Raw genomic sequence first — 269,056 nt, forward strand, 5'->3', positions numbered from 1 at the left:
TTTTTTTTTTTTTTTTTTTTTTTTTTTTTGAGACAGAGTCTTGCTCTGCCGCTGGGGCTGGAGTGCAGTGGCCGGATGTCAGCTCGCTGCAAGCTCTGCCTCCCGGGTTTACGCCATTCTCCTGCCTCAGCCTCCCGAGTAGCTGGGACTACAGGCGCCCGCCACCTCGCCTGGCTAGTTTTTTGTATTTTTAGTAGAGACGGGGTTTCACTGTGTTAGCCAGGATGGTCTCGATCTCCTGACCTCGTGATCCGCCCGTCTCGGCCTCCCAAAGTGCTGGGATTACAGGCTTGAGCCACTGCGCCCGGCCATTATCTGTGGATTTCTTAAATGTTACTAGTACTTGTCAGTGGGCCCCCTTCATCTAAAAGTGTGCTTTCTTCAGCTCTGGAAAGTTTTATTTAACTTTTTCCTTGATGATTTCACTCTCCATTGATTCTTTACTTTCATTCTGCAACTCCTGTTAGATGGATTTTCAATCACCTGGATTAATTCCGCATACCGCTCAAGTTCTTTCTTGTATCTCCCATTTACTTTGTCCTTTTAATTTCTTTTTCTTTTTTTTTTTTTTTTTTTGAGATGGAGTTTCATTCTTGTTGCCCAGGCTGGAGTGCAATGGTGTGATCTCGGGTCACTGCAACCTCCACTTCCCAGGTTCAAGCGATTCTCCTGCCTCAGTCTTCCTAGTAGCTGGGATTACAGGTGCCTGCCACTATGCCCAGCTAATTTTTTTTTTATTTTTACAAAATATAAAAATACACCTTGGCCTCTCAAAATGTTGGGATTACAGGCGTGAGCCACCGTGTCTGGCCTAATTTCAATTTTGAAAGTTTCTTACCTTTATTTTCCAGATCACTAATTTTATTTTCCATTGTATAGGTTTCACTAATCTTTCATTCATTCAACAAATATTTAGTGAGTTCCTAGCATGCTCCTCCACACCTGGATAATTAAAAAAATTTTTTTTGTAGATATAGGGTGTGACTATATTGCCAAGTCTGGTCTGGAACTCCTGGGCTCAAGTGATCCTCCCACCTCAGCCTCTCAAAGTGCTGGGATTACAGACATAAGCCACATGCCCAGCCTCTCAGTCAACATTCTTGATTATAAATAACAGATACTGGCTCTGGGTGATTTATGCAAGAAATAATTTATTGGCAGGCTTTAGGTAGCTCACAAAATTAACCAGAAGACTGAGAATCAGGATTGGAAACCAGCAGGAACCAAGGAGGCCACAGTCTGGTCAATCATTGTTGCCTTGGCTGATAGTACCTCAGACTCAGGTCCTGAGGGGAGCAGCCTGTGCTCCAGCTGCCAAACCATGGTGCAGGTCATCTGCCAGGCAGCCAGTGACCACACGTGGGGGCAGAATAATGGCCCTGAATCCCTGGAACCTGTGCACATGTTCCCTTATGTGGCAAAAGGGACTTTACAAATGTGATTAAATTAAGGCATTTAAGATGAAGAGATGATCCTAAATTATCCAGGTGGGCCCACTCCTATGATTCCTTAAAAATAGAGACTCTTCCCCAGCTATGGCCAGAGGAAGACATGACTGTGAAAGAAGGGTCAGAGAGGTGCAACACTGCTGGCTTTGAAAGTGGAGGAAGAAGGCCAGGAGCTAAGAAACGTGGGTGGACACTAGTAGCCAGAAAAGCCTCCCCTAGAGTCTCCAGGACAGGATGTGCCCTGTGGCCTGCGGACACCTTGGTTGTAGTCCTGAGGGACCTATGGCAGATTTCTGACCTACAGAACAATAAAATAGCAAATCTGTATTGTTTTAAGCCACCAAGTTTGTGGTAATTTGTTATGGCGGTGATAGAAAATCAATACGCCACACAAGGGCAGGACTTCCCTGCCATGATGCTGAAGTAAGGCAGGTTTCACAGTGGTGGCGGACCCCGCGCATTTTTTTCTTGTAGGGCTGCTTGGCCACCTCCTAACACTTCCTCCTGCGCATGCGCCTCCCATGCCCCAGTCGGCACCCCACCAACACTCCCCAGGCCACACACTACTGATGTTTTCTTTCGGCCAGTTTAGGGGTGGGGGAGGGCCATGGGCCCCATGTTCTGGCTACAGCTCTTTAATAAATTATACTGTTGGTTGGTCCAGAACCTTCTTCTGGATTCTTGATTATTGTAAATGTCCTTCTGAGTTTGGAATCTCTCTGGATTTGTTATCTTTCCATTATTTTAATTTTTTATTTGGTTCATTTTTTGCAGCCAATTTTGTTCTTCCCCCCCCCCGCCAATCCCTGGGAGCACAGAACATGCAGCCAATTTTGGATGCGTGAGGGTTTTTTTCCCACTCTTGTCAATGTTGATTTTATTTAACTTCTATCTACCTGATATTTCAAAAATGTTCTGATAACGGGCACCCTTTCCTATTTTCCAGTGCTGGGTGAATCTCATCTTTAAAAACAGCACGCTCCCCCTTGTTATTATAAAAAAAAAAAATAAGACTGGGTAGTAGGAGATAGGATCCTATGAGCTCAGCTTACCATCTTAAGCCAATCACTGCTCATTATTTAGACTGGTTCTGTACCTGGCACTCAGACAGAATGCAAAGGACTGGAACATTCTCAGAAGAGTGGGCCATGTGGTCCTGGTGCAATAGCAGGCGGTGGAAGACATGCAGAAGGATAGTGGGTTAGCACCACACCAGTCCAGGAGGAGGCAGAGGTTGGGAGGGTCTGGGTTGGCATCAAAGAAGCCCTTTAACAGAAAGAGAAAAGACAGACCTCATTTCAAATCCTGATTTTGACCCTTGCCAACTGTGTAAACTTTGGCAAGTTTAGTCTCTTTGAGCTTCCGTTTCTTCACTTGCAAAATCAGGATAACACCATCTGTCAGAGCATTGCTGCAAGGATTAAGGAGATAATATTGATAAAGTTCTTACGATAGGCCTGGCGTGTAATCCTATTGGATATTTCCTGAGTAGATTTACATGGATTAATCTGGTATAATCCTGATCATTAAGCCTATTACACAGATCAGGAAACTGAGGAATAGAGAATTTAAGTAAGCTGCTTAAGGTTATAACCATTAAGTGGCAGAAAAGGGATTTGAACCTAGGCAGCCGGGCTCTGTCATTTCTTCACATAAACACCATGCCACAGAGCTCCCCAAGGGCAAGGACTATTGGGCTGAATGCTATTCTCTAGCTCTTTAAATTTCCTGTGCAGTTTTGGAGGTAGGGAGCCAGATTCATTTTATGAATTGGGATGGGATTGAGTCAGCAGGTTGGGATAAGTGGCCTCAGTAATAGGCAAGCTGCAGCTAGCAAGTCATTATAGGTTATTGTGTCTGTGTTTGTTTATTGGCTTGTTTGCTTTTATGATGTATTTATTTTTGTGGAGGTAACATTCACATAATAGTAACGGCACAAATATTAAGTGTGCAGCTGAAAGAATTCTTACATATGTATACACCTGTGGATGTATACACCACATGTATACACCATGTAGATAAAGAAAGAGAGAGTTTCCAGTCTCATAGAAGATGCTGCCAAAGGTAACTAGTGTATGAACCTCTATTACTACAGGTGAGTGTAGTCTGTTTTTGAATTTCATGTAAATGGAACATACAGTTTGTGCTCTTTCATGTTTGGTTTCTTTTACTCATTCTGTTTGTTATTTTGATAAAACAAGATGCATTACAGGCCAGGAGCTGGTGAGCAGATGGCCACCAGGAGCAGATAGCTAAGATCTCCCAGCATGGTCCCCCAGGGCCTTGTACACAGATGTAAACCTTGGTGCAGCCAGCAGTGGGGGATGGAAATGAGGAGAAAAACCAGACTGGGTAGGGCTGCCATCTGCTCTGACACACCACTGGGAGGGCTCTCAGCATGCCCTGGGCCCCAGGGGAAAGCGTTCTTGGAATCTTACAGGTGTGCAGTGAATGTCAGTTCCTTTTCTCTTGCTGCGTGGTTCCCTGTGAGTCAGGTTTGAAGATGGGACAACTGCTGAGGTTTGACTGAGGGTGGCACATTCCTCTCCCTTTTGCAGCTTTGGTGGAGCAGAAAACTCTGAATTGCCCCACATGCTTGGGTGCAAGAGATGTGTACCCCTTTTTCCTGCCTCTGGGATCCCCTTTTCTTTGAGGAGCAGCATATCTGCTTCTCCTGTGAAACAGTGACTTCCATCGCCTTCCTTTCTGGATAATTCCATTTCTTTCTTGAAGAGCCAAGAACTTTCTTTCTTGAAGAGCCAAGAACTTTCTTTCTTTCTTTTTTTTTTTCTTGAGATGGAGTCTCACTCTGTCACCCAGGCTGGAGTGCAGTAGCTTGGATCTTGGCTCACTGCAACCTCCACCTCCCGGGCTCAAGCAATTCTCCTGCTTCAGGCTCCTGAGGAGCTGGTACTACAGGCGAATGCCACCATGCCTGGCTAATTTTTGTATTTTTGGTAGAGACAGGGTTTCACCATATTGGTCAGGCTGGTCGTGAACTCCTGACCTCGTGATCCGCCCACCTCAGCCTCCCAAAGTGCTGGGATTACAGGCGTGAGCCATCGCGCCCGGCCGAGCCAAGAACTTTCAAAAGTCCTGGTTGAACTTTTTCCAGGACAACTTAAAACACACAGAAGCTCTGAGAGCTCGTTCACTTGAGCATCCGAGAGTCTCAAACCTCAGAGCAAAAGGCTAGGTTTCTTTCCAGAGAGGAAGAGAAGGGGGAAAGCACCCTCTTCTTCTATCAAACAGGTCTCCAATAGAAATAAGAACAGGGCACAAATTACCACATCGATAATCTACCCTGCCCCACTGGATTCCAAATCCCTCTGGGACTAAGTTAGAGAGCCTAGAAAAATTACCCTACAGTCCTCTCAGCCCCAGTTTCTTCAATTACAAACGGTGCTGATACTAACTTTACAAAGACTTTGTGACTAGGAAATGAAATTAGCTATTTGTGAAGCTCAATACTTAGGGTCCTAATAAGTATATTTTCTTTGTAAGAGGAATTGCCTGCTTTCGTGGAATTACAATATCTGAATTGGGTGGCTCAGGTTACAGGGTCTGAGAACAGAGACATAAAGAACATTGTGCCGGGGAGGTGAGGTGGGGGAAGGGGAGAGCAGGTGGGGAAGGAGTGGGGTGGGGCTCCCAGAGGCTTGTCTCCCCTTCTGTTTATGGTTCTGAGCAGGTGTCTTATGTACTGGGAGGCCCCTTTGTATCTTCAACAGTGGCTCCAAACCTGACTGATCACTAAAATTACAGGGAGAATTTTAAAACATTCCTACCCCAGCTCCTTACAGCCCTTTCTTTCTCTCACTCTGGCTAAGAATCTGATTCAGTAGGGCTGGGTAAGATGAATGAAAATGCTTATTTTTTAAAAGTCCCCACGTGATTCTGATGACCAGTGAGGTTTGGTCTATTATTCTAAAATATATAAAATATACAGTATTCTAAAGCATACTCCTGCCTGAAAGTCCGATAGTGAAAAATGTGTCCATATTATCTCAGTGAGGTGCATGAAGAGGAGTGCAGGGAAGTCATGAGCCGCCTTGACTTCCCAGAAAGGAAGATACTTCTGTGCAACTATCAAAACCACATGGACCTTGTGACATACTTCGTAAAGCCTGAGTCTTGATTTCTTTTCTGTGAGAAAATTTTCATCAAGGTGGAGAAGATCAAAACCTACCAAGTGCCTTGCTCAAGTAATCAGCCAGTCTCATTCCTAAACACTTTAATGAGGCAGACCTTACTTTTGGTTTTTTTTTTTTTTTTTTTTTGAGATGGAGTCTCACTCTGTTGCCCAGGCTGGAGTGCAATCGTGCAATCTCAGCTCTCTGCAACCTCCGCCTCCCGGGTTCCAGTGATTCTCCTGCCTTAGCCTCCCGAGTAGCTGGGAGTACAGGCACGTGCCACCACGCCTGGCTAATTTTTGTATTTTTTAGTAGAGACAGGATTTTGCAATGTTGGCAAGGCTGGTCTCGAACTCCTGACCTCAGGTGATCCGCCCACCTTGGCCTCCCAAAGTGCTGGGATTACAGGCGTGAGCCACTGTTCCCAGCCCGAGGTAGACCTTTAATTGGGAATTTCTTTTTATGTGAAAGTAAATCATAATGACCAGAAACACTTGAAACCTTTTTTTCTTCTCTATATTCTCTCTTTAGTTCCAGTGATTGAAAGCATGTGAACACCTACCTCTCTAAGATGCAACCTCTGAGCATTCTGGGTTTTTTCTTTGTTCGTTTGTTTGTTTTTTTGAGACGGAGTCGCTCTGTTGCCCAGGCTGGAGTGCAGTGGCACGATCTCAACTCACTGCAACCTGCGCCTCTCAGGTTCAAGCAATTCTCCTGCCTTAGTCCCCTAAGTAGCTGGGACTAGAGGAAGGAGCCACCAAGCCTGGCTAATTTTTTGTATTTTTAGTAGAGACAGGTTTTCACCATATTGGCCAGGCTGGTCTTGAACTCTTGAGCTCAAGTGATTCGCCTGCCTCAGCCTCCCAAAGTGCTGGGGTTACAGGTGTGAGCCACCTTGCCCAGCCTCTCTGAGCATTCTGATGAGAGAAAATATGAGGATAATAGGCCTGAGGACTGTGAACTGGCTGCTGAGAGGGTCTGTTAGTAGCCGTTTAATCAGATTTATTTCCTAACTACTAGATTAGATCAGCACACTGAGAAAATGAGAATTAGAGTGTTGGTGGAAGAGAGTTTGGGAAATCAAACAAGAGAATTGGGAAGCATTTAACATTTAGAGAGAGCACAGAAATGAGAAAGGCTCAGGGAGGCCAGAGGACAGGAGAACAACGTGAGCCTAGGTGGGGAGGAAGAGGGAGGGGCCAGAGAGTAAGAAGATCACGGAGGTAGAAAACTTCCAAAAATAATAATTATTTCCCTCAGCCCCTTATGGTTTTTGCCAGCCTATTCCCATCGCACATTACCCTCAGCTCTTGTCTCTCTCTCATACTGGTAGAAGTGAGAATCAAGCTAGTTTCTTGAGCTAGTTTCAAAATGACCAAAGTGGAAGTCTAGGAAATGCTTGGATGTAGTCAGTAAAATGCCCAAATGTCTCTACAGCTTTGAGCCTTTGTTGAGATGCCTTAGTGGGGCCGTGCTCAGGGATCTTTCGCAGGCATTCTGGAGCTTGGGGACATCTTCATTCCATTTTTAAAAACGTTTCAATAATGTCTGTCTATGCTGTTTGGGGTGTGTGTGTGCATTTTGCATTTTTTAATAGGGCTGGGATACTGAAGTCATGTTGAAACAAAACGGCTCACTACTGTTAAGACGTTTGGTTTTTGAGTTTGCTGTCATTTATAGCAGGCAAACAAAATCTAAAAATTAAGTTTCCTGATTCTAAGTGTACCGACTTACACCTTTTCAAAATGAACAGAGGCTGTACTAAAAGTGAATAAATGATTGCAGGGCTTCAGACACCAACTTTAACAGCACCATGTAGTAAAATATTACTAGATTTTTTATTTTTGTCTAAAAAGTTATGCTTAGGCCGGGTGCGGTGGCTCACACCTATAATCCCAGCACTTTGTGAGGCAGAGGCCGGTGGATCACCTGAGGTCAGGAGTTCGAGATCAGCCTGGGCAACACGGTGAAACCCTGTCTCTCCTAAAAATACAAAATTAGCTGGGCATGGTGGCACATGCCTGTAATCCCAGCTACTCAGGTGGCTGAGGCAGGAGAATCGCTTGAACCTGGGAGGCAGAGGATGCGGTGAGCCGAGATCGTGCCATTGCACTCCAGACTGGGCAACAAGAGTAAATCTCCGTCTCACCAAAAAGAAAAAAAACAAAAAAACAGAAAAAAGTTATGCTTAGGACCTCATTGGATAGAATTGACATTCTATACAACACTAATTTCAATGGGGTTAAGTTTATTTGGGGGGACTTAGTATAGGATAGTCAGGAAGACTTTTCTGCATTTTCTTATAATAACGATGGTGATATCAGCAGTTCTCACTTCCAGCCTGCTGCTGTAAGTACTCCCTTGAGACGTCCTTGACTGGAGGAAGCAGATGGCCTATTTCCAGGAGCCTGAGGTGCACATCACTGTCAGTTTCTGCCCTGGGCCATGAAATTCCAAACTGAAGTCCATTGGCCCAAATTGGTGACTGAGTCACACAGGATTGTTTACCTGACTTTCCCTCTTATTTTTATTCTTTTCTCATCTCTTGTGTAAAAAAATGAAATATACTTTGGGAGGCCAAGGCAGGAGGATTGTTTGAGTCCAGGAGTTCAAGAGCAGCCTTGGTAACACAGTGATACGTTGTCTCTACAATAACTTTAAAAATTAGCAAAGTATTGTGGCATGTTCCTGTAGTCCCAGCTACTCGGGAGGCTGAGACAGGAGGATGACGTGAGCCCAGGCATCCGCGGCTGCAGTGATCCATGATTGAGTCATTGCACTCCGACCTGGGTGACAGAGTGAGACCCTTTCTCTAAAACAAAACAAAAACCCAAATATATAAAAATTGTTATTTCAAAATAAATAAAAACAGAGAGAATTGTGTAAGGAACCCCCAGATACACATTACCCAGCTTCCCAGCTGTTACAGCCAGACGTTCCTACCCTCACTCCCTTATTTCTACTAGACTTTTTGGAGACATTTGAGGTAAATCTCAGATGTCATATTTCTGCTATAAATATGTCAGCATGTGCCTCTAAAAAATGTGAACTTTTTTAGAAGACATAACCAATTGTGGTTTTATGCCTTTATCGTTTCTAAAAATATTGACAATAAGTCCTTAATATCATCAGATATCCAGTCAGGTTTAAATTTCCTCAATCATTTTATACGTGTCTTTTTACAATTGCTGTGTTTGAATCAGGATCCAAATGCGGTCCAGACATTAAACATTTTAACCTATAAATGCTCTTTCTCTTAAGTACATTTTAATCTAAGATGCTCCCTCTCCTTTTTTTTTTTTTTTTGAGACAGAGTCTTGCTCTGTTGCTCAGGCCGAATGCAGGGGCACAATCTCGGCTCACTGCAACCTCTGCCTCCCAGGTTCAAGCAATTATCCTGCCTCACCCTCCTGAGTAGCTGGGATTACAGGCACACGCCACCACGCCTGGCTAATGTTTGTATTTTTAGTAGAGGCAGGGTTTCACTGTGTTGGTCAGGCTGATCTCGAACTCCTGACCTCGTGATCTGCCCACCTCAGCCTCCCAAAGTACTGGGATTACAGGCGTGAGCCACCACGCCCAGTCTCCTTTTCTTTCATTCACTAAGCCAGGTCATTTGTTCTGGTTTTTGCTGACTACAACCCCATGGTTGTGTTTAGTAAGTTGCTTTCTTCCCTGTACTTCCTGTAGGCTGGGTGTTAGATCTAGAGGTTTAATCGGATTTGATTTGTTTTTTCGGCAAGAACACTTAATAGGTGGCATTGTGTATTTCTGTAGGAAGGCATATAAGGTTTGCTTATCTCTTTTTTTGTGATGTTAGCAGCAATTAATTATCACTGTCTAGAATATTTTCTTCATTTTTTGTCACCCCTCAACCCAACCATCAAGCTATACACCCCTTCAGACCCTCTCCTCACATTCACTCTCTCCTTTGTACTATTTTAACTGACTAGAAAATGGTTACTTGAGGCTGGGGGTGGTGGCTCACGCCTGTAATTCCAGCACTTTGGGAGGCTGAAGTGGGTGGATCACCTGAGGTCAGGAATTTGAGACCAGCCTGGTTAGTATGGTGAAACCCTGTCTTCATTAAAAATACAAAAAGTATCTCCACTAAAAAATACAAAAAACTAGCCAGGCGAGGTGGCAGGCGCCTGTAGTCCCAGCTACTCGGGAGGCTGAGGCAGGAGAATGGCCTAAACCCGGGAGGCGGAGCTTGCAGTGAGCTGAGATCCGACCCCTGCAATCCAGCCTGGGCAACACAGCAAGATTCCATCTCAAAAAAAAAAAAAAAATACAAAAAGTAGCCTGGTGTGGTGGCAGGCGCCTCTGTAATCCCAGCTATGGAGGCTGAAGCAGGAGAATTGCTTGAACCTGGGAGGTGGAGGTTGTAGTGAGCTGAGATCGCGCCACTGCACTCCAGCCTAGGCAACAAGAGTGAATCTCCATCTCAAAAAAAAAAAGTAAAGAAAAGAAAAAGAAAATGGGTACTTGGTTCTGAGTTCATTTCACAGATACAATCTCCATGGGAAATAATCAGAATGCTCATTAACCTTTAGTGTATGTACATAGAATTTTCTAAGTTCCCACCTAGAGTGGATATTTTTGGCTGTGTCCTGTGTTAAGTGCTGGTGGGCCCCCTCCCACTTTAGAGGCTGATCAGCCACTCACTGGTGTTTTCTGGGAAGCTCTTTCTCCTCCTCATAATGAGGACACTCTCATCCTTTGGCCTTCAGGTGATGTGTTAGGAGGTTATTGGAGCTGCAGTGGCCCTCTTCTGACCATAGGGGCAAGCTTTAGGATTAAAACCGATGTGCCCAGGATGATGGGTTGAAATGTGGAAAGAGTCTAGGTCCTCAGTAAGCCACTGAGCCACTGAATTATTAAGTAGGGTAATTGGGATTTGTGAGTTTCCTCCCTTGCAACAAAACAGTCCCCGAGTTTCAGGTTGAATGTACAAGATTAGCAGGCAGAGCCAACCTCCAAATGCCCTACCTCCACACTTCTTATTCTAGGGGATTATGAATTTAATCTACTTTAGTTGATTACTTGTAGCTACAAACAACCAAGCAGACACACTGATTATATACACATAAATCTATTCTATGTTTCTCTTTACTATATATTTAAATCTTTGATGGAGAGAAAAAGCCAATGGAACTTGACCTTGAGTTTTCCATAAAACTGAACTCTTCCTTAATGACCCTAATAGAGCTAAAACTATGATTGAGATTGCACAAAGCATTAAATCATGAAAAGTAACGTATGATGATGTCATATATTAAATACATTCAGCTTTTGGTAGGATATAAGTTGAAAAAGCACACAGCAACTTAAAAGTGGAGATGGAGGCTTAGAAACGTCTATGTTGGTGAGAAGAGGTGGAATTAAAATATTTTCCAAGCATTATTCTCAAAGCACATAGCTGAGAGTTGACTTTGAGTGTTGGCAATAAAGGAAGACTTTTCTCCTATTATGATATGCTGGACATAATAGTGTTATTAAAATAAGTAGGAGAATTCGAATTTCTGAATCTCCTCCTTTGCAATGAAACAGCTCCCCAGTTTCAAATTGAAAGTACAAGATTAGCAGGCAGAGTGATGAAGATTTAAGGAAAAAAGTATGGACTGGGTGCAGTGGCTTGCACCTGTAATCCTAGCACTTTGGGAGGCCGAGGCTGGAGGATGACTTGAGTCTAGGAGTTCAAGACCAGCCTGGGCAACAAAGCAAGAACCCATCTCTACAACAAATACAAAAATTCACCGGGTTTGGTGGCGTGCACCTGTAGTCCTAGGGACTGTAGTCCTAGGGACTTGGGAGGCTGAAGTGGGAGGATTGCCTGAGTCTGGAAGGTCAAGGCTGCAGTGAGCTGTGATGGTGCCACTGCACTCTAGCCTGGACAACAGAGCAAGACCCTGTCTCAAAAAAAAAAAGAAAGAAAGAAAGAAAGAAAAATAAAAAAATATGATGCTCAAAATCGATTTAAGAAGGAGCTGTAGAGCTTGGGAAAGCAGAGGATAGCTGATGATCTGCCCTGTTCTTGCTCCTACTTCTTGTGTTTTGCATTCCCACATTGTGTTGTATGGAAGCAAAACATCATTGTTTTACTGGTCAGTAGATTGCACCTTTCTCCTTGCAGACAACAAGGTGGTGACAGCAACTGATTCCAGGAAGCCCCTGGTAACAACTCTTCTTTGTGTTGTGTGAGGAAGCTGTGGCTCATAAGCGACCTCAGCAGATTTCCCACCCACTCCGCTGGGTCCCTCAACTCACAGAGACTCATTGTTAAGGACTTTCACTCTGAACAGCTGCTGGCGCTTGCTGGCTTCATTCACTATGAAGAAGGCGATCAGACACCCCAGATTTCAAATAACCTGTCCTATGATCAGACCATGGGTCAGCCCATTGCCCTGGTGTCTGATTAGGAAAGTATGATCACTATCACCATAGCACAGCGCCTCCCAACTTCTCCACCCACTTGGAGACTTTCCCCACTCATTTCATTGTTTTGGATATCACCTTACATTGTGGCCCTTCTCTTCTGCAAGAAGCAAAATTTCCCCATCCGTCTACAGTGGAAATACCCTCTCTTCAGGGATCATGCCTAGGTGAAATTCCATTTCGTCAATACGTTAAAATTAGACAAAGTATGGCAGGAGCTTAGCTCCCTTTGAAAAGCTACCTACCTAATCAGTATTCCAACTGATTTAAACGTCCATTATCACAATAAAGTTCAAAGCGTTTAAAGATGCATGAAGTGATGCATTCAAGCAGGTGAATATTACTTGTCTTGGAAAAGTCACTGGAGGGTGGAAGGCAGGGTTAGGGTTCAGCTTTTGAGATTAGATAAGAGCAAAGAGCAACTTCAAAACTTCCTGGGGACAGGCTTGCTGTCACCAGTGGTGGGGCAGGCAGTGGGCTTACTGTTCTCTCTGACACTGTGGCTTGGGTGACCAGGGCACAGAACATGTCAGAATCTTGGGTATCTTCTATGGTACTTAGCCCTGTGAGTCAGATACACCAGAGGTGCTGAGGGGATGCTTGTAGACTTGCTTTTACAGATAACTTTCACGTAGATCTAATGTGTGTGCCACATCAGATGGAAACATTTGCAACCATCTTTCTGGTCCACAGTGTCAAAACATGCCTGAAATGCCACAAAGAATGTTTGTATTTGAGCATAATTTTTCAGGGAGGCAGGGCTTTGATTTTCCTGATTTTTTTTGTGTTTAATTTTTTTTAACCTGACTATGTAGCAAGAATATTAGAAATAAAATTTAGGAGAGGACAGACAGTTCTTGGGTGTATGGAGACTGGGAATGGCTCGGGGCAGCTGAATAAATAGCATACGTGTATCTGGCTCTCTGGGCCCTACCCAAGCCTTTTTACAACTACCAGGTGTTTTATAGACACATTTTTCTATGAAGTAGTCAAACTGTAAACAGCATGAATCTTGACTGATAATTGTGTCTTAAAATAATAGTAATAAAATAAAGAAAATAAGAGACAAGCATCACCATGATTTTCCCAATTGAAATGTCTTTTGGTTTTGCCTTTGGTGGCATGGGGCATGGGGCCAAGGGTATGGGGGCATTTGTGTGGCATTCACTATTTTTTCAACCTGTCCTGATTATGGAACCCTTTAAAGTCTGTCCTCCACTTGGAACCATGGTGCTCTGAGAGGATGCTGAACTCACAGCAGCCCACACACAATTCCAGTGATACTACTGCAATGTTTTGTACACAGAATCGTAGGTTTGTTGGTTAAATGTAGCACCATATTTTGTTTTAGCAATTTGTGAACAGTCTAGCTTCTCCTTCATACTTACAAGTTCATCAGGCCAAGGATTAAATCGTATGCACCCAAATACCTCTTAGTATAAAAACATCTGCACTCAGTAGCATTTCTGGCGAGCAGGTGGAGGAAGGGCCACGTTCGCCAATGTCATGAGGGGCCGGCATCTTTAACCTTCACGCCCACATCACTAGCCTTGCCTTCTTCACAACAGAAATGTTCTCCCACTTCCTTTCCAGTTCTCTCAGATTCATGGTACAGTAAGTTGGAAAGGGACTTGAGAGATTATTTAGGCTAAACCTTTCATTTTATAAATGACAAAATTAGGGATGAGCAAAATGGGGTGATTTACTAGTCTGTGCAAAGCCAAGAAAAAAATTTGAGCCTCTTAAAAGTCATTTTTCCACTGAAATATTTTAACTAAAATATCTTCGTTTCACTGTTAAATATATGTTCTCATGTAGTTGCTATAATCAGTTACTTCTCAAGTCGACTCTAAAAGCTTTATTTCCCATATGACACATTTCAGAATATTACATAAGAAGCTCTCACCAAGACACCAAGGCAAAATATATATGACAAGCCAAAGACAGGTGCCATAAAAAGAAAAGAAATCTTCAAAGGGGTAATCCCAAAAGTGGCGACATGACATCACTCTTCTCTGCCTACTTTCGAGGTAAGACGATGTTGGCGTTCTGAGGGGCCCAGTAAATTACACCAGTCTTCCCCCTCCAGGTCCTGCATAAATTGAAAAAAATAAAACGTAGCAGATGGACTCAAATGCCACCTTCATGACGGAGGTGCCAAGCTGGAGGGCAGCAGCTGCCCTCCAGTCCTGGTTTAGGCGGACCTTCTGAACGGGCCTGAGGGCAGGACCCCAGGGACAAGGAGCGGAGAGGAGCTCAGAGGGGAGGGCGGGCCCAGCTCTCTCGGCGGCCAAGGAAAAGCCTGGAGTGTTAAGAGCTGATGCAGGACTCTGTAGGGTGACCGAGCCCTCCAGAGCAGGGAAGAGCCATTCTCCATAACAAAAAGTCAGGACCGGCTGAAAGCCCCTCCCAGCCCTCCACCCTCCGTCGACGGGGCTTCCTTCAGAGCCTTGCGCCGTCCCTGCCCGGTGCTGGCGACTGGTGTTTGGCTCCCTCCTAGAAAAGAGATGGGCCTGGGTTGGTTGAGAGAGAGGGATAGAGAAAGACAGAAGGCTTAGCTCCTGTCCAACAGGGCCACCTAGAGGGACTCTCAGGCTTGAGCGGGGAGAAGCAGAGTTTTGAGGCAGAGCTGATCAAGGGAACCTCAACAAACAATCCCAGCCATGGAGGCGGTGGTGTCTCTGAAGACCCCATGAGAGCATCAGACAAGGGAGAGGTAACTTTAAATATCACAAGCTAAGCCAGAAAGAAAGAATCTGCCTTATGAGACGATCAATTAATTAAGAGCTTTTCTCCCTCTCTCTTTCCTCCTCCCTCTTCCTGCTTTGAGCCTGGAACAAATCATGGTAGTAAAATGGAGGCAGAAAGCTGGTAACAGTAGGTGGAGGACAAGAAAAGACGCCTCCCGCCCCCCTTTACCTGGCTTCCTGGCTGCAGAAGGCCCCACACAGGTGAAGGGAGAAGCTTCAACTGGAAATCTGGTTTTAAGAATTGATTATGGGCCGGGTGCGGTGGCTCACGCCTGTAATCCCAGCACTTTGGGAGGCCGAGGCGGGCGGATCACGAGGTCAGGAAATCGAGACCATCCTGGCCAACATGGTGAAACCCCGTCTCTACTAAAAATACAAAAAATTAGCCGGGCGTGGTGGTGGGCGCCTGTAGTCCCAGCTACTCGGGAGGCTGAGGCAGGAGAATTGCTCGAACCCGGGAGGTGGAGGTTGCAGTGAGCCGAGATGGCACCACTGCACTCCAGCCTGGGCGACAGAACGAGACTTGGTCTCAACAAAAAAAAAAAAAAAAAAAAATCATTATGATACAAAACTAGATACTCTAACTTCTCAGTTGAGACTGTTGGAGACTTAGAGTGACTATAGGACTTTTTGTTACTTAAGGGTGATAAAAACAAGTTGTAAGATTATGGAGATTTTCATTCTGGGGCAAGGGAAGAACTTTCCCCTATTGAGTGATCTGAAAAGGACAGCAGGAATCAAAAACAAGGTTGCTTTCTCATTTGAATATATTGTTTTCTTCTTCAAATCTAAAAATCTGTTGATTTCATGTTTTCCCTTTTATTTCTCTAACCCACTGTAATGTGATTGCTTCTGGTATCCCTAAGTTTATCAAGCATACTACTAAACCAGCGTTTGGTACTTTAAGAACACTGGACACTCCAACTAACCAGAGGCTGAATCCTGCTGACTGCACTCGCTATGTTTTGTTCAGGTGGCACGGTGCCTGGGAAGCAACTACAGGGCTGTTCCTCCAGCAGGTTATGAACTCAAGAAGTAAAATGAGAGGAGAACCCAGGGGCACCAGGCTGCTGCCTTTTAGTTTTGGTTCAAAATAAAGAAAAGAAGAAGAACAATGATAAATGTATTACAGTCAGTAACCATTTTTGATTTACACTCAAGGTGGTCTTGCTATGATCTCTTCTCAAAGCACTCTTCCAGCAAACAGCACTACTATTAAAACCTGCTGGTGATACATATTGTTTAAGAATAAAATCGGCTGGGTGTGGTGTGGCGCACACCTGTAATCCCAGCACTTTGGGATGCTGAGGCGGGTGGATCACCTGAGGTTAGGCGTTCAAGACCAGCCTGGCCAAGATGGTGAAACACCTTCTCTACTAAAAATACAAAAATACAAAAATTAGCCAGGCATGGTGATGAGCACCTGTAATCTGTAATCCCAGCTACTCAGGAGGCTGAGGCAGAGAATTGCTTGAACCTGGGAGGTGGAGGTTGCAGTGAGCTGAGATCGCGCCACTATATTCCAGCCTGGGAGACAGAGCAAGAATCTGTCTCAAAAATAAAATAAAATAAAATTAAATTAAAATTAAAACACACACACAAGAAAACAAAGTGAAACTTGTTGGTGAGCAAACCAAATGAAATATGTTAAATCTCTGTCCAATCCTGTCCAAAGTCAGGCAGAGGAGGCCAACTTGAGTTCTCATCACCATCTCCCAGCACCTTTTGTTGTTTGATTAGAATAGATTCCCTCTGTAAGACATTAATGATTTCCAAGGCTGCTTTAAGAAGTTTCTTTATTATATGGGAAGTGATTGAGAACTGGCAATAATGAATCTGGCTGTCTCTGCTTAGGAGTTTAAAGACTGTTCTGATGACGATAATTACATTTTTATGAATATCCAGCCTAGCAAGTAACAATTTTACTATGTCAGATTTGCACCACACAAAGATGCATCAATTTCATCTGCAATGAAAAATAGAGCCTAATAGCACAGTTATATTTATATGATAGTCAAACATCAAGATGCAACGTAAGTGCTTCAACTAAAATAATTCTGATCATTATTTAACCTTGAGATGATTAAGGTGGAAGTTTGTCAGCTTACTTTTTTCATGATTTTTGCTGTTTTGGTTTGATTTTTAAAAATCCATAATTAACATTTATTAACATTTGGATTCCACCCCAGCCTCCATGATGTGTGGGCAAGGGAAAAACAACAACAAAAAAGATCCATAGATATGATTAATGGTCAAAGAGAGAGTATTAGGTAATTATAAGTCATAATTATGTTCTTGGTAATAAAATACCATACTAACTGTTTTTCTCCTTTTTTCTGCTCAGTGTCTTCAACTATAATGCAAATTATGGACAATGTATTTAGGTTAGATGCTATACATACAGAGTAATTTAATACAAAGAAAACTGTTTCATTGTGATTGTGCAGCAGAGCTATTCCAAGTGTGGTCTGAGAACCAGCAACATCAAGCATTTCTCTAAAACCTGTTGGAAATGCATATTCTCAGGCGTTACCCCAGATCTCTTGAATCAGAATCTCTAGCAGTGGGCATAGGCACTCAGGACTCTGTGTTAACAAGCCTTCCAGGAGGTGCGATGAGGTGTGAGAATCACTGCTTCAGCATCTTGTAACTCATTCTCCCCTCCCTAAAGGAAAAACACTGATAAATGTGGAGGCTGCAATCCCAGCAACGCTGTAGGTGTTCCTTGTTAGCTGGAGGGGGCATGTGTTCCCGGAAAGGGGGCCCAAGCGAACAGGCTGTTTTGGCCAAGTCTCTTGAGTCCAAGTTCCTCTCCAGTGGGTTTTCTCTTCTCTTTAAATCTCCTGAGATCACAGTGTGCCCCAGGCCATGGTTTCTTCCCATTACCAGTCATAATTGTTTGTTTAACCTCCCTGGTAGGAGGGATGTTTATGATGCTCCTCATCATGTGAGGACTTCCACCACCCTGAATCCTTGTTGGTGCTTCCCCTCTATCACTGAGACTTCATTTCCTTGACATCATCTTGAGCTGCTTAAACATTTTTTTTTCCAGATGGAGTCTTGCTGTGTTGCCCAGGCTGGAGTGCAGTGGCACGATCTCAGCTCACTGCAACCTCTGCCTCCAGGGTTCAAGGAATTCTCCTGCCTCAACTTCCCGAGTAGCTAGGATTACAGGTGCGTGTCATCACACCCGGCTAATTTTTGTATTTTTAGTAGAGACAGGGTTTCACCATGTCGGCCAGGCTGGTCTTGAACTCCTGACCTCATGATCTGCCCACTTCAGCCTCCCAAAGTGTGCTTAAACATTTTTAACATCCACCATGATACTCTTCTATTTTTCTTTATGGCAGAAGCCACACTATTTACCTTTTGACAGCACAATGGACCAAAATTGTTTACCAGAACTCACCAGAAAGTGGCATGGAGAGGGGCCACACGTTGCCAACACGCTGAAAGAAACGCAGAACACCCACTCAGTACAGAGCGCTGATGCTCCCTGGCCAGGACTGCACAGTGCTGTCGCTGTAGGAGTTTTCTTTGGCAAAGAGGATAGGGTAGCAGGTAGCATGAGGGAAAAGTGTCATCAGAATTTGGTGATAGACAGATAGATGATAGATAGGTAGATATAGAGATAATTTTTATTGTGGTAAAAACATAACATAATTCACCATCTTAAATATTTGTAAGTGTATGGTGAATACTGTTAAGTATATTCGCACTGTTGTGAAACAGATCTCCAAACTTTTTAATCTTGTAAAACTGACACTCTATACCTTTTAAACAACTCTCACTTCCCCCCTACCCTTAGCCCCTGGCAACCGCCATTCGACTTTCTGTTTCTATGAATTCAATTACTTTAGATAGCTCATAAAAATGAAATCATCCAGGCAGGTGCAGTGGCTCACACCTGTAATCCTAGCTCTTTGGGAGGCCGAGGCAGGAGATTGCTTGAGCCCAGGAGTTTGAGACCAGCTGGGTAACACAGTGAGATCCCATCTCTGTTATTAAAAAAAAAAAGAAGAAGAAATCACTTGGTATTTGTCTTTTCTTGAATGGCTTATTTCACTTAGCATAATATCCTCAAGGTTTACCTAATAGAAAAAGTTTTGAAGGAATGCATATTCGAGACAATAGCATTCTAATGAGTCAGCACACATGGGACAGTGTTAAATGAAGTGAATCAGTATGACAAAAAGTGAACGCCATCTTGGTGATTTAATTTTCGTATTATTTCATATATTCTTTTTTATTTTAATTTAGACAGGCTTGGCTGGGTTTGGTGGTTCATGCCTGTAATCCCAGCACTTTGAGAGACCAAGGCAGGTGGATCATTTGCGGTCAGGAGTTTGAGCCCAGCCTGCCCAACATGGTGAAACCTGCTTCACCATGCTAAAAATACAAAAATTAGCCAGGTGTGGTGGCATGTACCTGTAAGCGCAGCTACTTGGGAGGATGAAGCAGGAGAATCGCTTGAACCTGGGAGGCAGAGGTTGCAGTGAACCCAGATTGCATCACTGCACTCCAGTCTGGGTGACAGAGAGAGACTTTGTCTCAAAAATAAATAAATAAATAATAAATAAATAAATTAATTAAAATAAATGGATGCGGGCTCTGTCGTCTATGGAGATGGAGTCATCCACATTATTTTATATATCCTATATATTTTAATACTTTTTTTGTTTGTTTCATGTTTTAGTCCAGGTTCTGGCTTTATGATTACATTGTTTTAGAGGCCCAGTGCAAGGGCAAAATCTTTAGAGTGGTGCTTCTGAAATCTGAATGTGAATCAGAATGACCTTGAAATTTGTTAAAAATACAAATTCCCTGGGTTCCAGGAGATTCTTATTTTGGGGTCTGAGGTGGAGCCCAGGAATCTGCATTTAACAAGCACTCCGGTGATTCTTTCCTTCTGAGAGACACTGCAAGTCTAAGCGGGGTAGAGCAGGGCCTGTGAGGGTGAAGCAGTGAGGCTCAACCCCTTTCACAGCTGTTGTAGCTTCTTTGGATCCTCCTGATGCATTGTATCTGGACTTTGAATAACAATTAAGGTACTCCGCCTAGTTCTAGAGTTCCTCACGTCCTTGCCTCAGCCCCGCCCAAAGACCATAGGCTTCCTGAGATACAGGCATTTTGTGGTACTGACCTGCATATCCTCAGCAGGGCTTACTTCACGCTATCTCTGTTGTGAGGAGATGCACAGTAATAGTTGTCAAATGAATGAAGACAATAAGGACAGAAATACAGTGAAAAGAATGTGACTGAAAGAGTCAGAGGAGTTTAGTCTTGGCCTGTAAGCCTAACAGCTGTGAGGCCTTAAGTTACTTCCTCTCTCAGGCCTTAGCCCTGCACCTGTGACATGGGGATCAGTTTCTTCCTCCTTCCTCCGAGGGCTGCTGTGGGGTACAGATGACATAAGGTATGTAAAAATGCCTGAAAACTGTGGAGCCACTCTTTTCAGTTGTGTTGAATATGGCTGTCTTTTTGCTCTACGGAGTGTTAGGTAGTATGAGGAGGCAAAGAACACAAGGTTTACTTCTGGCTCTTACCGAAAAGCAAATCCTATTATTTGGTATTTAAAAGAGCCACATGGATTTTCCAACTCCAAGGAGAGTGAAAAAGAAATTTAATACTATAAATTTATGATAGGAACAGTAGAAATATAAATAATGAACAGTACAAAGGAAGGGAGATTCACAGGAAAGCAAATTAACTAGGCACACTGCAGTTTGATTCTGACATGGGGATTTCCCGTAACCTGTAACTGCTTAATGAAATGACATCTGAACTTTATTGGCTTCTCTGAGATCACCTTAAAAGGTAGCAGGTATCTGATAAGATGAGCTGAAAAGCAAATTTATATAATATCCTTGTTAAAACTTCAAGGCAGGGATTATAACCACCCCCTAAACTGCAAAGAACCAAAAGAAGTTGGATCACATCCAAGCAGCAATGTGCCTCAGGTGGTAAATGCAGAGCCAGTCCACAGTCCAATGAGGAAAGTGAGAACAATGGAGAAGCTTTCCAGGAAGCTATGTTTATTCAGTTGAGCCAACTATCTCATTCTCAAATGAGGTCTTCCATTGTCTTGGCTCATTATAGGTTCTTACTGATAGGAAATAGCCTTGTTTTTTTAAACTGACAAATGAAAAGTTAACAATGATATTACTCCTTATTCAAACTTGATCAGGCAGCTTTGAGTTTGAATTCTCATCCACTTAGGGCAAGTGGCTTGAGGCAAATTTCTAATCCACTCAGGCTTTGATTTCTCTATGTGTAATGATACAAAGATTGGCAATATTTGTAAAGAGCCTAGATCAAATTGTAGTATTGGTGGTGGTTATATGAAAAAGAAAGACAATATTTGTGTTGTTATTTAGATACATAAATTAAGCAGAGTGTCTTCTTTTTAAAATTTTTTTATTGTTTTAAGAGATGGGGTCTGTGGCACTCAGGCTGGAGTGCAGTGGAAGGATCATAGCTCATTGCAACCTTAAACTCCTGGGCTCAAGTGATCCTCCTGCCCCAGCCTCCTGAGTAGCTAGGAGTATAGGCATATGCCACCATGCCCGGCTAATTTTAAAAATTTATTTGAGACAGGGTCTTGCTATGTTGTCCAGGCTGGTCTTGAATTCCTGGACTCAAGCAATCCTCCCACCTCAGCCTCCCAAAGTCTTAGGAATACGGGTGTGAGCCACTGTGCCTGACCATGGTAGTGTGTCTTGATGGTATAAAATTATTGTTCATTACTGTGTTAGATGTTTTTTCATTTTCCCATGGTGGCCTCCTTTGGGGCTGTCCACGCTTTTGCTCCAAGAGTAAATCTCGAAGGAGCAAGCATGAGTGGGAATTTTCCTTGCATGGTCACAGCCAACCAAACAGCCCTATGTCTGTGATGAGATGCATTCCAGAACCAGTTGTAGGATGGGGTTGGGTTGTACCTACTGGCTGAAGTTTTTGTTAGATCTAGAATTTAAACTCACACTTGGTTCTGGGACTAGTATTTAAAAACTTCCTATTATATCATGTATGTCTTTATATTCCTAGTGCTTAATAAATTATAGTTCCTCAACTTTTGTTGATGATTTGAATAAGTAAATGTACAAATAAATATCAGGGAGTACAACAGCTCCATTAAATCATGTGGGTTTTTCCAATTATTTGCTGCTCTTTGTTTCTGGAACTGATCTGAGATAGATAGCATTTTGATGGGTGAACTTTAACTTACCAAGGCAGAGAGAAAACAGGAAAACGGTGGGAGTCCCTATGACTAAAACGTATTAAGTCCATGATGGATATTCCAGGTGTTCTGGCAGGCATCTTCCTGGCCAAAACTTAAGCTGAATTTGAGCTCAACGTCTAATAACAGCTGGACTTGTTTTCCAGGGACCTCAAAGGTCAAACGTATTTTCTTAGATAGGTCACGTTCTGGGGCTTTTGACTCTAATGCAATGTGGGCAATGCAATGACCACGTTATTTCAGAGACATTGACCGGTCACTCAGGGAGTATGAAGGAGGCAAACACTTTGGTTCTCTTATACCTGTCACTCACGGGAAGCTGGTGGCTTAAAGTTTTTAAGACATTCACTTTGGTTGAGTTCTCCACCAGAAGTTGAGCAAGGCAGAATTGCAAGGGCAGGTCCAGGTTTTGTGAGGTCTGAAGCTTTAGACAATATAAGATGTCCTATTTAAGAAAAATAATATAAAATCACAAATAAAACACTAGATATGAAAATGAGAATTTAACTTGAAGCCCCAGCCAGGCACAGTCCCTCACACCTGTAATCCTTGCACTTTAGGAGGCTGAGGTGGGAGACTCACTTGAGGCCAGGAATTTGAGACTAGCCTGGGCAATATGGCGAGACCACCCCTCTTTACAAAAAAAAAAAAAAAAAATTAAAAAATTAGCCAGGTGGCCGGGCGCGGTGGCTCAAGCCTGTAATCCCAGCACTTTGGGAGGCCGAGATGGGCGGATCACGAGGTCAGGAGATCGAGACCATCCTGGCTAACACGGTGAAACCCCATCTCTACTAAGAAATACAAAAAATAGCCGGGCGAGGTGGCAGCGCCTGTAGTCCCAGCTACTCGGGAGGCTGAGGCCGGAGAATGGCGTGAACCCGGGAGGCGGAGCTTGCAGTGAGCTGAGATCCGGCCACTGCACTCCAGCCTGGGCTACAGAGCGATACTCCGTCTCAAAAAAAAAAAAAAAAAAAAAAAAAAAAAAAAAAAAAAAAAAATTAGCCAGGCATGGTTGCGCACCTGTTGTCAGTCTCAGTGACTCAGGAGGCTGAGGCAGGAGGATTGCTTGAACTTAGGAATCTGAGGCTGCAGTGAGCTATGATCATGCCACTGCACTCCAGCCTGGGTGACAGAATGAGACCCTTTAAAATAAAAATAATAATAAATAGTTAGGAACCCCTCCCCTTGCAAGTGGGGGATCCCAAAGCTCGAGCTTAATTAGCTTCTTATAAATGCACCTATGTAATAATGGAAGCAACATTTTAAGACAAAGGTATTTGTGCTATAATGTTGATGAGTGGGACATTTCTAAACATTTACCAGTAAGAGAAACACGTATATGCTAAATGTAACTCCAGACATAGACATTAAATACCAAGTTTTCAGGCTGGAGGGAAGTGAGGCTGGGGGAAGACAAGGGAGAAGGGAACTGGTGACTATTAGGTACCCAGGGAGCCTTCAATTAGTTGGAATGTTTAGAGAACTCGGAATCCTTGAATTTACCTTCCAAATTAATCAAAACCCAAAAGAGGTAACTTATTGGTCATCAAAAATCCTTCTAAATACTGTTTTTTTCAAGGTTCCTGTAGGTTTAACAATTTTTTAAAAACTAGTGGAATTTACTGTGACATTGAGATTAGAAAAAAAGAAAGCAAATGAATTACTTAAGGGGGCAAGAACTATTTTAATGTGTCTTCTCCACTAGTATGCAAGCCCTCTGTGGCTTGGGTGACTAAAGTTGCCCCCATGCCTGTTTGGAATGGGTGCTGGCCTCCTTAACTGCCACTCAGAGATCGCTTGACCACTACAGTCATGGTGGGGATACCAGTTATTAATAGGTCATTTATGGTGAAGCTGGTAAACAGTAAGGGCTCAATAAAAACTTACTAAATGGATGAATCAAATAAATGCTTCCACTTTGAACAAATGAGGCCAGACTTAAAGCGGTTTTTATTCCTAAAGATTCTGTAACTGAATTTTGTCAAGACTTCTTTGACTGTGTTTGAGAATGCCGTCATGAATACGGCCGAGGTTTGATGGCAAAATGATTAAGAAATGAAATGGAGTTAATTTTCATTGAGTGCCTAACATGTGCCAGGTATCTTGCTTGAGTTTTGCATATTTACTTATTTATTTTAAAATTTATTTATTTATTTTTCAATAAACCACCTACAAAGCTTCTGGATGTGTATTATTTAAGCTTTGTAACCATTTTGCAATCAAGGAAGCTAGAACTCAGACTTAAATAACTTGTCTATGGCCTCACAGGGAGCAAGTGGCAGAGCCAGAATCCAAACGCAGGTTTGTGGGTGCAAGGCTTTTGCTGTGACGCTGTAACCTCTCATTTGGCCTTTTCTTTCCAGCCAATGCAAAAGACACATGAAACAGTGACAGAGAGAGGCAGGAAGGACTATGAAGATGGGACAGTACAGTGAGAAGTCACATTGTCCGTCATCAGTACATCATTTAGAGCCTTAAATTGCCCATCTGTGAGCCCAGACGGTTGGACTGGATGACCTCTGAGTGGGGTGACCACATGGCCCAATTTTCCAAGGCAACCCAGACTTATACCTGTTTTGCCACTGCAACTATTAGCACCGCTTCCACTCAAACATGTTCCTTTGTGGATCATAAATTCTAAGGTCGCCCTATCTGTGAGGTTCTTTCTGGCCCTTACTTTCTGTTATTTCATACTGAACCCAATAATATTTCTTTGATGACTGAAGCACGATAAAATTTCATTTTCCAGGCCTGGAGGTACAGGGAGGACAATAGGTGAGGTGGCCCTTACTTATGTAGAGGTTGCTTTGCATTTCTGATATGGATATTTTTTCAATCTAGGAGCTAGTGCTCCTTTCCTTTCAAAGTACACTAGTACATCCCCTTCTAGTGGATTTGGCTTCAGTTAATTTGGGATCATTATATAAATATTTGTTTCCGACTTCACACTAATATGAGTGCTTACACTAAGGCTAAATGCTGAGTGCATTATCTCATTTAATGCATATATTAATGCTATAACATAGTTCCTCACCTTATAGATAAGGAAACAGGTTTAGTGAAGTGACTTGCAAGTTAAGAGCCAGGTCCTAAGCTCTTAGCCATTCTTCTATATTGAGATCTGTATATACACATACAGCAGATAATTAAGAAAGTTATCAGGCTCCTAAATTCCCATTGGCCTTCCCTGTATTTATCAGTATCCATGCCAGTCTTTGTCATTTCATCATCCATTGCTTCAGCCATCCATCTTTACCTCCTCGTAGAAACATCTGCCTCAAGTAAACAGATTTTGACTAAGATGCAGATTCTCAGAAAAAACGAAGATTGGATTAGCAAGTAGGTGCAATGAATACTTACTTATACAAACCTTTTTTTGTCTTTCTTTTCCACAGTTGAAAACAGAAAACAGACCCTTGTTTTTTGTTTATATTTACATAAACAATACTTAAAAGAAAAACCACCAGTTGACACCATATCATTCTGCTTTTCTTTATTGTCTGGCTAACTTACAAAGATGCAGATGTCTAGGGGAGTCTCTACCCTACCATTTACACTATCCTGATGACACAGATACCAAAATGTGTCTGTTTACATAGTGCATGGCATGAAAAAAATGTTTTTCTTCCTCTACGGTCCTTGACTATAAGGAGGAAAAAATTAATTTCACACCAACATTTTTTGGGAACTTTAACAATCATCCCATTTCTGCTACTAAAATAACAAAACTGGTATTACAATTTAAAATATAAAGACCTAACAGTTTTTACAAATATGCAAATAATCTGCTACTTAGACATAAAAAAAGTTGACTTCTTTTAAATCACAAAGTAAGGCACCATTGGATTAAACATTTCTCCTGGCTTTTACTAAATAATATGCATAGTGAAATAAATACTGAACACTGAGTTTTAATACTGTAATACATTCCAATATAAAATAAGAGGTGAATGTTAAAATACTGTATTACATGTTGAATACATTTATCTGAAAATTTTATGAAAAAAACACACATGTAAGCTCTGATTTCAGGGAAGAAAATATTCATTTTTGTAATTTTCCATAGTTTAAGATTTTACCACAGAACTTACTCAAAGTTTTAGATGCAATTAGGTTGCAAACTTTCAAAGAAAGGGTGTAGGTGTATTAATGAAACACTCACTTAAAACACTACATTCTAAAAGATCTCTATTCTGGATGAATGGCAACTTTGAGCTATGACCCTGTTTCAAATTTAGAATGGTACCTGCCAAGTTCAGATACGCAAAGGAATTGTCCAATTGTTACTACCCCTTATAAAATTCAGACCCACTTTCTTTGAGTCAGACTTTTCTCTGTCGTATTTTCTAGGAAGGGGAAGCTCCATCTTTTGTGAAATGGGTCATTAGGCTTTATCACAGGGATGCTTTTCACTGTTGAAATCAGATAAAAGAATCCCAAATAAATGATGCTGCTAAATTACCAAACTGCTAGAGATTAACAAATTTTTTTAAAAAACCAACACTTTGCCAGGCTTGTTATACCTTATTATTTCTTGATTCTCTTTGAGTAAAAAGCCCAAATGACTGTATGGAAGACAGATGAATGGTCGATGAGAGAGGAAACACAGGTTCTCTAACGTACTACATCAGGACTTTGGCAAGGAAGTTATAAAAATATAATATATTCAAATCAGTAACTTCATAATTTATTAGACATCCCATTTATTAGAACTCTAAGTTCTTTTGCTTTTATATAAATGAAACATTTATTCTATAAATAGAAATGTATTTTTCAGAATTTTCTTTGGGTTGGGTTCTTGTTAGCATCTCCCAGTAATACATGAATAACATACTGAAACCATGATACAATGTTTAGGTAGATATACATATACATATGTGGTCATGTGTTTTTAAAAAACAAGTAATGGTCATTTTAAACAAAACCATATAAAATATCTAAGTGGAAATATTTTTTCCCAACTCTATAGCTAGATTTAAAAGTCCCAGTAAAATTTTGTAAACAAAATCATGTAAGAAAAGGCAAGGCTGGCTCTTCCCTATGGTCCTTTAGTGGAGCTGTATTTGCATAGATCCTAGACAAATGATGCAAAACAAATTCCCTCCAATTTCCACTAGCAATCTCCCTAATTCGCTCAACCCTTACATAAGAATCAGATTTAGATTTTTAGAGTTTTACCCACCAACTCAAATCTGTTCCCTTCTTCTTCCATGTTTCTGATTTGACACCTTTCCCTGACTTTCTTCCCCTCCTACCAAGCCTTCCTAGTGTCTCCCAGCCTCAGGAACTTGCTCAGCCAGAGAGGAACAAAGGCTGCTTCCATTTCACAAGGCAGAAGTCCAACTGACAAGTGAGGGCGTGCGCCAGCTGGTTCTGAGCCCGGAAGTCCCGACAGGCTCTCCGTTTCTTTTCAGTGGCTTTATTCCACATGACTTTAGTAAATCGTACTCAATTAATTTCTGACCTTGGTACTTTGAAGCAACACTTGTATACAGATATTAAGGGAAGAGGGAAGATAAGAGAGCAAAATCGAAGGTCAAACTGTGTGTCAAACAAGGTACTGGGTCCTAATTTTATTTTTAGTTGCCTCTTGGATCGCTCAAGCCCATCTTGCCTTTTTTGTTTTTTAAACGAGGTTTCTGCACTAGCTTCCATCTTCCAGACTTACGCTGTCTAATCCAGTAGCCACCAGCCACATGTGGCCACTGAGCACTTAAAAATGTGACTAGTCCAAATGGAGATGTGCTACCAGTAAATGTAAAATACACTCTGGATTCTGAAGATTCGGTACCAAAAGATAATATAAAATATCTCATTAAAAGTTTATGTTGATTACAGGTTGAAATACTTTGGATGCATATTAACTTCACTTGTTGAAAATATACTAGAAATGTTGAAGTTGTATATGGGGCTCACATTATATTTCTATTGGACAGCTCTGTCCTGGAGCTGAGCTCGGACTGCCAAAGATTGGACATCCTGTGACTGCAAAAGTTTCCTGTGAGCCCTTACTCAGCAGCTTGCTTAGGTGGTCTGTGGTTCATGGAAACAGACAGGAGGCCAAGCATGCGAAAAAGGAATGGGAGAAAACAGCTCTCAGGGACTTTAATAATTACAGTCTGTGGCAAATAAGCAGTGAATGTTTGGATTTGGTTGGTGGAAAGCTGGGATGCAATTCATCTCTGCCTATTACCACAAAAGCCTATCGACCCCGGTTGCAGCTGAAGCAAGCAATAGCCTGGAGAATAAACAATATGAAAAGCTAGGTGCATTTCTTACCGATTCCCACGCACACACGCATATTCCCACTCACCCTCCCATCTTTCCTCCTGCCCATACATGGGGCACAAGGGAAGAAGCGGGGAGGAGGGTGTGCAGTTCTTAGCAACAGAAGCAGCTCTTGAGCTTGGGTAGAGAAGAGCAGGCAAAGATCACCTCGGGATGGGAGGGAGTGGTGGGGCACCCCTTTCTCTTCGGTTGGATCCACCTTGGTGAAAAAACAGACAAAATATAATTTTGGTTAGAAAGCTGATGTTCTCATTGTGGAAACTCGGGGATGGTTGCACGGGTACCAACTACCTCATCCCTATGACCAGGGCTGTCAGCTAACTGGCATATGTTGTGGATGAGAAGTGAGAGGTGAAAAGAAGCAAGTAATGTTCTGAATAAACATCATGGTGGATGATCCACCACTGGCTCCCAAGCACTTGTACAAAGTTAAAAAAATAATTTTCTTCTTATCACAGTGTGTGTTTATTATAGATTTAGAAAATATGGATGAGTAAAAACAAAGAACTCACCCATTCCTCCAGCACCCAGAGATAACCAATTACGTGTATATTTTTTATTTAGGAACAGTTCCCCGTTTTCTTCCAGAAATAAGATCATGTAATCAGTTTGAACATCTTTCAAAGGCATTACTCTTTGCAAAGATTATTAATGACAGACTGTATTCCAAAATATGAGTACACTACAGTCTACCTAGTCAATTCCCTTTTGTTGGGCATTTAGGTATCTTCTAATTAAAAATGAGAAAGCTTTTCTGACAGTAGCCATCCTAATGGGTGTAAAGTTGTATCTCACTATAGTTTTATTTGCAGTTCCCTAAAAATCAGTGATGTTGAGCATCTTTTCAAGTGCTCTATCAATGTGTTCTTTTAAAAGTTATTTATGGCCCTGTTGCGGTGGCTCACACCTGTATCCCCAGCACTTTGGGAGGCTGAGGAGGGAGGATGGTTTGAGCTCAGGAGTTCGAGACCAGCCTGGGCAACATAGCAAAACCCCGTCTCCAAAAAATTAGCCAGGCAGGTTGGTGCATGCCTCTCCCATAGTCCCAGCTACCCAGGAGGCTGTGGTGGGAGGATCACTTGAACCTGGGAGGTCAAGGCTGCAATAAGCCAAGATTGTGCTGCTGCACTCCAGCCTGGGTGACAGAGTGAGACCCTGTCTCAAAAACAAAATGAAACCAAAAACCAAGCTATTCATGGGCTATCAGTCCACTGTAACTAGGCTTAAAACCCATTCACATAAAAAAAATTCATTTACTACACAAACATTTGTTGAGAAATGTTTTTTTTTTTTTTTTTTTTTTTTGAAACAGAGTCTTGCTCTGTCACCCAGGCTGGAGTGCAGTGGCCGGATCTCAGCTCACTGCAAGCTTCGCCTCCCGGATTCACGCCATTCTCCTGCCTCAGCCTCCCAAGTAGCTGGGACTACAGGCGCCCGCCACCTCGCCCGGCTAGTTTTTTTTTTGTATTTTTTAGTAGAGTCGGGGTTTCATTGTGTTAGCCAGGATGGTCTCGATCTCCTGACCTCGTGATCCACCCGTCTCGGCCTCCCAAAGTGCTGGGATTACAGGCTTGAGCCACCGTACCCAGCCTTGTTGAGAATTTAACAGGTGTTCGGCATGAGGTCAGGTGCTCAGATGCTGTGAACAGGTCTACCCGGTGCACGTGTCAATCAGGTAGGTCTGCTCTAACCACTACTCTTGAGACTCAGTGGGCTGGAACTGGCAGATTCCTCAGTAGGGATCTTGATAGGGACCCTACTAGTCCATTTAGGGATTTCTGAGAAAGAACCAAATTTCTGAGCAAGGAAAGGAGTTAGGAGAAAACACTGAAAAAGGCGCCTCTTCCTCTCACCATCCCAACCAAATATTTTCTTGGGCAGGCATCTGAGAAAAGACTCAGCTGGATGTAAACCAGACACCTATCATGGAGCCCTGACCATCAACTGACCCGCCACAAGTGGTTAGTAGAATGAGGGCTGGCCTAGTCCAAAGCTGTAATTAGAGTACACTCCAAGTGCATTCGGTACTGCTCAGGGCTGTCTGGGTGTGCTCTCAGGCTGTGGGCTGGGAGGCTGAGGTCGCTGCAGAGCAGAGGAAAACTTGGTACTCGACAGTGCCTTATTTATTTTTGTTAGATAATACATTATCATTATAAAATATTAAACATGCCTAATGCTGGAAATATTTAAGGCAAATGTACAAAAAAAATTTGGTAGACAGCGGAAATTAATTCACCAATTTAAAAACTACTTTTAGGCTAGGTGTGGTAGCTCATGCCTATAATCCAGTGCTTTGGGAGGTTAAGGCAGGGGACTACTTGAGGCCAGAAGCTCAAGACCAGCCTGGGCGACACAGAGATATCCTGTCTCTATAAGAACATTTTTAAAAAGAAATACTTGAAAATGCCCTTTATGTTTCAGGCTCTGTGCCCCTCAAGGAAGATGCAACAGTGAGCAGGACACACTTCTAGTCCTTACATTGCCTACTTGAGTCTTAAAGGAGGATGGGAGAAGAAATATGCTTAGCTATTACATTAAAAATCTAGAGGGTACAGGGAAGATGGTCTGTTACCAATTTAAAAACACAAATAATATTTAGAATAAGAGGAAAATAGTAAGTCAGAAAAAATATTTAGAGTCTATATGAACAACTCCTTAAAGTCAATTCGTTTATTGGTGCCCAAGAAGGAAGAAGGGTTGTACTCTTATCAAACAGAAGCCCTTCTTCTGGTGAACACGTACACACACACACACACACACACACACACACACACACAGCATTCAAAGATACCTGTCCCATGTGAAAACTTACTTTCCACTAAAAATTTTTCTTTTCTTTTTTTTTTTGAGATGGAGTTTCGCTCTTCTTGCCCAGGCTGGAGTGCAATGGTGTGAATTCTGCTCACTGCAACCTCCGCCTCCTGGGTTCAAGGAATTCTCCTGCCTCAGCCTCCTGAGTAGCTAGGATTACAGGCATGTGCCGCTATGCCCAGGTAATTTTGTATTTTTAGTAGATACAGGTTTTCTCCATGTTGGTCAGGCTGGTCTCGAACTCCGGACCTCAAGTGATCCGCCCACCTTGGCCTCCCAAAGTGCTGGGATTACAGGCGTGAGCCACTGTGCCTGGTCTTCACTAAAAATTTCAATCATCAACTCTTGTATAATGATTTTATTACAGCTATACCTCTTCATTAGGTATTGTCTATGAATGCAGTCTTCCACATAAACACATTTTTCCAGGAATTAAAGGTTTCCTTTTAAGCAGTAGTATTCTGTTTTCTTCTAGCATTTGTCCATGGAAAATTTCCTATATTTTCTAACTCTTTAAATTTTTCTACAGCGGCACAAAGCACAGGTTAACTCAATTAATTTAATCCCATTTAACCCAATATAAATTTAACCCAACAGAAACATCTGGTGTTGTCCTGCGCTGTAACACACAGCACAGCCATGTTCCTGTCTCCTCCTCTGACCTGGGACTGCCATCTGTCACTTCTCTCCCATGTCAGTGATTTTGCTTCTCACTAGTCTTAACTTTAGCTGTTACTAATCTCCTATAAGGTTTGGAACCAACCAACCAAAAATTACTTTAAACTGTGTTAGAAAACAATCAGTAGGCTCTGAGTAGGTATAAGAAGCTCTGCTAGGGAGTGAGGCCATGGCTAGGGGTGTTGTGACGTATTTGACTTATTAGGTTATATTTTCTCTATTTCTGGTTTGAGAATTTGGCTCTGAGGCTAAGGCTGCCACGAACCTCAGCCTCATGGGTGACATACGCATATTTCATGCTAATTCTTTCTTCATTGTATATATTTATTGTTGCTGCTGTTGTTTTTTTTTTGAGACGAAGTCTTGCTCTGTTGCCCAGGCTGGAGTGCAATGGTGCGATCTCGGCTCACTGCAACCTCTACCTCCCGGGTTCAAGCGATTCTCCTGTCTCAGCAACTGAGTAGCTGGGATTACAGGCGCACGCCACCATGCCCAGCTAATTTTTGTATTTTTAGTAGAGATGGGGTTTCGCCATGTTGGTCAGGCTGGTCTCGAACTCCTGACCTCATGATCTGCCTGCCTCAGCCTCCCAAAGTGCTGGTATTACAAGCGTGAGCCACCGTGCCTGGCTATTGTGTTTTTTTAAAAGTAAATTTAAGAGGCTTTCCAGCAAAACCCTGGAAAGCCTGCTAGACAAATTCTGAAAGAGCTGTAATACTTCCTATACATTTAATGTTATAAAATTCCAGTTTGTCTATTTTCCCTTCTTGTTGACACCCTTTTTCAATGGAGGAAAAGCAATTTACTTCCTTATGGTAGCATGACCTACATTACCAGAACAACAGAAATAATTTAAATGTCCATGGTAATGGTAAATTACTATATGCTGAAATAAAAACCATGTGATAACATGGGCACTATTTACTAAGCAATGTTATGTAAACCCCGCCACAAAACTATACACTGTCATTATAACTACATAAAAAATCAGAATTATATGGATAAAAAATTGGATGAGAATCTGGTAAAATGAAAATATCTATTATGTAGAGAGATTTTGGATATATTTACATTTTCATGTAATGCTCTGTAAAGCTATGATTATCATATGTTTGAAAGATCAAGGCAGTTACAGGGAGTTTTTGTTATAATTAATCAGACATTATGCCAATTTCAAACTAGAAGGAATAGAAGATGGCTCTACTTGTACTGTCTCAGGAAGATGAAAACGGAGGACGATCGTCCAAAGAAGCAAAATAATAAAATTTAATACTAGCAAACCATGGTATTTTGAGTTTGTAATGACACATTAAAATAACTGTTTCTCATATGCATTCTGGGCATCTGCAATTTCCTCACTGCCTGTGGAAGGGGAATTTACTAGAATGTAGATGGCTCCAAAAGGTTCTCTACCCCACTCCAGGCAAGAGGCCTGGACTTTCTATACAGCCCGAGTGTCACTCAGGCTATTCAAGCATGAATCTTCAAAAACCTTGGCAGAAATACTCACTCCGGCTTTCGTTTCTCGCCAATTTGCTGGGATAACTTTTGGTCGTTTGTACATATGGCTCTGGAGGTGGCAAATCGGAAATTGGATGGAAGTAGAATCTGCTTTCCCACTCATCTGGGAAGAGAAACAAGCAGTATCTTCAGTGACAGACAATCTGCTATGAAGACTTACGTAACGAAAGGCACAGAATGAAACAGAGAGAGAACCACAGACATCAGTGCTAGTTTTTATGCCTAGAAGTTTACAGAAAAGCTGGAAGTGCTGCAAAGGTCACGAATTAGTACACTGACATATATACAGACCTGCAAATCAAAGCAAAGTGGTTTTAATGAGAGTGATTAGGATCCAGCCAGTCCCTCTTAGGAGCTGGGGGCTAAGGTATAGGACACCTTTTTCCCCATTGATAACAATGGCAGAGATAGGCAGTTCAACATATGCAGGCCATCGGGCCTCTTACCTACAGTGAACTGTTTAGAAATGTACATAAGAAGAAGCTATTAAAAGATTCTTTTCAGAATCCTGGAATCTCTGGAAAGTTAACTAAAATGAGACCCAAACAAAGAACAGATCAGGGAAAAATGATCTGCCTTTTTGGGAAGTGGGGAAGGGGGATTACTAATTTTAATTTGAAATCACTGTGGGCCTTAGAATGGTTAGTTAGATCAGTGCAATGGAGTGTGATAATGATGGAACAAGAAATTAAACGCAAACAAGCAAACCACATATACAAACAGATTTACCATTTAGTTGCTGCCCTATAGCCCAAGGAGTCGGACCATACCTCACCTTCACATGGAGAGTCTTGGAAGCCATTTCTAATAGATGTTGATGGTGGAGGTGGGGGAGGTGCCCCAGCACTGGGCCTGTCAGGAGGAAGGGGAGGCCTGGGTCCACTCCTTGGACTGTCTACTCCACTCCTGGACGGCAACTGAGGGGTGGCAGGCAGGGCCCGAGACGTGCTGCCGTTTCTGCTTATTGGAGGAGGTGGTGGGAGGGGGCCTGGAGCAAAAAAAGACACGTAGTGCAGAACCTTATATCCATATTCCATCACCGTAGTCACCATTAGTGTACAGCTGATGGGGACCTGCTGGACACATGCCCTTTAATTAGGGTGGAGATTTTCTAGGGTATTTGGCTGAGAAATGAGTAAACACACAGAAACACAAAAAATGCATGTGTACACATGTATATGCAAAACAAGTGCATACTGATAGCTAAATGGGTGTTTTGGCTTTGAATTAGCACTGAGATTGGAGATGGCACAGTGAAACTGAAAACAGGTGAAAATCTGTTTATACTGACAACCATATAATTAAAAAAAATTTTACAATCCTTTAAAGAGCTATTGAACTAATTACTGTGACATGATGAAATAATTTTTTAAAAAAGAATAAGATAGTTATGAAATTATTTTAGGTCTTGAGAAGAATGAGGTTCTTTAAATGCAGTTTTGTTGTTAATTACAGAAGCACGTTTCTGTGATGCATATGATCTGTTTCCAGGCAGAAGTGGCATCAGGAAACCAAATACCAGTCATCTTGAGAGCAGTAGGAGTTTCTTCTTGGTTCTTCCTCTTTGGGGAGGCAGATGAACACAGGGAGTGACAAACAGCTAATCAACATCCATGGCTATAAATGCTAATGTGAATCTTGACCTTGAGCAAGCTGGTACCTATGGAACTTGGTTTCCTAGTTGTAAAAGAGTGCCACATGGTCACCTGTCTCACAGCACTGCTGCCAGGAAAAACTAGTGAAAATGCAAATAAAAAATACTATGTAAGTACTTGAAACCATTTTTAAAAAATGTAGCAGTATGGTATAACCATAAGTTTTTAAGTTTCTAAAGAAAAATTCAAAGTAAATTATTTTTGATAATACAAAAGAAAACCTTGCTTTTCCTATCCTCCAAATGCAGGGGCTATTTGAGTAGTAAGTAAACTAAAAAAACAAAACTAAAAACTTGAGCATTTTCCAATGTAAATCAAAATGGCCTTAGTAATTATTCCTGATCTTCAGCAGTGGGTTCCACTTGTAAGATGCTGACATTTTATGTGAATACAATTATCTGACGGTGCTATAAATAAATATCTTATTAGCTATAGATTCAGAATCCAATTAGGAACCGTAACCTGAACAACCTGCCCACTGCAGATATCCCTGACAGAAAGTCTTGGCTCCAACATTTTATGGCGGTGGGAGGCACTGTCCAGCCCTGATTGGTCTCTCAAGGAGTCTTCAGTGCCTCACCTAGGAGTGGTTATTTATTACCCTATCTGCTTGTCATTGCTGGAGTCCCAGGCAGCAAGAGTTGATTTATTGAGGAAAAGTGTCTCATTTGCTGTGGGTTTGACTTCATTGGTGATACCACCACACAGCTGTCACTACATGCAAACTCGACTTTCAATATTATGGGGCCCTGTACTATATAACTTCATCTCTTTTTCTTTTTAAAGTAAATGGTCCTGTTCATGTTCCTAACTCTTCAACCTCATGGCTCCCTGCTCCAAATCCTGACAGGCACAATAGAAAAGAAAACAGATTTCTATTTCCCACTGGCGGAATAACAGAAATGATCATTTATTGAATATAACTACATGCCAGGAAATAAGATAACCACTATCCATGCTTGTCTCGTTTAATTCTTACAACTCTGAGAGGTACAGGGACAGGAGACAAGGCCTCAGAGGTTTTGGAAGCTTAAAAAGCTCATCAGAAGACTGAGTGGAGGAGCCAGGATCTGACTCCAAATCTGTCAGATTCCAAGGCCCACTCCCGTAACACTGAAGCCAAATGACTCAGAATACACAGGGCCTTTGATGAACTCTCATATGCTCCTTGTGGGAATGTAAATTGGTAGGAAATTTCTGGAAGGCAATTTGCCAGTACCGATGAAATCCGTAGTTTACTATGCACACTCACTGACCTAGATATTCCACTTACAGGAATTCATCCAAAGGAAATACAGAGATGTGTACACATATTTTGCTACAAAAATGTATCCCTGCATTATCTGCACCAGGAAAAATCTAGAGATGGCCCATATGACCAGGGGAGGGGATTGGTTAAATAAATCAAGGTATATCTGTAGGATTTAATATTAGGTAGCTGTTAAAAGTCAGGCTGTAGAAGAATAATCGTATCACTAAACATTAATGAAATACTAGTAAATAAAAAGCAAATTAGCAAACAATATATGTAGTGTGATACCAAGTTTGTAAAAACATATATGCATTTTAAAAAGACTGAAAGGACACAATAAAAAAATGTTATCAATGATTATTTCTGGATGGTGGTGGTAGAAGGATTACAGATAATTTTAATTTTCTTTATATTTTTCAGTATTTCAATAATAAGTATGACTTACGTGATCAAAAGAAACAATAAATGTTGTATGTCAATGCTTGTCATATTTTGGGGAAGATTTAATCTGCTGACTCATCCATTTGGTAGGGCCACGGCACAATGGTTTCAAGGTGTGGTTCTCACATTCTGCTGCACACTATAATCACCAGGGAGCTTTTAAATATCCCGATTCCCAGTCTGCACCCCAGACCAATTATACCAGAGACTCTGGGAAGGGACCCAGGCATTCGTGGTTTTTAAAGCTCCGTAGATGATTCCAGTATGTGAGCAAGTTTAAAGAATGGTGATTATGAGGTTCCTGAGGTCACAGGGTCAAAGGTCTCTTATCTCTGTGTAAAGGAAAAAAATGCCCCATTTCCAGACATAAGGTCTGTACGATGAGATTAAATTTGAAAAGTGGGTGGTTCTACCGAGTTCATCCATAACCACTGTAAAACGCATCAAGTGAGTGTACTCTACTAAAAATGCCTATTATAATTCGGAGAGGGCAAACTCTAGGCAATCCTTGCGTTTTTCTTTCATACTCTGAAAGTTTGTCCCTCAGATCAAGGTTTCTCAACCTTCCCAACCGCATTGGAAAGGTCTCAGATGGGCTTCAGCAGGCTCTTCAAGCCATGTGACAGCATGCAGATTTTGAGTTTATGCCTGAGTATTTTTGTAAAGATAGTCTATACCTTTATTTGATTCTCCAAGGGATTTATGTACCAGAGATGTTAACAAAGAGCAAAATGGACTTTTTAAACATTTGTCTTTAATGAATAGGGAAATGGCCTCAAAGCCTGGCTAATGAAGAGAGAAGTACAGGAGAAGTTCATTAGCTCTTGAAAATCTTCCCCTCTTGTTGGAATAATGGAGCCCTCCTGCAGGAGGTGGGGACTTATTTTCCCAAGTAAGACCACTGAAATTCTCTCTAGGGAGGCAGGGTAGTGGGCTGGCAAGTACACTTTAGAGATGGAAGACGAAAGTTCTTGCCTCTTCTTTATTAACTAGCTCGTGACCATTTAACTGTATTGGCTACTCAGTGTCCTCATCGCTAAAACACCAACAGAAATATTGGTCCCACTTTCCTCAGGGATTTACACGAGGTCACGATCACATGTGTCGCGTGCCACTTAAAAGCACAAAGCAGTCTGAGAGTTTACTTATGCCTGTTCTTGTTAAGACTATCTTGACTGACAGCATTATTGGTACATTTGGGCAGGCTGGGTTTTGGAAGCGACTCACCCCACGTCTTGTCATACCTGATCGGCCTGGCGGGTCCCTCACTGGAGGTGGGGGTCTCTCGCTGGGCGGGGGAGGAAGAGGACCTGAACGTCCTGGCGAAGGTAAGGGGGGCGTGGACGAAGTGAGGGACAGATTCCGCTGTGGGAGTCTTGGGGTTTCGTCATTGCCGCTGGAACTTGGAGGCAGGGGAGGCGGCCCGGGCCTGCTGGGAGGTGGCGGCGGAGGTGGGGCCTGTGAGGAGGAGGAAGGCCGCGGAGTGGAAGGCACTGGAGGCTTGTTGTTCTGAGGAGGAGGAGGGGGAACCGCTTCCCTGTGGATGGAGGGCCTGTTGCCTACTGGAGGAGGTGGCGGAGGGGGTTTGTCATCCAAGGCCCTGCTGGGCGTAGGCGGCAGGGGAGGCCGGTTGGAGAAGGGCGAGGAGGAGCTCAAGGGAGACTGACGTATTGAGCCTCCTCCCAAAGCAGCGCCTCGGTTTCCAGGGAAAGGGGGAGGAGTGGGCCCGGGGCCGGGCTGCCTCGGGCCTCCGGGCACTGGTGGGGACCCCCGGTTGTGCAGACTTGATTGAATGGGTCTTGGAGTACTAGGTACTGGAGGGGGGATGCTATCAGGCTTTGAGCCCAGGTCGGGCCTTGGGGGCGGCATTCGGTTCCTCTGAGGCTCTGGGGGACCACTTCTGTGGCCTGGAGAAGGCACAGGAAACCTCCCTGGGCCACTTGGGGGTGAAAAGGGTTTGGCAGATGTGGATCTTCCTCCCGGTGGCAACATGGGTGGTCGGCTTCCTCCAGAATCTGAAAAACAGGAAAACAAACATCCAGTTAGGAAATCAGGAACCCTAAAGAAATCAGAGAGCTAGAGTCTGTTCCCAGTGACTGGAAGTCCCTTCCTCAGAGGGCTATAAAATACAGGAAACTATTATTTATATAAATTGGGTTTTGTGTGTGTGGTCCTTCCTGGGAGCAGAAAATCGACCGTAGCTCTATTTACCTGCGAGTCCCAAGTTCTACAGCCCATCAGCTTTCAAAAGGAGTCTGGAAAGATCTATGTAAAGTATTATGTATAGATAAGAGCCAGGATGAAGCGGGGGAGAGTTCTGGTGAGATGCCTATTCATTATGAGAGGACAAGAACAAGATGGCATTGGTAGAATCATGATTTTCATTTTTCCCCATCACCATCTCTGTCCCCCAGCTCTTGTACCTCTCAGTTTTGAAAATAAGTCAGCTGTTTTAGGTGAAAAAATTAATTATCCCAATGTAAATCTCCATATGTGAGGGCTTATCTAGTACCTTTGAAGAGAAATGCCCAAGAAAACGTGGAAAAATATAAGGGGAAAAATATAAGGAAAGAGTTATGATTGCAATAAGAAAAAACTAAGAAAGGAAAAAGAAACCATCATATAGAGTTTAATTGGAAGAGTTGACACCAGTGGATGGAATTCATCTACAAAGAAGCAGGCAACTACACAACTTTTTTTTTCTTACCACGTCAACCTCTGCTTCAATATTGGCAGGACAGAACAATCCTATAACTGCTCTGGTTCAACAAGAGAGAAACTAAAGGGGAACCAAAGAGATGGAAAATTTCAAACCACCATCCCAGAATCTCTTGGAAATCAAGGTAATTCTGGAAAAAAAAAAAATCTACCCTTCAATTATGAGTTCATAAACATACCAAATAATTTTGAGCTCTTGCTATACACCTGCCATTAATCTAGAGACCAGAGACAGAGGAGTAAACAGAATAGACAAGATTCTGCATTCCTGTAGTTTACATTCTTGTGGGGGGGAGATAAACAATAAACCAGGACATAAATACTTTCAGATAATTATATGTACTAAAAAGACACTAAAATAGGCTGATGAGATCAAGAGTGCTTGGAGAGGCCAGGGTACGTGGAGTGGCTGGGGACAGCTCTTCTGAGAATGTGACATGTGAGCTGAGGCCTGACAAGAAGGAGTCGGCCATGGAAAGATGAGGAAGACCAGCACTTCAGGCAGGGGGCCTGCAGGTGCAGAGGCCCTGAGGTGGGAAAGAGCTTTAAGTTCAAAAACGGGCCCGTGTGCCCCAGGCAGAGTGAGAATGGGAGAGATCCATGGGAAGCGGAGCCTGAATGGCCAACAGGGGTGAGTCACAAGGAGCCCTGCAGGACAGAAGGGGTTCCGATTTTGTCTAAGGCATAGGAAAAAAGCATTTGGACAGATGTATACAGTGGAGTATCATGAACTTAAGACAGAACTTTTTCTTTCTTTTTTTTTTTTTTTAGACAGGGTCTCCTCTGTTGCCCAGGCTGGAGTGCAGTGGTGCGATCATGGCTCACTGCAGCTTCAACTTCCCGGGTTCAGGCAATCCTCCCACCTCAGCCTCCTGGGTAGCTGGGACTACAGGCAAGAGCCCCCATGCCCACTAATTTTTTGTGTTTTTTAGTAGAGACAGGATTTTGCCACGTTCCCCAGGCTGTTCTTGAATTTTTGGGCTTCAGCCATCTGCCCGCCTCAACCTCCCAAAGTGCTGGGATTATAGGTGCGAGCCACCATGCCTGGCCCGTTTTATTATTTTATTTTTCTTTGTCTTTTGCCTTAATTTCTTCACCTGTTGTTAAAGTACTAAACGTATACATTTATCAGCTGCCTTAAACCCTTTTGGTGAGTTTTAAATAAATTTAAATTCAAATTTAAATGGTGGTCTGGCAAGATAGAACCTCTCATGTAATTGAGTTTCTCTCTAGATTCGGACCATTCAGTGATAAAATAGTAGGCTAACCCTGAGGATTCACTGATTCCATATTCATGTAAATGTGAGAATTTCATTCCTTCCCAGACGACATCTTATAAAAGGTCTTAAAAAGAAAATTATTGTAACATGATCAACATTACAAAAGCAGTTTTATGGTAAAATTTCTTGAGTTTCTGTAGTAGTCGGGAGAGAGCCTCATGCCTCTGTGAAGTTTTTTATTTAGGCATTCATGAGCAAGTTCAGCTTTTCTCTACCATCAGGTTCATAGACAATCATGAAGGACTCATGTCCATGGCTTCCTGCAGAGACTCCTGAGAACCACTGGCACTGAAATACCAAATGTCTGTCATGCAAAACACTTTTTCAGATTTAGTGAGATTTGTAATCATATTCCACAAGACGTGCTCCATCGTGTTTGAAAAGCGGCTCACAAGTATTTACTCTACTAGACAGCTGGGCTACCTCACAAAGAAAGCTGAATCTGTCAGGTCACCAGGCAGATTTCCAGGGCCAGCAAGTTCTATTTGCTCCTCCCTTTTCTTCCCACTCCAGCTAACCCTTTAGAAAAGTAAAAAAAAAAAAAAGTACAGGTTACCCCCAAAGACACTGGGTGAAAATTTCATAGTTCTGTGTAGCTGTCTGATCCTGGTTAATAATAATAATCATAAAGCCTAAATTGAGTCTCTTATAAAACAGTGGTAATATTTCAAACAATGTACAATATTTTAGTAAGGGCGAAGAGCCTTAGGGGCTATGACCAGCCTCCAAACTGCCAAACTCTGTCTTGTCTTCAGTTACTCAGAGACAGGGAAACTCTCCTTACCATTATCCCTATTGGCCGTGGATCTCAGCTTCGGCATTCCAGCCTGGAACAGTCCTCCCAGACCTGGAGGTCCGCCCCCTCCAAAACTTCCACCGCCTCCGCCACCACCTCCTCCGCCAAATCCGCCGCCTCCACCAAAGCCACCACCACCACTTCCAGCACCAGCTCCTTTAGGTTCTGCAGAAGAAGAAACACCCGCCAGAGTATGCCCCCTGGTCTGGCCCAGGTAAACCATAAAACAACAGTACAACAGGGAGCTGGCCGGCTCTGGGCCGCCAGTGGACAACTGGGATTTCTTCATTAAAATGCAGGATTTTAAGAGTTCCCTCAGCTCAGTCAGAACTGCCCGCTCCAGGCAGTCCCAGGCCCAGTGGTGGAAGAAACGAAAATAAAGGATGATTTGTTCCCACACTCCCCACTTGACTGGCTGCCACATGGGTCAATATCTATTTGTTCCGTATCCCAAGGTTTGGCAAATAGAAAAATCTTCAGGCTGGTTGCAGTGGCTCACACCTGTAATCTCAGCACTTTGGGAGGTTGAGGTGGGAGGATTGTTTGTGCCAGGGAGGTCAAGGCTGTAGGGAGCCAAGACTGTGCCACTGTACTCCAGCCTGGGCAACAGAGTGAGACCCTGTCTCAATAAAAAGGATCTTCAAAGAAAGAGGGTCCCAAGGGAGGAGGAGATGCCATAAAAGGTGAGAAGAAACGAAAGAGTTAAAAAGACAAGAAAATAAAATATCTCATAATTTCACAAATATACAAATATCCAGGCTGGGCACAGTGGCTCACACCTATAATACCAGCACTTTGGGAGGCTGAGACTGGAGGACAGTTTGGGCCCCAGGAGTTTGAGACCACCCTGGGCAACAAAGTGAGACCTCATCTCTATGAAAATAAACAACAACAAAAAAATGTCGCCAGGCATGGTGGTGCACACCTGTAGTCCCAGCTACTTAAGAGGCTGACGTGTGAGGATCACTTGAACCCACCGAGGCTGCAGTGAACTATGACTGCACCACTGCACTCCAGCAAATAAACAAAGAAAAAGGCCGGGCGCGGTGGCTCAAGCCTGTAATCCCAGCACTTTGGGAGGCCGAGACGGGCGGATCACGAGGTCAGGAGATCGAGACCATCCTGGCTGACACGGTGAAACCCCGTCTCTACTAAAAAATACGAAAACTTAGCCGGGCGAGGTGGCGGGCGCCTGTAGTCCCAGCTACTCGGGAGGCTGAGGCAGGAGAATGGCGTAAACCCGGGAGGTGGAGCTTGCAGTGAGCTGAGATCCGGCCACTGCACTCCAGCCTGGGTGACAGAGCAAGACTCCGTCTCAAAAAAAAAAAAAAAAAACAAAGAAAAAACACTAAGCAAATATCCATTATTGAGTTATACTTTTTCCTGGCAGTATTTTTCATTTTATGTGTTTTTTCTTAAAATTAAGAACAAATTCACTATGCAGTATTAAGCCTGCTTTTTTCACTTAACACTTTGTTAGCACTTCTTGTGTCATACTCTTTGAAAACATGAGTTTAAAGGATTGTATTGTATTGCAGAACATGAATGTATTACATTAAAATTTATTTAACTACTCATTTGATGGCCTTGTAGATTGCTATTAATTTTTTAGTATCATGAAGCCCAATTGTAGGCTTTAGTAATTTAAACATTCTTTGCAATTTGTGAGGGTATAAAGATCTTGTTTTATTTTGAATTTATCTGCAAAAAATTGTGAAAAATTTTGATGGGAGGCAAATAAACAAACAGAAAGATTACTGAGTATTCCATCTAGTTTTCCGGGTTACTTCCCATTGTCTTTAAGCCACAGGATTTTATCACTCTGAAAGGTATAGAAAACTGATACTAATGCAATGGTATTTGTCCAAAGAAGTGCAAATTAGTTGTGTTTAAGCCATGCTTATACCCTCTTTAAAAAAATTATCTCTTAATTTATGTATGTATGCATGTTTGTATTTAAGAGCTTAAACATTATTTAAAGTCCTCTTCCCAAAAAACTATGTTGAGTCTTTGATAAATAGTATATGAAATCTACAAACTAATCTGGGAGAACTGATACTTTTACGATATTTAGACTTTCCATTTGGAGATGTGGTATATTTTCTCGTTTATTCATGTCTTCTGGATTTTTTGGCAAAGTTTTTTAGTTTTCATGATTTACATTACACATGCTTTTTGTTGGGGTTACTTCAAATGTATTTTTGTTTGCTGAAATTGTGAAAGGGATGTTTTTCCTGTTATATTTTGTAATTGGTTATTTTTGGCACCAGCAAATTGTATTTAATACCTAATAAGCCACTTTGCTATATTTTCTAAATTAAAATTTCCTAAAAATTTATTATCTTGCATTTTCTAGTATGCATGTAGTCTTCAAATAATAATGGTTTAAAGCCTCCTCTTCTCTAAGAATTGTATGTCTTATTTCTGTTTTATATAAGTAATTACTTTGATGGGTAAATTTCCATAACAATGTAAATTATTAACGTTTCTAAAGGCAATCATGTTCTGATATTAATGAGAATCCCTCTGATGTTTCAAAGTTAATATGAATTACTGGTTTGAAATAGGTTTTGTCCCTTTCTAAATATTCAGTTGATGGATCCTTCTATTTTAGGTTTACAAGAATTTCTTATAGCATGAAATTTTATCAAATGCCTATTCAAGATCTACTGAGACTTTTTATGGTCTTTTTAGTTTGATATGATGACTTTCTAACATTAAAATGGGATAGGCCGGGTGCAATGGCTCACGCCTGTAATCCCAACACTTTGGGAGGCCAAGGTGGGTGGATTGCTTGAGCTCGAGTTCAGGACCAGCCTGAGCAATATGGTGAGATTTCCATCTCTACAAAAAATGAGCCAGATGTGGTGGTGCATGCCTGTGGTCCCAGCTAGTTAGGAGGCTGAGGTAGGAGGATCCCTTCAGCTTGGGAGGTCAAGGATGCAGTGAACTGTGTTCATACCGTTACTCCAGCCTGGGTGACAAGACAAGACTCTGTCTCCGAAAAAAAAAAAAGGGGGGATAAACCCTGGTGTTGGTGAATTGTTCTTGTAACATCTGATTGATTTAGATTTGTTTTTTGGTATTTTAGTGTTCTCTTATCTATGATGGTAAGTGGTCCATAATAGGGTTTCTTAATTATAAACATTTTGGGTCAGATAATTCTTTTTTGTGGGTGGCTGTCCTGTCCTGTTCTTTACAGAATGTTTACAGCATCCCTGGTGTCTACCCACTAGATGTCAGTAGCAGCCCTCCCTGACCCCCAAAGTAATGACTAAAAATGTCTTCAGACATTGCCACATATCCCCTGGAATGCAAAAATCACCCTTAGTTGAAAACCACTAATGTATAGCTCTCTTTTTTGTATGTACTGCCTTTGTCAAGTTTTGACATTAGGATCATGCCAATTTCATTATAATTATTAGATAGCTTTCCATCTCTAACATGTTGGGGAATGATTTATACAGCATTTGGATTAGCTTTTCTTAAAATCTGAAAGAATTTGCTAATAAAACAATCTGGCTCCAAAGCTTTTTGGAGAGAAAGTAATTTAATAAAGTTTTTATCTTTTCCCTTGCTCACTGAGGTTTCTTGAATAAATGTATGCTTTTCTTAGAAAAGTACTTTCTTTAATATCTTAAAACATTTTAGCAGATAACTTTATTGTACTACTTTAATTTTAGAAAATATGCTTTGAATCTCTTATTTTATCTGCTTTCTGAGTTCCACTTTTATTCATTTTTATTTCCTTTTTTTCTGGATTAGGTTTATCATAAATTTGTGTTAGCTCTGTATCTTTTCTAGATGCAGCGCTTTCTGGGATGCTTATGGTAGCTCTGCTATGGAAGAAATAATCTGATAATAACTGACAAGAATTACTTCACCTAACAGGATAAAACATATAAGACTAACAATTTCTAGAAGTGTATGCAAAATTGTTTCCATATAAAATTTTAAAATTTTGGTAATAATATTAACATTGCCCTTGTCATTCAAACACTATTCATTGATGAATGACACATTTTGGAATACTGCACTTCACAGGACATATTTACATGGTATTGAAACTTTAGAGGGACTCCTGCAGTATCAGACATCATCCATTAGTGTTCCTTTTTTTTTTTTTTTTTTTTTTTTGAGATGGAGTTTCGCTCTTGTTGCCCAGGCTGGAGTACAATGGCACGATCTTGGCTCACCACAACCTCTGCCTCCTGGGTTCAAGCGATTCTCCGCCTCAGCCTTCCAAATAGCTGGGATTACAGGCATGTGCCACCACGCCCGGCTAATTTTGTATTTTTAATAGAGATGGGGTTTCTCCACGTTGGTCAGGCTGGTCTTGAACGCCCAGCCTCAGGTGATTGGCTTGCCTCGGTCTACCAGAGTGCTGGGATTACAGGTGTGAGCCACTGCTCCCCGCTCATTAGTGTTCTTAACCTGCAACATCTGTCCATCTTACAGAAAGAGAAGCTAAAGCTGAGGATAGTTAACTGCTTCCAGATTATTTTTTCAGTAATTAAACTGTAGGACAGGCTGAGTTTGGGAGCTATCACACATAACCACGGTCAACATTTTGACATACAGCGCAGGGAAGTTTCACATGCAAACAGATACAAAACCATGGATAAATACTGTTGCTTGCAAAGAGCTTGTGACAGCAGTATAGGTGTCCAGTTACGTGCATGAACAAGGGCCTGCACTGGACTGTATCTTCCTTCCATCAAGGAAAGCACATTATTAAACATCATGGAAGAGAGAAGGACTAACACTATTTCCATTAAATGAGAGAAGTGAACATTGGAGAATACGATTCTTCAAGGTTTCCACTAGTGGATTCAGGAATAGGTCTAGACTGTCCAGTCTCCTTCAACAGAGCCCTAGGCTCCCTCTTGTAGTGAGGAGAACCACAGGCCTCTGTCTTAGAGGCCAGCAGCTCCTCTGGCCTCATACCAGGGACCATGATTCAGATGGCTATTGGAGGGCTGATTAGAGGGATTATATTATAACCACATTCTTTTTGTGGGCATTTTGACTTACAAGTCAGACTGTGTCAAGAGTTAAGTACCTTAGATCCTTTTTTTTTTTTTTTTTGGAGACAGCGTCTTGCTCTGTTGTCCAGGCTGGAGTGCAGTGGCACAATCTCAGCTCACTATAACCTCCACCTCCTGGGTTCAAGTGATTTTTGTGCCTCAGCCTCCCAAGTAGCTGGGACTACAGGCATGTGCCACCAAACCCGGCTAATTTTTGTATTTTTTGTACAGACAGGTTTTTACCATGTTGTCCAGGCTGGTCTTGAACTCCTGACCTCAAGTGATCCACCTGCCTCAGCTTCTAAAAGTGCTGGAATTACAGGTGTGAGCCACTGTGCCTGGCCATAGTTCCTTTTTGAAAGCAGTGCCTTCTCACTCGCACCACTTTGCCCAGTAACAGAACAACATTCAAAGGCCTTATCTAGGTCTTTCACTTTTCCTTTTTCCTCCCAAACCAGTAGTCCACCTAACTCTGATCCTTCTTCTTCCTTCTCTACTCATTAGGCATTTCTCCCAGGAAGTTCCCTGAAGCACTTCTAATCCTCTACTTTGCAAATATTCTGCCTCATTATTCACTTGTTGACAAAGCTCCATCTGGTGATTTTGGAAGGTCAGTCTATTTCCTGTTGCGTCCAAATGGGATCTGTAGTCTAGGATGAATCTTGGGGACATCTGGCAGGCAAAGGAAGGGTCTAGAAATGTGAGGAGACAGCCTTAAGATCTACTTATTAATTGCCAGTAGAATTCTAGTCATGGATTATTTTTTGTCTTGTTGTAAATGTTAATAAGTAGCCTTGTTCCAGAAAGTACCTCAGACTTAGGTGGGTAGATAAGCGAAGTTGTGACCTCATTTCCTTTCTCTCTAAGCTCCTAATAATTGTATCTTACACTTGAATTACACTTTCCAGACAACAAAACATTTTACAGGCATTATCTCATTTGAAGCTCATGACAAACTTGTGAGGTCAATAGAACATGTATTATCATCTCCACTTTAAAATGAAGACAACAAGGCTTGGAGATGGTACAGGATGGATGTGCCAGGTCTTGAACCCACAGCTTTTGATTCCAAGGCTAGGGCTCTTTCCATATTTTATGCTGCCTCCTCATCTGCGGTGCCAGGAGCAATGGGTTAATCTCCAGAAAGTGTTGTGAATAATGCAGAGAATTGCTGCTGTGTATGTCTTGGACAAAGAATTATTATACTAGCTTCTTGCAGTATTAAAAGGGAACCCAAGCCAAAGCTGCGGCCTACAGGGAGTGATACAGTCCCTTATTTTGCTAGCTTTGCAGCTGTTGTTAACCGAAAAAAAAAAAAAAATTGAGGGGTGAGGGTAGGGTTGATTATTAGGCCGTAAACTGTTCCTCTTCATGGAAAATAGTTTTTACTTACTGTCCAATATTGGTGCACTTCTGTCATTGGTGACTGTCTTCTTTAGTTTCTTCCCTTTGCTGATATCAGAAAGGAGAGCATTTCTCCCAGCCTGCTCTGTCTTATTCAAGGTAGGCTTCTCTGTATTGGCCTGAAAGGAAGCCATACAAACAAGTAGTCATCTCTTGGGTTAAAATCATGTATTGTAACACTTGGCTGGGAAAGGTTGGGTACGGGAAGCTTGTTATTAAGGTTCTTGGTGACAGGTTGTAAATTCTCAACAAGTTTTAGAACCCATATTATTCTTTTTAAGATCCAGACATTTGGAAGCAGATGCAGCAATAAATTATGTTCATTTTTAAGGGAGGAAGAGTCAGTCCTTGATTAAAGTCTCTGAAAATTCAGACCACAATCTGACTGAAACTAACAGGGCCAGGTTAGAGTGAGATGACTAGACACGAGAAAAGAAGTTTAAGTCTGGGAGGGTTCTGCAGGACATTACCAGGCTTCATTCACTAGAGGGTACCCTGAAGAATAACTTCCTTTTCCCATCTTTTAGAACTAACCCAGTGCAAGGGAAAAACTGTCTCTAGCAAAAAGAGTCAGCTGTATGTTTTTTAAACCCACTAAAATTCTAGAAAATAATTCCCACTGTGTATATTGCCAAAGATGCTTTTTTTCTTTTTAAGTCAGATTTATTAAGGTGTAATTTACATATAGTGAAATTACCCTTTTTAGTTACAGTTCTGTGAGTTTTGACAAATATATACAGTTGTGAAACCACCATCACAATCAAGATATATAACATTTTCATTACTTCAAAAGTTCCCTCATGTCCCGTTGGCATGAGGTGTTTCTGATGTTTAATTCTGATGAAAGCTTAGCTCATGGAAATTGCAGAATGGATACAAGTGCTACTTTAACATGTTTGATTATTTTCTTGTATTTCCAGCATTCCTATGAAAGATCCCCACCTACTATGAAATTGGGATCTTGCTCCTTCAGGGAGTGTCCAGCAAAAGGACTTAGATGTAGGCACCTGCCTGTGTGCCTGTGTCTTTCACATTTGGAAACTGGCTAGGTCTTGTCTGTCCCAGGGAGAGTCTGGCTGCCCCAAACCCACAGGTCCTTTCTAGGCTGGCCCCAGCCCTTCTGATGGGGATATGATTTCAGATTTGCCAGTTAGGGCCACAGGAGGAAAAGCTGGGGAAATGTATGGCTCAATACCTTACCCAGCCTTTAAAAAACAATTTTTTTTTTTTTAGAAACAGAATCTCATTATGTTGCCTAGGCTGGAGTGCAGTGGCTATTCACAGGTGTGATCATCATGCACTACAGCCTCAAACTCTTGGGCTCAAGTGATCCTCCTGCCTCAGCCTCCTGAGTAGTTGGGATTACAGGCGTGTGCTACTGCTCCTGGTCTAACTCAGCCTTTTATTAGCAGAGTTAGAGGCAAAGGAAGAACTCAGAAAAACCCTGAAGCGGGCTAACCAGAATTACTGTGTAATTGGAATTATACTGTGTAAACAGAATTACTGTAAAATACGGTAAAGTTGGAAGCATCTTGAAATAACTAAATGATAAAGTATTACTTGCTTATGATAATAATCATTAACATATATAGCTTTTACTCTGTGCCAGGCACTGTTTTCAGCACCTTATGTGTATTACTTCATTTAGCCCTTATCAACCCTGTGAGTTACTTCAATTTTACAGACAAGGAAACTGAAGTACAGGGAGTTTAAATCATTTGCCCCGGTCACCTAGTTAGTTGAGGAGGAGCTGGGATTCAAACCCTGGCAGTCAAGAGCCTTCCCTACAAGCTGACAGAAGGGTAAATATGGGCTCCAAAATGCTCATCCCCATCAGCCCCAACATACTGCTGAAGCAAGCCTGTCAAAAGTTTCTCTGCTGTCCTTCCAGAAATGCTCTCTGCAAACACAGTTTGCTTTTGCTAATGGGATTCTCCTCTATTGTTCTGAAACTTGTTTGTTTTCAACTTAACATACTTTGGATGTCCTGGAAAGAGCTCTTAACATTACCTGCTGTCTTCATTTTAAGGATGAAAAAACTCTGAGGCCTAGAGAGGTTAAGTGATGTGTCACAGTGGATCTCTGAACAGTTTTGGGTTAGCAACCTTCAGTAGCCTCCTGTTCTACCTTAAAATTTATTTTGACAGCTGACCTCCCTGGGTGCTAACTTCTCTCGTGTTCAGGGCCCTTAATTATGTTGTTTCACAAAGGCAGTGGTCTATGATGGCCACCAACCCACCTTTTCCCTTTCTTCATCTCTATATTCTATTTATCCACAGTCTTGCTTTGAATTAGGTAATAACAGATAGAAATGAGTTGATAAGATAAACAAGGTTTTCCAAACTTCAAGCATTCTGGTATAAGATTCATGATTTTTGTCATCTTCTCATACCACCTGTGTTATTTATTTAATATTTTTTATTAAGTCAGTTCACTATAACCCATACTTTTGGGGAAATATGGATAAATGAATCCTGCTATGTTAGCCAGATTAGAGGTTCTCAAACTTATCCATGTGAAGGACCAGCGTTTTGTTTTTGTTTTGTTTTGTTTTTGAGACATAGTCTTGCTCTATCACCCAGGCTGGAGTGCAGTAGTGCAATGACAGCTCACTGCAGTCTTGACCTCCTGGGCTCAAACAATCCTCCCATCTCTGCCTCCAGCGTAGCTGGGACTACAAGCATGCACCACCATGTCTGGCTGGCTAATTAAAAAAATTTTTTTTGTAGATATGGGGGTCTTGCCATGTTGCCCAGGCTGGTTTCGAACTCCTGGGCTCAAGTTATCCTTCCACAGTGCACGCCTGGCCGAGGACCAGTCTTTTGAAAACTATTTTCATCAGCAACTGACACTTTTGTAAAATAACAATGAATTATTAGAAAAACGAATTAGTTTTTTAAAAAAGACACACAACATCCAATCTTAGAAACAGACAGAAAACTACTGTCAAATTGCTAGAAATGCTTCTAAATGCTTACTTTCAATTTTTGTCCTCATCACTTTGGGGACTCTTTAAAAAGTAGTTGGAAGGCCACACTCTGAGTAACAATAAGCTAATTAATGGGCAGTTCTTCTCACTAGGTATCATCCTCAGATGAGTTATATAAATGCGTCTCATGGAAACCTGGGGCAAGAAACTTTCTCTCCAAGCCTCAGTTTCCCCATGTGAAAATGGTGAAAATGAAGGAACCATCAGTGTGAGGCTCCTCCTCAGTGAAGGCTTCACAAGCTGGAGAGGGCTTTGTAACAGAGTTTATCTTGGGGCCTTTCCATATGACCAAGTGGAGGGTTGCCAAATTCCTGGAAGAGGGTACACTAACTTCCCCAAAGAGGTCTATCAAAGGAGCAGGATGAGCCAGGCACAGTGGCTCACACCTGTAATCCCAGCACTTTGGGAGGCTGAGGTAGGTGGATCAACTGAGGTCAGGAGTTCAAGACAAGCCTGGCCAACATGGTGAAACCCCGTCTACACTAAAAATACAAAAATTGGCTGGGCATGGTGGTGCGTGCCTGTAGTCCCAGCTACTTGGGAAGCTGAGGCAGGAGAATCACTTGAATGGGAGGCGGAGGTTGCGGTGAGCCGAGATCATGCCACTGCACTCCAGCCTGGGCGAAAGAGCGAGACTCAAAAAAAAAAAAAAAAAAAAAAGACCAGGATTAATCCAGTGAAGAAATTCTTTCGGGAAATAAACATCTAAATGCCTAAATGCAAGTATAGATTTAAAGGAGGATGTGAATGTGTGTGGGAGAGGTGGTGGGGTGAGATATTTGTCAAAAACAGATTGGGAAAAAGAGGGGAAAAGGCAGAAAAAAAGAAAGGAGTGAGACTGGAAGACACTTTAATGGAATGCACCGCAGGCAGAGACCTGGGTTTCTAGACTGTCCAGCCCAGAAGTTAAAGGCCAGACATTGAGTTCATCTGAATGAGAACAGTGCACACTCAGAATTGCTCCTGCAAACCCTATCTCAGGCCAGCACATTTCCCTGCACAGATGCGGCAGAAAACACCTAATCAGCCACATTCCACCCTTGTACTATCCATCACATGAGACCTTAAACAAATAAAACCCTTCGTGTTGTTTGTATTTGCTGGGTTTCAGGGTTTGGCTTACTCTGGGCACAAGGAAAGCCTGTTGTATCACATGTAAGCCAGAATGCAAACACATTTAATACAAACACATGCGTGCCAGGTTTTGGCTTCATTTGGCTTGCTTTATGCATAGAAAGTGATTGCATAGAAAGCGAGGAGACACTCACCAGTGCAAACGTCGGGGGCGGCGGGGGTGCTGGAGGGGGAGGGACGGGCATCTTGGGCAGTTACGCGTTCAACAGTCTTGCTGATAAATCTGGAAAAACAAGAATGCGATCATGTATTAGATGTAATCTTAGTAATACTGTCCTAATCTGCCTTCACTTTCCCACCAAAGTGACAGCTCCACCTAGCTCAACTCTTAAAAGAGATGGGCTTACCTTTACACCTCACTGCTAAAACGTTACTGTTCTGGAAGGATCCCGGCAGAGAGGCTTCCGAGCCGAGGTGCTCGGAGAGAATGGAGGCCACATCCAGTGCCTTACTTGGCTCCATTCCCCCACCCACCACAGCAGGCCATGACCCACCCAGGTGGGCCTGGTTAAGCAGGAAAGTCTCACACAACTGCTCGGATGTGGATATATCCTGGCCAAGTTTGACTGAAAACAAATTCACTTCAAGTGGCTTCTCCTGCTCACTAATTTCCATGACAATCCTTTCTTGCTCTCCCACCCCTCTGGCTTTCTCCTCCCATTCTTCCTGACATTCGCCCAAGTCTGTGTGTGTACTGCAGGAATATGAAGATGAATCTACTTCTAGTCCTGCCCTCAAAGTTCCTAGTCCTCCAGGGAGAGGACACGGAGAATGTAAGGTGGAAAGCGGGGAGCAGCAGGTAAACCGGGGTGGACGTGTGGGGGTCAACCTTATGTTTGGAGCACTCAAAGACCAGCCATCCCTATCTCTGTGCTCCTTAGCATTTCCTCAGAGGATCTAAGCACAAACAGAGGGGGAACGAGAAGTCAGACCTAGGACTCCCAGGCTGTTTACTAGAAATGCACTTCATTTACAAGAGACTGTCTTACCTTTGTTTGGGTAAAAAAATTATATACAAAGAAAATAAGAAAGAAGAGCCTTTCTGCAGAGTGTGCTTGCTCTGAGAACAAAGGGAGGCCAGATTCCGTAGCTGGGTAGGAGAGTTTAGGGACCCCAGGTGGGTTAGGGGGCAGGGCGGAGAGGGCAGCCTGGCAAACACCAGGGCCAGGAGAGACGATGGCCAGGAAGTGCCCAGGAAGTGCCTGGGGAGTTACACCAGTCAGGAGCCCTCTCCCCATTTCCTCCAATCCTTCCAGTCCTGTTCCTTCGCCTCACTAGAACCCCTGCTCCCTCTGCCCTGTCTAGGACAACGCCTCACCCACTGTTCTCATCCCTAAGTAATGCCAGCTTCTCCCGCTCCATCCTTGCTACACAAACTGGTCCTGGATGGGCAGCGTGGGCATCACCCAGGAGCTGTTAGAAATGTCAACTCCCAGTCCCTTTTGCCCCCAACTGAATTCGTTTCAGCATTTTAACAAGATCCCTGGGTGATTCATATGCACTAAAGCCCAACCGTAGAGTTCGAGCCTGAAACCAGTGCGCAGTCTGGGACACCAGCCACCTGAATAACATTATTTCCACAGGACATGTGTCCCAAATTTTAAACTGCAGAATTATGTTTCTTTTTAAAAATTTTTAAATTTTATTTACTTATTTTTTTGAGATGAGGTCTTGCTCTGTCACCCAGGCTGGAGTGCAGTGGCAAAATCATAGCTTACTATGCCTCAAACTGATGGGCCTAAGCAATCCTCCTGCCTCAACCTCCTGAGTAGCTTAGCTAGGGCTGCAGGCATATGCCACCGTGCCCAGTATTTAATTTTATCTTTTATTTCTGTTGTGATGGGGTCTTGCTATGTTGCTCAGGCTAGTCTTGAACTCCTGGCCTCATGCGATCCTCTTGCCTTAGCTTCCCATAGTGCTGGGATTACAGGTGTGAGCCACTGTGCCAGGCTTTTTAAACTCTTAATAGTCTCTTAATTGCAGAAAACAATTTCTTAGAATTTAAAATATTCATTTAGTTCCACCACTACAAGTTAATGTGGAAAACTGAAACTTAAACAAATACTTTCTATTAAGATAATGCTAGATGGCTTGCTTTCTGTGAACAGAAATGGACTGGAGAAGCTAAAACAGACACTGCTGGACTTGTCACAGCCGCCGGGAAACAAGAATTAAGACAGTTCGCAAAAGTCCCATTCAAAGTGGGCTGTCTAGAAAATGAACATTTTAAATTCCACAGCAGCAACAGCAGCTCTCATGTATGGAGAATCCGCTGGATCCAGGGCTCTATCCTTGCATGGTCTCTGACTCCTAAGACACCAGAAGCCAGCATAGCTGTGCTCATTTGATAGACTCAGATAAATTAAGTCACTCCCTAAAATACCCTGAAGCAATTCATTCAGTCATGTCCTTTTGGTTCCTGCTCTTCTGCTGGATAACACTGCCTCACTCACTGCCGTTTTAATGATCTAATAAGCACTTTCAGGCAGGCAAATTAGTGCCACAGCTCACCTGTTAACTAGGCTGGAATCTGTTTTCAGTAAGAGACTGTCTCAGGCAAGGATTCTTTTAAAGTATGTTTCTTAAATTGCTCTTTCTGGCATGACACCAATTAGTCACCCATAGGGCCACGTGGGCACTGTGAGCAGGACTGGGTGCCTGTGTTAGGGCGTCCTCTGTCAAGGGGCATCTCCAGTGGCACATTCAGAGGCCTTGGAGTCAGACGTCTCCTCCAGGAGGAATGACGGGGATCTGAAACTGAATTTAGGCCTGACTACTGCAAAAAAAGCTGGAGCCAAATCAGTGGTATGACCAGAGCTGGGAAAGGCTTACCAAGGAAGGGGAATAGCCTGGTCTGCCTGGTGGGCCCAAGAGATGGGCTCTGGGAACAGTGCATCCATGGGCTTGGTCGATGAAAAATCCCTCAAGCCTATTTTGTCTGATTCCATGTTCACTAACTAATTTTCCGTCATCCTGTGATCCTACTATCTAGGAAGGAGTGGATATTCTGGTCAACTAACAGGAACCTCTTAGGGGTGTGGTTGTCATGAGTTCGGCTCTCATAGCAGAGATCAAATTGAACTTCTGTCCTGCACAGCTTAGGGGCCAGACTGTGGAATGGGGGACCCTTTCAGGGGCTGCCACCCTGAAAGACCTCCTTAATTATTTTTCAATTATCTGTTGCTGCTGTTTTAGTAATGTCTGTGCACTAACTGACTTGTATATTAACTTCTGGATGACAACTTCAGGGAGGGCTGTGCTAACTTCATGGTCCAGAGGGCTGGTGTGGGAGAAACAGCAACAGTCATGGCTGGGGCCAGGGCCAAGGCCAGATTGCAGAAATTAGCGGCAAAACCAAGGTTCAGGGAGCAAGATGCTATTAAAGGGTCTGGGGTATTGCAGTCTTTCCTTCCTGGCCACTTCAGACGGACAGTGGGGAGAGGGTCTATGAGTGAGCGCTCTCACTTTTTAGAGGGTGGTGCAGAACTAAGTGCTCTTTCTTCTCCTCTGTAGACTTCTGTTTGCACGGCTTGCTTTCCCTGGCCCCATCTCTCAGTCCCCTCCAGATTAACTGTCCCTTTCCAATCTCAGTGGTAACACAGAAGAGGGAGGCTGCCATGTCCTCTCTCCTCCTTTTTAGCTGAACATCTGCTGGGCATGGTCTGGACTTCTCCAGGCTGGGGCCTCAAGGGAAGTGTGTGAGAAACCCGACTCCAGTACTGCCACCTCACTCAGCCCCTGGAACAAAGAAGACTAAGCTCATGCGCCCCAACACTGGGCCCACCGGCCATGCCAGGCCCACTTCTTGGCTGTCTTTCCACCAGCCTATGGACTTCACGGGGTCTTGCCAATACCTGGCACAAAGTAAGGTTCTTACTAAATATATATGCAGTGAAAGAACTGTGTATCACACAAGCTGAGTGCTTGCCACTGGAAGGGCTCCCAGCATCACCCCAGTGCACTGTGAGATCCAGGTAAAAGAGTCAGCCCTATTTCAGAGGGGCTTGCTGGTGTTACATACTGGGACTTTCTTTCCTGGCAGCCTCCAACTTCCCCAGAGAAGTAGAACCCCAAGGCCTTGGGATAGGAGGGCTTCCCTCCTCTCATGGACTTGACAGCCCACATCAGAGCCAGAGCCAGATCTTACTGAAGGCCTTAGCCCTAGAGCATGGATCTTAACAGACCAGGCATTCCTGCCTGGATCCTCACACCCAGAGTCTGTAGATAGAATTCAAGGGTTCATAAACTTGGATGAAAAAAAGTACATATTATTTCTACTAAGCACTAACTGAAATGTAGCATTTCCTTTGATTATGAATGTAGGCCACAAACCACAGTATCTGATATTCTTTCACCAATAGTTTTCACATGATATTTTCACATCATATTACAACTACACAGCAACAATTTTCAACATTCTGGCAACATTTAAATCTGTTGCTAAATCTTGTTGTTTAAACCATTAATAAAGAAGTACATATTTTAATAAAGTAGTTTCCTTTGTAATTCTCTGTATTTTATTTTATGCATTTAAACACAGACACAAAAGGGGCCCTTTGGGACTGTGAGTGGTGACTTATACCTGTAATCCCAACACTTTGGGAGGTCAAGGTGGAAGGACTGCTTCAGCCCAGGAGTTTAAGACCAGCTTGGGCTACAAAATGAGCCCTTTATCTCTAAAATTAAATTAAATTAAATAAATTAAATTAAATTAAAAAAAGGAGTCTTTTGGGCTTCACCAGTGGGTTTATAGAATGAAAAAGGGAGAACATGAGACCTTGGTCAGGGAAATTTGGTTCTGAATCCTTGCTCTGCCACCTGGCAGATTCAGATGGGAATCTGTTTTTCCCATCTGTTAAATGGGAAGTCGCTGAGCAGATTAAATGAAATGGTGTGTGCAAGGCTTTCAGCGTGGCCTGGGGGAGCAAAGCCGTCAGTGGACAGGGCTGAGATCTGTCCTTTGGAGGGTGAGGATGGGTCCTGCTGGTACAAGCTGCTGAGTGCCTGGCAGAGGAGGGATAGACCTGGAGGCTAGTCTGAGGGGCTGCAGCTTTGCTCAGTGGCTGTGGGTGGATCTGCCTGGGTGGGAATGAGGCCGACTGATGACTGGGCTTCCCAGCATTTGGTTCTTCCCTTGGAGATGGGAGCATGGCAGGAAAGGCAGCTGACTCGGGTGCAGGAGAGGCCTGAGAAGAAGGGAAAGGACTCAGCAGCAGTTTCCCCAGTGTGGTCAGTCATCTCCTGTGTCAGAATCTGCTGTGCCCGTGTCCGGCTTCCCAAACTAGTTGGAGTCTTGGCAGTGTCGGATCACATGCCTCCCCACTTGCTGGGCCTTGCCCTCCCAACCCAACCCAGGCAATGAACTTTAAAGAAGACACACTTTTCACAATTAATTTCTTTTTAAGAATAATTTCAATGTTTAAGTAACTTTCATGATAGAGAGAAAAGCCAGACTTTCTAAAATCTTTACTTGGTGTGTTGACTCCTACGTACACAAAGAAAACCCAAAGGATAGAAAAGGCTTTTGTTTTCACATACAGTATTATGGTCTGAACTATGTCCCCTGCAAACTGATATGCTGAATTTCCAACCCTCAGGACCTCAGAAGGCAACTGTATTTGGAGATAGGGTCTTTAAAGAGGTGATTAGGCTAAAACGGGTGAGATCTTAATCCAGTTTGACTGGTGTCCTCATACAAAGAGGAAAAGACATCAGGCATGTGCTCACACAGAGGAAAGTCTTCAAGTAAAGACGCAGTGAGAAGGTGGCCATCTGCAAACCAAGGAGAGAGGCTTCAGAAGACACCATACCTGCCTACATCTTGATCTTGGACTTCCAGCTTCCAGAGCTGGGAGAAAACAAATTTCTGTTATTTGATCTACTGAAGCTGTGGTATTTTATTATGGCAGTCCTAGCAAATTAATATTTAACACTCACATTTAGACAACATTCACTGATCCCAGATCAGCCAGGGCATCTTGCAGCCTGGACCCACTTGTTACACATGCAAGGAGCACTGTGAGAGAAAGAGAACTGCTTGGCCCACTCCCCACCAGTACAGGGGACACATTCTCCCCAATGGCATGGCCAACTAGAGGTCAACCACAGCTCACAGTTCAGTCCAGACGTGCCCCAGGAAACTCATGGTTTCTTCTTCAATGTGCTCATCTAGGAAAGCAGAATCATCCCTGAATGTAAAATGATTGCCTTCCTTGGGATCAAGAAAATGGGGTAGTTATTTAAATAAACTGTTTCTTAGTTTCATAGCCAACTTAAAATTCATTCTAGATTGCACTGCCTAGGGCCTACACTACAGAATGACATGAGGTGGGGAGTGATTCCTAATAGTCCCCCAGTGAACACAGTTGACAGTCCTCCAAAGGCTGGTCTCTAATCCCACGTGGGCAGGGGTTCCATTAGAGAAGATGAGAAGCAGCTTTATCCAATTACGTTTATCATTAATTTGGACTATTCAAAAATATAAAGCATTTTGCTCTATAAATGTTGCTAAAAGTAACCCTTAAATACTATCATACCTAAAATGAATGGTGGAAAATTAAGCTTTTTTCCCCCAAAAGATTGAATCGATAGAGGAATATTTTATTTGCTGGGGGTGGGGGAGAGTATCAGAAATAATATAACTGGACAGATTAAAAAATCCAACTGCTCTCTTGCCCTCATTATTTTCTATTTTTATTTACATTTATTTATTTATTTATTTATTTATTTTTTGAGACAGAGTCTGGCTCTGTTGCCCAGGCTGGAGTGCAGTGGTGCGGTCTTGGCTCACTGCAACCTCCACCTCCTGGGTTCCAACAATTCTCCTGCCTCAGCCTCCCAAGTAGCTGGGACTACAGGCTCGTGCCACCACACTTGGCTAATTTTTGGTAGAGATGGGGTTTCATCATGTTGGCCAGGCTGGTCTGGAACTCCTGGCCTCAAGTGATCCACCCACATCAGCCTCCCAAAGTGTTATGATAACAGGCATGAGCCACCATGCCTGGATTCATTTATATTTTACTTTACATATAATGCTCTTAACTCATTTTCATCTATGTATTTCTTGAGTGCTTTTGGCTTCTTCAGGTTAGTTTTTTGTTTGTTGTTGTTTTCTTCAAGATTTCTTTTTCTCCTTTTGTATTGTAGAGAATACAAAAATATACAAAGATGAAAAAAAAGTACTGAAGTTGTATTTAACCACTAAAGGAAGCACTGAATAATAATTAATTTTAAGGTGAAAAAGGGTTGGGGGTCATAACCAGAGGTAACTCTTTGTTATTTTGATACATGTCCTTCCAGCTTATAAGTACATGTACAGCTCTCTCTCCCCTTCCCTTTCTCTCTCTGTGTCACACATATACATATACACACAATTGTTTGACCAAAAAATATTAACAGAACAAAATTGATAATACATGTAATGCAAAAGTGTTTTCCTGAGAAAAGGTTTTTAAATTCATATTGAGTTATTACAACCATAAAAAATAACTGCAAGGGCATTCATTACAAAGACAGTGAATCCACTCCAAGTCACCCTGCAAAAATAAAATCATCGAGCAAACTCAAATTGCTGCTAAGATGGTGAATTTTAAAAAGCATGTCGTTTTGGGATTCCTACTCAACTATTCTTGATTCTATTCTTTAGAGACTCCTCCATGATGCAAACTTAGCTGGATGTATTTAAGATCTGAAAACCATTAGAACTAATTAAGATGAATTTGGCTTTGTTCTTCAACTTCCTGTAAAAAATGCTCAACAGGAAAATTGATGTTCACAGTAAACCACAGTCATCCTGTTTCTTTAACACAATCTTTTCACAGCTGCAGTTGCCTGGAGTTTCTATTTTATGTCGCGAGTCACTGTGCAACAGCTCTACCGTCCCTTCCCCCCACCATGTGGTCTGGCCATTTTAGAAACTTTCAATACCTTTGCAGAAAGGTTCGTTTCTATTATTGCTACTCTTCCTCTCTCCAAGCTGAAGGGCCTCGCTCAGAGCAATGAGGCCATGGATACAAGAGCGGAAACAGAAAAGGCAGCTGGACTTCAGAGGAAGCAAAAGGCAGAGAAGAGGAAAACAGCTTGATTAGCAAATCAGCAGCCTCACCCAGTTGGTTCTTATGCATTGTTAGTCTCCATTTGCACTGAATGTAGAGCACACGCTTGCCATATACAGAATCCCTCATTTCTCAGAATGTACTGCTCTTTTCTCAATCATCATTGAAAACAATTTACTTCAGCGACGTCTGATTAGGTTGTCTTCTTAATGGTAAATGTCAGTTTAAGTCTCTGCTGAACCTAGAAATGTTTCTTTTATAGTTATTTTAGATAAGGAGGTGATTTATTTTGGCAGGGAGTAGGAAAGGTGCTTTTCAAAGAAGACATTTTGAAGCATCTCTAACGTCATTAAGACTGGCTAGGAGCTTGGACACAATTTTTACTGCAAGAGTACTGCTAGGGAAATAAAGGTTTCTATGAAATAAAATTATTTTTTAATCCACTATTATGCACATTTAATTTTAAAATTAATACAAATTCATAGACATCCAAGACCCTTTTAATAGTGAGAAAATGAAGGTGAGCTGAATGACCTGCCTACCTGTCATTATTTAACTGAAGGAAAGGGAAAGGAAACTTTTTTTACTTTATCCATATAATTAAAGAGTAGCAGGTTTTCTCCCATACTTCCCATCTCTTTAAGGGGTTCAAATCTCCAAGCTAAAGTCTTCCTAAATTGCTATTACCACATTTAGTTCTACCAGAGGATTAAGATGTGCCACTGTTTCTCTTTCTCTCTCACACACATATACACATGGCATATATGTTAGCACACTTGATATAGTGTATTCATTTTATCATAGTACAGCTTTATGATACAAGCAGAAGTGTCACCAAGTTTACCTCTGAAGAAGTGAAAAGACTTAGAAAGGAAAATATCTTACTTGAGATTATTAGTTTCAAAGATATTTACTGTTGCTGTGACATTTAAAGCAAAACATTTGTACTCTCAGATTCCCAAGGCCGGAAAAGCACCTCAAGAAATCATACTGGCTGGGTGTTGTAGCTAATGCCTAGAATCCCAGCACTTTGGGAGGCCAGGGTAGGAAGATCGCTTGAGCCTAAGAGTTTGAGACCACCCTGGGCAAACATAGTGGGACCCTCATCTCTACAAAAAAAAAAAAATCTAAAATTAACTGGGCATGGTGGTACACATCTTAGTTCCAGCTACTTGGGAGGCTGAGGTGGGAGGACTGCTTGAGTCCAGGAGTTTGAGGGTGCAGTGAGCTCTGATCATGCCATTGCACTCCAGTGTGGATGACAGAGCAAAACCCTGTCTCAAAAAAAAAAAAAAAAAAAAAAAAAACAGAAAAGAAAAATCATACAATTATTTATAATGTTGCTTCCAAGCTGCACTTGCGAAAAAAAGCTCTTACAATTCAGATAACTTCCTCCACATTTAGTTGTTAGGTGGCCTTGGATAAATTACTTAGCTTATCTAAGTCCGGTTTTCAAAATAATAGCACTTACTTAATAGGGTTATTCAAGAGTTAAATGAGGGAGTGCTTAATAAGTATTAGCCATTTTCAAAAAACAAAATAAGCAAAGGTGAAGAACCAAACACAGAACAAGTGGTCAGTAAATATTACAGTCTTTCCCCCTATTTAACCACGAGAAAGAGAAACCGTGAGCTGATTTAAATCAGCCTACGTGTGTACACCCATGCAAACTTCTGTATTACAAGTGAATGGTGAAGGAAGATGTGTATAAAGTGCATTTCAAATTTCTCAGAAAAGCATACTGATTAAGGCATTCCTTATTCTAGTATTTTTTTACAGTTTTAATTTTCAGGACAGACAGAGGTATTTATGGCAGTCCAGGAGAAATGCTTTTTTCAACAACAAGCACATGTTTAACAATTTGAACAAAATGAGTCAAACCTTAAAGCAGAAATGTATCACAATTTAAATAGCCAGAAACTTCCAAAGTAAATGATGTGTGTTCATAAAATGTTAAGAAGGCTTCAAAAGGTCATAAAACTTAAAGGGTCCAGGAATTCGGTATCACTTCATCTTACATTTTAGGTAGGTTGGGGAACTTCCAGCCTGCAGGCCAGATTTAGAATCTGATCAGATCTGAAGTTGCTGCTTGACCCCAGGAACTAATTTTCACCACAGGGAGTTCTCTGAATATTTCAGTCCACCCAGAGTATGTGTAACCCTTAAAAGGTTAGATATTAGAGTAGTTGAAGCGCTATGAGCAAATAGCCCATGAATAAACTTTTCAAAGAGCAATAGAAAACCTGACATCGTGAAAAATGACTTTTAGGTAAGTCATTTAACGACCTTAGACCTATAAAAGGAAGAGTTTTGACACGATGATATTCCAGTTCAGAAGCAACAAAGCTTGATAAAGTTAACACATAGCACTGTAGTCCAAGTGAATTGTAAGAGTATGATTTCTACACAGATCAACCTCAAAACCTTTCCCCAGTTTCTCATCTTCCTCTCTCACTATCCTGTCCTATTCTTTCCCCAGTCTTTCAACTTTCTCTCTACCAAGTTGTCTTAGTTTGCTTAGTAAGAATCTTTCAGGAGCCTTTTCATTTACCACCTCTCCATTCTCTACTACATATACTAGGTATGCCATTAAATTATTTAAAAGAACTTGTATGCTTGTAATCCCATCACTTTGGGAGGCTGAGGTGGGCGGATCACTTGAGGTCAGGAGTTCGAGACCAGCCTGACCAACATGGTGAAACCCCATCTCTACTAAAAATACAAAACAAAAAAACCAAAAACCTTGTACTTAGTGACTAAAGTTGTATGTGCCTTCTGAGTTTTGCAAAGCTTTATTTTATATTTCTCCACGGGGAGAAAGGAACATAAGTCAAGTTGTTTTTTCCTACATATTCTAGAAAAAAGTTTTTTTAACCTAAAAAGTTTCCTTAGTTCTGCTCTGTAAGTCTCTGAGTATATGGCTTGAAATTTAAAAAATCACAATATTTTATGCCAAAACATTAATCATATTTAACGTAAAGTTATAATTAATGCTATAGAATTTGATTTGCGATAGTAATTGTACACACACTGTTATAACAGGAATAGACTTATTCTAAAAGACAAATCATATTCTAAAAGACTCTGCTAAGAAATGGTTTAGTTTGAGTTTTGAACTTAAATAGCACATCGGCAGCAAGAGAACTGCCAACAGCTTAGTTCCATGGTATTTTCGTTTGAAGCTTCCAATGGCTCCTTGAACTTTAAAGCACTTATTGTTACTGGCCACACCAAAGATTCAAAGGCAGTTGTGTGGACAACTGTATCATATACCAAAAGGATATATTTACTGACATAAGTCCCCAATTTAAATGGGAAAATAAATTCCTGTGGATCCAAACTTGTCCAGTGGTCAAGAAAAATTCTATTGAAAATCTTGCTTACATTTTGGCTCAAAGCATAAGTTATGAATCATTCACAATTACCATAGTGGTGAAACTAGCATTCTGAGCAACAGGAATAGCTCACATGGTGTTCCACAGAAAAATTAAACAACTTTATCTCGACATACTATGGTCCATTAAAAGCCATTTAGTTCTTCCCTGTAGCTGATAAAGGAAATAAACTTAGTTTGAATATAATTTTTCTTACCGTTAAAGGGTACTGCAGGGAGCCATGGTCAGGGACACAGGCAGACAGAGGGCCAGCAGGACAGAAGCCAAGAGAGAATACTGTCCCTGAAAAAGGTATCATCTTCTAACGCAAGTGTGAGGTCATTTTTGGACAGCCATTTTGGACAAGCTCTGGCCTCTTGTTAAATGTGACATACTGAGTCAGAGGCAGACGTCCTTCTGCGGTTATTCGCTTCCTGTCTGATTAATTTGTTGTTTGTTCCTTCCTCCTTTGCTGCAGAAAAAGAAACTAGATTGGTTTTGCTTAAGAAGCAAGCAAGAAAAAAAACCTAAATTTAAAAAAATTAAATGTTTCTCCTCCCCACAAGGTGTAATACACAGCTATTTGGTACAGTGACAAGAGGGGATGAGCACCTCCACTCCGTAAAGAGTCCAACTTTATTCTAGATATTCCCACAAAAATAACTGTTCATGGAACTTGAGGAAAATTATATTTGAAAGTATCACTGTAAATACTGACTATTCCATTAAGTAATAGGGAAAAGAGTCACTCAAGAAAGAAAAGCTCTTACCTACCTTACCTTATCTCTTAATTAGGCTAAGGGCTTCTCTCATTTACAGGGCATTCAAGTGTGTGGGGAGAAAGTTACAAATGCAGGTGAAGAGAGCAGGTCAGGTGTATGAAGGCAAATGAGGTTCTTTTTTTGGTTTTGTTTTCTTTCTTTCTTTCTTTCTTTTTTTTTTTTTTTTAGAGACAGAGTCTTGCTGTCACTTAGGCTGGAGTGCAGTGGTATAATCATAGCTCCCTGTGGCCCCTCCTGGGTTCAAGTGATCCTCCAGCCTCAGCCTCCTGAGTAGTTGACACTACAGGCATATGCTACTGCACCTGGCTAATTTATTTTATTTTTATATTTGGTAGAGATGGGATCTTGCTTTGTTGCCCAACCTGGTCTTACACTCCTAGCTTCAAAGTGATCCTTCCATCTTAGCTTCCCAAATTGCTGGGATTACAGGCTTGAGCTACCATACCTGGCAGCAAATGAGTTTTGAAACGTGATTTTGGTGCCCAAGTCAGGGTAAATAATATACAGCTTAATTCAGCTGCAGATCCATAGCTTTCTATGCCAAAATGTTTCTGTCCCCCACACTTAATGGGGTAACAGTAACTCTCCTAGAAGATGCTTGACAAAAGCATAGAGATAAAGAGGGCAGAAGGAAGAAAGTCAGATTTCTCATTATTAAAGAACTCAAGAGGTGAATGGCAATGGAATACATGTAGAAATCATTTTATCGAAACCTTCAGTTATGTATAGAACGATCTGAAAATGCTCATAATTTTTTCTTAACCCATCTTAAAGGTTCAGACTTACATTTGCAACACGTAGCATATAACTCTGAAAAAACAGTAACAGTGGAAGAATTAAAAAGAGAGGCATATTTCAGAAACTAGCTTCACTGTAAAATCTGAATGTTGGGTCCTGATTCTGCTGGGATCAGAGGCCAGAGGCATGAAAAGAACACACGTTGTCTAACACTGCCTTACCTGTAAAGTGATAGAACTGGGCTAGATGAGTAATTTTCAACTCAGGTAGCTGTTGGGGGTGGAGAGCAGTGAGTGGGAATGGTGGGGGCAGGGGTCTGTAGCACTCAGTGGGTGGGGCCTGGAATGTGAAATTTCCTATGGTGCTTATGACAGTCCCACCCAAAATACCAGAAGTGCTCCTACTGGAGAGTACTGGGATAGATGATGTCTAAGGATCTTTTAAACTCAAAATTCCCTGAGATAGGAGTCTAACTGCATGAGCAGATTCATGATGCCAGGCCGTGGGCACAGTTCCTGGAGTGGTATCTCCAAGAATAAGTGACTGAGAGTCCTCTGCTTTGCCTGGAGCCCCTTGAAGGCAGAGACTGCCTCTTGTCTAACTCTGGCCTGGTGTCCACCTGTGACTTAACACACGAATAAATACCTGCAGGCATGGGACTGGACAGAGGTGGAGGCCTGCAGCAATCAGCATTTCCCCTGATACAAACCCTCAGGCAAACAGAAAACTTGATCAACTATTAAGTAAACGCCTGAGTGAATCTTTGAAGAAGTCTAATTATAGTCGGGTCTAAAAAGAGAACACAGGCAATATGACAATTTCTCTACATATTTACAGAATTATTTTGAAGTTCTCTAAGTAAGACACCCCAAACACACACACACACACACACACACACACACTCTCTCTCTCTCTCTAGCTATCTCTCTCTCTCTCTCTCTCAGTACACATACCATTCATGGCTATTTCCATCCCTTAGGGGAGTGGTCCCTAACCTTTTTGGCACCAGGGACCGGTTTTGTGGAAGACAATTTTTCCACGGAGTGGAGGCAGGGGGTGGGGACGGTTTCGGGATGAAACTGCTCCACCTCAGATCATCAGGCGTTAGATTCTCAGAAGGAGCTCGCATGCACAGTTCACTTTAGGGTTCTTGCTCCTCTGAGAATCTGACAGGAGGCGGAGCTCAGGAGGGAACGCTGGCTCACCAGCTGCTCACTTCCTGCTGTGTGGCCTGGTTCCTAACGGGCCATAGACTGGTTGGGGACCCCTGCCTTAGGAAAAGCTCACTTAGAAGGGAGTATGTCACCTAGAAGGCTGCAGTTCCCAAGACACGCAAGGGAGTAGTTGTGTAGTTTGAGTCTATTCCTACAATCAACTTTGGACACATTTATCAGGTGTCTACTATGCACAATAGGACATAAATTAGATAATGTTCCTCCCCTACTTAAAACCCTCCAATGACTTCTCATTTCATTTAAAAAGTCCAAACCCTTAGGTCCACAGGGACCCACAAGATCTGGCCCCTCCTTAACTCTCTGCCTTCATCTCAAGTAATACTCTGCCTTGCTAATTTACCTTCCACACCTTTCTGTTCCTTAAATGCACCAAGCTCATTTGCATCTTGGGGCCTTTTACTTGCAAGCCTGGTACTCTCCCCTGGTACACTCATCTTTTGGTTCCTTTTTATTCTTCAAATGTCAGCAAAAATGCTCTCCCTCATGACCCATTTCTGCTCCCGTTTTCTTTTATGCATAGCACACATCACCACTTGACACTGTCTTATTTGTGTTTATTTACTTGTATGTCTCTCCCTACTAGAATCCAAGCTCTATGAGAGCAGGGACCTTGTCTATGAGAGCAGGGACCTTGTCCCATCTTGTTTCTGCTGTTGCTTTAGCATCTAATGCTGCACCTCACACACGGTAGGTGTTTGAAAATAAGTGTTTGTTGAATGAAAAAGAAAATCAATGTTTCTTACAAATTCTACTATAGCATAATGTTCCTTTTTTTTTTTTTTTTTGAGACAGAGTCTTACTCTGTTGCCTAGGCTGGAGTTCAGTGGCATGACCTTGGTTCATTGCAATCTTCACCTCCCAGGTTCAAGTGATTCTCATGTCTTGGCCTCTCTAGCTGGGACTACAGGCGTGCACCACCACATCTGGCTAATCTTTTTGTATTTTTAGTAGAGACAGGGTTTCGCCACGTTGGCCAGGCTGGTCTCGAACTCCTGGCCTCAAGTGATCCATCCACTTCAGCCTCCCAAAGTAATGGGATTATAGGCGTGAACCACCACGCTGCCCAGCATAATATTCCTTTAAAAGCTTAAGACCGTTCCCCCTGAAATGGTAAAAAACGAATGCCAAGACTAGACTTAAGCCTTCTTGGGAGAAGCTGTTAAAGGGAAGATTTCCAGAGAAAAGGTCAGTAGGTAAAACCCTTGGCCCATCAGTGGGCTTGGCAATGCAGGCAGAGTCTTATGCAGCGCAGGTGGCTTATGCCATCGGGCAATGCGAAGAGAAAAATGGATTAAGAAAATTGAAAACAAATAGAACAACCAATCAGAAAGGAAGGGGAGGAAATAAAAAGGTAAAGGAAATAAGGCAAGAAAAGCTGGAGATGGGGAGAGATCATGTGGTGGATAGGGGAGAGCTCTAACCACACTGCTGACCTCAGAGGCTTTGGAAGACACTTCTCCAGTGGATGACCCACAGGTGCTGGATGTAACAGTGCTGTCTGGTCTTCCTCAGTGAAGTGGAGTTCTCAGATCAGTGTCAGCTTTTCCAGCAGTCACATTCTTTAAAAAGAAAAGAACTTTAAGGCTGCAGGAGACTTGTAGAGATTAAAGTCTACATCACCACTTACAGAGGAAGAAACAGGGTTACAGAGAAGTTAGGCATCCTGCCCATGTCACACAGCTAGCAGCAGCAGAGCAGTGGCCAAAGCCTGGGCTCCACTCCACTGTCCAGTGCCATTAATGTCTTCAGCCTCATTTCAGGTTCAGGTGATACCACCTACCTCCTTTCTGTAAGTATAAGAAGAGGCAGAAGGAAGAGAGTGGAAAGAAAGTCTGTGATGTGGATGGGAGAGGTTGTTATACTATAACCAAAGGCCTGAGATAAGTAGATTGAAAGCCTGGATGAATAAGGACAATCACAATTCTGGACTTAAAGAGAATTCTAAATGTATATCTCTTTCTCATTTAATATACATCAGTCCGAGCTTAATGACAGAGTAAAACAATAACCAATAGGCTTGCAGACCAATCACATAAAGAATCCTCCATATTAATCTATAGAAATAAAAAGTCAAGAGCAGGCAGAAGATTATAAAACAATAATGTAGGTCTCGCCAGGGTGGAAAAAGTGCTGAAGAATCACAGCCAACAACTCTCCTGTGGTGGCCCCCAATCATGGACTGAATCAGTGCAACAGTGGCATGTGTAAAATATGACAACATAAGTTTTTAACAATTCTGGTTTTTCAAGTTGCGTTTCCATGACTACCTGTTATGGTGCAGCATTTGCCCCAGTAGTGGAAAGCTGTTTTATAATATTGCATTCCTCAGTTCTAAAACTTACATTATTCCTTCTTAGACTGCAGAATGACACCTTAATAGATTTTTAGGGTGAAAAAGAAACACTACCAGATTAAAGATATGCATTAGCTGTAAGAATCTATTTTCGAAATGTTAAAATATGGGAATTATTTGATTTAAAAGAGCAGAAACAAAGGAATAATCCTCTCCACCATATAATTATCAGTATAGCTACGCAGAGGGTTGATCATTTAAAAATCATCTCAGAAACATAGAGAAATTAAAAACAAACCTTTTAGTATTCTGTGCCCTGTTAATATAAATTGACATAATTTTACTTGGGGAAAAGTCTGCAGTGTATTCCGTTGTGTTTCGGCAGCTCAGCAACCATTCCCCCTACTTATAATCATGTCCATTTGTTTGTGTGGAGAATCATCCCCCGCTCACTCTCAAAACATGTGCATCCACAGGCATTCACTCCCACTCCAGACAGAGGAAAAGCATGTGATTCAAGACTGGCTCATCAGAGCCTTGCATTCATTTGGCCCTAGAGACTTCTGGTGATGGCTTGTGATCATCAGAATCAAGGAAACTTGTAGCCTGAGGCGAGCTCTATCCCTGAGGGATGAGGCTGGAACCAGATCTGTGAGGATGTAGGGAATAGGCCTGTTGCACTCATCCTTTGACCACATGGGGTCTAAAACCAAGACCAACAAAATGGGAATTGGAAGACGGAGAAAAACCAAGTGCTGGTGTTGTTGGTTGAGCCCTGAATCTATCTATAACTGAAGATGGCCTTTTTCTAGACCTTTAATTTATGTTAGCAAATAAATTCTCTGTTTTATTTAAGCTGGTATGGTCACGTTTTCTACTATTAGCAATACAAAGACTCTTAAGTTATATAGGAATTGGTACTAGAAGTGAGTGTTGAATGTGACTAAGCCTAAAATGTGCAACTGGCTGATTGAAGGTTGGGGAAGGCTAGCACAGGCTGGCCTGGACTGGAAAGTTGGCAGTCCTTGTTAACTGACAACAAAATAGCTAGTTATGCTGCCACCTATTGACTCCTCGGTCTAAGACAGGGGCCTACTCATGGTACACCATTAAAGGGTTCACTAGAAAAACATTCAGAATGGTGCAGTGTGTTGGCTGTTTCTTGTGTCCTTTACTAAGATCCACAGGAGAGAGATAAATGTAGGCTGAAAACTGACTAGAGGCACAGAGGGAAAAAATACAGCTTTGTTAAGAGAGGCCTTTTTTTGGCTGTGATCTGCAACCAAGATGGGTGACAGTCAAATAATTTGGAGACTTGTGGGTTGGAAAACCCAAATTCTCTACGGCATGCTAACATTAGATAAGAGTGGGGAGGGACTCAGTCATAATCCTGAGAGACACAATTCCAAACACCAGAATCCTGAATATTGAAATCCCAAAATATCAAAATCCTGAAAATATAATTCTGGAAGAAATAATAGAGAATTCTTTGAAAGACATTTATTTACATTTTTAAAGGAGAATTTATTTAAGAAACATATAAAAACATGACAACACTTCATAGGCCATTTTACACAATAAAATAGACAATAATAACACATATATTTTTGCAAGCATAAACACTCAGGTACTCTAACAACAGCAGCACAGGTATAGAAGTTATAAGTAGACATCTGTATTCACAAAGAAATAGGGCAAGAAGGGAAGTGTATAAATGCATATCACTACAGTTGGTATTGTGTGTGCTCAGCTTTATAAATTTGGTCATCTGAAATACTGTAACAAATAATCTTTTGATGAGATCAAAAACTGTGACATGCAGTTACCATATAGGCAGTTGCCCAAAGAGCTGTTATCTCAAGAAATTTTCTTTCATAAACTCAGATTTGTATAAAAGGCCATCTCTTCATTTATTGAGGATGTTTCAACATTTTTATGTATATGTGCAAGGCTTACACACAAAGTCAATGCTGTGCTGATGCATTTTTATGGAGTTAAGTTTGCAAAAAATGCATTTAATGAATCAGAATTTTCCAAAAGTCTCTACACAATGTGTATGTCCAGTATTGGAAATGATGAAAAGATGAAATACATAAAAAATCATGCTGAAAATTTAAAATAGTGGAAAAAAAACTAAAATAAGAAAAAGAACTAAAAAGAAAATTCGACATATGAAAAGGGTATTATGGGGATAGATTACGGGCAATTGCACGGAGATAGTCCAAAGAGCTGGCCTAACATGATGCAGCTATTCCGTGACTGTGATTTTGGGGATTTTAGATGTTAGGGATTTTAGACTTTAGAGATTTATACTTTAGGAATTTTCATCTTTGGGAATTTCAACATTCAGGATTATAGTGTTCTAGACTGTGTCTTTTGGGATTATGATCCAGATCTGGAGTAACTCTACTCTGACTCCAGGAATGGAAAGTGACCAGCCCTGGCTAATTAGAGCCTTGGGGTTCCCTGGCTGCAGTGACTGGTTCAGAGATGCCCATGTGACTACTCTTGAACCAAGGAGATGCAGTGAGACTTATTCTATGGCATGTGGGGCTGAATTGGTAGTATTTTATCCACATTAGAGGTGTGGGGCTGGAATGGCAGTATTATACCCACATCATAGATGTGGAGACTGAGCATGAAGCCAATGCAGTAAGAGCGAGGGGAGCCTGAGACTTGAGAGGTACAGCAATTAAAAGCAACGTGTGGGCCGGCGTGGGGGCTCGCACCTGTAATCCCAGCACTTTGGGAGACTGAGGCAGACGGATCACGATGACAGGAGTTCGAGACCAACCTGACCAACATGGTAAAACCCTGTCTCTATTAAAAATACAAAAGTTAGCTGGGCGTGGTGGCGTGCACCTGTAATCCCAGCTACTCAGGAGGCTAAGGCAAGAGAATCGCTTGAACCCGGGAGGCGGAAGTTGCAATGAGCCGAGATTACACCACTGCATTCCAGCCTGGGTGACACAGCAAAGACTCTCAAAAAAAAAAAAAAAAAGAAAAAAAAAGAAAAAAGCAACGTGTAGATGTTACTCTTGGATCCTAAGTCAAAAAAAAAAAACTAAAAAAAAAAAGGCAATTGGAAATTTGGATATTGTTCAGATATTTAATGATATTAACATATTGATAATTGTTAGGTGTGACAATGTTACTTCGGTTATGTTGTATTTTACAAAGAAAGAATCCCTAATTTTTAGAGATATATACTGACATATTTGTGGATGAAACATGATGCCTGGGTTTGTTTCCAAAGTAATGTGGAAAAGGAGGGAAAGTGGGTAGGGGTACAAATGAAACAAAATTGATCAGGAAATAGCCATTCTTGAAGCTGGGTGAGGAGTACACAGCAGTTTGTTACACAGTTCTGTCTTCTTTTCATATATATTTAAAATGTTTCCATAACAAAATGCATTTTAAAAAAAAGACTTGTGGCTCATTCCCTTCCTCATCCACTAGAGGCTGTTAAAGAGGTTTGTTTAATCTAGTGTAAAAATGCTCAGACTTGTAGAGGTTATAGAGTTACAGAAGTTACCTTTTACTTCTCAAAATAATTTCTTTTGCTCTTGGATGAAACTGGATAGAATGAGGGCTCCCCTACAATGGTCAAAGAACAAGTGGTTCTTCCCAGAAAAGGAGTAAACTCTCAAAACCTGAACACCATTATTAGTGGCAACAAAAAAGCAAAAATAAAAAGTCCAACCTACAAAAGAACAGATCCTGTTTTCTAGATTAGCACTGTTCAGTAGAAATATAATTTGAGCCATGTGTGCAATTTTATATTTTCTACTAGCTATATTAGAAATAGTTAAAAAGAAATAGGTGAGATTGTAATAATATATTTTAACACACTACTTCAAAAATAGTATCAAAAAAAAAAACCCAATAAAAATCCCCCAAAATAGTATCATTATAATATGTACTAAACATTTTAAAAGAATTATGAATTAGGTATTTTACACTCTTTTTTGCACATGAAGTCTTCAGAAACTGGTGTGTACTTTACTACCGGCAGAACTCCAAGTGCTCCACAGTCACTACCACACCGGGTAACACAACTCGGACAGTGAGGGCCGGACACGCAGGTCCCATCTTACTCATCTTTTATGCTGGCAGTTAACAGATGTTGCATGGCACTTAACAGATGTTCAATCAATGTCAGTCCCGGAAAAGTCTTGGTCCACCTAGAGCCAACTCTAGGTTTTACAGTTGTAAATTCTTAGGAAGAGTTTATTCTGCTTGAAGCCATCTCTTAAAACAGGGAATTGACTAGGTATTGTTGGATTTGTGGCCCGTAGAAGAGCTAAATTGGCTTCTCTTTCCTGGAGTCTTAGTGCTAACACTTCTAGTACCACATATGAAGAGATACTGCAGTATAGAATGGTTTTAAATGGAGGGCTCAGAAAAAATTCATTGCCTTAGTCTGTTTTGTGCTGCTGTAACAGAATACTGGTGACTGAGTAATTTATGAAAAGGCCAGATATGGTTCTGGATGCTGGGAAGTCCAAGGTGGAGGGGCCACCTCTGGTGAGGGCCTTCTTGCTGTGTCATTACCATGGCTGAAGGCAAGAGAGCATGCACAATGAGAGGCAGGGAAAGAAGGAAACAGAACTCATCCTTTTATCAGGAATCCACTCTTGCGATAACTAACCTATTCCCATAATAAGGACATTAATTCATTTATAAGGGCAGAGCACTCAGGACCTAATCATCTCTTAAAGAACCCACCTCTCAACATGGTTGCATTCAGGATGAAGCTTCTGACAAATGAACTTCAGGGGACACATACAAACCACAGCATTCACGGACTCAAAAACTTCACTGGCTTTCCATTTTATACCAAGTAAAATCTAAAGTCCTTGCCATGACTAGCAAGGTCCTCAAGGATTTGACACTCCCCCACTTCCCCTCTCCTTCCTTGACCTCTTTCCCTACCTCCTCCCCACATCTCTTTGCCTTAGGGCTTTTGTGCTTGCTGTCCCCTCTTCTGAGGACTGTTCTCTTGGCTGCTCCCCTCACTCCACTTATGTTCTGCAGTATTTGTGCCTGATCTGCTCTTCCCACCAGAGACGCAGCTCCACGAGGGCAGTCTTGCTCACTGCTGCTGCCCAACAACTTAGAACAGTATCTGGCATAATGCAGGTGCTTGAAAATGTTTGTAAGTGAATTTTATAAGCTTTCAGTTCTAAGTTTAGTTTTAACTTTCACTTAACCTGGGGTTGTGATTATGCTGCTCCATGTTTGGCTCTAGGCAAGAAGGTGCCAGGATAAAGTGGAAATGTGTTAGATTTGCTCCTCCAAAAAGACCTGGGGAGGCTTTTGCTTCTCCCAACAGGTGGACACAAGACAGCCATTTAAAAAGACAATATGGGGGCCCTGCCAACAGATTTAACAACTCTTTCTAAAGCAGGGCTGTTTGCCAGTGTCAGGGAGAGAATGAGTTAGAAAATAGTGAGATGACTGACTTGGAAAGAGGCAGGAGAACCAAACTAGGGTGGGAAAAAAGAGGTCCAGGACTATCTAGAAAGGACATTCCCATAACGGCTTCACATACTCATATCCAACAAATCTGTATTCTATGCCTCCTGTGTGCCTGATCCAGTACCCTAGATGCTGAGGGCACAGCGCGGAAGTTCACCTCTCCACGCTGAGTTTGGCAGTTTTGTGCTCAGCAAAAACCAAGAAACAAAAAGCAAACAAATACAAATGCTGAGGTTGGAACATCACTTGCCTTATTTCTTTGAAGAGAAAACTATTTCACATGTGAAAAGACCATTCATTTTTTTTTTTTCTAAGCACTATCTTATCTTAGATAATTTAATTAAAATGCAAACATTTCCCAGTTACCAACATCCAATACAAGTGGCCCCAAGGGGAAAACCCATGTGAATTATAGAAAGAGGCTTCTTACAACCCAAGAGACAAACTGGTGGAAAGCCCCATTTTCACATCCTGCCAGGTACATACTTGGCACACACACTGACAGAAGCTACTGGCATGACGATAGCTGTGCATTCCTTTTGGTTGCTAATCATTAGGTATAAAGGCCAGGATGGGCCTTTACAATTACTTCTGGGCTGGTGAAAGTAGCCATATTGTTCCTTATTCAGACTTCTCTATAGCTAAATGGCTACTTGGTGTCACCTGCTGGAGGACAGAACTATATGGACCCTAAAGGCCCCTCCCTTGGATTCTCAGGAAACAAGGGTAAACAGCTCTGCACCTCTGGGCCTGACATCACCCATCTGAACACTGTGGGAAGGGCTCAGTGACCTAAGACTCCCCTAGGGGCCCTCTGACTGCACATAAGCCAGGCCTGGCTAGTGCAGCTGCCTGGGAGAGGCAGACCCAACTACTCCACAGGTGGACAGGAAACAGTGGGCATTTGTGAGTGCCATGAGAATGGGGGGCCTTCCTGGGATTCAGATGATCTGCAATGTACCACACTATCTCACTCAGTAAAGAACTGTCCCACATGCCCTTCAAAGGTCCTGTTAGACATTGATGTGGTTGAAAAAAGCTATTTCTAGTTATCTGAGCCTAGACCTTAATTCTAATTTATATATAAACTCAAAGTAGTTATGGCACTGTTGCATGTATTCCCTGTATTTTCCAGTAATGCAAATGTCATACAAATGAAATACTTTGTTTTGTTCAGATATTTACCAAGAGTTGGTTGCCCCTTTGGAAAATCATGAGCCCAAGTACAGTGTCAATAGTGTTATTGAAGTCTTTAACTCAAGAGAGCCTGCAATGGCAGCTGCCACACCCACTGTGATCCTACCATACATGCAAACACCTGACCACGTACTTTCGTTTTCTGATGAGTTTCACCTGATCACTTACAAACTGAAGTTATTTATAATAAATTACTTTCCATTTATTTCTCTTTTAAATTAAGACTACATTGATTTGGGAGGAAACTGTGTGTGAAGTCAGATTATTTTATTTGTGAAGGTTCACTGAAGATTGTGAAGAGGGCATTAGAAAATACTCTTATTACAAGTGGGCATGGGGTCACTTGAGGCTGGAAGCTACTGCTTCTGGTGGTCCTGGGATGTCTACATGTGCCTGAGCTCCGTTTAAAGTCATGAAAGGCCAATCAGATGATTCTGCTCATCCAGCCTGGGCAGTGGAGACCACCACAGCTGCTCACCTCTGATCCTGGGAAGGGGCTTCACATTTTGTTACCAAACATATCACAGAGGCGTGGGTGATTCTTTCTCCTGCTTCTCAGCAGATCCTGCTTTTCTCAGTGGCTTGGCCAGAACAGAATTTGTTCTACTAGAATGAACCCAGCTTCCCTTCAAGAACTTCCCTCCTCTCATTTAGCTTCTCTGGATTCTCCAAATGACTGACTGGGGAAACAGATTGTTGGAAAAACACTTTCAGGTTGTCTCAATGGGGTCAATACCCTATCAGGCCACAGGAAAGACAAAGGAAAGTGCTTCCTGCTGGAGCATGTGCACATATGTTGTTCCTTTAACTCCAAATATGTATGCAGGGGTGATGGTAGGATCAGAAAAGGTGTGATCAGAAAGTGACCAGCTCCCCACCATTTTGAGTGGGTTTTATTTTTTTCTGTTCCGTATTGACTCATTTCCCCACAACACGGAAGCTGCTTAATCCAAAGACTTGGACCATTTCACTCTGTTTCAGATCCATTCCGACAAAATGATCAGTTGGTGGCTTATGTAAAAAGCAGCTCCATGACTACATTTAAATATTGACTAGTGTGGGAATAACAAACCACAAAAATTTGGGGTATAAAAACCACATGTGGTTTATGTTTTGTAGGACACCCTCAGGAATATAAATGGACACAGTAGAAAAAAAAATCTACATGGTCTCTCCCTGCCTCAACCCCACCACCATTAAATAAAAACAAAAAACACACAAAAATAAAATGAAACAATGATTAAACAAAAATCAAGCTGAGTGCTACTGCTGGCTTTGGATGGCAGTTGTGTCCTGGCAAGGCAAATAAGTAGTGGTCTGGGCACTGTGGCTAAGGTCAACGTGTCAGAATAGCCCGACATAACCTCTGCCTTGGTCAACTGCCCACCCAGCTCCTGACCATGGCTTCTCTCTGTCGCCAGCACTTCCTCCTTCCAGATGAGCTTCTCTAACCTCTAGGTCCCTGCAGTCACTGACTTTTTCCCCTAGATCTGGCCCCACACTCAACCTCCCGGCCCTCTTCTCCAACCAAAAGAAAAATGCATAAAACTGTAAATTACTTTCTAGAAATAGAAGTGTTTTATAATCTTTGTATCTGCTTTGTATCCGCTCACCCTATCTGTGCCTCTCTAATGTTAACTAGCGAGCAGCTGTGCTAGGGCTCAATGCACAGCAGTCATTCGACAAATACTCAGTATCTTCACGTTCCAAGGTTGCTTCAGGGGATAATACAAAGATTAAACAGACAAAATTGTCCACCCTCATGGAGCTTACATTCCTATCTGTGTTGATGATGTGTGGAAGGAAATTTACCCTCTGTTTTGTGCGGTGCAGGTGTTCATTTTGGCACAGCTCATATTATCTTACGAAGTGAAGCCTCACCAAGATCACTGTCAGAGCAGGGCTAATCCAGGCAAACTAGGATGCAAATGTGCAGGGCTCCAAAGTCCTTTAGGGGTTAGTCATTTCAATCCAAGGACCATTTCCATAAAAAACAAACTTGATGATATACTGCTAGGCCAGTCCCCAAAAGTATATTTAGTTCATAATGTCACTAAACTAAAACTTCAGTTCTGAGTCCTCAAAGGAAAGACTTAAAGGTGTTATCAGGAGGAGGAGGAGGAGGAAGAGTTGTCCTTCTCTGGAGCTTAACGAATAGTAGGCTCAAGGAATTATTAACTTTCTGCCCTAGTCAAGATTAGCTCGAGAACTGAAGAAATATTACATTGAATGGGAACCATGAAGAGACATCACTTTGAGAAACAGGTAAGGCAGAAGCAGAAGAAAGAAGGTGGGACCTATTTTCTTTCCTTTTTTTTTTTTTTTTTTTTTTGAGACGGAGTCTTGCTCTGTGCCCCAGGCTGGAGTGCAGTGGCGCAATCTCGGCTCACTGCAAGCTCCGTCCCCCGGGTTCACGCCATTCTCCCGCCTCAGCCTCCCAAGTAGCTGGGACTACAGGCGCCCACCACCACGCCCGGCTAGTTTTTTGTATTTTTTTAGAGATACTTAAGGAAGTTAACCCTAGATAGTGTGTGACTCTACTCTTATTTCCTCCTATTTGAACCTACAGATTACCTAAAAACTCCATGATTTTTCATAAACAAAATAAAATATTCTAACCATTTGTAGACTGGGTGGAAGGCAGTGACCATTTCTGTGTGTTTATAAAACAAATGTTCATAAACCAAGGACTACCTTTATTTTATTAGCTGTGACTAATTTTGTGCAGTCTATGAGAATTTTCACCACTCTAAGAAATGTTTCTATCCCATGTTGGGAGGAGAGGGGAGGACCTCTAGGCACATCTTACCATAGCTCTTCCTGCCTCAAAGGCAAAAGTAGGAATGCCTTGGTTTATGTTATGCACATGCAGACATGTGTAAACTTCTAAAGTCTAAGGTACAGAAAACAGCAGTTGTGACCCTGAGTCACCTTATTTTAGTGTTCACAAGACCAAACTTCCTAGAAACCAAGGAGTAATTTAGGCTGACCTAATGAATACTCAAGCTTCCCTCATTTTTACCATCTTCATTAGCTATTATGCAAATATTTTACAAAAGGTAAAATCTAGTTTAGAATTTTTTTATGACTGCAAACTTGATAAAAACCTCTTTTGAGCATAGGTCATTCAAAGCAACTCTAGCAATCTACTTGGTGGGGTGGAATTTCCAGCTGTCCTGGGCTAGAAGGACAACTGATCTCCTTTCCACTTGGCTCTTCCCAAGTGAAGACTTGTGACAGGATGTTCCTCACTTTGCACAGTTCTTCATCCTGCACTTAGGAGATATTTGATACTTCTAAATTAGACAAGCAGATGCTTTGAGGTGAAGTGCCTGGCACATACTAAATACTCAACAATATTAGCTATTATTATGATTAATAAGTGAGCAGAACTTCTCCCCAGTTCGTGCTACTTGGTAAAAGAGGAAACAAGGGTAGGTTGGGCAGGGAGGAAAAGATTGACAACTAAGACGGCAAAGGTGGGAACACAGCTGGGAAAGTGTCTCCTTTTGTTTACAGAGGGATAATTCAATGCAATGTAAGAATGAAGACTTTTATAATGCTGAGTTATGAGTTATTTTAAAAAATTTATATTAAACAAAAAAGAATAATTTACTCTATTTGATATTTGAAAAAAGTAGGTGCTAATCACTTGAGTCTCCATTTATGTCATTTATTTAAAACTCATTTTCAAATATATTTAGCCCTATTTCAAAAAGCTGACGTTGATCCATTCAATTTGTGCTGGCCATTCTCATTCACTAATGCCTCTGTATTTTTGTGTAATTCCAAACATCACTAGACTCAATGAACACAAATTCAGAACAAAAAAAAAAATGCCCTACAAATTTCCTAAAAACACAGTTGCTCCTAAAAGTTAAGAAACGGGGATGAATAAGTTGGTTTTATGTTCACTGACTTGTTTTCATTTCACCTGGAGAGCGCCATTGCTAATCAGTAGTTAAGTTAAAGTTCCAAGAGCAGAATGTGGAGCCACTTGTCCCCAAATCCTCCACTGCAGAGAACAGGACTCCTCTTCATTTCACTAAGAAAATGTTCAAAGGCTTTTCAGATAGTCTCAAACAACCAGGGAATGGAAGACTGCTTATCTTCAAGGCTGCTTTATTCTAGTGGTTGAGGAGTAAACAAAGAGAACAGTAAATGTCTGGGAATGTTTTCAGAGGTGACACCTAACAAACAGGGAGAAAATAGGCCTTGAGGCAAGATCTGATTTAACTACTCAAGTGAGAAAAAAAAAAAAAAAAATGCCACAATTCCTATCATTATTCCCAAGTTCTGCCACCACAAGCTGATGGCACTCTGATGTGAAAGGTACTAGTGCCAAAAGTCAAATAAAGCTTTGGCAAAACTGAACACCACACAGAAAACAGAGTATCCAACTCTCACTGGCAAGGCATTCATGGAAAACAAGTATGAAGATCAATGTGAAATCTTATTTTCCAAAGTACAAAGGCTTCTGTATACAGAACTTCCTACTATCCAAGCTATACTCTTAACCTGCTGCAAAACACCTTGTGGAGGCACATCTTACTCTTCACTAGCATTGTTCACTGCAATGCTTTCCAACCTCTATTTGCACCAATGTTGAGATAGAGTTTTCTCCTATTGCTTCCTCTGCCCCGTATCTTGAGAATATAGATGAGAGTTTCTCAGAAGTGCTAAGATATACAAAGATGAGAGTATCTCAAAAATGTTTATAGCATAAGTAACATGGAGAAGTTCAAGCAATGGAGAAGAATAGCAATATATATTCATCCTACTCTGGATTCTGTGACATGTACATAATCAGTCTTAAAAGTGCAGCTTTAAACAAGTTTTAAAGTTATGACTTTATTCTAAAATGCCCCCAAACCATAATAAAGACAGTGTACAATATATTACTTAGGGAAGAAATTGATACCTGTTATCGCTTTGCTAGAATTTGGGTTTAAAAAAAAATAAAGTTGATAAAAGGATTGGGTCAATTCAGTGATGATTTGCCTCAAGGATAACTCCTCCCACTTCCTACACAAAATAAACAATTACATTAAAAATATAGTCAGAATTTTATGGAATCACATCAGTTTTTAATGCATGAATCAGAGAACCTAAAAATCACTATAAATGTAGTATGGTTATATATTTTAAATCTCTAGTTCTATTTTCCTTAGTGTAGGCATAAAAGTTCTTAAAGGCTTAGAATTTACTCTTAAAATACTATAAAATATTACTATTTTCATGACAAAAGCAATTTATGAATTTATGGAAAAGGGAATATTTATAAAATGTTAGTAAAAGCACTTTATGTTTGTATAGCAACATTTAAAAGTATTCAAAGGTCATTCATTGCTAAAAATATTTAAAGCAAAATAAAAGGGAAGTTAAAAATGGCTTCACTCAAACTTGTAGTTTCTAAAATTTATCAGGACCCAAGAGCCTGGAAGTATCAAAGATTAAGTGGAAATCCATATTCAAAAGAGTTCTGTGGAATTCTCATAAAGAGAAGAGCAGGCAAAGGTCATCGGAGGACATTATTTTAGCTGAAATTCTGAGTATCATTCAAACAGGGGAGCCAATGCTTGGTATTAACAAAGTGCTGTTTTCTACTGCTGAGCTCAGATGACAGCCCACCCCCTATTTGCCAAAATTAGTGGATGAGAAATCATTTCATGAATTCATCCAAAAACATGAAATGCACTAATAAAGCTTTACTGCCATCCCTCAGTCATCACTTTGCTTGGCTAGGCTGGTGGCCAGCAGGAATATCTCCCTCTACAAAACTGTTTCAAAGTAATGACTTGGAGGAAGTGGTGTGCTGATACCATGAAAAAAAAATTCCCTCAAACACAAAGATAGTTCAAAAAGCATCTGTATATGGCTCAGAGGAACAAACAGCTCAGCTCATTTCAACTCAAAAGAAACCCAAAAGACCAGTTTACCTTGGCCATGGTTGCACACATGCAGGCAAACTGAAGGTTGGCATTTATCCAGGGGTTTTGATCTGTGCCAAAAGGGATGATGAGTTATCCATCCTGAGGTCAAGATGGAATAAGGAAAATACACTGAAAGAGAGTCATGTGTCTATAAGAGGATTTCACACCTTCGTCTTCATGAGACAGGGGGCCTTGACCCCTGCTGGAATGGCAAGTCTGGCGTCCCTTCCTGAAGCCACTACTAGATCAGAAGCTCACTCTGAGCCTCCACCACATGGTTTCTCCCCTGCTGAGGCCTTTCCACAGTCTTTCTTCCACAGTGTTGTCCTTAAGGAGCTGAGCGGATACCTAAAGCACTTGTTTGTCAAGCTTGGGCTGAAATACATCTAGAATCTTTAAGGTGACCAATACTGAATTTTCCATTTTTAAGCATTTAAAAATATTCTTCAAATTAAGGGAATACATAAGCAATAAAGACCATGTTTTACTAGGTTTTAAAAATCATTTAGTTTTCTGTAAAAGCAGTTACTTTTCTAAGCGAACAGGTGGCAACTGCTACCAAAATTTCAAAAAGATCCTTATTTTTATTTTCAAATAACTTTTATTTGACAAGAACTTTGTCAGCAATGGTCTTTAAATTCTTTTCAGTCCTGGCTTTGTATTGCTATTTTGAGGTGTTTCTTGCTAACTGGGTTAAGGAAGCCCAAAGAGTCTTCTGGTTTTGGTCATCAAGGAAGTTCGTCTCACAACTGATGACTTAATTTGACTTTTTTTTTCTTTTTTTTAAGAGGAAGACAGGAAAGAGTGATAAACCTTTAATAACTGAAACTTGTGTCACTGACCTTCAACTAGATAGTGACGTTTTCATTTCAGAACTTTTAGGGCCCATATCACATGTGGGGATAATTAAAATGTTTTAAGTGATGCTTTCTCTTCTTCAAGTGTTGACCATAATATTCAAGCTGGGTACAAGAAGCAGAGATTTTTGTCTGAGCTCAGTCCAAGCTCTGCAGTTTCTGCTGTTTGTCTTTCTAGGTGGCACCAGTTATCCTCTGCAGCCCAAGAAACCCAGCATAACCTTTTGGGCTGCTCTGGAAAAACACATTGAGCAATAAGGGTTAGAAGACTTTGTGTTCAATGTTTCCAGTGCTACTCTCTGGCCAGGAGAAATACCAAATCATAGGCATCTGGAAAAGAGAGACAGCCCAGAAAGAATGATGGTGTTACAAAGCCTGTGAGCACAGGCTCCTTGTACACATTCATCTACCTGCTGTCTGCTTCATACTGAGCTATAGGCATTGGAGCAAATGGTAATTTCTTTCAGTCATGACTAGAGCCGGTGTGGTCTTCAAGTAGCAATGGGTTGACTTCCAGGGAGTGAAGTGTTGTTGTTCTGATCACCTTGTGGACACAGGGAGTGGTGAAAAGTTGAGTCCATGGCAGCATCAGAGAAAGAAGGAAGTGCGGTTGGTTGGGGGCACACCCTGTGGTGGTGATGTTCCCCACTAGCGTTTCTCAAAGGTCTCACCCAGCCGTAGGAAATTATTCGGAGGCCCTCAGCATCTCTGTGTGTAGTTTAAATATCGTATTGTACTTTCTTGGCCAGTCCATGAATGGAAAGAAGTGAATAAAGATATCAGAAAGTAGACAAATTGCAGTGTGACCTGATGCAGAGGTGGAAAGGGCGTGGCCTGGAAAGGCAGAGGTTCAATAAAGGCCTTCGAGGTTTCCTTTCATTTCCACAGTTCTTAGTCACACAATTTCCTTTGTGGATTTTAACGGTAACTAATAAGGCTTTGAAAAGGAATCGACTTGGTATGCTAGGTGTGAAATGCCAAAGGTCATCTTGCCACTTCAGTAGGGTTATTATTTTAACTTTTCTTTTATACTCTTCAAGTCCTCTTTCCAGAATAATTGAAAATCCCATAATTAAAAGACCTTCCTTTGTGCCCACATTCCCCTTCTGAGATCAACCAGAGCTGGGCTCACCCCAACCATGGTCAACTGGACCAGGCCAGCTAGGCCTCAGGCTGGAGAGCATGCTGTGGGCTGGTCTGTCCTGAAAAGCTCGGCACAGGCAAGGAAAAGGTAATGCAAGAGGCAACTCAGGTCCCTCCTTGTCTCAGAAGTATGAACTGAGGATCAAGGAGGGGCAGGCAGTTAGCACCAGGGAAACAAGAGCAGGCAAAAACGGACAGCCGAGCCAGTCAATCAGTGGACTTAAGAGAGGAAGAGGGGAGATCTGCCATCTCCTGGGACTGAGGGTGCAGCATGGCTTTTCAGGTACCTGAACCACATCCTAGTCCCAATAATTCTAATAATATTAATACCAACAATAATAACAGTAACAATGAACATATATTGAGCTGTTATTATGTGCTAAGGAGGGTTCTAGGTGCTTTTATAAGTATTATCAACTCATTCAATTCTCACAACCCTGTAAGATACATCTGGGTGCTGCTGATGCTGATGGAACATACCAGTTAAGTTACTTAACCAAGCCCACAGAACTTACAAGTGGCAGAGACATAATTTGAGCTCAAGTGGTCTGGCTTCATGCTTCTGCTCGGTCTGTGCCTCCCTGTGGGGCTAGTCCTGAGTTTCCTGTCTCCTTTATTGCCCATCTTTACAATAAAGTCCCTCCTATTAAAGAGGCCCTGCAGAGGGTCTTTTACTCTTTCATTGTCTCACAATTAGCATTTTCTTTGGCTCCACTCATTATGAATCTTATTAACTGACACACACACACACACACACACACACACACACACAGTTTTTGAGAAAGGGTCTCACTGTGACACACAAGCTGGTGGGCAGTGGTAGAATCACTGCAACCTTGACCTCCTGGACTCAAGTGATCTTCCTACCTCAGCCTCCTGAGTAGCTGGGACCACAGATGCGTGCCACCATGCCCAGCTGTTTTTTTTTTTTAGATACGGGGTCACACTATGTTGCCCAGGCTGGTCTCCGACTCTTGGGCTCAAGCAATCCTCCCACCTCAGCCTCCAAAGCATGAATGTAGTTTTGAATCCAGTTTTTGCTATCCTTTCATGCCACTAAGTATTCTTTGAAAGCATGACTTTTAATGACTGTAGTACATTCATTTTTTAAAAATGCTTACTTAATAACTTATTTATTTAACACTTAACATTAAGTGATCACTTGAGTCCAGGAGGTCGAGGTTGCAGTGATTGCACCACTGCACGCCAGCCCGTGTGTCACAGTGAGACCCTTTCTCAAAAATAGTCATCTAGCTATCTCTTACTTTGCTTTTATAATTGTGCTAATGCCAATATCCTTATATACAAATCCTTGTGCACAGGTAGGATTATGCTATAGAATACATTATAGAAACAGAAGTACTGGATCAAAGAGTTTGAACAATTTAAGTTTACTTCAAACACAGTGTAAATGGCCTTCAGGGAAGGCCTAGACTCCCTTTGGCTACATAAAAGCTCCAGGGTCTGGGCATGGCAGCTCACAGCTATAATCCCAGCACTTTGGGTGGCCAAGGTGAGAGGATCACTTGAGCTCAGGAGCTTGAGACCAGCCTGACAGTACAGTAAGACCCTGTCTCTACAATAAATTAAATAATTAGCCAGGTGTAGTGGTGTCCACCTGTAGTCCCAGTTACTTGGGAAGCTGAGGCAGGAGGACTACTTGAGCCCATGAGGTCGAGGCTGTAGGAAGCCATGACTGTGCCACTGCACTTCAGCCTGGGCCATGGGGCAAGACTCTGTCTCAAGGGAAAAAAAAAAAAAAAGAAAGCTCCATTCACCATACCCTTGACAACACTGAATGCTGCAGGTTTAGAAAATCTTTATCTTAATTTGGTTTCTTGAATGGGTCAGAATAATGCATACATTTAAACTCTATGCTCCTTAGTAAAATTTCAAAGGGCAATTTGCATATTTATTAAGAGCAAAACAAGCCTATGACCTACAGTCTCCAATGTTAAGACCACTGAAGCCTTAAAATGCTTTAGAATTTCAGAAATAGAAATCAGAGATCACTGAGTAAACAGCCTCAGTGAATATTATATAAGGTAACCAAAGCTCAGAGAAGTTCAGTGACCTGGGTAATATATTTGACTTGCAACTAGAATCTAGGTGTCTTGCCCTGTGATTCATGTCTTTAGAACAGATTCCTTCATTAGCCTAATGGAAGCAACAAGCCATTGTTACCAGGGTGAAAGTATAAGGAAAAACACTGCACAAGAATATATTTAAAAAAGAAACTACAGTTGTTCTAAACTCTATTTTATCTTCATAGTACCAAGTTAGAAAAAGTTATTTTACAGGCAAAAGTAAACATTCACACCTAGTTACTACTTTATTCTCAAGATCCCTGCTAAAATCTACAAATAAATTTTTTCCTGGGATCATTAAAATATTCAGCACGTACCCATTATCCTCTCATCCAGCCAACATTTACTAGGTCTGTATTATGGCCAGACCCTGTGCTAGATGCTGGAGTAAAAGGGGGAAGAGTACCAAGGTAAGAAATGAGGGATTCATTTTGGGGATACGTAAGCAAATTATCACAGTGAGTGTGACTGGGCAGTAACGGGGTGCACACGATGACATAGGGGTGCCAGAGCAATGAACACGGAAGGCTTCACAGAGGAGGGGGCACGTGAGCTGTGCCCATGCTTGAAAGCAGCCTCTAAGCAGGGGAAGAAGAGCAGCCCCAGAATGGAGGGGCAGGGCCCACTGTAGAAGGCTGCTGTCACACGTGGCTAAACACAGTGGCCTGGGAAAATGAGTGCTGGTGGGAGATGAGGCTGGAAAGGTGGTCTGGGGTCAGACAGTGTTCAGGAGTTTGGACTTCGCCTAGAGGTGTTAGGACTCATGTAAGCTGTTTAAGTAGCGATGTCATGGTCAAAGTGGTGCATTACCAAGCTCATTCTAATGGCAGTACGGGGAAGGACTGGAGACTCTGAAGGCAAGAGCTTTATCTATGTTGGTACAGACAACCAGGTTGCAGGCTTAAATCAGAGAGAGGCAGAAGAAATATGAAAGAGGAGATGAGTTTGATTAATATATATTAGAAAGAAATAATAAGACATAGAGACTAATTAGATGTGTGGGTGTCATTAATGAGATAGGCAAGGAAGGAGGAAGGCCAGGTTTTGGATGAAAGGGATTTGTACACATTGAGCTTGAGATCCAGTAGAAAGTGAATGAAATATCCAGAAAGTGAATGAAAATACAACTCTGGAGATCAGGGGAGGTATAAGCAGAGTCATAGATCTGAATAATTAGTATACAGTTACAACTCTCCTCCCAATCTCCCCCTCCCTCCCACCTGCATCACCCACACACTTGGGTACTTCCTCTTGTCTGTATATAGGTATAGCAGCCCTGTCCACTAAAAATACAATGCAAGCCCCATGCATATTTTGCAATTCTCTAATAGCCACATTAAAAAAGTGATGTGGAAAACAGGTGAGATTAATTTTAAGAATATATTTTATTTAACCTAATGTATTTACAATATAATTACAACATTAATATAAAAATTACTAATGAGATAGTTTATATTGTCCTTTCATACTAATTGTTTAAAATCCAGTGTGAATTTTCCACTCATGACCCAGGCCATCTCAATTTGGACTAGCCACATTTCAAATGGCCCCTGCTTTGGACTGTGCAGGACTACACAGTAACTTACAAGGGTGATTAGGCACCAACACGAACTTCTTTAGCCCTTGAAATTTGTGGAATTAAAGTAAATGGAATTTAATTTTACTGATGAGAGAACAATGGAGAAGCCTGCTGGGCCCTCCAGATCACTGCCCACCCCACCCTCCTTCCTCATGCTCTGGGAAGGAGTGCAAAGCGGCAGTGTTACACGCTGTTTGAAGTTTGGGAGACATGAAGCATAGAAAATCATTTCCTCTAAACATTGCCCTTTAGGTTATTAAATACCCCGACAACAACTTGACTGAATTTACAGCCATGAATTTGTTATCTCTCAATGTGGATATATAGCTGGTCTCCTGATAAATTTCCTGAGGTGCTGTTCTTAAACTTCAAATATTTGCAAACTAACTTCATAATTTTGTCATGCCTGCATACCACCAAAAGTATATGATTTGTTTAATATTTTTATTTAACTCAACTAACCTAAAAAAATCTAGAGACATATTTAGTGTCATCCTAAGTAACTATATCCATGAAATCATGAATTTCATATGTTGCTGTACATTTTTTCTGATACACATTAAAACAAATAAATATTTAAATAAAGAACATTTATCCATGTCTCCTAAAATCATCTCACAAACCACCTGTGGTATGATTATCAAACTTTGAAAACACTGTCCTTGGCGAAAGGAAAGGAAAGGAAAGTAACACTATAGGATCCCCTCTCCATGCCGACAGTGCTCAGTGGGGTGCGCCCAACCTAACTCACCGAATCCCCACTCTCCTATGTGCGGGCTGGTGGTCGCTGCTACCCACCGGTTGTCTTTCAGGCATTTATTCTGGCTGATTACCACTTGTGTCTGCCCAAGGTCAGACCTTTTATATGGCAACCTGTATTAACTATAAGGAAATTCTTAACAATTTTTATTTTTGTTTTTAACTTTTGTGGGTATATGGTCTTTGTTTTGATTTTCCAGAGGTTACACAGCTAGCAAGTCTGGGATTTGAGCTTTTAACTATAAACATCACAAGGCAGAGGCAACTGCAACACCTAACACAGCGCCCTCCTAAGAGGTGTTCTATCTCTTGTTGTTAACAGAATGATTTCCAATTATGAATTATCTTAAAGCCCAAAGACTTTGAGAAATAAGAACTGGTAAATTTCAATGATGGGGATGCATAGTACCAAAATTGTTTAAAACAAATGTGTTATATATTACCTAAGTGCTTCTTAGTGTATTAAATAACAAGATCTAGTGGCTAGTCTAATAATTACTATATTTTCAAATGGTAATACATATAAACAATATTTAAAGATATCTGAAATTGTAGTGTGTATTAGTCTACTGTTGTGTAACAAATTACCCCAGAACTAAGTAGCTGAAACCAATAAACATTTACTTTATCACAGTTTCTGTGGGTCAGAGATTTGGGCACAGCTTGGCTGGGTACCTCTGATTCAAGGTCTATCACAAGACTGCACTCAAGGTGTCAGCAGGGGCTGTGTTCCCATCTGAAAGTTTTGGGGGAGAACCTGCTTCCAAGTTCACTCACATGTTGGCAGGATTCATTTCCTCACTGACTGTTAGTTACAGGTTTCCTCAGTTCTCTGCACATGCATCTCTCTATAAGGCAGCTCTTAACATGGTTGCTGGCTTCCCTGAGAGTGAGGAATAGAGTGAAAGAAAACTCCCAAGAAAGAAGCCACCGTCTTTTTATAACCAAATTCAGAAGTGACATCCCATCCTCTCTGCCACATTTCATCCACCAAAAGTGATTATATATTCAGGAGGAGGGACTTATGCCAAGGCATGAATTTAAGAAGGTGGGGATCATTGGGGACCATCTTACAAGCTGCCTGCCACAAAATGAAATAAAATATCTATGAGCTCTATTGGTGATGGTGTCACAGTGCTGTTAATGCTACTGCAGTTTGCTGGCTACATTCATAATCAAAGAAATGCAAAATTTTAGCTAGAGGTTAGTGAAAAAGAGGTACTATTTTTCCCATCTAGTTCATAGACTTCAGGTGAAAAAACCCCAGTGTTAAAGGATGCAGTCTATCTTGTGCCATCTAAAAATCAGCCTGGTGCTTTGTGGATGGGCACAGGGTTTCCTCACATACCCCTGGAATCTACCATCTGTGGGCATTTACTGTGTTTGTGAAAGATTCTTAAAAACAAAACAAAACGAACAAACAAAAAATGTGGTACTGCTAGTGCAGCTCTGAAATAGACCAACTTTGAAAACTTCCCTCACAGCTGCAAAAGGCAAGTGTTTGGCACTAATAAATCAGGATTAGTGGAGCTTGACTAATAATGAACCTTTCATCTCCTCTGGGCAGGTGGTCACCAACTGAACTATGGGAGCAAACAAGTCATGGTTAGATGTAATAACCACATTTCTAACAACAGGTTGGACTAGAGCGGAAAGTGAGTGCAGAAGAAGTCTTCCTGCAAAATTCAAATCTTCTTAAACTTGGGGCCCTCTGAAAACATTAATCAAAATTGTGTTTCTAGGGGCTGGGCTGACCTCTGCTTATTACCTTTCCAGTCATAACCACTGCAGGTATTTTTCTTCTCACTAGTGAAAAACAGCCTGGGATGCTATCCACATGCCCCTATCAGAGAACCAGTGAACTAGGGACACAATTATAGGTTTCAATTTTCCCCTCGTAGACCCCCATCTAAATTTGTCATCACCTGTTCACAGAAATGCTTTCCGTGTTTCACCTTACTTGAGTGGAAATGGGGTGATATTCAAAATATTTAACAACCAATGAGGCACAGGCACTAACCGATTAGGACAATATAAGATGCTGGAGCAGGGTCCAGGGGCACCCTGCACTGTGCTGGCATTCATCCTTTAGTTGTTGAATTGTGGGAGAAGTCGTAGGGGTTCTGGGGGTGTGCTCAGGGGGCTGAGGGTGATGACAATTCGCCAACTGGTTTTTAGGCATCTCATTATTTTAATAACCAGGATATCTGCACCAGTGTACATAAGATTGAATATTCACTGTGGAGGGGGGTTGGGGCTGCTCCTCCCAAGGGCCCCCATGGAAGGCTACTGGTGTGGAAGCTGACCCCATTGCCCTACAGTGTTCTGACAACTGGCACTATGGGGACAGAGCCCTGCCCATTTTTCTGAGCCCTGAGCTCAGGCCAGAGCCTTAAGGTCCTGGACTACTTCCAAGGCTTGCAGAACCCCTCACTCAGGTCTCCTCGGGGCGGCTGGTTGGCAGTCTCCCAGTTACCAGGCGCCTTCTGGGAGCAGCCAGGGACAGCTGCTGCCGGCTGGCACCAATGGACTTCTGTGCAACTGAGGGTTGAGTGGAAGTTTCCTTGTGGGTTTGATGGAGGGCATGTTCTCAGTCCACAGGCGTCACACCACCCGAGTAGCCTCACCACTGTACAGGATACAGGCCGAAGAAAAGACTTGGTTCATGAATCCTCCCACTTCAAGGATTGGTTTAGCAACTTCCTGAGCTTTCTGAATGAGACCTCAAGGGCTTATCACAAAGGAGATCATTCTGCATGACCTCTTGGTCTGCATTATTTCACTGTAATGCCCAGGTTTGTTTTAGTTTGCTCCATGCTTCTGGAAAGCAGGCTAGGGGGGCTCCGGACGCACACAGATCTGGGTCTGAATTCCCGCTCTGCGGAATGCATCACCACTTCACTTCACCTGTCTGAGGCAATTTCCACCTTTGTCAGTGGGGCTCATGGGAGTGCCTGCTTTATAGGCTGGTGGAGGGTCTAATGAGATAATTTAAAGACAAATTTGATAACTGTTTTCTTATAAGTTGAGGGAAAGATTAATTCAAAACTTTTAGTCTCAGTTTGGGCTAGGAAATGCCAGTGTTATTCCAGGGTACTAACACAGGTTTAAAAATAAGACGCTTTTTGCTTTCACAAGCTGACTAAAAAGTGAAGACAAAAAAGTGACTTCAGAGTCAAATGCAACTCAATAGTCTTGCATGCTTAGATCCAACCCATAAGAACTCAGGGTTCTCCCTCCTGAATGAAGATAATACGAAGTTGCATATTTCGATCCATAGTTGGCTGAACCCACAGATGCAGAGCTTGTGAATATGGAGGGCCAGCAGTATCTGCTTTTCCACAGGAAGACGGCATAGATTAATTCATTAAAATTTGTAAAACTATATAATGTCTGTTTCAATGACAAAAAGCAATTTCAATTACATTTAAGATGACATTTACATAAACATAAAAATTATAACCATCTCACAATACTCTCAACTACCTTGACATAAAAGCAGAAGAAAGCTTGATTTGTTAAGGTATTGCTTTTGCCCATTTTGTTTAAAAAAAGGTCTTCTTTTCTTAAAATAAGAATTATGGAATCACTAGGTTTTAAGCAATAAGAAACAAAGTTTGAAACAAGAATCCTGATTCTTCCACTTCTGTTTACCCAAACGAACATTCTCTCTCTGATTTCAGTCCCAGAAATCAACCACCGAACGTATCACTATGCAGAGTCACATTCCAAGTTTTTTTTTTTTTTTTTTTTTTTTGAGACGGAGTCTCGCTCTGCCGCCCAGGCTGGAGTGCAGTGGCCAGATCTCAGCTCACTGCAAGCTCCGCCTCCCGGGTTCCTGCTATTCTCCTGCCTCAGCCTCCCGAGTAGCTGGGACCACAGGCGCCGCCACCTCGCCCGGCTAATTTTTTGTGTTTTTTTTAGTAGAGACGGGGTTTCGCCGTGTTAGCCAGGATGGTCTCGATCTCCTGACCTTGTGATCCGCCCGTCTCGGCCTCCCAAAGTGCTGGGATTACAGGCTTGAGCCACCGCGCCCGGCCCACATTCCAAGTTTTTAATGGAAGTTTTAGAGGCTACAGATGAATTCAGGAGTGATATAAACCAAGACCATTAAGAAAGATGACTTTTTTCTAGGATTCTAACTCCTATATTCAGACACGTATATCCAACTGCCCACTTGACATCTCCACGTGGCTGTCTGTCTCACAGACATTTCAAACTCACTACATCCCAAACAAAAGTCCTAGTATCTCCCCTCCACACCAAAATGCTGTACTCACAGCCCTCCCCATCTCAGTCTGATGGCATTTCTATTCTTACTGCACTTAGGCCACTTCCTGCATTTCCTATCTTCCTTAACTCCTCTCTTCTGCTATTTTTCAATCCAACTGCCAGTCTTGCTGGTTCTACCTTGAAAATAGCCAGACTCTAATTACTCCTCACCATCTTTACTGCTAACCCTTGTCCATGGCACCAGCATGTCTCACTGGATTATTGCAATAGCCTCCTAACTGGTCCCTCTCTTCCACTCTTGTGCTCCCACAGTCTACTCTCACTACAGTGGCCAGAGGGAGCTGTTAAATTTAAAGTCAGATCATTGTCTCTTTTTGGATCAAAGTCCTCCCCTCCCTCCCAGACTCTGGGGGGAAAGCCAGAGTCCTACCATGACCAACATGGCCCTCCAGGATCTCACCTCTAAATTACTGGCTCCTTGTTACTCCTTGAATACGCCAGGCATGTTCTGCTTCTGCGTCCTCAGGCTTTCCCCAGTGTCTGCATGGTGAATTCTCTCACCATTTTCTCTATGACAGCTGCCCTTACCAGCTCACCTACACCTATCCTCCACCACTGTGCTCTGCTCCTCCTTACTCCACTAGACTTTCTCCACAGCATGTATCCCTTCTAAATTCCTAATACACATCACCTAATATTTTTTAGGTTTATTGTTTTTTGTCCACATCCCTTAACTTGAATATAAGATCCACATGGAAGATACTTAATAAATAGATCTGAATTAAGGGAAAATGCCAAACAAGAAAAACAGAGAAAAAACTCTGAAAACATCCAGTGTCCAAAGAAAGGCCTTATGATTTTCTTTCTTTTTTCTCCTTCCTTCCTTCCTTTTTTTCCTCTTTTCTTCCTTCCTTTCTTTCTCTTTTTCCCTCCCTCCCTCTTTCCCTCCCTCCTTTCCTCCCTCTCTTTATTTCTCTTTCTTTCTTTTCTTTTTTTTTTTTTTTTTTTGAGACAGGGTCTTGCTCTGTTACCCAGTCTGGAGTGCGTGGTGTGATCATGGCTCACTGCAGCCTTGACCTTGACCTGCTGGGCTCAAGTGATCCCCCTGCCTCAGCCTCCTGAGCAGCTGGAACCACAGGTGAATGCCACCAAACCTGGCTAATTTTTAATCTTTTGTAGAGATGGGGTCTTCCTATGTTGTCCAGGCTGGTCTCAAACTCCTGGCTCAAGCAATCCTCAAGGCGTCCTGGGATTACACACATGAGACACCACATCTGGCCACCTTGTGATTTCTAATAGCAGGACCCATGTATTATATCTCATTTTTTAATTTTAATACTGTTTGTGGCATTTTGAAGAGGAACAACAACGAAGTAGGCCTGACACTTAGGAGAGGCCGCTGTTTACCCTGAAAAGACCCCTACGATTGGCATTCTTGGGGACGGGTAGAACACTACAGAACACTACATCAAGCACAGAGCGCTATCATAGAGGTCCCCAAATCTCCCTTTTATCTGGGAGCCAGAGGCATCAGACTCAGAATGGCTGAGTAAAAATTCACAAGAGGCTGCTGGACACCCCAGAATCTACAAAAAATGGCATTTCTTTCCAGTGACCATGTCCATTGTCCAGAATATACCTTTCTGAGATAATGGTACCCAGGCAGTTGACTTAGCATTCAGAATGTGGTTCAGGGGTGATAGAATCAGTGCTAAGGATGGTTAACCCTTCTGAGGACTGCTTAATCCATGTCATGGTGAGCCCTGATAATGCATCCCAATAGATACTTCACAACAGATCTTCATCCATACTTACCAATCCACATTCATGTCCACAAGATTCAGGACCTCTTTTCCTAGCCAATACTGGGTAACCATTGGAAATTTTCCTTTCTGCTCCATGAGGACCAGTTCATTGCCCACAACCTTTCTCCAGGTAGGATGGATTAGCTTTCTACCCACAAAATTCCAGCCATATGGCTGTGCTGTCTTCCAGGAATTACATAGAGTTCACTTTGCTGGAGTTCTGGAAGTTCCTCAAATCTTCAATCTGTTACTCCACCCCCATTAGGCAAAGATCGGGCCTCTGTAGATCCCAGAGGGGCACCTACTTTCAGATTCCAAAGTCCTTGGGGCCCTTCAACATTTCCCCCTTATGTCACCAGTGTGTAGCCAGGGGCCTTGTTCCACACCCTCTACCATCATTAACGAGCTACGGTGACCACAGACAAATCACCTAACCTCTCTGGGCCTTAGTTTCCAAATCTAAAAATAAAAGGATATAACTCTCTAAGGCCCCTTCTAGTTCGAAAAACTCCAAGATTATTTTTTACCTACCTCTTTAAGTTTTAAATGATGACAACAGCATCTTTCCTAAACTTTTCCTGAGGCCAGATGTTCCTGGCACTGAAGTAGAGGAAAAAAATAGTTTTTGAATAATCTAACATTTTTGCCTTTTAGAGGAAATTATCCTCTGGCCTTTTTAGTTCCCCTTCCCTTACAGCTACCTCCTTATGGACCCTCAAAAGAAGTCTTTAAAACAGAGAGAGGCTGAGGCAGGAGAATCGCTTGAGCCCAGGGGTTCAAGACTGTAGTGTGCCATGATTGTATCTGTGAATAGCAACTGCACTCCAACTGGAGTTGGGCAACATAGTGAGTCTCTATCAAAAAAAAGTAAACTATCCTTCCTGATTCATCAGGATCTTATAAAAAACATTGTTATTTTCCAAATTATTTTTCTTACATAAAACCTCTTAAAACAGTTTTATTCTGATAACTATGCTTATCAGCCTTGACTTTCCTCTGTTTTGCAGGGAACGCTACTAAATGCTCTGGGGAAGAGGAATAAAAAGCTCAGAGCCAGGGCCAGGGAAGGAAGCATGCTGTCCATGTAGGTAAATTCTGCCCTGAGCTTTCAGAAGGTGATGGGCATGAAATGGTAGAGGTTAAAGTGGGGAGTGGAGAGAAGAGGAAAAGCAGAGGGAAGAAGAAAAAGACTGAAAGCATATATTGTTCGCTTAGAAAAAAGAATTTTAGGGGAGGCCTGGTGGCAGTTCAAGAATGTTCACTTAGTTAGATGACTTCTAAACTGGAACTTGCCTAAGAAGCCACACTGCAGGGAGGAGACGGACTTGGAACTGCAGTTCTCTTCCTTTAGCAGCCCCTCCATCCAGCCTTCCGCATAGCAGGCTGGTGAGGTATTGAGCAGCCCCTCTATTGGCCCCACACCCAGTTTTCAGAAGTTAAGTTCATTCTACAGGTCTCTAAAGGCTTCAAGGAAAACCAAATCTTTCCATTGTTGGCCTGGAAATCAAAGAAGATACTCCAAATCATCACCATTCAATAAAGCAGTGACTTACTGAAAGAATTACAGTTTACTAGCAAACCCCCCCAAATGAATCTCTATGTTTAATACATGCTTAACCTCCTAGTCTGAAGATAGCAGTATTCCAAATAATTGTAGGCTCCAAGATATCACTTAGTGACTGCTAATTTAGGAAACATATGCCCTAGAGAATTCCTCCCATTATACACACACACATACACACATGTATATTTGTATGTGCAAACATATATCCTACATAATAAACGACTGTTTTAAAGCCACACTAGGTTACAAAACAATACAATGAGTTAACTTAAACTATGTCATATTAAAATCTGGGCATGAACACAACTAGAAAGGAAGCCTAATTCATACCAGAAAATATCAAAACAAAGTCTGGTAAGTATCTAGCTAGTTAGACAGTCTCAAAGCAGTAGCTTCTCATTAGCATTGAGAAATAACAATCTGAGTGGTATGTGAATACTTGCTGTGGAACTGGTACTGGATGTTGTATAAGCTGGGAACAGATGCCTCTTAAATTCAGTTTGTTGCACTATGACAGGGTTCTACTTTAATGACTCATCTTTTCCCAGTTTATTCTTTTCCAGGAAAAGCTTTCTATGCACTTGCATAAACAAATGCAACTCTTCTTGTCATTTTCTAGTTCCTTTTTTTGGGAGAAGGGGACACTTAGAGCTTTTTTTAAAAAATTTAAACAGCACCAACCTTCTGACTGATGAAGAAATAGAGGGAAATTGAAATGGGAGAGTAAAAAATCAATCAGGCATATAGGCAATCCCTTCCCTGGTAACGTTACAGAGTATACATTAGTATTCATGATATTTTAGTTAGGAGACAACATCTCCAGCAAAAGAATCACCACACAACACTGTGTCAGGCTGTCTATCACATCTTTCTTACCACTTCCTTGCATAGAATCTGTAATCCAAACACCTACCATGGCCACCTCTCCAGAATGGCCCCACTGGTCTTGCTCCTTTTCCTGGGACAACAGCCCAAGTCCCCTCTGCATCCTTACTGCTCAGAAGCAAGACATGAACATTTTGTTTGAGGCATTCTTGAAGAAAAAGGATGATGATCTTGTAATATGAGGTATCTCCAAGTTTGTGTTTTGGGAGGGAGAGTGGTATAAGAAGACACAATTGCTGGATAATTCTCAGAAGCCAAACATAGAATTACCTATGATCCAGCAATTCCACTTCTGGGGACATACCAATGGAACTGAATGCAGGACCTCAAAGAGATATGTGCAAACCCATCTTCACAGCAGCACTAGTCACAACAGCGAAAAAGGACAAGCAGTCTAACTGTCCACTGATGAATGAAGGGATACAAAAATTTGATATATACATACAAATATGTTTGGCCTTAAAAAGGAAGGAATGTTTGATACGTGCTAACAACATGGATAGACCTTAAGGACATTACGCTAAGTGAAATAAAGCAGAAACAGAAAGACAAATACTGTATAATTCTACTTATATGAGGTACCTAGAGAAGTCAAATTCATAAAAACACAGAAAGTAGAATGGTGGCTACCAAGAGCTGGGGGAAAGGGAATGGGGAATTATTGTTTAATGGGTGTAAGTTTCAGTTTTGCAAAATAAAGCGTTCTGGAGATTGGTTGCACAATATGAATATACTTAACGCTATTGAACTGTACACTTAATGGTTAAGATGGTAAATTTTGTTATGTGTCCTTTATCACAATTAACCCCCCCCCCAAAAAAAACCTATAGTTCTTAGTATTTCCCAATATGATGGTGATAACAATAATACCTTACAAATGCCCGGGAAGTTCTTTCAGAGAAATCCAGAGAGCTGAGCCTCCAGATTTGTTCATGCCAACTCAAAACGATACCAAGGATGAGTTCAGTTGTAAAAGTTGTACTTATCAGAGTTTAACTTTCTTTTCCCCACTAGCATGAATGTTTGGTATATATCACCATTTATTCCTCTGAAACCAGGGTCACCCAGACATCTGTCTGTGGATGTCGACCCGCAGTGCCACTCTGGTATTATCTGGGATTCAGGGAGGAGAGGCCTGCCTATGTTGAGGAAAAAGAGAGATTTGTGAAGTCAGCCTCATTCATCTTCTACTTAGAGAGTTAAGGAATGTGTCCATACTGTTCCTCCCTACAAAATTCACGATTTTTTCTCCAGATTAAAGGTGACTTCACCTCTTTCCACTTTGACGTTTAAACTCAACTCAGTATTCAACTTGGCAGTCATTCCTATCTAAAAATTACACAAAAGATTAATACTCCAGGTGCTCTCTACCACCCAACAGGATCTGTTACCTTCTGCCATTCTGGGTCTCCACTCATTCTTTCAGAACCTGGGGATCAGAGGTTTTATATAATGATGGCACTTTATAAACCATTTTTTGCATCTCAAACACAAAGGAACACAGTGCAGAGAAAGTGGAAAGATGGGGAAGGGGCTGAGAAATAGGAAAGAATAAGGACCCACAGAAGAAATACAAACAGCTTTTGGAAGGATGCATTTACAAAAATGACATCAGGCAGCTGGGTGCAGTGGCTCACGCCTATAATCCCAGCACTTTGGGAGGATGAGGCGGGCGGATCACCTGAGGTCAGGAGTTTGAGACCAGCCTGACCAACACGGTGAAACTCCATCTCTACTAAAAATACAATACTAGCCACGTGTGGTGACGCATGCCTGTAATCCCAGCTGCTTGGGAGGCTGAGGCAGGAGAATCGCTTGAACTGGGGAGGCAGGGGTTGCAGTGAGGTGAGATGGTGCCATTGCACTCCAGCCTAGGCGACAAGAGCAAAACTCTGTCTCAAAAAAAAAAAAAAAAAAAAAGTCATCAGGCCCATCTGGAAAGTATTCTAACAAAATAAAAAGATAAAAAGTCCCTTTCCACTATGAGCAGCAGATTTTCAGAACATAAGACTTCTGGAACAGCAAGGCTGTACAGCCAACTAACAAAGCAAAACAAAACTGAAAGAAGAGTTCCTTTAAGGAATGTCCAGCCACTGCGAAGTTGTAAGCCTCTTCCTGGTGCTCAAGGGCAGTACCAGGTACAAGAGGCCTTCCTACTGCAGTTCCCATGTGCATGTCTCTTACAAGCATTTGTGCAAAGTGCTCCAACCAGCGATAAATCTAATCTTCCCTCCATCCCCCCACACCTGTCGACAATGTGGGCTGGCTCTGTCAGAGCTAGCGCAGGGTTTCTGAAAACACTAGGGCTGATATGTCTAGCTTAGAATCTTCCCTTATTCTCTGTCAGCTTCCTCTCCATTTTCTTGCACAACTTGGTAGTAAAATATGAAAAAAATGTGGCAATTGGAAGACAGAATCAACCATGATTTTTCTCTTTCATCGCTGTTCTAGTTATTTGGCATTACTGGAATATAAACAAGTGAGTCCAGGAGCCCCTCACTCCTTCGTTGTTTATCATACAGATACATTTTACAACACTTTGGGCTGGAATGAAGACATGAAACAGGAAGTTCCTGATCTTGCTGTCCTCTCCTCCTTATCCTCCCTGTCTCAGTTAACACATTAACACAGTCAAAGAAGCCGTCTAGTATGTTTCCCAAAAACACCCAGAAAGAGCTCCGCAGCCTCTCTGGCTAACCCGTCCTAGAGCTGCACAGCAGTCCAATAATGTAGGAACCTCCTTCTCTTAACTCGGATTTGAGACGTTTTCTTTTTCCACATACAGGTCTGAAAGCAGCAGGCCACTGCGTAATGAAACTATCCCTCACTGGCCTCAGGAGGAATAATCTTGGGCCCTTTCTGTTTCTGGACTGCTGCTTCCCAACCCACTAGCCATCTTTCTGGCTCTTTTGCAGACTCTTCTCTAGGAAGCACAAGGCTGAAGACATAAAGCTCTCGCAACCGTCACACCTCACGGCCTCTTCAGGGCCTGCTTAGCTTTTGCTCTGGGCTGTGCCTGCTTCTTAAACTCTGGTGCCGGGCAAAGGATTTCCTCATCTCATGTTTAAGCTGTCCCTACTGCTGCTTCTCTACTCCTGTTTTGTGTTAGTAAAAGAAGGAAGGAAAGAAAAGGGGGAAGGAGGACAGTAGAAAAAATAAAAAAGGAAACTTAAGAATTTATAATGACATGAGATATTATATTAACATTAAATACAAGCCAAAAGATGAGTTTTATGAGATGAAAATTCCACAAAACAACAAACTTTTGCATATAACCTTGCAAGCACATTTTTATGCACAATATTTCTGTATTTTCTAACACCCTTTGAATGCCCCACATGTCTGCAAACACAGGCTGATCTGTCCCATTGCACATTTACACTAACAGGTAAAAATGACAAGAAGCCTAGCTGAATTCCACGAAATAAGTTATTTAAAGAACATCTGAAGTTTTGTTCTTTCAGAAGCAGAGTTCTAAAACACGGAAGCAAGAGATTCTGAGAATTTCATTTTCACCATAATGGCTCAATGTTTGTTCCTCTAACAATGTGCAGTTAACAGCTGTGCGCTGGCTCTTACATTCAAAGCCAAAAAGCAAGTTCTTCACATTAGAGAAATCATTAAAGACAGTTCAAGGAAAGAGAATTAGGTATTTTAGAGTGGCTATAAAAAGTTTTCCAGGGGGGAAAAAGCACTAACCTGTGTTGTTTTAATCTGCTGAAAACAACCAAGTTCTCAAGTTCCCCTTCTGTCTTCTAGCCAGTTTCCTGTAAATGTTGCATGTGACATTATACTTCCTCACTGCACCTTCTTTGACTCGCCTCCCTAACTGGTCAGAGGCATGTGATAAGATCAATTTGCTGCTTGCTTCACATGGGGGTAACCCTGTGTCTGCGGAAATGATTGTCTCCCCCAGCTTGTTTTGAGTGTTCCCAGGACACAGGTAAAGAGGAGATAAGCCAGGGGGAAGTCATGCCTGGACTCCAGGCACTCCTGACTCCAGAGGAAAGTGAAGGGGGAAGGGAGAGATAGTCTTGAGCCCCAGGGCTCAAGGGCTCTTGAGGCTGGAGTTGAGCAGCTGAGAAGGGGCAGAGCGCTCACAGAGGAGCCTGGGGCTTGGGTGCTCTGCTGTCATTAGGTCAGCCCGTGGGAATGCCACCCTCAGGGCAGCTGAGGAAGGGCCCTTGATGGTGCTGCACCCAGGATGTCCCCACACTCCTCTCTGGAGGGCACCACCATCAAGGGAGCACACTCAGGCCTTGGTTCATATTTCTGGATCCTGCATCAACCATGGCTACACACCCTGAATTTCCTGGGACTCTCTCAAGTTCACATGTGGTCATGCTGTCAGACAGTGTGCCCCAACTGTTGGTTCAGAAAACAAAACCAATGTATTCTCAGCCTTCCAGGGCTAAATAACTGGGAGACATTTCCCTCTTGCTGACCTCCAAAATACACCAGCCTTTTGGTTTCCCTTGAAAGAGCTGGGTATCATCTTCCTCCGGAATGGAGCTGGGTTCCTGGCAGTGTGTGAGTCCTGGCCATGGGGGCTCTGATGTTGGCCCGCCAAGAGCACCAGGAGAGTGCCAGCTGTGACCCTCTCTGCCCTGTACAGCTGGAGAGGCTGGAGGAGAGCTGGGGCAGGGACTAAGCAACAAGCCCAAGGGCACCATATCTAGCTTTCTTGTTCTGCTCACTGGTGCCTTCTGTTTCTTTTTGTGATTCCCCTAGCCATCAGGAGGGTCCAAACATACTGGAATTTGTGGATATAGGAAGTTGTGTGTGGCAGTCAAATGATCTCCTGGACCAAGGGGAATATTCCACAATTTGTAAGACTTGACTGCAAAAACCCCAAAGTTGTTTCTATTTGGCTACCTTGGCATGATTGTTTTTTAAAAAATGTTTTTAAAGGGATCTTCTTTGTTTTTTAGAAAGGTAACTGTAGACATACCCCAAGTCTTGAAAATATTACCCTATAATTCCCTGATGAAGTTTTCCATGGGAGAATACTGCGTAAGGAAACCAGTCCTGGGACTCAGAACTGTGGACAACAGTAAAACCCTGAAGTCTCACCACATGATTGCACTTCTGGCTTTGAAAACACACATATCTGTTTTTACCATTTTGACAGCTGATGGCTGGTTTTCTGATTGAATTGACATTTAGATTAGACAATTGAGTCAAAATGGCTGTCCGAGCTATAGACATGGCATTAGCTTTAAAACAGGAATAACGGTAAAATTTTGCCATCTTGGAGTCAGAAATTGCAAGAACTTTGGAAAAACAAAATACTACATAGATGAAAAATGATGATGACTCAATTTGAATGTATTTAGAAGTCTCACATTCTGGGTTAAGCTGCCAGTTCCATTTTTCAACTAAGCAGCCGCATATGTTCTGCTTAAGCCGTGTTCTGTGTGGAATTTTTAAAGGCCTTAATAAAATGCTTTATAATTTTCCATTAAAATCCCTAACCTGGCTTTCTGTCCATGTTTTTTTTTTTTTTTTTTTTCTGGTTAGGCATTTAAAAATTTTAATACACTTTATATTTCAGAACAGTTACAGATTTACAGAAAAACTGAGAAGACAGTACAGAGTTCCCATATATCCTACGCCCAGTCTCCCATATTATTAACTTCTTAAATTTAGTATGATACCTCAGTACCAATTAATAAACCAATAGTGATACATAATTATTAACTAAAGTCCACGGTTTATTCAGATAGCCTTAGTTCTTACCTACTGTCCTTTATCTGTTCCAGGATCCCATCCAGGACTCCACATTACATTTAGTCATCGTGTCTTCTTACGCTCCACTTTTCAGGCTTTCCTTGTTTTTGACAACCGTCACAGTTTTGAGAAATACTGCTCTGGTATTCTGTAGAATGTGCCACAATTGGGATTTGTTTTTTCTCTTGATAAGACTGGGGCTATGGGTTATTTGGAGGAGGTAAAGTGTCATTTTAGTCACATCGCATCAGGTATATGTACTATCCACATGATTTAATACTGCTGGTGTTGGCCTTGATCACGTGGCTGAGGCAGTGCATGTCGGGTTTCTCCACTGTAAAGTTGCTCGCTGCTTCTCCCCACCTTTCCATATCATACTCTTTGGAAGAAAGTCCTTCGGGGTAGAGTGTCTATATAAATTATTTGGGATCCTTCTGCATGGAAGATTTGTCTCTTATACACATTTATTAATGTATTCAATCATTTATTTATACCAGTATGGCTGCACAGGTATTTATTTTATGCTTTGCATTTAATTCAACAGTACTTTATTCTGTTGCTCAAACTGTTCCAGCTTTGGCCACTGGGAGCTCTTACCATTGGTTTCTGTGCTCCTTTGACATACTCCTATCAATATTTTTTTCTGTTTTGTTTTTAAGTACTTCCTCACTTTCCAGCACTACAAGATGCTCCAGGCTCACCGTGTAGAGTACCTCCCTAACTGTTCATGATTTTGGTTTCTTTTCTTGTTTTGTTTTGACAAAAGAATACAAAAATAAACTGATGGGCCTGAGAAAACATGTCTTCAATTTTAATTAGTTCTGCTCATGTGTACTAATAAAAAATTTTGTTTAATTACTTTCATAAAATTAGTCCTACCTGGCCTCTACCAGCTGCAAAACACCATAATACCAAGTGAGTGGAATTCTGCACTGGCTTAATCCCAAGATACATGGCTGTGCTGGTACTGTTTTTTTCCCCACATATTTTAACATTCCTGGAATCGAAGTGTGCATTTAATGTCATGTCTTTTTTTCCTCCTTACCTGTTATTAATTGATGTTACACCTTATAGTTGATGGTGTTCTGAGAATGGAGGAAATAGATCAGTCAATTACTTTTTGTTTGGACTAAGATATATAATTTATTTTCACTGATTTTTTTCCCACTGAACAAATATTTTGACTAAAGTAGTTTGATGTATAGCATGTGCAGACATTAAAAAATTCCAAGGTACATTCTACTACAAACACATTCTAACTTTACCTTAAGCTACAAATTCTCATCAAGTCCTAAATATAGATAAAATACAGATATTGATATAAATTAAAATGGGGGAGTCTATTTAATTTCATTTTTAAAATTGACATTGTAACTGTATATATTTATGGAGTATAATATGATATTTTGATACATATGTATATTGTATAATGATCCAATCAGGGTAGTTAGCATATCCATTAACTCATGCATTTATCATTTATTTATGATGAGAATATTCAAACACCTCTCTCCTAGCTATTTTATAAAATACAATATTTTACCATTAACCATAGTCTCCCTACTGTGCAAGAGTGCACCAGAATTCACTCCTCCTATCTAATTGTAACTTTGTACCTGTTGACCCCATCTTCCCCTCCCTCCCCAGTCTCTGGTAACCATCTGTTCTATTCTCTGCTTCTGTGATATCAACCTTTTTTTTTTTTTTTTTTTTTAAGATTCCATATATGGGTGAGAGCATGTGGTATTTGTCTTTCTGTGTCTGGCTTATTTCACTTAATATGATGTCTTCCAGGTTCATCCATGTTGTCACAAATGACAGGACTTTATTCATTTTTATGCCTGCATAGTATTCTATTGTATATATATACCACGTTTTATTTGTTGGACATATCCAACTGCATGTACTAGAATAAAAACAGACACATAGACCAATGGAACAGAATAGAGCCCAGAAATAAATTCATGCACTTACACTCAACTGCCATTCAACAAAAGTGCCAAGAACACATACTGGGTAAGAGACACTCTCTTCAATAAATGGTGCTGGGAACATTGGATATCCATGTGCAGAAGGAAGAAGGAAGGTGTTCAATTCTTTTCTGGGTTTACTGACTCCTTTTGTGTTTACTCTATTACTTTTCCAAGATCTCATGAGTCCATTATCATGCCTGAGCAACCTAATATTGATGCTGAGGGGTTGCGAGATGGAGTTTCAGTATGGCTGATGAGGAGCAAATGTGCTGACTGGTCAGCAGGCAGATCCAAAGCTCTCCTTGCTTCTGTTTTCCTACTGAGACAGACAAGTAAGTGCACAGTGGTAGGACTGGCCAGGAGTCCCCTCGCTGTGGCCAGGATTTTCTCTCCAGCTAATGAACCACTGTTATTTTGGGAGCATGATGTTTTATAGATTTTTTTTTTCTTTTAAAGGACAGAGACTAATTCAACCATTTCCCACTGGCGTATCTTACAAATGGTCACAGACAAAATGCCCAATCTTTTCATCCAGGTAGGCAGAACTTGGCTACTCTAAATACTATTTACTGTCCCACTCCTGTATAAAGTGTACCAAAAACTGATAGTGCCTTAATCATCTCACCAGTACCCAGAAAGGACTGGAAGAAATGCTGCACTGACTTTTTTCAGCAACCATTTACCAAGCCTGTATCCCATGCTTTGACATTGAGCTAAGTGCTTTATATACATATTTTCATTTAACTCTCATTATAATCTTGTGAGGTAGGTATTGTGATCTCCCCTTTACAGACAGAGTAATCAAGCTTTATGTGGTTAACTAACCTCTCCGGGGTCTCTTGATAAGTCTGAAGCCAACATACAGGTTCAGTTCTATCTGTGCAGAGACTCAGAGCCTAACTGCTACTCTTTGCTATAGAGAGATTTACCATGCTATAGATAGAATACTAACTGCTATACTCATAAATGACCACTTTATTGAATACAGTCCTATTCTCTATTTTCTGCACATGCCTTTCACCTCAACCAAACCTAAGATGCAAGGAGGGCAAGGATAGTGTCTAATACCCTGTTATCTCAGCTTTCCATTCTCACTGCAGCAGCTCTCCTGGGGACCCTGCATTCTTGCTTTACTGTCAACTCTAATTTTCTTCTGCTTTATCTTCATTATTTCCCTCCTTCACTTTTTATTTTTTTGAGATGGAGTCTTGCTCTGTCGTCCAGGCTGGAGTGCAGTGGTGCCATCTTGGCTCACTGCAAGCTCCGTCTTCTGGGTTCACGCCATTCTCCTGCCTCAGTCTCCCTAGCTGGGACTACAGGCACCCACCACCACGCCCGGCTAATTTTTTGTATTTTTAGTAGAGACGGGGTTTCACTGTGTTAGCCAGGATGGTCTCGATCTCCCGACCTCGTGATCTGCCCATCTCGGCCTCCCAAAGTACTGGGATTACAGGCGTGAGCCACCGTGCCCGGCCTTTTTGTTGTTGAGACTGGGTCTCCCTCTGTCACCCAGGCTAGAGTGCAGAAACATGATCACAGCTTGTGGAAACCTTGAACTCCTGCCCTCAAATAATCCTCCTACCTCAGCCTCCCAAAGCACTGGGATTATAGGTGTGAGCCACTGCACCTGGCACCTCCTCCACGTTTATTATTTCCTTCTTCTCACTTTGTTTTGCTTTATTTTATTTTACTAGCTTCTTAAGTCACAATCTTATTTTTTCCAGTCCTTTTAAATAAAAGCCTTAGCTTTAATTAAGTGTATTTTTAGTCCTATTCCACACATTTTGATGCATTATATTCTCATTGTTAATTTTTAAATAGTCCATAGTTTTAGTATTGGTTTTCTTGACCCAAGGATTATTTAGAAGGATCATATCTTAATTTCTAAGTGATTAGATGGAGGTGGGAGCAGTAACCATCTTGTGTTAATTTTCAAGGCTACTATACTATTATATGTGGCCAATACACGTCTATTTTTTGTTAACTGAACATCTTCTTTGTAGTTGAGTATTTAATCAATTTTTGTAAATGGTCCATGGTCTTTTAAAAAAATTGTGTGGATGTCCTAGTTGTTGGGTTAGGTCAATAATGATAATGATGCTATTCAAACATTCTGTTCCTATTTATTTTGTCTACTTGATGAAATACTGAAAACATTTTGTTAGTCTCCCACTATCATGATGAAAAACTTCATTTGTATTTTAAACTTTTTTATTTTATTTTATTTTATTTATATGTATTTTGTGTGTGTGACACAGAGTCTCACTCCATTACCTAAGGTGGAATGCAGTGGTGCAATCTCAGCTCACTGCAACTTCCGCCTCCTGGGTTCAGGCGATTCTTGAGCCTCAGCCTCCCAAGTAGCTGGAATTACAGGCACTCAACACCAAGCCTGGCTAATTTTTGTATTTTTAGTAGAGTCGGGTTTTGCATGTTGGCTATGCTGGTCTCGAACTTCTGACCTCAAGTGATCCACCCACCTTGGCCTCCCAAAATGCTGGGATTACAGGCGTGAGCCACCATGCCTGGCCTGTATTTTTATTTGTATTTTTAACAGATTTTTCAGTGCTAGGGTACTCAGTGCATAAAGGTTCATTAATGTTAAATCCTCTTGTTGGATTTGTATTTCTTATTCTATGTCTCATTTAGTATTTTTTTTTTACATTCTATCCTACATTTATAAATATTAACATTACTGTCCTGATTTTTGTTTTGTTAGCATTCACTAATCTATCCCCTCTTTTCATCCTTTCTGTGTTATTTTGCTATACATATGGCTCCTAAAGACGGTATATAGCTAGATTATCTTTTTAAACAATCTGAGAGTTACTGATTTTTATTAGAATTTAACCTAGTCACATTTATTTTTGTTTACCTTATTCCTCCAATTTTATCATGTGTTTGGTTATATTATTTTCTTCCGGTCTTTCCCCTCTTTTCTTGACTTTTTCTGACTGATCATGCTCTTAATTAGTATAGTACCCTCCACCCCAGTTGTGTATGTGTTTTAATATGTAATGGTTTAGAAATCCTATTTAATACTTTTTTCAAGAGATCAAATACATGTGATCCTTCTTCATAAACATCAGAGAACTACACCGTTGGACTCTATTAATAGGTAAAGTCATTCTGTTGTTTGGAGAAATGTAGTGGTAGGTTCATGTTAATAACAATAATTATATAAGGGCGTTTAATATTACACAGGCATCAGAAATCTTTCTAAAAGGGTACGCTGTCAGGTATCCATATACACTCCCCACCCCCTCCCTATATGGAGGACTAGCTACAGCTTTCACAAATAATGTGGGTAAGTGTGGGGTAGAGGCAGCAAGGAACCCACTGGCTGTGACGTAACCAAAAACATCCTGGGGACTGTTTCAGGAAATTTTGGACTCTGAGACATGCAGGCAATCTGTGGATCTACAGAGGTATCTGTAGAAGACAGCCTGTCAGGGTGGGTTTCCTACCACCTCATTTCCGGTCACTAAAAGCCATCATAACTAAGGAATCTGTTCTAGATTAGGTGATGTCACAAAAAATGTAAACATAATTGCTAAAGAGTTGAGGAACTCAATTGAGAAAATAATGTTGCTAGACCTGAGTTGCTAGCCTCAGAATGGCTAGAATTCTGAGTTTCCTAATGTCTAATTCAGAAGGCACAGTAATAAATGAGAATTCACAATCTTTTTTTCTCCTCTTTTAAAAAATGAAGTAGTTTTCAATTTTTAAAGCTTTGATATCACTGGAAGGGCACGAGGGAAATAGGGAAATTCTGGCCATAAAATACAAGTATTGTTTGTGTGGTTTTTTATATGTGTATGTGTTTGAATGAAAGTTAACATTAAAATTCCTTATTTGATTTTTCATAGAGAAGCCTAGAGTAGAGAGGGGAAGGAACAGAGATAAAGGTATAGCAAGTAAGACCTGTCAATCACTCGATTTACTGAAATGAAATCTTGGTTTGGACCACGAGAAAATGTGGTAAAATACCTTAAAAGAGTGTTTCTGTTTAACAGTACATGTTTAAAGAAATCAATTTAGCCTAAAAAACCCTTTGAGTTAACTATTATATGTAATCATTATTATATTACAAATGGGGAGATTAAGGTTCCAAGAATCGAAGAGATTTGCTCAAGTAAGTAAACAAGTGATATAATTGGAATTTGAACCCGTTTCTGACTATAAGTCAAGTGTCATTTCCAGTACATACCATAACTGCCTTCTTGTTGTTCTATCTCTGAGAAAAATTTAAACCCATGCACACCACATGTGAGTTGTGCAGCAGGTAATTGTGGCAAGGCATGGTCTGTGCTTTACAATGTACGTCAAATGGTCTAGCCAGACCCCAGGGCAATTGTTTCTAAAATGACCCTGGGGGATTTTTGGAGTATTATGTCATGCGAAGCCTCTCCTCATTAACAATCATGCAAAAAGCCAGCAAACACTGTTTCTGACCCTTGGAACAGCTAAAGGAAGTTGAAGTTGAAAGAAAGTTCTCTTGCTGGTAGACTATACACTGGTACATTGTTGATACCGTTGTGATGTGATTCTTCTAGGTCACAGTTTTCTCATCTATAACATGGAGATAACTTTAGTATTATTCAATGTGTATTCAATGTGAGTATTAAAAGTGATGCTGCAAAGAGTTTAGCCACTGCAGTGCATAAACAGTGGGTACTGTTACTATTGTAGGTAGAAAATTTTATTCTCCGGAAATCTATATTGGAATTTCTCACAAGAAAGACAACCAGAGTCAAGCAAATAACTTTTTTCTTTCTTTTTTTTTTTTGAGATGGAGTCTCATTCTGTCGCCCAGGCTGGAGTGCAATGGTGCTATCTCGGCTCATTGCAACCTCCATCTCCCAGGCTCAAGCAATCCTCCCACCTCAGCCTCCTGAGTAGCTGGGACCACAGGCACCCACCACGGTAGCCAGCTAATTTTTTGTATTTTTAGTAGAGATGGGGTTTTGTCATGTTGCCCAGGCGCGTCTTGAACTCCTGGGCTCAAGCAGTCTGCCCACCTCGGCCTCCCAAAGTGCTGAAACTACAGGCGTGAGCCACCACACCGAGCCATGAACTTTATTTCTGAGGGTGTTTTGCATGCAAGAAATAAAGGATATTCAGGAATCAAATGGAACAAAGCTGCAGATTATCCCAGAGAGGTACAGTGTAGTCAGAAAGCAGGATTGGAAATCCATTAAGGGTACTTTGAGCCTGGAGTACATACTTTCCTAAATTTGGTAAAGCATATACTTTCCTAAATTTGGAAGAGTGAGAATATTTGTGTCTGATCAAAAATAAGGAGGAAAGCTGAGGCGGGAGAATTGCTTGAAACCAGGAGTTCAAGACTGGCCTGGGCAACATAGCAACATCTTGTCTCCAAAACATTTCTTTAATAAATTAGCCGTACACAGTAGCACACACTTGTAGTCCTAGCTATCTGGGAGGCTGAGGCTGGACCCTTCAGGCCAGGAGTCCGAGGCTGCAGTGAGCTATGATTGCACCACTGCACTCCAGCCTGGGTGACAGAGTGAGACACTGTCTTTTTTTTTTTTTTTTGAGACTGAGTCTTGCTCTGTCACCTAGGCTGGAATACAATGGCGCGATCTCAGCTCATGGCAACCTCGGCCTCCCGTATCAAGTGATTCTCCTGCTTCAGCCTCCTGAGTAGCTGGGATTACAGGCGAGCACTACCATGCCCGGCTAATTTTTGTATTTTTAGTAGAGACGGGGTTTCACCATGTTGGTCAGACTGGTCTCGAACTCCTGACCTCATTATCCACCCACCTTGGCCTCCCAAAGTGGACCCCATCTAAAAAAAAAAACACAAAAAAAGGCAGGAAAACAGCATGTGAATTACATCTCCATAATTAAAAAAAAAATGAGGAAAGCCTTATGGCTAATGAGAAAATATGTAGATAAGAGAGATAAAGAGAGGTTTCAGCAGAAGCCATGAAGGTAGGTAGAGGAAAAGGTGGCTACAAAGAATTTTGGAGAAACTGTTTATGTAGCATAAAGCATAAAACCCTTAAGCCATGCCTTTTAGAAAAACCTAAAGAGATAGGTTATTCTTCAATACTTCTGGGATTGGGATATGTTTTGTTTGAAAGAGACTCCAGGCAGAATCTGGTCCAGGCAGAATCTGGACCATGTGGGGTCTCAGGATTCATTCAGGTTACAATTAGAGGGTGGGTTACATCCAGCTAAGCAATATCAAATCCAACCATGTGTTAGTCACATTTTTTCTGGATTATGATTCGGATTTTGAAATGGCCACAGACAGGCTGACTTACATGATTCTGTGAAGGAAGCAGACTTACAAAACAGAAACATCTCTCGAGATTTTATTAATTAGTGACAGTCCTAATGAATGGGGAACATTATATGTTATATAGCAACATCTATTATTTTCTTTGCCTTCAATCAACTTCCAGAAATAAGGTTGGTGCTCTGGGTGGTGCCTAAAGTAGAACAAGGGTGCTATTTACTAAATTACTATCGCATACTTCTTAATGATATAAGCAAGGTAACATAATATCTACCAATTAACTTCCAAAGACAAATCTGCATACAGAAATGATGAGCCATCTCTGTGTCTTAATAACATAAGTGTGTTTACTGAAATATGTCTCCTGAACATTTTGTGTAAACTGCATTTTAACCTTTGGTGTACTGTGGAGCATTAATAACACTGACGTAAGTGGAGGGAGAATAGGAGTTAATGGAATATTGCAGTGAGTTGATAATGGTTTTTAATAAACTACTTCTTTTATTATTGACGAATTAGCAACATGAACTGTAATATTCATCAAAGCATGCTGAGATTTCTAGTAACTAGGTTTTATAGGCATGAAACTCTCCCAAAGCAATAAAGAATATACAGGGGGAAAATAGGTTGTGACCAAGTCCAGTGTGCTATGGAATGTACAATTAGATGCAAGAATTTGGCTTTTAAAAAATGCATCTAGCCTGATTAAAAACAAGGATTTAGGGTTATAAAAACAAAAACAAACAAAGCAAAGCAAACCCTCCCCCCTTGTCATTAATGACAAACTGCCTTGGGCTATCCAAATTCTTAAAAAAGAATTTGGTTAGGAATTCCCAACCAATGTCGAGATTACATTTCACATTTGTGCAGCTTGCATAACAGGCACATTTAACTTACATAAATCCAACTTTTAATGCTTGAGGGAGAAGGAGAAAGAAAGTAATTTAAACAGTGATGGCCATTTCCCCCACCACTCCTCACAGTGACTGTGTCCCAGAGTATCCTGAGATGACAGACATGAATCTGCAGGTTCTTCTTCAAGACTCTCAGTGTCATCATCAGGCCATACTAGGGGTGATTCCAGCCTTTAAAAATACATGTGTTTCACATATTGAGCTCATAAATGGCAGCTAACTACTTCATCTGTCTATTGGGTACACACACGTATACATTTCCTGTGTTTTATTATGTTTGAGACAACTTTAAAACCTTTCTGGCTGGGGAGAGATTGCTCCTTCTGGGGCTAGTCAACTCTCAGAAATAACAAGGGCTCAGTCAGGAAAATGCTTTTGATATGCAAACTGATCAATCCAGAGTCAGCTCTCCCCTATCTGGCCCATATACCCCAGGAGACAATATTCCTCTGCCTTGGTAATCCCAGGGCTAGGTGTCACCCCTATAGTTTAGAGCCTGCTTAAGTTATTCAAACTAGCCAACCTTAAACTGTTTTCATCCTGCCCTGCCTTGCCTTTCCCAAGGAAACCCCAATAAAAGCTCTGCCCTAAATGTTCCCCTTGTTCCCGTTTTCTGTCTCCTGACCACTCTGGTGTCTTTCCCATGTGGCCCTACGTGATGTGCTGTGCCTTTATATGTAGGACTCGTAAGTACAATAAAAGTTGTTTTCCTGAGCCTCTCCTGTGTCTTTTCCCAGGGCTACTCCTGACTGACCATCACAAAAAAGAATATAGAACTATCTGAAAGTCAACCAAGGAAATAGTAATCAAGAATAATTCTGTATAGATGTAATTTCTACTTTATGCATGACTGTAAACCTTAACTTCACTGAACTAGATGAAGTAAGACTTTATCTCCACATGGTTCCTCCAGTCCTGACAATAACAGACCAGAACCTGTGCTGTTGCAGTGATCTTAAGGCTAAGTAAGTTCTAAATCATCCTTCTTTCTGAGTAGCCCTTCCAATGTGTCAGTTCTCCTTATGCCAAACTGATGAAGTAAAGGTGAGTATTTGGGGTTTTGTTAGCATTTATGGCAGTGAGCACCTCAGAAAGAGGTGTTCTGTCCCTTGGCCTTGGTTCAGGGCACCTCCTCCTTCTAGACCCTCCCAGGTAGGGCTGTGCCCCCTTACTCTACCACTGTGCCAGTATGGTCCACTAGACATCCTCCTCTACATGTCTGTCTCATTCTGGGTGGGGAAAATGGTCTGGCACCTTGCAGGTGTTTCCTGAATGAATGAAAGATGACTGCCTCCCAGCAACTGAGAACAGAGGAATCCCTCATTCTCAAAATCTGCAGTTTAGTTCACCAGTTTTATAAATGATCAGTTCACTCTGTGTACACACAACATGTAAGAGCTTCAAAATTTTAAAATGCTGATTCAGTCTAAATTAACCTGTTTGGTAATTTACAGTTATAAGGCAAACACTGGGATATGAAACCACCTTTGTTACTCCTCCTATAAGCTCCTGTATATGGAGTTGTTTCCTGGACCTTCTACTTTCACTGAATCTTAAGACCATCCTGATTGTTCCTCTTCATGATGATGGACTCTCTTTTTAGTATTAAAATTCAGTGAATTCAGTTCAGAATAAAAAGAATTCAGTTTTCTTTTTAGTATTAAACAGTACATCTCCGACAATATTTTAAACAGAAAAACAGGTATCTAAACAAGATAGAAAGTATTTGACAAACAAAAAGCATCCAATCTATATTTCTTCATCCCTATGCTACGGACCCTTGCTCTGATTCAATGTGCACATGAGCTCTTTCAGAAGGCTGGGCAGTAAGGAATGCCCAGGCAGGTGCCTGCCATGAGAACCTGCATGTGATCACTGCATAGCTTGGATGAGACCAATACCATCGCGAACTTATGTCTACAGAGACAGCCCTAAAGACTGGCATCACACGTGCTGTGGATTTGCCACCCCTAATCTAGGAACACAACTTTTGATTCACAGGGAATTGGCTTCCACATTGCTTGTTGGGCTTTTAAACCAGTGAATGGAAAGAATAAAAAGTTTTCTCCATGCAACTTCTCAGAAGAGATCTGCCCTGTGATCTGCAATGTCCTGACGTTCAAACTTCTAACTCAATCATCTGTGGAGACCATTCAACTGATTCCAAGTGGAAGTACTAAGACTGTCATTTCAGGTCAGCTGCTTCTTAAGCACCAGCTACCTAAGACCCTAAGAGTCTCATCTTCCTGTATATGCTCAGACTACTTTGCAAATGCTCTTTGTAGCACAAACTACTAGCATTATCCATCAACCTAAAATAATTATTACCTTAAGTATTTACATGAATCAACACTATTATCTTTTTTTAAAAAAAAAAAGTACTTTTTTATGCACTAATTCATCATCACCGAGAAAAGTTGTTTCTGCTTCAGAATGATAACACTGAGTTACCACTACATGAAAAACAATAGTAACATACCTTTTCAAGCACGATATAAAATTGCAGCAGAGCTTGGTTTTGTTGCCTTTCACTCTGGGTCCCAGTTCAATAAATATCTGTTAACTGATTAGCGAACTCCCCAGTGTTTATCTTGTATGGAAAAAAACTAGCAGTAATATAGCACACTTTGATGCAACCAAGTGGTTCTCACAATCAAGATCTTACAAACACAATGATGTGTTATATGGTAACGACCCAAGCTATAAAGCCAAACAACTTTGTTGGATGAGTGCTCCAGTTATCTATTGCTGCATAACCAAATGACCCCAAAACTCAGCTAGATAAAACCACTACCATTTCATTATCCTCATGGATTCCTGGCTCAGGAATTCTGAAATGGCACAGTGGAGACTGCTATTCTCTCTTCTATAACATCTGTGGTCTTAGCTGGGATCACTTGATGAACTGGGGGCTAGAACACTGGGGCTGAATAATCCACTTCCAAGAAGGCTTCTTATGTATATGCCTGGTATAAGGCTAGGAAGGATAAGGGATAGACTCAACCAAGACTGTCATCCAGAGCATTTACATGAAGCCTTTATGGCATGTAGCTGAACTTCTTACGTGGTGGCTCAAGTCTTGAAATGCAAGTGTTTCCAATGAACGAGGCAGAAGTATGGCTTTTTATATCTTAGCCTTGGAAGTGACACAGGGTCATCTCTGCCGTACTCCATTGGTCAAAGCAGTCACAACCTCTTCCCCATCAAATTCAATGGGAAGGGCCACAGGCCCACCTCTTATTGTGAGGAGAGTCAATGTATTTACAATCATGTTTTAAAATACCTACAGTAAATCTTCAGCCTCTTGTTGTCTGGTGCACCAACATTTTGAACTTGAAATTTTTAATGATAAGCCTGTGTGCTTACAGAATATGAGCCATTAAGTGTCTGCGATTATATTTCTAGAAAATCAGCTTCTGAATTGTGGGAGGCCACAGTCCCAGGCAATATAATGCCTACATGGGCGTTACGTAAATATTAATTTGGAATAACAACAAAGGATACAACTGGTGGAAAATCTGTTGTCTATCTTTGGCCAAACTTTAGTTTTTTCCTTTGGTGATTTTTCCCATCTCCATTAAGGCTATATAGCAATCAGATGCCCGAGGTTAAATTAAAGCATTTAAGGAGCTAGGAACCTTAGGTGGAAATAATTTAAATTTATAGAGCTAACCATTAGGCTTGAGGTGGCAAACTCAAACTCCTACCACAACCAGGCTGGTAGAGGAGTAAGTGTGGCTGGGGTAAGTTAGTGGAAGTACTGGGGACTGAAGTTCACTGGAAACACATGCCTTTGCCTTAAGGTATGTAAATTCCATTTAAAAAAAAAAAACAAAAACACACACTTCATTTTCCAAAACTGGCCTTTGAATCACAGCTTATGATCCTTAATTTAGATTAGGTGGTGGGTATTTCCTAGATTTATGGTTCTTTGCCTTGCTTCTATTGGTCTGTTTTCCACTCCTCTATGAGATTGGTCTGTTTTCCACATCTCTAAGAGAAAATAAAATTCAATATATAATTCTGCAGCTAATAACAAACATATAATGAGAATGTACTATGTCCAAGTGTTGAGCTAAGTATTTTATTTAATGATCAGTAGTCCTTTGGGGTGGGTATTACTGGGTCCATTTTAGAAATAAGGAAACTGGGCTTCAGGAAGGTTAAATTAACCTGAAAAAGGTTCTAAAGCTAGTAAGTGGCAGAGATTAGGTTCATACTGAGGTATGTTTGCCCCCAGCACCTATGCTGTTAACCACTCCATGTTAGAATACGGTGCTTTGGATGAATGTGGCTCCCCTAAGGTGAGTGGCCAACAAGCAGGGGGCCTATCTTTGCTGACACTTCTTTGGGTGTAACCCACCCAGCTACTCTAATTTTGGGATAGAAATGGAGTTTACCTGCGTCAGTGAATATACGGGGATAGTACCTTTTAGCTAGGAATCCTGTCCTGGAAGTCTAAGACTGCATAAGAAACAGAGTTCAGACCGGACGCGGTGGCTCATGCCTGTAATCCCAGCACTTTGGGAGGCCAAGGCGGGTGGATCACGAGGTCAGGAGATTGAGACACCATCCTGGCCAACACGGTGAAACCCCCATCTCTACTAAAAATACTAAAAAAAAAAAAAAATTAGCCGGGTGTGGTGGCGTGTGTCTGTAGTCCCACCTATTCAGGAGGCTGAGGCAGAAGAATGGCGTGAACCCGGGAGGCGGAGCTTGCAGTGAGCCAAGATCGTGCTACTGCACTCCAGCCTGGGCAACAGAGCAAGACTACATCTCAAAAAAAAAAAAAAAAAAAAAAGAAAGAAAGAAAGAAAAAAAAAAGAAACAGAGTTCACTGTACTTCTGACCCCTGACAAAGTTTCTCTGGATACCTGAAAGTTCAGGTCTCAGTCTTCTAGAAGATGGGCAGTGCTTTGCCATTGATCACCTGACATAAAACCATCCACCAGCAAGGTGCTACTCACATATTTATCAGAGAAAGCACAAGTCATGGAGTTGTCAGGCATTTCTGTACTCAACAACCTCTTCTGGTAGACCACCACAGATTCTCCCCCTGGTAAATCTATTTTTAAAAAGCCCCTGTAAAAATCCTCCTCTGCTTCCCTGAAGAGAAAATTCAAATAGAGCTCTCATACATCAAACATATGACAGAGGCAGTTTTTAATCATTTGAATTATTTATCCTTTATTGTTTAATGCTTTATATCATTCCTCCATGCATAATTTATTGTACCATTTATGTTTATTAAAAATTGATAATGGAGACATGCTCTCTCTCCATTCTCTGAGGCTACAGATATTTCTTTGTCAAATCACTTGGGAATAGACAACAAACTATTCTACTGAACTTCTTCATTCACTTTAACTGTTTGTATATCCCTTTCTTTTCTTAGGAGTCCTTTTCTTCCACAAAAAACTAGAGTTTATCTTTGTGTATTAACTGCTCAGTTTGTTTTTTATATAAGGAGAAAGCTTATCTGAAGGCCCCTTTTCTATTCATTAAAGCTTTCAGAAAAAAGCCTTATTTTACTTTTCTAATTTTTGAATGCAATTGTAAAAAGGAGGCACAAAATAACAAGATTCTAGAGTCTTCTGTGATACAAGCCATAGCTTGTGGAATCAACCCTTTCTCTTTGCCTTCTCTACTTTCTTTTTTTTTTTTCTCCTCAGATGATTCATGCTTTCCTTGCCCTTATTATGTCTGCAGTCAGTTCTCAACTCTCTTCTGACTAGTTTGGTTTTTTCCCTTCTCTATCTTCCAATTGCTCCCCAATTCCTCTCACCTTTGCACTTCTCAACCCTGTGTCCTGAACTGTTCTCTGCAACCCACCAACCCCGATCCTGAACTGTGCATCACCAGGGTCTCTAACCCACTGCCACAGACCTGGTCATTGTACTCTTCTCTGCCAGAGGACAGGGGAGACGCAAAAAGGAGCAAAGTATGTGAGAGGCATGGAAGCTAAGCAGAGCTAAGAAGCACCTAAGGGGCTCACAACATGTTAGTCCTGAAAAAGGTTTGTGGCAGACCACTGAATTCAAAGGCATCTAACTCGGTATGTCCACGTTGGCTCTCCTCTATATTCCAGCCCATTTCCATGGGGTCCAACCCTGTTCCACTTCCAGGGTTCCCTACTGCAGGATGAGCCCATCACTGGCTGCCCAAGCCAGAAATCTGAGGATCACCCTTGCCCCTTCCCTCGTATTCATCCCCATAATCCCCAACACTTGTAGATCTACTCCTCAGTATCTCTGGAATCCATGCCCTGAGATCCATACCATTGGCCATCCACCTCCCTCCCTTGCCCTGCCTTCTGCAGCATTTTCCTTGGGGTCCCAGGCCCACCTCCCTCCATTCTCAGTCTGCTATAGCTAATATTATGACCACTCTGAGAGGTAGATCTGCTTAAAATCCTCTTCCCATCACGACTGGGATCAAGTCCAATGTTCTTGACATGCCTTACCCATCTCATAACATGTGATGAGGCCCCTGCTTAATTCTCATTAAGTCCCATGCCTTTTATTTTGCAAACCCTAGGTATGACAGCTCCTATCCCGACAGCAGTACTTTCTACATCTACTCTCTACCACCACAAAACTTCTTTCAGTTCCATGAAAGGGCCATGTTTTTCTTGTCTCTTGGCCTAGGAGCACGCTGTTCTTCTGCCAGCAACCTTCTTCAACCATCTCCACAGGATGACTCCTCTATCCTTCCATGAAAAGTCCAGGCCTGGGTTATGTACCCATCCCAAAGTGCACCCCAGACACCCAACAGTTCTTCCAGCCCAGATTCACCACGCTATGTGGTAATTTCCTGATCACTCAGTTGTGCTCCCCACAGACTATAAGCTCCATGAGGGCAGGGGCCACAGTTTGCTTGTTCACTACTATATGCTCAGTACCTGGCAAATATTAGTTGATTGAAGAATGACTATGTGGTAATCTGTTCCATTGGTGCCTCCAATGAAACATGTCTTCTGGTATTTATATCTTGTGTGGTCTCCTCCATTAAATTTTGGCTTTAACCAGTAGAATGCTGCAGAAGTGACACTCTGTCACTTGTGCTTTTGTGATCCTAGCCACCAGTAAGAAGCCCTGTGACCTTGCTGGGACCCTGAAGAGACCACATGGAGCGGCCACTTGAAGGGGTCCTGACTCTACATGGAGAGAGAAGCCCAGCCATCCCTGTTTCCCAGCTGAGTCCTGACCAGATAACTTGCCACAAGACTGACCACAGGCAACAACAGCAGAAGAGCTGCCCAGCTGAGCCCATCAAAGATTGCAGAATTTCAAGCAAGTAAAATGACTAAGGTTGTAAGCCACTAAAATTCTAGGGTGGTTCCTACATAGCAATATGTAACTGTGATAAACTAAATAAATGAATAAAAGGGAATAAAGAATTACTTCACAGAATAAGTTTCATGCAAAGACATATCAATGTCTCTCAGAAACATTTGTAAGAAATAGCGGAGTCAAGAAAATAGCAACAGAACTAAAAGGAAATAGAGGAACTCATACCACCAGCTTCCATTTACATTACATCACATTTTTCCTCTGTCATTTTCTTTGGTTTTAAGATATTCTCCAATGAAAAGATATTCCTACTCTTTTGTGAAAAAGATTCTAGGTTTGACATTAAACTTAAGAAGTCCAACCAAGGAGGGGATGTGAACATTAACACACAAATGGAAACTGCTTAGAATCCCATGGCCAACCTATCCCTGCTATTCCATTTCCTCTTACTTGCCAGCAGAGCAGATCTACAGCTGTGGATAAGGGTGCAGAGGCTGTTGTGCTCAGGGGGAACTGGAAAACTATGGAGACTCCTGGCTTAACTGGGCACCAAATGTTCAGTTCAGTGTGAAAAATCCATCAGCATCCAAAGATCAGAATGGCTAATTTTTATACAGACAGTTAATGACTTGTCAGTGAACTACTAAAAATAAAATAGACAGCTGTTCAGTGCCTTTACCCCAGGCATCCAATCAGTTACACTATATAGATATTCACATACACCCCCTAGAGACAGCTGATACACACTGTTACATAATCCAGAATATTTTCTGGCTAGACTATTATTTTGAATCCTAAATATTAGCTATCAACATTAGCATGCACATCTCAGAATGAGGAGAAAGACTGTTAGATTTATACTGGCTTGATGGAATCTTGGATTGCTACTTCTAATAATTGCTTTTCTTCTGGAAAGAAAAAAATCATTATGTAAGAAATGTGGCCTAAGCGAAGTATCTGTCTTTTGTAAAAAACCATAAAACAAAATGCCAAGAATATTTTCTAACATATTATACTGGACTAGTGCTTTGAAATTTCTGAATGATGTTTAGTAGGTAAAATTATCAATGTATTTTTAGAATAGCATGCCTCTTAAAACTATTTCTAATTAATAAATTTTATGTGATGGATATTTAAAGAAGTGAATTCAGGAACAAGCCAGCAGTTTGAATGCTGCATGCTTGGGAAGGGAAAAATCAATTCCCAGGGTTTTCAAAGGTCCAGACACTAATTGAGGGAAAAAGGGCCTACAGCATAAATGTCGATGTTCTGTCCACTAGTGAAACTGAACATGAACTCCTTTCAAACATGGCTGAGAATAAAAGCTAGACTTAAAAAATCAGAAGGCCGAGGGCAGTGGCTCACACCTGTAATCCCAGCACTTTGGAAGGCCAAGGCAGGTGGATCACCTGAGGTCGGGAGTTTGACACCAGCCTGACCAACATGGTGAAACCCCATCTCTACTAAAAAAAATAAAAAATACAAAAAATTACAAAATTAGCCCAGCATGGTGGCGCATGCCTGTAATCCCAGCTACTCCGGAGGCTGGGGCAGGAGAATTGCTTGAACCTTGGAGGTGGAGGTTGCAGTGAGCCAAGATTTTGCCATTGCACTACAGCCTGGGGAGCAAGAGAGAAACTCTGTCTCAAAAAAAAAAAAAAAAAAAGGGAGAGAGAGAAATATTTCCTATTCTTTTTTTCTCCCTAGATAAGAGTGCTCTTTGAACAGATGCCCCCTCGGATGTTCCCTGGGACCCAGAAACCCTAGAGAATGAAAAACTTATTCTTTAACTTTTCTTCTTCTGTGGAGTAACTTCTGGTGGAGGAATTAGGCTGTGGGAGAGGATAGGATGCACAGGCAGGGAAAATTAGCCAAGCACCCAATTCTCACCTTCTAGGAGAGAGAAGAAGCTGCCATAGGAGCAGTGGGTTTTTGCAACAGAAGGAACCTGAGAGATTATCATGGACACCCCAATAACCTCATACACACACAAAAAAAGAGAGCTATGCTTTGTCTGTAGTACAGATGAACACTTATTCTCCTTATATGCCAGCCACTAGGCTGAGCCCTTTCACATAATTTTATTTAGTAGATATTTAATTGGGTGAGTAGATGAATGATAAAAGCGAGCCAGTAACGTCTAGAGAAGACACAAGTCCGTTACTGATAGAGGTGGGTCTGGGATTCAGCAGGGCAAGGTGAGAAACAGGATGGAGAGGGTCATGGCTGAGCCTTAGGGAGAAGGGAAACAAGGTTTCCTTTCTTGAACTCATGAAAGACTGAGTTCATGCCACTGCCCCAAGCCCTGTGATGATTTGCCCACGTGACTTGGAATCATGTTGAAGTTAATTAAATGCAACAAGCTCACGTAGAATGAAATTGTGCAGAATCCCGTGAGCATCCCATTTCCTTGAAATGGGTAAAACAGTGTGAGGCAGCTTAGAAAAAGTGCAGGGTTGTTCAAACCATGCTCTATAGCAGGATGGTCTGAAGGAGCCCCCCACAGAAGGCAGGTACACCCCACAGCATCCAGCAAAGCCCTGTTTCTGTTTGAAAAAAATGAATTCTACACTTACAAAAAAACACACACAAAATGAAAACTGTGGGAATAGTAGAAAGATGACTTATAAGGATCCTGCAGACATGAATGTGAACTGCAGTCCCACCACCACCTAGCGGATGTCCTTAGACAAGTCATTTCAGCCCCTGAGTCTCTGTTTCAATACCTGGAAAATGGAGATACTACTACTATACACAGCCATTCTGAGGATCTAATGAGATAAATTATGTAAGACACTGAAATTATTTGCAGATTCAGGTTTTAGGAAATATAAAATGTCAATCTTTTAATAAAGACATTCCTCAGTAAGTCAACAGGTAGTTTCTCTTTTTCATAGATGAGGTCTTGCTATGTTGCTCAGGCTGGTCTTGAATTCCTGGTCTCAAGCAATCCTCCTGCCTCAGCCTCCTGAGTGTGAGCAGCAAGGACTACAGACATGAACCACCACACTCAGCTCTCAACAGCTACTTTCAACGGAGGCTTAGTTTTCTGTTTCCTGTTTGTGTATTAACAAAGTCCATGGGTGTCTCAAGGAAAAGCATTATTTAAAGAATACAGTGCATGGACAATTTCATCGACACTCCAAAAGCAAGCTAGACGGGGGGATCCAGGTGGGACTCTAAAAATCTACCTCTAGGGTTTAGCGAGTAATAGTATATGAGTGCTCAACTCACACAGGAAACAGATCAAAAACTCCAAGTTCCATGTTGGTGGCTTCCAGATGAGGATGCAGACCACTGCTTGTGTAGGGAAGGCTGACAGAGGATCAGAGTTTCAGGACTGGAAAGGGACTCCAGAGTATCAACACTACTTTGCTGATGAGGAAACTGAGAACTTGGGGTGGGAGGTGACTCATCCAGGATCACATCAGTGATTGTAGAACTCAATCGTTCATTGAGCACCTTTCCACTGCACTAAGGCTGACTAAAAGCAGACAGACTCCTAAAACCTAACGATTTCCCATCCACAATGTATCTGCGTATAGTAAGCTCAACTTTCCCATATTCCACTTGAACATATCTTCAGAAGGCATTCCAAGCAGTGCCTTTCCACCGTGGCCTGGGGGTAGGGTCAAGTACATCCTGGTTTGCCCAGGACAGTCCTCATTTATGCTTGTTGCTCCAGTGTAATTATTAACAGTGCACCCTTGCCTCTCACAAGTACCTGGATGTGGATGGTAATTTATAAAGTACTCTTTGTGCTTTTCTGGGAGAAACAGAGAGATCCAGGGTAGAACTGCTCCCTGAGAGCTTGGCAAGGTGGTTTGGAACCAGGAGAGATGTGATAACTGTCTTCAAATATTTACAGGTCTATCCTATGTTAGTAAAATTAGGCCATTCTGTGGCTAACAGGATTAAAACACAGACTACCATGTGGAAACCATAGTGGGTGGAATTCTTCTTCACTATAAAGAAGTGTATTCTAAACAGTCTACAGGGCCAGACTGCCTGGGTCCAAACCCTGGTCCTGCCATTTACTAGCTTCGTGACCCTAAGCAGGTTGCCTAAACTTTTTGTGCTTCAGTTTCTCCATCTGTAAAATAATAATAATAATAAAAGGCAGCAAGATACATAGTAGGTGCTCTGTAAACATTTGCTGCTACTATTATTACTGACTCTTATTTGGCAGGTAGTCAATCTCCAGGGCGGAGATTTTCACATCTGCACCAGCACAGGAGAGCTGGGTTCACCCTAGGGGCGGGGGAACGGGGAGCACTGGCTCAGCTGATGCTGGAGACACCAGCCTAATGGAGAATGTGTTGGGTCTGGGGGGAAACAGTTCCACCCTGTCTGCTCACTGCTTGAGGCACAGTGTGTCAGCAGGGAGGGTCTGATGTTCCTGGTGAGGGCAGCAGGCTGGCTGAGCAATCAGAAAAAGGAATCTAGTTCATGACTGTCCGGGATGGGACAGGAAAGCCGTTCCCACTGCACTGATAGCAGTACAGTGGTTGATGTAAGTGTATGAGGGTGGACTGGATCAGACCGTCTGACTTGAATCTTGGCTCAACCACGTTCTAGCTATGGACTGGAGTTGCTTACTCACTCTGTGCCTAAATTTCCTCCACTCTAAAAGAAGGTTACCAGCAGTCACACTCTCACAGCATTGTCAAGAGGACTGAGTGCAATACACATAAAACCTGGGACAGAACAAGTGCATGATAAATAGTGTTACTATAATCACGCAACAACCACTGATGCCTAGGGCTGGGGCTGGAAAGCACCTGACGGAGGCTGGAACTGAAGTCAAGAGGGACGAGGGGCATGTCCAGGGCCTCACAGCCTAGAAGGCATCTCACTGTTTTCCCTGCATTGCACTGCAGTCTGGCTCACAGCAGACTGATTCATCCATTCTTTGAATCCCAAGGCACAGCTGAACAGTTGGTGCTGGGGCTGCAGAAGTGACCTGAACTAGGACAGCTGCAACAGGGAGGCCAGCGTGCAGCAGGCAGACCTGCCTGAGGGGCAGCCTGACGGGGCAGGCAGGTGTGACTTACAGTGTGAGTCCATGAGCTCAGAGCTGGGTGGAGATGGGATTGAGGCAACGGTGATTTTATTAAAAACATAAATTACATTCTATCACCCCACTGGCAAAAAGCCTATTACATTAAGGTCCTCAGAGACCTCAGGAGCACCTGCCCTTGCCTACACCTCTGGTGTGGCCCCCACCCCTCTCCCCTCTCTCTTTTCTGGACTTGTCCAGTGTACTCTTCTCATGGCCTTTGCATCAGACATGCCCTCGGCCTGACGTGCACTTCCCCAGGTATCACGCATCTGTCTCCTTGTCCTTCACATCTCAACTCTAGAAGCACTGCCCTCCCTTGACCACCATGTCTTGAGCGTATCCCTGTCATTCTTCATTCCATCAGTCTGTCTGCTTTTTTCACAGCCCTCATCACTATCTTAATTTACCTGTGTAAGCATCTGTTTGTTTCCTGCGTGTTTTTCCCTTGCAGAATATAAACTCCACTGAGACAGGGACCTTGCCTTAAGCACACCTCAACAGTGAGCACCTAATAAGTGTTTGACGAATGACTAGATCAAGCAAAACCAGGCTGCAGAGGAGTGAGGAGGAGCAAGGGTGACCACCTTGGAGAGGTGGGTTCAACTCCATGGGTCACTGGGTGTGCGGTGTCTGGGTGGGTGTGGCTGCCTTAAAGACCAGAGGCAGGACGTGGTGCTTACCCTGAAGAGGAAAATCCCTGGAAGAAAAGAACAGATGAAATGACTCTTCCTTCGTCCTCTTGGGACAGCAGAGGACTGTATTTCCATGGTTGCAGAGCACCTACCCTTGCCCCAAGTTGAGAGTCATCCCTCCATACATATGTGGGGTTGGTTCCAGGACCCCTGCAGATATCAAAATCCTTGGATGTTCAAGTCCCTTACATGAAATGGTACAGTATTTGCATAAAACCTATGCATAACCTTCAGTATATTTTAAATCATTGCTAGATTACTTATAACACCTAATGTAAATGCTATGTAAATGGTTGTTATACTGTATTGTTTAGGGAATAATGACTAGAGAATGTCCATACATGTTCAGTACAGGCAACCATCACAGGCATAATGACATTTTCTATCCTCGCTTGGTTGGACTGTGGATGTAGAGGGTCAACTGTCCCCCATACATCAGTGTGGCCTGAATTTGTAACTCTTCCCCTGGATTGGTGGTCTAGACAGCCTCTAAAGGACAGGATACAGGTCAGCTGGACCTCTGATTAGTGCTGAAGAGAATCTAGCAGAGTCCTAGTCCTAATCATATACACAGTTTAGTTTACTATATACAGAATTACAACCAAGTAGAGCTAATCTGAGCACCCTGAAATAGGATAGCCAGACACATGAGTTTCTAGTAAGTGTTTCTATCTTCACATCATGTTTGATTTCCAGCCCATCGCGGCAGCAACCCCAGATGAGTCAAACCAGAGTCGTAAACATGCTCTCTCCAAAGGGAATAAGAGGGCTGCTTGGACCAGAAGCTTCTGCACAGGAGACCCAGAAGCAAAACAAATAAAGAATGTGGTCCCTGCTAAGAGTCTTTTGGCATCCATCAGCCTACTGTCTTGAGAGATTTTTCCAGAAATATTCGGAAGGGATATCCTGGGTCTATATGAGAACACGAATGCAACACCTTTAACAAGTGTTGGTAAAACATTTACAGATTTCTAATTACTCAGATTTCATTTCTACGAAAAATACCTCCACTTTACAAAATTAATGTTTAAATTTTAACATCAGTAGGAGATTAGGCAGTAGAGAAGTTAGAGACAGACTGAAAGGGGAACAAAAACCACTTCTCTATAAACATGCCCTTTTCAATAATCTCCTTTGCCAATAATTAAGGTCAGGAGTGAAGAGAGGGTGGGAGAAAATAAGGTCCGGAAGACCATCTATGGGGATCAGGGCCACAGCTGAGGCTTTGTGAGCAAGGTCGTGCTCTAGAAAAAGTCACTTTCCTGACCTGAATTGAGGAGTAAATGCCCCGTGCCTCCAGTTTACAAGTTACCAGATAACTTGAGACCCAAACCTCCAAGGGGTGCAGAGGAGAAACACAGGTAAAGGTTTCACTTGGCAGAGAAGGAACGAATAAAACATTTTCCCCTTCAAAGCTCTTGGCTGACGTTTCAGCCAGCCATTAATAGCTTTCATTTTAACAGACCAGAGAGAAAGATTACAATAAATGTGGGAACATTATGGTCCCCTCCACGTACCTCCCTTCCCCTACCCCACAAGTTTCCTCAGGCCTGAAGTTTCCTGGGGAAAATGGCAAAGTGGCCTTTGGCCTCAGGAGAGAAGCAGTTCACTTTGCTTTTATCCGGACTTTTCTGTGAAGTTCCCCAAACCCACTGACACGCCCCTGACATAGCATGGAAAAGCAAATTGCATGAGGGATTCCACATATGAAAGTCACCGTGGGAGGAAAACAGAGGAACACGCATGCAGGTTTTTAAAATCTTTTTCCATTTACCACCACCCAGCTCTTCTGTTTCGGGTGAGCTCAGCAACACAAGTGTCTAGGATAATCTAGAAATTACTTCCATATGCGGGCACAGGAAAGAATGTGTGCACTGACTGCCTGAGAAGGAAGCTCTGGGCAGCCTCTCTTTCCTGCCAGAAAAGTTGCTCAGGCCTGAGAGCCACAGGGCGTTGGAGCCAAAGGAGATCAGAGGAAGCAGCTCTAACCTCCTCAATTTATGGATGAGGAAACTGAGGCCCAAGGTCACACAGACAGTGACAGAGCTGGCAGTAGAAACTCGGGCTCTCTGGCTCTATCCCTAAGTCAGGTACTGTCTCCCTCTCCTCCCTGCAAATCCCTGCCTCCCTCGCCAGCCAGCACACTGTTCTCTCCTCTCTGTCCCTGTCTCTCTCTCTCTCTCTCTCTCTCTCTCACACACACACACACACACACCCCAACTGCTTCAGTGAAGGGGCTCAATCTAATTTAGTGTAGCAGTACAACTGGTCTGGGTCTGAAGCGCCAGGCCTTGGGGCAGGGCAATCAGAACAGAGCTTGCTTTTGCAAAAGTCAGCTCAGGGGGTGTGGAGGAGCTCATTCACTCTCTGCACTGGGACCTGTGCCAGGGTCTCCAGGGCCCCAAGACCACTCCTCAGCCTCAATGCCCCCTTAGTGCTGGGTTGGTCCAGGACTTGAAACAAAGACTCCATTTAGGATCCAACAGAGAGTGGTCTGCCAGCACCATCATCTCTACAGAAACCTACCATACAGAAACTTGGGGTGATTTAAGCCTGAATCACACCATCTTGAACTGCTGACCCAAGTGGGAAAACTCAGTGCAGTTTCAAGTGAGCAGTAGGGGAAAGCCAGAATGCCCTCTCTTGTGTTCCATGGTGGCCAGTGTCCGGCTCGGCCCACACCACTTTGACTTCTTGTCTCTAGGCCAAGAGCCAGTGCAAGCTGTCCCAGGGCCCACTTACAACTCAAACCAGACAAATCTCAACCTTTAAAAGCTTGCTCTAGGAAGACCTGAAACCCAGAGGGGGTCTGCAGTTCTGCTGCATAACCTGAACTCTTCTGGGTCTTCCTTTTTCTCATTTTTAATTTTTAAATAGAGACAAGGTCTTGCTATGTTGCCCAGGCTGGTCTCAAACTCCTGGGCTCAAGTGATCCTTTCGCCTCAGCCTCCCAAAGTGCTGGGATTACAGGCATGAGCCACCGCGCCAGGCCTGGATCTTTCTTATCTATCCCGTCCTATCCCACATTACATTAATGTTTTATTAACATTAATAATATTTTATTAACAATACCACTATAGATAATTGGATTATTACCAGTCTAGTTGCAAGTATGAGTATTCTCAGGTAACACTGTCTTTCAATACAGATTCACTGAATACTTTTTACAGAGGAGAGACAGACCTAGCATATAACACTGCATACATCCCTATAATATGGTTTCTCCTTTTAGAAAACTCAGAATAAGGCTGGGCGCAGTGGCTCACGCTGGTAATCCCAGCACTTTGGGAGGCTGAGGTGGGCAGATCACGAGGTCAGGAGATGGAGACCATTCTGGCTAACATGGTGAAACCCCATCTCTACTAAAAATACAAAAAATAAAAAATTAGCCAGGCGTGGTGGCGGGCACCTGTGGTCCCAGCTACTCGGGAGGCTGAGGCAGGAGAATGGCATGAACCCGGGAGGCACAGCTTGCAGTGAGCCGAGATCGTGCCACTGCACTCCAGCCTGGGCAAGAGCAAGACTCCGCCTCCAAAAAAAAAAAAAAAAAGAAAAAGAAAAGAAAACTCAGAATGAAGGGGCCTCAGGTTCCCTGCATCATTCTGGTTTTTTGCTCCTATTTTACTATGAAGCAAACACCTTGACTATAAGCAGTCATAGACCAGTGTCTGTGTCTCATTCATGTCTGGACAATGCATCACAAACACTCAACTGTTTTCTGCCTGAGCAGAATTAAGACTCGGCCTCCTAATTCCTCCATCACCATCTTCTCCACTCTCTTCCTTGGCCTTCATCACCATCACCACCTCATCAACTGTGAGAGACTGAAAGAGTAAGGAAAACCATTTCTAGGACCATGAAACCTGTGTCACTGGATCTCCTGCAGCAACCTGCCAGAGTTACAATGTGACTGGTTTCTACATGCCTGACAAATTTCTATTTAAATAAATATTTTTCAAAATGCAATTGCTACCCATTCTTTGGCCATCAAATCACTTTAGTGGGTTGCAACCAGCTTTTTCTTTTTTAATAGAATAGAAAAGAAAATGTACTGCATTTGGTAAACATGGAAATTGTTTTATAAAACTTTAGTTTTTGTTTCTGTTTATCTATCTTGTATGCACTGGGTCTCAATGAAAAATGTATTTCTTACTGTAGGTCATGACCAAAAAACGTTTCAGAACCCTGGTTTAGACAATGTGTCTTTCTACAATGGACTCTGCTCAGAGAGGCTCATTTGTAGATACTGCATGCAGACACCATCCCACTTCATGTCTGTCATTCGAGTGGAGGAATGGGGCTCTACTCTGAGCATGCTTCTTTTTGTTGTTGTTTAAACTCTACCCCATACCACTTGTAGCCTCTTAAATCTCTTAAATTTTCTCTCTTAAAAATATTTTGGGCCAGGTGCGGTGGCTCATGCCTGAATCCCAGCACTTTGGGAGGCTGAGGCAAGAGGATCACTTGAACTCACGAGTTTATGAGACCAGCCTGGGCAACACAGTGAGACCTCATCTCTACAAAACTTAAAAACTTAGCCGGGCATGGTGGCATGTGCCTGTAGTCCCAGCTACTTGGGAAGCTGAGGCAGGAGGATTCCTTGGCTGCAAGTGAGCCATGGTCGTGCCACTGCACTCCAGCCTGGGTGATACAGTGACATCTCATCTCAAAACAAACAAACAAAAATTTACTCTGGCAAGAGTTGAAGGTATCCACCACTGTCTGTTTTACCAGCCCCAGGAATCTATACAATGTAAGGTTCTTTGCCTGTGGCCTCCAAATTAGGACTGAGTCTATTCCTACAGTTTTTCTGTCTTGGGCCCTTTTGATATACCTCAGGGGGTAAAAAAGGAGGAACTCACTGGACTGTCTTATGCAACCAGGGTCAGTTACAGCACACCCTGCCCTCTAGTTCCTCAAGCAAGCAAGCCATTACTGGTTTCATGAGAGTTCATTAGTTTACCCTGGAGCTGGGACAGTAAGTTCAGAAGGTAAAGCCCATTCTGTACCCAGCTCAGTGCTTGGCCTACCTGCCACAGGCCCCTCCACATTCCTTGACCACTAAGAGGGAGAGCTGCAAGCCACTTGCTGTACCATCCAGGTTTAAGGCAATAGCCTGCACATGCCCAGGGGCCTGGCTTTGCAGGAAGCTGGCTATTGCTGACACAGAATGCTCAATGGTGGGATGTGCCTCTAAAACTGCCATTTTAATCAAGGACAAGGCAGGGAGACCACAGACATGGGAATCAGAAACTTCTCAATTTGAATCCTAGCTCTGCCTCTAGTTTCTTGTTTAATTCTAGAAGGGTCCAGGCTCACATCAGAAAAACACAAAGAGATCCCTTTGCCCTCTGACCAAGAACAAAGTCCCATGGATTTGAGGATGGAAGGGCCCCATGGGCTTGTGAGCAGCTGCACTCCCTGAAAACCTTGCTGTATCAGATCGGGTTTAAGAATGCAGTTGGTTTTGTTTTAGCTTCTGCTCCTCTAAGCTTTTTATTTTGTCCTTCTCTGGACTTGAAAAGAAGACCAGCACAGAGCTCACCACTGGAGCTGACAGTGAGCGAGGCCCGAAGGGAGGGAAGGAATAAAGCATTTCCCACCCTCGAACAGTCTACCAAGTATGGCACACTCTTTCTGGGACTGGTCACGGTCTCTGCAGGAGTTGTAAAGAATTCCCCTCTAGTTTTTTCTCTGACCTTACAGTTTCAATTCTCCCAAACGCTCTTCCTGTGGGTGGGATCATGCAAGATCAGGGCTGAAATCAGTCCCAGGCCAATGACACTTTACAACCCTTCCCACCTCCACCCCCGTTCCTGGGCTGTTTTGAAGCATCTAACTCAGAGGTGGGAACACAGCTCTGGACCCCTTCCAGTCCCAGGTTTCTGTCGCTATCTGATAAAGAGCTGACCTATCTTGCCTGTGAGGATCCCTGGTCATTGTTTTGCAGGTACAAAGGTAACCTGTGGTCAACCTGTGGCTCTGATCCCAGGAGCAGCAAATCCTGCCCAGGTTGCTGGTGATGCAGAGCACCAGGAGGAGAGGCCTCTGCAGGCTGCCTCAGCCTTTCTGGGAGAGGCTTAAAGCTCTTCCTCCCAGCAGCCTAGCAAGAGCCCTGAAGCTTGCCGGCCTCCAAGCTGAGGCTAAGTTGCCCCACAATTGCTCTCCGCAGCAGGTTTTGAGATACATTTTTCTTTATGGAAAGGAAGTAGCCATTTCCCTCCTCTTCCTGCCCTCCTCCTGCTGAACTCTGCTATAAACTCAGCTAGTTTGATTCTCTCACCCCCAAAACTACTTAAGCCAGAAGTTACTGGAGACAGGTATCTGCTTTTTTACCTGGGACTGTTCAGAAGGCAGGGGCTGTGCAGTGCAAACCCTACAGGACAGCTACCCTTTGAATACCACCTTGCAAAGCACCCTCCCCAGCTCTCCGTCTTGTTGCATTTTGTACCTGAAGGTTTCCAGCTGCATCTCTCACCTCTTTAAGGCACTGTTAACGTTGGTTCTGCCCAGTAAAGAAACAAATTGTTCTATGTTTTGCCTGTAATTTAATAAGAAAATCATCTATGGAACATTTTATGCAATCTCAGGTGGGGGAAGAGAACCGAACTGGAACCCAGCTGGCCTGCATTCTTATCTCATCTCTGCTACCAACTGGCCATTAGCCTTGGGCAAGCCACCTAACTTCTCGGGGGCTCTGTCTCTTTACCTGCGAAAAGCAAGGTTGGGCAAAATGATCTTCACTTTGCTTCCCTGCTCTAACGCTCTGGGATGTTACTTTTTTTTTTTTTTTTTTTTTAGTTAAAAGAAAAAAGGGTGTGCATTTTTCAGTTGAGTATTATATTCCTTCTCTACCAGGTGAATGTAACTTATTATTCTTGATAACATAATGTGACACTAGTCGGTGCCACCAGTTTTAGGCAGCATTTGTGACACTCTAGGAAGATTTTCCTGCACATTAAAGACCACTGAAGTCTTAGGGGACATTTAGAATGTATGTCTATGATGGGTATCAGGGCAGTGTGGATGATTCAGAGCAAAGTTAATGCTGGACCCAAAACACCACACAAAGAGCTGAGGGGTGGACCAGCAGTCTGCCTTCACTGCTTCTTGCTGCCCTTTCCACAGCGGGTTGGTGGCCCTAATCCAGAAGCACGTATGCAACAGAGGGACATGAACAACACTGGGTCAGTGGTCAATCAGCTGCCGGAACAAAGCTGGGGCCACCTAGGTCCTTTTAACTTAACATCCCTGACCAAAGAGGCAGGAGGGCCTCATGGTTCAGAGTGGGCTGAAGCCACACTGCCTTGACTGAATCTTGACCTTGCCAGGTTAGCTGTGTGAAACTGGGCCAGCTGATTACCCTCAACTTCCTCACCTGTAAATGGAAACAATAATGGTGCCTGCCTTAGAGGGTGGTTACATGGGTTCAATCAGTTCATTCAGAGCATTTAGAATTTTACCTGGTAAATAGTAAACAATGTTATTTTATCATTACTTCTCCAAAAATGATTACTGGTAATCTAAATAGGAATAATTCATCCCTGACTTCTGTGGCCATGGCAAAGTACTGCTGAGTGGTACCCATGCAGGCAAGAAATTAGGAAACAGCACCCAGACAGTGAATCCAGATGAAGACGCCTTATGTTTCCATGCATTCCTGAGAAATAAGTAAAATTTTGATAAATTAATTTCATAATTAATTTACCAAATTGGCCTCCAATATAAGTGAAGAAGTGCTCTATTTCTAAACCTGTTTAATTGTGGTCAATAGTTTCTAACATTTCAGTGTTCCAGAATTCTTAGTTAATAAACCATTAACACTAAACTGAGATAACTGCTCTAGAAGGACACAAGATTTCATTCAGCTGGTATTTACTAGGCACCAGGTATATGCCACGCATTATACTTGTCACTGGCAATAAAGAGGGTAAACTGCTGCAATTCTCTGCTATCAAGCAGTTCACAATTTAATGGGGAGATAGGTACTCAACACACCATTAAAGAAATTAACTGTCGGAGCTGGACGCAGGGGCGCACACCTGTAGTCCCAGCTACTTGGGAGGCTGAGGACTGCTTGAGGCCAGGTGTTCATGACCAGCCTGGCCAACACAGCAATACTCCGTCTCTACAAAAGTGAAAAAATGTTAGCCAAGCATGGTGGTGAGTGCCTGCAGTCCCAGCTACTCAGGAAGCTGAGGCAGGAAAATCATTTGAGCCCAAGAGTTTGAGGCTACAATGAGTTATGGTTGTGCCCCTGCACTCCAGCCTGCGTGACAGCATGAAACATTACTTCAAAAACAAGTACGATTTAAAAATAATTTTAAAAAGAAATGAACTGTTATGCTGGAGAGGAGCGTGGAAGGGTTTCAAAAAAGGTGACATGAACTAAGATGTAAGACATGATAAGGAGTTTTCAGGGTGAGGAGGGGAGGGCACTCTTGCAAGAGTAAGCCTGAGATGGACCTCCTCTAATCTCTGTTTCCTAACGGGTTTTCCTAAAGGCAGACCCCAGCTTAGTCCAGCTCACTGAGTTCCTGGCACCGCCAGGAGTCCAACCCAGCAGCCTCACAGAGGAAGATTAGGATCCCTGGCTCTTCACTCCCTGCCCCCCCATCCCACTGATGGGGTCTCTCCCAGCAGCTCAGAACCACCAGATTCTTTTTATTTCACTGCTGGCCTCTGCACCCTCCCCCATCACCAGGAACCTCCTCCCTTTTCCTCTCCCTGTCTGTGTTCCTAGGACCAGAGCTGACAGAGAGCACAGGGAAAGTTTCTGTTAGGATTCTGCTATGCTCTGTTGGGCATCTAAGTTAGAATTCAGAAAACCCTTGTCACAACCCTATCTACAAAGGGTAACTGGGCTGTCCACGGCACTTGTCCTAAGGTTCAGCTTCCCAAGTAGACAAGTTGGTTTAACCTCTCTGCAAGGAAGAAAGTCCACAGCAGAACCATTGACCAGTGTGCTGGTCCAGGATCTTGCCATGCATAAATAGAGGCCTGTAATGTTAGCACTAATCTTGAGGAGCAAGAGCAGTGCTGGCTGGCTGCCATCTAGCATGGTCTGCTGCTGAGCCAAAACAGCAATGCGTTGTTCCTTAGACCAGGGCTAAGAATTACAAACAGGAGGCTCAACCAGCAATGGCCACAGCCACCAACTAACAGTCAGGTCAGAATTCTCAATGGCAATGCCCCACATTAAGTATTTGTACCCACTCTTAGGAATCACTGCCATCATAGTGAATGCCCTCCAACGCACTTACAGTCACCTGGTTAGGCATAGGGTATTTTGTCTGAGACTGTACACAGAATTCATTAGTGAGTAATGACCTCTGCCTTCTATGAAGCTACAAAGGCTGACACATACTGACACATAAAATGGACAGCAATATATTGACTTTTCCAAGGAAGTCTGGAATTGGTGCTTCCTGGTTATATCCGAAGTGCTCCTTAAAAGGGGTAAGTCAATGACATATGTGTACATGTGTGCAGATGCAACTGTGTGTGATAGATGGTGAGGACAGCTGGTTGCCAGGTTATGCACTAATACAGAATAACGATGACTATAAATGTATGCTTACATATAGTGAGGTAGTGTGATTTTTATTGGAAGTAAATAAAATCTACCCAGTGTACCTGGACAGCATCTGGCTCAAATCCCATTTCCACAAATACAGTTACAAAAAACAACCTTGGTGCAAAGAAAGAATTCAGTGTTTCAGCTAATATTCCTTCTTTAGCAAGTGTACAATGAGATTCAAGTTTAAACGAAGAACTCCATGAGTTCACTAAAATATAAATTGATCTTTATATATTACACATACAGTATTTTAGCTAAATGAGAAATGTGATGGATATATATGTCTTTCCCTTATTAAATACTTAGTCAAAAACAGGCATAGTAAAATATCAGGCTCCAGCTCTTCAGATCTCTGAATGACAAGTTACAACGTTGACTGCATTGTTAGGATGGACTTTATGTGGAGATGTTAATGGTGTGTCCCATCAGAGGCATCACAGACATGCTGGTCTCCATCTTCTCCCTGTTCCTGTAGATTCTCTACTCTACTTCTGCATAGTGTTGTTGTCAAGACCATCTGACTACTCGGCAACGAAGCTGGGTTTAGACTACAACTGGTGAACTCCTCGTTTACTGCCCTTTTCATGTTACCTTTCTGCCTTAACAGAGGACGCAATGCACAAGAAATCCAGTAAATGAGCTGGTCAGTATTAACCTGAAAGTAACTTAATTTTTTAAGATGGTTTCACTGTCTCTTAGGATTGATGGACATCCCAAACTAGGGACAGCGTGAAGGTGGGCAAGAGGACATCAGCCTTCACGCATCAGCATACAGGGGCCTCAAAAAGATGCAAGTTTTTACAAATTCCAGTGCCAAAACCATGGAATGCAGCAAAAGAAAAGGTGCCAACTGGCCCTGGTTCCTCTCTATGCCCCTCACTGGCTAAAACGTAATGCAGCTCCCTACCAAGGTTAGCTCCACTTCACAGCAAGCCAGGCACTTGGACCTGCTAGTTGAGGCAGGCAGATTTCTGGCCTTGAAGGTAATCCACCTATATTTTCAAGTGGTGGAGAGCTCAGGGTCCCTTAGGATTGGGTCCCATATGGGGACTCAGGGTTTAGAGATTTTCCTTTTCTCATCAGACCTCCTGTCGCATCATACCGAAGTCTCTATAACACTGCCTGCTTAGAGCTATACACACAGGGCTTCATTCCGTAAACTCATTCAGCTCCCATGGACCTCTGGGTTCTGCATAAGGACGCATTATCTCAAGGAACTCCTCTGACCATGTTGTGTCAGAACTTCAGCCTCAGTCTTGCTTGGGAACTTCTGTCTTCTCCCGGATTCAGCACGGCGCCCTCTAGTCAGAGACATCCATTTGCCTGCCTGGTCTGTGGCGTTCTTCCCGGCATGGGGCCCTCGGCTTGTTTCGATCCTGGACGTTTGGCAGAACGTACACACTTATCTTTCAGGGGACACTGATCTGGACAATTCACTCTCATTCAAAGGACCCAGCCCTTGGAGGGTAAAACTCTGATACGTTCTTTTTAAAACAGGACTTCCTTCTGTGAATCTTCCTAAGTTTGAAAACACTAACAACAACAAAAAAAAGAGTAACACTTTATTACGGCAGACATCAAGGATTCACAGGGTTTCTTAATTTTCAGTTCCAACTTCTGTTGCCCAAATGCAATCTTTCTGACATCTGTGTCAGGTTAGTTACAAAGCACTATTATTCTGGGCTGCACAATGTTGGCCCAACCTACCCAAATTCAAGAAATTTTGCTGATTGATTTAGTTATTCCGTTCCTATAAATGAATCCAGTTGTACAGCTGTTTCTGATTAACCAATGTACTGCTGGAGTTATATACAAATAATTTTATAATGAGCTCAGCAACGGCAAGGACATGAGAAGCAGAATCTAAACTCACCTCCCAGAAAAACAAGCAGGAGCAATGAGCGCAAGGACTTTCAACAACAGTCCAGGTTTAAATTCCTATCTGCTATGATTCACTTTTTCCTCTTTATGTAATTCAGCACAACTTATAACTAATGGTCTCAAAGAAACTTTGTCTTCAGATTTTTGGATTCAAGAGAGAAACTCAGCTTTGCAGTCTTAAAACTCCTTTAAAATTTCCCATCTTTGTATTTTGTAAGTTTCTGTTTTTCCCATTAAAACATTTATATTTCCTGAGACAATTTTTTAAATAATGCACTTTTAGAAGAGGAAAATTGGAACTGAAAGGTATACATTTACTTTACTATAAACAGAAATCAAGTGTTTTGTTTTATTTCACCACAGAACAATTAAGCTCTGTAAGTCTAGCCATGAACTTTTCTTTTTCAGTTCTAGAAGACAAATCATATGTATCATGATTAAGAAATTAGAAAATTAAGGAAAAGACAGGCATGAATAATTCAAATAAGTGAATTTTTAAAATGTAGAGATAGTGACAAATGCTCCCTAAAGAAAACTTGAAAGAAAACATCAAAAAAAAGGATTATAAGTTATACTTCTAAAATGAATTATGCTGGCAAAGATACAGGGAAACAGATATTTTCAAATAGTGTCAGTGAGACTGTGAATTACTACAGCTTTTGGAAAGTAATACTACTTTAGAGACTCTGACAGACAGAAATAAAAAAGCTTCTGTAAGTTGGCAGGTTCAAATACACACGCACACACACACACACACACACACACACACACACACGGATGTTCCAAGAACTGTTGTAGTAGAAGAAAACTTGAAACAATATGAAAGTTAAATTGTGGAATATTAAGCAGCCATGCCATAAGTGGGTTTTTTATTCTGGAGAGAATGTCTATGATGCTTTATTATATTAAACACAATTGTGGCATAATGTATTAATATGCAATATAATTCTATTTTTAGGAGAAAAAGCTATATATGTGCATATATACTTATACATAGTTATATAAGCAAGGAGAAAGTTCAGGAATTGATAATATTGATCACTTCAAAGGGTTAGAATTTAAGGGAGATAGAAAATTTATTGACTTATCTTTATATATTTCCATTTTGCTTGTCTTCTTTATAGCAAGTACATATACTTTTGTAATCTGAACAAATTTACAATTACAATATAATTTTTATTTTTATCTACTTTTTTTTTTAGAGACAGGTCTCGCTCTGTCACCCATGCTGGAGTGCAGTGGCATGATCATAGCTTACTGTAATCTTAAACTCCAGGGCTCAAGTGATTCTCCCGCCTCAGCTTCCCAAGTAGCAAGGACTACAGGCATATGCTACCATGCCTGGCTAATTTTCTAACTTTTGTTTTTCGTAGAGACAGAGTCTGCTATGTTGCCCAAGCTGGTCTTGACCTCCTGGGTTCAAGTGATCCTTCTGCCTCAGCTTCTCAAAGTGCTGGGATTACAGGTGTGAGCCACCGTGCTTGGTCAACAGTACAATGTAATTTTTAAAGAGTGATAACGAGTCACATTTTCAGCAAAAACATAGAAGCAATGACTACAAATTACACATACTGAGCACCTGGACTTGTGGTTAACAAAAACCTTTTCCAGGTTCTAAGAGACAATATGTTGTTTTTGTTTGTTTCCTCTGTATGTGGGGGAAGTGGGGATGTGAGGGGAGGAGTGCGAGGGTGGGCCTTAAGACTTGGGAGGAAGGGCATGAAGGCGTGGGGAAGAGATGTTACCTAATTTCTTTCTCTTTTTTTCTTGTTTTTGTTTGCTTTTATTTTATTTTATTTTAGAGACAGAGTCTCACTCTATCACCCAGGCTGGAGTGCAGTATCATGATCATGGCTCACTTGTAGCCTCAACCTCCCAGGCACAAGCGATCCTCCCACCTCAGCCTCCTGAGTAGCTGGGCTCCAGGCACATACCACAATGCCTGGCTTTTTTTTTTTTTTTTTGGTATTTTTTGTAGAGATTGGGTCCCACTATGTTGCCCAGGCTAGTCTCAAACTCCTGGGCTCAAGCAATTCTCAGCCTTCTGAAGTGCTGGGATTATAGGCATGAGTCATGAGCCATAGCACCTAGCTGCTTTTATTATTTTTAAGGAACATACACTAATTGTACATATTTATGGGATACAGTTTGATATTTCCCTTCCTCCCTCCCTCCCTTTCTTCCTTTCCTTGTTCCCCTTCCTTTTCCTTTCTCTTTTCTTTTGACAGGGTCTCACTCTGTTGCCCAGGATGGAGTGCAGTGGTGTAATCACAGTTCTACTTCCCTAGGCTTGAGGGATCCACCTCAGTCTCCAGAGTAGCTGGGACTACAAGCGTGCACCACGACGTCCAGCTACTTTTTGTATTTTGTGTACAGACAGGGTTTTTATACTGCCCAGGCTGTTCTTGAACTCCTGGGCTCAAGCCATCCTCTCACCTTGGCCTCCCAAAGTGCTGGGGTTACAGGAGTGAGCCACCACACCCGGTCTTGCTTAGACTTCTTTCTAGGTTTTATCCTCTTCTCAGCCAAAGCAAGGGATGCAAAACTACTGGGCAAAAGAGTTCCAACTTCATTTATGTGGAAGTGAACCAGATGGAGATATTAGACCAGGAAATAACACTTCTTAGGTTCTACAATAATAACTTCTACTTTCCCCACAAGAACAAAACCTCCCACTTCTTAATTATAAGAATCATGTTTTTTTTTTTAATTTTGAAGACATAAAAAGCTAATTATGTGTATGAATTTTAAAATGTCACATTGTGGCCAGGCATGATGGTTCACACCTGTAATCTCAGCCCTTTGGGAGGCGAGGCGAGAGGATCGCTTGAGTCCAGGAATTTGAGACCAAAGGGAGACCCCATCTCCACAAAAAACAAAACAAAACATGGTGGTGCACACTGTAATCCCAGCTTACTTGGGAGGCTAACATAAGAGGATCATTTGGGCCTGGGAAGTCAAAGCTGCAGCAAACGGATGGCACCACTGTACTCCAGACTAGGTGACAGAGTGAGAACCTGTCTCAAAAAAAAAAAAAGGAAGTCATCTTATATATATCACTTACCGTGAAGGACCACTCTTAGGATCAAATTTGTTTCCTAGCATCTTCAGAAACCAGATACCCTTCTGCAAAACAAAGATCTGTTTGGCTTTCATGAAAAATCCACTCAAATCTTACAGAATGGAAGCAATAAACCATCCTTTAACAAACATTGACAACCTACTATACAAGAATCTACTGTTTTGAGAAAATACAAAAAGGATTTTTAAAAAAGTGATTGTCTTGAAAGAGCTTACAATCCAACAAGGGAGATGCCTGCAAGTGACTGCAATACAAGATAGGGTGAATTTCAAGCCACAGGTGAAGCCCAGAACAATGGCGACAGAAACTAAGAGAAGGCAGAATCAGCAAATGGAGAAGAGAATATTTTGGCTCTCGTCAAGAAGCATGTTCTTACAACGTGAACCACGCTTATCGAAGCTCCTAAACTAGTGAAATTTGTAGGTAATTGTGTCTCCCGTTAATTTTAGCAACATTCTTCTTTTACTGACTATTAGCAAAGTCTATTATTTCGACTTTTCAGCAAGTAATCATGACCAATCTGAAGATTCTTATAGGCTTCAACATGCAAATGAAGAGAAGGGGCAATGCAACAGCATATGACAGGAAAGTGCAGTTTAGCTGGAACCCAGTACATGAAAAGTAGTGCATAATAAGGCTGATGGTGAAATTCAAGGTTAAAGGTGCGATGCTTGGAATCAGACTATTCCACGTTTGAATAATAGCTCTGTCACTAACTGTGGGACCTTGGGCAAATTACCTAACTTCTCTAAGTCTCAGGTTCCACATAAACAAACAGAACTTACCTCTCAGGGTAAGTGAACATCAAATGACTCAAATAATATATAGTAAGTGATAATATTAAAGAAAGGGAAAGAGGGAGAGAGAATAAAAGGAAGAAAGAAAGGAAAGAAAGATATTTTTAAATGTTTGGGCCAGATCATAGAAAGTTTTGAAGAATTTCCCTCACTTAAATTAATATAATAGAGACAGAAAAGGAAATTAAAAGAAGAAATTTAGTTATGCTGGAAAGATGGATTATTATTAGAAGAAAAATACATATGCCCATAGTAAGCGATGCTAAAATGTTACATAGCAACATGTTCCTTCAATGTGAACCCTGTTTATCAAAAATTGTAGCTAATTGTATCTCCCGTTTAGCTAAATTTTTATTTTATTGACTATTAGCATAGTCTATTATTTTTTACTTCTCAACCAATATTTGTGACCTGCAGTCTCTGTAATGCTGAGCATGCTTCCTAGGACTCAAAAGTTTCTGATCCCCGGCCACAAGAAGCAGCAGTGGTACCCTCACCCCATGGCTTAGGTGCTGCAGTTGTGACCAAAGCAGCTTGGCCTGAGGCCAAGTGTTATTAGGTGTTTTACATCACGCATCTCATGCAATCTAATCCACTGTCATCTCTACACTGATGATGGCCACTGTGTGACTGCCACAACACGTTAACCTGGTATTTCCCAGTGTCAAAGGGCCAGGAAAGTGACGTCCTGTTTTTGCTTCCTCATCCTTTATCTGTCCGGACAACCTCAACAGAGTAGGTTTTACTGGGTAAGCAGATACTGCAGGCTGGTAGCCCCTCAATACTAAGATTCTTTTCAGTGAGATCTCTCCTTGGGGGCTGGTTTTATATGAGATGGCTGACATGAAACACTTGGTAAACTACAGACAGCTAAGGGGTTATTGTTCTATGTTAATTTACACCAAAAGCAGTTCCTGTGTTTAGGGTTTTTTGGTATTTACCTACGGAGAAAGGAATACCAACAGTATTTTGTTCAGGCTAACACTGACAAAAGTAATGCTAATGCTAATAATAACAATAGCCCACAAATACTGAGCAGCGACACTGTCCCAGACAATCTGCTAAGTAATTCACATGCATCACCTCATCTGACCCTTAGAACAATCCTTTTACGGAAGCGTTGTTACTCTCAATTCAAAACTGAAGATACAGGGCCAGGCGCGGTGGCTCATGGCTGTAATTCCAGCACTTTGGGAGGCCAAGGTGGGCCGATCACGAGGTCTGGAGTTTGAGACCAGCCTGACCAACATGGTGAAACACCATCTCTACTAAAAATACAAAAATTAGCTGGGGGTGGTGGCGCACTCCTGTAATCCCAGCTACTCGGGAGGCTGAAGCAGAAGAATCACTTGAACCTGGAAGGAAAAGGTTGCAGTGAGCCAAGATCACACTACTGCACTCCAGCCTGGGCGACAGAGCAAGAATTTGTCTCAAAAAAAAAAAAAAAAAAAAAGTGAAGATAAAATTTGTAAAAGACAGTGTTGGGACTGGCCCATGCTTTACCCATTAGGAAACTCTGCCCTCCAGTAGCACATCAATATCACCTGGGGAAGCTTTCAAAAAACGGATTCCTGGGCCTTACCGCAGACTTATTTGTGTGTACCGTGTGTGTTATTTTACTAGGTTCTTTTTTTTTTTTTTCTTTTTCTTTTATTATTATACTTTAAGTTCTAGGGTACATGTGCACAACATGCAGGTTTGTTACATATGTATACATCTGCCATGTTGGTGTGCTGCACCCATTAATTTGTCATTTACATTAAGTATATCTCCTAATGCTATCCCTTCCCCCTTCCCACACCCCACGACAGTCCCCAGTGTGTGATGTTCCCCAACCTGTGTCCAAGTGTTCTCATTGTTCAATTCCCACCTATGAGCGAGAACATGTACCGCAGACTTATAGAATCACACCTTTATAAGCTTCTTGTCATACCCATGGCTAAGGATTAGCACACTAGTTAAAGTGTATTAAGCAGAATAGCATCACTCAACTAACTGAAGATATTCTGGGGGCTTTGGTACACCTAGAGTTTTCATTACTCAAAACTATACAAGGGACAGACCTAAGTCATTTTGACCTGACCATAATACCTACAGAGTGAGGAACAAATGACAAATGTCTGCCCTAGCAAACAAAAGTTAGAGCTGAGTGAAGAAGTACTCATCTGTCACAGGGAGGTGAAGCCTAAACTGTTCCTCAGTTGGAGCAGAGATGGTGGGACATTACATGAATGTGCTTATTAATCTTCCGATGCCTGGCACACAGTAAACACACAGTAAACAAATATTTGTTAAGTGGACAAACAAATGAAGGACTGCCTCCATCCAGCTAGACTCCTCTGAATTCCCTGTATTTGGTCTGTACCTTTTTCACCTTATTTACCAAATTCTGCCTGCATACCTGCTGTTTGAAACCGTGTCTCATATCTACCAGAAAGTAAGCATTCAGGTGCAGACTTCGTCTCTTTCTGAGCTACATATTCCTTTCTACCCTTACCTAGCATAGAGTATAACTACAACCTCTAGCAGGGAACCACAATGCTCAATGAGTATCTGGCTTGATTCCAACTGTGACCTGATTCGATGTGGGTCCCTGCTAGCCACAAGGGATAAATAAGCCTACCAAGCCTTCAAGAACCATGGTATAATTGTGGATTGCTGGGAAACAGCAGCAGAGAGAGCTCTGTGTGGAAACCATTAAGAATTCAGTAGACCACACTGAAGGGAAGGCTTCAGGAAGACCACAGCCCTGGGAGGTAAAATGCCAAATATCAGATGCTTAAAAGTAAAGGGGTTACAGCAACAAATAAAAGGCACTTTTGTTTCATTTATTCTCTCAGTATGTGTTGTGGAAATCACCTATGTTCCTAAAATTACAACCATAGTTAGGAACACCTTGAAATAGCAAAGACAATGATACACACCCAGTAATGAATACTGTCTCCTAAAAGGGTCTCATGTCTGGTCATAGCACCTGAGACAGTAAATGCACAAGGTCAGGGCATACTACCCTCCCTTCACCACCCACCCTTCTGCTCATTATAGATTTCATGTCTTAGTGCTACACACCGCATGGTATCTGGATGGCCCTTGTATCATACTACTTTTTGCTGCTTCCTTCACACCCCATTATCCTACTTGATCCTCATACCCTGTAGTGGACATAGAGCAAAGATCATCAAGCCCATTTCTTGGATGAGACAAGTGAGGCTCAGACTGCAATGATATGCCTAAGGGCACCAGAAAGTGACTGAATACACCACAATCTGTAAAATGAACAAACAGAAGGAGGCATGAATCCCCCCAGGTGGAAATAATCTCATTCTCTTAAATATCCCAGAATTTTATCTTACCTTGCTTACAAATCTCTTCGCACTACGTCACACAACCTAAAAGAGTTCACGTGTTTTCATGGAGCCAAAGTCATGGAAGGGGTTGGGTAAGTCCCAGGGAGGAAGACAATATTTCTGAACTGGTTTCATAACACCTGCAGAGTTTAGTTTGAACATTTCCATTCAACAGGTAATGGGCTCTCACGGGTGGCTGGGGATATGCAGACTATAGCACCTCCAGGTCCCTGAGAAACTCAGCCTTGTGGGGATGACAGGCAGGTAGACATACATAGTCACAGTAGAAGGCAGTGTTGTGTGCAGTGGAAAGGGATTAATAGGCAGAGTGCTGATAGCCTATCAAGGGTTTTCTCACCTCAAGAACTTAAAAGGTGATTTACAAACTGTAGTAGAACATTTCTTGGAGTTATTTTATCCATTACAAAAATTAGCATTTTTGAAGATGGAAAAAAAATCTACCAACGACTCAAGATCAAGCTACAGTATTGTTTTGACATTGCTTTGGGAAGCTGGCAAAAGAAAACCCACCCAGCGTGGAATCTGTTCACGGGCTCTGCGGCTGCACCAGACTGGAGTCTGGGGCTACACGCAGCCAGGGATGGAGGAATGGAAGTAGGGTGGGGTCCAGAGACGACCCAGGGGGCAGGACGGACACCCGCTTTTCAGTAAAATGGACCAAGTCCACTTGGTCACTGAGCCAACTTGGGAGTTTCCCAGAGAACTCAATAAGGCCAGGAGATCGTGGCTGAAGAAGGAATATTCCATCGGGATTTAAGCAGGACCAGAAGACCTCGCCAGGCTCAGTTCCTCACACAGCCACACCCTTTGTTAATCGCGAAGAGCTCAAAGTCTAACCAACCACCAGTGGTCTGATTTAGAGCTCTCTGCGATTAACAAAGGCTCACAGCGACTGGGTCAGCTGCTTTCCTTTACACTGGCAACGCTAACAGTTCTTTCTTTAAAAAGAAAAGTGTGTATAGTAGAGAAAGGTAGGGGACGCGAAACTGAAGTGAAGCTGTCTGGAGAGTTCGAAGGAAGCACCCCCCCCAACCCCCGTTCCCACTCCGGGCGAAAAGCACTGACGGGGACTGGAAGTGTCTCCAAGGTCTACGCCGACCTGGAGCGAGCTGGCCGCCCGGGAGTGCCGGGAGGGAGGCGGGCTGGAGCGCGGGAGGGGCACGGTTCCCACAGAGGCAGGCGGGCGGTGCCAGAGCTTGAGCCGGCCCCGGGGGATGCCCGAGCGTCCTCCTCCGTCCTAGCTGGGGTGTAGGTGCGGCCCCAAGGCATCGCCGCGAAGCCCTTGCTCGAGACCTACGGAGATCGTGGGTCCCAAGCCCCACGGGGCGGCCCGGGTCCGCGGAGCCCAGCGGTGAGCCCAGCCCTAGGCGCGGGACCCCCGGCCGTCCACCGCCGCTTCCTCCCCGGGCCATCAGCGGGGAGCAGGACGCGCGGGCCGCAGGCCTCCGCGCGCCCGCGCCCACCGTTCGCAGGGGACGCGGCCTCGACGTCCCCAGTCGCCCCACCCGCGTCACCGGTGCCAAGCGGCGCTTCCAAGCCCCGCCGTCGAGCCCAGCCCCTCCCGGCGCCCCCCCCCCCCCCCGCCCGGGAGCCCGGAACCCGGGTCGCGCCAGAGGGGACGCGTCCCTTACCGCGCAGCGGCTCCGGACGACTCCACAGCCCCGTGCCGCGCTGGGCATTTTTTCTGGGAAACTTCTCCCGGGGTCCGCAGGGCTGAGCCGCGCGGGCAGGAAAAGCGCTCAGCGCCCGGAGGCTGCGACCATCCGGGAACTTCGCCGAGATGTGGGCCCTCCCCCTCGGCGCCGCGGCCCCCCCGCCGCCGCCCCGCCACATGTGGACGCGCCGCGAGGCCCCGCCGGCCCGCGCCCTTCCCTCCGCGCGCCCGCCTGCCCCGCCGGCAATGGGGCTCCGCGCCCGCAGTTTCCCGCGGAGGAGCGCGGCGGGGCGGATGGTCGGGGCTGGAGTTCACAGTTTCCTCTGTCCCGCTCCCCTGCGCGGCGAGGGGACCGAGGCCAGGGCGCCCGGGACAGGAGTTTGCAGAGGAGCGGGAACTGGAAGGGGAGTCTAGCCCAGGGCCTTTTCCCCCAACTCTTGAATCCTCTCCACCTTCTTGCGGCTGCTGGCAGGGGGATCGGGTGGGGGCGTCCCCTCTCTCCGAGCCGGAAGGAACGCCTTTTCCCACGCTTTCCCGTCTGCTCTCAAATAAAGAGGGTCCAAACTTTCATATATCTGAAATTCAAATTCATTTTTTAAAATGGATTTCAAATTTGGGTGAACCCCACAGAGGCCCAAGGTCCACACGCATCTGACTCCTGCCCACTGTGTGGGAACAACGTGCTGGGAAAGATGCTGCCTCTCCTCACCAGTCGGGTGGAATTGAATCGTTTTGCTGCCAGTGGGGATGGATTTATCATCAGCCACCCACATCCTTAAATACGGTAGGATCCACAGCAAACGTGGAGAAAACTGAAGCTCTACTCCATTGCCCAAGCTAACTCCTGCTCATCAGGGGGTTCTGACCAGCTCTGAGAGCTGCCACCTCCAGGCCCCAAAGAAAAGTTAACATTCACTCACTAAGACGATATAGCTACCGAGAGTGTGCATTTGAAAGGAATAACAACAAAAAGTTCTGCTCAATGTAATAACCATTGGATCATATTGTTAAAATATAAAGGCTGTGTATCCCTTTGAATAAAAGCAGAAAGGTGAGAATATAAAGCCACCTTTGCAAAATTATAACTGAGGAAATTGTGACAGTGAAAGAAATCATATGTACAACCGGCTCTATCTTCCTTCTAACCTTTAAAGTGTCCTTGTTCACTCCTGGGCGTAGCCGTTGGAAAAGAATTCAGTTTTTGGTTTGACTCTGAAACAAAATTGATAATAGCCCTTTCCCGAAAAGATCCGTTTCTTGCCTGGGGACCAGTCTGCCTTTGCAGGACTAACAAATTACCTTTAAGATTAGAAATTACAGTTTAGGGGTCATGCTGCCTCTGGCTCCAAGAGTCTGAACCTCCCCCAAATTGCTCCTGGGGATAACATTACTATTGTAAAACCTAGGATCTGTGCTTGAGATATTTTGCAGACCCTGAACTCAGTGGATCACACTAGGACACCACCCAGATGGGTAATCTGGCTTAACCAGTTCTCCCATTCTACCCAGGAACAGAAAAGAGCAAGAAAAACTCACTTTGACTCCCTGTGATTCCATCTCCAACCTGGCCAATCAGCACTCCCCACTTCTCAAGCCCCCTACCTGCCAAATTATCCTTAAGAACTCATCCCTGAGTGCTCAGGGAGACTGATTTTAGTAATAATAAAACTCTGGTGCCCCGCAGAGCTGGCTCTGCGTAAACCTGTAAACCCGTCTTTCTCCATTGCAATTTCCCAGTCCTGATAAATCGGCTCTGTCTAGGCAGTGGGCAAGATGAACCCATTGGGCGGTTACAAATAGGTGGACTTCGGAATTGTTACACCGTGCTGAGGGACCTTAACTCCTGGCTTTCTCTGCTTCTGTACCACTCCAGTGTGCACACGTGTATCTTGATATGCTTTTAACAGATACAATGACCCCTCTGGGAAAGACATTTAGTAACATGGGAAACTCTTCCCATTGGCAAATTTTTGTCTAAATGCATCCATCTTTTTAAGGTCCATTAACTATTTGCCTTTCTTTTTAAACCTTTTCTATGGTAATACGCATATATTATGTTTTATATAAAATGAAGACAAGCAGTTTAACATATAAATATATTGCTCCAGACTTGAAAACATATCAGTAGCACTAACCACAGTGTAGCAAGGAAATTAAACCCAGGAGCTGTTTGTCCCTGGCTTTGGAGGGAACTAATAAGGGTTCTCCAAACCTCAATTTTTTGCTCCAGTAAAATAGGGATAACAATATTTCCTACCTCCTGGGATTGTTGTAAGGATTAAACGGGATAATCTCCCTAAAGATGAGCAGAGTAGTGGCACACAAGTGAATAGGAAATCTTACCTTTGGTTCCCTAGTGTTCAGTAGAGCTCCTAGTACCTTGTATGGAATTGATTAAATGTTTGTTGAGATAAGGACCCTTGAGTTTATGTTTCTCAGGAATCTGTGGGAATTTCAACATTGATATACACAAAGAAAATTGGGAAGGTAAAATACCTCCCCCTTCATTTCATCATTGAAAGCCAAAAATAAATTGTGTTCTGAATTGTCCATTGTTTTAAATCACTCATAAGGCCAGTAATCAGTTGTCCAAAATGGCCCTGGTTCTCTCTCTTCAAATTTTTAACACTTCTCTCAATTAGGTCAAAACCTAAATAGTATTTTATCAGTGGTAGTTTTCTGGTTTTGTTACAGGAAAAGGGATCCAATCCAGACTCCAAGAGAGGTTTCTTGGATCTCCCGCAAGAAAGAATTCAGGGCAGGTTCATAGGGTAAAGTGAAAGCAAGTTTATTAAGAGGGTAAAGGAATAAAAGAATGGCTACTTCATAGACAGAGCAGCACTGAGGGCTGCTGGTTGTCCATTTTTATGGTTATTTCGTGATTATATGCTAGACAAGGAGTGGATTATTCATGCCTCCCCTTTTTAGGCCATATAGGGTAACCTCCTGATGTTGCCATGGCATTTGTAAACTGTCATGGTGATGGTGGGAGTGTAGCAGTGAGGACCACCAGAGGTGGCCATCTTGGTTTTGGTGGGTTTTAGCTGGTTTCTTTACTGCAACCTGTTTTATTAACAAGGTCTTTATGACCTGTATCTTGTGCTGAACTCCTATCTCATTCTGTGAGTTAGAATGCCTTAACTGTCTGGGAATGCAGCCCAGTAGGTCTCAGCCTCATTTTACCCAGCTCCTATTTAAGGTGGAGTTGCTCTGGTTCACATGCCTCTGACAGTTTCAATAAGTTGCCTGTGGTTATGCAAGATGTCAATATTTGAGGAAGCTGGGTGAAGTGTATATGGAAACATTTTTACTGTTTTTGCAACTTAATTGTAAGTCTGAAATTATTTTAAAAAGTTAAAAAATTAAAGATAAAAAATATCAAACCCTAAAATTCTTCAACAGACACCTTGTTCCCTTAGGTGATGCCAACTTTCGGCTTAAAATGAAGACATTGAAGTTAGTAGCATGCAAAGGTATTATGCTAAACCTTTGTGGTCATGTACACTTTGATATGAATGAGTTAATAAGAAAAAATGACTTGGATGCTGCTTGAAGACTAAGCTAGGCTAGAAATGTTACAGTGATCTTGGGAAAAAGGGAGAAGTGAGGTAGATAGAAGGATGTTGAGATGCAAAACTAGGACAAACTAAGCAGGGCACAATATCATTAAATACATATATTTGCTTACCATTTCATAACTACCATCTGGGGACTTACTTTGACCTCTAAATTAGCTTAGTAGTGCCTTAGAACTTCCCCTCTTATAACAAGCGTTTGTTTATTCTAATTACTTCTTCCCCAGTAGATAGTAGCCCCAGTCTAGGGGGGAAGAGTAGGCAAAGGGACCTGCCTGCCTGGCTCACCACAGTCTTCCCAGCACCAGCACATTCTCAGTATTCATTACCACTTGATAAATAAGTGAGATGCTTTTACAGAGTACCTCACTGAATTCTTACAGTAACTTTGTGATTTAGATATTTGTCCTCATCTTACAGATGAGAAAACTGTGACTCAGAGAGCTTAGGTAACCTGCCCAAGACCACTTAGCTTGCGGCCTTCCAAATCCAGATTATTTTGATGCTAACACCCTTGTTTTAACCACTATTTAATACCATCTCTTGGCTTTACTTCCTATTTTTGTTCCCTCTTTTGAGCTTTTGCTGGTGTGAATGACCTGAATTGACTGGCATCCAAATTCCTTGGTGCCAAATAGCAAAATAAGAAAATACTGTTTCTATTGTTGGAAAGAATTGTTGAGATTCAGGTAGATCTGGCTAAAGGCTGTTTACTAGCTTCAGTTTTCTCTTCTGCGTCAATGCAGGGAGGAAACGGAATGCTACGAGGGACGACAGCACCATGCTAGGCCAGGGATACTGTGAAGAATCAGGATGTGTTGGGGAGGAAGGAAGGAAGGAAGCTGCTTTGCACCTAAAAAATGCTCAGCATATATTTAATAGATACATCCAAAACTGAAAGGACTGAGCTCTTGAGAGCTAAATATTTTACCTATTTACACTACACCTTATTCCAAAAAAGACTTAAGACAGTAAGAGTTGAACAAGATGAAATTTAAGCTTTAGTCTGAGATAGCAAATTTAGTAAATATTTTGACTTTATCATTTTCTTTCCTTACTAAAAATAGTTCTTATTCTAAACAATTCAAATATTCCATAAGCATAAAATATAGAAAGTGAGTCTCCTGCAATCCCATTCACCAGAGGTAGCCACTAATAGTAGGATATATATTATTCCCTGTGTCTTTTTTTCTATGTATTTTTATTTTTCTTAATCAACAAATATTTAATGAAAGCCAGGTGAATGGGATCATATTGTAAATCTTCTTCTTCTAATTTATTTTTCTTTTTCCGCTAAATAATCCGCATTCATTTCCTGTTGCTGTGTAACAAATTACCATAAATTTAGCAGCTCAAGACAACAGCCATTTATTATTTCATGGCTCTGTAGAAGTCAGGACATGGTGTGATTCGGTTCACAGGTAGCACAGGTGGCCTGAGTTCTTATGTGGAGGTGCTGGAGAAAATAATCCACTTCCAAGCTCATTCAGGTCACTGGCCCCTGTGAATTCAATTCCTTATGGTAGTGGGACTGAGGACCTTGTTACCTTGTTGGCTGTCACCTGTGGGACTGCTCTCAGCTCCTGGAAGCCACCTGCATTCCTTGCAACATGGCTTTCTTCTTCAAAGCCAGCAACAGAGAATCTCCCTCATGTTGAATCCCTCTCACACTTCTAGCCTCTTTTGCCTGGAAGAGCCTAGTCCCTTTTAAGGTCTCAGGTGATTACGCTAGGCCCATTGAGGACAATCTCGCTATCTTAAATGCAGCCCTAATCACATCTACAAAATCCCTTCACAGCGGCATCTAGATCAGTGTTTGATTGAACAAGTGAGAGAAAGTGTGTGTACACCAGGGGGTGAAAATCTTAGAATTCTGCCTACCATAGGTAACAAGGGTTGTCTTTCCATTTCTCTAAATATAAATCAACCTCATTCTTTTTTAAGAACTACATAGTCTTTTACTGTATAATGTGTCATAGTTCAACCAAAGCCCCTCTTAGTGGATATTTCTGTTAATTCCAGTTATTTGCCTTTTAAAAATGCATAATAAACATTCATGCTCTTAAATGCTCATGCATCTACATTCTTCTTAGTATCCTGACTCACAGAAGTAACTTCCATTAGCTAGTTGGAATTGCAGGATGGAAGTGTTTGCACTTTTTGATGGATAATACTAAATTGCTCTCCAAAATGTTGGTATCAGTCTGTACTTCCAACGACAATATATAAAAACGGAAGTAGCTAATTCTTATAAAGAAACTCCCTCATAGACTGTTTCATGTGCAATGGGTAAGTGCATCAGTGCTCAGTGAGGTTGTTTGGCTACCAATCTTGCCTTTTTGATTTCCAGTGTGACCTCGGGCAGGTATCTAAGCCTTAGTTTCTGTATCTGTAAAATGAGGACAATAATAATGGCACCCCCTTTGTAATCATTTTTTGTTGCTGTGTAACAAAGTACTCTAAAACTTGTGACTTACACACTTATTGTCTCCTAGCGTCTGTGGGTTAGGACTCTGGTAACTAAGCTGGGTGTTTTTGGTTCAGGCTCTCGCACAAGGCTGCAGTCAAGGTGCCAGCCGAGTCTCAAGGCTTGACTGGAGGACGAGCTACTTTCCAGTTCACTTGCATGGCTGTTTCAAGATTCGGGTCTTCACCGGCTGTTGGCTGGAGACAGCAGTTCCTTGCCATGTGGGTGTCTCCCTGAGGCAGCTCACAACATGGCAACTGTTTTCCCTCAGAGTGACTGAGCAAGAGGGGACACGTGAGATGGAAGGTCTTTTTGTAACCTAACTTGAAAGTGACATCACATCACTGTGCTGTATTCTGCTCATTAGAAGCAAGTCTCTAAATACAACCCACACTTAAGGTAAGAGTGTGGCACATGAATATGAATATCAGCTGGCCCTGGTCATTGAGGTCATCTTAGAGGCTTCCTTCCTTGCTCTTCACTAAGTGGCCATGGGCTTAAAGTAAGTTAATGCATGTCAAATAATATAAATAGTGTCTGACTTTAATAAGCACTCAAGAAAAGTTCATTGTTTTTGTTGCGACCATCACTATCATCATCATTGTCCAGTACTCTCACCCATTTTCCTGTTAGTATCTCATTAGGAACCAAAAAGTGGCTAACTAAAGCTACTGTCTGGATTGTTTAGCAGGCAGTGCCATCAGGAAACAGCTTCTCAAATGAGGTGCTATAGGAAAGCTTAGTAAAAGAATTGTTTACAAAGGAGTTTAGGGAAAGGAACAAGGGATGGTGCCATGCTGCAGAGCTAGAACAGCAGGGGGCCATTACCACGCTGGGCCTGAAGAGGAGGGGATGTGAACCAGAACCTGGGGAGGGTGGCTTCAGCTCTAGGAATTGCAACCCTAGATGATGCAAGAATGATGACAAGTCATGGTGACCCAGTGGGATGAATTAAAAAGAGGTAAATACCCTGACTTTACTCCTCTCCTGGCCAGCTCACCCATCATGTGAGCTCACTCAGAAGCCAGAGGACAGGAAACCCACAATGCTGTCCATGCAGATCAGCCTCCCTGGCCTGGAACAGGTGGAGAATGGTGACAGTGGCCTGGAGGGGTGAATGGAAAACATCTGGCATGGGCAGGCACAGCTTCTCCCTAATGGGACTTTCCTAGGAACAGGACACCATGGTTCCTTCATATAAAAGAGAAACTGAAAGGCAGTTAATCCTGAGTTTCCAGGATTGTGGGCAGGGAGGGGTGGTGGCAGGAAGCCTGCCTCCAGAGGTGATTGATCCAATTGTTGGTTCTTGGTCCTCCTTACCTTTGGGCCAGTGAGAAAGGTACAGGGGTTTAAACTCATAACTGGCAGATCCAGGGTAGGTGTGTCAGGAAGCCCATGTGGGCTGCAGGTTTTATTTTACCTGGAGAATGGACTTAATGACTTGAAGGTGTCTGTTTTGCTCCTGTCTTCTGATGCCTGTCATTGCTCACTGCTCAGGTATGGATGAAGGCGCCCGCTGAAGACCTGAGGGGCTGCGAAGGCACAAGGTTTTCCACAGGTCGTTCTCCACCCATAACAAGGATCCAGGAGCCTCACTTCGGGAGAGAATGCAGTGTAGCTGGAGGGCCCAAGAAGAAGTGAAAACAGTACAATAGCCAAGAAATGGGTGAACCCAGTGGGCTCGAGGCGGGCCTTTCCCTCCTGATGGCTACATTCGCAGGGACTCCGTGTGCAAATTGGCATGTTTTTGAGCAATTGCTTTCATGCTTTAACCCTGCTGGAGGGGAAGACATGGGAGAGGTCAGGAAAGGTTGCATTTACTTTACTGTGCTAATTGATATTTATCTTTTTAAATGCTGTGTGAAGATGCAGTTAAAATATGAGTGATCTGGGGACAACTCTTTTTTTTTTTTTTTGAAATGGAATCTCACTCTGTTGCCCAGGCTGGAGTGCAGCGGCATGATCTCGGCTTACTGCAACCTCTACCTCCCAGGTTCAAGAGAACCTCTAGCCTCAGCCTCCTGAGTAGCTGGGACTACAGGCGTGCGCCACTGCGTCCAGCTAATTTTTGTATTTTTAGTAGAGATGAGCTTTTAACATGTTGGCCAGGCTGGTCTTGAAGTTCTGACCTCAGGTGATCCGCCCGCCTTGGCCTCCCAAAGTTTTGGGATTACAGGCATGAGCCACCATGCCCGGCTGGTGAGACAACTCTTTAAAAGGTAATGGGGGCACTAATTAAAACATTCCAAGAGTATTTTGAAGAGCCAGGGATAATAGGAAATTGAGGGATGGGGAATGGAATAGGATAAAAGATATACACACACACAAAGAAGACTATCAATTAACATTGACTTAGATGAACTCATCCTGAGGAAGATTCTCAACATATATATTAATAGATCCCTTATGGTGGATGTTTAGAAGATAAAAAATTAAAATCCATCAGTAAAGAAACACAGGACAAATCCTCTTTTAAAAATTACTTGTTGCAATGCAAATGCACGCACAGGACTAGCACCTCTTAAGAAGCAAACAGTATTGGTTTATTTTTGTTGCAGTTAACACTCAATAGTCCAAGGACAGAAAGCCCCTTGTCCTGCTTCTTCCTTCTGGTAACTTCCTTTTCTCATTTTTAGGGCAAATTGCCCACCGCACCAGCCCCGGGAAAGCCTAAGAAGGAGACCATTTTGTGTTCTTTTAGGTAATGGTCAGTCAGGTGTGGCCACAAGAGGAGATCAGGAGAGGTTCAGGGGAAAAGTTTACCATGATCTCACATCCTAGAAACAGGAGGCACAGCAGGGCTACGTGGGAAACACCAGCGTGGGTCAGGGGCAGAAGGGACTGGAGGGGTGGGAGAGCCTAGGCTATGACCTTTTTTGGAGTTTGGTGGGAAAGGCAGGACAGCGCAGGGGAAACAGTTTAAGCCTGGCTAGTTTGAATAATTTCCAAGGGCTCCGAGCTATAGGGATGGTTCCTCCTTGCCAGGTACCTGTCCCTGGGATGACAAAGGCAGAGGAATATTGCCTTTTGGGTATATGGCCAGATAGAGGAGGCATTGTTCTGGATTAGTTAGTTTGCATATCACAGGGTTGTTCCCAGCTGAGCGCTTTTGCTATCTGTAAGATTTGGCTATCCGCAGGAGGAGGAGCAGGCTGTCCTCAGTCAGAAAGGTTTTTAAGATGTCAAAGCATCATAATGTACAGAAAATTAAAAATATAAACAATACAGAGATGGAAATAAGTATGGACAGAAGATGATCTTCAAAGACCAAGTAAGAAGGAAGAAAGTATACACTTGAGCCTCAAATAGGAAGGAACTAGAAAAAACTTGTGGGTGCCATCTGCTTTTCTCCTCTCACTTGCCAGATGAAGAAACTGAGGCCCTGAGGGAGTGGGCCGCCGATTTCAAATCAGCTTAAGCAAAAGGTGGCAAGTATTGGCTCAAGTACATGAAGAATCCAGAGGCGAAGGTCAGATGGGGCTGGACCCCTCGCTTATGTGACCTCATCAGGATTTGCTCACTCCAGCTCACTGGTCCCCATTCTCCATTATGCTTGTCTCTGAATGGGCCCCACTGTCAGACAGACCCTTTCCTTGTGGTGGCCTCAGCAACTCAGATTTACATTATCCTGTTGTCTCAGTAGAGAGAGCTTCTCTTTCCTGGCCCCAGTCCTGGACTGAGTCACACTGGACCTTATGTCCATTCCAGAACTCATCCCCGAGCCAGGAAGAATGCAATATGCTGACTGGCCAGCTCAGTCATGTGCCCCCTAGAACTATGGGGGAGTGTCTGCCCCACTGAAAACATATGCATTGAGGTGGGGGCAGAAGGAGTACCAAAGGAAATCAGAGATGCTCTTTCCACAAGAATGGAACCCATTTTGCCAGCCACCATGCAGATGAGCACTCCCCAACAAGCTAATGACAGAACTGAGTTCCACCCGTTCTGGCACTCTCCTCACACAAAGCATCCTTCTCCATAGCAGAGTCATTGCAAAGCAGTGTGAGGAGAGTGCCAGCCAGCATGGGTGGAACCCAGCTCTGTCATTAGCTTGTTGGGGAGTGCTCATCTGCATGGTGGCAGGCAAAATGGGTTCCATTCTTGTGGAACTTAACTCCATAAAGCAAGTCTTCATCTTGCTCACCCTCAGTTGTCCACTTACCTCATTCTTCCTGGATGTGGGACAAGAACTTGGGACCTGCCAAATGGTGGAACTGAAAGAGCTGTAACACAAACAGGGCTAAAACATGACCCTCCCTCACCACATTGCAGACAATGAGAAGGAGAGAAGATAGAAGGAGAGAAGAGCTGCAGCCCTTCAGGGAGCCCAGACCTAGGAGCTACCCGAGCCAGGGTTGTGATGCCCTCTTTGGGGCTCAGCAGGTCCTGGCATCTCCAAGCTTCCAGGCAGCACTGCATTCCCTGGTGCCCGCAGTGGAAGCCACTTGCAGGACGCCTGGTCCAGCCACAGCCTTGCAGGGAGCCAGTGCCCATGCCAGCACCTGGAGCTGCCTGCCCCACTGCAGTAGCTGGATCCTGCACTTGCTCATGCACATCCCCCTCGCTGCTCCGCACCTGGCTTGCCCCTGGCAGGCGTGGGATCTGGGCCAGTAGTAAGAGCCAAGCACAGCCCTCCACAGTGATACTATGCACATTCAAAATGTTTGGAGCTCTCTGAACTGGTGCTTTCCTATGGAGGAAAAAAAAGTATACTTCCTATGGCTTGGTGATCCCAGGCGTTGTAGTGATGAGTGCCCTTGGAAGGTGGAGCTGGAGGATGAGTTACTGAGGCTGCCTCCCTGGACCCGGGCAGCACCAGTCAGGCGGCGTGAGAGGAAGGGGTTGGGCAGAGCAGCATCCTGATGGATGGGGGCTGAGGGACTTGGTTTCTGTGGAGGTCTTATATGAACTGGACATTTCGTGACTTGATCAAGTGACAGGCAGGCCAGGGAGGCAGGTGTGGAATGCTGGGAGCAAGGTCCTCTTGCAGGAGAGGAAGAAAAGAGTGGCTTAAACAGGCAATTAGTAAATGAGGTAAGGAGTGGTGGGCAAATGGGAAAGCCCAGCAAGCTTTAAAACAATAGATGTCAGCAGCAAGGTCAGTTCTACAGCACAGTGTGGGCTGTCGGTACCTGTAAGCCCAGGTTCTTGTTAAGGATCACCGGAGTGATAAGACCTGAGGGCTAAACTGGAGAGAATGGACCCAGAGGGGCTGGAGGGACCAGGTGGGCCAGAGGGACTGACTTCCTGGGAGGAAGGAAGCAGTTCCTGCCTTCTCACTCATCACAGACTGGAACTGGGAAATTAAACGGCCACTTCTGGGCCTGTGGAGAGAGAATGCTTCGCATGGTACCCACCTAGAGGGAGAAAACCGCCAATGCAAACTCTGCCTGATCCCTGAAATCCTGAGTTCCTTTGACATGGTGTCCCATCAGGTACGACAGTGGTTCCACATGTCTTTTGGCCACAGGAAACTTTCTTAACACAATATGATGTAGAGCACCGAATACCTAAAGCAGATGAAGGCAGAGCTGCTCTTGGAAGGGCAGGGTGGGCTGGAGATAGAAGCTCAAATGCCTGGCCTTCCACAGTGGACCCTGAGGCATGGTTTGAGAACAACTCCCTGGAGAAGCAAGCCCATGTTCCTTGACGTGGCATTCACAGCCTTCCTTGACCGTATTTTGTTCTCTCAGCTTGTCCTCAGCCAAGTATAGAACTATACTTACGCCTCCAAGTATAGAACTGCTTCCACACATCCAAAGCTGTTTTCATGCCTCTGTGCTTTTGCTCATGCTGTTCCTTCTGCTTGGAATGCCTTTCCTACTGGCTGCCTCTGACCTAGTCTTGAGAATTCACCAGTGACGTCGTCTCTTCTGAGAAGCCCTCTGGGCTCCCGTAGTACTACTGATGTCCGTACACCTGAGAAGCTACCTCCTTCTCCTGAAATTCTTTCCACATCTATTACCCCCACTAAACTATAAACTCTCCAAGGCCAGAAATTTTTTAGACTGAGTCATCCAATCCCATTCAGAGTACCTGGCTTAACTGATGTTCTTGTTAACTGAAGCTGTTGTTAATTGATGCTCTTGCTTGGGCTTAGTATACAAGAGATCCTTTCTGGAAAGCAGGTTTGAGAAATTAAGAGAAGAGCCTGCGATAAAGAGGGAGTGGCACAGTACCTGAGAGCAGTTGGGGGGAAGAGAGGAATAAGGGGCTGGGGACAGGAAAACAAGTCATGCCTTGTGGATTTTTGCATAGAATTACTGAGAGTTCAAATCAGGTCTCGGACTTGACGTACCTGGCACTACTACCACTGATTAAGTTAGTGATAAGTATCTCTGGGGAGATGCACTCCCTGTCTGCAATAGAGGCATCTTTCTAGGAGCAGGGCAGTCTTCTGATTACGTCCCTGAGATGCTGCAGGCCTCCAGGGATTCTAACCAGCATAATGGACTTTGAAAAGGGAGACAGCTCTGCTAAGAAAGTTAGTTCAAGTCCCTGGGGATGATGATGGACTGGCTAAGGACTCTGTCAGATCTGTCTGAGACTGGTAGCTTGGGAAGACATCTCTTACTGGAATCTTTAGCTAATGGTTAGGGAGGGAGAGATAGAAAAGGTTTTGTGTTTTGAGAACCAGATGGATTCCAGGCCTTGCCCTAAAACGTTGAATAATCTCTCCACCTAGTTATTATCCATATACACAATGAGCTAGCATTGCCCTATTCCCTGCAAAGACAAATGCGACCCACTTTGCCACTTGTTGGCTTTGTGACCTTGAGCGATTTCTGTAAATTCTCTGAGCCTCAGTTTCTTCAAGTGCAAAATGGAGACAATACCAGTATTCACTGAGTAATAGCTAGTCTTAGGATAATATCATACTGCTATATTAAATAAGCTGACTACTTGATATCATGACTAACTGCGATGCTGCTGTTCTATAACCAACATTTTTAGTAAATGAAAAATGGGAAAAAATAAAATGGGGACAATAACTGTATCCTACCTCATTTAATCAAAGAGATAATCCATATAAAGCTCTTAATACAGGGCCTGATATTTGGTAAGCACTCAATAGATATTAGCTAAAATTATTCCTGCTAACACATGGAGCTATTTGGGAAAGCCTAATTGATTACAAAAAGGCAGCTGAACTATCAAGAGGCAAAGATAGCACAGAGCCTGGCTGCTTGACTCATGGCCCACAGGCCAGCAGCATCGGCATCACAGGGAAGCTTGCTGGAAATGCAGGGTCTTGGGCGATACCCCAGACTGGCTGAGCCTGGATCTGCAATTTAACAAGATCCCTAGGTGATCACACGCATGCACATTAAAGGTCAAGAAACGCTGATGAAAAAGCACTGCCATCTCTGGCATTACTAACTGTGTCACTTTGGGCACTTTGTCACTCCGGACACTTTGTCACTCCTTATGCTTATTTTGTCATCTATAAACCCTTACCTTGTTAGGGTCATGGCGTGCTTAAGTGCCTCGGGTGGTAAGTGCTATTCAGCCCTTGCTATCTGTGGCTCTCCAGCCCAGGCTTGGGCCACTGCGGGCCCCTCACAGCCTCACACCTTGGGGCCATAGTTCAGCAGGAGCCAGACTGCCGAGTTCACACCCTGGATACCTCACCTGGAGCAAGGTGTGGCCGTGCGACCTGCACAGATACCTTACTGTTCCAAGCCTTAATTTCTCATCTGTTAAAATTGGAACAATGGCTATGCCTAGCTGCCGGGGATGCTGAAGCGCGGAGTGAAATGTGCCGCAAAGGGTCAGGCCAAGGCTGTGCTCACAGCACATTTTAGCCTCATCAGTAGACTGTGTTGAGCAGAGTCCACGCTGTGAGCTGAGTGAGTCCCTGCTCCACAGAGACTCAATGCCTCTTGCTGCCTGACTGACAGCTGCAAGAACTCCCTGGGTCTAGAACCTGGGTACCACGGAGGACAGGGCCCAAACCCTTATAGGCAAAGGAGGACTCATATCCTTTCTAATATTAGTCCTGGAGCAGGAGGAAGCAAATTACAACCTTGGCCTCTTCTGGAAATCAGAGGGCTTGGTTGTGTGGAGATGACTGTGTGAAAGAGGCAGTTGGAAAGCCTTTGGAAAAAGTCAATCATGAGACAACTGCAAGCTCTTGTTCTGTGCTGTCCACCTTGTGGCCAGGAGAGAAGAGAAGTGCTGCTCCCAGCAAGGAGGGTCCGTTCCCTGATCCCTCTTTCCCCTTCCTCCCTCAAACACCACAAGGCCAATGCCACAAACTCCCCTACTCCCCAAACAACCAAGCCACGTGGCTGGGTCCAGAAGTGGGAGAAAGAGAGTAAAGGATGGTGGCCATGAGGCACGCACCGGACACCTCTCTTCTGTCCGCCTTTTCCCTCTGCTGGATGCGAGAGTTTCTTTTCACCCCATAATTCCCTCCCACAGGTTTGGGCATCAGCCGGTTTCCACTCTGGCCCCTGACCCCGGGGACCTGATTTCTTGATCATTCTCACATACTACAAGGCAAAAAAAAAAAAAAAAAAAAAAAATTACTTGTTCAAGGGCATTTTAATATTTTGGGCAGGACAATGCTTGGTTGTGGCTCTCTCCTGTGCGTTGTAGGATGTTTAGCAGCATCCCTGGCCTCTGCCCACTGGATGTCAGTAACACTCCCAGCCCCCATTAGGTTGTGACAACCAAATTGCTCCGAGTGGAGGACCTCTGGTCTAGGGGTTGGTCACAGCGGACTTTGAAGCTCAATAATGGCTCCAAAAGGCTCTAACATCTCCCAGTTGATCTCTAAGCAGCGTTATTTTCTAGTGTTTTGCTCATTCCCCTAACCAAGCACAGAATTTTGTGCTTGGTTATTCAGAATTCTGTGACATGTATTCACAATGCCGAATATATATCATCTTTGCTGAGCCAGGACCTACACAGAATCCTGTAAAAGTAAAGCTTGCCCTCAGATATACAGGGAAGTCCAGTAAGGCCAGTTACTGTTTTCTTCTAAGGGGAGGAGGTGCATTACCATGGCCCAAAGAGGCTCTGCGTGTGGCCTGACTGTGGGCAGTGGTAGGCAAGAGGCTACAGGTGCTTGCTGGGGTTCTTGGCTGTGCTCTGGTTGGTTGTTAGAATGATTCAGGACAAGCCACTTACCTACCTGCAGAGATAATTAGCTTGCCTTGGTTTACACGTTTCAGCCCCAGTCTCTCTTCTGCAAAATGAGGGGTCTGATTTGGAAAAATCTCTGAGATTCTATAAGTGATCTAAGATTAGTTAACATGCATTCAATCAAAAGAACTTTTTTTATTAGATATTATGTTCTTTCTACTTTTCGGTATTAAAATTTCAGTTTTTCCTTAAAACGATGATCGTAATTAATGATGATTTAAGAAACTGTTAATACTTAGCAAAGCAAGACATTGGAAACCTCATGTTTGTACCTGAAAAAATTATTTTAAATATTTTACATAGAATCTCCATGTCTGGGAATCACTGATGAGAAGCTTGACCATCCCAGATGTGGAATGTGTGGGACAGTGGCTCGGCCAGAGTACACATTCGCATTCTGATGCCTGGCATGGCGTCCACCTTTGGAATCCAGCATCCTTTTATGACAGGCAGGATTTCTCCAACACCATGGTTTCTAGGACAAAATAAATCTTAACCTTCCATTGAGGTCATTATGTTATCACTGAAATGCATGAGAAAAATTCAACATGCATTTTGGTGATGTGAAAGGAAAATAAATCTCGGGACCCCAAAATCACTAAGCTAAGGGAAAAGTCAAGCTGGAAACTATGTCAAACAAACCTGCCTCCCATTTTAATTTCTAAATAAGATAGCTACCGAGATTAAAGAATTACCTACCTCCCTCACAATTTGCCCACAAGGAAATTCCATGTGGGCCTCAAGATTTTTACCTTCTAAGAGTTCTGTTGAATTTCACCCCGGCGACGTAGACTAATATAATAGCTCATCTTCACAGCTGCTAGACGGAAAGTCATCCCTCCGCTTACCGGAGGCAAATGCGTATCTGATTGCTTCCTCTGTCCTGATGTCTATGTAAAAATGCAGATTCACTGAGCCAGACTCAGTGAAAGGTGATCAAGGACTCAAAAGAATGCAACCTTTTGTCTCTTATCTACCTATGACCTGGAAGACACCGCTCCCATCCCAGCCCACCCCTCCTTCTAGTTGTCCTGCTTTACTGGACTGAACCAATATACATCTTACACATACTGATTGATGTCTCACGTCTCCCTAAAATGTATAAAAGCAAGCTGTACCCAACCACCTTGGGCACATATCATCAGGACCCCTGAGGCTGTGTCACGGGTGCATCCTTAACCTTGGCAAAATAAACTTTCTAAATTGGTTGAGTCCTGTCTCAGATATTTTGGGTTCACAGCAGAAACAAAACAATAGCTACATGCTTCACTTTTGATGGTTATGTGTACAAAGAGGTCAAATACAGTTCTTCATTAGAATCCTTTTTAAGCTATTAATAGCTGAGGGAATCCGTTGCTTTTTTATTTGTTTGAATTAAATTAAATGGAATAAATATGCATTTGAATACAAACTGGACTAATGCTGAACGAGGGGCTGCAGGGAAACTGACACTGGATGACCCTGGGCTGCTGCCCTCAAAGGAGTTATTATCCAGGAAGGGTTACAAGACAAGAAAACAACTGGCTGCAACCAAGGGGAGACGTGGGGAACAAGCCTGAGCTGGACTCAGTTGTAGGGTGGGGGTGGGAGGTGAGAAGAGGAAGGGGGCAGTTCGAGGAGGCACAGGTCACCGTTGACAGGGGACCAGCATTATGAGAGAAGGTGGCATTAGATGGACCAGACCGTGTGAGCAATTTGGGGCATATAGCTGTGTCATCACCCTAATATCCCTAGTTCCTAGCAGCCAGTGAATGCTCGACAAATGTTGGAAAACTTAATTAAATAAAAATTTATGGCAGTGGATGTGCTATTAGAATCAAGAATTGGCCAAGTGCAGTGGCTCACACCTGGAATTCCACACATTGCAGGGCTGAGGAATGCGGACCCCTTTAGCTGAGGAGTTCAAGACCAGCCTGGGCAACATAGGGAGACCCCGTCTCTACAAAAAATACAAAAATTAACCAGGCATGGTGGCGCATACTTGTAGCCCCAGCTACTCAGGAGGCTGAGGTAGGAGGATCTGCTTGAGCCCAGGAGGTTGAGGCTGGAGTGAGCCGTGATCACGCCAAGGCACTCCAGCCTGGGCGACAGAACAAGACCTTGTCTCAAAAAGATTAAAATAAAATAAAATAAAATAAAATAAAATAAAATAAAATAAAATAAAATAAAATAAAAAAGAGTTACTGATCACTATGCTTTTCTTGGACTTAAAACTACTGGGAAAATTCTCGATTGCGGAGTGTTATGTGCATGAAGGGATGCTTTCCCATACTTTAATTAAGTGTCTGTAGTACTTACTGTTCAACACAAGAGGGAGCTGCTGCCTAGTTTATTCAACTAAAATATTTTTTGTATGTTTGCTCCATTTCTTCTCAAACTACAGTAGTGTATAGTATACTGTGCTATCTAACCACCCTCCCCAAATATAGCCCACCAACCAAAAATTCCCGTCACAACTCAACAAAAGTATTACCAGCAGTACATTATTTTCCAAAATGAATTTCTCCTAAATTATATGATTAGTAGGGGAAAAAAGATAGTATTTTAAATGTCTTAGGAACGGATAGCCGAGGCTAGTCTGGAGTGTTCTTCAGATCCTTAAATAAACCTAGGATTTTCCAGTGATGAAAGCTATGCTTATAAAAATGTCTCGGGACCTCATATGAGGGCAGCAAGCCGATATAAGAGACATTTCTAAGTGCCCAGGTTTTCATGAGGGTCAAAGTCTCCCTGAGATATTGGCTGAGTCCAGGCCTCAAACATAGCTAGTGAAATTTATTTTGCAAAGATCTGCAAAGAATAGACTATGAAGTAGCCAAAATGCAAGTGTGCCTTAAATCAAGATCATCTGACATACATATGAGAACTTAGGGGAAAAAATAAGCAAATTATACTCATGTTTTTCGAAAATTTCTTGCTTTACTAAAGGATTGTCTTCAGAATTTCTTCCATAGCAAACTCCCTAGTATTGTACATTTTAAAAAAACTTAATTACCAAAATTGAATCTGCATACTATTCTTCAGAGTCACCATTTCTAGCAAATAAAGTGTGCTGTTACCGTCTAAAAACAGCCCACTATAAATGCCGGTGTATAGTTCATTCAAATGTGGGAGGTCGCATTACTAAGTAAACAGGGATCAATGGGTCTTTAGTGAGCTGAGAATGAAATCAAGAAAAGAAAGAGCGTAAAGTGAGAGAACGTTTTCCCAATTCACAACCAAATTCAGTCTTTGCTAAGAAATCTATTTTTCATCTTAAAGAACGAAAACAATTTCTTTGATCTCCCTAGAATGGTATCATTATTAACGTTTCTTTTTGGAATAAGTCACAGCTGCCTACGATCCCCATTGGCCAGACAGACCCTCCCATGTCTGGATGTCCATGTTTGTGCATCACCTTCTCTCCCTTGTATTGATGTCTTATACTCTTCACTTCCTGGGGGCAAAGATCATGCCTTCTTTACTTCTATGTTACCAACATGAGCCTAGTCCAGGCTGGTGGTAAGCAGTTCATTCATGTTTAGAAAAAAAATCACAGCTAGGCCAGGCGTGGTGGCTCACGCTTGTAATCTCAGCACTTTGGGAGGCCAAGGCGGTGGATCACCTGAGATCAGGAGTTCAACATCAGCCTGACCAACATGGTGAGACTCTGTCTCTACTAAAAATACAAAAATTAGCTGGGTGTGGCAGCATGTGCCTGTAATCCCAGCTACTTAGGAGGCTGAGGCAGAAGAATTGCTTGAACCCAGGAGGAGGAGGTTGCAGTGAGCCAAGATCGCACCATTGCACTCCAGCCTGGGTGACAGAGCAGGACTCTGTCTGGAAATAAAAAGACACACACACACAGCCGAGGGGAGAGGAACTGATAAATAAAGAATGAAGAAAATGGGACGTTTCATACTCGTACTTAAAGTTTGTGTGTTTTTGTTTGTTTGTGTTGTTTGGTTGTTACATTTTAATTCTCTGCTCAAGAGGTAGCAGAGAGTGGTGAGGAGTGTGGACTCAGACGTCTTGGGTTCAAATCCCAGCTCTGCCACATCTAGCTGTGTAGTCTTGGGCAAGATTCTTGTCTTTGCCATGTCTCAGTTTCTTCATCAATAACGTGAAGCTGTGCTGCTGCTAAGACTTTCTACATGGGGTTTGTAATTTATAAAGTACTCAGAACAGTGTCTGACACAAAGTTAATACTATTAGTGTTTATAAAGCAGAATAATTATATTTAGTGGGATGTAGTCAAGTGTACTTTGATTCATTAAAAGCCAAATAGGCCGGGCGTGGTGGCTCATGCCTATAATCCCAGCACTTTGGGAGGCCCAGGCAGTGGATCACCTGAGGTCAGGAGCTTGAGACCAGCGTGGTCAACATGGTGAAACCCTGTCTCTACTAAAAATACAAAAATTAGCTGGGTGTGGTGGCAGGCGCCTGTAATCCCAGCTACTCAGGAGGCTGAGGCAGGAGAATCGTTTGAACCCGGTTTGGGGAACTTGCAGTGAGCCGAGATCGTGCCACGCACTCCAGCCTGGGCGACAGAGCAAGACTTCTTCTCAAAAAAAAAAAAAAGCCAAATAAATCTTTAAAAAATGTAATGGAGATGAGATGATAAAAATGTTCTGGAATTACATAGTGGTGATGGTTATGCAGCCTTGTGGATATACTAAAAACCACTGAACTGTACATTTTTTAATGGTGAATTTTATGTGAATTATATCACAATAAAAATGTGATAGAGGAAGATTCAATTCAACAAATATTTGTGGACTCATAATAGGGATTCAGTCCTCTCCTGGATATAAAAAAAGCTTAGAATGTCATGTATGCTTTGAAGGGTGTTATTTAAGGAGCACCTGGAGAGGAGAGTGTCAGTCACTTTTCCCAGCTCACTGGGGAAGGTGCTGCTATCCGCATTTTTTACTCTGAGACTTAGAAGCATTCTAAGGTCCCACAGGAAGCATGGGTAGCAGGAGCCAGCCAGCTGGTTCCACCAAACTACCTTCTTCTGGTAGGGACAGTTTTGTTGAGGACAGAGAATTTACATCTATAAAGCAATTAGCAAAGTACACAGCTCAGGAGGCTTTTAGGGCCAGTATGTGTGGTAAGGAAGAACAAGAAGAGTGCAGGCTCCGAGCAGCCGGTGGTTGGGGAAGGTTTTCTGGAGGTGGTGACCTCAGAAAGGGACTTTTACAGATTAGTCAGGTTTTAGCTCTGCAGGTCAGTTGCAGTGAGAGTAGCTGTCTTTAGAGATGTGTAAGAAGTGCTTGCAAAACTGCTTTTCCTAGGATCATGCATATTATCAGGTTGAAAATTCTCACACTGACCATATTAACAAACATAGATGTATGAATTTCATATTCATATCAGAAACTCCTATCAACTGAGTTTGAAGCTGAAGCCATAGGCATTTGTTTTGACCAATTATACAAGGTAGGATGTTAATGAGAGAATGAGCGCACTCTAAAGACAACTAGGTTTCTTAACCACCCATTCACTTGTCTCTTCGTTTATTCAACAAACTTTTTTTTTTTTTTGAGACAGAATATCGCCCTGTTGCCCAGGCTAGGATGCAGTGGCGCAATCTCGGCTCATTGCAACCTCCGCCTTCCGGGTTCAAACGATTCTTCTGCGTCAGCCTCCCAGGTAGCTCGGACTATAGGCGCGTGCCACCATGCCTGGCTAATTTTTGTATTTTTGGTAGAGACAGGGTTTACCATATTGTCCAGGCTGGTCTTGAACTCCGGACCTTGTGGGATCCACCTGCCTCAGCCTCCCAAAGTGCTGGAATTACAGGCGTGAGCCACACAGCACCCAGTCTCAACAAACTTTTTTCCAGCACCTACCTCACTAGTACCTGATAACATAAATATAATGAAATGCAGTTTCTGTGCTTCAGGAAGATTCCAAGCTAGGAGCTGAAATCAGATACATAAAAATACTATAAAGTGATCATTGGTATAGCAAAGGGCAATAGAAGGGAGAGGGGAAAGCCAGGCTTGAAAACACTACCTTAGATTGATGTTCAAAAATTAAGATTATTCAAGAGTTTTATTTTTCTGGCTAAAAAAAAAAAAAAAAAAAAAATGCCCTTACAAAGTACTTTAGACTCACTTAGCAGCAACTTCACTGGCTGACAGAAGAGGAAGAAAGAATTAGGGAAGGGACAAGGAAACATTCTGTCCCCCCTTCCCCCTCGTTATAGGCTCTCTGGGTGGTGGGTGAGCCACTTGCTTAAAAGTGGGTTGAAATTTGAAGTGGGATGACTTCCCTGTTCTACACTTCCAAGCAGGCTTCCAGAGGGAAGATATGTCGGGGTTTGAGGGGAAAACTGGACTTCTTTAAAGATATCTGTAGAGACAGAGAGAGATGATGGATTTCCCCTAAGAGGAAATTGGTTTCGCCATCAGTGCTCCATTTTGACCCAATTCTCACCCAACAACCAGTTTAAAAGATAAGAAAACAGTTTGTAATTAAAAAGAAAAAAAACTTTTTATTGTGTAAAATGCACATAACGTAAAACTTACCATTTTAACAATTTTTAAGTGTATTTCAGTGGCATTACATATATTCACAATGGTGTGTAACCAACACCACTATCCATCTCCAGAACTTTTTCGTCATCACAAATTGAAATTCTGCACCCATTCAGCAATAACTCATCCCCACCTCCAAACCCTGATAACCTCTCTTCTACTTTCTGTTTCTATGAACCTGCCTATTTGAGGTACTGCGTATGAGTGGAATCACACCGTATTTCACTCAGCTGAATGTTTTTCAGGTTCAGCTATGTTTCAGAATTTCACTCCTTTTTAAGTCAGAGGGATATTCCACCCATATGTATCTACCACCTTTTGTTCATCCATGCATCTTCTTAGGCCCTTGGGCTGTTTCCATCTTCCGACTATTGTGAATAATGCTGCAATTGTGAACATAGGCATACAAGTATCTGTTCAAGTCCCTGCTTCCAATTCCTTTGGGTATATACCTAGGAATGGAATTGCTGGATCGTATGGTAATTCTATATTTAGCTTCTTGGGGAACTGCCAGACTTTTCCACAGCTGCTGCACCATTTTACATTCCCACCAGCAACAGCAAGGGTTCCAATTTCTCCACACCCTCTCCAAGGGCAATTGCAGAAGAGTTGGGAAGAGTTCTTAACTTTGAGTTAACAGAGGTTTATTTGAATTTAATTGGTAAATGCTCAAGGTAAAAAAAAAAATCCAAATGCAATATTCCTATTCATATGCTGTGTGGAGGGAAAGAGAGAAAGAGCAAGAGTCAACCAACTCAGAAGCCCATACAGGCAAAGTTGTGGAGGCCCCATGCCTGATTACACCCCACAGTGACCACCAGCAGCAGTTTTGGGGTTACTTCCAGAAATTTAATATAAGAGAATTACCACCCGCGATTCATATTTTGAGCAAGAATTTCCTTGCTGTGGAGACTGTCTATCTTCATGCTTAGCTCATCCTGACATAGTGACAGTGGTGCCTCCTTCCCCAGGCTGTCTATGACAACCTGGGATGCAGCCCCCTCCTGACGTTTGCAGACACTTTTGTCAGGGGTGCTCTGTACAGCCTGGTGGAGTTTCCAAACTGTCACTGAAACTTTCTAAGGGGTCTTCCTGCCAGTGTCCACAGAGGATGTCTTCTATGTTCATCAACAGGGTGGCTGTGACTTACAGAGCCCGCTGGCTGCCCACTGCTGATACAGCTGGGGCTCAGGGTCCATGCTTAGACATACATCTTGAAATGTTTATCAACAATTACTGTAAAGAAAGTCTAAGAGGTCAAAGGTACCGTGTCACTCCCACTGCAGCAAACCGAGTTCTTCTAGAGCTGGGGCTGGAAGGAGCCTTGGGTGAAAGAGTACGGCCTGGCACCCATGTCTCCAACTTCCAGCTGGAGTTCCCCACTGTCCAGGAACAAGTGAGCCTGGTGTGGTCAGGCGTGGCAGCATCTCTTCCCTTCTGTCCCCTTTGGAGGATCCTGTCCTCATGCTTGTCCAATATCATAAAGGTTTGTAAGTGGAAAGGGAAGTAGATAGTGAATTCATAGAAGGTTGCAGGGATGCTTCTGCGGAGAGATGTTGGGGTGTAGCCCACTGTGAGGGCTATTCTTGGGGTCCTGCCCCACCACTCCAGGCTCCTTGTGCTGTGCATGGGAGACAGACACAGCACATCTGAGCATGCTCCTGGACTGTGCAGGGACACGTGCTTTGTAAGTTTGCTCAGCATTCATCTTCCTTGGTTTTGAAAGCTGTTCCATGATGCCAATTTGTGTCCTGTGAATTCACGGAAAAAATCCCTAAATTGTATTATTGAAAGCTGGAGACCAAAGGGAAGTGTATCTCGTCATCTAAGCTTTTGACTGATACTACAATGAAGCTGAGTTTAATACCAACAGGAAACTAACAAGTTTATTTAAAAGTATATGCACCAGGCCGGGCGCAGTGGCTCACGCCTGTAATCCCAGCACTTTGAGAGGCCAAGGCGAGATCACTTGAGGTCAGGAGTTCGAAACCAGCTTGGTCAACTTGGTGAAATCGCATCTCTACTAAAAGTACAAAAATTAGCTGGGCATGGTGGCAGGCGCCTGTAATCCCAGCTATGTGGGAGGCTGAGGCAGGAGAATGGCTTGAACCCAGGAGGCAGAGGTTGCAGTGAGCTGAGATTGTACCACTGCACTCCAGCCTAGGTGACAGAGTGAGACTCTGTCTTAAAAAAATATATATATATGTGTGTGTGTGTGTGTATGTATATATATATGCTCCAAATATCATTTTACAGACCTAGGTGATGAAACTCAGAGCTGAAGAAAAAAACCTGGTATAGCAATAACCTGCATTTTCCTTCAGGCTTTGAAGAAGTGAGTTTTGGGAACAAATGCTAATTTGGGGATTTGGTGCAGGCTTTTCTTTTGCTTGCCCTCAAAAAGACATGGTTTTACGTTTGAGATTAAGAGGGTAGTAAATTTAGTCCACGCAGGTTTCAATATTGAAAATATATGATGGTATGCTTGCTTATGCAATAGGTTCTTCATATTTCAGAATGAATTTTTTTCTACATGGGATGAAATTGGAGAATCTCTGAGATGATCTTAAAAATCAGAAAATTACAGCTTAATTAAGAGTTACCCCTACAACTTCTTGCTTTAAAAGAAATATTATATAGGCATCTAGTATAAAATGCAAAAGATTTAAAAAATACTTTTTTTCTCACATAATCAGCTGTTTTTTAGCTCGTTAGCTCAAATACTTTCGGTATTTGAAAAAATGATCCCTACTGTAAAACAGTTAGAAACTTCACCTTTGGTGCTGATGTGCAGCTTCACTTGCAGTGTGACTGCTAGATGCTCTTCAGCTGAGCCTTTTCTCACACAAATCACTGTTTTTAAAACTCCTCACTCTGGGTATTTAAAAAATTATATTATTTTTCATTGTAGAACAATTAGAAAATTCATATTTGGAATTGATCCTTAGCTTGACTTGCAGCATAGTTTGATGGTGTTTGTTATAAGGATCTAAATTTCTCAAGTTTTGCTCAGAGAGTGGGCAACAATGGCTTAGATTGCACGTGGAGATGGTTCAGAATAGGGTGAAGAGGTTGGTACCGGCTGGATTAGAGGTTGGATTAGATGACCCCTCACCCCCAGGCACCTTATACTCAAATGATTATAATTACTAAGGTATTGGCCATAAACTACCACTGATTCTGTATCTATGTACCCAGCATAGGGCCTGGAAAAGCGTCAGCCTTTGGTAAATCTGCACTGACTGGCTGAGATTCCTGCAGATCCTGACTCTGCTTTAGGGTTCGTGTGCTGATGCTCAGAATGGCTTTCTGGTTGTTGCACAGTTCACGGACTCCACTCAGATGTGCTACAGAAAATGTTGAGCCTCCAGCATAAAGAGTTGTATCTACTTCTTTCCGTGACAGTCTATTATTGGAACTTAGAACTCTGTTGTGGCCAGGAGTGGTAGCTCACGCCTGTAATCCCAGCACTTTGGGAGGCCAAGGTGGGCGGATCACCTGAGGTTGGGAGTTCGAGACCACCCTGACCAATATGAAGAAACCTCGCGTCTACTAAAAATACAAAATTAGCCAGGCGCGGTGGCGCATGCCTGTAATCCCAGCTACGCGGGAGGCTGAGGCAGGAGAATTGCTTGAACCCGGGAGGCGGTGTTTGCGGTGAGCAGAGATTGCACCATTGCATTCCAGCCTGGGTAATGAGCGAAACTCTGTCTCAAAAAGCACAAAAAAAACCTCACACACACACAAAAAGAACTCTGTTTATCAAAATCCTGTTTTTATATGATCCAGTTTCAAGGGGAATTCTGGTTTGATGGGATGAAACCACTGTGTGTCCCCTGTGGTTGTAAGATCTGAAACACAGCAGCTTTTCACACAGGTGCTTGCACTCTGCACCCTTGTCTCCCTTTAAATATCATTGGGCTTAATATCTGGGTGATGGGATGATCTGTGCAGCAAACCAGCATGACACACAGTTACCAGTGTAACAAACCTGCACATCCTATACATGGACTCCTGAACTTAAAATAAAAGTTGGAAATAAATAAATAATGAATAAATAACATTATATCACCTGGGGTCTTAGAAGAGGTCATGTGAGCAGCCCTGCTAAAGGATGAACAGGAAGGTAGCTAGAAACTCAAACAGGGAAACCCCAGAGATGTTTCCAGACCTTCCTCCGAGCTCTGCCCTGCCTGCCTTCCGCTCTCGATGTGTGTCTGGGTGTCCTCCCACCTAGGTGACAGGTGTGCTGTGCACTCCTCCATGGCTTGTCCTGCAGAGGAAATTCAGTCATTCCCAGGTTTACTCTGTGGGCCTGCGGTCTATTCTCAGTGGAAACTGTTTTTGCCTTTTTTTTTTTTTTTTTTTTTTTTTTGAGACAGTCTCTCTCTGTTGCCCTAGCTCACTGGAGTGCGGTGCTGTGATGTCAGCTCACTGCAACTTCTGCCTCTGGGATTCAAGTGATTGTACTCACTCAGCCTCCCAAGTAGCCGGGATTACAGGCGCGTGCCATCACACCTGGCTAATTTTTGTATTTTGGGTAGAGACGGGGTTTCACTATGTTGGTCACACTGGTCTTGAACTCCTGACTTTAAGTGATCTGCCTGCCCTGGCCTACCAAAGTGCTGGTATTACAGGTGTTTGCCACCACACCCAGCCTGTTTTTGTCTTTTTGAATGGTCTCCATATGCTGGTCTGTTACTCCACTAGGCTTTTCTGTCACAATCACTTTCTGATTAACCATTTAGTAGAATTTTATTCTTATTTTTTGGAGACAGAGTCTGGCTCTGTCACCCAGGCTGGAGTGCAATGGTACGATCTCGGCTCACTGCAGCCTCTGCCTCCCAGGTTCAAGCAGTTCTCCTTCCTCAGCCTCCTGAGTAGCTGGGATTACAGGCATCAGCCACCATGCCCAGCTAGTTCTGTATTTTTAGTAGAGACGGGGTTTCTCCATGTTGTTCAGGCTGGTCTCGAACTCCTGATCTCAGGTGATCCGCCCGCCTTGGCCTCCCAAAGTGTTGGGATTACAGGTGTGAGCCACTGTAATTTAGTAGAATTTTCACAAGAAAATAGTTTGAAGTATTAAAAACAATTCAAGTAATATTTCTTCTGATTATAAAAGTAATCATTTGTAGAAAATTTAGAAAATTCTAGGGAAGCAAAAGGAAGAAAATAAAATCATCTATTAATTCATATGTGAAAGAAATTGTTAGGACTTTGTAGTGTAATTTTGTTGACTTCCTCTTTAATCACAAATAATAAAGACAAACTTTACAAAGAAGGGAATATACTGTACCTGCCATTTCTTTTTTCTTTTTCTTTCTTTCTTTTTTTTTTTTTTTTTTTTTTTGAGACAGTGTCTTGCTCTATCACCCAGGCTAAAGTGCAATGGCACGATCTCGGCTCACTGCAACCTCCACCTCCTGAGTTCAAGCAATTCTCCTGCCTCAGCCTCCCGAGTAGCTGGGATTACAGGTGCTTGCCACCACGTCCAGCTAATTTTTGTATTTTTAGTAGAGATGGGGTTTCACCATGTTGACCAGGCTGGTCTGGAACTCCTGACTTCAGGTGATCTGCCCGCCTCAGCCTCCCAAAGTGCTATGATTACAGGCGTGAGCCACCGTGCCCAGCCTCTTTTTTCTTTTCTACTATTATTATTTTTTTTTTTTCTGAGACAAGGTCTCACTCTCACCCAGGTTGGCGTGCAGTGGCACAACCATGGCTCACTGAAGCCACGACCTCCCAGGTTCAAGGGATCCTCCCACCTCAGCCTCCCAAGAAGCTAGGTCTACAGGCATGCACCACCACACCTGGCTCCTTTTTTGTTTATTTGTTTGTTTTGTAGAGACAGGGTCTCACTACGTTGCCAGGGCTGGTCTCAAACTCCTGGGCTCGAGCAATACTCCCACCTTTGCCTCCCAAAATGCTGGGATTATAGGTGTACATTCCATTTCAAATCTTTCTTTTCATTTCGGTGTACTGTCAGTATTTCCTCATATCAGTCATTTTTTTCTACCATGTTTCTAGCAGCTGTATGTTTATTTGACAAGGGGGATTGTAAATGATCAGTTATTGAAAAAATGAGTTAATATGGGAAATAATAAAAATGACACATACTTACATGCTTCATTTTAAACTCAAAGGTACATCCATTCCCCAGTTCTTTGGCTATAGACTGAAAGCCCTTTCTTGGTGGGTAGGTTCACAGATTCAAGTTTCTTATATAAACCATATCCATAATATCCAGTTTTGATCTCTGTAGAATGGATGGAGAATGTACAAAATATTTAAAGACACTCAATGCAACCTCCTAGATTGTTCGCAAAGTTTTCCAGGCTCTTGCTAACAAATACAACTGGCATAAATAGATGCTTGGAATGAATGTATCTAAGTCTTGGGCAGACAAAGCTCAGATATGCTGCTGAACTTTTCAGAGAACAAATATGCAGATTGTCCAAAAGAGTCGTGTCAGTTACTAGTGTTTCATGGGAGAGTGGAGAATGTCGGTTAATTCATTTAGTGGGGCTGGGAGAGCATCTGCCCTTTCCACTTAATGGATGTGAAATAAGTCATTACATAGTCCCTTGTGGTTGGGGATTCCGGTGGCTTCCAGTTAAGTCTTCTCAATTTTGTGCAAATCCATGATGATCTTGGGATGAATCCCTGGAGGTGTAATGGTGCTTGTATGTGCATAAATGTGCATGCACACACATGTTATGTCTTTGAGACATATTGTCAGATTACGTTCCCAAAAGATTGTGCCAGTTTATACTTATTGCCATCAGATTGTAGGAAAGTGCCATTTTAATGCTCCCTTTTCAGCATTGAGTTCTATAATATGATTTAAAAACCCACAAAACTTGTTCAGTGTGATAAGTGAAATTTTAAATTGCATCTTGTTTTGGTTTGCATTTTTAAATTAGATATGAATATTTTCCATTTACAACATTATCTTTCTTCATGAATTGATGAACATATACTGTGCTCATTTTTCGGTTCAGATGTTTGTCTGTTTCTTGTTGATTTGTATCCACTCTTTATAAATTAAGGATATTAAACCTTTCTCCATCATTTACAGCAAAATGGTAACATTATGTTTACTTCTGTCATTCAGCAAGGGTTGGAAATATAAGCTCATTTAAATATAAGCCTACAGAAAACATACCTTGAATTTTAACATTAAATACAGATACTTTTTAGATAGTTTAAGTGTTTTTATCTTCATTTGGTAAATTAGTATGATATGCAAGTTCACAATAGTAGTTTGTACATTCTTGGAACTTCTTGGGTAAATGATTACAGCATAGCATAAGGTATAACCCATCAGATCTTTTCAGTGATTGTATAATAGTTTACTTCCTCTGTTTAAAAGTATTAATGACTTGGAGCACCTTGTATGGGTCTTATTTTCACACTCTGCTGTTTCTTTTACCTTTCAGAAAAATCAGGGTTGAATTTAAATATCTTATGTCACGTCTATTAATAGACCCTAAATCGTATTTTGCAAGAAAGAAAGATGAAGAGTGAGATATTTATGATGAGAGTTCAACCTCTAAATTTGTCTTCATGGCTGAATTTGGGGATCAATTATAAAGTGATACGTGTCTTTGTCTAGTGTACTTTTAGGTTATTCCATATATTTATTAATCCAGTTATTTGCTCTTGGAGGTTATTATTTTACAGCTTCTTTTGAAACTCTGTCATTAAAAAAATGTACACTCCTTGCTTGAAACACTGTGTAACATAAAAGGCAAATGTTTGCCTTAACATTGTCCAAGTAAGTAGCCTAAGAATTAAGATGGCTATGGATTATGGATTCAACCTTGTTTTGTGATATCTTGGATGTTCCATCTTCCCCCAACATACACACAGCTTGGGTAGAAGGGAAATTGCAAAATTAAACAATCTCACAGAGTTTTGCAACTCCAAAGAGCTTTGAACTCCTGGTCTGTAGACTTACAGTGGTAGCAGAGCTCTTACAGGCTGGCAGTGGAGTCCACCTGGGATAACTTCTTCACATGGATGTGACCTTTTCTTTTGTTAACAAATGAAAATGTGGCTCCCATTGAAGCTGCAAGATCAAATCTTATTTTGGGGAGTGGAAAGAAAGAGATAAGGAAGCATTGGAGTACAGTTTGATGTCTTTGACCGCAGAATGATACCAGTCTGTATCTTCAACCTCTGTGTTTAGCATCGTTAGCTCATATATGGTGGTGGCAGTTCTGTTTTCCCAGACTTATAGATCATTTGAGTGACATTGATCATATGTGGGCCACGATCCTAGAAACTCTACTTTGTCTGTATCATTTGAGCATTCCTTCCCTTGGGCCCCTGTTTTTGTGCACTGTTCAGTCTGAAAGGTGAATGGGGAGCATATTGTTCATTCCTTCACATTGTCCTTTCCTAAGCTTCCACATGGCACATCGTCGTAGATTGTCGTAAGGTCCCACTACAGAGTCCACTGCCAAGAGCGCACTGTATCTCTGCAGCCCACCTGGGGTCCCATGGCTCGCTGGACACCACCCACACCTGGCCAGGATTGCTGTTCTGCACTGACCCCAGACCACCTAGCTTCAGGAGGCCCCTGGAGGAGGGTTTTGGAGGAGCACTGCTTGGTCATTCTGTCAAAGTGCCCATCCTTGGATCACTTGGTTTTTGTTAAAGTGGAAATTCAAATTATTTCTTAAAAGGAAAAAAAGCATCCTATCCAGTAACAACTTTATCAAAAGAGACATTAGATTACTGTATTGTTATTTTTTAAGTTAGCTAATAAATAGGGTAGATGACTAGAGACTGTCTCTACCTCTGAAGGGTTGGTGGTGCCCTGCGATATTGGGAGTAATATTATTCTCCCCTCCACCACTGGTTATTAGGAACAATATCACATGGGAGGCAAACACCCCCTGCGATAATGGGAATTATATTACACTCTCCTCCCCTAAATATTAGGAACAATATCACAGAAGGGGTGTACACTTCCTGTGATATTGAGAGTAATATCATCCTCTTCTCCACTGAATATTAGGAACAATATCACAGGGGGATGTACACCCCCTGGGATATTGCAAGTAATATCATTCCCAGGATATTAGGAACAATATACAGGGGGAATGTACACCCCTGAGATATTTGAGGTAATATCCTATCTTATCCTGAATATTAAAAACAACATTCGGGGGGGTGTACACTTTCTGGGATATTGGGAGTAATATTATCCTTGTACTCCTTGGGTATTAGAAACAATGTCACAGGGGAGGTCTACACCCTCTGCGATATTGGGAGTAATATCATCTTCTTCCCCCCGGATATTAGGAAAAATATCACAGAGGGTGTGTACACCCCCTGTGATTTTGGGAATAATACCACCCTCTCCTCCCTGGATATCAGGAACAATAACACGGTGGCGGGGGGCTGTACACCTTTTGTGACATTGGGAGTAATATCATCATCTCCTCCCCCTAAATATTAGGAACAATATCACAGAGCGGGTATACACCCCTGCGATATTGAGAGTAATATCATCCTCTCCCTTTTGGATATTAGGAACAATATCACAGGGGAGGTGTACACCCCCTGAAATATTGGGGTAATGTATTTCTGTCCTCCCCTGGATATTAGGAACAATATCACAAGGTGGGTGTACACCCCCTGTGATATTGGCAGTAATATCATCCTCTCCCCCCAGGATATTAGGAACAATATCAGCAATATCATCCTCTCCCCGCCTGGATGTAAGAAACAATATCACGGTCTGGGTTTACACCCCCTGCAATATTGGGAGTAATGTCATTCTCTTTCCCCCTGTAAATTAGGAGCAACATCACAGGGGGTGGTGTACCCCTCCTGAGATATTTGAAGTAATAAAATCCTCTATCTACCAGGATATTAAAAACAATCTTACGGGGTGGTGTGTACACTCCCTGCGAATTTGGGAGTAATATTATCTTTACTCCACCTGGATATTAGGAGCAATATTATGGGGCAGGATGTACATCCCTGCGACATTGGGAGTACTATACCTCCCCCCACCGGATATTACGAACAATATCACAGGGAAGGTGTACACTCCTTGAGATATTGGGATCAATATCATCCTCTCCCCAGTTGGATATTAGGACCAATATCACAAAGGGGGTGTAGACCCCCTGTGGTAATGGGAGTAATATCATCTTTTCCACCCCTGGATATTAAAAACAATATTACTGTGTGGGTGTACACCCACTTCGATATTGGCAGTAATATCATCCCCTCCACTTCTGGATATTAGAAACAATATTACACAGGACATGTACAACCCTAAGATATTTGAAGTAATATCCTCTCCCTGCCTGAATATTAGAAACAATATCACAGGAGGGGTGTACACTCCCTGTAATATTGGGATTAATATAATCCCCTCCCTCGCTAGTTATTAGGAACAATATCACAGGATTGGTGTGCACCTTCTCCAATATTGGGAGTAATATCAGCCTGACCCTTTTGGATATTAGGAACGATATCACAGGGGTGTGTAAATCCCTGCGATTTTGAAAGTGTTATTATCCTCTCCCCATCCCCTGAACATTAGAAAAAATATCACAGAAAAACTGTACACCACCTGCGATATTGGGAGTAATATCATCCTCTCCCTCATGAATATTCAGAACAATCTCACAGGAGGGGTGTACACCCCCTGAGATATTGGAAGTAATATCATTCTCTCCCTTCCTGGATATTAGAACCAATATATCAGGTGGGGTGTACAGTCCCTGCGATATTGGGAGTAATGTCATCCTGTACCCCACTGGATATTAGGAATGATATCACAGGTGGGGTGTCCACCCCCTCCTATATTGGATGTAACAAAATCTTTTCCCCCTCTGCATATTAGGAACAATATCTCAGGAAGGTGTACACCCCCTGCGATATTGGGAGTAATATCATCCTCTTGCATTCTGAATATTAGGAACAATATGACAGAGGGGGTGCACATACTTAGCCATATTGGGAGTAACATCATCATCTCCCTCCTTGGATATTAAAAAAAAATTACAGGGGATGTACACCTGCTGCAATATTGGGAGTAATATCATCCTCTTGTTCCCTGGATATTAGGAACTACATCACTGGGGAATGTACACCCCCTGTGATATTGGGAGTAATATTATTCTCTCCCCCTTGGATATTAGGAACAATATCACAGCAGGGGTGTACACCCCCTATGATATTGAATGTAATACCATCCTCTCCCTCAGTGGATATTAGGAACAATATCCCAGGGGAGGTGTAAAACCCTGCAATATTGGGAGTAAATATCATCCTCTGTCCCCCTGGATATTAGGAACAATATCACAGAAAAGGTGTGCATTCACTGTGATATTGTTAATAATGTCATCCTCTCAACCCTTGGATGTTATGAACAATATCCCAGGGTGTGCACCCACTGTGGTATTAGAAGTAATATATCCCCAGGATATTACCAATAATATATTTGGATGTACATCCACTGTGATATTAGGAGTAATATCTTCCCCGGATATTACCAATAATATCCCAGAGTGTACACACATGGTGTGAACCCACTGTGATGTTAGGAGAGTAACATCTCCCCAGCATATGATGAATAATATTCCAGGGTGTACAAACATGGTGAACAGCTGCTGTGACGTTAGGAGAGTAATATCTCCCCAGGGTATTACGAATAATATCCCAGGATGTACAAACAAGGTGTAAATGCACTGTGATATTAGAAGAGTAATATCTCTGAAAATATTACGAAGAATATCCCAGGGTGTACACACATGGTGTACACCCTCTATGATATTAGGAGAGTAACATCTCTGCAGGATATTATGAATAATATCCCAGGTTGTACACAAATGTTGTACATCCACTGTGGTATTAGGAAAGTAATATCTCCCCAGGATATTACAATAATATCCAAGGTGTCCGCACATGGTGTACATCCAATGTAATATTAAGAGAATAATATCTCCCCAGGATATTACAAATTATATCCCAGGGTTTACACACACCATGTACATTTACTGTTATATTAGGAGAATAATATCTCCCCCAGATATTAGAAATAATACCCCAGGGTGTACCCACATGGTGTACACCCACTGTGATATAAGGAGTAATATCTCCCCAGGATATTACAAATAATATCCCAGGGTGTACATTCACTGTGATATCAGTAGTAATTTCTCCACAAGATATTATGAATAATATCCCAAGGTTAACACTCACTGTAATGTTAAGAGTAATGTCTCCACAGTATATTACAAATAATATCCCAGGGTTGACGCCCACTGTTACATTAGGAGTAATATCTGCCTAAGATATTATGAATAATATTTCAGGGTGTAGACACAGTGTGTACACCCATGGTGATATTAGGGGCAATATCTCCCCAGGATATTACAAATAATATCACGGGGAGTAAACCCATTGTGACATTAGAAGTAATATCCCCCCATGATAATACGAATAGTATCACAGGATGTACACACATGGTGTACACCCACTGTCATGTTAGAACTAACATCCCCCTAGAATATTACGATTAATATCACAGGGCATACACACATAGTGTACACTTACACGATGTTAGGAGTAACATCCTCCTAGAATATTATGACTAATATCAGAGGATGTACGTACATGGTGTACACCCACTGTGACATTAGAAGTAACATCCCTGGCCAATCTGCTCTGGTCCCCTTCCATACTGTGGAAGCTTTGTTCTTTCGCTCTTTTCTGCAATCAATCTTGCTGCTGCTCAAAAAAAAAAAAAAAAAGAAAAAGAAGAAGTAACAACCCCCCAGGATATTACGATTAGTATCACTGGGAGTGCCCACATGTTGTGTACACTCACTGTGCCACTAGGAATAACATCCCCCTATGATATTATGAATAATAACACAGGATGTACAAACATCATGTACACCCCATGTGACATTAAGAGTAACATCCCCTAGGATATTACAGATAATATCACAGAGTGTACTCCCCTGGAACATCCCCCTAGGATATTATGAATAACATCACAGAGTGTACACACATGATTACACCCACTGTGACATTAGGAGGAACATTTTTCCAGGATACTATGAAAAATACCACAGGGTGTAAATGTATGGTGTACATACACTGTGACATTAGGAAAAACATCCTTCTAGGATATTACAAATGATTTCATATTAAGAATTATGATTATTATGTATAACAATTAATAATTGTTATAATAATTATTAATTGATATAATTAATAATATTTAAGGGAGATGTTACTCCTAATATCACAAGGGGTATACTACCAATTATATTATTCATTATATCCTATTGAGATGTTACTCCTAATGTCACAGTGGGTGTACAACCAGTGATACTATTCATACTATCCTACTGAGATGTTACTCCTAATATCACAGTGGGTGTACACCTTGTGATATTATTCGAATTATCGTAGGGAGATGTTATTCCTAATGTCACAATAAGCGTACACCCTGTGAAATTATTCGAAGTATTCTAGGAAAATGTTACACCTAATTCCAAGGTACTTATTACAAGGGATTGTACACCCCGCGATTTTACTCCCCATATCGCGGGGTACCATGGAGAAGTAATATCACCCTCTCCCCTCCTGGATATTACGAACCATACCGCAGGAAGTGTACACCCCCCTGTGATATGGTTCGTAATATCATCCTCTCCCCTCCGGATATTACAAACCGTATCACAGGGGGATGTACACCCCCCGCGATATGGGGAGTAATGTCACCCTCTCCCTCCCTGGATATTATGAGCCAAATCACAGGAGGTTGTACACCCCCTGCCATATGAGGAGTAACATCACCTTCTCCCCCCTTGGATATTATATTATGAACCATATCACAGGGGCGTGTACATACAGTGTATTCACTCTATTGGGAGTAATATTATCTCCCTTCCTGGATATTACAAACAATATCACAAGGGGGTGTACACCTTCTGTGATTTTGGGAGTAATATCATCCTCTCCCTCTCTGTATAATAAAAACATTATTAGAGGGGTCATGTACATCTTTTATGATATTGGAAGTAATAACATCCTGTCCACCTTATGATATCAGGAACAATATTACACGTGGTGTGTACACCCCCTGCGATTTTGGGAGTAATATGCTCTTTGCTTCTAGATATTAGAAATAATATCACATGGGGAGTGTACACCTCCTGTAATATTGCTTGTAATATCATCCTCTCCCCAACTTGATATTAGCAACAATATCACAGGGGAGGTGTACATTCTTTGCGATATTGGGAGTAATATCATCCTTTTGCCCCCTTGATATTAATAACAATATCACAGAGGGAGTGTACACCCCCTGCGATTTTGGGAGTAATATTATCCTCTCTTCCACTGGATATTAGGAACAATATCACAGGGGAATGTACACTTCCTGCGATATTGGGAGTAACATCATCCTCTCCCCTTCTGGATATTAGGAATAATATCACAGGGTAGGCATACACTCACTGTGATACTGGAAGTAATATCAACCTCTCTTCTTCTGGATATTAAAAACAATATCATGGGGGTGTACACTTATCACAGTATCACAGGGGGTGTACACAGAGGGGCGTGTACACTGGGATATTGAGAGTAATATCATCCTCTCCCTCCCTTGATATTAGGAACAATATAACGGGGGGGTGTACACACCCTGCGATATTGGGAGTAATATTATCCTCTCCTTCCCTGGATACAAAAACAAATCAGAGTTAGGGTGTACACTTCTTGCAATATTGAAAGTAATGTCGTCCTTTCTTCCCCTGGATATTAGGAACAATATCACAGGTAAGGTGTAAACCCCCTGCAATATTGACAGTAATATCATCTTTTCTTCACCTGGATATTAGAAACAATATCACAGGATGGGTGTACACGTCCTGCGGTATTGGGAGTAATATCATCCTTTTGCCCCCTGGATATTAGCAACAATATCATAGGGTGAGTATACACCCCTTGCAATATTGGGGGTAATATCCTTTTCTCCCCCCGAATACTAGGAACAATATGACAGAGAAAGTGTATACTCTCAGCGATACTGGAAGTAATATATTCTTCCCTCCCCCTGGATATTGGGAACAATATTACAGGGAGGATGTACACCAACTGGGATATTGGGAGCAATATTATCCTCTTTTCCACTGGATATTATGAACGATATCATATGGGTGTGTACACACCCTTCTATATTGGGAGTAATACCATCCTCTCCCTTTTTTGGATATTAGCAACAATATCACACGGGCACATCCCCTGCCATATTGGGAGTAATATCAGCCTCTCCCTTTTTGGATATAAGGAAAAATATCACAGGGGGGGTGTACAGCCCCTACAACAGTGCAAGTAATATCATGCTTTTTGTCCCTGGATATCAGGAAGAATAACACGGGCGTGGAGTGTACACCCCATCCAATATTGAAAGTAATATCATCCTTTCCCCTTCTGGATATTAGAAACAATATCACCAGGGATTGTACACCCTCTGCAATATTGGGAGCAATATGATCCTCTTTCCACCTGGATGTTAGGAACAATACCACAGTGGATGTACACGCCTCATGCGATATTGGGAGTAATATCATCCTTTCCCTCACTAAATATTAGGAACAATATCATGGTGGGGGTGTACACCCTGTGCAATATTGGGAGTAATACCATCTTCTCACCCCCCGGATTTAGAAGCAATATATATGGGGGATGTACACCTGCTGCAGTAGTGGGAGTAATATCATCCTCTCCCCGCCTTGAAATTAGGAACAATTAAAAAAAGAAGAAATTAGGAACAATATCACAGTGGGAGTGTATATACCCAGTGATACTGGGAGTAATATCATCCTATTCACCTGGATATTAGAAACAGTATCACCGTAGGGGTTACACCCCCTGTGATATTGGGAACAAAATCATCCTCTCCCCCCCAGATATTAGGAACCATATCACAGTGGGGGTGTACACCTCCGCAATATTGGGAGTAACATCATCTTCTCACCCCCTGGATTTTGAAACAATATCACAGGGGGTTGTACAGCTCCTATGATATTGGGAGTGATATCATCCTCTTCCCTCTGGATATCAGGAACAATGTCACAGGGGAGGTGTACACCTTCAGCGATACTGAGAGTACTATCATCCTCTCCCTCTCTCGATATTAGGAACAATATCACAGCAGGGGAGTACATCCCCTGCACTATTGGTAGTAATATCATCCTCTCCCCCCATGGATATTAGGAATGATTTCACAGGAGGGGTATACACCCCCTACGATATTGGGAGTAACATCATCCTGTCATTCCTGGATATTAGGAACAATATCATAGGGTGGGTGAACCCCCACTGCGATATTAGGAGTAATATCATCCTTTCACTCCCTGTGATATTGGGAGTAATGTCACCTTCCCCACACTTGGATGTTTGAAACAATATCACAGAAGGGGTGTACACCCGCTGTGGTATTAGGGGTGATATCATCCTCTTCTCGCCTCCCCTGGATATTAGGAAAAATATCATAAGGGGGGTGTACATCTTCTGCAATATTAAAAGTAATATTATCTTCTCCCCTCCTTATGGGGACAGTTTTTCTCCAATATCCCTAGGCCTGGGCTCCTCCTTCATGCCACTGTGGCAGTGTGTGCCATTTTCCTGGAAGAACGATTTTCACATTAGTAGAAACACAGCTTGTTTGTAGAGGAGGAGGCTGCATTGGGCATGGGATTCCAAGTAGTATTTCAGGGCCCAGGTTTAAGTCTCAGCTCTGCCATGTCCTAGGGCTATGACCTTAGGCAAAGACTTCTGTGACTCAGTTACTCATCTGTAAAGTGAGGGTAACAAGACTACCTTCTGCATGGGGTAGTAAAGGTTAAAGGAAGTATTGCCTTAGATGCTTGGCCTTATCCCTGGCTAAACTTTGTTGGACTCAGAAGAGTGAAATAGAAGACTTTGAAGAAATTGGGGCCAGGTGCGATGGCTCACGCCTGTAATCCTAGCACTCTGGGAAGCCAAGGCAGGCGGATCACTTGAAGCTAGGAGTTCGAGACCAGCCTGGCCAACATGGCCAAACTCCATCTCTAGTAAAAACACACAGATTAGCCAGGCATGGTGGCTCGTGCCTGTAATCCTAGCTACTCAGGAGGCTGAGTCAGGAGAATTGCTTGAACTCGGGAGGTGGAGGTCGCAGAGAGTTGAGATCAGCCTGGGTGACAGAGCAAGACTCTGCCAAAAAAAAAAAAAAAAAAGAGGGAGCTCATCACAGACCTGGGCCCCTGTGAGAACTGTCAGGCAGTTTTTAGCCATTAGAGGTCTGGTTTTCCCAGCCCGGAGAGTCTAATCTCTGTTTATCAGCCCCTCAGCTGCTGGTTTGGAGTTGGCGACCTCTGGGGGTAGAAGAGCAGCCAGGCTCACAAGCCTCCGTTCCTTACTAGAAGTGGGTCTTGGCCTTTTACTTCTCCCTACCTTAGGAGTGCCCTGATCCCCTTACACAGATTTAAATGTACAGCAGGTACTTGAATAACATCGTCTTGCTATAACATTGATGAGAAAAAACTAATTGATTTCTGATGGGGGCCACTGTCTGTGTGGAGTTTGCATGTTCCCCTTGTCTGTGTGGGTTTTCTCTGCATACGTCAGCTTCTTCTCACATCCCAAAGATGGACATGTCCACATGGTCCCCCCCTGAGTGAGTGTGGGGGTGTGTGCGAGTGTGCCCTGTGATGGGTAGGTATCTGGTCCAGGGCTGGTTCTCATCTTGCGCCCTGAGCTGCTGGGATGGTGTCTTAGTCCATGTTGCTATAAAGAAATGCCTGAGGCTGGGTAATTTATAAAGAAAGGGTTAATTGGCTCATGGTTCTGCAAACTGTACAAGAAGTGTGGTGATACCAGCTTCTGCTTCTGGTGACGGCCTCAGGCGGCTTTCACTTATGGCAGAACGGGAGCTGGTGTGTGCAGATTACATGGAGAGAAAGCAAGCGGGGAAGGCGCCAGGCTCTTTTTAACAACCAGCCTTTGGTGGTGGTGGGGGTGGGGGGTGGAATTATTGTGGGAACTAATAGAGTGAGAATTCACTTATTACCGTGAGGACGGCATGAAGCCATTCGTGCGGGATCCACCACCATGACACCTCCCACCTCCCACCAGACACCTCCCACCAGGCCCCACCTCCAGCACTGGGGATCAAATTCTAACATGAGACTTGGTGGGGGCAAAACATAGCCAAATCATGCCTGCTGGGCTCGCTGACTGAGGCCCTGAACTGAAACAAGTGGTCAACAATTCTCTTATTTGTTTTTATTAATCTCTCTTAAATGGATGTGTAGCTCCCATTTATTCCAGTGTTTAATATTCAAAGTGTTTTGGTCTTTATTTAGAAGTTTGGTGATGTTTTTGTGACCAGAAATAGGCCACAGGAACTTAACTGTTGTTTACAACCATTAGCCTATAGCAAAATTGATTTTGTTATACAGTAGACAGTTGCAGTTTCCAAGAATCTATTGACAATGTTAAGTGCAGATTTACTGTATATATATATATATATTTATTAATTTATTTTGTAATTGTTTTCAGCAGCAGCCTTTATCTAAAGCTCACTGGTCTACCATTGCCAGACATGGCATTGCTAGCCATATTTTTTCTACTTTATTCTTTTATCCACTTGGAATATGTTTATGTGATGAATCTTTGCTCTACTTCAAGTCCTCTTCAGACATGACGTTTTTGCACAGTCCAGCCATATCTTATTGCTTCATAATAGCACCGTGGACTCTTCCTTAAAGTGGGGGCTGTTTTGGAGCTTGTCACTGAGAAGGGCTGGGCTGGCAGGTCACCCAGCATCTCTCTACCCTACAATTTAGTGATTTGAAACAATATTTGTCACTTCAGATTCTGTGGGTTAGGAGGCTGGGTCCCCAGCCAGGAGCCTGTCACAGGCTGCAGGGAGGATGTCAGCTGTCACGTGGTCACCCCAGATACCACCAGGCAGGGCCCCTTTTTCTCACTGGCCTGGTTCCTGGGGGTATTTGGTCTCTCATGGGCTGTTGGCTGGAGCTGCCCCAGGCCCTCGCTGCAAGGGCCTTTCCATAGGGCAGCTTGTGAGAACTAGGGGTCGGGGGTAGGGGTGAGACAGAGAGAGAGGAAAATAGAAGTCACAGTCTCATGACCTAATCTCACCTTTAGCAGACTCTGGTGGTTAGTCACAAGTCAGCAGGGCACAAGGAGGGGTCAGGCAAGGCCATGAGCTCCTGAAGGTGGGATGCTTGGGGCCATTTTGGAGGTCGGCCCACGTTACCTCTGGAGGCTGGCCTTGTTTTCAAGCATGCTCTCTTGAGGTGCCAAGAGGGCAACTGGCAACTCCAGGCTGGGGCCGCACAGCCCAGCACCCACAGCAACTCTGTCCCAAGGTATCTCTCACTGGGCCTGCTTAGGTGCAGTGCTCATCCTGTGGCCAGGTGGAAGGAAGCTGCCAGTAGCCTGTGGTCCTCACCCATCCTGGAGTCTGAGGGAGGGCTATCCAGAAGCCAAGAGGATGGAACAAGTAAGGAGAGTTCTCAGAAGGAGAATCTCACTGCCAGGAGGGCCGTGGGTTCCGGACATGCAGAAACAACCCAGCCATTTCCACCAGGTTCCTATCGGTCAGGGCTGTTGTTTGTAGGACTGGTCTCTTTCTTCCCCAGGCCTCTTCAAAATGCTCTTGTTTTTCAGCTCCTAAAGATCATGACCAAAACTTGTGACTGATTAAAATTGCATTTATGATGCAGTTTAATTTGCAGTGTTAATTGTTTCTGCCCCATAACATGGCATGCGTTTATTCCAGTCATCATATGTATCCCTCTGTGAGGTTAGGTCACTTTCTTCTTGGCTCTACATACTTTTTAGATTAAGATTGTTCCTGGGTATTTTATGTTTTTATGGTTCCTGTGAGAGGGACTTAATTTTTATCTTTTCTGGCCAGTTATTGATATAAAGGGAAGCTATTTGATATCATAATAGTTTTTCTAATAATTTTCATGAAGGCAAATAAGGATGAATTTATGTCTTTTTGTTACCTTGTCTAATGCAGGTCCCATCCGCTAGCATTAACACTCTTCAGCACCCCTGTCTGGTCCGCAGAGTGCATCCGGCCTTTAACTCATAGTCACGATGCTGGTTATAGAGCTGAGATGCATGTGTGTGTGTCTCTTGTTCAGTTGGAGTGGATGTTGACTTCATTAAGTGTGGTCCTGAGGCACTGAGGTCAGTTGTACATGCAGATTTCTAAGGTTTACACTGTGGCCTTGTCTCCTACTGGCCAATGTGAACTATTTTTGCATGTCTGGTAAATATCCACAAGGGAGATGGATTGTAGTTTTCTTATTCTGTGGCATCGTTTTCAGGTTTTTGTGTGTACTTTAAAAAGTCTCTACTCCTCCATCCTTTTATTCGGCCCCATCTCCTGGTGTTTTCTTACTTTTCTACTTGAATGTCACCTGCATTTCAGTGGGCAAACAATTGCCTTTGGGCCAAATCCCATCCACTGCTTGCTTTTGTAATAAAGTTGTTCTGGGATATAGGCCTGATCATTTGGTTACAGATCATCTGTGGCTGCTTTCTTGCTACAGTGGCAGAGTTGAGTAGTTGTGACAGACTGGATGACCCTTAAGCCTGAATTATGTACTGGGTGGACCCCTGCATTCTTCTCTTTGACTGCCCCCCTGCCCCCTCTCTTCTGGGCCTGGCCTGTTAACCTGTTTGATCTCAATGGCAGGACCCTTGCTTCAGCAGTTTTCTTAACAGGCAAAATTCTTGCCCTTACAGGGTGTGCACTCTAATGGGGAGAGAAAGACAATGGAAAACAAGTTAGTAAATTGTACAGTAAATGAGAAGTGGGGAGAGAAGAGTCCAGCAAGGAGGGCTGAGAGGAGGCAGGAGGGTGTACAGGTCTCACTGAGGTTCCTCTGGGTTTGTGCCCAGCCTGGTGGCTCCTCCTCCTGTATGCTGGTCCCTATCCCTTCCTTACGGGGGACTGGACTGTCTGCGCCCCTCCTTCCTTTGTCTCCCTAGCCAGAGCTGGTACCTGACTTGGTCCCTATTACCCCAGGGGCTCCAGGTGAAGAGTCAACCTGGACTGAGTCCTAGGAGGTGCAGCTGGAGGTGGGACAGGGCTGTGTGACTGGGGGTGTTGAGGGGCTGGGACGGGAAGCTGGAAGGAAAGTGGTGTGAGGTGGGCCAGGGGGTGACGTCTCCTTCCTGAACCATCTCTGTCTAGTCTAGGAGTTGGCACTTGATCCTTGGGTGATGCAGACAACTGCAGAATCCTGAGAATCGTGGTCACTTGTGCATTTTAAAAAATGATGGGCTGGATGTGGTGGCTCACGCCTGTAATGCCAGCACTTTGGGAGGCTGAGGGGGGAAGGGGGGAGGATCACTTGAGCCCAGGAGTCCAAGATCAGCCTGGGCAACATAGTGAAACCCTATCTCTAAACAAACAAACAAAACAGCCAAGCGTGGTGGCATGCACCTGTAGTCCTAGCTGCTTGGGAGGATTGCTTGAGTCCAGGAAGTTGAGGCTGCAGTGAGCTATGATCCTGCCACTGCACTCCAGCCTGGCTGACACAGCAAGACCTTGTCTAAAAAAAAAAAAAAAAAAAAAAGATGGCAGTAACAGGACCCCTCTTAGAGCTGTTATGGAACTTAAATCAGTTGTATTTGTAAAACCTGGTACATGGTGAGCACTAGTAAGAATTGCTAAATGAAGTAATATCATTCTGTTCAATTTTATAGTCCTCATTTTTAATTAGTTCAGCTTTCTCTAGCAGCACGATGTGTTTTGGAAACATGTTTTACTGTTATTGCTGCTACTAATAGTACAGTTTTATCTAGTATGAGATGGAAAAGAATAATCAACTTTTGTTTCCATTAACTAGAAAGCCAAATGGTTGGATATAGTTTTTCCAAGAAAAATTAAGTTTAGCTGTAGCAAGGAGTACGTTTGCTATTGGTTTATATGTCAATGTACTTAGCAATTTGACATTTCCTTACTGGGAGGTAAGTTTCTATCTTGAGTATAAAGACTTCACAGGTAAATAAGTCCAGTGCACTTATTTTAAAATTAATAGCAACTTCAGTAATTAATACATTTGAAAAAATAAAACAGTTTGCATTTTAATGCTTGTCATCAGGTTCCTCTAGGTTAGAGTCTACATGCTATGAAATGTAAAAAAGAAAGACTCGTGAATGGCGTGTTTCAGGCGGTATAACTGTAAGAATTTTTTCAAGTCAATATTTGTGTTTGTATGATTGAGGTTTTTTGTTTGTTTTTGAGACAGGGTCTCGCTCTGTTACCCAGGCTGGAGTGCAGTGGCATGATCACGGCTTATTGCAGCCTTGACCTCCCAGGCCCAAGAAATCTGCTTACCTCAGCCTTCCAGGTAGCTGGGACCAAGCATGTGCCACCATGCCTGGCTAATTTTTTTTTTTTTTTTTAATTCTTTTAGCATAGACAAGGTCTCACTATGTTGCCCAGGCTGGTCTTGAACTCTTGGCCTCAAGTGATTCTCCCAGCCTCAGCCTCTCAAGGTGCTGGGATTATAGGCGTGAGCCATTGTGCCTGGCTGAGGTTTTATACTATTCACTAAATATTAACCTTTAAGAATGTCTTTATATTAAAAAACACAAGATTTTTAGAGGTTATAACTGAATCTGTTTTTGTACACTATTGTACAGATAATTGTGTTTGATGATGTAATTTGTTGCATGACCTTGGACTGCCTTAACGTCTTAAGTGTTAGAGGAGACCCAGGATGTGGGGGAGGTTACAGACGGGGTGGTTTTTGAGATGAGAACTAGCAAGGTCCCTCGAGTGAAGACTGGCATGTTGGCCCTCTGCCTGGAAGAGCAGAGACTTGGATCCTGAGGCTTTGCTGCAGGAAGCTTGAACACAGGTAGGAGGCGGTTCCCAGCGGGCCAATATGCACCCCTTGTACACAGTGTTAACACTGACGCTTGCATTAGCAGACAGAACCTGGATGGTGTTACTATTAACAGCTCCCATTGACCAACCTGCACTTTACAGGTAGCCTGGGACTTGCCTGATTTGAGCCCTGGAATTTCAGCAACCTAGGAGCCCTTCTTTGTCCCCAGAAGACCCGACTCAGATGGTTGGTCACCCCATGTACAGGGTTTTAAATGTTCAAATATTGCACCTTAATTTCACAGGGCGGGGGCTAGTGTGCTATCCCGTTCTTCAGGCGGGAATGGAAGCCTAGAGTCTCCATGTTACTGCTCTGCTTGGGCTTCACCCTGGGAAGGAGGTGGAGCAGTTAGTGGTTCTTTTCAAAGGTGGACAGCAGCGAGCACGGAATGACAAGCAAATGCTAGCTTTTAAATTGGGGCAAGGCTGACTAAACTACACTGTGATTGTACAGAACTTCAGTGGGGTGTTACGGTTGACCACAAATTGAAATTAACTCAGCAACATAGTGATTTTCTTTTTCAAGGAAGACTAAAATAACTTCCTGCTAACTTAGTTGGTTCTTGCTGTACTTCACCATTGTAAGCCAGTGAGGTATTTATTAAAGTATTTAATTGTCCTTTAGGATTAGCTTCCAGGAGGTGGGGAGAATTTTAGGAAAGTGAGCACAGTTACAAGGAGGCTGGAGGGGCACTGTTTTAGGGGTGGAGGGTAGGATCATAGGTGACAATGCCAATGATCTTTCCATATGGAACTAAATTAGTTTATGTAGGATTCATGATCCCTTCAAAAACATATTCATGACTAACCTGGTTCATGAAAAGAGGCAATTATTTTAATGTTCTAGAAAAAATTCTAACTACTGTATTAGCTATCTATTGCTATGAATTAAACAACCTCAAAACTTAGTGGCTTACAATGACAGTAAACATGTATATTATCCCACACAGTTTCCATGGCTCAGGAATTTGGAAGTGGCTTGGTTTGGGTATGTCTGTCCCAGGATGTCTCATGTGGTTGCAGTCAGGATGTCGCCCAGATCTGCAGTCATCAGAAAGCTTGAAGGGGGCTGGAGGGTCTGCTTCCAAGACGACTCACCCACGTGGCCGTGGGCAGGAGGCTTCTGTTTCTCACTATCAGGGCCTCTCCACAGGGCTGCTTGAGTGTCCTCACAACATGGCTGCCAGCTTTCCATGGACTGAGTGATCCAAGAGAACAGCAACTATCCTAGCTTCAGAAGCCACACTCCATCACTTCCAGTCTCCAAAGGGCTACAGATGTCAGTTCAGTGAGGAGAGGATGACTCAGGGGCAAATATCAAGTAGGCCTTACCTACCTGGCCTCACTCATCTGGCATTAAACTTCTGTTTTTAATATCCTGGCATTACCAACCTGGTTTACCCACCTGGCCTTAATTCCTTGGCTTTACTTACCTGGACTTGTTAAACTCTTGGCCTGAACCTCTTGGGTTCACCCACCCAATGTTATCTACGTGGCTTTATTCATCAGGCCTTATCACACTGGCTGTAACCTTCTGGCCTTACTCATTTGTCCTTACCCAATTAGCTTATCCAGCTGGTCTTACTCACCTAGCCTTAACCTTTTGGCCTTACTCACCTGATGTTGACTACCTAGCTTTATTCAGCTGGCCTTAATCTCCTGACCTCAGTCTTAACTTCATGTTTTTCTCCACCTGGCCACATTCACCTGATTTTACTCATCTGGAATTAACCTCCTGGCCTTAACTTTTGGTATGTTACCCCCTAACCGCCACCATAACTCTCCTGGCCATATCCCCCCTGCAAGCTGTATCACCACCTCTCCCCGTCGTGCCCTCCCTGGTGGGTTCAGTGCATGAGTAACCAGAATGACGGGCATGTTGCTGCCTCTGTCTGAGACGATGCTCTGCATTGCTCCTGAGACGAAGCCAGGCCCAGGATTGGATTCCCACCTCATCCGTCCTCTAGCGTTCCTGTGAAATTCGGTCTTCCTGTGCTCCTGCCATGAGCCTGGGCTGCTGTTGCTCCATCAGGGTCCTGGTCCTGATCCTCCTAATTCTATTCCACCTCATGCCTCCCAGCACTGCAGATGGCTCTGGGCCACTTGTTTCACCTTCTCCTCCTCCTTCTCCTCCTGCTACTGTGGATAGTCCATTTCCAGATTTCACTGTATCCGTCAGAGTTCTCCAGAGAAGCAGAGCCAGTGGGAGATATGTAATGCATGTCAAAGAGATTCATTTCAAGTAATTGGCCTACATGATTGTGAAAGCTGGCAAGTCTGAAATCTGTAGGACAGGCTGGAAACAGGTAGGAATTGATGCTGAAGTCTTGAAGCAGAATTCCTTTATCAGGAAACATCAGTTTTTGCTCTTAGAGTCTTCAGCTGGTTAGATGAGGCTCACTCACTATCAAGAGTAATCTCCTTTACTTACTTAAAGTCAGCTAACTATAGGTATTAACCTCATCTACAAAAGAGCTCCGTAGCCACTCCAAGACTAATGTTTAGTTGAATAATTAGGTAATAGAGCCTCATCAAATTGACACATAAAACTGACCACCATATACTTTGAGACTCAAAAAGCTCCTTGTTCCCCAGAAAAATGCACCAAACCTAATATTTCGCATCCACAGACACCCCAGGGACAAGAGCCCATGATGTAGAGTTTTAGACAGTAAATTTCCCCATGGGTCATTTTAGTTGTGGTAGTCGTTTGGGTTGCTTCTGATTTTTTTTTTTTACTAGTATAAAATGCTGGTATAAATATTTACATACACATTTGTGTGTGGGCATGTTTGTTTGTTGCTTTGGGGCAGATACTTAGGTTTGGAATTGCCGGGTCATACAGCCAACATCAGTGGCTGTACAATTTCACATTCCTATCCAGCAACCAATGAGAGTTCTAGTTGCTCCACATTTTCACCAATGCTTGGTATTGTCAGTTTTTTAGATTTTCTTCCTTTCTGTGCCTCAATTGTTCCCTTTCTCTTACTCATATAACTTCTGTGGCCCTGCAGTATTGATAGGATTCTGTGCAGATTGCTTTGCCTATCATTGAAGTTCCTGCCTGGCCCACTCCCACATCCCCCATTCCAGGGTGATCTCCTTGTCCCATGCTACCTTCTCCGACCTGCTCAGAGTGCTCTCCCATCCTTCCTGATAGGTCTATTCCTTCCTATCCCTTGGCCCCATGTCCCCAAGGACACCAGCCTTGGAGACCACAGCTGGAAGTGTGCTCATCTTTCTCTGATCTCAGTGGTATCTCTCTGTCAGCACTTAATGATACTTAAAAATAATACATGCTCGCTGAAAAACAATCCGAACTGTACCTAAGAATACAAATAGAAGTATGGACACGGCTGGGCGCAGTGGCTCAAGCCTGTAATCCCAGCACTTTGGGAGGCCGAGGCGGGCGGATCACAAGATCAGGAGATCGAGACCATCCTGGCTAACACGGTGAAACCCCGTCTCTACTAAAAACACAAAAAACTAGCCGGGCGAGGTGGCGGGCGCCTGTAGTCCCAGCTACTCGGGAGGCTGAGGCCGGAGAATGGCGTGAACCCGGGAGGCGGAGCTTGCAGTGAGCCGAGATCGCACCACTGCACTCCAGCCTGGGCGACAGAGCAAGACTCCGTCTCAAGAAAAAAAACAAAACAAACAAACAAACAAAAAAGAAGTATGGACACTTATTTTAATGTGAATTCAGTATTTTGGTGAACTTTTTTCTAACATAAGTGCGTGTACGTGTAATGTGCTTGTGACATGCAATAACCACTTCCCTAATGTATGGTGACTTCAGTTTTCCAGTCGTTGGGGTCCTTCCTGTCCTAGTTTTTAATGGCTATATGATGTTATTTACTACCTTTTGTTATTTGACATGTGTCTGTAGATCTCTAATTTCTCTTGGTTGATTATTAATATAAATCTGTGTTTTTCCCGGAAAGCTCTAAGGCACCCAGGCCGGGGGTTGTGAGTTGTGTAGTGTGGGTTGCCCAGTCTGCTAGAGGGCAGAGCTTGGGTCCATTCTGCGGTTCTCCACTAACTCTAGGAGGGCCCTGCACATGTGGGCACTTGATTTTATTTTCTCCATGCGCTATTGATTTAACCCAGAATCGTTTCCTATGTCGTTCTCATCTAACTTATGAAAGAGCATCCTCCTTTGTTATGTTTTTATTTTCCTTCTGCTTCACCTTCAGAATAGGATTCTAAGGAAAAAGAGAGGAAAATTTAGCAATGATGTATCATACAAAACTTAGTGTTGTTTACATAATTCTTGACATGTGGTAACTGCTCCTTGTGAACTGGACCCTCCCAAACACACATATACACACACAGCCTGGGCAACATAGTGAGACATCATCACTACACAAAATTTTTCAAAAAATTAGCCAGGCAAAGTGGCGTGCACCTGAATTTGATTGAGAATTACCTATGAAGTCCATTTCTCCTAAGTCTCCTAATGGCTGTATGATGCTATTTGCTACCTTTTGTTTTTGGACATCTTTTTCCGAGCAGCTGAAATTGCCTTTGCAAAAACTATCATAGCAAGGGAAATCTGACACTCCCAGCTACTCAGGAGGCTGAGGTTGAGTTTTAACCAGGAGTTTGAGCCTGCGGTGAGCTGTGATTGCACCACTGCACTCCAGCCTGGGTGACAGAGCAAGACCCTGTCTCAAAAAAATGAAAAAAACAAAACACACACCACATGGATTGTGGGTGAATTCAATCTGGCCTTTCTGCAACAGTTAGGAAGAGGCACCCCTGTTGCAGGAGGAAGGGGCATAACTTTTGGTTGACCCCTTCAAGTGGCTAACCACCTAGGGAACTTTCAGGTGTGGCCATTAACTTTTTCTCTCTTCCTATCCTTCTGTTTTTAACCTTAAATATTTTAAAAATTCAGTGTAGTTTTTAGCTGAGTAATGACATTTATGTAGCTGTAAACCTTGTTCCTAGGCATGACATGATGACTCTTTGATGAAATGCTGTTCCAAGGAGGTAAAGGGTTGCAAACAGAGCTTGCAGAGTTCACCTGCAGAGGTTTGTGGAAGTGGCCCGAGATGTGCTGTGAACTTGGATAAGCACTTGCAGGTTCTCAGGAGGATAGCCTACCAGTGGAGCCCAGCTGCACCTCGGCACAGTGGAGATATGGTTTATGCGGTTGAATTCTGATGCTGCCAGGGGACAGCTATTAGATCATGATCGCCTCAGCTTGAATTCAATTGAGAATTATCTGTGAAGCCCATTTTTCGTAAGTCTAAGCAGCTGAAATCACCTTTGCAAAAACTATAGTAGTAAGGTAAATCTGACATACTGACTCCATCTTGCTGCTAGCAGGCTAAATTGCTTTTGCTCATTCTTGCACAGAGGCCATACTAGTACTTTCCTTGAATGGATCCCTTCCTTGTTCAAAAATTGAAACCATGTTTGTAAAGACTAACAGAAGGTCACAAGGTTAGAATTATGGGAGGGGCTCGAACTTCACTAAAATATAGGCATAGTTAAACAATAACCTGCCATGGCTTCACTTACTTTTCTATAAGTTGCTTACTGCCCTGAGTCAAGTAAGTCACAAGATTTATAACTTCCCCAATTACTCCTGTAGACAACATTGCTATTGTGAAACCTAAAGAACTAGGGCCAGGCACAGTGGCTTATGCCTGTGATCCCAGCACTTTGGGAGGCTGAGGTGGGAGGATCACTTGAGGCCAAGAGTTTGAGACCAGCCTGGGCAACATAGCAAAACCCCATTGATATGGTTAATACTTGTCCCCACTCAAATCTCATCTTGAATTGTAGCTCCCATGTGTCATGGGAGGGACCCAGCGACAGGTAATTGAATCATGAGGGTGGGTTTTCCTTCTGTTTTCCTCATGATAGTGAATAAGTCTCCTGAGATCTAATGGTTTTATAAAGGAGAACTCCCCTGTACATGCTTACTTGCCTGCTGCCATGTAAGATATGCCTTTGCTTCTCCTTTGCTTTTCACTGTAATTGTGAGGCCTCCTCAGCCATGTGGAACTGTGAGTCAATGCATTAATCTGTTTTCATGCTGATAAAGACATACACGAGACTGGGTAATTTAAAAAGGAAAGAGGTTTATTGGACTCACAGTTCCACGTGGCTGGGGAGGCCTCACAATCATGGTGGAAGGCGAAGAGGAGGAAGTCATGTCTTATATGGATGGAAATAGGCAAAGAGAGAGCTTGTGCAGAGAAACTCCCATTTTTAAAAGTATCAGATCTCATGAGACTTATTCACTATCACAAGAACAGCACAGGAAAGATCTACCCCCATGATTCAATTACCTCCCACTAGGTTCCTCTCAGGACATGTGGGAATTGTGGGAGTTACAATTCGAGATTAGATTTGGGTGGGGACACAGTCAAACCATATCATTCTGCCCCTGGGCCCTCCCAAATCTCATGTCTTCACATTTCAAAACTGATAATGCCCTCCCAACAGTCCCCCAAAGTCTCAACTTATTTTGGCATTAACTCAAAAGTCCACAGTCCAAAGACTCATCGGAGACAAGGCAAGTCCCTTCCGCCTATAAGCATGTAAAATCAAAAGCAAGTTAGTTACTTTCTAGATACAATGGGGGTATAGGCACTGGGCAAATACAGCCATTCCAAATGGGAGAAATGGGCCAAAACAAAGGAGCTACAGGCCCCATGCAAGTCTGAAATCCAGTGGGGCAGTCAAATCTTAAAGCTCCAAAATGATCTCCTTTGACTCCATGTCTCACATCCAGGTCACGCTGATGCAAGAGGTGGGTTCCCATAGTCTTGGGCAGCTCCACCTTTGTGGCTTTGCAGGGTACAGCCCCTTCTGGCTGCTTTCATGGGCTGGTATTGAGTGTCTATGACTTTTCCAGGTGCACGGTGCAAGCCGTTAATGGATCTACCATTCTAGGGTCTGGAGGATGGTGGACCTCTTCTCACAGCTGTACTAGGCAGTGCCCCAGTAGGGACTCTGTGTGGGGGTTCCCACTGTGCATTTCCCTTCTGCACTGCCCTAGCAGAGGTTCTCCATGAGAGCCCTGCTCCTGGGCATCCAGGTGTTTCCATATATCCTCTGAAATTTAGGCGGAGGTTCCCAAACCTCAATTCTTGACTTCTGTGCACCTGCAGTCTCAACACTACATGGAAGCTGCCAAGGCTTGGACTTCCACCCTTGAAAGCAACAGCCTGAGCCGTACCTTGGCCCCTTATTGTCAGCTGGAGCAGCTGGGATGCAGGGCACCAAGTCCCTAGACTGTACACAGCAAAGGGACCCTGGGCCTGGCCCACAAAGCCATTTTGTTTCTCCTAAACCTCTGGGCCTATCAAGACCTCTGACATGTCTTGGAGACATTTTCCCCGTTGTCTTGGATATTAACATTCAGCTCTTTATTACTTATGTAAATTTCTGCAGCCAGCTTGAATTTCTCCTCAGAAAATGGGATTTTCTTTTCTATCACATTGTCAGGCTGCAAGTTTTCTTAACTTTTATGATTTGTTTCCCTTTCAAAACTGAATGCCTTTAACAGCACCCAAGTCACCTCTTGAATGCTTTACTGCTTAGAAATTTCTTCTGCCAGATACCCTAAATCATCTCTCTCAAATTCAAAGATCGACAAATCTCTAGGGCAGGGGCAAAATGCCACCAGTCTCTTTCCTAAAACAAGAGTCACCTTTACTCCAGTTCCCAACAAGTTCCTCATTGCCATCTGAGACCACCTCAGCCTGTACTTTATTGTTCATATCACTATCAGTGTTTTGGGCAAAGCCATTCAACAAGTCTCTAGAAAGTTTCAAACTGTCCCACATTTTCCTGTCTTCTTCTGAGTCCTCCAAACTGTTCCCATCTCTTCCTGTTACCCAGTTCCAAAGTTGCTTCCACATTTTTGGGTATCTTTACAGTAATGCCCCACTCTACTGGTACCAATTTACTGTATTCGTTTTCATGCTGCTGATAAAGACATACCTGAGACTGGGCAATTTACAAGAGAGAGGTTTACTGGACTCACAGTTCCACACAGTTGGGAAGGCCTCACAATCATGGTGGAAGGCAAGGAGGAGCAAGTCACATTTTACATGGATGGCAGCAGGCAAAGAGAGAGCTTGTGCAGAGAAACTCCCATTTTTAAAAGCATCAGATCTCATGAGACTTATTCACTATCACAAGAGCAGCATGGGAAAGACCTGCCCTCATGATTCAATTACCTCCCCCCCAGGTTCCTCCCAGGACATGTGGGAATTGTGGGAGTTACAATTTGAGATGAGATTTGGGTGGGGACACAGCCAAACCATATCAGTCAATTAAACCTCTTTTTCTTTATAAATTACTCAGTCTTGGGTATTTCTTCATAGCAGTATGAAAAAGGACTAATACATCTGTCTCTATAAAAAATACAAAAATTAGCTGGCTGTGGTGGTCCTTGCCTGTAGTCCCAGCTACTCAGGAGGCTGAGGTGGGAGGATCACTTGAGCCCAGGAGGTGGAGGTTGCAGTGAGCCAAGACTGTGCCACTGTACTCCAGCCTGGACAATGGGCTGTCTCTTTTTTTTTTTTTTCCTGATGAAATAATAAAATGAAAAGAAGAGCCAGTTTTGAGATGTTTTTCAGATTTAGCATTTTGGCAGACCAAGAGATATCACCTGGTCCTGAGTCCCCCTCCTGGGAACTGAGTCAGCTGCAGAAAGACAATTTCAATACCCCTGTGATTTCATCCCCAGTCAGTCCATTGTTTCAGTTCCCTAGCCTCCTGTCCACCAAAGTACCTTTAAAAACCTAGCTCCCAAATTCTCCTGTCCTTCTTGGCTGACTCTGTGATAATTAAACTTTTCTTTTTTTTTTTTTTTTTTCTGCAACACCTGTGGTTCTCAGTGCATTGGTTTTTTCAGGATGGGGGCAAGAAGAACCCATTGGGTTGTAACATAGGGTGATGATTAATACTGTCAACTTGATTGGATTAAATAATGCAAAATACTGATCCTGGGTATGTCTGTAAGGGTGCTGCCAACGGAGATTAACATTTGAGTCAGTGGGCTAGGAACAGCAGACCCACCCTTAATCTGGGTGGGTACTCAGCTGATTACAGCTGCTGGCGTGGTCAGAATATAAAGTAGGCAGAAAAACATGAAAAGGCTAGACTGGTTTAGCCTCCCAGCTTATATGTTTCTCCTGTGCTGGATGTTTCCTGCCCTTGAACATCAGACTCCAAGTTCTTTAGCTTTGGGACTTGGACTGGCTTCCTTGCTCCTCAGCTTGCAGATGGCCTATTGTGGGACCTTGTGATTGTGTGAGTTAATACTACTTAATAAACTACCCTTTATATATCTGTCTATTAGTTCTGTCCCTCTAGAGAACCTAGACTAATAGACATGGTGTTTAGCGAGAGCGGGTTGGAGAGCTTGTCTGTGTCAGGCAAGCATTTTTGCCATGACAGCTCAGGCGGGAGATTCTTCCTCAGCGCTGAGAACTGAGAAGTTCTTTTTTTTTTTTTTTAATTTTAGAACTTGATTTGTTTTTATTTTATTTATTTATTCTTTTAGGGGGGGTTCTGTACTGCTTTTTTTTTTATTATTATTATACTTTAAGTTCTAGGGTACATGTGCACAATGTGCAGGTTTGTTACATATGTATACATGTGCCATGTTGGTGTGCTGCACCCATTAACTCATCATTTATATTAGGGGTATCTCCTAATGCTATCCCTCCCCTCTCCCCCCACCCCACAACAGGCTCCGGTGTGTGATGCTCCCCTTCCTGTGTCCAAGTGTTCTCATTGTTCAATTCCCACCTATGAGTGAGAAGATGTGGTGTTTGGTTTTCTGTCCTGGTGATAGTTTGCTGAGAATGATGGTTTCCAGCTGCATCCATGTCCCTACAAAGGACATGAACTCGTCCTTTTTTATGGCTGCATAGTATATCATGGTGTACATGTGCCACATTTTCTTAATCCAGTCTGTTACTGATGGACATTTGGGTTGGTTCCAAGTCTTTGCTATTGTGAATAGTGCCTCAATAAACATAGGTGTGCCTGCATCTTTATAGCAGCATGACTTATAATCCTTTGGGTATATACCCAGTAATGGGATGGTTGGGTCAAATGGTATTTCTAGTTCTAGATCCTTGAGGAATCACCACACTGTCTTCCACAATGGTTGAACTAGTTTCCAGTCCCACCAACAGTGTAAAATTGTTCCTATTTCTCCACATTCTCTCCAGCACCTGTTGTTTCCTGACTTTTTAATGATCGCCATTCTAACTGGTGTGAGATGGTATCTCATTGTGGTTTTGATTTGCGCTTATCTGATGGCAAGTGATGATGAGCATTTTTTCATGTGTCTGTTGGCTGCATAAATGTCTTCTTTTGAGAAGTGTCTGCCATATACTTTGCCCACTTTTTGATGGGGTTGTTTTTTTCTTGTAAATTTGTTTGAGTTCTTTGTAGGTTCTAGATATTAGCCCTTTGTCAGATGAGTAGATTGCAAAAATTTTCTCCCATTCTGTAGGTTGCCTGTTCACTCTGATGGTAGTTTCTTTTGCTGCACAGAAGCTCTTTAGTTTAGTTAGATCCCATTTATCAATTTTGGCTTTTGTTGCCATTGCTTTTGGTATTTTAGACATGAAGTCCTTGCCCATGCCTATGTCCTGAATGGTATTACCTAGGTTTTCTTCTAGGGATTTTATGGTTTTAGGTCTAACATTTAAGTCTCTAATCCATCTTGAATTAATTTTGTATAAGGAATAAGGAAGGGATCCAGTTTCAGCTTTCTTCATATGGCTAGCTAGTTTTCCCAGCACCATTTATTAAATAGGGAATTCTTTCCCCATTTCTTGTTTTTGTCAGGTTTGTCAAAGATCAGATGGTTGTAGATGTGTGGTATTATTTCTGAGGGCTCTGTTCTGTTCCATTGGTCTATATCTCTGTTTTGGTGCCAGTACTGTGCTGTTTTGGTTACTGTAGCCTTGTAGTATAGTTTGAAGTCAGGTAGCATGATGCCTCCAGTTTTGTTCTTTTGTCTTAGGATTGTCTTGGCAATGTGGGCTCTTTTTTGGTTCCATATGAACTTTAAAGCAGTTTTTTCTAATTCTTTGAAGAAAGTCCTTGGTAGCTTAATTGGGATGGCATTGAATCTATAAATTACCTTGGGCAGTATGGCCATTTTCACGCTATTTATTCTTCCTATCCATGAGCATGGAATGTTCTTCCATTTGTTTGTGCCCTCTTTTATTTCACTGAGCAGTGGTTTGTAGTTCTCCTTGAAGAGGTCCTTCACATCCCTTGTAAGTTGGATTCCTAGGTATTTTGTTCTATTTGAAGCAATTGTGAATGGGAGTTCACTCATGATTTGGTTCTCTGTTTTTCTGTTATTGGCGTATAAGAATGCTTGTGAGTTTTGCACATTGATTTTGTATCCTGAGACTTTGCTGAAGTTGCTTATCAGCTTAAGGAGATTTTGGGCTGAGAAGATGGGGTTTTCTAAATATATAATCATGTCATCTGCAAACAGGGACAATTTGACTTCCTCTTTTCCCAATTCAATACATTTTATTTCCTTCTCCTGCCTGATTGCCCAGGCCAGAACTTCCAACACTATGTTGAATAGGAATGGTGAGAGAGGGCATCCCTGTCTTGTGCCAGTTTTCAAAGGGGATGCTTCCAGTTTTTGCCCATTCAGTATGATATTGGCTGTGGGTTTGTCATAAATAGTTCTTATTGTTTTGAGATACATTCCATCAACAACGAATTAATGAGAGTTTTTAGCATGAAGGGCTGCTGAATTTTGTCAAAGGCCTTTTCTGCATCTATTGAGATAATCATGTGGTTTTTGTCTTTGGTTCTGTTTATATGCTGGATTACATTTATTGATTTGTGTATGTTGAACCAGCCTTGCATCCCAGGGATGAAGCCCACTTGATCATGGTGGATAAGCTTTTTGATGTGCTGCCGGATTTGGTTTGCCAGTATTTTATTGAGGATTTTTGCACTGATGTTCATCAGGGATATTGGTCTGAAATTATCTTTTTTTGTTGTGTCTCTGCCAGGCTTTGGAATCAGGATGATGTTAGCCTTATAAAATGAGTTAGAGAGGATTCCCGCTTTGTCTATTGATTGGAATAGTTTCAGAAGGAATGGTACCAGCTCCTCCTTGTAACTCTGGTAGAATTCAGCTGTGAATTCGTCTGGTCCTGGACTTTTTTTGGTTGGTAGGCTATTAATTATTGCCTCAATTTCAGAGCCTGTTATTGGTCTATTCAGGGATTCAACTTCTTCCTGGTTTAGTCTTGGGAGAATGTATGTGTCCAGGAATTTATCCATTTCTTCTAGGTTTTCTAGTTTATTTGCATAGAGGTGTTTATAGTATTCTCTGATGGTAGTTTGTATTTCTGTGGGGTCGGTGGTGATATCCCCTTTATCATTTTTTATTGCATCTATTTGATTCTTCTCTCTTTTCTTCTTTATTAGTCTTGCTAGTGGTCTATCAATTTTGTTGATCGTTTCAAAAACCAGCTCCTGGATTCACTGATTTTTTTGAAGGGTTTTTTGTATCTCTATCTTGTTCAGTTCTGCTCTGATCTTAGTTATTTCTTGCCTTCTGCTAACTTTTGAATGTGTTTGCTCTTACTTCTCTAGTTCTTTTAATTGTGATGTTAGGGTGTCAAGTTTAGATCTTTCCTGCTTTCTCTTGTGGGCATTTAATACTATAAATTTCCCTCTACACACTGCTTTAAATGTGTCCCAGAGATTCTGGTATGTCGTATCTTTGTTCTCATTGGTTTCAAAGAACATCTTTATTTCTGTTTTCATTTCGTTATTTACCCAGTAGTCATTCAGGAGCAGGTTGTTCAGTTTCCATGTAGCCGCGCAGTTTTGAGTGAGTTTCTTAATCCTGAGTTCTAGTTTGCTTGCACTGTGATCTGAGAGACAGTTTGTTATAATTTCTGTTCTTTTACATTTGCTGAAGAGTGCTTTACTTCCAACTATGTGGTCAGTTTTGGAATAAGTGCAATGTGGTGCTGACAAGAATGTATATTCTGTTGATTTGGGGTGGAGAGTTCTGTAGATATCTATTAGGTCCATTTGGTGCAGAGCTAAGCTCAATTCCTGGATATCCTTGTTAACTTTCTGTCTCGTTGATCTGTCTAATGTTGACAGTGGGGTGTTAAAGTCTCTCATTATTATTGTATGGAGTCTAACTCTCTTTGTAAGTCTCTAAGGACTTGCTTTATGAATCTGGGTGCTCCTGTATTGGGTGCATATATATTTAGGATAGTTAGCTCTTCTTGTTGAATTGATCCCTTTACCATGTAATGGCCTTGTTTGTCTCTTTTGATCTTTGTTGGTTTAAAGTCTGTTTTATCAGAGACTAGGATTGCAACCCCTGCCTTTTTTTGTTTTCCATTTGCTTGGTAGATCTTCCTCCATCCCTTTATTTTGAGCCTATGTGTGTCTCTGCACGTGAGATGGGTCTCCTGAATACAGCACACTGATGGGTCTTGACTCTTTATCCAATTTGCCGGTCTGTGTCTTTTAATTGGAGCATTTAGCCCATTTACATGTAAGGTTAATATTGTTATGTGTGAATTCGATTCTGTCATTATGATGTTAGCTGGTTATTTTGCTTGTTAGTTGATGCAGTTTCTTCCTACCATCGATGGTCTTTACATTTTGGCATGTTTTTGCAGTGGCTGGTACTGGTTATTCCTTTCCATGTTTAGTGCTTTCTTCAGGAGCTCTTGTAGGGCAGGTCTGGTGGTGACAAAATCTCTCAGCATTTGCTTGTCTGTAAAGGATTTTATTTCTCCTTCACTTATGAAACTTAGTTTGGCTGGATGTGAAATTCTGGTTTGAAACTTCTTTTCTTTAAGAATGTTGAATATTGGCCTCCACTCTTTTCTGGTTTGTAGGGTTTCTGCCAAGAGATCTGCTGTTAATCTGATGGGTTTCCCTTTGTGGATAACCTGACCTTTCTCTCTGGCTGCCCTTACCATTTTTTCCTTCATTTCAACTTTGGTGAATCTGACAATTATGTGTCTTGGAGTTGCTCTTCTCAAGGAGTATCTTTGTGGCATTCTCTGTATTTCCTGAATTTGAATGTTGACCTGCCATGCTAGGTTGGGGAAGTTCTCCTGGATAATATTCTGCAGAATATTTTCCAATTTGGTTCCATTCTTCCCATCACTTTCAGGTACACCAATCAGATGTAGATTTGGTCTTTTCACACAGTCCCATTTTTCTTTGAGGCTTTGTTTGTTTCTTTTCACCCTTTTTTCTCTAAACTTCTCTTCTGGCTTCATTTCATTAATTTGATCTTCAATCACTGATACCCTTTCTTCCAGTTGATCGAATTGGTTACTGAAGCTTGTGCATTTGTCACGTAGTTCTTGTGACATGGTTTTCAGCTCTACCAGGTCATTTAAGGACTTCTCTACACTGGTTATTCTAGTTATCCATTCGTCTAATCTTTTTTCAAGATTTTTAGCTTCTTTGCAATGGGTTCCAACTTCCTCCTTTAGCTCAGAGAAGTTTGATCATCTGAAGCCTTCTTCTGTCAACTTGTCAAAGTCATTCTCCGTCCAGCTTTGTTCCATTGCTGGTGAGGAGCTGCGTTCCTTTGGAGGGGGAGAGGTGCTCTGATTTTTAGAATTTTCAGCTTTTCTATCTGATTTTTTCCCCATCTTTGTGGTTTGTTGATGGTGACATTCAGATGGGGTTTTGGTGTGGATGTCCTTTCTGTTTGTTAGTTTTCCTTCTAACAGTCAGGACCCTCAGCTGCAGGTCTGTTGGAGTTTGCTGGAGGTCCACTCCAGATCCTGTTTGCCTGGGTATCAGCAGCGGAGGCTGCAGAAGAGTGAATAATGCTGAATAGCAAATGTTGCTGCCTGATCATTCCTCTGGAAGCTTCGTCTCAGAGGGGTACCTGGCAGTGGGAGGTGTCAGTCTGCCCCTACTGAGGGATGCCTCCCAATTAGGCTACTCGGGGGTCAGGGACCCACTTGAGGAGTCAGTCTGTCCATTCTCAGATCTCAAACTCCGTGCTAGGAGAAGCACTACTCTCTTCAAAGCTGTCAGACAGGGACATTTACATCTGCAGAGGTTTCTGCTGCCTTTTGTTTGGCTATGCTCTGTCCCCAGAGGTAGAGTCTACAGAGGCAGGCAGGCCTCCTTGAGCTGCGGTGGACTCCACCCAGTTCCAGCTTCCTGGCCTCTTTGTTTACCTACTAAAGCCTCAGCCATGGCAAGCACCCCTCCCCCAGCCTTGCTGCCACCTTGCAGTTAGATCTCAGACTGCTGTGCTAGCAATGAGGGAGGCTCCGTGGGGGTGGGACCCTCGGAACCAGGTGTGGGATATAATCTCCCGGTGTGCCGTTTGCTAAGACCCTTGGAAAAGCACCATATTAGGGTGGGATTGACCCGATTTTCCAGGTGCTGTGTGTCACAGTTTCCCTTGGCTAGGAAAGGGAATTCCCTTACCCCTTGCACTTCCCAGGTGAGGCGATGCCTCGCCCTGCTTCAGCTCCTGCTCGGTGGGCTGTACTCACTGTCCTGCAACCACTATCTGACACGCCCCAGTGAGATGAACCTGGTACCTCAGTTGGAAATGCAGAAATCACCAGTCTTCTGTGTCGCTCACGCTGGGAGCTGTAGCCTGGAGCTTTTCCTATTCGGCCATCTTGGAACCCGAGAAGTTCTGTTTTAGCTGTTCTAGTGTCCACCAATGCCGCCTGCAGGGCAGAACTGTAAAGGCACAGGTTTGCAACATGGTTACATTCTAGTGATTCTTTTAGTCATATTAACAAACAAAATATTTCTAGCACGATGGGCAAAATAATAATTCTTGAAACATTAGGTGTTGAAAATGTAAACATGTTTAGTTAAAATTACTTTTGAGCCAACCCTAGACGTTATGCTTTCATAATTTAAAATATATCTTAAAATGTATATATATTAATGGTGTGTGATTAGACACATCATTAATATGTATAAAAATGTGAATGTAATATTGTTAGAATCCTTTTTTCTGTCAATGAATTGTAGCAATTTAGACCAAATATATTCTTTTTTTTTTTTTTTTTTTGAGACGGAGTCTCGCTCTTTTGCCCAGGCTGGAGTGCAGTGGCGTGATCTCGGCTCACTGCAAGCTCTGCCTCCTGGGTTCATGCCATCCTCCTACCTCAGCCTCCCGAGTGACTGGGACTACAGACGCCCACCATCATGCCCGGCTAATTTTTTGTATTTTTAGTAGAGATGGAGTTTCACCGTGTTAGCCAGGATGGTCTCGATCCCCTGACCTCGTGATCTGCCCACCTTGGCCTCTCAAAGTGCTGGGATTACAGGCGTGAGCCACTGCATCTGGCAGACCAAATATATTCTTAACTAATTTGCTTGCCAGAAAGGAATTCCCTATTCATAACATTGTATTTGAAAATATTTTGTTATATAGTTTATTTGAAAAGGCTTTGCAGTACAGTTTACAGTTTAAACAATATTATTTCTAGTGAATGGGTGTCTAGGCCATGTCATAACATAACATTTTGTAATAGAAATATTAGTCTTTCTTCCCAACATGAAAAGATTGTATGTGGTAAACTTTTTATCAGGAAAATATGTTAAGCATTCAAAATTTATATTGCTGGATTAAAACAAAAATGAAATACCATTTTACCCTAAGCTTGGCAAAAAGTGACTAGTCTTTCTAAGTCAACAGGTGGCAGAGACCAGGTGGTAGGACAATCCTGGCTGCTGCTGGTGTGTTTGGACTGGAACAAGCACTGAGGTCCCATGGCGAATCCTGGGACAGAAGGCATCCAGGATCCCAAGATTTCCCTTGGCAGTTCGTGCCTGAGAGAAACCTGCACATGAGCAGTTCAGAAGTAAAACACAGCATTTCATTTAACATCTATATTTATATAATCATTTCATTATAATTGAATAACACAATAGCATTAAAGGAAATTAACTAGACAAGTCTCAGAGACAATCCAAGCAAAACTGCAGAACACAGGCCGGGCATGGTGCTTCATGCTTGTAAACCCAATACTTTGGGGGGCCGAGGCAGAAGCATTGCTTGAGCCCAAGAATTTGAGACAAGCCTGGACAACATAGTGAGATCTCTGTCTATAAAACATAAAGATTAAAACATTTAGCTGGATGTGGTGGCACAAGCCTATAGTCCCAGCTACTCGGGATACTGAGGCAGGAGGATCACTTGAGCCCAGGACGTTGAGGCTGCAGTAAACTGTGATTGTACCACTCTCTCTCTCTTACTCTGTTCCTCTCTGGGCAACAGAGAAAGACCTTGTCTCAAAAAAGAAAAACAAAATTGCAGAACGTATAAAATGTATATATTTTTTCTAAATTTTAAAGGCACAAAAACAATCCTTATATTGTTCTTGGGTTCATATTCATGCCTGGAAAAATATTTAAAATGGACTAAGCATGTCCATCAGGGCCCTGATCATTGCAGGGGATGCAGAGTGGAAGACAGGGGTAGGGCTGGGCCTGAGGATGTTGGGGAACTGTACTTTTAGCTCTAGTCCTTGTTGTTTTTTTTCTTTAGGAAAATTGAAGCAAATATGATATAATGATAATAATTAATTTTGGGTGTACTGGAATAAGACTGTCTGTAATGTTATTCTTTGTATTTCTTCTCACTCAGTAGAAACAAAAGGCTCACCAAGCACCCAGTACCTAGAAGTCAGCAGCCCATCCTAACCTGCACTCCTGGGGTATGGCCTGAGGTGCCCTGTGTCCAAAGGAGAAAGGGGCATAGCTATAATCTGGTGGGTAGGCTGGTGTGCCCTGGGAGCTTCCCATCTGAAATGCTAGTGAGAGGTTTGCACCCTGAAAGAGACTGGGTTTCGTTCTCCTGTTTGTCACTAATGCACATGCCCTCTGTCTTGTGCAAATGCCCCACCCTATGTCTTGTGCGGAGTTTGTATGGTCGGTCACACAGTGACATTTCTGGATTGTGCTGGATTGGATTTTGGCATGGTGCTCAGAGGTCTTTGTTCTCATCTAGCCTCAGAGGGCCACTCTGTGCTCGGCAGGTCCTCAGTGGTTGAAAAACTCATTACCTACAGCTAATTTGGGGCTTGTCTAGGTGGCTGGTGGAGACAGGTGGGGAAGCTTAGGGAACCTTGGAATTTCTGTGGGGATTGACTCATCTGCCCTGAGTACCATGGATAGACCTTTTCCTTCTGCTTTTTTCCTCTCTCTTTTCTAGCTGGGAAAACCCTTGGAAATACATTCTCGAGCCTCATGGTGTTGGGCTCAGAGGCCAGAAGGGAGAGACCCAGGATGGAGTGACAGGTGGCTTAGAGGCCAACTGGTCAGCCTGTGGGCAGAGCAGATGGGAAGACAGCCAGTCCTGTCTGGGGGTCTCAACTCCACTTCTGTCTCACAGATCTGCCAGTCACCTGGCACCTCCAGTTCTCCTCACTCCTGCTGCTGGGGCAGAAAATGAGAACCCCAGATTGGGACTCCAGGTGCATTATTTTGTACCCGTGGCTCTGGGTTGCTGCTGCTGTTGTCCTGTGTGGTGGGTGGCTATTGCGGCTGCCCTATAGGTGGAGCCATACAGGCTGTTGCCTGGTTCCTGTGGATCAAGATGTTCTGACTTCCAAGTACTTGACATAGAAAATAAGCTTTAAAGCCTGGGCAATGTGGAGAAACCTCATCTCTGAACCAAAAAAACAAAACAAAACAAAAATTAGCTAGGCATGGTGGCACACATCTGTAGTCCCAACTACTCAGGAGGCCGTAGTGGGAGGATCACCTGAGCCTGGGAAGTTGAAGCTGCAGTGAGATGAGATCATGTCCAGCCTGTGTGACAGAGCCAGAATCTGTCTCAAAACACAACAACAAAAATAAGCTTTGAAATATGACCATGTCATGGTAAGAACTGCCTGAGCTGCTGATGGTGACAGTGATGACTCCCTCCACAAGCTTCTGTGAACTCAAAGGGTTCTGTTTCCTTCTTCAAATTCATTGAAATGAAGAAATCATTTGCAAATTGAAAGAAAAGGTTATATTTCTTTTTTATTAATCAGTTTAGTATTGTTGAAAACTTACTATTTACTCATCTGTACATGAATCTGAATGTGAAGTCTATTTGATTAACTGTATTTTAAATTGCTCACTGCAAAGTAACTTTATTTTTGTTTTTGAAAATGGCTTTCACTAGTAATCATTATGTCAGGGGCTTTCAAACCAGAGCGACTCCATTTTGAGTGAGGGCTAGGAAAACGAGGCTGAGACTGGCTGGGCTGCATTCCCAGAAAATCAGGCATTCCTAGCCTCTAGATGTTTACGGTAAAGGGAACAGATTAATAATGTTTACTAAAACAGACCCAGACTTGGGAGTGTCCAGATACCCTGATATCTGGAGAACAAAGGCATTCCTAATTTTACTTTAAAGATAATATTGATCCTTGCAAAAGATAGTAATTATGAAAATTAATGCTTTACCACAAACCCTTGTAGCAGAGCACATCTCCCCGAGATCTATTTTTATCCTATATGTATATCAGCATTGTACATAGGGTGCATGCGTTCTTCCTCTTACTTTCAGGAAGGCCCTACTCTGTCTATGGAGTAGCTGTCCTTTCACCATTTTACTTTCTCATTAAACTTGCTTTTACTTTGCACTGTGGACTTGCCCTAAATTCTTTGTTGCTTGAGATTCAAGAATTCTCTCTTGGGGTCTGGATCCGGACCCCTGTACTGTAACAATTACACAATATATATGTTTAAACATATATCATCATGTTGTATACCTTAAATATATACAATCTTTGTCAATTAAATGTTCTAAAATCAAAAAGTCTTTCACATGTACAACAATTAAAAAGTAAACACTTGTTTTTTTAAAGATACAGATCTTTAATTTTTTGGAAGAAAATAAAAATCCGAAAGCAGATAATATTATTTTAGTTATAGAAAATAATCCTATTTTAGTGACAGAAAATAATTTAAATATGTTTTGGTATTCAATGGTAAAAATATTGGTATTTACTTAGTTGAATTAAAAAGTGAATATCTTTCTAGGAACTTCCCATCTGTCTTGGTCAACTGAGGTTATTATTTTTTTTTTTCTGAAAATATGTCAGGTGCATACGACTGAGGTTATTATGAGAAATTATTCAGTGTTTCTGTGTAGAAACAAAATTCATTCATTAATGCATTTTAAAGAAGCCTATTGCTTAAAAATGCATAAAAAGCAATAGACTTCTTTAAAATGCATGAGTTGTAAAGGACCCTAATAGGAAAGTTCAGACTGATCTAAATTGAAGGTATTTGAATGTCTTATTATTTGGAAGTTACTGTGATGGAATTGGTGGAAACTAAGGAAAATATTGTCCTGGTGTTAACCTTTGTGGGAGGAAGCTGTGAGCCCCATCCTCCCCCACAGCAACAGGTGGGCGGTCCTGGAAAAGGATTGTGTGTGTGTGTGTGTGTGTGTGTGTGTGTGTGTGTGTGTGTGTTTTGTTTTGAGATGGAATTTCGCTCTTGTTGCCCAGGCTGAAGTGCAATGGTGCCGTCTCGGCTCACTGCAACCTTCACCTCTCCAGTTCAAGTGATTCTCTTGCCTCAGCCTCCGAAAGTAGCTGGAATCACAGGCGCCTGCTACCACGCCCAGCTGATTTTTGTATTTTTAGTAGAGATGTGATTTCACCATGTTGGCCAGGCTGGTCTCAAACTCCTGACCTCAGGTGATCCACCCTCCTTGGCCTCCCAAAGTGCTGGGATTACAGGCGTGAGTCACTGCACCAGGCCAGGGCTGGTCTTTTGTAGGGAGATCAGAGTGGTTCGGAGCTTGACAGGAACAGAGATTTCTCCTTTCCTGCAGTTGTAATGACCTGAAAATCTATCTTGTTCTTCAGTCTATCTTGTTCTTCACTCAAGGGTGTCGGGCATTTCCCAGCTTCACTGGCCTCCCAGGCTGTGCCCGCTGCTCCACTCCCTCTGGGTTCCACCCACAGATCCCCTTCCAGGGCTTTTCCCAACCACCCTGCCTCCTGCCTCGTTTTCCAAAGCGCCACAACCTATTTTACAGATTTCCTTGTTTATTTGCTCTCTACCCTCTAATGCCATTGAAAAATTTTTATCATTTCTACTTCATTTTATTATTTATTATGTAAAATAAAATATTTCCAGATTTTGATTCATTGTTTTCTCCCAAGGACCAAGAATGGCGCCGGGTACACAGAACACTCTTAGCATCCTTCCATTTGTGGAAGGTATAAATATTTGTGTGTCTATGTAGATCTGTTTTCCCACTTGCTTTGTGATCTGTGTATTTAAAGAGGTGGCAGCTTCTTCACAAGGCATTCTTTCTGGAAACAGAAATGCAGTTCTTCTTCTTAAGGAAAAGTGGATCATTAAGATTCTGAACTAGTTTTGCAACTATATAGAGAAATGTTGGGATAAAAGTTAATTCCAATGTTAAAATTCTATTCTGTAATTATCATAGAAACATAGACTTTTAAGAGCTGTTATTTCTGGATCACACAGGTCCACCAGCACTCTCCCTAGTAGACAACCTCAGAGGGGCTCAGAGCAGTTGGCAATATGCCGGGGACGCCCGAGTCCCAGCCGGGAAGTGCCCAGGGAGGAATGAACAAAGCCTATGGGAAGGAACAAGTGAGTCCTGCCAATGCAGCCCCTACCATCCCTTTTTAAAAAATGACAATTAAGCTTAATGAAGGTATTTGCAATTGAACCATGGATCTAAAAAGGTAAAAGTGGGGGAAAGTTAAGAGTTTCTAATTATAAGCATCATCTTCCTGAAACTCACTTTTGCCCCTAATTCAGAAAAGAAACGTGGCTCTTAACCTCCTGTGTTCTTGTGTTGCAGGTGGTGTCTTTGGTGGCTGTTCACCCTTCCACAGTAAACACGCTTGGGAAGCAACTTTGCCAAAAGCCTTCGGACAGTCCAGCGTCAACACTGCAAGCCAAGGGGTAAGGCCCGCAGGGTCAGAACCGTCGCACCCTGGTGGCGAATCTGGGATGGATGAATTTGTTGCTGTTGGGGACGGCGGTGTTCGCAGGAGGCTTGGATTTGCTCGGGTTGGAAAGTGAGATGTTCCATTCCGCCCAAGGAGCCCATGTAGACAGGGCTAGATGTACCTTCTGCAGCCTCTGCAGCAACTTGAGGCGCGTCGCTGCTAGAGGGTCCTGGTGCTCTCAGGGTGCGTAAGGTTTGTTTTCCAGGGTGCTGTGAGTTCCTCCCCACACTCCGTACGATCCTCCCCGTAACTGGGCAGTGGATTCGGTGGGCACTGGAAGAACCCGAGGCAGGTGATGGGATGCAGCGCTTCCAGGTGGTGACCCCGGCTGGACGTGCGTGGGTGCGAACCGCCACCCGGGCTGGGGCCAGCTTGCTGCGCCGGGGACTCTCCGGGCTGGACCCTCCCAGCCCGGAGCTGAGTCTGACGAGGATTTCTTACGCGTTCAAGCGAGTGTGGAGCGGCGAGGCAGTGCACTTGCCCCGTAGTTCCCGCGCTGGGAAACCTGGAGGGGAGGGGCTGTGGCGGGCAGGAGCCCCGGGCAGTAGGACGGTGCTTCTTCTTTGGTCCCATTACACGGGAAGGGCAAGGGGACGCGACTCAGTCACACGGGCCTCGCATCGGCGCCTTCCGTTCCCTTCCCTCGCCAGGACGCGGTTATTAAACGCTGCTTTTAGCCGATTCTATTTCCTGTCTTTGAATCCGTTTTCTTTCTCTTCTCTGGTTGGTTGGTTCCAGATCTAAGCCCATCAAAGACAAGGAGCCTCCCTTTGTCAGAATTGGGGCCCCTAGGAGCCGAGTGCGGCAGGTTTCGCCTGTTCCTGGAGCTCGTAGTTAGGGTCGCTAGTGCACTGCCACCCCAAGGGCTGGACAGAGTTCCAGACCTGCCTCCAGGGACCTCCTGCGTGGGGGTGGAGGCTCTTTCATGACCGTGAGATGCTCCGAGCCTTCTCGGTCAGCATGGGCTGCAGCCTCCGCGCTGGGGCCCCCCGCCAAGTCCCGGGCTTTGGTGACATAAGTGCTTTTGCAGTCTCACCACCCAAGGAAAATTTATAGCGGTGTGGATTGAACTTTTGTTCTAAGTCTGTCTGATTGTGTTCTTTAATCTTGCTAAGGGAACCACTAAGGGTAGCCATTAAATTATTTAGTGTCGTTTAATTTGATTTTCCCATAGGTACCCAATAGGACAGCTTAGGATGAGAGCACTTTTTAAAAACAAACAACTGGCCGGGTCCAGTGGCTCACGCCTGTAGTCCCAGCACTTTGGGAGGCCAAGGCGGGTGGGTCACCTGAGATCAGGAGTTCGAGACCAGCCTGGAACATATAGTGAAACCCTCTCTCTACTAAAAAATACAAAAATTAGCTGGGCGTGGTTGTGCACGCCTGTAGTCCCAGCTACTTGGGACACTGAGGCAGGAGAATTGCTTGCACTCGGGAGGCGGAGGTTGCAGTAAGCCAAGATCGTGCCACTCAACCCCAGCCTGGGCAAGAGAGCGAGATTCTGTCTCTCAAAACAAAACAAACAAACAACAACAACAAAACCCCTTTAGATACAAAAGTCTGAATTTTCAAAAGTATACCTATTTCAATTGTGACTCAAACCAACAAGCCTTTTCATGGCTTAAAACCAAGAAGCCTCTTATCACTTAACCATGGGCTCAAGAAGTGCCTCCAAGAGAGGGTGCAAAAACGCACTGTCTTGGCATCCAAATTGCTCCAAAGATAGCCTAAGAACGACCAGACCTTTTTTTGTTTTTTGTTTTTTTTGAGATGGAGTCTCGCTCTGTCGCCCAGGCTGGAGTGCAGTGGCCGGATCTCAGCTCACTACAAGCTCCGCCTCCCCGGTTTATGCCATTCTCCTGCCTCAGCCTCCTGAGTAGCTGGGACTACAGGCGCCCGCCACCTCGCCCGGCTAGTTTTTTTGTATTTTTTAGTAGAGACGGGGTTTCACCGTGTTAGCCAGGATGGTCTCAATCTCCTGACCTCGTGATCCCCCCGTCTCAGCCTCCCAAAGTGCTGGGATTACAGGCTTGAGCCACCGCGCCCAGCCGACCAGACCTTCTTTTAAACAAGGCAATGAAGTTGAGACAATTAAGACAAACTCCCCTAAGAACTGGCACAGTGGGACAAAGAGATACTTTGGTTCCGGACTCCTAGCCAGTTGGCTAGCCACCTGAAGCAAGCCTGATGACCTGTGACTTCTGCTAGTGAAGACCACAGAGAATATCCTCACTGGTCCCCAAGCTAAGCTCTCAAGACATAAAACAAGATGAAAGCAACATCTTGTGATATTCCTTCTTGTGACAAACTACACAAAAGACAGAGATGAGAAAAACAAGGACCATTCCTGGGAGGCTGTGATCAATAACCAATGGGTACTCAGAACCAAATTCACAAAAGTCACAATTTGAGGAATTAATTCTTATAAGTGTTTTCTCCTGCCAATCTGAATTGGAAAGGAAAAGACGAGGAACGATGTTTACCTCCCTTTCTCAACTGGCCACTACAGACAGAGATCGAAGAGCTGAGTGGGTAAGATTTCCTACTTTCTACCATCTTTTGTCAGTCTTCGCAGTCCCATCTCCAAGCTGCAGAGCTAGTGGGCATCCCTGCCTTTTAGGGTCCCTCCCTTATCACCAGAAACTGGAGGGGAGGCAGAACTGCACCTCCATTCCCTTGGGGTCCTGGCTGAGCTCAAGAATTAAATTGATATAAGATAGATTAACAGGAAAAAAACATAACAAATTCACTTAATACAAGTTTTATGTGGCACAGGAGTTTTATGTGGCCTCATACCGAAATGAAGCCCCAAAGAAGCCGTTAGAGTCTGTTACTTCTGTACTGAATTGGACAAAGCATAGTAAGTTGTGAAAATGAGGAAAGACAAAGGGGCTTGGGCTAGGGAGCTAATCGGGTAGAGATGTGTTCGGGAAGATGGGTTCGTATAACAAGGTTTGTTTGTAAAGAATTTCTCCAGCCTCAGTTTTCCATCCTTGATGATAGGAAGGTTGCATCTGGCAGCAGAATATTTGTCTGGGGGGAGCTGCTGTGCAACCCTCCCCCCCACCTCCACTGAGTTTCTCCTCTCCCACTTTCTCATTGCAGCTAGTGCTCCCTTCACGCCCAGCTGCCCTGTAGAATGGCAGCCTAAATGTGGACAAAAGCTATACTCCCTTCCTTTGATGCCTTTAGTGCAACTAAAAGAGGCTACAAGTTTCCAAATGAACCTTGCATTACAAAACACGAAGAGGTGAAAGTGAACAGAGGGAAGATGAGGACAGGCCAACCCCAAAGGCCAGCACTGCTGCTTATCTTGTTCCTGAAGCCCCTTCCTCTCCTGGCCTCTATGGAGAAGCCCCCCTAAAGTTCCTCTCTCTACCCCCAGGGCTAGGTTACAGCCATCTCCTAGGTAGACAGTGGGAGACTACAGAACACAGGCCCCTCCAAATACCCTTGGCCTTGACAGGATCATGGCTGTCTGCGCACTCTCACTCTACCTGATGTCGCGGATCACCCCCATCTCCCCTCTGGGCTCCATGCCCTGCCCTGTTCTCCTTCTTGCCACATCAGCACTGTTCCTTAGTTGACAAAAACCTCCCTATACTTCTGGACACTTCCTGCTCCCAGTTAAGCCAGGATGGGCTTTACCCAACTCTCGCCTTAGGTGTCTCTCCCCATCCCGCAGCCTTTCGTGAGAATTTCTATTACTCCCCAGACCTTACTCAGCACAAGCACGAACCTTCCCGTTTATTCCCACAGATGCTGTACCTGCTGGTGGGAGCGTTTCTCTCCCTTTCTCAGAGAGTTTAGGGCAGAACCATCCTTGCACAATCTCATTCTAGTCTCCATTTTGGTTGCATCTTACAAAACCATAGCTCAGCTTCTTTTTTATTTACTATTAAAGCAGAAGAGTAAGTCTGGTGTCACTTTACACATCCTTGGGGCAGGGGGTGTGGTTGGGTCTTCTTCTGTCACTAGGAGCATGGAACCCCCAGAAAGATGACCTGCTGTCAAACCTGGACAAGATTACCTTGAGGAAAAAGATAAAATAGACTTAATTTTCCAGACAGATAAGGATAAAAATTTTTCCAACTGGCAACAAGATTACCAATGGACACTTCCCTCAGAAACTATGTAAGGAAAACAAATTACAGAAAGAAATGTGCTACTCATCTGTCCAAAAATATGTTGCACTCTGTACAAACCTTACCATGGAGCAAATCAAGTGTGTGAAAGCCTGCAGTGCCAGCAAATCTGAGAAAGGAGGGCCCTGGGGCCCAAACATGTCTCAGCTATAATTTTTAAAGAAACCATGTAGATTTTTTTTTCTGATCAATAAACTCTGAACGTTTTTTATGACATAGCTTTCCCCCCTTTAACAGTTTTATTGAGATATAATTCACATACCATACATTTTAAAATATACAACTCAGGCCGGGCGCAGTGGCTCAAGCCTGTAATCCCAGCACTTTGGGAGGCCGAGACGGGCGGATCACGAGGTCAGGAGATCGAGACCATCCTGGCTAACACGGTGAAACCCCGTCTCTACTAAAAAATACAAAAAAATAGCCGGGCGAGGTGGCGGGCACCTGTAGTCCCAGCTACTCGGGAGGCTGAGGCAGGAGAATGGCGTGGACCCGGGAGGCAGAGCTTGCAGTGAGCTGAGATCCGGCCACTGCACTCCAGCCTGGGCAGCAGAGCGAGACTCCGTCTCAAAAAAAAAAAAAAAAAAAAAAAAAAAAAACTTAAAATATACAACTCAGTGGTTTTTAGCATCCATCACAAAATCAACTTCAGAACATTTTCACCCCCAGCCTTCAAATTTCTGTATCCTTTAGCTATCACCCACAACACTCCCAGGCCTAGATAATCAGTAATCTCCTTGCCACTTTCATATATTTGCCTATTCTGGACGTCCCACATAAAGGGAATTACACAATATGTGACCTTTCATGTCTGGCTTTTTTCACTTAGGATGATATTTTCAGGGTTCAGCCATGTTGTAGCATGGATCAACACTTTGTTCCTTTTCATGGCTGGATAATATTTCACTGTAGAGTGTGAGGAGTTGAATTTTGTCCCCTAGAAATTCATATGTTGATGTCCTAACCTCCAGCACCTCAAAATGTGGCCTTATTTGATGACGGGATCTTTCAAGATAATCGTGGTAAAATGAGGTAAGTAGGGCAGGTCCTAATCCAGTGACTGGTGTCCTTATAGAGAAGGAAAATTTCAACACAGTAGTGCATACAGGGAAAAAGCTGTTCAAACACAAAGACAGAGATTTACAAGCCAAAGAAAGAGGGCTGGAACAGCTCCTTTCTCCATAGCCCTCAGAAGGAACCAACCACTCCAACACCTTGACCTCAGACTTCCAGCCTCCAGAGCTGTGAGACAACACGTTTCTGTTGTTTAGGTTGTGGTACACTTCATTACAGCAGCTGTAGCAAACTAGTACATACAGCTACACCACATTTTGTTTCTCTGTCTATCACTGGGACTTTTGGGTCGCTTCCATTTTTTTACTATTATGAGTAATGCTGCTCTGAGCATCCACGCACAGGAATTTGTTTTCATTTCTCCTGGGTGTGTACATAGGAGTGGAATGGCCGGGTCAAATGGTAACTCTTTTGAACTTTTTGCAGACTGCCAAACTCTCTTCCAGTGTGGCACTGCCCTTTCACATTCCCTGCAGGAACATATGAGGGTTCTCATTTCTCCACATTCTTGTGACACTTGTTATGATCTTTCTTTTTTACTGTAGTCATCTTAGTGGGCGACCGTGGTGTCTCACTGTTATTTTGATTTGTATTTCCCTGAAGTGATATTGAGCATCTTTTCATGTGCTTATTGTCTGTTTGTACATTCTTTGGAGATTAAATGTTTTTAATCCAAAGGTTCTGTGTAATCCAGGCCCTGCACATCTCTGCAGATACATGTTGGCTCTGCCACCTTTCCCCTCACTCTGATTCCAGTTATCTGACTTTCTTCAGTCTTTGGAGGCAAGTTCTGTACATTTTCCTACATCAAGACCCTTATACTCTCAAGTCTCTTGGACAAAGACAATTCTTTTCCCCGTATTTGCCCTGTTAACCTCAACTCATTTTTCAGAGTTCAGTTCAACCATCACTGCCTCAGGTAAGCCTCCTTTGGCTCCCCCAGCCAAGGGTCCATCAGCTGGCTGAGCTCACAGAGAGCCCTGCATCAGGTAAATGTGTTCAGGCTAGAAAATGGCCTAATCGCCCCACCCAGGTAAGTCCTCAGTACAGCTTTATCACCAAATTTTAATCTTTTCACTAGGCTAGGTAATCATACAACTTTAGAACTGAGTTAACTCTTTCAAGTAGGAAGCTGAATATCCTTACCTTTCACTTAGATTTTCTGAACTAAAATAAAAATTATACTATAATTTATCTTGGTATGAATCGGTTATTTTCTAAAGTTTCATTTGGGCATTTAACAATCGAACCCATACCTGAGCTAGAATCCTTTGAAGTATCCAGATTAGGGTTGGAGCACTTTAAAGTTTGAGAAAGAAATAACGTTTAAGAGCGGCCAGGCAGAGGGGCTCACGCCTGTAATCCCGCCACTTTGGGAGGCTGAGGTGGGTAGATCACCTGAGGTTGGGAGTTCAAGACCAGCCTGACCAACATGGAGAAACCCAGTCTCTACTAAAAGTACAAAGTTAGCTGGGTATGGTGGCACATGCCTGTAATCCCAGCTACTCAGGAGGCTAAGGCAGAAGAATCGCTTGAACCCAGGAGGTGGAGGTTGCAGTGAGCCGAGATCACGCCATTGCACTCCAGTCTGGGCAACAAGAGCAAAACTCCATCCCAAAAAAAAAAAAAAAAAAAAAGAAAAGAAAAAAGAAAGAAAAGAAAAAGAAATAAAGTTTAAGAATATCAGGAATAAAGTAAGGCATTATGTTCATTTTCTTAGAACACCACTAAGCCAATATAAGATAAGCACCCATCTGCTGTAAATTGAATCACATCTCTAGACCCAAGGCAGGCTTCTATGTCAAACACATGCCCAGCTACAAATGACAAAGGGTGCCATGTCCTCAGGGGAAAAAGATTTAGACCAGTACCAAGAAACTTTTTTTTTTTTTTAACGAGACAGAGTCTCACTCTGTCACCAGGCTGGAGTGCAGTGGCGCGATCTTGGCTCACTACAACCTTTACCTCCCAGGTTCAAGCGATTCTCTTGCCTCAGCCTCCCAAGTAGCTGAGACCACAGGTGTGTGCCATCATGCCCAGCTAATTTTTGTATTTTTAGTAGAGACAGGATTTCACCATGTTGGCCAGGATGGTCTTGATCTGTTGACCTCGTGATCCGTCTGCCTCAGCATCCCAAAGTGCTAGGATTACAGGCATGAGCCACTGTGCCCGGCCTAGACCAAGAAATCTTAAACATTTCACACTAAAGGGAGAACAGAAGCCCAACCAATTTTATGATTACATTTGGTTTGCTTTCCTTGTCATCCTTCCATTTTGTGCCAAGGGAACTATATGGTTTCTTTGCTTCATCAGCTTGGCAACATCCTAGAAATTTCTGGGGCAAATAAGTCACTTGACACTGGAAAGGAAAAGGGCACCAGGTTTTAGATTCGTTTTGTAATGAAAAGGCAGATAATGGTGCCTTATTATCCTGGGGAAGGAATTATTGTCCTTCCCCAGTTAATAGTCATGCAGGCAAACAATTGTCAGCTGATTTATTTAATAAAATGACACAAATGATTTGAACATAAGGAGTTGAAGTTGGCCAGAAAATGTGGGATCAAAGCAGAGAAGGCCTTGAATGCAACCAGGAAGAACTGGCATCAGGCAGTGATTCTCTCCCACAAGGAATGAGGTGGAGTCACACAATTACCCAAGAGCTTCAAACTGGAATGGGCCTTGCTGTTTCCCCAGATGTTGGTGGATTTTGGTGAATGTCAATGTTCAGGATAGAAAAGACAGACACTGATACTACTGCAGGGATTCAGATATGAAGCAGTGACAATGTAGGCCGGTGTGGGTGGCCATGGGAATGACAAGGAGGCGGCAAATTTGAAAAATAGGAAGTAGGCTTGGAAAAAAGGTGGACTAGCATAAATAAAGGAGATGAAGGGGGCTTCCAGAAGTTAATGACAATGTTAAATCACGCGAAAACATTTCTATCTAAGGAGGATTGCCTCTCAGCGTAGCATGTCCCTTGTCTATGTTTATGCCACCCCAATTAGATTGCACCAGAGAACAGAGCCTAGCACTCTTCCGTTTTCTTTATATCTGGGGCATCTACCCATAGAATGGGCTGGTGAACAACAGGGCCTCAATTACTGGTTGACCAATTCCCTTGGGCTTGGGTAGAGACTGTTGTCTCTTCAATTTAATGAACATTGACTTTGTGTTCACTGAGTGATGGGTGCTCTGCAGAAATTAGGAGAAAATCCATGCCATAGAAAACAGCTTATGGGTTAATGCAACTGTGAGGACAGGGAGTTTTTGTGTATTAGACAAGTAAGTCACTACAATACAAGACTAATAAGACCAGTGCTTTGCTGGCCCAAGATAGAGACTTAGGCCTCTGAAGGTGAGGGATTCAGCATGAGTTTATGAATTTGGATGAGCTGAAACAAGTCTTGGAGGTTAAAGATGGGAGAGGGGAGAGGCATCTCAGAAACAGAAGCAAAAGCAAAGAAAAGGATGTATTGACTGCAGCTGAGAGGTTCGCGTTAGCACTGCAAGCAGAGAAGCCTACCCGATGTAGCCACACTCTTGACAGGTATGTTACAGCCAAGCATTTAGAACCTTTATTAGATTTTAATCATGATGCTTTTATTGGGCATGATACCACCATTAAAATTATTTTGTGTTGGAAAAATGAACTAGAAATGGGATAAGAGACTTGCAAAAGTAAGACAGTGGCCCAACCATGAGCTCAATCTGCAGTCAAGTGACACAGGTGAATGCCTAGTGTGGCCTTGGAACCATCCTCCAGGACTCTCAGGCATGTAGGGTAGGATAAAGAGCAGCAGGCTGAAACAAATGCGTACAGACACATGTTTCTGCACTTGAATAACAAGTCACCCAGGCCAAAAGAGGACCCTACCCTCAGCAATCGCCACACCAGACCCACACCTAGTTTGTGCCTGTAAAAAAAGAAAAAGTTTTTATTTGTCCCAGCTTCAGGGATAGAAGGATGTGTTGCTATTTTCATTAGATATATAAAATTGACAATAACACTCCAGTGTTAAAGAAAACACCTAGTTATTGTATGCTCAAGATTTATACAACTCAGTTGATGCTTCTCTCATCTTACTTTATTGAATTTAAAATAAGGCTAAAAGAACATTAGTCCTAGAGTTGAATTAGATATAAGAACATTTATCTTCTGTTCTCAAGGTTTAAAAAGTTGCGAAGACCCAGATTCTTCACATTTCACTTTTATAGATATTTGTTGAGAATAGTCTTATAGAAAATTGTGAAAAAATGTCATTATCCCATCATTCTAACCTAATGATTATTTCAATACTTTTTTTAAGTCTATGAATGCATGAATGTGACAATCAATTCTAGCCATTAATATAAACAAATGATTTTCTAAAAATGCAAATATATAGTTTAAATTTTGATAGTTCAGCTTTACTTAGAGTACCACACCTTTTTATTCTAAGGGGCATCATGTGACCATTACTAGAACAGGGACAGAGAAACTGGATTATAAACTGATACTAATTTTGTACAAAAGGATGATGAAAGTCTTCAAAAAGATCATTATGTTATGATAATTTCCCCAAATGTTGCAGATGTGAGAGCTTTCTCTTCAACAGTAGAGAGAAATAGGAAGTAGGAAAAATAGGAGGTAGGCTCTGCTCCCCATCATGTCCTGACTTCAAACTGCACAGACAAATAGCATTATTGAGTGTGAACCTGAGCTCCTGTTGCACACACCTGACATGCCCCAGGAACCCTCATAGGCTCACAGCACCATCCTCTCCCTGCCCAGTCAGCCAGCCTCCCTCTGCCAGGTCTCCCGTGTATGCAATCCTAATGTCCTTTTTGTTTTGTTCCCCGCCCCCTGCCATCTTTCTTGAGGTGTGATTAACAAATGCAAATTTTACATATTTAAGGTGTGCAACGTGATGATTTGGTACACTGCAATCACAGTAATTAACATATCCATCTCCTCATGTAGTCACCCTTTGTGTGCGTGCGAGGACACTTAAGATCTACTCTCTTCTCAAATTTTAAATGTCTGATTCAGTATGATTAACTATAGTCACCATGCAGTACATTAGATCCCAGCATGTATTCATCTAGTAATTGAAGGTTTGTACCCTTTGACCAACATCTTTGATTTCCCCTGTGCTTCCCAATCACTGCTAACTACTATTCTATTCTCTGTTTCTGTGCGGTCTACATTTTTAGATGCCACAGATAAGAGAGATCATGCAGATTTTTCTTTCTCCGTCTGGCTTATTTTACTAAGAGTAATATCCTCCAGGTTCATCCATGTCACAAATGACAGGATTCTTTTTTTTTTTTTTTTTGAGACTGTGTCTTGCTCTATCACTCAGTGCAGGGGCTCCATCTTGGCTCACTGCAACCTCCTTCTCCTGGGTTCAAGCGATTCTCCTGCCTCAGCCTCCCAAGTAGCTGAGATTACAGGCATGTACCACCACACCTGGCTAGTTTTTGTATTTTTAATGGAGATGGGATTTGGCCAGGCTGGTCTCGAACTCCTGACTTCAGGTGATCCGTCCACCTCAGCCCCCAAAGTGCTGGGATTACAGGCATGAGCCACCGCATCCAGCCAGGATTCCTTCGTAAGGCTAAATAATATTCCTCTGTGCATGTACACACATCACATTTTCTTTACCCATTTACCCACAATGGGCACTAGGTTGACTCTGCTATCTTGGCTATTGTAAATAATGCTGCAATAACATAAGAGTGCAGACAGCTCTTTGAAATGCTGATTCATTTACTTTGGTGCTTATTTTGCTGAGCATAATGTCCTCCAGGTTCATCCATGTTGTCACAAATGACAGGATTACAGGCTTGCACCACCACGCCCAGCTAATTACAGGCTTGCACCACCACGGACAGCTAATTTTTTGTATTTTTAGTAGAGATGGGGTTTCAGTGTGTTGGCTAGGCTGATCTCGAATGCCTGACCTCAGGCGATCTGCCCGCCTCAGCTTCCCAAAGTGCTGGGATTACAGTCATGAGCCATTGTGCCCAGCCAGTATTCCTTCTTAAGGCTAAATAATATTCCTCAGGGTGTGTGTGCGCGCGTGCCCACGCGCATGCACGCGCAGTGTGAGGCAGTGTGAGGAGTGGGAGTAGGAGGGTGTGCTAATGTGATTCCAGATCACATCAATCGCAGGAGCCAGTAGATGGAGCAGGCCGAGGGAGGTGAGGTGGGATGTGGAGAGAGAACGTGGAAACCATGAAGGACTTTTTCATCTACAATGTACAGGGGTTCCCCTTCTCCCTTTGCTAGATCTAGACTGTTAGAGAACAGCCATTCTAACAGGTGGGCCTATATCCCATTCTGCATTGGCCTCTAGCCCTTCCATCCGGTCCCCTCGGAATCACTCCCCTTCTCCAGTTCTTGTCACTGTACTTTTCTGGCTTCTTGCCTCAGCTAGAACACGCCTGAGAAATGAACAGCTTGAAGAGCTCCCATTCAAATAAAACGCCCTTCCTGTGACCTTACACTCCATGCTCACTCTTGCCTGAACTCTCACTGCCTGTCTCACTCAAGAACTCCTGATTGGGCACAGTTGCTCCTTCCTGTAATTCCCTCATTTTGGGAGGCTGAGGCAAGAGGATCGCTTGAACCCAGGAGGCTGAGGTTGCAGTTACCTGTGATCACACCACGGCACTCCAACCTGGGCAGCAAAGCAAAACCCTGTCTCAGGAAAAAATAAAGAGCTCCTGGTCTTCATTTCTTCACTCCCCGTTTCCTCTTTAACACAGAGCCACCTGGCTTCTGCCCTGCATGTTACCAAAACCTCTTTAGCTGAAGCTCATGACTTTGGCCAGTGACTCCTGCACAACAGACCTTGAGCCCCCCTTTCAGTACTTAGTGACAGCGCTCTCAGATGACACAGTTGACGGGGCCCTCCATGGTTTCCACATCCCCTCTCTCCCCATCCCACCTCTCCTCCCTCAGCCTGTTCCATCTCCTGGCTCCTGGGATTGATGTGACCCAGAATCACGTTGGCACATCCTCCTCTTCCCACTCCTCACACTACCTTAGCAGTCACCTCAAGCCAAGATATTAGATCAAAATCTTTACCTCCTTCCCCGGCCTGTCCTCTGAGTTCTAGATGCCTGTTCTAGATGCCTGGGGACCAGAACCTGGATGTCACACGAGAATTTTACATTAAATATGATCAGCCCTTAACTAATCACTGCTTTCCCATTCCACAAACACCTGTTCTTCCTGACCTGTCTTTACAAAGAATCGCACGCTGGATCCCCTGACTGGACCCTCCTGGTCATCTCAGCACCTGCTTCCTCTTCCCCATCCAGCAACCAGTCCAGACCCTCCTCCTGGACATCTCTCAAGTCTGTCCTCTGCTCAGCACATACTCTGCTTTGGGCTCAGTTCAGGTCTCTCAGTGGCTCTCACCTGGCTGGTTTAGAAGCTCAATGACTGTCCCTGCCTGCAGACCTACCCTCTCAGCTCACCTCTCATGTGGCCATCCATGCCTCTGGTCCCATCTTTGCTAATATCCTCCCGTGGATTCTCACTGCTTCCAGGTAAAGTAGTGTTTCCTGGACATGACACCCAAGGACCTCCCGACCTGTTGCCTTATCTCCCACCCTGTGTGCTCCCCAAAAAGCTTCAGTGTCTCCAACATACCCTGTATCACACCACACAGACACACACCACACAGACATGACCCACCCTCCCCACAGCACTCTGCCTGAAACATCCTCCCTCTGCCTCCTTCCCCAGGGCCACTGCCTGTGGTCTTGCAGGTCATGCATCTTGGCTCTGGGTGCACTATGGGCATGTAGTATGATGTTGGGGTACCCTGAACTTTCATGTGCATGACCTCAAAAACTATGTGACAGCCCACACTCCCCTTGTTGCCCAAACTTCTGGTCATCCTTCAAGAATAATACTTCTCAAGGGTGGTCTGAGGACCCCAGCAAAAGAACTATGTAAGGTGCCTTCTAAAAACAGTGCTTCCTGCCAGGCACAGTGGCTCACACCTGTAATCTCAGCACTTTGGGAGGCCAAGATGGGAGGGTTGCTTGAGCCCAGGAGTTCAAGACCAGCCTCGGCAACATACCCAGTCTCTACAAAAAACAAAAACAAAAACAAAACAAACCAGTGTTTCTGGACCCACAGGATGAGAATAGTTGAGGAATGAATGAAAAGGCAGGAAGAAAACAACAATGATGTTGTTTGTGATTATGAGTGCTGAAAATCTCCATGTCCTCGTGTAATCATTACAAGAAGTCAATGAAGGCCCTTTAACAAATGCAGAGACTGAGGCTCAGAAAGGTTAATTAACTTTCTTCAAGGTCAAACAGCTAGTAAAATAGAAAATGCAGCATTTGATTCTAGGCCATTAAAACTTTAAAGTCCAACTACCTGCCTATACCCTGCTGTAATGGTTAATTTTAGGTGTCAACTTGACTGAACTAAGGAATACCTAGAGGGATGGTGAAGCACCACTTCTGAGTGTGGCTGTGAGGGGGTTTCCAGAGGAGGCTGGTGTCTGAGTTTGGTTTGATCTTCTCCACCCTAGGAGTAGATCCATTATGTTTATGACATTATGCTGCTTGGACCTTTATGAGCATGAAGTAGCAACTACTATGGACTTGTTGGTAAGTAATTTGCATGTCAGGGGGTGGAAAATAAATCCAATCAAAATTTAAGGGCCTTCTACCTCTGAAATTTCTAGGAGTCCAGTGGTATGGAGCCTGTTGATATATCCCTCGTAAGGTGAAGCTTAAGTTGTTGCACCTGGTCTCTTCTACAGCCAAGAAAAAGGCACACTGCCTAGTGGGCCTACTTGGATTTTGGAGTGAACATATTCCTCATTTGGGTGTGTTACTCAGGCTCCTCCACCAAGTGACTGAAAAAGCTGCCAGTTTTGAGTAGAACCCAGAATAGGAGAAGGCTCTGCAACAGGTCCAGGCTGCTGTGCCAGCTGTTCTGCCACTTGGGGCCATACGATCCAGCACATCCAATGGTGCTTGAGGGGTCAGTGGCAGATAGGGAGGGTATAGGAGAATCACAGCAGAGGCTCTTAGGATTTTGGAGTAAGGCCCTGCCATCATCTGCAGGTAAGTACTCTCCTTTTGACAGATAGCTCTTGGCCTTGGTAGAAACTGAATGCTTGACCATGGGCCACCAAGTTACCACACAACCTGATCTGGCTATCATGAACTGGGTGTTATCTGATCTACCAACCCATAAAGTTGGGTGTGCACAGCAGTGTTCCATCTTTAAATAGAAGTAGTATATACATGATCAGGCCCAAGCAGGCCCTGCAGACACAAGTAAGTTACATGAAGTGGCCCAAATGCCCATGGTTTCTCTCTCTCCGCCTGCGCCCGTGGCCTCATGGGAAGTACCCTATGATCCGCTGAAGAGGAAGAGGAGGCCAGGTCCTGATTCACAGATGGTTCTGCACAATATGCAGGCACCATCTGAAAGTGGACAGCTGCAGCACTATGGCCCCTTCCTGGGACATCACTGAAGGACACGGGCGAAGGGAAATCTTCTCAGTGGGCAGAACTTCAGGCAGTGCACCTGGCCATGCACTTTGAATAGAAGGAGAATGGCCAGACGTGTGATTATATACTAATCCATGGGCTGTATCCCATGGTTTGACTGGCTCGTCAGAGGTTTGGAAGGCACATAATTGCAAAATTTGTGACAAATCCTGGAAGAGGTATGTGGGTAGACCTCTCGTGTGGACAAAGGATGTGAAGATATTTTTGGCCCATGCCAATGCTCACCAAAATGATCTCTGCAGAGGAAGCCTTTAATAATCAGGTGGTTAGGACGACTTGTTCTGTGGATATTGTCAGCCTTTTTCCCCAGACACCCCTGACATGGTCCAATGTGCTCATGAACAAGGTAGCCATGGTGGCAGGAACGGAGGTTATACGTGGACTCAGCGACATGGACTTCCACTCACCAAAGTCAACCTGATTACAGTCACCCACTGAAAACCCAGTCTGCTAGCATCAGAGACCAAAGATGAGCCCCAATAGGGCACTATTTTCTGAGTGATCAGTCAGCTATGTGGGGGCAACTTGACTACATTGGGCCTCTTCCATCGTAGAAAGGGTAGCATTTCGTCTTTACTGGAATAGACACTTACTGAGTACTACAATACTGACACTGACTGGAATAGACACAAGGATATGGATTTGCCTTTCCTGCATGCAATGCTTCTGCCAAAACTACCATCTGTGGACTAATAGATGCCTTATCCATCATCATGATATTCCACACAGCATTGATTCTGACCGGGAAACTCACTTTGTAGGCGAAGACATGTGACAATGGGCTCATGCTTATTGAACTCACTGGTCTTACCATCTTCCCCATTATCCTGAATCGGCTGGCTTTATAGAACAATGGAATGGCTTTTTGACATTGCAGTTACAGCACCAGCTAAGTGACAGCATTTTGTAGGGCTGAGGCGAGGTTCTCCAGAAGGCTGTATATGCTCTGAATCAGTGTCTAGCATATGGTCTTGTTTCTCCCATAACCAGGATTCGTGGACTCAGGAATCAAGGGGTGAAAATGGGAGTGACACCACTCATCATTATCCCTGGTGATCCACTAGTAAAATTTTTGCTTCCCATTTGCACAACTTTATGCTCTGCTGGCCTAAAGTTCTTAGTTACAGAGGGAGGAATGCTTCCACCAGGAGACACAACAATGATTCCATTGAACTGGGAGTTCAGACTGCCACTTGGCCACTTTGAGCTCCTTATGCCCTGAGTTGACAGGCTAAGAAGGGAGTTATGGTACAGGCTGGGGTGATTAACCAGACTTCCAAAAGGAAATTGGGCTACTACTCCGCAATGCAGGTAAGGAAGAGTGTGTCTGGAATACAGGAGATCCCTTGGGGCATCTCTCAGCATTAGCATACCCTGTGATTAAGGTCAATGGGAAATTGCAACCCAATTCAGGCAGGACTGACTACAAATGGCCCAGACCCTTCAGGAATGAAAGCGTGGGTCACCCCACATTGAAAAGTGCCATGACCAGCTGAGGTGCTTGCAAAGGGAATACAGAATGGGTAGTGGAAGGAGGTAGTTACAAATACCAGCTATGACCACACAACCAGTTACAGAAATGAGGACCATAATTGTCATGAGTGTTTCCTCCCCTTTGTTAAAAATACATTTGTATGTATATATACATATATTAAGCAAATATCTTTGTGTTCACTCCTCTCTCTTATGTAGCATAAGATATTGACTTTATATCAGTATTGAAGTATTGTTAATTTTACATCATAGTATTTAAGTTATGGGATCTCACGGGAGGAGTAAACATCAATCAAGGACTTGACCTCCTTTCTGGGGCAGGGGTTAATGCATTTTTGGTTGGATGCAGGATAGCTGTATCACACTGAGTGAACTATTAACTTGTTATTGTCTTTATTTGGAGACCAAGTATGGCTTAAGGAGATGGGTATGGGTGCCAAGTTGACAAGGGGTGGGTTTGTGATGGTTAATTTTAGGTGTTGACTTGACAGGATTAAAGCATAGCTAGAGAACTGGTAAAACATCATCTCTGGGTGTATTTGTTTCCACAGGAGTCTGATGTGTCAGTCAGACTGAGTGGGGAAGATCTGTCCTCAATGTGGGTGGGCACCATCCAGTTGGCTGGGGGCCCAGATAGAACACAAAAAGGCAGGGGAAAGGCAAACTTGTGTCTCTCTTCTTGGAGCTGGGACACCCTCCTCCTCCTGCCCTTGGACATCAGAACTCCAGGCTCTCTGACTCTTGGACTCCAGGACTTAGACTGATGTTCCCTCTGGGTTCTTAGGTCTTCAGCCTTGGACTGAGGATTATCCCATGGGCTTTCCTGGTTCCGAAGCCTTCAGATTTGGACTGAGTCATGCTACTGGAATCCCAACTTGCAGACAACCTGTTGTGGGACTTTTCAGCCTCATAGATATATTTATGATGTCTCATATGTATTATTTATTTTCATCTTGTAAACTTTAACCCATAATATAGTTTACTCTACAACTAGAAACTGTGATACACACACATATCTTATTGGTTTTGTGTTTCTGGAGAACCTTGACAAATACAGTTGGATTATGGTGATTTGGAGGCCGTCAACTAAGCCTGGCCTGTAGCTGCACAGTTTCTAGTTCTTGGGTAAACTATATTGTGGATTAAAGTTTTCAATGTGAAAAGAAATCATTTTCTCTTCTACTTACTTCTTCAGAATTTTAGAAATGGTGATGTGTAATACATTTCTGGTTTCATTTATAGGACTTGAACCTCGAACATGATTGGAATAAGGGCTGGTAGCAGGGGGAAGGCAGGAATTTTAATTGGGAAGACAGAAGGATGGATTTTTGCTGAGACTGAAATTCTTGAAAACACTGAGCAGAGTTACAGGATGGCCTAGATGGAGCCAGGGGTGGCTGGGAGAGCCAGTGAACAGATGAACTGACCCAGCCTGGAGCTGCTTTGGAATCTCAAAGTCTGGATTCAAATCTTAGTTCTTCTAGTTTGAGCAGAGAACTTTACCTCCCTGAAATTCAATTTTCTCATTTGTAAAATAGGGACATTACAGAATTTCCCTGAAATTTAGTTTTCTCATTTGTAAAATAGGGACATTCTAAGATTTTATGAAGGGTATGAGGATGAAGTCAACCCATACAGGCAAGACGATTTCCACAGTGCCCAGGCCCTACTGTTAGGACTTGTTTCCCTTCAGACCCTGATCAAGCCCAGGTGCCATATGAGACGGGTAAACCTTCTCTGACTTCTCAGGTCTAGAAATCTGCTTTAAAATATGGGATTTTGATCAAGGGCAGTGGCTCACACCTATAATCCCAGCACTTTGGGAGGCCAAGGTGGGCGGATCACTTGAGCCCAGGAGTTTGAGACCAGCCTAGGCAACATGACAAAACCCTGTCTCTGCAAAAAATACCAAAGTTAGTTGGGTGTGGTGATGTGCACCTGTAGAATCACCTGAGTCTGGCAATGGAGGCTGCAGTGAGATGAGATGGGGCCACTGCACTCTAGCCTGGGTGATACGAGTAAGACCCTGTCTCAAAAAACAATCAAACAAACAAAAAAACCCATGGATTTTTGATGCAGTTTGCATTTTAGTTTATTTCATTTCTACTGCTTCCTCTCTCTCTGAATCAAATGCCTTATCTCTTTAGGACTGGTAGATGGAGTTTTATTAGTAGGTACAAAACTGACTGTTAAGCAAAGGATACACTACATTTTAAAAAGAACATCAGCAACTCCCTAGTGGTCTCGTGGTTAGACAAAATAAGTAAACACATAAATATAACAGCAATGACAATGCAACAGAAAACCTCAGTTATCCTGGGAAAAACTTCCAGACACTGGAAATGAACACTTTTTTAGTGATTAGTTTCATTTACTAAAGAGGGTTCACTCTTCAGGGAGACAGCAGAACTAAAGGGAGAAGCAATGTGAAAACACTTCAAGGCTATAAACTTACATAAAGGTAAATCTTATCAATAATAAGTACAGAAGATTACACGTTTGATAAGTGCGAGTGTAGCAAGCAGACAAATCTTCCTCTCCTGCCCTTCTTTGCTCTGGTAGGTTCTGGGGCAGAGCTAGGCTCAGCTCACTTTCTGCTCATCCTTGCTGATTTAATTCAATGAGTCGACCTGCAAACACGGCTAGGGTTCCGATGATGCAGACGAGCATGAAGACTCCAAGGAGAATGTGGTCCATCACCATTGCAACGTACTTCCACTCCTCCGCTGCCTGGGAGAGAGGAAAATGTTAGACAGAGTCTCCCTAAGGTGGTTTCTGGACTCACAACGTTTGTGCTTTGCATCATCTAAGGGCCCTTTAATTTGTAGATCTCTAAGTCCTGCCATCCCTTGGCTGACATTATCTTTATTTTTTGAATAGATTATTTACAAAGTGATAACTTACTAAGGTGGTCTAGAGGTGGTCACCAGGGTTCATCTCAGGTCAGTAGCTGCCTGTTGTATGCCACCTACTTGTCAAGTCAACTCACCATCTGTGCTTATGCATTTGACCATTTAAACCCAGAGGCGTGGATTTCAAGCCACAAAGCTTACATTGTTAGACTCCTGGTCTGACTTCATGGTCTCTGCGATGTACTTGATGCCCTCGATGGCACTTTTCACCTCGGGGTGTTTGATCAGGGGAGAGTGGAAGCCCATGGGTGGAGGCCCTGGCTTTCCAGAAATGTCGGAGATATCGATGTCTTCTGTAAAAATCTTTTTGTCTTGCTTTTCTCTAGATGGTCTTTTCATTGTGGAGAAAAACATGATATTTGGGATAGTGTCGATAAAAACCTAATACAGAAAAGAAATCCATGCATGAGAATTATTGTCCACAAGGAAAGCATAAAACTCTGTCTTTGAACTATCAGTGTGATTTGGGGCAGGTCATTCAGTTTTTCTGGGCTTCAGTCTTCTTGTCCTTAAAACAAAAGAACTATACTAGATTTTTTCAGAGATCCCTCTGTATCCTTTCTGTGAAATGGCTATGGTTAACAGCGACGATTCTGTAATGTGAGAAGTTCGCCACCGGAGGGAGCCCATGTGCAGTCATCGACCTGGGGCCACCATTGAGCTTAAAAGCTTCAGGATCCCTTACAGGTATGGAAACTGCCTTGGCAATGTGTCACCCGGATCAAATGGTTAAAGAAGGGGCGCCTCCACTTCAAATATATCCCACAAAACAGCTAGACTGTTTTCTTCTGTTTCCTGTTCCTGAAGAAACTGCAGTACAGGTATTGCCAGGAGCCGTCTAACAGCCTTTACAGAAACAGGGACTCTTAACTCTCCTCTTAAAAGAGTACATTGTGAGCAGTAGCTTCTTTTGTCAATTCCTGACAAATATTTTACATTCTGCACAAAAGATCCTGGACTTCAGTGTCTCTGTTAAGTTTTGTCAAAGAAAGACATATTTGAAATGTTAAATTTTTAAATTCAGTAACGTAAATATTTGAGAGCAAGTCCGTCACTAAAAGTCACCTTTTGACCCTCTCTTATCAGGAACCCCCCCATCTCTAGCCCTCATTCTATTCTCAACAGATGATTTCACCAGCAAAAAGCCAGCCAGTCTGTTCACAAATTGGAAAACATACAAAAGAAATCTCGAGAATTTCACGGCATTTCAATAAAAAGAGCCGTTTGTTGATCTTCTCTAATTAAAGAGATTCTTTAAACTTGAATTTGAAATGAGCTTTGTTAATTCTGTTTTTCTTTTCTCTCTGGGAAGGCTACAGGAGTGAGTTATTCCTAAAAAGAGGCCAAAGAAAGTTCCTTCCAAAAATTCTAAAGCCCAGAAAGAACTCAGTTCCAGCCGGGCGCGGTGGCTCAGGCCTGTAATCCCAGCACCTTGGGAGGCCGAAGTGGGCGGATCACAAGGTCAGGAGATCAAGACCATCCTGGCCAACACAGTGAAACCCCTTCTCTACTAAAAATACAAAAATTAGCTGGGCCTAGTGGTGAACGCCTATAGTCCCAGCTACTCAGGAGGCTGAGGCAGGAGAATGGCGTGAACCCAGGAGGCGGAGCTTGCAGTGAGTCGAGATCGTGCCACTGCACTCCAGCCTGGGCGACAGAGCGAGACTCCGTCTCAAAAAACAAAAAAAAAAGAACTCAGTTCCTAAATAGCCCCAAGTATTAGCTAGAAACCCATTGGTTCCTCGAAGGGGAGGCCTGTAGATGTGCCCCTGCGTGGAGTCTGCAAGGGCCTCCCCACTCACCTTCCGCACCCAGTCGGGCATGACATGGGTGCTGGGTGAGCGGTGGTGTGTGTTGATGACGATGACGGTGATGATGATGGAGGCAATGACGAACACCATGGTGAACAGCATGTATTTTCCAATCAAGGGTACAGCACTGGACGTGGAGGGGATCAGCTCCACGATGACCAGAAGGAACACAGTCAAAGACAGTAAGACAGAGATGCTCAGAGTCATCTTCTCCCCTGGAAAGACAAAAAAAAAAAAAAAAAAAAATCCCACAACCACCTATCTGGGTTGGGCTGCAGTGTTCCTCCCACCCCACCATTTCTATGTGGAAGTCCTGAGTCCTGGGACCTCAGAACTTGACTCTATTTGAAGACAGGGACTTTAAGGAGGTAATTAAATGAAAATGAGGTGATATGGGATAGTGAGTAATCAAGTATGACCGGTGTCCTTATTAGGAGAGGAATTAGGACACAGATGCGTGGACGGAAGGCCATGGGACACAGGAAGAAGATGGCCATTACAAGCTAAGGAGAGAGGCCTCACAAGAAACCAACTCTGCTGGCACCTTGATCTTGGAATTCTAGTCTCCAGAACTGTAAGAAATTACATTTCTGTTATCTAAGCCTCCCAGTCTGTGGTGTTTTGTGTGGCAGCCCAAGCAAACTCATTCACTGAAACCCAAGGGTAAGAGGAATGTGACCGACATGTTCTCAAAGCATTATTCTGGGAAATCTCAAAGCATTTTTTCCTGCAGAATTTCCTGTGTAACCTCCATACCTTAACTTTTCTGACAGCAGCCAGTGGCAAGCATTTCCATTAGAGGCTGCCAAGCAGAAAACGGAATAATATTTCATCATGCTCCAGATTTCTGATCCTTGGTGGAACCCAGGAAACTGATAGGAGTTCTGGGTGGACAAGCTGGACTCGGTGTGGCATTTCCCATCTGCAGCAGGATGCATTAAACCTCATAAAACTGAATCACCCCTGGCCTACTTATTACCCAGCAGATGAATGGGCAGCCTGGAAGTACACGTTTCTTTCTGTTATTAAGGGAGCAAGCTGTAAGACCAAAACCCAAGAAAAGGACAAAATCCGAAAGGCTAAGGAGTTCTCCTTGGCATCCTGAGTGATCTTCTGATACGGTGGTTTCACACCACTCACTGTCTCATTTTCATGTAAGAGGAAGTTTGTCTTCTCACTTACTTCTTGTTTTGTTTGTTTTGTTTTGCATACTAATGGAGCAGGGATTTCCGCAGCCCCCACCTCTTTTCTGCAGACCCTTTGATCTCAGGAGGGTTTTGGGTGGGCAAACTTGGCAGCAGGAAGGTCAGGGGCTGAATGGCACTGAGGTATTTTTGTGAGGCTTGACCTCACAAATGAATATTTGTTGAACAAATATTCATTGAGTAAATGAAAAATCTTTTACTAGATGCAGCAGAGAAGCTCTGGGAGGGACTTTCCCTGGGCTGGCCTTGCTGTTGGTGCTGCTGGAAACCCTTGTGTTACCCTGCTTTCAATGATGAAGCTTTCCCCTACTGGCTGCTTCCAGATTCTAGAATATGTATAGAATATGTATGTGTGTATAGGATACAGCGCGGATGCTAACAAGATATTGTCAATTCTACCTGGTGGGTAGGAAAACCTTTCCAAGTGAAAAAGAAGACAACTACAAATACAAAATATTTGTCCGCTTATATAAAATTTCTTGATTAATAATAATTATAATAATAATAGCCAACATTTATCATCAAGCATAATCTTTGTCCTAAGTGCTTTTCTTCTTTCTTTCTTTCTTTCTTTCTTTCTTTCTTTCTTTCTTTCTTTCTTTCTTTCTTTCTTTCTTTCTTTCTTTCTTTCTTTCTTTCTTTCTTTTTCTTTCTTTCTTTCTTTTTTTTTGTGACGGAGTCTCACTCTGTTGCCCAGGCTGGAGTTCAGTGGTGCCATCTCGGCTCACTGCAACCTTCGCCTCCAGGGTTCAAGCGATTCTCCTGCCTCAGCCTCCCAAGTAACTGGGATTACAGGCATGTGCTACCACACCTGGCTAATTTTTTGTATTTTTAATAGAGATGGGGTTTCACCATGTTGGCCAGGCTGGTCTCAAACTCCTGACCTCAAGTGATCCATCCGCCTCGGCCTCCCAAAGTGCTGGGATTACAGGCGTGAGCCACTGCATCTGGCCCCTAAGTGCTTTTCAAGTGCAAATCATTTAAGGTTTATAGAGACTCTTGTTAGTTCCTATAATGCCCCGACAGTGTTTTTATTTTTAAAAGTTTCATTTGAGGGCCTGGTGCAGTAGCTCATGCTTGTAATCCTAACACCTTGGGAGGCCAAGGCAGGGGGGATCACTTGAGGCCAGGAGTTTGAGACTAGCCTGGGCAACATAGCAAGACTCCATCTCTATTTATTTATTTTTTTAATGTAAAAAGTTGCATTTGATTAGAAGGTTGAAAAAATTGTGTTTGCGATAATTTATTTAAAAATGAGTGCAGGGCAGGCACAGTGGCTCACACCCGTAATCCCAGCACTTTGGGAGGCCGAGGTGGGTGGATCATTTAAGCCCAGGAGTTTGAGACTGGCCTTGGCAACATGGTGCAACGCCGTTTCTACAAAAAATACAAAAATGAGCCAAGTGTGGTGGCACATGCCTGGAGTCCCAGCAACTCAGGAGGCTGAGGTGAAAGGATCACTTGAGCTTAGGAGGTTGAGGCTGCAGTGAGCCGTGATCACGCCACTGTACTCCAGCCTGGGCAACAGAGTGAGACCCAGTCTCAAAATAAAAACAAAAACAAAACCCCGAATGCAGTCACTGGACCATGCACTCTGTGGGGTGAGGCACTTTCTGTCTTATTCTCTACGGTCTATCTGCCACATAATATTTGTTCAGCAAATATTCATTGAGTAAATGAATAATCTTTTTTCCTAGTTGGCGAGTTGGATTTAAAGTTTTGTGGGTGTGTTTTTAAGTCATTTTGATAAAAATTGCTACCTGTCATAAGCTGGAGGTCTGTCTGTAGCATCTTTCTTTTTTCCAAACTTGTCTGCCGTAAATGGTTTATGAATAGTGACTTGCGGGCAGGCAGATGGGTACCCTTTCGTCCTTTCTGGTAGATGGTTGTTGTTTGATAAAATTATGTCACAGATATGATTACTCAGTAGGAGGTGAGTAAGTTGTCTAGGCTGATATGTGAGAAAGAATAGCCACTTGGGAAGTAAGGTCTTGTGTGTGAAGATGCCGCCATTTGGAAATAGATTCTGCATATCTCTATATGCAGAATCTATTTTCAAGTGGTGAGCAGCGGGTAAAGGAGCAAGACCAGGATTAGTCAGTATATAGAAGGTGACTTCATCGTGGAAGTGGCATGAGAAGTGTCTGGGATCACACACCTTACCCAGCACATTTCTGGGCACACAGTTGGTATTCAGCAAATAGGTATTGGTGGTTAATGTACTTTAACCAGCCTGAGCTACAACGTGCATCTTGAGGGTCATGTTCAACTCCCTGCCGCTCTGGATGTCTGCCCCAGCTGTGAGCTCCATTCACAGTGACTCTCACCACTGCACACGCCCACTCAGCAAATGCACCCTCCTAATGATGATGGTTCGGGTCGATCTGCCTGTTTGTTAGCACATGATTATTTCTGGCTTTCCCCAAAATAGCAGCACGAGACCCATCAGCGTCAGCAGCAGCTGTCATGGCAACCGCACCCACCTGAGTCTGTGGGCAGGTAGAATACCAGGCCAGTTAAGAAGGAGAAGAGCAGGCAGGGGATGATGACATTGACGATGAAGTAGAGGGGCAGGCGCTGCATGACGAAGTGGTAGGTGATGTCCAGGTAGGGGGTGTTGGGGCAGCAGGAATAGAACACCCAGTGCTTCCAGCCTCGGGACTCCTTGATCACCCACTCTCCGCTCTCCATGAAGTTGCTCAGGTCTGGCTGGTCACTTTCCTGAGAAAGGAAATGAGGTTTCAAAATCCCAGGCAGGTCACCCTGATGAGGGGCAGCATTTTGTAATCAGCAGTGACAAGGCCACAGATTCCAGCTCTGTGGGTCACACACCCAGGAGGGACTCTGGGGCACTACTTCTTTGGGGTCTTAGATTCCTTTCCTATAACATAAGGGGGTTTGGACTAGTAGCATTCTCCATTTTGGCTACACATTCAAGTCACCTGGGAGCTTTAATACATATTGATGCCCTACCGCCGCCCAGGCCCATTACATCAAAATTTTTGAGACTGAGCCTGGGCGTAACAAATTAATTTAAGCTCCCATTTTGTTCTCCCTTGCCAAACAACTCGAACCATCAACCTGGATGATTCCTGAGTTCTAACTGGTACTGAGAGCCTATGATTTTCCAAGGAAAAGTTGGAGACCCGAATCACACTTTTCCTGAAACCACCCTTATCATATGTGGCCACCACCTACCGGGTTGATGGCCACGACAGAGCCGTCATAGGTCCAGGTACCCAGCTTCATGCTGCAGTTCTGTTCATCAAAGGGGAAGTGGGTGACGATGATCTCACAGTAGCTTTTAAAGATGGCTGGAGGTGTCCATGTGATGTGGCCAGTGTGGTCCAGGAGCACTTTGGTGAACTTGACAATAGCAAAGTCACCATCTGCACTACAATTGGGATAAAAGAGGAAAATGGCTCCAAGTGACAGATGAGCATTCCATTCCGCTTGGGAATGTTAACAGGAGACAGCTGTTAATTATTCAGGTGCTAATTATAGAAGCGCTCTTTTGGGCAGTGTCACTTCTTATCTATTGCAATGTTTCCCAAACTTGATAATAAGAATCACTGGGGTGCTTGTTAAAAATACCGAGTCCTGCACACCCTCTAAGTAAACCCTGAATCTGAGTATCTGGGAAAGAATGTAGGAACCCACAGTTTTAAAGAAATAACAGGTAACGTGGGTCCACTGCATCCCAGATTATTTTTCCAGCCCTCAGGAGTATTTGTAATGTTAATCTTCATCTATTGCCTCCTTGAGGTACTGTGTTGGGGGAAAAAAACAGGAATTTTACATAAAAGCACCTCCAGGGGCTCGTTACTGTGACAAGCAGGTTAGGGAAGGGGCCTCCTACTACTTTTGTTGTTGTTGTTGTTGTTGTTGTTGTTGAGACAGAATCTCGCTTTGTTGCCCAGGCTGGAGTGCAATGGTGCAATCTTGGCTCACGGCAACCTCCACCTCCCGGGTTCAAGCAATTCTCCTGCCTCAGCCTCCCAGGTAGCTGAGATTATAGGCGCCCGCCACCACACCTGGCTAATTTTTTGTATTTTTAATAGAGACTGGGTTTCACCATGTTGACCAGGCTGGCCCTGAATACCTGACCTCAAGTGATCCGCCTGCCTTGGCCTCTGAAAGTGCTAGGATTACAGGAGTGAGCCACCGTGCCTGACTGGCCTACTGCTTTTTAAAGAACGATTTAGAACTCTCTGGAGTGGAGTCACAAACTCAGATACCTCCAGGGCCAGACAGGTGAGGAATGAGTGCAGGGTGACACTGCTGAACAGACTGCCCCTCTCTCCTGTCAGGAAGGTGCCACCTTGCAGTGTTCCCTGATGTGTTCATGTGGGAATGAAGGCCCAGTCTTGCCAGATTTGGATTCTTCCTCAGAAGCTGAAAACCTAGATTTTTTTTTTTTTTTTTTTTTTTTTTGAGACAGAGTCTCGCTCTGTCACCCAGGCTGGAGTGCAGTGGCGTGATCTCGGCTCACTGCAAGCTCTGCCTCCTGGGTTCCCGCCATTCTCCTGCCTCAGCCCCTCAGAGTTTAAGGTTACAACGAGCTATGATCACACCACAACACTCCAGCCTGAGGAACCGAGGAGAGACCTTGTCTCAAAAAAAATTCTGGAAGTTTCAATGTTGGATTTTTCTAGAGAGGCTAAAAACCAGATTTTAATGTGATATTTCTTGGTTTTCAACTGTTGGCAATGATTTATTATTTTTAAAAATACAGACAACATGGGAGGTTCTAAAAAAACAAAATAAGCCACTTCTGCTGGCCTTATTCAGTGGACAACTTACTCTTTCCATAAACAACAGTCTGTGTTCAAGGGATTTAGCAGAGGGCAGGGTGTTAGAATAGGTGTTGAATGGGCGGGATGGGGTCTGTCTCAGTGGGATTTCAGGGACATCATGGCATATGTTGGTCCCTCATGTCATAAATCAAGATGTTTTCTTCCCGTTGGTTTTTCCTTGGGACTGAAGTGGGCTCTGTACCTGGAAAACTGTGTGGCACTGGACCCACCCAAAGCAGCCCGAAAGGCAGAGTCATAGGATTATCTTAGTCTCTCCCAGTAAGCAAGTAAAACAGAGTTCTCTCCTCACCAGGGTGTCCCTGAGTGAGTTTGGCAAAAGAACCAAAGGATTTTAATTGCTCTTCTCAGATTCCTACTGGAAGAGAAACTGAAAGATACTTTATCAGCCCATTTGTCCAAAAAGGTTACACAAATGATCGAAAAATTTGGCTCAGACTTGAACCCCAGGTATAATTGGACAACATGTGGCAGAAAATCGAAGCTTGAAAGGGCCTGCCTTAAAGGGTATGGTTTTCATCCACTAGCCCTGTCACCTTCCCTGAGTCTGCTAGGACACACAGCTTGTAGACCCCCAACACATGTTGTATAATGTCAGACCATAAATCCTCCGGGCCGGTGTCGCATGCTTCTGCCGGGGAAGGATGCTTTTTGAAAATGAGCATTTCCTGACAAATGAAGGGCGTATGCTAATGAATGTGTCATTAGACTAGCACATCTTGAATAATATTATAATTTCACAACATGCAGTCTGTCATGGGGCCCAGTGGACGGGCAGTGAAGGCATCCCAGGCCAACAGCAGCAGTGGGTGTCAGGAGGGCGTTCAGGATGTGATGAGTAACAACCCCAGTAGGCTCAGAAATATTTGGTAGGGAGGACACTGGATTCCAAGGAACTCAGCGATAGGGCATTTGGGTGCCTTGGAAAGTTGCCACACGTGCTTCAGGGGCTCTCAGGGATCAAATGTCCCCCACGCTCAGCCTGGATTCAATTTGGCTGCAGTAATCCTTTCTCTTTAAGTCATGAGACACCGTATGGCATCCCTAGCCCATCAACTTGGCTCTTAGTTTAGAGTGATTTATTTTTTTAATTTTCTAGAGACGTTGTCTTGCTACGTTGCCCAGGCTGATCTCAAACTCCTGGCCTCAAGCAATCCTCCCACCTTGGCCTCCCAAAGTGCTGAGTTTATAGGTGTAAGCCACCATCCTGGGTGATTTAATATTAGCAGTGGTGAGAAGCATTCCGAGCGCGCAGCCCTTCCATTAGGGCACTTTACTCCACCTGCCCCAGGAGCGCCCTCCACCGCCCATGCAGTTTGCTCACTTGTTATAGAGAACAAAGTCTGGGCGCCAGATCTTTTCTGAAGGAATGTGAATTTTTTTCACACCGCCATAGTCATCTGGATTCCATTTTAGGTTGTAATCCACCCATTGCTAGAAACAAAGACATACAGCTAATTAAAAAGTCAAAAACAGGAGATTATTAGATTTATTTTTTAAATCTAAGATTATCAAGAGCCCTGATGTGCATGGGAATTCAGTATTGACAGAAATTGTGCTTCCATAAGAAAAGTTGGATTCAGAATTCAGCTTTCACTTCAGTAAATAAGAACAGCAAACAGCACTGATGATGTGCTCACACTGTTTCAACCACCTTACCTATATTAACTCATTTAGTCCTCACAACAATCCCATGAGGGAGGGTGATTACTGACCTCATTCTACAGATGAGAAAACAAAGGAACCCCCCAAGTCACGCAGCTGGGAGGTGGCAGATCTACCATGTCACCTTGTCCACCCCCAGGAAAGGAGAAAGATCCTAGTGTGAACATTTTCCTCAAGCAGGCAGCATCATTTTTAAAAAGTACCATATATTTTTCTACATTATAAAAGTAATGGCTGGGCGTGGTGGCTCATGCCTGTAATCCCAGCACTTTGGGAGGCTGAGGCGGGTGGATCACCTGAGGTCAGGAGTTCGAGACCAGCCTGGCCAACATGGTGAAACCTCATCTCTACTAAAAATACAAAAATTGGCCAGACGTGATGGTGGACACCTGTAATCCCATCTACTTGGGAGGCTAAGGCAGGAGAATTGCTTGAACCTGGGAGGCGGAGGTTGCGATGAGCTGAGATCGTGCCATTACACTCCGGCCTGGGCGACAGAGTGAGACTCTGTCTCAAAAGAAAAGTAATACAGGTTGAGGATCCCAAATCTGCAATCTGAAATGCTCCAAAATCCAAAACTTTTTGAGCACCAACGTGACACTCAAGGAAATGTTCATTGCAGAATTTTGAATTTCAGATTTTCAGATTTGGGATGTTTAACTGGTAAGTATATGCAAATATTTCAAAATAAAAAAAAATCCAAAATCTGAAACACTTCTGGTCCTAAGCATTTTGGGAAAGGGGTACTCCACCTCTATGTGCCCATTGCAGCAAACCTGGAAAGCACAATGCTATGGGTTCAGTTGTGTCCCCATAAAATTCACGCTGAAGCCCTAACTCCCAGTATTTCAGAATGTGACCTAATTTGGAGATAGGTTCTTTAGAGAGGTAATTATGTTAAAATGAAGTCATTAAAATAGACTCTCATTCATTATGACTGGTGTCTTCATAGAAAGGGGGAATTTAAAGATACATACATGTATTTAAATATACATATATATCATACGTATATGTATTACATACACAAGAAGAACGCCATCTGAACATGAAGACAGTCATCTACAAGCTGAGGAGAGAGGCCTAGGACAGATTCTTCCTCACAGCCCTCAGAAGGGACCAACCCTGCCAATACCTAGACTTTGGACTTCTATCTTCCAGAACTGTGAGATGATAAATTTCTGTTGTTTAAGCCACCCAGTTATGGCAGCCCTAGCAAACTAATACACACAGAAAAAGCCCTAAAGTTAAAAAAAAAAAAAAAAAAAAAAAGCAAAACTGAAACCAAACAGGATCCATGCTTTCACCATCTCAAAATATCTACTTTCAACATTTTGGTATATATCCCTGTTACCCAGATTGATTTCCTCTGGGCCCAGGTTTAATTTCAGGTGAATAAAAGTGACATATATGCGATTATCTGGCTAAGTTACCTGTTTCAGACGCACATTGGTTGTCACGATCTGATTTACTTCATCCTGGAAAAAAAAATAAGGCATCATTTTTTGGGGGGAGAGAGGGGACCCAGGGGAGGAAACCCAGGGGTGAGAGGTCCGGGTGTGTGGGCAGCCCCCAGTGCTCTTGTCTCACCACATTGATGAGCTGTATCAGCTGCAGGCCCACGGTGACCTCCACGACCTGGTGGTGGTCTTCCACTGGCCGCACCACGCTGCTGTAGTCTTTAAATAGCTTTGCCACCAGACGGGTCTCATGTTCGGAGCCCAGGACGAGGCCAGCTGAGACAGCAGATGACACCCACACTGTCAGATTCTGCTCCCCACCCTCCAAACACATGAACATGATGGAAGGCACACAGCCCTCCTTGTTGAAAGGCTCCCAAATGCAGCCGTTATTGCTGTAAGTTGTTTTCCAATTACAGTTACTGGTGCAGTCCCTTACCCGGTGACAGTGGGGTATGCCAGATAATCACAACACTTGTACTTTGGACAGGTGACATTCCTTAATACAGCCTGGCTGAATCAAGTTTGCCAGGTACACACACACACACACACACACACACATACACACACAGGCACACACACACACAAACGAAAAAAAAGCCCACAAAAAAGTCAATCTCAGTGTTTCAGAGCAGTGTAATGAAATCTTGTACTGGCTGCGTCAGATCTCATGATGCCATGAACAGCCAAAATTGATGCTGGTTCAAACCCTCTAGAGTGGCCATAATTAACAAGTGGAAAATAACAAGGGTTGGGAAGGTTGCAGAGAAACTGGAACCTCATGTGTTGCTGGTGGGATTGTAAAATGGCAGTTCCTCAACAAGTTAAACACAGTTACCATACGATCCAGCAATTCCACTCCTGGGTCCACACCCAAAAGAAGAGCAGCATTATTTACCATAGCCAAAGGGTGAAAACAACTCAAGTGTCCATCAACAGGTAAATGGATGGACAAATTATGGTATACATATGAACTATTATTCAGACAAGTAAAAGGAATAAAGGAATGATGTACTGACACATGCTACAACATGGATGGAGCTTGGAAACATTTTGCTAAGTGAAAGAAGCCAGACATAATGGGGCAAATATTGTATGATTTCATCTATATGAAGTATCCAGAATAGGTAAATCCATACAGAGAGAAAGCAGAGCAGGAGTTACCAGGGACTAGGGGGAGAGAGGGATGGGGTGAGACTCCTTAATATGCATGATGTTTCCCTTTGGGGTGATGAAAACGTTCTGGAAATAGATAGTGGTGATGGTCATATAACATGTGAATGTACTTAATGCCACTGAATTGTATACTTTAAAGTAGTTAAAATGGTAAATTTTATGAAATGGGTATTTGACCACGAGTTTTAAAAAATACCACTGCTGGCAGGTACACGTCCTAGTTAAGTTGTTAAAGTAGAGTGAAAACTGTGCTTTGTTGACCTGGGTTTGGGGCTCCTACTTGGAACACGAGCGATTCCAAGGAATCTTTACTACATTTCCTTCAGGATAGTGAGCAATATCATCTAATATTCTCAGAACCCACGGCCCCCTTTTCTGTCTACAGCTCTTTTCAATCTTCATCAGCCTCAGATGAAGCAGGCGGGCAGATATCCTCACCTGAGATTCAGGGAGGTTGGACCACTTGTCCAAGGTCATGTGACCAGTAAGGGCAAAGCTCGGTTTAGAATCCTGTCATTCTGCACTGAGCTCCTGCACTAACTCTTGATACTAACAGTGTGTTGTGAGCTGTCCTGGAAACTCACAACTGCAAGTGCCACTATTCCTAGGAGAAAATGTGTTCCAAATCCCAAGTGTCTTATGAAGGATCTTTGTAACTCAAGCCTTCTGTGCATTGGGGACTGTGTGTTCAGAGCTGGGAGAGGAAGTAGACACATGATGCATTTGCCTTCATTCACGTAACCAGATCTCCCCTTTCCGCAAGTTATTGCTGAGGCTGCAGTGCAGTAGCACAATCACAGCTCACTGCCGCCTCGACCTCCCAGGCTCAAGCAATCCTCCCACCTCAGCCTCCCCCAACCAAGCAGCTGGGACCCCATCTCTATAAAAAAAATACAAAAATTACCTGGGCTCGCACCACCACACCCAGCTAATTTTTGTATTTTTTGTAGAGACGGGGTTTTGCCACGTTGTTCAGGCTGGTCTCACACTCCTGAGCTCAAGCCATCCACCCACCTTGTCCTCCCAAAGTGCTGGGATTACAGGCAAGAGCCACCTCACATGGCTAGTTTCACAAATTTTCTGAACCCAAAATGTTCCAAGGGCACTCAGTGCCCAACCATGCAGAGATTTCACATGACATTTCCCCAAAACCATCTGCATCTGAGGACTCTTGAAGGGAATATGTTGTTTGAAGATCCAGTTTTTGCAACCACCCCATTGAGCCCCTGGGACTTGATAATCCTTCTGTCCTCCATGCATTTTCTATCCTGGGCCTCATCCCTCCCACAGTGGGGTTGCAGACTGGAATGGATTACTGAGCGCCTTGGCCACTGAATTTGAAGCTGTTGCTTTGGCCTTGCCTTGGACTGCTTATTTTTAAATGACTGTTCACTCCAGTTTGACAGGAAGAACATATTAGAAAGCAGAGGACAGAGCAGATGGTCAACATTATGTAGTAGGAGGACTACGCAGAGCAACCCTATGGCCCACTAAGAGGAAGGGGAGGATGACAGAAGCAGGCATAATCAGCATTTCAGCGACAGTCACCTCCTCCTCTCCCACCCTAGCCAATAACAAGGTGTCTGTTCCTTCCATAAGGAATTTGTAAGGAAGGAGGGCTTCATTTCTTAGATTGGTTCACTGGTATTCTTTTCTTTTTTCCTCCCCAAAGCAGGGTAGAGTGATAGAAAACTCACAGGACTCAAAGTCAGAACTCTATGATTCCCTTCCCAACTCCAATATGGCCTGGAGAGTTGGATTAGTTCTTCACGGATTCAGTGAATCACAGCAAATACTTTTGTAAAAAGGTAGGGCATAAATAAACAAATATGCAGAGAAAATATTAAATAATGTCAAATCTCCCTTTTTAGCAAGATTATATTTGTAACCTTTAGTCAGATGATGGTAACATTAATTTATTCATGAACTATTTATTGAGCGTTTACTGTAAGCAAAGCATTGTTCTGGGACCTTTGAGATATTCAAAAGTGAATCCTTCTTCCTACCCTCATGGAGATTGACATTTGTCATTTACGTAAATAACTGTGAACAAGTTGGAAAGTGATATGCCATAAGAAAGATGGCAATGAAGTGCTTGGGATTCCAGAGGCAAAGAGAAGAAAAAGTTGAAGTGAAAAGTGCTGTATAAATAGAACAGAGATCACGCTGTGTTAAGCTAACACAGGAAAAGGGTCCCTGATATAAATGACAATTTTGTCCACAAAGGACTGATTCTAAGAAGGGAAACTCAACCACAATTTCAAAGTGTTCCTTTTGTACCACACTGGTTCAGTTTGTATTTGTCTGTAGGAAATAGCTCCCCGGGCTGGTCAAAACAAAGTTTGAACTGTTACTAGTCCTTATTAGATCATTATTATCTTAGATCATTATTATCTTAACCTGATCCTGTATCTCCTGCTACCTTTGGCTAGTTCAGGCTGTGTTTTCTGACTGTGAATGTAATAAACCGAGTCTCCAACTGACCACATTCCAAAATGTATAAATTAAGTGACCTTGGGCAGGTCAGCTTTAGCTTCCTTGTAATAAAAAATTGAGGATGTTGGACTGCCTGATCTAGCTCTAAATTTCTGTAAAACACCCATGGAAATCAATGCCAGCAAACTCGAGATTTGCCCTAAATACATATCACATACTTCTTTAATAGCTAATCATGCATTTTTGGTTAGCAATAACCAAAATCCTTAGAGCTCTCTTAAGGATTTTGACATTAAAGCATATCATTTAAGAACTTTTCAGTGAGTGTCGTTTTGCACACACACACACACCAAGTCAGCTTTGATTGGACAGAGTCCAAATCCCACAGGATATAATTTATCTGAGTTTAGGCTCTTTCACTCAACTCTGCTATTTGAAAAAATTAATAATAAAGCTTTTTGCCTCTTGCCCAGAGGGCCTGTGTTTTTCAGAGCAATATTGGAAATGAAAAATCACAGGATGTCAGCCACCTTGTTTCTCAGTTAGGATGATATCACCAGTAAACTTTTATGTGAAGCAATCAGCAAACATCTCCTGTTTCCCTCTAGCGGAAGTCTGGGATTCAGGATGGTGTTTCAGCTGCTGTGTTAGGACACATTCCAGAGTAGAATGCAGGTCAAATGCCGTGCAAGGTTTTATAGTTTCAATTCAAACCCAAACCTATATATAGTAACATCCTTTAAAAAAAAAAAAAGTAGATAGGAATGCATTCATATGGAATTTCTTTTTTATTTCACAAATTCAAAAAAATTACAAAATACTTCTGTCTCTGTGGAGAGAGTTTAGTTACGATTATTAACTGGTTTCTATCTCCAGCACATGTAGCTGTCAATCAGTCCTCTTTATTATTAGAATTCTCCTGGGGCAGTAAAAGGACTTGTTAATTCCATTGTTTGTGATTATAAGGCACTGTTCTAAGTCTCTGTCATTGTTTAAATATGAACCCCAGGACACTACCATGGTCCACAAGTGGTCCAGGTCCTACAAGTGGTGCAGAGTGTTCAGAGAGATGAGTTGGCTGCCAGGCATGATGGAGGGAGAGACGTGTGTGTGTACCTTGAAGTCTTTGATCAGGCAGTTTCTATTTTAATTAGATAACGCAAACTAAAAATCTTTATCCAAAAACTCAATCAAGCTAACATCAGGAAGAAATTGACAGAGCAGCCTCTGGTTGGGGAGGATCTGCCGTTTTGTGGTCTCATCAAAGAAGCAAGACTTTGGGGGCCTCCAGGACTTTAGCCTCAAAGGAGAGCCCTCCCCCATCCCCTGACCCCAGCACTTACCTGAGCAAAGGCTAAAGAGCAGGAGGAGAGGCCAGGGCTCCATGGGCCACCGGAGCTGGTGTGGACCAGGGCAGAGTGGTGGCCTGTACTTCTCACTGGCACTCTGACTGGGCGCTTGGCTGCTGGAGGGTTTGGAAAGCAAGTCAGCTCACTAGAGCTATTGTTTTACACCACCTGTTTGCGGGAGCGACAGCTGGGCTGCCCTCAGCCCTGGAGCCTAGGGAGTTACTGGCACTGTACACCATTACAAATGTGCCTCGCTTTACACAATTGCTTACCCTTGACAAGCTGAGTATGAACTGCGTTATATTTTAAATGCACCAGGAGTCAGATCTTAATGAAAAAAAAAACGTATAGAAAGGAAGGAATTATTTTGAATGGTGAGCAAACCGCCTCCCTTTTGTGTAAACCAGAACCTCATCTCTGTGGGTTGATTTGATTAGGGACATTTGGTCTGAGTAGATAGTCAGCTGTTTGTCCTAAACCACAAAAATCCACATTCTGCAAACATGGCTTCAGTTTCATTTCCTCTGCCTCAGTGTTAGGCTGAGGGTGCCGGGGGGGCTTTTGTGACTGCCTGGATTTCAGAAGAGTGTAGCTGGTGTTAAGTCCGCTGCTGGAGAGCCCCCATGCTGATTGGGTTTGGTTTTTAACAAAGACGGCTTCTTCCATAAAACTGACTTTACTGGCCCCCAGAGTGGCTGTTCCAACCCCTGCCTCTGTATCAGGCAATACCTATCCCACACGAACCATTAGCTGGAGCAAATTGCCCACGTCCTGTGCACTGTGATTCAAGTGAAGAGTAATTACCGGGAAAAAGTGTCCCACCGCATCAGCATTTGTTCTGGGTCCCTGCCTCCTTCCATCCGTTCCTCTGCCCACTCTCTCACTCAGGGAAGCAGAGAGCAGAGTGGTTCCGCTTTTCAATTCTTTTGCTTGAAAAACATCCTGAAAACCAGCAGTTAGTAATTTCTCAGTCTGAGAAGTATTGTTACCCGAGCTGCGCTTCTTTGCAGGGCGTGAGGTGGGTTCACAGAAGGAGACGGTTATTTAAAAGTATCCTGCCTGTCCTTCCAGGCCTCCTTCCCACATGGAACTAGGTGAGAAAGGTCCTCTCACCTCAAGCCCACGACAACATCCTGACAGATCCTCTCATTCCAGTGGATTCGAACAAATCATTAGAGAAGGGGCTCGGAGGGCAGAGGAGAGAGCTGCAAGCTCATACTATTTATATTTTTTGTTTAAACTGTGGGAGATCAGTTAACTGTTTGCTAAAACAAATTTAGTTCTCTCCCTTCCACGGAATAGCCCTGTGGGAGAAATACAACCCCCACCCTCTGACCAGCCCCTTCCATCTAAATGCAGCCATGGGACTGACCTCTGGCCAGTGGCATGAGTGGAAAAATGTTCTCAGACTCAGCCCTGCCCTTCTAGCTTTCTGACCGGCTAGAATGGACATGGTCCCGAGGGCAACCTTAGAAACCATGTTCTGAAGGTGTGTGTTGCTTTTGATATTCTGAATCCTTGAATGACTGCATGGAGGGGGACCCCCTACCCACCTGGTCACCACCCAGCACTATTTCAGTGAAAACAAAACATGTGTTGTGTTGAGCCATCAAAATCCTTGGGTTTATTTGTATAGCAGCTAGTGTTCCATAATTAATAAAAAGTTTAGCCCTTTGCACTAGTATCCTGAGGTTAAAAAAAAATTCTAAAATATGTAGCACTGCAGCAGAAGGCAAGAACATTGATATTGGAGGCTGAAAAGATGAAGACCCATGTTATATAGTACCAAATAATTTCATAAACTGTTGTCCTCAATTACTTGGTGAACAACGTGTCTACTGAGCCTGTAGCTCCCGGAGAAGAGTTTGGTAAACCCAAAGTTAGTGCACAATAGCTCTTTCTGGCTTTGTTCAGCAAGCCAGTACAAGGAAGAGCTGAGTTGAGGCAAAAATGTGCTGGTTCAAGAGCTGAAATGAAAAGAAATAGAATGAGTCCAGAAATGTGGAGTCTTCTGTTTTGAACTTCAAAGAGTAAGTGAAAACATGGAATAAAGGCTTTGAGCAACCAAAGCCCTTTAAGATTTGTGTTTAAACAGGCAGCTTCATCACAACAGCAAAGATCACTTTAAGGATGCTTTCTTCATAGCCTAGCTTATTTTTTTCAGATGGCTTCACGATGGCTGCTATTAAGTTGAAGGAGAGAGGTATAGTGGTTAGGATGCAAATAAATACATCCGATTGGAAAGGTGTGTCCAGGAAAGAAGCCCATGTGTGTATATAGGCACGTGGGAATGTTGGAAACAAATACTGCAGAAGCTTACTCAGTATTTGAAGGAATTGTATTGCCAAAGAATTCACTAACCCAGGCTACAAAAGTTTTGGTTGTTCAAGGTTTAAAGCAGTCCTTGAGTTCCCAAACACGCACAGCCTGAAAGCAGGCTCCAAGATCTGCACAGTCTTCCAAAAAGGGTGCTCTCTCCATCCCCTCCTTCAAATGTGGCAGTGAGTGAGGGAAAGTGGGCAAGGAAGAACCTCCCAGGGGCATAGCCAGGAACCTCAGACAGCAACGGACACGGGAGTCCCACCCACACAGCAGAACTGGGTCGAACTGAGGAATCTGTTGAGAACTTTTCTGTGCCCACCCAGGTGCCTCTGGCTTTCTGCTTACTGCCAATGCCTGCAACCCTGTAACTGAGGGATTTTTTTTTTTTCTTTTTTTTTTGGCGATGGGAACACATGAAACAAGCCTGAGATGCAGAAGTGTTACTGCCTACAGAAACAGGCCTCAACCAATGTTGGAGTATAAATATCCCCTCTCCCTCACCCCTTGGACTGGGTCACCCCCAAGCGTGCCCTATGATGTCTCTCTGTGGGAGTGAGTCCCTGTTGCCCATGACAGACATGCCTCAATAACCCTCCCTGTATTAGCTTCCTCTCCTTCTCTGTCTCTTCTCTCCAATCTGCCACCTCTCAAGTCAACTCCCTACAGGGTCAGGGGGACCTCAACTCAAGACAGAATTTCTCCCACTGCCTGGCATGGGGTCTTCACAGTGATATCATTGGAGGCTTCCCCCCTCATTGCCACCAGCTTACCAAATTTCTTCTAAAGGTGAACAGTTGAAACCGTAGACTAAAATAAATTACTAAAACTGCTATTAATATTATCCTCAGGAGTAACCTATTTTTTATTTAAAAGTTTATTATTCAAGTAATTTGAATTTATTATAGAGAAATTGGAGAACAGATGAATGAAAATACCTGCTCTCCTTCTACCCAGAATATTTATTTTAATGTTTCAGTTTGTGTCTGTTCAGACCCATTTTCCACGCATTCCGTTCATTCATTCACTAAAAATTTTGTCACTGGGTTTTGCTATGTGCCAAGCAGTGTTCTAGGCGTTTGGAATACATCAATAAACCCAGCAGACAAAGATTCCCGGTGCTCAGGAAAAACGCATTCTAATTGGAGGAGATGGAAAATTAAAAAATATATATATATTTTACAATTTATTTATATATTATATGTTATATAATATACAAATAAGATATATATCCTTTAAACAATTTTATATATCATGTTATATAATATATGGCTATATATTATATATCACATATGTTTATATATGCTTACATATATTATGTAATATATGTTTATATATATTTACGTATATATGTTTATATATGTTTACATATTATGTAATAATATGTAAGCATATATAATATATAAATGGTAAAAAATATGTATATATCTTTTTTATTTATATATAAATATATATCTTTATATATCTTTTTCTTATATGTTATATAAATAACATATATGTAATTGATATAAGTAAATTGTTATAACTAGAAAGTAAATTGTTTAATGTGTCATTAGGTAAGAAATGCTACAGGAAAAAGAAAACGCAGAGCGGGATAAAAGGGGACCAGGACAGCTGGAAGAGGACAGCTATTTTAAACACAGCAGGTAGGGTGGGCTTCACTGAGGAGGTGGCATTTGAAGGAAATGCAGACAGGTATCTGTGGCAGGAGCATTGCAGGCAGAGTGAGCAGCAACACAGTCCCTGAGGGGAATGGGACTGGTGTGCTCGGGCATAGCCAGGAAGCTGGCAGGCTGGAGCAGGGCGAGAGTGGGGAAACTGCTAGGAGATGAGGTCAGGGAGCAGCCCAGGGAAGGGGGATGCAACATGCATCCTCGACTTTCATTCTCTGTGAGATGAGGAGCCTCTGCAGCGTTTTGAGCCGAGGGGTGACACCATCTGACATATGCTGTCAAAGGTCGACTCTGGCTGCTTTGAGGACACCAGGCTGTCGGGGTGTAAATTAGGAGCTACTACTGCAGTAATCCCTGAGGTAGATGGTGATGAACTGGACCAGAGTGGTTGCAGTGAAGGTGGTAAGAAGTCGTTAGATTTGGGAAATGTATTTTGACATGAGGGTTAATGGGATTTCCTGAAGGATTTGATCTAGGATGCAAGAAAACGGCAGGTGTTTAAGATGATTTGCAGGGTTTTGGCTTGAGCATAAGGAAGGATTTAAATGCCAACAAGTGGATTTAGGAAGACCATGGATGAGCAGGTTTAAAGGAGGGGAAATTGAAGGGTTCTGCCTGGGATGTGATCAATCGGAGGTGCCCATTAGAAATGTGAGCAGGCAGTTGGATTTCTGAGTCAGTAGTTTGGGAGATCTAGAGTAGATGTTGCTTAAAGCCACAACAGGATAAGGTCAAAGCAATCAGTATAGGCAGAGAAGAGAAGAAAACCAACATTAAAAAGTTGGAGGACGGGCGTGGTGGCTCACGCCTGTAATCTCAGCACTTTGGGAGGCTGAGGTGGGCGGATCACCTGATGTCAGGAGTTCAAGACCAGCCTGGTCAACATGGTGAAGCCCCGTCTCTACAAAAATACAATAGTTAGCCAGGCATGACGGTGGGCACCTGTAATCCCAGCTACTCAGGAGGCTGAGGCGGGAGAATCGCTTGAACCCGGGAGGTGGAGGTTGCAGTGAGCCAAGATCATACCATTGCACTCCAGCCTGGGCAACAGAGTGAGACGCCATCTCAAAAAAAAAAACAAAAAACAGTTGGTAAGTAACTTGGGAGGCTGAGGCAGGAGGATCACTTGAGGCCAGGAGTTTGAGACCAACCTCGGCAACATAGTGAGACTTCATCTCTATGAAAAATAATAAAAAAATTAGTCGGGCACTGTGGTGTGTGCCTGTGGTCCCAGCTACTTGAGAGGCTGAGGTGGGAGGAGCCCTTGAGCTCAAGAGGTTGAGGCTTCAGTGAGCCATGATCACACCACTGCACTCCAGCCTGAGCAACAGAGTGAGACTCTGTGTCATTAAAAAAAAAAAGTTGAGAAGAAGAGGAGAGTACAGCGAAGAAGACTGAGAAGGAGGACACAGTGAGGCAGGAGGAGGTCCACAAGAGGGTAGAGTTCTGGAAGCCTGGTGAAGGCCAGTGCAGGAGGTGGGGGTGGGGGTGAGCCCATGAGATGAGGACAGAAACGGCTATGGGGCTTAGCACTATGGAGGCCACTGGCAACCTCCTGTGTGTGAAACCTGACTGAAATTGACTTAAGGGGGCAAAATTGGAGGTTTTACTGCAAAAGGTAACAAAGAAATTAGGTGGGAGCTGGTGGGAGCAGAGTGAAAAGAATTTTGTTGTTGTTGTTGTTTTGTGCCTTTTTCTGAGTAGAAAAAATAACAGCATACAGCATATTTACATGATGAATGTAATGAGCTAACAATAATATTCAACAATAATAAATATATAATGTTTTGATCCAATCAACAACATTACAAATGTTCCAGAGAGGGCTGGGCCCAGTGGCTCATGCCTATAATCCCAGTGCTTTGGGAGGCCGAGGAAGAAGGATCACTTAAGGCCAGGAGTTGGAAGTTACAGTGAACTGTGATAGCACCAGGGCATTCCAGCCTGGGCAACAGAGTGAGACTCTGTCTCGAAAAAAAACCAGTTTCAAATGGGATTTACTATATATGCTTTTCTTTTCTTTTTCTTTTTTCTTTTTTTTAAATTGAGGCAGGGTCTTGCTCTGTCACCCAGGTTGGAGTGCAGCAGTGTGATCTCAGCTCACTGCAACCTCTGCCTCCCAGGCTCAAGCAGTTCTCCTGCCTCACCCTCCCGAGTAGCTGGGATTACAAGCGTGAGCCACCATGCCTGGCTAATTTTTTGTATTTTCAGTAAAGATGAGGTTTCACCATGTTGGCCAGACTTATCTCGAACTCCTAACCTCAGGTGATCTGCCCACCTCAGCCTCCCAAAGTGCTGAGATTACAGGCGTAAACCACTGTGCCCTGCCCATTTTCATTTTTAATGCCTGAGAATGTTCTGTTTTTTAAATGTATCATAATTTGTTTAACCAATTTCTTATTGGACGTTTTCATTTTTTAATTTTTGCTTTTATAAATAATCATGCAGCGGACATCCTTATACATATAAATCAGCCCAATTTCCTAACTATTGCCTTAGGATGAGCTTCTAAGAGTAGAAGTGCTGGGTCAGAAAATGAAAACATGTTAAATAATTTTAACGCATATCATCAAATAGCTAAATCTCCATTTTAGAATCAACCAAAGTCACTTAGACCTGCTCTTCTCACAGTTATATTTTTCTATTATACCTGTCATGGGTGCATATGTTACATTTATTTGTGTGATTATCTGATTAACATCTGTTTCTCCCACTAGATTGCAACCCAGTGAGTGCAGAGATGGCACCTGTTTCTGCTCACCGCTGTATCCTTAGCTCTTGGCTGACAGCTTGTCATATAGTAGGCAGTCAGTAAATAACTGCTGATGAGGGAATGAATGGATGTAAAGCTTAATTCAGTGAATAGGGTAGAAGATCACACTACCAATGAATAGGGTAGAAGATCATAATGTCATTTGGGGATAAAATAAAATGTGACTATCCATCACCCCCAGTGCCATGCAGGGTACCTGGCATGTAGCTCCAAAAGTGTTTGCAATTGACTGATTAATGCATGAATGAAGTATATCTCTTTTATAAAATCCACCTTCTTGTGTGGCTTAATGAATGGAATAATTGTGGATCCTCCCAAGGTCACTTCTTTGGAGAAAACATAGTCTGTCTACATTTGGGTGCAGCTCCCTGGGGCCTGGCTAACGCTTAGCCAAACTCCTGTTTCCAGCATGGAGTGCCTTGGTCCAGTGGCCAGCAGGTGGCAACAAATGGTTATTAAAGCGGCGGCTGAGCGCTAGAGGCTCTCTCCGGACGAGATGTCTCTCCTGCTGTGCCCCCCAGGGCCTGTGTTTTGGAAACTCCAGCAAGCCAGCCCAGCAGGCCGTTTCGGGTGACGAAGGCACCTCAGGAACTGCAGGTGCTCCTCAGAAGAGTCAAGAAAGGGGGGTCAACTTTCAGCCCCTGAAAGAGCTTGACTTTGCATTTCTATTTCACAAGCTTACAGTTCTGAGTAATTGTACTGGAGGGCTGAAGAGTCAAAGGGAATTCATGTGCAAATCTAGGCTTCTTCGGGCGTGAGATTTCATCCGGTTCACACCAGATGACCTGCCTCTGTCATGTCTCAGTCTGTCTGCAATGGTCAGTTTCTTTTGTTTTTTTCAGCCAAGCTCAGTGCCATGCAATCAGGCTGACAGTCTGTAGTAATGATTGGGTTTGTTAGCCCTGGATTATACAAAGGCTTCTAACTACATACAAAAAGGTTACTTGGCCGGGCGCGGTGGCTCACGCCTGTAATCCCAGTACTTTGGGAGGCCGAGGCGGGCGGATCAGGAGATCGAGACCATCCTGGCTAACACAGTGAAACCCCGTCTCTACTAAAAATACAAAAAATTAGCCGGGCGAGGTGGCGGGCGCCTGTAGTCCCAGCTACTCAGGAGGCTGAGGCAAGAGAGTGGCGTGAGCCTGGGAGGCAGAGCTTGCAGTGAGCTGAGATCACGCCACTGCACTCCAGCCTGGGCGACAGAGCGAGACTCCGCCTCAAAAAAAAAAAAAAGAGGTTGCTGACCATCATTATGGGTCCCCCCGACCTTGGTGCTGTTTCTTCCAGGGGCAGGAATGGATTTGCCCCCGTCCTGCTTCACACTCTCCCTTTTCCTTTGGGTCTAAGGGTACAGGGGAAATCACCCTGTACTGCAATCCTATTACCTATCACTTCATTCTCGCAACAGCTCAGCTGTGCACGTGACATATGTCATGTGTCTGAGCTCACTTAGGTACAAGTACCAGGAGGGGAATCTGATATTTCTGACCCCAAACACGATGCTCTCTCCACTACACTCATGGTTCAAATTGTGCTCCAAGAAACTCTTCTGAGGTGGCCATGAGAGAAGGGAAGGAGGAGAGATAGCAGACCGGGAGGAGTGGCCAAAAGGGTGGTGCTCCCTGCTTCCCACCCTTCCTTCATCTAGAACAGCTGTGCTTTGATTTTTAAAATATACATGTGTGTACATTAAATTATATATGTAATCTTTCTCTTAACTTTCCTTTCAGAAGGAGGAGAAAAATCTGCGCCTCTTCCTCTCAAAGGATAATTTGCCTCTGGGGTACTTTCTGACCCAGTGGACCCCTGGCAGAAGTAAGCGTGGACTGTGGCTACAGTACTGCACAGAGTCAACAGGAACCGAAGCCAGGCCTTGGCCACGGCAGCTCCGGGGTCCAACCACTTGATCAATGCAGGAAATGCTTTGATGAAAGAATTCTTCCATGGCCAGCTTCTCATATTCTCTGGGACAGACACAAACCAAGAAAAATGAGTGTGGTGCAGAATCCGATGTGTCCTTCCTGTACCCCCTGCTGGTAGCAAAAAGTATGTTTTGAACTTTTCTTTGTTATACACAGTCTGGATAATAGCAGACTGAAGGAAAATTAAGGAAGCCTGGGAGGCTAAGTTCAATGAAAAATGAACTGAGGCAGAGAAAAAAGAGAATTGGAAAGTATCTGGGTGTCTGGAGAGGTTGGGGGAATAGAGAGGGAGGAGATATAATTGGCTAGATAACTTGAGAGTAGGAGAGGAGTGCAAACATTATTTTTGAGGCGCTTTGTTGGATATTTAAAATGCACTCCTACCTTTGGCATTTTCTCAAAAGGCAGGAAAGATTTGTTTTCAATTCTATTTTTCTGCTGGACTGAACCAGTGCCAAGACTGGACCATGTAGGATCCTGGGTTTATTTCAATTACATAAGCAAACGTTACTGTGATTTGGAATAGTCAAAGCCATGAATGTTTCTCAACTTCCATTTTGTCAGCTGCTTGAGTTTCTATTCTGAGAGGTGCTAACTCTTAACATTGTTATTCACTTGTGTTCCCTAAATAAATTTTAATTAGTTTTAATTTGAACCAAGAATGTTCTACTGTTGACACTATGTCAAGAATGATCAAAAATGAAATTAATAAAGAATTCACTTCAGAAAAAAATTTGCACTAATATTACAGTGTTTTATAATATCTCAGCAGAGTCACAGATAATTTAGAAATTTTAATTTTGTTTGTAAGTGATTTTCCTCAAAGCAGTAATAGCCTTGGTAAAGAGTTTAAACATTATTTTTCACCTCTCATGCATTTTGTATAATGAAATTTTTCTATCATCTTCCAGTGGAATTAATTGCATTGGTGCAAAAAATGCAATCAAGTCAGCAACTGAATTTAGCTTTTGAAACCTCATGTCTAGCTGGGATAGTTACTATATTCATTACACACTGAAAAATGATAAGCAGTAATCTTTTCTTCTAAAAAACTGCCAAAGATAAGTTTTTCAGGGCTCTCAAAATATCATAAAGCTGACAATACAAGAAATGTTAAAATATTGTTGGAGTTTTTAATGGACTCTTCCCTCTCTTCTTTTCCTGTTCTTTAAGACAATGGTAGTTAGTTGTCCACTAATCGTTAATACATGATTTTCTAACAAAGACTTGCATATCTTTTTGGCTAAAAAGTGGCCAAATATCAAAGAGCTGGAAATTTGGGAGACAGCCTTTAGTCTTTTCCAAAGCATGTAAACCCTTTTGAATCCTTTTGGGTAAATGTCTGATGAAGATCAAACAGAATTCATAGAGTTTCTGATACACAGTGAAATGTGCCTGTGAGGACTCTACACATGATAATAATCTAAGCATGCTCTCTTTTAGTCCTAAAATGTGTAGAGTAATGTTACGTGACATTGATAGGAGGCCATTGATTTGGACTGAGCTCCCGCACTAGGCCTAGCCGACCAAACCAAAATGGAGTCACTCAGGCTAAAGTTCACACCCACCAAGCCAAAACTAAGTTGTTTATCTGATCTTCCAAGAAATCAAGAAAGAAAGGGAGATAACAGCCCAATCCCCAAACAGGCCAGTTTTAGCTGGCATGACAAGGAAGGCCCCTCTGCTTCAACCTTTACAAGGAAAGTAACTTTGAAACAATCAATCTTGCTTTTTGTTCTCCGTTTCTGCTTTCCTCAACGCTTTTCTGACCATAAAACCAACATCCTCTGCTCGGCTCACGGGAACACTCATTCTATTTTGTAGAATGAGGTATTGCCCGATATTCTAGATTTGCAAATAAAAGCCAATTAAGATCTTTAAATGAAATCTGTTGTAACTTTGTCTTTTGACACTAATAAATGCACGAACAGGTTTCTTTAGAGAAAGTCCGTGATATGCAGGGTACATTTGACAAGTGCTGTGGTCAAATGTGATATTGTTTACATTCTCATTTTCATAATTTTCTTAAGTACTATGTAATTTGGTCTTGGGAATGCTTCGCTAATTACGGGTGAGGAGGATGGGCCTTGTATGTGACAGAATGATTTAGTGTTCTGCAGTTCAGTGGAAAGAGTGTAGATGTGTTCAATATTTATGACGTTTTACCTTCTCTCTTTGTTACAGAGGCCTTACAACAAATTAAAACATGTGTGTCAGCTCCCTAATTATCTAGCTAGACTTTTAAAGATTGGCTAGTTAAGGCTGAATTTTATTCAAACACTACTTCATCTGTCATACTATTTTAAGTACATTAGCCTTGTTAGCCTATTATATGGCCATGATCAGTACTATTTAAATTGCCAACTTCTACGAGTTCCTTCTGTGTGTTCTGGCTCAGTCAATGCATTAGTGGCACTAGCTTAGTTTTGTCACAATTCTGGGCACATTGGCAGTCCCTGGGTGGGAGGCCTGGAGCTCCTGGGTAAACATAGTGCATCTGCCCGGAGCTTCAATTTTACTTGAGGATTTGGAAAAATATAAATTAATCGATTTAACCATTTATGTAATATGCTCCAATTCTTTATTTAATTTGCTGCAAAGCAAACAAAATTATGCATTAGCTATGTTATGACTAAAACCCAAATGTTGTTGAATACTTTCAGGGATAGAATAACAACTTGTAAACCCAGAAGTATGGCTGCTTAGCTGTTGGAGTTCCAGCCAGAAACCGGCTGAGAAAAAAATGTGCTGACACTCATCCTGAGAAGTGTTGGGACAGAGCCCCACCTGGCTTCCGGGTGAGGCAGTCCAAAGCCTATTCCTATCTCATGTCAAAGTCCCCTGTCATTGCACAGGAACTCCAGGGACTGTTCAAGAAGGAACAGGAAGCCTCCAACCCAAGGGAACGGGACTCATCCTGTTGTCAGGTGAGATCCTGAGAAGCATGGGTGAGCTCAGCATGGGCAGGGCCATTGAGGAAGTTCCTCCTTCCTCAGCTAAGCCACACTGGCCAGGAGGTCCCCGAGTCCTGAGAGCATCCTCCCAGAGCTGTCCTCGTTACTCTCCAGACCTGGCCGTGGCACCTCCCAGCTCCTGGTGCCTGAGTCCCTGCCTTTGACTGGGATTACCATTTATCACCCCCTACTGCACGCTTTGCCCCTCCCCGCCCACTGTGGTGACACAGTCTTGCTTAGGTCCAGTCCTAGTCCTGTGAGAGAGTTTCTGCCCTTGACCTTGGTCCAGATTTCCAGTTCCTGTCTTTATGTGGTCCATTGCCAGGACTATAGATGAGTTCAACCAATGAACAATATAAAGTTTGATTTTTCTGTGAAAATAAATATGAATGCAAAATGCACATGAATGCTTAAAATACCAGACCTCAAAGATGAGTGCTGTCTCTCTGTGGCCCCTTTGAGCAATCCCTGCGCCCCTGGGGGATGCATTCATCCGCTGTTGTTACAGCGCCACCAACAGTCACTTTTGAGGAGTGCAGCTCCAGGGGATGACGGTACAAGGGAAAGAATTCCGCCAATGTGAGATGTCCTCCAGCAAAATCAGAGACAGTGTCCTTCAGAGGGCACGTGTCCTGCTGGAATCAGGGGAAATTCCATACGGTTCCGGATATTCAGCCTCCTAACTGAACTCTATGCAATGCCTTTATCCCCTCCTCCCAATCTGTGCAACATATCAAAGGAATAAAACCTGTTTTCTTTCTTAGTGGTTGCGCCAATTTTGTGCAGTCTGGTTCTTTTCTGTTTTTCCATAAAATTGTTTTCAGAAGTACTTAAAGTTGTTTTGGTGAAAGCTGACTTTATGATGCTTGTTTTTCGTTTCAAAAACAACAAAGGCAGCTTTGGCTGGTGTTGAGAACCTGAGCTAAGAGAGCAGGAGATAGGATTCCGGGGACTTTTAGCCTTGGCTCTATCCTCTTGCCACCCTGCACCTCCTTTCTTAGAAACATGGGGAGCCCAGGCAGGCATGAGACACCTTTCTGAGCATGAGACTCTCACTGAACTGAAGGCTCAGAGGATGACTGGGCCCCCCTTGTCCTGGACGAACAGCTGCTGTCCTGATGTTTTCCTCCTTGCTCCTAGGATGGGGGCTTTCAGGATACATTCTGGGTGGGAAGAAATGCACCACAAGGCATCCCTAATTTGAGATGGGACTGTGATGGTCTTTGTTTTAGCCAGGCCAGTTCCAGACCTGATGCAGTTAAACCTGCATTAAGGTCGAAGCTGCTGACCCCTCTCAGAGGGCCCCTCAAGTTCTGCCTCTTAAAAATACAAATATCAGTCCCGGAGACTGATCTTTGGCTCATGTTTCCTAGAGAAAAGTACTTGAAAAATTTGTAGGCATGTACTTCTGTGCTCATTTCTATTCCGAAGGTGAATTGGCATGGTGCTGGTTAAGGAGGACCCTGTGATTGATTAGAATGGTCACCTTAAGAACTTGTTCCTAGTGCCTGACTCTGTGACAAGCATCCCCAGCCTGCCAGTGACACAGCATTTGTGTATCCCTTTTTGTCCTAAACCAGAGCTTATTCTTGTACCATATGTATAAAGACCGATACTTTGCAGATGGAAATTCCTCCCTGAGACAGAGACAGATCATCTGCCCCCTCCCATATGGCTTAGGAAGGGCACAGAAAGAGCCAGAGGAAGCAAGCTTAGAAAGTGAGAGCAAGGGAATAGGGAGAGAACAATTCAAAGACAGAACTGGGAAGCAGGTTTTTTTTTTTTTTTTTTTTTTTTTTTCGAGACGGAGTCTCGCTCTGTCGCCCAGGCTGGAGTGCAGTGGCGCGATCTCGGCTCACTGCAAGCTCCGCCTCCCGGGTTCACGCCATTCTCCTGCCTCAGCCTCCCGAGTAGCTGGGACTACAGGCGCCCACAACCGCGCCCGGCTAATTTTCTGTATTTTTAGTAGAGACGGGGTTTCACCGTGGTCTCGATCTCCTGACCTTGTGATCCGCCCGCCTCGGCCTCCCAAAGTGCTGGGATTACAGGCGTGAGCCACCGCGCCCGGCCGGGAAGCAGGTTTTAGAAATAGGAGGTTGTTGTCAGAGACCCAGGGGAGACATTCCAGGGAGCTTCCTGGGAGTTTATGTGGCCTGAATCTTTACACTGGACCTGGTGTCTGGGAGAAAGAGCCGTGCCTTCAGGGACGAGAGGCTGAAGGAAAAAAACTGGCTGCCTGCTGTGGGGATGCAGTGAAGATGTGGGGTGGGGTGGGGGCTAGAGAGAGAAAGCAAATTGGGATTAAGGAGCGAAAGCAAATTGGGATTAAGGAGAACATTCAGCCAGCCAGGCAATGCTGGGCTCTGCAGATCTGGGACCATCTCTGTATTTGGTGTCTGAATGTTCTCACACTTTAATTAGGCAGTTCTTCCCCCTGGATCGGAATAGGGTAAGTGCACACCCTTTCCTTCTTCCCTGCCACCCCCAAGGAGATGGCACAAGGATACCCCACTTTGGGACATAAATTCTAACATGTTTGATTTTTTAAAGATCAGTGTCATTAGCCAAAAGTTATGCTTGTTGCGTTCATGGTCTGCAATCATGCTCTCTGAATTTCCCTTTTCAAAGCCTGGCTTTTCTCCAGAATCCCACTATGGCAGGAGATCAAGGGAGGGCCTCACGCTCTCCAGCAAATGATAAAATTCCACAGCGAAGCTTTCCCAGCATCACCCAGAAAGAACCCAGAATTAGCTGGGTCCTGACAACCATAGCACATGTCCCCACACAGGCTGTGCACCTTGACTGAGCAACACCCCTGTCCTTGGCCAGCAGAAGACTCGCTTGGCCTGGTGTGGGCAGACAACACGCCCCAGGCTTTTCTCTTGGCACAGCTTGCTTGGAGCCCTCTTTGCTCCCCCAGAGCCACAGCCCTGCCCCTCGCCCCAGTGACGGTGCTGTGGTTTGCTTATTTTGACATATTCGTTCCTAACACGCTGAAGATGAAAGGCAGGAAATGTGCAGTTCCAGTTCCCATAGCAGGGGCGGTTGGACCACGTTGCATCACATTTACAGAAAGGTCATGGGATCCAGAAGGCAAACACAGCATAGGCTGACCTCAGGCCCAGGGGCTGGCCTGGCACAGCACATGCTGGGCGCTGCCCGCCCCTGGATGGAATCCCTCCTCACCACAGACTGACCACAGCCTGGCTCACTCCCACCACTGTCTGTGACTGAAGCCACCTCCTCACAAGGTCACTCCTCTTGGGGCTCCCCACTATCCCGGAGAGAGCCCACTTCCTCTCAGACCACTCCCAGTCCTGGCAGTGTGACTGCTGCTGAGGGATGAATATGGAACTCTCCCTGCCTTTCCGCTTCCCTTCGAGCAGGAAGTGCCTCCAGATCTTTGGGGCAGAGATTGGAGACTCCCAGTATTCTAAAAAAAGTGGCAGAACTTGACCCACCAAGACCCAAAGGGAAAAAAAGCTAAGGCCTTGCTGGTTTCCCTCAGTGGCCATTGGCCCTTCCTGCAGTCCCCAGCCAGCTAGATGATTCTTCTCTAAAACATGCCATCTTTTCCATAAGATACAGCTACGCATCACTTCCACCCACACTCAGGTTGTTAAGACATTTGAAGAATAATTTGTTCTAGACCCAAAAAAAACCTTGCAGGAAGAATTCCACTTCCCTTCCTCCAGGTGTGTGCCATGTGGTTGGGTTACGGGGGCAGTGGGGTCTGTAACTGGCTTTGTATGTGGTCATTTCCTGCCTTTGGTGCAGTTAAACCAAGCCCTCGGTCATTAGGCTGCAGGAATACCATTTGTGCATTTCATTTCCTTGGGGATGATTTTTTAAAGTGGCTCTAATGCACCTGATCACATTCAGATGTGTTCCCAGGGAAGCAGGCGATCTGAGAGTGCAGTAAAGCCAGCTTGCATGTGCCCAGATCCAGCTCAGTTTCTTGTTCAACAGAAGCCACGAAGGACAGGCACTCAGGCATGATAATGTTCTTCTGTGCCTTTGTCTGGGGCAGTTCATTAAGGCAGAGACACCTCAGCGCTGACAGGACAACCCCTTCCTGTGTGTTCCAGGGAAACCTAATTGACTACAAAACCTTTTTTTTTTTTTTTTATGTCACCACTGCCAGATACAAATCCAATTAGCAGCAGAGTTAACTCAGATGAACCCTGGGAACATGGAAATACCATATTCTACAGCTAATCAGACCCATGGAATGCTGACACATCTGGATGTCGTCAGGAAGGTGGGATTCTGAGGACAGTAGGGGGCTGGATGCTCTCAGAGCCCACATGTTCCACTGATTTCAGAGCCCCCCTCTGTGGGTGAATTACAAGGACTTCGAGGTTTAACAATCAGAGGCCAGCTTCTGTCTGCTCAAGGCCTCTGGGCCTAGGAACATCATCGCTTTATTCTGAGGCCAGAGATATTCAAAAGAAGTCACTCAGGTCTTATTTCCAGGAGAGCCCCTTGGTCCCTCCGCAAGTCCCTCCCCACAAATCTGGATGGATTTGAGAAACGCTTTGTTTCTTGTTATGTGACCTTCTCCCAGAGACTCGGGAATCCTGTATTCTGACTCTCCTGAGAGTAGAAGCAAACAAGTCATTTCCAGGCACAGAGGGATGCTCTGGCCTCTCTGACCTCCCTTTAAATAATTAATGTTGCCAGGCAGGTGCTAAAAGGCTAGGCAGAGAGAAAAATGCCAATGCAAAAGGGCAAGTGCAAAAGGAAGTACTCGCCTGACTTTTGAGTGATCATCATGGTGATTATTCATCATTGCAATGTGGATTGTAATGCTGGAAGACACTCCAGGCTCTGAGAACCTTGCTTTTAGTAATAAAAGCTCCATTTAGAAATAATCAGGTAGCTAGAACAGCAGGGCTAGAATCAAACCAACCAGAAGCCACGCAGGAGGCTTGTATGGGGGCTTCTCAGGACATCAAGTTTCATCATGATTGGTGGCCTTGCTGTTTCAGAAGTCCTCACTTGCCCACAGAACAGGTTACTCCTCGACCTACTCGCCTGATTGGTGGGAAAACCCCCACTGGTAGAAGCGGCAGCTGTCAGGGTAGGAGGGCAGGGGCTGGTGCAAGATTTGGAGGCTTTTATCCTTTTTATTTGGCATGTGATATGCTTGGTTCATCTAAGCGTAGTGGGTCTACTCTGGCCTCAGACAGGCGGAAAGCATTTGGAGATAAGTAGGATGGAAGTCTCTGGAACCAAAGCCCAGGGGCCTGGGAAATCAGCTGGAGCTCTCAGATGTAAGCAGCAGAAATGAACAAGGGCTGTTTTCAGCAGGCAGTGTCCATCACAATTACCTTAGGTATTTACTTTACCCTTCTACAAGCCTCAGAATATTTCAAGGCCCCCTTTACTATCACTGGTGGACTGTATGGCTCAACATTCTTCATAGCCACAGGCTTTCATGGACTTCATGTTATTGGATCAACGTTTCTCACTATCTGCCTTTTCAGTGGAAAAGGAGCGTATTGAATGGCTATGGGGTGGCTCAGAGTCAGTGAGGGCTGCAGTGTGAGCTTGGAAAACAGCAGGAAGCCTCTGACACAGTCAGGCTCATGGGCAGAACCACACCAGAAACCTAGGGCCGGGAGGGCTCTGGGACGCCTGCTGTGGGTTGCTGAACATCACAGTCCCCTACGGGTACCACTGGTGCTTGGCCTGGCCACCGTGAGGGAATAGCTACCTCCAAGGCCACTGAGGACACAGGGTTCCACCCCCCGCACTCCCCTGCCATGGTGATCTCTCGTAGCTCCTACCACTCTCAGCTCTGGCACCTCTAAGTCTGGGTGTCCCTAATTGGCCCAGCTCAACCATGTGCCTATCCCCACGGCAAGGTGGTAAATATCCACCATGCCCGAATTCCGATGCAGATCCCACACTCTCCAGGAGGAAAGCTACTGATTGCTCCTTGTATCACCAGCGGAATACAATGAAGACCAAATGAGACAAGAGCCTCACCCTCGTGAGGCTGTCCTTTCCTGCCCCTACCACCCAGCTCTTTTGGTCCAAGCACCATATTCTGCTTGGTGGATATCCAGGCCCTTCACTTAACTTGTCTTTCTTCCTTAGGCTGTTGTCCCTTCTGTATCTCTCCTTAGGGCCTCCATAGGGAGGGAAGGGGTTATGAGGCAAAGTTCAGTGCCACTGCTTGCCAGTTTACAGCGAGGCAGGTGCAGGTAGTGGCCAACTGATGGCCACAGCAAGGATAATAACTGGTTAGAAAATGCCAAACACCTGCCTCAGAGCTCAGTCCCCACCTGTGAAATAAGGCTGCAGCCAGGGTCTGAGGCTCACACGGAGGAGGAGGGTCTCCTCCAGCAAGGAGGTCACCCTTCAGATGCAGAACAGAGCGGCAGAAGCCAGGCGGAGTTCCACCCTAAGCAAGGTAGGAAGAAAATGAAGTGGGCTGCAGAGCACTGGGAGATTTTTGAAAAATTATAACAAGACTTCTTTGTTTATCTTCTCCCTGGCTTCCGCAGCCGGTCTGAGTCGGGATAAATTCAGCACAGGAGGAAAATGTAGCATTTCCTCCCCCTCTCCTCCCATTTTAGGTGAGAGGAGGAGGTGGCATGGGGGATAGAGAAAGATCTGGCAAGCTCGCCAGCTGGCACTGCGGCTGGGCTGAACACAGTGAGCTTGCTCTGCGCCCCCACAGAGCGGGGCCCGGAGCAGAAACGTGGAGGTACCCTCTCTCTTTGCTCCCCTTCCTCCAACCCCTTAGAAGTCAGGTTGGTCTCAGGCATAGAGGGGTTGGTAGCCCCTTGCCCAGTATAGTCCAAGGGTCCGCACACCTGCAGGCCCCAGCAGAGCCCCACCAATCAGGCTCACAGCATGCAGCTTCAGAGGCGACATGTGTTTAAGAGCGTTGCTTTCAGAAAGACCCATTTACAAGGCAAACCTGTAGCCTGGGAACAGCAATATATGACCAGCTCAATCCCCTCACAGAGTTGACAACCACGTTACTAAGGGATGGCTCAAGGGGCAGTTCTAAGGATGGGAGCTGGAGAGATTTTGATGCAAGTGAGGACATTCAGTGGTGGGTGCCCTGGGTGTAGGGATCACATGAGGGGCTTGGATAAGAAGGGGCACTAGGAAAATTAGAGTGAATAAGGAATGAGATTGGAGACAGGGATTGTGAGCACGAGGCCTCTTCACCCCTTAGGCTTACACTTACAGAGCCTCGCCTCTCCCTAGCATAGGGAAGAAGCTGGAAAGCTTTGGATCCTGTTTTCCAAAACCTTTCACAAGAGCCTGGGTCTGGACAACATGTCTGGTCTCCTGATCCCTGTGCTGGTGGTGGAGAAGGTGGTGTAATGCTGGAGGCCAGTGCACGCTGTAGGGGAGAAGAGACTCCCCTAGGAGCTGGATCTAGGGACAGACTTAAGCAGCATTTTATTTTTTGTATCAATTTCATGCATGGTTTGTTTTAAAATCTGGTTCAAGGCATTGTAGCTATGGAGACTCAGTTATTATTGAGCCGACCCTGGGTGGGAGGATGGGGAGGCCTGCGGGGCTGCTGTTGCCCTTTTGAGTAGGTCCATCCTGGTGCCCAGAGGCCGGCATCACAGGGAGTCCTTGGCCCTTGGCCACTGAACAGAATAAAGACTGAAAAAGGGACCATGGAGGTAGGTGACAGAGGTGCATTGCTAAATATTACATTGTATTTTGTATTAGTCTGTTTGGGTTGCCATAATACACTACAGGCTGGATGGATCACACAACAGATGTTTATTTTCTCACAGTTTTGGAGGTTGGAAGTCTAAGATCAGAATACCAACAGGGTTAGTTTCTGGTGAGGGCTCTCTTCCTTGCTTGCAGACGGCCACCTTCTCACTGTGTTCTCACACGACCTTTTCTCTGTACACACATGGAGAGAGAGAGAGAGAGAGAGCTCTGGTGTCTCTTCCTCCTCTTATAAGGATATCAGCCGTATTGGATTAGGGGCCTTATGACCTCATTTAACCTTAATTCTTTAAAGGCCTTGTCTCCAAATACAGTCACGTTGAAGATTAGGGCTTTGACACATGAATTATGGGGTGATATAATTTAGTCCATAACATACCTATATACATACGTATGCATATATGTTAACAGTAATCTTCTGGTGGTGGAATAGGAGTGCATTTTTTTCTTTGTGTTCTATGATCTCCAGGTTTCTTCATTAAGAATATCTTACTCCTGTACTTACAGGAAGAAAGCAACAGGTAATTGTTTCTAAAGAGAAGGAACACATTTTCAGTTCAAAATAACATGTGCTGTAGGATTATTTCTAGAATTACATCTATAACTTGTGTGCCCATCTACGGACTCACCCGCCTACCCATCTGTCTGTCCATCCGTCCATCCATCTACCCATCCATCCATTCTTCAGTTCGTCCTTCCTTCCATCCTTTTTTCCATCTGTATATTTGCATTGAGAGATATACGGAATGATAATGAACAAATGTTTGTGATGGTTGTTTCCGTATGGTGGAGTTTTAAGTGATTTTGTATTCTTCATACTTATCTCTTTTGCTTGAAATTTGTAATAAGGAGGTACATAAAATTTTTTCTCAATACACGACATTGAACTTTTTATTTGCTTACACACATGATCCGAATCACTTGATTCTGGAACAGCAGTTGGTCTAACACAGCAGCTCTGCTCTATTCATAGGGTGGGTCCTAATCACCAAGCCTAACTGAGCGTAACTCTGACCCCACAGCCCTGGTCGTGCTGAGGTTGCCAAGCTCAGCGTGTAAAGTAGAGGTGTAGCTCAGTGGGGGAGAAAAGAGAGAGTTTGCAGGCTACACCTGGGCTCCATTTAAACCCACAGCCGGGCATCTCAAGCCTTTGATGTATGCTGTGCAACTGGCTGGCGGGTCTGTAGCGGGCGAGGCCCTGCCATTTACAACTCCAGGGTGGCTGCTAAGTGCCCTCAGGGCCTTCCTGCCCAGCTGCAATTGTCATCTCTGTTCCAGTCTCCCCTGACTCCCACTATTCTGAAATTGGGACAGGAGCTCCTGTGGAAAGATCTCCAAGGTCAAGGATGTGACTGTTGAACATTTTTAGCTCCAGTAAAATAGATAAGCAGCCTTCTGTGTTCATGGATTTGCAGAGCATTTTCTGAGTGTTGGAGAGCAAAGGAGTAGTAGGCACTTTCTCACCTGTGGTGGGAGTGAGAATGACACAACGGTTTAGGAAAACAGCCTAACATTCATTATCTAGGAGAGGCAAAGATACACTGGCACCGTGACCTAGCAACCCTGCTCCTAGGCACATGCTTTGCATGTGGAGATGTGTAAGGATGATCACGAGAGTGGTTTTTCTAATAGCCCCATGCTAGAAGCAACCCAATGCCCGTCAACAGTTATAGACGGCCTACATAAATTGAGCTATGTTTGCACAGTGGAATGCTATCCATCTGTAAAGATGAACTAATTACAGCTAGGGCAACAACATGGTCGTAACCCACAAGCATGAAGTCAAGCGAACAAAGAAAATCGAAAAAGAACATATACAGCATTATATTGTTCTTGTGAAGTTCAGAAACAAGCCATATTTTTTTAGGGATGCATAAAAAAGTAGTAAAAATATGGAAAAAAAAATTTATAAAACACAGGATAGGGATACCCAGGAGGAAGGAGAGGAATCAGAATCGACCAGACTTTCTTTCCCAGGGTGGACAGGGACTTCTGGGGTGCCTGGCAATGTTTTTTTTCTTAACCTGGGTGGTGGTGACAAAGATGTTTGCTTTATAAATTATTCATTAAACTCTTCAGTTATATGTCTTACTTTGAATATTTTTTTTTTTTTTTTTTGAGACGGAGTCTCGCTCTGTCGCCCAGGCTGGAGTGCAGTGACTGGATCTCAGCTCACTGCAAGCTCCGCCTCCCGGGTTTACGCCATTCTCCTGCCTCAGCCTCCCGAGTAGCTGGGACTACAGGCGCCTGCCACCTCGCCCGGCTAGTTTTTTGTATTTTTTAGTAGAGACGGGGTTTCACCGGGTTCGCCAGGATGGTCTCGATCTCCTGACCTCGTGATCCGCCCGTCTCGGCCTCCCAAAGTGCTGGGATTACAGGCTTGAGCCACCGCGCCCGGCCTTACTTTGAATATTTTATATTCACTATGAGAATATGAAAAAGAGAAAAGCAAAATCCAGTCTCCATTTCTAGAAATGGCTGCTTCCTTTACCCCAGGCTTCCTTCTGGGACCTCAAGCAGCATTGGTCCAAGTCTATGACCAGGGTCATAAGTCAGTGTGCTCTTACTTTCCAAGTTCTATGATGAGCTTAGCCTTCTATCTGGGACTGTTGTATGTGTGGAAGTGGGAGGGATGGGAATATGCTGGCCCAAGAAGACAAAACATTAGGAATAACAGTGAAAACACGAGAACACGGTGTAGAGACTTCCAGTGTTGTGGAAATTTGGAGAATGAGTCCAGAGAAGGAACACTCCACTGGTACTGAGGATGGACTGGGGGAGACAGAAGCTGGGAGTGGGGAGGGTGAGAGAGGATGTTGTGATGAAGGCCCCTGCGAATGACCAGTGGAAGCCAAGTATTGCTGGATCCACAGGAGGGTTTGGAAAAGCAGGAGGATGTTTGCTCCACCCCACCTTGTGGCTAGTTTTGGTTCACCAATCAATCAATTATCAATTCAGTGGTGCCCCCAGATATGTTATATCTAACAGTCAATAGGAGAATCTTGGACAAAGAAGACATGCAGAAACCTTCAGAGAAAAATAGAAAGTGAATGAGAGAATTAAAAAAATAGATTCCATTGTTCTCATTGCCAAACTCCATTGGAAAACAATCCTCAGCTGCTCCAGGAAACGCATTCATCAGAAGTCTCCGGGGCTTACTGTGGAAAACAGTTTGGTAGTTCCTTACAAAACGAAGCATAGAATTACCTTAAAATCCAGCAGTTCTACTTCGATTATACATCCAAGAGAACTGAAAGCAGGGACTCAAACAGACCCTTGTGCACCATAGCATTATGCACCATAGCCGGAGGTGGAAAAACCCAAGTGCCCACCCACAGATGAATGAATCAACAAAATGCAGCATGTCTATATGATGGAATATGATTCAGCCTTAAAAAGAATGAAGTATTGAGACACGCTACAACATGGATGCACCTTGAACCCATGCCAAGGGAAATAAGCCAGTCGCCAAGGGACAATATTATAGAATTGTTCCATTTCTATTAGGTACCTAGAATAGGCAAATTCACAGAGGCTGAAAGTAGAACAGTAGTTAGTGGGGGCTAGGAAAAGAAGAGCATAGTTATTGTGTGTGTGTTGTTTGTTTGCTTCTTTGGGACAGGATCTCACTGTGTTACCCAGGCTG

General features: G+C 43.2%; 2 protein-coding genes and 1 non-coding gene across 8 annotated transcripts; all 3 read right to left on the minus strand.

Annotated features, from left to right (window-relative positions):
* Nucleotides 1-25,484: 25,484 nt before the first annotated feature.
* Nucleotides 25,485-144,420, minus strand: WIPF1 (WAS/WASL interacting protein family member 1). 4 transcript variants are annotated; one of them, XM_025404738.1, is made up of 9 exons: nucleotides 144,270-144,420; nucleotides 52,135-52,223; nucleotides 47,867-47,996; nucleotides 41,435-41,611; nucleotides 37,897-38,667; nucleotides 34,080-34,292; nucleotides 33,294-33,407; nucleotides 28,442-28,493; nucleotides 26,681-28,039 (listed from the first exon to the last, which is right to left on the minus strand). In XM_025404738.1, the coding sequence occupies exons 2-9, from the start codon at nucleotides 52,183-52,185 to the stop codon at nucleotides 28,015-28,017; spliced, it is 1,533 nt and encodes a 510-aa protein (XP_025260523.1). In that variant the 5' UTR covers nucleotides 52,186-52,223; nucleotides 144,270-144,420; the 3' UTR covers nucleotides 26,681-28,014. The 4 variants fall into 4 exon arrangements, with proteins under 4 accessions (XP_025260524.1, XP_025260525.1, XP_025260522.1 ...); XM_025404739.1 differs by having other exon boundaries at nucleotides 25,485-28,493; XM_025404740.1 differs by lacking the exon at nucleotides 144,270-144,420 and adding an exon at nucleotides 99,699-99,786 and having other exon boundaries at nucleotides 25,485-28,493.
* On the minus strand, nucleotides 32,441-32,503 carry LOC112636785. Its single transcript, XR_003122260.1, has one exon. It is a non-coding gene; the product is annotated as a U7 small nuclear RNA (small nuclear RNA).
* Nucleotides 144,421-229,292: 84,872 nt separating the features above from the next.
* On the minus strand, nucleotides 229,293-246,161 carry CHRNA1 (cholinergic receptor nicotinic alpha 1 subunit). Of its 3 annotated transcripts, XM_025404943.1 has the most exons (9): nucleotides 246,045-246,161; nucleotides 241,220-241,365; nucleotides 241,063-241,107; nucleotides 239,292-239,401; nucleotides 236,352-236,547; nucleotides 235,637-235,874; nucleotides 231,940-232,163; nucleotides 230,279-230,518; nucleotides 229,293-229,955 (listed from the first exon to the last, which is right to left on the minus strand). In XM_025404943.1, the coding sequence occupies exons 1-9, from the start codon at nucleotides 246,085-246,087 to the stop codon at nucleotides 229,824-229,826; spliced, it is 1,374 nt and encodes a 457-aa protein (XP_025260728.1). In that variant the 5' UTR covers nucleotides 246,088-246,161; the 3' UTR covers nucleotides 229,293-229,823. The 3 variants fall into 3 exon arrangements, with proteins under 3 accessions (XP_025260728.1, XP_025260729.1, XP_025260730.1); XM_025404944.1 differs by lacking the exon at nucleotides 230,279-230,518 and having other exon boundaries at nucleotides 229,300-229,955; XM_025404945.1 differs by lacking the exon at nucleotides 239,292-239,401 and having other exon boundaries at nucleotides 229,300-229,955; nucleotides 236,352-236,411; nucleotides 246,045-246,099.
* Nucleotides 246,162-269,056: the final 22,895 nt, after the last annotated feature.

The sequence above is a fragment of the Theropithecus gelada genome, chromosome 12, assembly GCF_003255815.1.
Source record: "Theropithecus gelada isolate Dixy chromosome 12, Tgel_1.0, whole genome shotgun sequence".
In the NCBI taxonomy this organism is placed as follows: Eukaryota; Metazoa; Chordata; class Mammalia; order Primates; family Cercopithecidae; genus Theropithecus; species Theropithecus gelada.

Coding starts and splice junctions, on each gene's coding strand:
- WIPF1 (XM_025404737.1), bottom strand. CDS start 41,870: ATGTGGCAGCCAGTCAAGTGGGGAGTGTGGGAACAAATCATCCTTTAT. Junction 38,668..41,434: donor CACGGCCAATAGGGATAATG/GTAAGGAGAGTT, acceptor CCTGTTTTTCAG/ATTCTGGAGGAAGCCGACCA. Junction 28,494..33,293: donor GGCGAGAAACGAAAGCCGGA/GTGAGTATTTCT, acceptor TTTTTCACCAAG/GTGGATCCAACCGAAGAGAA.
- CHRNA1 (XM_025404943.1), bottom strand. CDS start 246,087: ATGGAGCCCTGGCCTCTCCTCCTGCTCTTTAGCCTTTGCTCAG. Junction 239,402..241,062: donor CCAATGTGCGTCTGAAACAG/GTAACTTAGCCA, acceptor CTTTGTTTCTAG/CAATGGGTGGATTACAACCT. Junction 229,956..230,278: donor CAGACCAGGAGTCTAACAAT/GTAAGCTTTGTG, acceptor CCTCTCTCCCAG/GCAGCGGAGGAGTGGAAGTA.